The following is a 262,174-nucleotide window of genomic DNA, read 5'->3' as shown; positions in this document are numbered from 1 at the left end:
AAAATAGGCACATAGACCCAAGTGTTTGTGTTGAGACCCTCAGTGCCACCTGTCAGCAGCAGAGCTCTTGCTACAAGAGGCAGACTGCTCTTCAATAAGGAGGAAAAAGGAAATGAAAGGATATAATAGAACCTAGCCCTGAGGCAAGTTCAGGCGGCTGTGAAGGATCTTTTTAAAATTTTTATAGCAAATTGGCATCTCATTGTGAATTTATGGGAAATTGATTATTTAAAAGTCAGTTGGGAAAGAAGCAGCAGGAAATGAGCCTTATTCTATGGGAACTTAATTTTAGAGAGGAGAAGAGGGTGTGTGCAGGCTAATTTACAATACTAGCCCTAAATATATCACGACGATTACTAGTAAGAATCCTAAGCAATTTCTGCCAAGGCTCAAAGAGAGAGGAAAGTAGATTTGGCTAAAAACCACAAGCACCCAAGGCCGATGAGATCCTTGAACTCATTGAAATTGGAGCAACGTACTTTTTAAGTATTTCCAAGGGCATATACCTAGTCCCTAAGTTAAATAAAATTCTGTTGCAATTAAAAGATACTTTTGAAAATTTGTATGCAGGTACTATTTAGAAATTTACTTTTATTAAGCATTTTATAACTTCCTTTTGTGAAAATTGTACAATTTCAGGCTAACAAAACTCTTTAAGAAAATAGTGACATACCGTGATAAACCTCTGAAAATCTCCCCAACTCCAAGAAAATCATGTGCTTGTGAGGGATGGCTGCCAAGGGAAAAAGAGTTAAGGGTGAGGATATCCAGCATTTTTGTGTGTCCCAGGTGCAGGCAGTGATATGGGCTGTTGTCTACAAACTTCGTGACTATGCAGGAAGGTTATATCTTTTCCATTTGGCAGATAAGGAAACTGAGGCTGAGACAAATTAAGTAACTTTCCTAAGGTTGTATTTCTAGTAAGTGGTGGATATGAACTGGAATTAGGTCTGATTCGAATCCAAAACCTACGCCATTTTTTCTAAACCAAGTGGGTAGAAACACCATCTGGCAGCTGAGTAGGCAGATGATGGCCCCTAAAGATGTCTACTTCCTAATCATCTACAGGGCAAGGGAGGCTTTGAAGGTGTGATTAAATTAAAGATATTGAGATGGAGATATTATCCTAGATGAGGAGGGTGGACCCAGTGTAATCACAAGGACCCTTACACACAAAAGAGGGGAGGCAGCAGAGTGAGAGTCAGAAGGTGTGTGGATGGAAGCTGGGGTCACAGTGATCTGACTGTTGGCAAGGGCCAAGAGCCAGAGAATACAGGCAGCCCCCAGAAGCTGCAAAAGGCAAGAAGGAAATTCTTCCCTAGAGCCTCCAGGAGTGTAACATGACCCTGCTAAACCCTTGTTTTTAGCCAAGATCCATTTTGGACTTCTACAATTGTGGTACCAAATTTAATTCTGGCATGTGTGTGAGCGTGTGTGTTTTCCACACCACTAAGTGATTCAATACCAGCTGAGTTTCTTACAACTGAACTCAATTCTGACACTGTCTACCTCGAGATAGTGACAGCTCCCACTAAGTGTTCCACAGTCCTACCGGGCCGCCCCCTCCACCTACTTCGGATGCCAACTGCAAGTCCAGGGTGTCATCTGTGCTTCTGACCTCCTGGCTACAGATCAGAGATGCCAATGATCTCCCCCCTTGGGTTCGATTACTTTGCTAGAGAGGTGCACAGAACTCAGAGAAATAGTTTCCTTACTAGATTACAGGGTTGTTATAAAAGGATATTATCTCAGATAACCCAGGAACCAGTCTGATGGAAGGTATGGGTAGAGAAATGTATGGGAAAAGAAGGAGGAGCTTCCACATGCTTTCTGGGCACACCAGTCTCCTCCATTCTCCACATAAGCACCAACCTGGCAGCCCTCTGACCCCCATCCTTGGCAGGCTTTTATGAAGCCTTCATTAGAGTGGCATGATTGATTGACTCATTGGCCATTGGTAATTGAACTCATTCTCCAACCCTTCTCCTCTCCTCAGAGGTTGGGGCAGTGGCAGGACTGAAACCTCCAACCTTCCAACCACTTGGTCGGTTCCCCCTGGCAGCCATCCCCCATGTCTAGGGGCTTTCCAAAAAGTTGCCTCATTAGCATGACAAAAGACACTTCTATTGCTCTTCTCAGGAAATTCCAAGAGCTCCTTGCCTAGAAACCCTATAAAGAACAACTCTGTGTTTTCTATTTTAAGTCCCAGTCTAACAACATCTGACGTCCAGAACTGTGAGATAAGGAAATGGAACTGTTTTGAACGACGAAGTTTGTGATCATTTGTTAGAGCTGAAGCAGGAAACTAACACAATGGCACAGAGAAGGGCTATCTGCTCTTAATTCAGAACCTGATTCAATGTCTAGAAATACATGTACTTAGCCAGTGTTCGTTGCATTGACAGGGTCCATTGTGTCATCTGGTGTGGAACCTAAAATGGGAGATGTAAAGAGATGTTAAGATATTATGGGGTGTGAGGGCCCCAGTTGTAGGGTCCTCCCAAACTGAGGATGTTGGGCATCCTTCTGCCAAAGCCCGAGTTTTCAGTGGTTGATGAGTATTTCTAATAATATCTGCTTTCTTCACAGTGGGGCGGTGAACAGACATAGACTCTGTAGAAGGAACTACAATGAGGATGTAATGTCAATCTCTGAGAACGCTGCATTAAATAGTTTTGACTGTGTACATCCTGAAAGCCTGGTCTAAGCTCTCATTCAGTGGCAGGGAGTTCACAATTCATGCCTCTGTTGCAAGCTCCCAAGGACTATCTGCTGGGAAGCTGCTAGATATCAGGGAGCAGCATGGCCACTAGCCATGGGACATCCATTCATTCAACAAATATTTATTGAATATTTACTGTGTGAGTGAACAAGGCAATGTCCCTGTCTACCCAGAGCTTGGATTCAGGTTGGGGAGCCAGCAAATAAAACATCACAGAAATCAGTAGGTCGCAAGTGGAATTGTGCAAAATGCTATGACAAAGAACAGTGGCGGACCAAGTCTAGTCTGGACACCCTGAGTGAGTCATTTAAACTTTGGTGGAAGGTTAGAACACGGTTTTGAAAACAGTTTGAAATTATCAAAAGCCAGGTAAGTTCTTATACAATGTGACTGCCAAGCAAAGGCAAAGTTCTAAAATCATAAACACATGACTGCATGAACATACAAGACTGTTACTTTAGAAGACAAGTTTTCTGAAAGGCAAACCTGAGAGAGAGCCATATTTTTGCTGAAAACCATTCAGTGGTTTCCCCTCGCCCTAGGATCACGTCCAAACTCCTTGATGTAGTCCATAAGGTCCTTCGTGATCTGCATCTGTGCCCTGCTTCCGTCTCTGGCGCACCTCTCCTGCCGCCATCATACCCTCCTGCATGCACCCTTCTCTCCGGTAGCTCCTGCTTCCTTCCTGTTGCCAGCTTAGCTGTGGCTGCCCTTGAAGTCTTCTCAGATACTGAGTCTGGGTCCAGTGCCCCTCCCTATGTGCTTGTGGTTCCTTTTATGTTCCCTCTACTAGCACTTACCGTGGGCATCAACTGCTTATTAAAATGCTTATGCAATTGTGAGGTCTTCAGAAGCGAAGTGAAGGCAGTGCTCAGGTTGTCTCAGTCACTGTGGATATAAATGCATGTGTGGCTTAGCTAAACAGAACAGTGGTGGGAAAGAGCCCAATGGGCTGAACCGGGTATTAAAGAGCAGTGAGAATCACACCCGACCTGTGCCTCCAGAGTCAAAATGCCTGGGTCTGACCTCCAGGCCCTCTCTGCCATGTGGCCGGCCCAAGGGCAGTTCTTATAATGCGTCAAAGCCACAGGGGGAGTTAAGCAAGGACTGGAGTTAAAACTCAGCCCACTGCTCACCAAATCTTCTGCCTGGCACAGGGCCGTGCCTGCTCTGAAGAGGAGGCATCGCTTTCCTGACAAAGATGAGACCTATACTCCAAAAGGCTTTGGCTGAATTTCCCTTGGGGGCTATGTGGACATAGAGGGTACCTTTTTATAATTCCTTTCCCAAGTGGAACCCCTTTCTATAATTTGTCTACCCTTACTTAGTGCCTTTTTTGGATTGGATACAAGGGCCAGGTATAGGCTAGCCTCCTAGGTGGAGATCTTGGGCAAGTGACCAATCTCTCAATAAACATTGGCTTTATTGGTGTCTATGTCTCAGGGGGTTCATCTGACACCTATGTTAGATAATCCACATGAGACACTTAAGCACAGAGAAAGTGTTTCAGAACTGGTAGCAATTTTGAGTCTTTAAAACATTCAGGATCCTCAGCCACCATTTTGTCTTAAAAAAAAAAAAAAGTCTTTGGGAACTGTACCTTTTCCCAAAAACCTTGTAGGAGATGCCAGATTTTCTGAGATTCTTCTTATTTGCCTGCTCTGCTTCCATTTCTTGTTAAATCTCTCTTTGAGCGTTATTCCCTTCTAGGCTCACTTGTAAAACTGCAGGATGCTGATTTCCTTACACATAATATAATTCTCACAATGGATATTTAAAATTTATGGCCAAATCTCCCACATGAAGGTGGTCTGGCAGCCATAATTCCTTCCTTCTGTACATAAATGACTATTAACTTGTTGGCGTTTTGCAGACAGATTTTGATGAACTATGATATTTTGCTTAAAATCATTCCAAGAATAATGTCAGACTTCATAATTGCCTTACCCATGACCACCAGCAAGCAAAATTCACCTCCACGGCACAGCTTATATTAAAAGGAATCAAACTACAACCACAGACAGAACTGTGGATTCGAGAACACAGGGCAGACCGCTCCTTTTCTCCCAGGTTTTGGGAATATACTCCAAAGAGGCAAGGCTCAGACTATAAATATCTATACATTGATTTCTACAAGCATAGAACTATGCTGTGAGAATGGTGTCTGTAGCCTCTCTCAGATGAAAAAAATGTGGCAGATGGTTTCACATGAAAACAAAGCAATAATCAAAATTCAGTCATGGTGGCAACAAAAATATTTCAGCTCATAGTTGGGTGCTCTTTAGAACAAATGTTCCCAAATACCAGACTATGTTAAAATGTTCATTTGTTCAGAGCAAGAGCAAGTGTATATATGTGACATTTATATACGTAAAAACAAATGCATATATGTAAAATGTCAGCACTACACTGGCAGTCATCTTTACTCAAGCAAAATGGTCAGTTATCTTGAGATTATGTCCTTTTAACGTCTTTGATGTTAAAGTGTTTTTCCTTTACATAATGATTTCCATAGCAAATGATAGTTGTCAATCTGTGGAAAATTTAAAAATAGGCGTTTCTAAATTTTGCTTTTTTTTTTTTGGAAATGTTCATGCTACATAAAATCCAAAAGCCTCAGAACCAAAAAGCGACTGTATTTTCTATTTTCTAGGCCACTGATTTGCTCTCAAATAGACTAAGTTGACTTATCCTCTATCAAAGAATTGCCAGGGTGGGGGTTTGCTAAAACTTTTCACAAATTCTCAGACACCAGCTCAGGGCAAACAGATTTGCATGGAGAGGCACAGCACACCACGGAGAAACCCACTGAGGAGGGTTATGATTTTCATCTTTCTTGAATGGAAAGTAAAGAGGGAAAAGAATTTTTAAAAAAGTCAAGCTCAACTATGCGATGCATAGTTCCATTAGGACCTTTACTCAAAACCTGATACCTGACATCACTTTATACCATAATAAGTAAATGAACTTTCTCACATGTGTTCAGCAGAGAACAGCTCTATGCTATGCAACCTTGGGTAAATTGCTTTTCCTAGATGGGCCTTCCTGTCCTCAACTGTAAAACGAGGTTTGGACTCAGTTGCTAAAGTACCTCCCAACACCAATATTACGCACTTACTGGCTCCTTTAGCTCTCAAATACTACTCCATTCCCCGGAATAGCTTGTGTAATGGGAAGACATGAATGGAGGCTAGTGAATAATAAGGATTGCTAACAATTGCAGAAAGTACTATATGCGCCAAATTTAAAGATCTACATTCATGTATTACTTTGCCCTTTTTCTTGTTTCTTAAAATTCTTCTGTAATCATATTGTTCTCCTACTGAGAACCCTCCATACCTTTCATTTTTAAGTCGGGGGCATGGTACACAAGTGTTTGCCAGGCCAGCAGGTGATGAAGAGGAGAGAAGGGTCTGCTGTGCCCAGGAGCAAACTGGGAAGTCTGTGCCGTGAAAAGGGGACCATAGCCACTCAGCTCCAGGACTTCAGGGCCAACCAGAAGGGCAAAAGCTGTGAAATCTTTTTTTTTTTTTTAAGATTTTTATTTATTTTAGATATAAGAGAGAGAGGAAGAGTGGGGGGGGCAGGCTAGAGGGAGAGGGACAAGCAGACTCCCCGCTGAGTGCAGAGCCTGACGTGGGGTTTGATCTCATGACCCTGAGATCATGACCTGAGCCGAAATCAAGAGTTGGACACTTAACAGACGGCACCAACCATGTGCCCCAAAAGCTGAGAAATCTTTGAGACAAGATAGAATTACGGCTTTGAGTATATAATCTTTCAAATTTTTATAGTTGGCAACATTTAAAATTTTTACAACTTGATGGCCATATAACACTTCCAACTGGCAGGTCGCTAGGCTCCTGGTTTCCAGTTCGAAATAAAGGATAAAAATCCTGATAGTCAAGATTCTGTCACGGAGCTCAGACTTATTTTAGGGTCCCACATTTTCTTTTCATCATGTTCTTGGAATCAGCAATTGAGTCCAACACTCCTGATGCATAGATGAAGGCCTAAGAAAACAGGCTTTGCAGAAAGAGACCGTGGTACAAATTCGATTCTGTCACTTGCTACCTTGAGAAAGCTACTTAACTATTTTGTCTCCATTTCCCCTAGCTTTAAAGTCACAAATTCCTAACTTCTGGGTTGTTAAATGGTTGTTCCCCCCACCTTCTCCCCAATTCCTTCCAGGTTGGGAGTATCTTCGAGCACATGTTTGTCCTCCCCCAGTGCCTTTTTTCTCCAATGGGCCACTCTCCAGGATGCTGAAGAAACTTCAGGGCTGGTCTGCCAGCCAGCTCCGGGATGCAGCCCTTCCAGACCAGCTCCGTCCGAAGGGCCTTCCCTGCCTTGGGCTCAGTAAGCATTTGTTTTTGTCACCAGGAATTTTTTTTTTTTTTTTTTTTTTTTGGTCTCTTGTTCCTTGTCTCATCCTGAATTTCAGAAAATGTATTGAAAATGATCAACTCCCGTTTTCAAATTCTAACCTCAGTTAGAAAGTGAAATTATTTGAAAAGAGAACATGCTCAGAAATTGTATAGGTTTCCATTGTTGATTAGTTTTAAGCACCGTGCCACAGATGAAGCCGTTGAGGCCCCCGGCAGGGATACAAAACTTCCACAGAGGTTAATTCCAATTTAGAAAAAAGATATATATGTTTTAAAGATTTTATTTATTTTTGAGAGAGAGAGAGAGAGAGCACAAGCAGGGGAAGCAGCAGAGGGAGAAGCAGACTCCCCGCCGAGCAGGAAGCCCAATGCGGAGCTCCATCCCAGGACCCCTGGATCATGATCTGAGCCGAAGGCAGGACGCTTAACCGTCTGAGCCACCCAGGTGCCCCGAAAAAGGGTATATTTTTAAAGGTTGCTTTTTTAATACCCACATGGAACGATTTCAGTAGCCATAAGCAGGAACCTCGTCTATCCTGGTGGTTCAATAACAACAACAGCATCAATAATAGTAACGAGAACGTAGGATCACAGCTGCTTCCTCTTGTACCCCAAAACATGGCCCTAGTTCTGAACAGCTAATAAGATCTTACTCTAATTTTGCTCTGGGCTCTGTCCAGACTTGATGGTGAAATACTGTAGATACACCAAGGTCCGTGGAAGCCCCAGGAGTGTTTCTCGTCAAAGCCTTGCTTTTGTGATAAACGTTGCTCTCTAAGGAGATAAGTAATGCCCTCCTGCGGCAATCCATTTCAATATCTGTCCAGCATTGGTTTCTCTGGAGATTTATTTGCACTAAGTTCCCATGATGTCACATGGAGGCGGTGATCTGGAAACAGTGAGAGAGAAGTGTTGGGGGGCTTATTTGGAGGAATAATCGGTCAGGGCTGGTAGGAATGGAAGACACACAGTGGTGAGCCTTCCTTGCTTGGGATAAATGATCAATTGCTCACCATTCACATGGCTTCTGAAGCCGTTAAGAACTGGCCGTGCAAACTGGCAAACGCACAAGATGCACCCTGAGTCCAGAAGGAAAAAAATGCGGTCATGAGAATAAAACATTCTTCCCTATGCTTCGAGGGAACGGTCTGTAAAAGTTTGAAATCTTTGTTATGTGGCCAGAAAGAAGTTTGAAGAACAAGGTGAATGTTGTCCTGCTGGACAGTAACTTAAGAAGACCAGCAAAGGGCAGGAGGGAGGAGAGCAGCATTTCATTTACGCTACTAGACAAGGTCTGGGGGGGCAGCCACACCATCGCTTCATACCCCGCCCCTACCAGCGAAGAAGCCTCCAACACCAAGACCAAGCCTCTGAGGCCTCCCACTCTCAGCACACACACGTTCACGTGAGGCCCCGCTCCCGTAGTTATGTTCCTGGACAAAGATGTTTGGGGTAGGGGTTGCAAGGCGACTTCCCCAAAGTTGTGCAGGTCTCTATGACAGCGGACAATCAGTGGAACAGATAAAACGCCAGAGTCTCCGATTTCAAATTTCAAGTGAAATTTCACCACACCTTTCTCAGGGGGCTTGGAGGAAGGAGGCAGGGGTTATTCCCTTCACCTGTGGATACAGGTACATCTATTTAACCTGTGCCTTCAGCCACATAACATCTGGTCATCTCACCTACTTCCCACTCATTCTGGCCCTTGAGAATTCTTCCGTGGGAAGCCCCTCCCAGTGCCTAAGAGCTGATGTGAGCATGGGGTCACAAAGGGCGCATCACGTCATACGGCTGGTCCTAGGAGAAGGAGGTTCCTCTGGGCCCAGAAACCATAAGAAATAAGAAAAGGAACATTGGAGACTGCTACATTTTGTCTTACAGAAATTAGAGGGAGTCCAGACTTGTGAAATTTCAAGATGAGAACTACATAACTTCTCTTACAAGCCAAAAATAGACTGTTCAGGAAGCCCTGCCCTGTGAGCAAATCGCAGTAAAAGCAAAGGTGGTTAGAAACGCTGCAGACACACTCAGGCCTTCATTCACTCACAGGGGAACGCGGTCCACCAGTTGCCAAAGACGTGCCTCTGAAGCGGCGATTGAGAGAGACAGAGAATTACGTACAACAACCTGAAGGACTTGTTAACTATTTACCATGAAAGTGAAAGCCAAAGTCCTTAAGAAGGCCTACTAGGACCTCTGGGGCCCTTCCTATCCACTCCTTTGGCCCTCCCTAATTTCTCTCTTTCTCACTTAGTCCAGCTGCCTTGGCTCTTTGCTGTTCTTTGAACATGCCAGGCTCTTTCCTTGCCCTGGGACAGCCTTCTCCCCAGTAGCTACTTGGCCCCTTCCCTCCTACCCTTCCTGTCTGGTTTGCCCACACCTACACGCCCTTTTCTCTTTTCACCCTCTGTGAAACATTTGCCATCTGGTTCTCTGTTTAATTTCTACCTTGTGCATTGTGTCTCTCCTGACTGGAATGTAAGCTTTGGGACGGTAGAGACCTGTGCTAAATCTCCAGTGACTAAAACGGTGCATGGTAAATTCTAGGCACTCTGATGCCTATTTGTTCAATGAGTGAACATATGAAAGAGTGGATGAGGCACCAACATATGTGGGCCATATCTTTTCAAGTCCCTTGCAGAAATGTTTTCTGGGACAAGATTTAATATTTTACAAAGAACTTACATAAAACATGACTGTATACAAACGATGTTCTTTCCTACCTGTTCAGAGTTTAAAAACATGGGCCCTTTTGTTACCCAAGGTCTTTCACACAAGCATCAACACAGTAAGTTCCTTCAAGAATCCAGGGCCAGGAGGTTTTCCCACAGCGACCCTTCCCTGCAGCTTTTAAAACTTAGAATGCAGACCACGTGGTACCTTTCTCTTAGCTTCCAGGAGAACAAGTTGCTATCACGGTTGCTACTAATAGCGTGTGTGTACGTGTGCGCACATGCACAGGAGGCTGTTCTAATGAAAATTCTCTGGGCTTTTTGTGTTTTCTAATCTTCACTTGCTAGTTCTACTTTATACCGATATAAACCTGGTAACATCTGGTCATCTAAGATGTATATGTGTTTAGAATGTATATAGAAGAATGTATATGTATTTTCTAACTCCCTATTATGTTGCATGGAATTGGAAGTAATGTTATTTTACTGTTTCTTAGGAGACCTCCTGGTCTTTCAAATCGCTCCCGAGTCCTCTGAAATGGAGGGAACTCTAAAGGAGGGCCAAATATCATCGTACTAGAAAAAACTAAAAGGAGAGTCGTCTCCCAGAACATAGGGGGAGGTGAGAGGAGATAGGAAATGAAAAGAGAAGGATGACCGTGAGACGAGAAGGGGAACACTGGGCTCTCTTGCCCCCAAACGAACCTCAAGGTATCCTGGAATCTCCATTACTCTGTTGAGAGCAACATGCACGTTGGCGGCTATCCAAGCTGGTTTAGTGGGAAAAGTATTAACGCCTGCAAGGTGGTCCCACGGCAAGGTCCCTGAGGACAGAGGCTGCAGTAGAGCTGGGGAAAAGCTGAAGGAATAGGCTGATTCCAACACCAAGGTGTCTGGTAAGTGAAAAGGCACTATATCAAATAACAAACTGTAGCTGTAGAATGGCGGGCGGTAGAGGAGTGAGACCTGTACGTCCCACAGATGGACGCAAGACGAGGGAGCAGGGCCGACCTCGGAGAACATAATCTACATACCAGAACAGGCATGGGTCTGTTTAGGTCTAAGCCATGGCAACAAACTCTCGCTTTGCAGCTCTCAGGAGAGCTGGACCGAGGGGCCTTGGGCAAGGTGGGCGGTGGCGTTCCTGGACTCCCTACTCGGAGCTCTGTTGTATTAGATCTTCAAACAGCACCTAAGTGTTAAACCTTCAGTTCATTTGCACAGCACAGCTAAGAAAACAAAGCAACTCCCAGACCGCCCCCGGAGCCTGCGACAACCTCTCCTCTTCCCTGCCCCCTCCCAGACTGAAGTCGTTTTCAGTAATTTAAAGGGGGCGGGGGGAGAAAAGAAAAGAAAACCCAAAACCCCCAACTTGCTTGTTACTTTTAGGGTGGAAAGCACTGAAGAAATGAGTTATGATTAAACACAAAAACCCAAACCAAACTATTGTTTGGGAGAAGCCGAAGCCATTGCAGGGAATGTGAGTGGATGTTAATCAGTCAGCACAGACCCACAATCCCCACAGGTGGTTTCATGTCAGACTGGAAGAAATTTAGGCGGCCTTCCAGTTAAGTGATTTACAAATCTTGCCCCTGAGAACCCAAGGAATCCGGAGTTTCTTTGATGGTTTTGCAAATTAGAAGTATTTCTGCTGGAAAATTAAAGTGCCCAATGCTCACCTCTTGCCTCTTTAATGTGTGAGGTTCTGAAGATGTTTCAAAAGAGAGTTACTAAAACAAACAACGTGTACAAACCACTGATCCAGTTCATTTTTATAGAGAAGGAAGGTCTAATCAGGACTGGTGAAGTGCCATTTCCAGAGTCAGAGAAATAATTAGTGATCAGCCTGGCTAAACACCCAAATCCCTTACTCCTGACTCAGTGCACCAATTCTCCAACTTACTGCTGCTGAGCACCCCTGCCATTAGAGTTTATTTTTAAAGTTCAGGAAAATTAACACTCCTAATCTGGAATGATGGGGAAAAAAAAAACACAAACTTACCATCTGAAATTTAATTACTCTCTCACCTTGTAAGGTTGCCCATCCACTGCTGGTATTTGGGGCTCCAGTGCAGGCACCAGCCAGGTCTGTGTGGGATGCTGAATGTGCTCTGCTTTCCACGAGAGCCACAAAAATCCTGGAAAGAAAGGAGGAAAGAAAGCTGCAAAATTCCCCAAGTAGATATTATTTAATCTAAGATTTTTTTTTTATCTTTATCTCTCTTTTTTAGACTGAAACCCTAGTCTCTGATTTTAGACCCAAGAAGAAGAGAGAAGATGTTGGTTTCTACCTATAGTCTCTGAAGGCTCACCCTCCCTCCTCCAAGTGTGGTCTGTGACCCAACAGCATCAATGGCATCCACTGGAAGTTGATCAGAAAGGCATCTTTACTGGCCTCATCCCAGTCCCACCGAGTCAGAACCTCAGGATCCTGAGGTCACTTGCGTATTAAAGTGAGAAGTGATCCACAACAGGTGCTTCCCCAAAGGTGATCTCCAGGCCAGCAGGATCAGCTTCACCTGGGAACTTGGTAGAAATGCAGGTTTTTCTGCTCCGGACCAACTAAATCAGAAACTTTGGGGTGGGACTCAATAAATCTCATTGCAACAGCTCTCTAGAAGATTCTGATGCTCACTGAAGTTTGAGAACCACTGGTCTAAAACGCAAAGACAAGCACAATTCAGGACATTGACCATGAAAAAGGGAGAAAGGGTAAGCCAGTATTTCCCAGATTGTATTAGGTAGGATAAAGTCTTGATAGATTTTAAGTAAAGGGGCTCATGGCCAAATATATTTGGGAAATACATAGGGAAACAATTATTTTTATTCTTCATGGCAAGACAACTCAGCTTAAATGTGCATTGTGAATTTCTGAGATAGTCGATAACAATTCTCAAATTTATTTTGGAAGGCTTAAAATTTAAGCTATTCATTCGTTCTCATATTTCATAAAAGGTTTATTTTCTGAACCAAGGATTAACAAGTTGAATCTGTTTTTTGAGTAATATTTCTTATTATCTCTTTGAGAAAAGCCTGGATAGGTCGTATGTAGCTCTGGATGTTCACATACACAGTCTCATTTAAGCATTGTGACTACTCTCCAATACCCTGGAGAGCTATCCTCTGAGAGGGTGAAAGGACACACTAAAGAAAAACAAAACAAAAAACACAGGCTCAACCAAGTTCTGTAGCTTTTCCAAGATTAGAAGGCTCTTAAGTGAGGGAACACCAGTCAAAGAAGTTGGCCTACTGGCCCCGGGTGCCAGTCCGGGAGAAGCTCTAAAACGTCACAGGAAACATTATGAGATGGAGAAAATTGTCATTTACTAGGTCAATTCTTGAGGAAAGAACTTCATGGGAGTTGATGGGATACTTTGATAAGCACCTTAGAGTCAGGGATAGAGACTCCTAAGGGAGGTCCTGGAGCAACACCAGCTGAATCCTGGCTCAGGGCTCCTTTGCTGAGTAGGGTCGACAAGTATAAGGGAGAGCTAAGTGGGTCAGAGCATGTTAGGGGTGGATCTCTGCTTCCAGGCATTCTACACCTCCTCCTTCCCTGCCAACAAAGTGCTCAGTCTTTCCTCTGTTAAATGTCGAATAAAAATAACAAAAGATGCAACACCACTGATTTGGAGGTGACCCAAATGATTAGCCTGCCTGTATAGCCCTCTTGTAAGTTCAGGCTGGGTGTGACAGAGACTCACACTCACATAGGTCTGTCAATGCCAGTGCCCGTGTACCACCTAAGCAGTCTGCTCTCTTTAAGCACTTGACATGTATATTTACATGTAATTCCTATATTCATTATAGTCATTAATGCTCTCCTTTGACAACAGCCTAAGTTGGTCTTGAGATGTCTGAACTCACACATTTTCCGTTGGTTGCCCGTCGTAATTCATGTGAAAGTGAACTTTATTACCATCCTTCCAAGAGATTCCTAAGTGATATTTCCCCCTCTTTTTTATTTTCAGAACACTTCCTTACAACCTGGAACTCAAGCAAGCACTGTAACTAAGTCATGGTTCTCAAAGAATCTGAAAGTCAAGTCACACAGGTTTCTGACGTAGAATAAATGTAATCGTTAGAAGTCTTAAAACACACTATTTCATCAACGTTATTTTAGTTTGAACCAGTTTAAGAACCTAACCACTTAAGTCTTAAGCCATAAAAGCCCATTCACATATTTCATAATATGTCTCATTTTCGGAACAAAGGATTAACAACTTGACTGTAAGAAGCAGGTGTGAGCACTCTTGATAGGTCAAAACCTTAACACCGCTCAGACGAGTCTGTAATTTCTGGGCATGGTGCATGGCATGCGTGAATTTTGTTTCAATATGTTTTCCATAGCGATAGCTTAGAAAGCCACAGAGCCGTATCCTCTGCAGACTCCCATTCCTAGTGGCAGAAGTATTTGCTGATGATTGAAAGGTCATACAAAACAGATGTGAGGGCAGCTGGGATTTTCCAGCTATGCCTTAGTGGACTTAGCGGCGGTGCCTGCCGTTACCGAACAGCAGAGAGATTTTGTTTCAATTGAGTGGAAAAAAAAAAGAATCTTAGGCAACCTTGTCAGAATAATTGGACCTATGTGCAGTTTCTCCCTGAGGCCTCACCTTTTCCATTGTCCACTCTTCACACTCACAGCCTGGAACTAACTGCATCACACAGGGACGAACTGGGTGCCAGCCATCCTGACTTGCTTTCCAACATCTTAGAAATAGGTACTGTTCACCTGTGTGGGCACGAGTCACTGTCACCGCAGTTCCTACGGCCTTCTCATTTGTTTGGCACCACGTTTGGTGTTATCTGCACCTCAGACCGATTCTCAGTATTCCTGTGCTTCTTTGCAGTATAGCGAAAGCACAAAGATCAGCAAACGGAGAGGGCTAACCAGGGCACAAAGAGCACCTGTGAAGGGGCCACATGGTCCGCCCACAGACATCCCAGGCAACTGTGCGAATCAGACGGATACAGCTTTTTTGACGTAGTCTGTCAAAATTAAGTAATTGCTAAACCTGTCCTTTACTAACAACATATGAGAATTGTACCTTATTAATAAGAGGGACTCTGAGACAGTGTGGATGAAATAGTAAATGTTCTCTCTAATCTGGCAAAAAGTCTAAGTGTGAGCTTTGCCACTTATAACTGTATGTTTTTCGAGAATCATTTCTCGGGAGTTTTCATTTACTCATCTCTAGTATTTGGGTTAAAAATACTTGACTCTCCGTTTCTCCAGTTATTAGAAACTTACAGCGAGTTAGTGTACCCTAGCCTGACAGGTAATATACCACACGAAGTACAAAGACGGCATAAGAAATATGTTATTTAGGGGTGCTGGGGTGGCTCAGTCGTTAAGCATCTATCTTCGGCTCAGGTCATGATCCCAGGGTCCTGGGATGGAGCCCCACATCGGGCTCCCTGCTCAGAGGGAAGCCTGCTTCTCCCTCTCCCACTCCCCCTGCTTGTGTTCCCTCTCTCGCTGTGTCTCTCTCTGTCAAATAAGTAAATAAAATCTTAAGAAAAAAAATATAAAGTTTTTATTTTATACTCAGAAGTGCCTGTTAACAATGTATTGGTGTTCACTTCCAAATTCATCCTTCAGAGCCTGTCCCGTGATGGTGAACTGGACTCTTTAAGCGTTTCTCCTTTACGGTGAGCAGTGTTAAGCTTTGTCAACTGTCTCCAAGGGAGACAAAGGAACAGGGCAGAAGTCAGGAGCTCCTCTTCCTGGGTCCAGGTGCTGCATTTTGCTTTTCCTTGTTCCAGCTGCCTGGATCATCCGTGGTGCCTGTGAGGGGGAGGGCGCATCTGGTGGAGCTCTGCCCCAGCTGAGCTTCCAGAATGCACAGTCGCTCGATGACTTCATACCCCTGGCTGGGGCCAGTGGCCACCTTGCCACAGCCCTCTCTATGTGGATACTATCTATTTTAGGCCATAGCAACACTCCAACTCCCTGTGCACACCCACCCACCTAAACCTGGTGACCTAACCTGGGCTTACCTGCATTCTGGAGGGTTGTTTCTTTGTTCCTGGCAATGGGAGAACAGCTCTGGCTGGCCTCAGCAACCAGAGAACTTCTCTGTCATTCAGTGGGCTGCAACCACACTTCCTCCAACAAAGTCTGACCTCCAGCCATGTGGAAGGGTACTCATCGGAAGGTTGTTCTTCCTTGGGTCCTCTCAATCTTAGGTTAGCCTTTGAGTTCTCTTTACATTTTCATAGTTATTCTCCTACCATAGCATAATAATTCTTTAAACTTCTCTTGCTAAGTTCAGTGTGATTTTGGCCTCCCAATTGGACCCAGTCTGTTCCACCAGGCATAATCAAACACACTTTCCCCCCGAGCTCTAATCTATACGTACTCTCACCATCTATGCTATGTTGATATTGTTAAAGATCATCTATAACTTCCTGGATAGTCAGGCATAAGCAAACTCATAGATTCACATCATTGATTTATACCTTTTCTTGGAGCAGAAGTCCTGGGTTCACTTTGGGGCCTCAATTTGTTAAGTTCATTTTTATCTAAAGCGTTTATAACGGTACCAGAGAAATTATTAAGCAGTAGTGTAATAATCTCACAGAGCAGAATAAATGATAAGTTTCAGTTGATAAAGCTTGTATTACTTTAATTTATATTTCAAAGTTCATTTGCTCTCCATTTTACTCAACTGAGGAGGCTTGAGATTGTCAGGATTCTCAAACAGGAATAGAGAAAACCTCTGGGGTCAGAGGACCTCAAGATATGGTCACCTAAGTAAAGATTTCTATTTACACAAAAACTAATACTGGTATGATAAGTCACTGGAGTTCAAGTTATTTACCAAAGGAAGTTTGGCATATCAGTAATACACTAGGGGGAAAAAAATCAAAAGACAGCTCTGAAGATATTATAGTCTCCTAAAATACTTTAAACAAACAATGGTATTTTTGAGTAAGTGCTTAGAATAGCACCAGCTGTGTGTGCTTTACAAGCAAAGGAAAAAAGGGGGGACAAAGAAGAAAAAACAAACCTAAGTATATTTGAACCAGAGAGCAAATGTGACAATTAGAACATGATGAAAAACTAATTTGGAACCCAGTTATCAAACAGAAACTTTGTCCTTTGAAACACGGATGCATCAGAGACCATGTCAGTCAGTCCACGGGCCTGAAACAGAAGTCATTTTCCTTGGGAACTATATTGCCTGAAGAGAAATTGAAAAATTATACTCTCTGTGAATTATAAATTGTTTTATTTTTCTCCCTGAGGCCAGTGATCAGTGGTTTTGTGACATGGAAATGCTTTATTCTTCCACACTAAGCAATGGTTCCAAGCTTTATTGTATGTGATTACACGCCGTTACAAGCACAGGGAAAAGAATTGCCTTCTTGGCCAACTTTCATTAATAGGCCTCCCCCAGTACTCTGCCTTTAGTGCCAATCACTAAACACACCTTGTTTTTCCTCAACTCTGGGTTCAAGGTGTGGAAGCCACACCTTTCTTATTAATCACTGATGTAATCTCACCACCTACGCAGACAGCTTCTAAATCATGGAATAAAGAGTAAAAGTTCAGTAATATTACGCCAAAGACAAATGGTTTGTTCTAAACTCTCCTCATAAAATGAACAGTTGAGGGAATCAGACACTTGCCACATTAAAAATACCTCTGCATATCTCCTCAGTATAATAAATATACAGGCTACTTTTGACCTTTGGAGGGAAAGGGATTCTTTCACAAACTTTTGGGCTCAGCGCTTCCCAAGTTAAATGCTCTCATTCATAAGTACAACACAAAACTGTATCAGTCTGAGATTTCTGTTGGGTAGCCATGCGTCCTAGCCCCTTTCCTCTTTTAAATTTTAAATACTGCAAAGGAATCATTTTCCCTGTGCGGCTCCCACACTTGGGATGAAACCTTCTCTGCGGAATTTTGGCACCCTATTAATTAGTGGTTATGAGTGGGAGCTGCTCTCTCTCAGCAACTCCTATTCTGCCATCAGTCAAGTGTGATTCTGTAATAAATTCCCACGAAGCAAACTATTTCTGGTAATTCTCCCTAATTAACACCAGGCCCGCTAATAATACATCAGTACCTATGTGTTTCTGATATAACCAAGATCTTGTCTGAGAGTACTCAAAAAGGGAAACCGCCAACCTAAATTAAGCTTTTGCTGGCAAAAAGGATTTTATATGTAGTTCTGTAAGAAAACCTTTGATAATCTTATATTGGGGACATTTTGACCAGAAAACACTGAACGACAGGGAGGCTTGTTTCTGGTTTGAGCACTGAATGGGGATTTATTGTGAACACACACTGTTGAGTCTTAAGCCTATAAATCTTGCACTGGATTACTGTTTCTTAACGAAGGAATGACAGATCTCTTATTTTGTTGGTGCATTTTAATGTGCAATGACGTGATTGATAGAAACCAAACAGCAGCTATTAAAATGTCAAATGCAGTCTTGATGCCCTTATAAGTTTGGCTTCTGGAGTTTAATATACTGTGAGCAAATAGACTTGAATTTGTCTTTTATTTCCAATATACAGCCTGCAACAGAAACATTCCTCTTAACTTTATACAGTTGGAAAAAAAAATCTTACTCAAACCAATAAACAAATGAGGAATAGATGAGCCTACCTGGTTATAGGAACGTTAACTAATGAGATCGGGATGAGTTAACCATGAAGTAATGTAACCTGGTTGATTAAAGCATGAAAATGTAGATGATGACTTATGTTGTTTCAATATGATATATGATACAATACAGTGCTTGGTATGACAGATTATTTCAATAAACACTTTCAGCAATAAATATTTTCTAAAACAATGGGGCTTATTTATGTATTAATTTACAAACACGTATTGTGTACATGCTACATGCAGAGCATAAAAATGGATTAAGGTAGAACAAATGTGACAATCTTTTCAAATGTTTTGTTTCTGGGACATTTTGATAGGTGAATATCATAAAAGAGGGATTCTCCTGAGAATCGTTACTTCTTTTCCTGTCCTGTGAACACTATTTTATTCCCATGATGACTCCAATGAAAACCACTTGCCACCCAAAAAAGAAAAACCAGGAGAGCTTGTTTATATCACTGCAGCCATTTATTTATTATGTGCACATTAAGGTATAACTACACTGATTATATTTCTCACGTGGTTTTTAATTAGAAAATGTATCCAAAAGCAAAACAGTACAGATGTATACAAATGTAAAAATGTAAAGAAACAGAAAATAGAGATTAACAGATAAGGCAAATGATACTTTGAGAATCCAAACCGAATATCTTAAAACATTTGGAGGAGAAGGATGACAAACTGAAGCCGCACTAGATTTGTGTCAAATTATTCACTGTTTTCCTTTCCCTTATGTCTGAAAAGCCTCTCCTTTCAACAGAGATGATTTAAAAAGCTCCAAACCTCACAAAACTGTGAATATAACACTAGATTCATACTTGAACAAGGGAGAGGAAGGACTTTTCTATAAAAGTGGTCCTGATATACTACCCCTTGAAAATGGCACCATGGAAACATTTTTGTTCTAGATAATTTTAACCATAGGCTACCCTAATATTTTGAAGATTTAAACTCTTATTTCTGTTTGTCCTCATACTGTGACCAAATGACTAGGCTTTAGCTTTAGACTCTAAATGTAACCTGAATCAACAAGAAATATGTATGCTATGATAAGCATAAGCAGCAGGGATCCTGTCTAGGCTACCACTCTAGCGGGCAACATTCAGCCCTTGTAAGTCTAGAAAAATGTTATAAATTGGAAACTAGCACTAATACTTTGAATCAGGGAAATACAAGTAAAGGATGTTTAAGAGTTAGATACTGTAATTTTAATCTGTATTATACTAAGTACAGCATTCCAAAATATACATCAAGAAAGACTAAAAGTAAATGCTCTACAGGAAAGAGGTAATAATTAAAAAAAATGCTACTGACATAGAATATTTATAATCAGAAAAATAAATATTCAGGGAACTCACCAGAAGAATAAAGTGCTCTGCCAGTTATTAAAAGATTAACGCTGGGGTATTAAATACGGCATTCATTCTCCACTGGGAAATACAGAGATTCTTCTGGGTTATAGTCAATATTTATTTCACAGAATTAACTGTTTTAGAACAGATAGAAAGCTTTGCCACAAAGGAGAAGGACAAAGCACAAAGACAAAATGATAAATTAGGAAGCAATGTTTTCTTTTTAGGGATAAAATTTAGAAGAATGCAACATTATGCTCCATGAAATAATGTGCACAAAGAAGAGTCTAATAAAAATGATATCCTTAATGTAATATAACTTAATAAGAAATCCAGGTCAAATAAAATTCTGGAAAGGAAATACCCAAATGTCACTGACTTTTCAAATACTATCTTGGCATAGATTCTACAAAGGCAAAACTAAACAACCAAAAAAAAAAAAAAAATCATCTCTACTACATCCAAACAAAATCACCAATTTATTTTGTATCGTGTAAAGCAAGAGACTGACATGAAGCTATATGACAACCCACATGAACTCTATGGGTGGTTTCAGCAGCAATGAGAAAGAGGGCACAATTCAGTTCCAGGACTTTATTTCAAAAGTAAAACTTCCTGCCTCCCTACAGATGCAGGGTGAGGAGGTAGTTCAGGGTTGCTACTGGTGAAGCCACTTCACGTGACCCTTCTCATGCTTTGATTCCCAGTTAGTTATTATCTGCATATAATATAAATCTGCTAGACCATAAATTAACAGCTTTCAGTACAGATGCCTTGAAAAGTTCTTAGGGAGGTTAAACAAATATTAGAGCCTAAAACCTCCCTCTACAACAAACATGTGCACAATGGAAATGAAGTCGTTCATGAGTTACGGGGCAGGGAGGACTTGGGGTTCTGTCTCAACTTTGAAAGCACCTTGCCCCAGACACATTGATATTTTTAACTTAGTGGGATCATGGGCTTTCATCCATTCTGGAAACAAAGGAAAAACTATCAAATGTCATAATCTGTTTTCTCACTGGGCAAATATCATTAGGAGTCACAATTTCACAATTGTTGCTCTGTCTTCATGGGTTATCTATATAATTGTTTCCCCAAATAAAGAAAACAAATAACGAGCCAGTCTGAGTAACTGATCACGTTCCCCTCCTATACTAACAATCTCTGGGAATAAAAGCTTTCCAAACTTTGTGATCACATTTGGAAGTGGTTTATTTATCACTGAGAGAGAACTACTAAAAGAAAAAAAAAAACCCTTAGATTTTATCACATCCCCAAGCCAATCTTTTACTTTTCTAATGTAGAACTAAAGAAAAAATTATTCTGCAAAGAGAGTTCTCAAACCTTTATCAGTCAGTAGTACAAATCTGAAACTGATCTAATGGATTCACTATCTGAAAAGGGGAGAATTTTAAAAATTTTTGAATACAGTCCTCCTCTGATTTCCCATAATTCCTAACCTCACTCTTTTCTACTTACTCTCTTGACCTCAGCATGACGGAAGGGGAAAAAAATGGGAGTTTGACTAATATAGGTGATAAAACATACACAATGAATAGAAATGGCCATATTTTAATAAAAGGTAAAAATCTGAAATTTATAAGCAATGTGGTAGCTTTTGTGGGGGGTGGATGAGAGAAATATGTTAACATCTCTTATTGGCATGGCACATTCTGATGGAAAATCTTAGTCTTTCCTACTGGATTGATCAGTAAGACAAAAAAAGTACATACAGTTTTTAAAAACTGACACCTACTACTGATAAAAAATTCTGTTTAACTCGTATTTCCTCTTTTAAAGACAAGCACTATTTTTTTAAAAATACATTTTACTTATTGATAGAGTGTAAGGCAATTTTCATTGCCTTTTACAGATTTACTCAGAACTACCTAACAAGGAAAGAAAGCATAATTAATTCAGCATAGATTTTAGAGGTTTTTATTCTAAAATTTAATTCTTCACTAATTTATTCTATGATGAATTTAATAGTTAACCAGGAAATTGGTTTTTATAAAAATTATTTTATGGGCAGAAAACACAGGAAAAAAGTAATCATAAATGCCAAACTGTCTCTTTACTTTATGAAGCCAAATATTTCCTCACAGACTTGATTTTTAAAGCTGGAATTTATCCCTTCAGGGCCACTATTATTTTTCAAAATTCCCATAAATATTAAATCTAAAAATTAATTGGTAATTCCAATTCTCCTCTTTTGTCTTCGAATTTCTTCTCCTCCCCTGCCTGAACTGTTGACTTTCAAAAATTCACAGAATGAGCATGTTTCTTGCAAAGTGGCTTGTCCTTCTTGGAGAAAAAGGTCTGACCTTCCAAACTTTCACAACATACCTGAAAAAGAAGCATTATTTAAAAGAATATCATTATTTTATCAAATATGCCTAAAAGGGGAAAATGACTTTTCCACTTGGTGGATAAGACAAAGCACTTTCTCTGCTTGACTTATTTGTGGAACATAAGGAATACCACGGAGGATATTAGGAGAAGGAAGGGAAAAATGAAGAGGGGGAATCGGAGGGAGAGAGGAACCATGAGAGACTGTGGACTCTGAGAAACAAACAGGGTTTTAGAGGGGAGGGGCGTGGGGGATGGGTTAGCCTGGTGATGGGCATTGAGGGCATGTACTGCATCGAGCACTGGGTGTTATAAGCAAACAACGAATCATGGAACGCTACATCAAAAACTAATGATGTACTGTATGGTGACTAACATAATAAAATTAAAATAAATAAATAAAACTTTGAGAGAATAAAAAAAGACAAAGCACTTTTGTTGGTTGTATTAGACACTCTGACATGTAATGATTACTATGATATTTCATGTAATTTCTCAAAAGCAATTAAGAATGACTTTTTCCTCAAATGTATTCTAATTTTTTAAATCACTGATCATTACTTTTCTTTACTAGGCCCTAATAAGAAAACAAAGAGGTCACATTAAATGTGATTTCTCTTCTCAAATGCTCATCAATGCTCTAAATTTGCCTCCTGTGGTAGGGAACCAAAGCACTCAAAATGAAGACACAATACAATTGCTTTGCCCAATATTCCCAAGCTCCCAAATACATCAGCACAGAATACCTGAGGATTCTTTTTAATTCCTTTCTTTGTTCCTTATAGTAAAAACCCTGGTCAACATCTGGCTACCGGATGATTACACGGTCTACTTACTATCCGCATTTATGTCTTCTTGTCTTTCCTATTGCCTTTATGAAGTATAATAGTATAATAAAACAGTTCTACCAGAGAACAGGAGAAGGCAAATCCGCTAAAAGTTGTTGCATTTTATAGATCTCATGAAGTCTAAGAAATGGAAGAGGTAAACAAGATGAATTTAATAGTCAACCAGGTAATGTCTGGAGTAATCATTTGACTTCAATTAACATTACTTTTTTCCCTTCATACGGTGGGTATTGAAAACTATTAGATATATTAAATTTAATAAAAAAAACAAACATCTGAACAGAGTGTCTTTATTGGATATATACTTTCTAAATTTAAAAAAAGTCTTAAGGGGGCACCTGGGTGGCTCATTCAGTTAAGTGTCTGCCTTCAGCTCAGGTCATGATCTCAGAGTCTTGCAATCAAGCCCTGCATTGGGCTCCCTGCTCAGCAGGAAGTATGCTTCTCCCTCTGCCCCTCTCCTCTACTCATGCATATTCTCTCGCTCTTTCTTCCTCTCTCTCAAATAAATAAATAAAATCATTAAAAATAAAAGTCTTAGGGTAAATGTGAATCTCTACAGTTATCCTCATCATTAAAAATAAAACCAAAAATATTAAGATATCAAACAAAATAGGTAAATACATCATTACATTCTATTATAGTCTTAAAAAGAAAAAATATTCATGGATTATTGCTGAGGAAGGAAGCAAATCAACACAGAGTTTGCTTCCACTCTTAACTCAACAATAGATTTTTAGAATTGTTTGTTTCTTTTTTTATCAGAATTTTTTTTATTATGTTATGTTAATCACCATATCTTACATCATTAGTTTTTGATGTAGTGTTCCATGATTCATTGTTTGTGCATAACACCCAGTGCTCCATGCAGAATGTGCCCTCTTTAATACCCATCACCAGGCTAACCCATCCTCCCACCCCTCCCCTCTAGAACCCTCAGTTTGTTTCTCAGACTCCATAGTCTCTCATGGTTTGTCTCCTCCTCTGATTAGAATTGTTTGTTTCTATTTCAGGTACCCATGTTTCTAAAAATTACTAAAAACACCCCAATAAAACAGAATTTTTAAAAAATGTAAAGGACTTTTACTGTTTTAAGAAATATGTAGTTTCTCCTTATAAACACAAACTTATTAAAAATAAGATTTTCTCTAAAGCATCTTATTCTGTGCCAAATAATTCAAAAAATGTCAGAACTTTCAATGAACAACTTTCAAAATTAGGTGACTGCCTTCAGCTCAGGTCATGATCCTGGAGTCCCAGGATCGAGTCCCATATCAGGCTCCTTGCTCGGCAGGGAGTCTGCTTCTCCCTCTAACCCTCTTCCCTCTCGTGCTCTCTATCTCTCATTCTCTCTCTCTCAAATAAATAAAACCTTAAAAAAAAAAAAAAAGCAAAGATACAAGAACTGTTATTTCCATTTAGTGCTTAGGCTAAAAGTGGCCATACTGCGCTCCTCTAATTTGGAAATAAAGAGTTTACTTACCGAGCATACAAAGCAAGTGTCGTGCCAGGTATAGCCCAGGGCCTCCAGGAACATGTCGCCAGCTTCTATGGGAAACTCACATCCATGGCATATGGTACCAAAAAGGGCATAATAATCTGTATTGGGGCAGGGTGGGGGTGGGGAGACATAATTTAAATATGACAAAGCTTTAGAATAATAGTTCCTAGAAAGCAACAAAATTGGAATTAAATGAGAAGATGAAGATAAAGTTACTAGTAACTGAAAAATGTTCAGAAGACATGTTTGGCTTGACAATATGTAACATGTTTCAGGTTACCTTTGGGGTAAATGTTATTTACATAACTTAATGTCCTTTACTCCAGTTTTCCACATAATACTTCTCACTTATCTCCAGCTACCTAAATGTCCAAATACCTATGAAGAACAACTCTGTTCCCTGATAAGTTATCAATAGACATGACTGTTTTAACAAAAGACAAGAGAGCTTCCAAATACCAGCAACAATAAGACTAAAGAACATAAATCAAGAAGGAATATCTGATATCAGCACATTTCATAGAATATCTGACTCGGTAGGGAAGAAAAAAAGAGTCACAAGAAACTTCCATAAATAAGTGCCATGACTGAGTTTCTAGCTGGACTGTATCATTAACAGTTTTAACCACTATTCTTATGCTGCAATTTCCTTTCAATTTTATGACTTCATGCTGAAAATCCTTAGCCAGAGAACACCATTTACTTGACAGAGATTACAGTTATAAAATACTAATAGGATTTCCTTCTGAAGAAAGCAGTATTGATGAGATGTTTCTTTATTATTACTAAATTAGAACTTACTGGCAATTTTCTTTTATGCAGCTACTCTCACTACTTGTGTTTACTCCAACTTGGGCTGGAGTAGAAAGTAGACTTTCATTTCCAACTTAATTTACCTCTCTTAACAATTTTCAATATTCCATAGCACCATCTGCTCAGCACATGTTCACAGAGTCCTACTATGTGCCCGGCACTGACAGCAGGTAGAGTGGTGAAGACAGATGTGGCTGCTCTCTTCATGGTGCTTACAATCTCATTGGGAGTAGGATGTCGTCACTTATTACATTTTGAAAATAAGTGATAATAAATAATTTCAGACTGTGACAAGAACCATGAAGAAAATAGTCATGTGATACAGAATAGTTGGGGGAAGTATGTAAACTCCATTAACTAGATGGGTTAAGAAAGGCTTCTCTAAGGAGGTAATAGCTGCGCCGAGACTTGACAAAAAAAGGAAAAATCACCACAGAAAAGCTGAGGAAGAACAGATCAGTTAGAAGAAACAGCAAATACAAAAGCCCTGAGGCAGGAAGAATCTTAGCATGTTCAGGAAAGCAAAGGGGCTAGGAATGCCTAGAATTCAGGGACAGAAAGTAAGGTGGTAGAAGATAAGGTTGGCCTAATAAAGAGTATAGTGTTTACTCAAGTGGAAGCCAAGAGGTATCAAGCATAATCTAATTCACACTGAAACAAAATATTATAGCTGCTATTTGAGGGTCGGGGGGAAAGAAGCTATATCATTTCAGTTGGACACTCTAATCATTAGAGTGTCCAGGCAAAGAGAGTGAGTTGGATTTAGTTCTGACTATTGGGGTGAAGAGAAATGAATGAATTTATATACACTGGGGGTAGAACTGCTAGAATTTACTAATTAGACTGGATATGGCGAGAGCAAGGTAAAGAGGAGAATCTTAGGTTTTGGGATAGTGGAGAGTGGGGCATTTACTGGATGGGAAAGTCTGGGTAATAACAAATGTGGGAGGTTAAACAAATACAACAAAAATAGATCAAGTTGATTGGAAATGACATTTAAATAAATCTTCAACATTTTTCCCTTTCTGTAAGCAATTTTTGGGTTTTAAAAAATCTGACTTCTTAGACTACATTAAATACGATATTAAGGCTAAATAGTTTTGTATGTATTTGGCTAGATAGGGACTATCTGCCAGTTTTAAAACAAACAAGCTCTTTCTTGGAAGAATTAGGTGAAATTACAAAATGTGAAATACTCTGATTGAATCAGGGTAGGCAGCTTGTAGCCATCCTGTCCCAAAATAGACCATAGATGGGATAGTTCACTCGAATTTCCAGAGAGCTTCCTGGTGGATCATTTGGCATAGATCTAGATTGGTCCTGCCTAGGAGCTAAAAGGAATTGAGTGAGCAAAAAAGGGTCCGAGTGATGCTGACTAGCCTCAAATTAGAAGTTGACTGCTCTTTAACTTAACTAGTGTGCAGTATTCCCTTCCTCCAGCACTACACTTTGAAGAATATCAAGGTAGATCGACAATAAAACTCCACAGTGGAAATGCAGTGGTAGTGAATATAAGCATGATAAAGGGAAAATATTTTATTTTTTGAAACATGTGTGGTACTAATACCTAAGTAAGAGTAATAATAACAAATGAGTGTTATGAAAGTTCACTTACAGCCTCTGGGAAAGAAAAGAAGGGTTCAGAACTCAGGTAATAGGACAAGTGTAGTAGATTGGTCCTTAGAGCTCAGTTTATTAAAAATAATTTTACTAAGGGAACAACACAAGCCAAGATTACCCTCCCATTCAAGTAAGAGTAATAAAAGACTTCCAATTTATTGTCAAGACAGTTGCCTTAAAGAACAAATCAATATCACGTTCAAAAGTTGATCATTTCTCATGTTTAAAACCACACAAAATTCGCTGTCAGAGTATAAGAGGTGGCTTTAAGCGCCACAATTTGGTAGAATTCATAAACTATTAGGGATTCAAGTAAAATATTTTCCTACTAGGTAATGCTTATATGCTCATTTCTCTTGATGAATTTGGGACTATCTGTTTCGGCAAAGTCACATAAAAATTTTCCATAGTTTTTTGCTATATATTTAGAGTAGCTTTAAATGCCCCTAAAATAGTTAGGAAATCTACTCTGCCCAATATTTCCTTTCAACTTTATAGTAATATAAGGGTTAATGTTTTATCTTTATTCAAAACTTAAGAAACTAACAGCTTTAGGATCTTACCAGTCTCACAGTAGGGTTCACCATCCTCCAAATGAAAAACATTATTACGAATGGGTTTTCCACAGGCCACACACACAAAACAGGAAACGTGCCAAGTTTGTTTCAGAGCATTGATGACTTCCTGTTACAGAAAGGTAATTGGATGTAAAGAAAGATGAAAAATATACAAATGCTTATTTTACTAGTTGTACCAACACAGCCTTATTTAAACTGACCCAAGGTAGACACATGCTTTGTCTTTACCGTGAGCTTTTCCTCTAAGTAACATGATACTTAAAGACAGACTCACAAATTGTCTAAACTGATACACTATATAATATGTGTGTTTCCCATAAATACACATCAATAAACTTATTTAAAGAATGATTATTGTGTTTTTTAAACATTATATATGTGGTAAATAAAGTAAGCATTTCATAAGTGCTTCCTATGAAACATTCTGCTTTCTCTCAAAAGGGTGTCAGGGAACATTAACTTACAAAGGTTTCATAGTATTATCTTGAACATGTCATGGAGGGAAAAAAAAGAAAATGTCATGGAGGAAGGGCAAAACATTTGAAAATTAAAACAAACCTGTGCTTTCGTGCATTATGGAAGCAATAACATAATCAGTGTAATCCAATCAGTTTAACACATGTTTAGGATTCTGGAAATCAGCTGTGACTACACTAAGTACACACTCAAATGAGTGTCTAAAGTTTGAACCATAAAGTATGGATTCTAATCAACAATGGCTCTATGGTTAAAAATAGCAATATCAAAGACTTGGGCCAGATTTTAATTAGTAAAAGAAGTCTTGAGAAGCTGGTTTTGCAAGGAATCATTTCTTTAGATTTAGACAGATGGAGCCATTAAACATTATTTTTGAAGAACAGTTAATAAAATGGGAATTTACTCTTTCCATAACATTGATCACAAAAAAGAGGATGCTACACATAAAGTATGGTTACAATTTTGTAAATGAATTACTTATAAAGAGCAAATTGGAAGAAAATACATCCTAAGGTTAACAGGAATTATCTGGGATTGGTAAAATATATAGGTCACTTTAATTTTCTTCTTTACATTTTCTAACTGCTGTAGAATGAAATGTTTTTAATAATAAAAATTGTTAAAATAAAATAAAATGATACAGAGTAAATTATTAGCCTTAGAAAACACGACAGTTCACTACTGAAGGATACTGGGAATGGCAGTTGTTTAGATCCAAAAAGATTACTATGAACATGTACAACAAATGTACATTGAACCAAATCATTTCTCAAGGCTTTTGGCATTTACTTCCCTTTCTATCCTTAAGACAGATTACTATTGCTTCTTTAATAGGAAATCAAACAACTAAAACACAATCCATAGACTCTGTCTCTGTAGTGAAGTTCCGGCCCATCTCTAAGGCAATGAGGATATGATTTCCATTTCCTAGAACCTCATTTAGTTCTAAGACTGTTACCTGACTTTGTGTTACTAATTATTCTAGAATTTATAGAATACATTTATATACTAAAAGAGTCTTATTATTTGTCATTTTGGAAGTTACAGCCTGTATCATTCTACTCTTTTGTTCCCAACATATTGTACAAATTAATAATATAGAAATATTTCATGTGGTATAGTTATAATTTAAGTGTCCTCAAAATTTCAGAACCATTTAAAGATGTAATCTGAAATTCAAAGTACTCAATAGTTCATACTAACTTTTCTCTCAACTGATATGAATTAAAGTTTCATTATTATATTTTTATAGAGAGAATATTAGAATTCGGCAATGCTATTTCCATCTTTTGTATTAGCTATATGAGTTTCGTATGAGACCAGGCACACTGGATGCTTCTAAAATAAAATTCCAACTCCTGGTCACCCATAAGAAATGACTGACCCTTTCTTTGTAAACTGCAAACTGGATATTCCAGAGCAGGAAATTCATTCATTCATTCATCATTATTTATTATATATCTGACTCCTAAATTACTCCCTTTTTGAAAAGAAAAAAAAAGGTGCTTAGATTTTTCTATCACATGCATATGCTCATAAAATAAGTTATATTTTTAAACATTATACATGTTTAAGAAAAATATATCATTTATAAGCTTCATGTTTTATATATTTCATGAGATCTGTGCCCTGTGCTTGAACCCTGACAAATGGGGAAATGCTGCTCTTATAAAAGCTATGGAATTTAATTTAAAACAGTGAAGGTGTCAGTTCTGAGAACTCTGATGTGTGTGGTCCTGTGTGACCTCTTCATTCCTGAGCAAACAGGGTCCTGTTGAGGTAGCATACCCACAGTAAATTATTTTTTCCCCACAGTGGCTAGACTTTCACCAGACAAGCAAGCACTCAGTAAGACAAAACCAAAGACAACTTAACCCCATGAGTCCGATATACTTCTACAGAGGTCTATTTAGTTTTGCTTTACAATAATAAACAGTGATGAAAACAGAGAGGGGATCAAGCAAGAAGAAAATAAAAAGGAAAACTGATGGAAGGGTTTCATATTGTGCTTTAAAGCTCACCCAGAATAAAGAGGTTTCTGATACTTACTCCAAGGATCTTCCTTTGGCATCGCCCACATTCAGGAGCAAAGAATTTCTCATAGCACAGCTCACAGTACAGGGCTCCCTTCTCCTCTACAAATCCAATGTAGGCCATTGTATTTTTGCAGTGAGCACAGTTAAATTCTTCTGGATGCCAAGATTTCCCTAGTGCCACTAGGAATGGTCCCCTGCCAGAAGAAAAGAGATCAAGTTGGCTGGGGAATAAAAGTTTCTTAAGTTAGCTTGGACAGAACTTCTTTTATGCAACATCCAAACAATTAAATACTTGCTCAATTATCCTTCTCAAGGGCTGAAAACATGGGTGCTGTAAAATTTACATAGGAACTCTGAGCATTTATGTGATGAGAAAAAGAGGGAGGAGTAAAAAGCACTTAAGGGATTCTTTTGAGGAAGGCCATTTCCCCCACGTTTTTTCCATCTTCAAGAGATTTGGTTATGTTTTTTGAGCTGCAACAAGTGGCTCTGTGTATCATGATTATGATTGAGAATGAAGATGTTAACTCCAACAGAAAATGAAGTAACCAGGAAAAAACATATGACTTAGGCAGAGATGACAATTTGATATTTCTATAAAATAAACAAAAGAGAAATCTCAATTTGGTAATGTCAGAGTCTTAAAACTCATAGCAATTATTACCTGAGGAAACACTGCAATCCATTTCTGTTCCCCACACATTGTTTCATTACTTATTTCTCAACTTTATTAAGCATATCAAATGTTTATGATCCCTCCAAATAGACTATGGAAACTGTCAACTAGATATTAGAGACTGCTTTGAAGCTACTTAGGAAGGTTTTATTTAATTAAAACAGGACTGATTTTTAATGCACATTTGTATCAAGGTAACAAATGTTTGTAAAGAGATTTTTTTCCATTAAATACTATACAGTCATGAACTGATAAGATGGGTTTGGTTTGCTTGACAGGAATCCATTATGAAGCCTTATCTAGTCATGAAGCCTGCAGAAATGAACCATTCTAGCCTCTGCAACATACTTTTCAGTAGCTCCATCACACTAATCTCTATACACAGAGTGGCTTTACCTCCAAGGCACTTTTACACTTATCCAATTTGTCCAGGCAACATTCCTGTGAGATAGACCAGGGCAGTTATTTCAAACTCAGTTTAACCGATGGACAAGCTGAGATACAAAATGTTCAAAAGATATGACAAATATCATAAAATCACTGACTGAGTGAAGGTCAGAAGCTGAATTTCCTGATTTCTAGCACACTGGTGTGGCCAACTTATATTCTGCTTTTCATCTCATTACCGTCAATTATTATCACTGAATGACCACAGGGTAATTGTCAGTAAGCACGGATGCCTGACTTCTAGGCAGATTATTAACAGGAAAAGTCACAGTGATGAGCATCACAAAATCGGAGCACTTTTTCGCCTTTGACAATAACACAAACCTTCAGTATTCAACCTATTTCCCATTGGAAAATTCTTTGCAAATACATTGATGTTTACTCAGAACCAGCACCTAATTCTGCAAGAGTCAAAAAGTAAAAAGGCTCTTGATGAATGATAAAAATGTGTTCTGTGAGGTATAAGAGGGTATTTTCTAGCCCCATTTTTAACTTATTTTTTTTGTTTTTTATTAATAACATGATGCCAACTCTTATCAGCTAGAGCATGCAGTTCTCTTAGCATTTGAGACAAGTAGTTTATTATTATTTTTTAAGCTTTAGGGCGCCATAAGTTTTGTTATCACTAACAAGGAACGTCTTTGTTAACTAATTCCTGACAGGAAAAAAGGGCTATAGATCATTTAGTCTGTAACCAAATGTTACTTTGGGTAGGTTGTCCCTCAGTTTTTAACTGGATTATGAATAAGAGTCCTACTCAACAAGTTCCTTCCTCTCATTTTCTCAGTATGTATTTGGCAAGTAGTTTATCTTCAAAGATAAACCAAGGAGTCACAGTGCTCAAAGCTAGACAAAGTTTTATGAGTGTGCGAAGCTTTTCCACCAAGTGGGTATCTGTTATATAAGCTTGGAAAATCTGCCAGGTTAAATTTACTGTGACCACAACATAGGGATGGTAGAACTTTGCTACCATTTGTTGGGACACTAAGGCACATTCCAGAGGATTTGTTAGGCTGAATTTTTTTTTATTATTATTAGGGCACATCTTCAGCTCCTCCATAGGCTGGATGGCCCCTTGAGGCCAGTATCCTTATTTAGCTTTCCAGATTGCAAAAGTCAATCCAACCTCAAACTCCACACTCTATCAAAGTGTTGTATGGCCTTGGAGTAAAGAAAGAGCTTTACTACTGGAACATGGCTATCAGTGCCACCAAATATTTAACAAAATTCATCTGAGGAAAAAAAAAGACATTTAAGAACAACTGATTCAGGAACACATAATCCATTTTCTAGATTTAATAAAATATGTGTTGAAATCAAGTCAGACCAGCAGAGAAGGAGGTTCTGCAACTTACAGCATACTGGGCCTGAGCCACTCCACAGAATTATTCCCTTACCAACCAACTGGTGCTCAGCGTGATACCATCAGTCTGCATTGACACTTGTCATAGGACATAGATCTGTAACAGTCACCCTTGCTCTTCCTCTAAGTTACTGTTGAGAGTGTTATTTGTTAGATCACACAGGCTCATTTTCATGTGGACTCCCTGGAGAAAGTCCTTTCAGGTTTTTGTAACAAGAACAGTTTTGCTTCTTCTGAGCAATAGGTTTGTTTTTTACTCATTGTACAGTAAATTTAAAAATTAACTTTCTTTTTTTGTTGACCACTAGAAGGCTTAAAGCCGAATTTAGTCTAACCATAGGCAAGTATGTAGGTCATCATTATAGGTTTTGTCCAGTCTCAATGGCAAATTTTTGTCCGGTCTTCATTTTTAATGGTCCCACTCATGATTTTCATTCTTCTTTTGCACCCTTTTATAATTTAGGACATTTTCTTATATTTCATGTATTTCTAAAAGTGTTTTTTAAAAGGTTTCTAGAATAGTTTCTACTGCAAATAAATAAATTTAATTAAATCATCCATTAAAATAATATCTTTAAGACATTTCCTTAGTTCCTTATCAAATTTGAATTGTGAAATGTCTTAACAACAGTAAAGAAACTCCCTCTGCACCTTTAAAAACTGAACTGAAAATGACCCTTGCTCCTGCCAGATCTCCTTTCTTAAACATGCTCAGTGAAGGTATTGGCCTAGCTGGCCAGGTATTCCCCAACCAGGCTGAAAGAGCATCTTTCCCCTCATGCCCTTGAAGTCATGTATAGATTAAACACTAAAATCTCTTACATATAACGAGTATTCTCTTCTCTGTGTTAGCAGAGATTGATTTAACAAATTCATTAACACCGGATTAACACTGAAGAAGTTCTTCTTATTCTAGGCAGGACTGGGTTTCCGTTTGTGAACTCAAAGTGGAATTAAGTAGGCCTCTACCTCTTACTGTACTCTACCCCATGGACCTTCCCAAATACTCCTGGACTGACAAAGGAAGGGACGGGAAAGAGTTAAAGCCCTGACTGGCCGAGACAGAAGGGTTATCCTATCTCATGAAAACTTTTTACCCTGTTCATCTTCTGTGAGACTTATGCCAAAAGGAAAAAGAAGAAAAAAAGAAAGGAAAGGCAGGAAAAGATGTCAAAAGGAACAGAGAAAGAAAACATATAGTGAGAAGGTGAGAAGGACTGCAAATTTCAACTGGCATAATCTAACAGGGATACAGCTTCAAAATCCAATGCTTGCTTCTTTTCTCTATTATTTAAATCGAATAATAAAGCTCAGTGACAGAAATTAGCTCTACAAATAGATGAAGAAAATATCAACAGCTACCTAACATTCCCAAGATCATGTGGATGAAACTGTAAAGCTGGAATTCTCCAAGGCCCAGCTACTACATATTAAAAATTGTATTTGACCAAAAGTTACTGTGTCAATAGAAGTTAAAAACAAAAAAAACTAAGAAATCAAAAGTTAATGAACAAAAGTTAAAAACAAGGCCACACAAAAAACTCACTCATGCTCAAAAATGAAAATGGAATCTGATACTCCACTTAATTAGATATAATAATAAAAATGTATAAACCAGTTTTATTTATGGTCAAATTTTGGGAGGGCCTGGCATGAGCAAAGAATCCAAGAACAACAGAACCAAAGGAAGAGTTTTCTGAAACAGAAAAGCTTACTGGAAGAAACTGTGCACACGCAATCAAAAATACAAAGATACACGCAAGAAGAGAGAGTAAGAGAGAATGAAACACACTTGAACATAATAGTAAAACACACTAGCAAGACTTATAATACTCAAAATTAGCAATATTAATAATCCTTCCTAAAATTTAGAAGGGCTGCATTTTTGATACCCTTAATTCTTCGTTTCCAGTAAATTACGTCCAAACTTTCCAATTTGGAGCATTAAATAATATAGTTCCACCTTCATTGAGTATCATCTTTACTTATTGTAAGCCCTTTAAAATACTGCATTTAAAATGTTGTGAGGTCAACTATAGCTTTCTATTTTAAAGTCACAAATGACTCACTGTTCAAGAATAAATGCATGAGTAAATGAGCCTGACCATGACAGTGAATAAAAAAGACAAGTTCTAAAAAAAAAGTAATATTAATCGATAATTCTTTAAGTCTATTGGAGATAATTATACTCAATTATTTATATTGGTTATTACAAAATCCACAAAACAGGAAAATGTGTTTCTATATATTAAGATGAATGAGAGATAATTTCAACTTGGAGAAACATACATTCCTCCAAATATTTTTAAAAAGTTCATTCATCAACTGAACAAGTATTTACTAAATACAACGATATATGCCAGACACTGCTCTAGGAGTAGAAAATATGGCAGGAAATAAAGCCAGGAAAGGCCCTGCTCACACAGAACTGCCATTCTAGCATGAGGGAGAAACAACAAGCAACAATTAAAAAAAAGGGGGAGGTATGTTAGATTTTAAGTGCTGAGGAGGAAAAATGAAGCAGGGAGGGAAGATAGGGAGACTGTGTATGGTGGTGGGGGAGTGGAATTTAAACAGGGTGGCCAGGGATACCCTGATATTTGAGTAAAGACCTGAAGGAGACGAAGGTGAGCTACACAGATATCCAGGGGAAGAGAATCCAGGCAAGGGAAACCGCAAATGCAAAGGGCCTGATAAAGGTGCCTGGGGAGTCTGAGAAACAGCAAGAAGGCCAGTATGCCTGGAGCAGAGGAAACAAGGGGGAAATTACCAGGTAATAAGGCAGAGAGATAATGAGGTGGTGGTGGGGTGAGGGTGACTGTGTAGGGCCTTTAGGCCATTGTAAGGATTCTGACTTCCACCAAAAGTGGAAGCATTATGGGGTTTCCAGCAAGAGTGACATGATCTGATTTATGTTTTATCAAGATTTACTCTAGCTACTGTGTGGAGAACAGACAGGTAAAAAGGCAAGGGCAAAAGCAAAAAGGTTAATTAGTAAACAACTTCATTATCCCAGGTAAGAAATGATAGTGGCTTGGATCAGGGTAGTAGCAGTAGTACAAACAGGAAGAAAGGTTCAAATTCTGGGTATACTTAGAAATCAGAGCCAAAAGGATGTGCTGATAGATCACATGAGGTCTGGGCAATTTAGAGAATAGAGCTACCACTAACCAAGAAGAGGGAGACTGGGGAGGAGATGGTATGTTAGGTAGATTCTAATATGGCCCTTAAGATACCTGCCTTCTGATGTACATGGCCTGTATGATCCTCTACTCTAGAGTGTGGGTGGAACCTGTGAAGACGATGGGACATCACTCCTGTAACTAGTTTACTTTAGGATTATGCAGATGTAATGTGAATTCCCCAATAAGCTGACATGGAGTTAATTAAAAGATTGTTGTTTAGAGTATATTAATTGCCACATATTTGTGAATTTCCCAAATCTTCTCTTATATATTTCTAATTTCACTCCATTCTGGTCAGAGAACATACTCTGTATGACTTCAGTCCTTTTACATGTATTGAAACTTGTTTTATGGCTTAACATGTAGTCTATCCTGGAGAATGTTCCATGTGTGCTTGAGAAGAATTTATGCCCTTCTGTTGTTAGCTGGGATATTCTACAGATGTCTGTTGAGTCTAGTACATAGTGTTGTTCAAGGCTTTTTGTTGACTTTCTGTGCAGTTGTTATATCCGTTCTTGAAACTAGGATACCAAAGTTTCCAACTATTATTGTTGAATTATTTATCATTGTTCCCTTCTATTCTGCCTGTTTTTGCTTTGTGTATTTTGGGGCTCTGTTATTAGGTGAATATATATTTATAATTGTTGTACCTTCTTAACGGATTGAACTTTTTATCATTATAAAATGTCCTCTCTTTCAACACCTTTTTTCTTAACAGCTATTTTATCTAATATTAATAGACATAGTCACTCCAGCTCTCTTTTGGTTACAATGTTTACATGGTATATTTTTCTGTATACTTTTAGTTCAATTTATTTGTGTCTTTAACCTGAAGTGTCTATCATAGGCAGCATATAGCCAGATCATGATTTTATCTACACTACAATTCTTTCAATTAGAATGTACATTTAATGTACATTTATTTACATTTAATGTAATAGCTGATAAGTTAGGAATTATGAGTGCCATTTCGTTATTTTTTTCTCTATGTCCTACATTTCTGTTGCCTTTCCTACATAAAAGAATGAAAAAAGAATCAAGGTCATCAGCTGACAGTGAAAATGGGAAATAGGTTATTAGAGGCTTAAGGAGAAAAAAGAAGATATAAAGTGGCTTCTGAGAGAGTGGAAAAGTAAACATACTAGAGAAATAAAGCAGATTTTTGTCACTATTAAGAACACACCTGAGATTAATAGTCATGAATTTAAAGTGACACTGGTTAGTATGATTGTGGGTTTCCTTCCAGTCACAACCACTTTCACGTGTGGGCACAGAGTAAACCAAGAGCAGATTTTATCTGGCCTAGTGGTTTCAGTTAAAGTGAATACGAAGAAATGAGAGATGGGCAATGGAATTGAGGAGATATAAAGGATACTGACTAATGACTATGGAATTCAGACTAGGTAAGAAGGGAAATGAGGATATGGGGACCCAAGGTACAGTAAAAAGGTATTTGGATCAATTAATTTGAGGTGTTGGGAGGCAGGGAGTGGTCAAAGGATTGCTAGAGTTGAAGTAATAGGGAAAGAATGGAGACATATAGGCAGTGGTTCTTGAAGTAGAGTGAGCTGCTTAGAAATGAGATTATGAAGGAAATGTAGTTAATGGTAAAGACGAGGTCTAGGTAAGGAATGAAAATTGGTGGCTTTAGTTAACTGGAGGGATCACTAAAGTAGAAGATGTCAGAGAACTGAGAGACCTGGATATTAGAAGGAGCATATGATGAAATCACCAACATGAATTTCCATTATTAATATTATTTTCCTGAGGCAAGATTAATTTTTCAATTTTACAACTGTGACAATTTACAACCCTATAGATACTCATGATTTTCATAAGTACCGTGATTCAGGACTCCTTACTATGGATGTAAGGGCAATACATATATCTTTCTTTTATTACTGTGAGAGTATGATGTACCTCTCACAATGCTTAACGTTATTATATTATGGTTATCTGTGCCAGGGCTTTGGCTTTTCTATCAGATGATAAAATACATGAAAACAGGAACTGTCTCTTAATTTTTATATATTATAGTACCAGTATGGCAACTTGCACAGGAGTTTTTCCTTTTTTTATATTCATTTTTAAAAATTGAGATATGACATATAACATTGTGTAAGCTTAAGATGTACAATGTGGTGGCTTGATATGTTTATATATTCTAATATAATTACCACCGTAACAGCTAACACTTTTAAGTTTTCAATGGATATTTGTCGTATAAAACTATTGAGTTTATTTTTTAAATTTTATGTTATGTTAATCACCATACATTACATCATTAGTTTTTGATGTAATGTTCCATGATTCATTGTTTGCATATAACACCCAGTGCTCCATTCAGTACGTGCCCTCTTTAATACCCATCACCAGGCTAACTCATCCCCCCACCCTCCTCCCTTCTACAACTTTCAGTTTGTTTCTCAGAGTCCATAGTCTTTCATGGTTCATTTCCCCCTTCGTTTTTCCCTTCCTGCTATCTTCTTCTTCTTTTTTTTTTAAAATATAATGTATTATTTGTTTCAGAGGTACAGGTCTGTGATTCAATAGTCTATTTTATAAGTAGACTTATAAAATAGACTTATAAGAGACTGCCCACCTCTCATTTATAAGTAGACTTTATAAGTAGACTTCAACTATTGAACCTTATTTCTTGCCATTCCTTTCAAATAAAAGTGGTTTGTTGAAGCTAGATAATCCTCACCTCTCCTCTTTGCACCAGCAGGATTCTGGATGTATCCCTATTAGACTTATTACTACATCAATATGGTTGTTGATTTGCTTGTTTGTATTTTTTACTAAAGTATAACTGTATTATTTGGCTAGGGTTGCCTTAATAAAGTACCACAAGTTGGGTGACTTAAACAATAGGAATTTATTTTTTCATAATTTAGAAGGTTAGAAATCACATGGATAATAAATGGTAGAATCTAAATTGGAGCCCAGATCTGTTCACCTAGTGTTAGACAGACAATCAAGGTATTGGCGGGGTTCCTCTTTTCTAAGGTTTTTCCCTTGGCTTATAGATGGCCATATTCTCCATGTATCTTCACATGGTCTTCCCCCATATATCTCTGTGTCCAATCTTTTCTTTAAGAATACCACCTGAGATGACTTCGATATCCGAATTTGGTGGGGACACAATCTGGTTAGTATGATTGTGGGTTTCCTTCCAGTCACAACCACTTTCACGTGTGGGCACAGAGTAAACCAAGAGCAGATTTGGTCTGTAACAGTAACTTCCTGAAGGGAAGGGAATATGTCTTTAATTTCTGTCTCACTGGTGCTTAAAGTAGGTGGTACAAAAAATACTTAATGAGTGTTTACTTACAGAATGACTACATTTCTACATTAGATGAGAAACTGGAAAAATGAACCCTGGGTCATCTATGAGTCTAAGAATGCATATATGTGGCACAAAGTCATTTTGGTGGGGAGGTAAGAATTTTTAATTCTTCAATCTATTATTTACTCTCTTCTCCCTCTTATATACTCAAACATTATGAAGAAAAGTACATTGCTGCACTCAAGTTATGGCAGGTCTGCTTAAGCTGTTTTTCTCCTTATTTAATACAGTAACATATATGACTGTATATGTATTCATAAGTTATGTATTCATATTTATTAATATGTCTTGATATACATTTTCTTTACACAAAATTAGAATCATACTTAAAATAAAAAATATATTTCTTTTTTCCTCTTAACATAATACTATAAATATTTTCCTAAGTAGTAGTTAAAACATGAATAAATTTAAAGTTAGATCTGGGCTCAAATTCAGGTTCTACCATTTATCAACTATGTGACTTTGGGCAAATACATAACTTCTCTGTGCCTCAGTTTTCTCATCTACAAAACTGAGGCAATTTCAGTAATTGTCTCACAAGCTTATAAAGAATTAAATGGGAATTCAGGTAAAACTCTTAGCACATTTGACATATGCTAAGAACACATTAAACAATTACTATTATTATCCAAAACCACGATCTTAATGGCACCATGATATTAGCTGAACATCTGTGTTCTTTCCAATTTTTCACTATAGTAAATCTGAAATATTGGTCTATATGTCTTGCTCATAAAACTTGTTCTGTGTCTTTGGTTGTTTCCTTAAATTCAGGGGCTAATGCATTACCAGAAACTTTATTTTCAAGTGAAATTTTAACCAAAAGGGAGAATAAATAAAACCTATTAGTAAAGGAATGCTGAGAGACTGAAATGCACAGTGAAACAAGCAAAAACCTCTGCTGGCCTCTCCTTGGGGTAACTGAGATGGCCCGGTCTGAGGAAAGTTTGAGAATCACTGGCAAGAAACAGACCAGTAATGTTAAAAATCTCTCTCACTGGAATAAACCATGGGTTGCCTCAACGTGATTGTTCTGGTGCTATCCTGCAGGCAGATACAGAACAACAGCACTGAGGCTATTTCTTTTAAGCATACCATAGCTAAGAAGAAATTCAAGCACTATAAATCCTGTACTTCTTTCACAAAGATGTTAAGCTAAAAGGGAATAGTTTAGTCAACTCCAGGTAACACAAGTGTTGAATCGATTTTAATGCCACTAGATATAACAGTCAAGAAATAAACTAGAGTTTTCATAAACCCATTCTATCAGGGAGACTAAAATGTGGTTTTGGCTACATTAACCTGATTTTCTGTTTCCCTTTTATACCAGCACCCAGCTGTCAATCAATTCACGAGTGTAAGAGTCAAAGAAATGGTACTTCTATCATAAATGGATTGGAAATGTTCCAGAGCAAACTTAATCAAAGCCTCAGTAGAATTTCTTATCTATCTATAAAAGGCCACTAACTAATCAAAGATGTCTATTTAGGTACAACATTCATAACTCTTTTCAAGGTTCAAATAAACCAAAAAATGTTAAGCATTATGTCCAAATAAAATGTTCCTTAAGCTAGTTATAAGAGGTAACTAGTTCAGTACTAACATTCAGTGATTAAGTTTTCTGAGGTTTTCCCAAAACAATGAATATTGCTAAAAAAAAAATTAAAATAAACTTTGCCTTAGTTTGCTTTCACTTAAAAATTTTTGAAAATGTGAGATGCTTAGAATATATATATAATAAAACAATACAAATTATAAACAAATAATATAAATTATACTGTAGAAAATAAGAAATATAAATTATAAAATGATCCTAAACTTCCCAAAGTTCACCAGGTTACAATATTCTGTATTCAAAGTATCAAGTCTGCAACTACAGCTTGTTTTTGAAACAGGTGTCCAAGTGAATGTCACCTGATCTAAACGTGTCCTTGCTTTGGTAAGCAATACTGACACTGAGGCCAAGAACAAGAATTATGCTTTGACGGGGTCTCTAAACTGACTACAGTCTATTCAAGCTACTTTAGCATTTGAGCACCAAGCAAATGTGCTATGTTAATTACTGTTATATGATCTTGACATGAACTAATCCCTGTTCCTATTAACTTCCCTAAGTAAATGAAGTTTTAATGCTTAACTGAAAACAGTGATGGGATAATCCAGAGCAATATAAAATTTAACAGATGAGGAACAGTAAGTGATGGCCATTCATCTTATCAACATAATATATATTTATTTCACATGGAATAGAGACCGTGCATGAAAATTACATCCTGGCCTAGCATTATAATTGAAGCCAAGGTAGGCAGGGAGGGGTAGGAATGTAATTCCTATTTAGATCTTTGTCTTTTCTCCATACTAAGTTTTTTACATGCGTTGGTACTGATGATTATAGGATGTCACAGAATTTGATAATCATGAATCAACAAGTGATAGGATTTGACAGTTTGTTAGCTTATCCAGTAATTGCTTACAACAGCACACAAATAGCAGTGACTCCATAAAGGGTGCTTTTATCCAGAATATAGCATCCCTAACTACCAGTCTAGGTGACCGAAGTAGCATAACTTATAGAAATAATAAGTTAGAACTTATTTTTATTTTATTAATATTAATCCTAAAAATATAACTAAATACAGTTAGTAATTAAAAACATACTTTTATTTATTGGAACAAAGCAGTACCGTTCTAGAGTCTATTAGTTTACGTATTTCTGTAAGGTAGTAACCCTACAGTCCCACTGTTAGGAAAGTGACTCTAACCAATTGATATTATGGCTTAAACAAGTGGGTATGGAGTCATGCATGACCTACCTGTTCAGGTAAAATATTCACAAATGCCTTCTGTGTACTGGTTACTGTCTAGACTTGGGAAACCTCCACTGATTTTCTCCTTTTCCCCATAATCATTATTACTACCACCACTGCTACTGGCTAATTCTTATTAAGCAGGTACTCAATATGGAAAACACACTTAAGTGAAAAATAACAGCTTACAAAATATTGTTATTATAATTCCATTTCTGTAAAATAACACCTGTCCTTACATGTGTTGTGTTTTAAAAGTGTGAACTCAAATATTCTTAGTGGTTATCTTGTAAGGTAGAATTATGTATGAATTTTTATTTTTGCTTTCTGTTTCACTATATTTTTGGAATGTTACAAATGAACGTTTAAAATAAAAAAGCTGTTTTATTTTTAATCATGTACTGTGTGCTGTGTCCTTGACACATTTATTATTTAATAGTGGTCAAGGAAAAGAGTATTTATATTTGGTTTTTAAATAAAGTATTGAGGCTTCTTGGGCTCTGTTTTAAGTATTAACTAGAAACATTATCCTAAGCAATAACTATGTAATAGAGTAGAGGAAATGCAGGTAAGTCCTAACCTTATTCAACTTTAAAGAAGCCACTGTTTCAACTATTTTAAAACAGGATAAATTAAAAAAAAGGAGAGAGCCTGAGCAGTCATTTCAACCTACCATTTGTTACTGCCAACAAGGCAACTCACAGAGGCAACAAGGTCCTGCTGGTGGAATCCCTGCAGTCAACATTCTTATCGATACCTCCTAACATTTTAAAAACCACTTATTAAGAAATACTCAGAGGTTTATTAAGTGCCAATATAGAGCACTCACTTAAGATCTCTGGGCCTTTTATCCCTCTTGGAACGTAAGAGACAATAAAACAGATTTGGATAAAAAATATTTTAAAAAAGCAGGTTACAACCTAATCTAAAATTGAAAGCATTTATGAATAGACCTGAAGGTAATTATATCTTCCAGTGCTTAGGTATTCGAAAATCCAATCTTCTTTTCTCTAGGGCTCAAAGTTCTTTATTTTATGTCACCAGTTATTTTTCATCTAAATGAAAAGTCCTCACTTTTACAATTTGTAAAAGAATGAAGTTCAGATAAATGATCTTCAGGGTCCCTTTGAGTCTTAAAATTTTATTAGTCTCTGAAAGGCCACACTAATCATTATTTTTTCTTAGTTCTGATAGAGAGAAAATTGGTATTTTTAGTTTTATTTCCACAGAGTCCAGAATTACTTTTCATTATAATAGATTCTAACAAGTATATATATTCAAATTTATCTACTTCAATAACTATTACATAGAAGTATAGCAAGAATATTTTCACTAATAAAATTTCAAATCTTTCAGAATATATATAAAAAAAAAAATCAACACCGGTACTAAGTATTTCAAGAAAATTTCAAAAACGAATAACCAACCTGATGACCTGGTTACAGTGGGCACACATTGGAGTTCTTTTCCCTGCTGGAATGTGCTCAGCTCTTTGTACTAAAGTGTCTTGGTCACCTGGCTGGGGCTGTCCCCTGGCTGAGCTGGCTGGTGCTGCCGCTCCTGACGAAGTTCCACTGTTTGAGATTCTTCCAGTGGAAAGCGCTAGGAGTTAAGACACAGAAGAATTAGCTTGAGAATAAGCCAAATATAAACTTTTTCTAATAATCAAATCATAATTACTTTTTTAAAATAATCTATTGATTCATTTATTCACTCACATTTACGGAGAGGTTATATATCAAACAGTGGACTGTGACTACAGAAATAAACAGAAAAGAAAATCAAGGATTACAGCACAGTGAAAGAGTTATGACAGATGAATGCATTCAAAGAGTTATGAATGCATAGGGTGTTGTAGGAAAAGAAGAGTCACCTCTGCTTCCAAGAGGAGATACAGTTAAGGTGAATACTGACAGCAAGGTAGTTCTAATCATCTAGACATCTCTGTTAAGCATCAATAGATTTAACTCCAAATACATCAGAGGTGTATTAAATATCTCAATGTGTTGAAGATAATAAAAATAAAAATGAACTCACTGTATTATCTCTCTTCCTCTATTCTCTAAGTAGACTGTGAAATCAGTTACCCAATCATATAAGGTAGCTACATAAGAACCATCCTAGGACCTTCCCTCCCTCATCTGTGGTTATAATGGGTCCTGCTGATTTTATATCACAAGTACTTCTTGATTTTGCCCACTCATCTCCATTCTCACAATACTGTCCTGGTTTAGGTCCTAAGTGTCTCCCACCTTGCTAGTCGCCAAAATGTCTTATCCTTCTTAAATGCATCCTCCCAACTGCCACCTAGGACTAAAATCTTACCAGATCACAGCTCTGCAGAAACCACTTCAAGGATCTCCCTCTTCTCTGACCACTGAAAGTATTCCATGCTTTTCTAAGCACTGCATCCAGGTCCCTCCAGGGCTCTCTGTCAGGCCCACAGCAGCTCTCATCACTCTCTGCCTCTGTTTTCATGCTGCAGCAATACCAAATGCCTCACATTTTCTTATGACTCTCTCTAGGCACTGGTTGTCTTTACTGTCATTTTCTCCCCTTCTATGTACTTAGTAACCACCACGTATCATTTAAGATTCAGCCCAGAAGTCAACTGCTCCAAAAATTTTCCCAGAAGTACTTCTCCCCACTGCCCATGCTCCATAATCCAGAGGGAGTGTTTCTCTCCCACGTTCCCATAATTTTCTGTGAATGACTTTACTACTGTTTCTACTTCGTATATCTGTGTCTTTTCTCCCCCAACTAAACAGTTAAGCTCCTTGAGGGCAGGAACTATGCCTTATTCTTCACCCTAGCAACTAATACAGTGTCTGGAGTGAACAAATGAATAAATTAATGAACTGGAATTAATACATGAATGAGTGAATGCAAAATCTGTGAGGGACTGAAACCAACAGGAGGCCTGCTCCTTAGCAACAGGCAACTACAATGTAGTAGAGAAAAGAAAAAGCATATGTTAAAAAGAGGTTTAAAAGGAACAACTTTTTATATAATAATAACATAAATTAACTACATGTGTGTGTATTGACAGGCTTCATATTATAGGTGTGGTTAGAATTGGAGAAGATTAATTAGGATAACTGAAAGGATAACTCTCCCTTACCAGAATAAAGCCTGTTTGCAATGATGTGCAATTACAGATCCAGGAACCCAGCATTTATTAACACTTAGCACATCTACAGTGCTTGGTCTGGCACTTGAGCTGTGAAATGGCGCTTTACAGACCAGCGAGCTTTACTATTGCCCTTGTTTCAAGTGACTCAGTGGGCTAGGAACATGTTTTCGTTCCCTTATATTCACACTTTATCTTACAGAAATGAGAGAGAAAATCACTCTATACCCTCTCTTCCTTGTCACCTCATTTACTTGCATAGCACAAGTTGCTCCTCTGTGGGTCTTCCATTTATATATCCAAACCCGATTTCCCTAAGAGCAACAGATAGGCATTTTCAATGCCAAATTCTGTTCTTGTCTTTAAATTCAAGATATGCAAAATGGATTTCATCTTTTTGTACACATTCCCAGCTCTTCCTAAGAAGTCCTTCCTGTATGTTTGAATTCTCCCACTTAACTCAGGCACAACCCTCTGTCTCCTATGTGCCTAACAAACCCCGGACCCTAACAATGTTCCACTGTAAATGTTCCCAAGGTCTGTCCCTCTTTTTAATCCAAACCCATGCGCTATCATGTGAGTCCCAGTCTTAAACCCCTCAAGCCTAGACAATCACAAGTCTCCTAACCAGTCTCTCTGCTACCAATCTCTTTTCAACCTATTCTGCTAGACTATTTTTTTTTTCAAATATACTACTTTCATCATGGTTTCTTGTTTATTCAGTCTTCAGAGTCCAGTCCCTCAAGGAGCTCACTCCAATCTTCTTTACAGCCTTGTCTTTTATGCTCGTTCACATCCCAGTCATCATCATATTCTATTATACTTATTTAATATTTAACTTGAGCCATCACTATTTGAAGGCACACTTGTCAAATCCTTATAAGAGCTCTATGATTCAGGCAAGATTAGCATCATTTTTTTTTTTTAATTCTATCTGAGGCAAAGAATGGTTAAGAAACTGGTCCAAGGCCATGAGACAAATAAAGGGCAATCCAGAATCCAGGCAGTCCGGCTCCAGAGTCCATGCTCTTAGGCACTATGCTATAGTTTACTCACTGTCCCTTGAACATGCCAGGCCAGACCTGCTTCTATGACCATCAGACAGTGAAATGTCTCCTTCTCCAGTGCTACTCATAGTTTTCTCATTCTACAAGGCTCATGCACATTCCATTTCCTGAGCTCCCCCCGACCCTGCTGCCCCATATTCCCTGACAATCCAAGCTAGAAGTGTTTTCTTCTTCCTCTTAACATGTGCAACACCCCAGCCTGTATAATTTATTTATCAGTATCTTATAACATCTTTTCCTTCCTAAGTCAATGATAAACTCTTAAACAAAGAGGAGAAACTATATAATTCTTTCTACCCACTATCAGAAAACTGCCTCACAAATAGAAGGCAAAAAATTAATATTTAATCAAGCAACTGAAAAACGGGAAGGTTCCAAATCACTTTCATTTTGCCTTTTTAGAGAACAATATTGAGATAGATATTTTTAAAATGTGGATTAGGTTCAGGATTTCAAACAGTGGGAAAGTTACCAATTGAAAAATCTGAAGGTCAGACCTCAAAGAGAGTGAAACCCTTTCATCTACCATATGCCTTTATTTTATCACATTATCTATGCATAAGCCCTAAAGTACTGAGTCACTGAGATATTTTTAGCAATAAAAGAGTGTAGTAGTTCTCCATCAAGTCATTGTAAAATGGGACATAATCCATCTGGTCCATGCTTCGAGGAGAAGGTACATGGGGAACTAACTTATTTAACATGAGAAGCCATTCTTAAACATGAAACATGTGACTGTGTCTTAAACACATATACTAAAGCTCTAAGCTCACTGCTATTCCTTGCTTGGAAAGAGAAGCCCTGCTTTCTGTTACTGCCCCATTTTAACTGCTCTGGATAAGACAGAAATTCCCAAACCTCTGTTTTGTTGCTGTGTTGCTAGTACATTGGCCCGCACACAAAGCTACACAAGCCCTATTAATTACCAAGCCCTGAACATTTCCAAGGCATAGTTATTTCCCATATGAATAAAGTGATGTTTCATTTCTTCAGATTGAATTTGTCACCACTTTAGCCTAGGAATGGGCAACTTTTGCACCATCAAGTGCGAAAGCCCTGGCCTCTGCTCACTTGGCTTAATGGGGAGAGGGAGATGTAAGAAGGTGAGGTGTTGCTACAGGGAAGGCACCACAAAATGAGCCCCGTTTCCTTAATAATTCTGTAGAGAATTGCACTACCATGCAGAGAAAAACAATCTTCGATGGGTGGTACAGAGACCGAAGTACTTCACATTTATTGAACCTGTAATAAAAACCACTTTTATGTAGAAAAAATATACATCTCTTTAGATATAGTAGTTTAAAGATGACAATCTACTTATTTGTAATAAAAACAATTATTTCTTTTAAGTTCTAATAGAGCTATTAAATAGGACCATTAAATTAGCCCCATTTCATAATCTATGAATCTAAGTCACAAAAAATGTAAGTGACTTACGCAAAATGAATAATGAATGAGTCAGTAGTGTCACAATGAGAACATTAGGAAGAAGTTAGTTCATGACTCAAGTTTTCCTTTTTAACTTAATCTTGAGCAGCTTCCATTAAATCTGGCGTCTTTTGTGGCTAATCTCTACCCCATGGGGACCATGTTGGAAAATTAATTTTTATTCTTTTGTATAAAATACAGCACCACAAAACGCATATAGAAACTCCCTAAACCAATAATGTTGGTGAGAATATCTTATTAACTTTGAAATGGTTATTTGTGAGTCATCTAAAGGTTTAGAATGACATATATTCATATCCATTTCATATTTTTGTTTTTCAGCATTATGACAGTCAAACTGAATATTACAAAGACTATTATTAAATAAACATAAATTAGTATAAAAACCTAGCAGCATATTAGAATACTTTCTCAGTATATAATATGGAAAGTTATCAAATTAATCAAGCCACGATATGCTGAGTTGCTAGTTTTTCAAATAATTGTCATAGTGATATATTGGAGAATCCTAAGAAACAATACAATTTTTAAAAAGCAAACAGATCCCTGACTTACTAAACATGAAATTTAACTTGAAAGTCATCCCTTTTGGACTACAAACTATAAATTGGAAAAAGACTTTTAAAAAGTTGAACCATATGCATTAATTTAGGTAGGACACCTACCTCCTGTTGTTAGGAAAATCTTTGTGAAATATCATTTGGAAAGATAAAGTGAAAATTCTTCACGCTAGGAAGATCTTAACTGCATTATTTCCCAAGCAGGTAATTCAGGTTTGCACTATTCAGCAAATTAGTTCACACAAGTTTTAGGCAATTTTATATATATAAATTATAATAATATATGTAATATATGTAATAGTATATATTATTATACAGTAATTATGTACTATATAATATTATAAAGTAGTATAAGGAATTCAAAATTATCTAATTATTTACTGTATGCTTCAAAAATACCTCAGCTCACTAAAGGGCACTTGTTTATATAAATAGTTTTTGGAGAGAAAACAGAGATTAAGACCAATAGAACCCCTGGTAGCACAATGTGTGAATTCTCTGAAATCAGATGTTTTCTAACTGTATTAAGAATAAAGTGGGTTATTTGATATTTTTGCTTTCTATCCCTGCTCAGAAAAGGCTGTTAACTCTAACCCAATACATTAAAAAAAAAATAGTAGTGAAGATTATAATGTATACATTGAACACCTGGCCAGACTGTACTTGAATAGGCATGAAATTCATCAGTTAATTCTTTGGGTTCAAGTCAAATTATTCAACTACCAATAAAATATTCTTATTACTGATATGTAATAGGTGAAAAAATCACTACATTAGGTCAAACCTTACTTGGAAACTTAACATACATCAATTGGGGCTGGGGGGGGGGGATGATATCCCAAAAGACAAACTAAAGTAACAATAGATGTAGTTAGCTAGTTATCTTCTAAGGTAGGGTAGGATATAGTGCTTTTGAATTGCTGAACAAATCATTCAGTAAAAGAGCAAGTTTAGTGTTAGAAGATGAACTGCTCACAACAATATGAGAAATACGTAACCTGATGATTTCTTATCACCTCCAGAGTACAACCAGCCTTGGTCCAAGCCAACATCTCTTGCTTGACTTACTGCGGTGACTGCCTAGAGATTTTGCTTCTACCCTTGCCAACAATATAGAGGCCAGAAAAACCTAAGTCAGACCTATGCTCAAAACCCACCAACAGCTCCCTTGTAACCAACGGTCCTATAGAATCTGATTCCTGCTACCTCTCTGACCTGATCTGCCACTCTCCCTTTGCCCATTATACGCAAGGCACACTAGGTTCCTTACTGCTTCTCTGAATGGCCAGTATGCTTCTGATTCAGCGCCTTTGTACTTTCTCTTCCCTCCTCCTGGTAATATTTCCCCTGTTTGCATGGCTTGCTCCCTCATTTCCTTCAGGTTCTCTGCTCAATTTAAAAATAACCAATTTTATTAATGTGTTTTTTCTCACCATCTTATATGAAATAGCAACCCCCTACCACAAACCTATACTCCTTAACTGGTTTATCTTTCTCCACAGTACTCATGCCCATCTAACAAATTTTATATTCTTTTTATTGTTTTTTTTTTTATTCTCTATCTCCCCCCACCTTGAGGCCAGGGACACTGTCTGTTTTGTTCATTGAAATATCTCCAGCACCTAGAACAGTCCCTGGCATATTGCTTAATAAATTTTTATTTAGAGAATGAATAACTCAAGTACCAAAATCAACATCCTCCCATTAAAAGGAACGAGACTCCTTAAAGAAACTGCTAATTCTAGGATTGGGACAGAAAATAAACAGGGGAAGTCTAGAATATCTTGTCATATTAGAAAAGGAAGAAAGCTATCAAAGACTACTAGAGTTGTATCAAATGGACTTCAAAGAAGCAGATGAGACTGAGCATTAATAAGGATAATAACCATGGACTAAAATACCTCAAATATGTTTAACCCCACGAGCTCACAATGATTCTGAAATTTAAAAACAAACAAAAAAACCCCACAAAAAAACATTAGCATTAATCATCTGTAAAGGATGCTAAGGAAACAATTATTTTAAAAACCAGTAAAATTTAATAAAGAAAAAGAATCAGCTTTAACAATTTATCAGTTTATAACTGATATGTTTCATTTATATGCCATTCACTCCCCTGCCATTTCTGACCTATTTTGAAGTTCAGAAGCAAATTCAAGATCTATTACTTAATCCTTAATATTTCAATATCATCTCTAAAAGAACACTTTTTACAAACCTAACCATAATTCCATTATCACAACTAAAATAAAACAAAATTTTCCTTAACATCATCAAATAACCAATTTTCAATTTTTCCTGACGAACCCCTGTATTAGTATTCTATTGTTGCTTATTGGCTTAACAATACAAGCATATTGCTTTATAGTTCTCCTACACAGATATTACTGAGCCAAAATCAAGGTGTTGGCAGGGCTGTTTCTTTCTGGAGGCTCTAGGGGAAATTCATTTCCTTGCCTTTTCCAGCTTCTAGAGGCTACCCAAATTCTGTGGTTCATGGCCCTCTTCTGCCGCCTCAAAGCCAGCAACATGCTCTCATACTGTATTACTTTATCCCCCCACCTTCTGCTTCCCTCTTCTAAATCTAAAGATCCTTGTGATTACGCTGGGCTCCCCAGGATAATGCAGGATAATATCCCCATTTTAAGGTCAGCTGATAGCATTCGTAATCCCATCTTCATCCTTAGCTCACACCTGTGACATGTAATATAACATATTCGTTGAGTTCTGGGTATAAGGCATGACCATCTTTGGTGGGTGGGCATTATTCTGCCTACTACATACATCCCAACCCAGTATTAATGAGGATTCAAATAAGGTCCACTTGTTATATTTGGTTATATGCCTCTGAAATTGCTTTAGTTTATAATCCCTTTCATCTCCCCACCCTTTTCAATATACATGTAGAAGAAACCAAGTCTCTAGTTATATATGTGTGTGTATTTGAACTTTTTTCTATAGTAAAAACTTAAAGAGATACTTTACACATACTAAACTGAATTGTTTCACCTTTATAACACTATAAGGCATTAATATTACTATTTAATAGATCAAGATTATAAAGCTCAGAAAGGATAAGTGACTTGACCAAGGACATGTAGAGCAATAAAATGAGGCAAATGTTCTTTGAACAACTATTATGTATCAAATAATTTTCTAGGTTTTACCACCCTGAAAAAAAGAGAGACGTAATTTCTGCCCTCATGAAGTTTAAAGAAAGTTACAGACCAGTAAACAGTCAATTATGTTATAGTGGGATAAGTGCCAGAATGATGGAAAGATAATGAGCGTAATTATAGATCTTCATTCAGTCAAGTATACACTGAGAGCCTAACAATGTGACAGGCACTGTCTTATGTATGGGTACACAGCAGGGGGCAAAACGTGAATAATCCTTGTCTTCATGGAGCTCATAGCTTTTTTGCCCCCTTTTTGTTTGAGTTGGAGGTGCCTGTGGTTCATCTAAGTACCAATAGTCTATTGAATATATGAACTCAGGAAAAAGATCGGAGCTAGAATTGATTCAAGAGTCATTAGCATATTGATGACATTTGAGGCTGTGGGAGTTAATGAGATTGTTCAGGGAAAGTGAGAATGAAAACAGAAGAGCTCCTAAGGGTAAGGCAAATAATGTAAATACTTTGGGAACACAGAGAGAGGTAGGAGAAAAACCAGGAGAGTGCATGATGTGAGCCAAAGGAGGAGAGTGGAGAATTTGGGATTCAAAACCATTTCTGTCTGACTCCAAAGCCTATGCCCCTATGCATTCATTCATCAAATATTTATCATTTGCCCAGGGTGTCAAACTCTGCCAATCACTGCAATGACTTGGAAAATATGAAGGCAGATCTCCTCAAATGTGGTCTAAAACCTGGAAGTTCTCATTTCGAAGGATCAGTTTAGAAGGAGACGACAGTGATAACTGAGATGATTAATTTCTGCTATTTTAATTTCCTTAATGAGCCTGCCAGGATAAATTTAGGAATAATGTATGAAAGCACTCTTTTTTATTTGCCCTGGTATGCCTAACAGCTTAGATTATCACTTTTAAGCCCTTCAGGTATTCTTTAAAAGATGAGTTTCCTATAGAGATCTAACTTTTTTTTCTAAACCTAGCTGCCCATACTTTTCAGCCATTATAATTAATGGCAGTAAAGTTCTTGAAATAAAACATATGGATAAAAGGCTAGATTCTTGATGTTTTGAGAAAGAAATATACATTTAAGAAGATGCACATAACTGCTTCAGGAAGAAAAATGAAATTATAGATCTAGTACTTTTGCTAATGACAAACAGGCTTGAGCATTTGAATGTTAAATTCATTTTTTGTTGTACAAACTCTACATCGTTGTGGAATATTTCAACTACTACATTTGAATTAAGATAAAGCAGCAGAGAAAGTTATGCCAATAAATCTAGGTATAACCATAAAATATTTTTCTAAATCCCATAGTATTTCATTCTTATTAAGTCAGAAATAAGGCTGATATCAAGAATCCTAATGCTCCCTCCCAAAAAGGAAAAAGACAAATGTTTACAGACTCAACAAGACAGCAGTCATATGTGAGGTTTTATGGTGTGAAAAACAACTGGCTCAAATGCAAGGGGTATTCCAGTTATAAACACTGAGGCTAATGTTGTACTCATATAAATAACTGGGCTACATCAAAGTGACATTCTGGCACTCCTGGGAAGATAAAGGACTATAATTCAACATCTCAGAGAATTTGTTCACAAAGGTATGGTAGAAATTTTACACATACTAAATCGGGTAGCAATGATGGCAACACACTTGCATATTATCGCATACAGCAAGTGCTTTCTTCTCTGCCCCTCCACCAACCATCTCAAACAGTTGGTGGCCAAGAGAAGCATAGAAACAGTGCATTTTGTCTGTCAAGCTCCTTATGTTGAAAGCATAAGCAACAGTCTACTCTTCATTATCCAGGCATGAAATCATACCCAGTACAAATAGGAAAGGTTTAAAGTTAAGCCAAGATCTAGGATCAGAGGAAAGCACATTCTAGAGAGGTTTGTGCAAATTTTATTAAATGGAATCAAGGATTTTTTTATTCAATGATTAAAAGCAACATTGACAGATTAAACTGTTACCAGTTCTCTAAGCAGTGGAGAATGCTGGTATGTATGCCATAAAGAATTGGAACAGGTGCGCCCAAGGCTAAGTATCAAATATTTCCGCAACTTCAGGAGGTTAGTTTCTTCCATTAGCAACCAGCCTTTCAACTCTAAGAACCCAGATTAAACTGGATCTAGAGTGTCTTAATTAAAGTGAGCATGGGGACTTGGATTAGATTCATTTCTCTTCTTTCTTAGTCTGTTGCATCACATGTCATTAAAATTTGGGATATATGCACTTGCCTTTTTCTCCCAACTAGCTGACCTTACACAGAAAACTTCCATCTGATCAGAGTTAAAAGCAAAAGAAACCCAGTGTGTACCTCGCAGATAGATATGAGATCTTAAAATATCTGGCTTTGCCATCATTCAATTAGAAATCAACACTTTATCAGTTAATATATAGAATTTTCTAAATAATCTCAATACCACTGTTATAATTTCTAATTTTACAATGGGAAGACAAATCCTGCTCTAACTGTGGGTGGTCAATGTGTTTCATGTTTAAGAAAAGGCAGGGGGAAGGGAGGGAAAGAGGAGAAGGAGTAATAAAGAAAAAGAAACAAAAAATAAAAACTCAGATAAATTATTAAAAAAAAAAATCCGAGGCAGCATTCACAGCCTCAAGAATACTAAGAAGGATCACTGGTGAACTCATACAGAATCTAAGCTAAGAATTTATTTAAAATATTAAATTTGTAAAATCTTGCTCATATTTGGATGAGAAAACTGTAAAGAACATATATTAAAATTAGTTACACTCCCAATATACCTAGAGTTTTGACATGTCTTATTTCCAAAGTAACATGAAACCCAAATGGGCTTTTACCATCTTCCCACCAATTTTCATCTATTTATATTAATGAGAAAGCAGCCTAGTCTCAGAAATAAAGGAGAAAAGATACCTCAGGTTTGAGTCGCTCATATAAATAGAATTCTTTTAATGTAGGAAAAAAAAAAAAACAAGCCCTGAAGCAGAAAGAGGAATAAAATTTAAGGAGCATTCCCCATGTCAAACAATATCAACAATGTCTCTCATGATGAATACATGTTACGGGAAAACTGAAAACTTGGGATACTCCTTACATTTCTCTTACTACTACCACTAATTCTCTAAGATAGTTCTCTCAGTTAAAACCATTAGATCTCTGAAATAAATTACACTTTATTATCATTATACAAAATTATGTTTGAATTTCACATCTTTTAAAAGCAGAGAACAACGCTCAGCTACTTTATGCCGGAGGAAGCAATACATGTAGCGTAATGATAATGTTAAGATAACACTTGGGCTCCTTGTTCTGCTAATTTCTAGCTCCACGAATGTGCACGTTTCCTCACCTGTAAAACAGCAACTACCTCAAAATGTGGGAGGCTTAAATGAGGTGGCATAAGTAAAATGTTTACATACATTTTCTTGAATGTGTAAGAAATGCTTCACAGATGTCAATTATTATTACACTCTGACATAAGATCTTATGTGGTTAAGCGGCGCCTGGGTGGCTCAGTCGTTAAGTGCCTGCCTTCGGCTCAGGTCATGATCCCAGGATCCTGGGATCTGGCCCCGCATCGGGCTCCCTGCTCAGTGGGAAGCCTGCTTCTCCCTCTCCCACTCCCCTTGCTTGTGCTCCCTCTCTAGCTGTCTCTCTCTTTGTCAAATAAATAAATAAAATCTTTAAAAAAAAAAATCTTATGTGGTTAAAAAAATAAAGTATCAACTCATTCAATAACTACTTAGAAAACACATACAAAATTTAGATCTAGGAACTCTTGGATGAAAGATACACCCAAGAATAAGATAGCTGTCCCAAAGAGTTTATCTTCTCACAGGTGATGTTCACAAACAAATAGGCAACAGAGTGCCTTCAGATTAGTGTTGTCAAGGGTGCTTGAGACACCAAGGAAAGTTTGCATTACTATACAGATTTATCAAGCATAATTTTTCTTATTCCTATGATTTAAACCTAGGTTTGGCAATTTTTTTCTGTCAATGGCCAGAGAGTAAATATTTCAGGTTTTGCGGGACATATAGTTTATGTTGCAACTACTCAACTTCGCCATTGCAGTAGGAATGGAGCCACAGACATCATGCAACAAATGTAAATAAAGGAGCATGGCAGTGCTCCAATAAAACTTTATTTACAAAAACAGGTGGTGGGCCATATGTGACCAAGGGCCACAGTGTGCCAACCCCTGGTTTAAACCATATGCATCAGTTAGTAAGAAATAATAATTCTTTATGAAAATCACATATGAATAAGTCCAGGTATCTTCCCTTAGAATAGATTTAATATTTTAATCTTAGGATGAAAGAAAAATGGGGAGAAAGAAGAGCTTTCACAACTGTGCTCTTGCATCAGCACTGGAAAGCTTCCAACACAGAAACAAATTCCAGTTTAGGGAAAAAAAAAAAAAAAGACAACTAATGGTTCTTACTTTTATTTTTTCCTGGGAATCATGATTCTAAGCCAAAATCTATTTGTTATACAGAAAGACAAAGCATATGTACATGCTTCACACCACAGTTTTGACAATGGACAGCTCCAGTCCGGCCTTTACGGCAAGTGGGCTGTTTAGTTTAATGATGTCAAAATGCAGGGGAGCAGATGGTAGTAAAACATTATTAGAAGAGATGAAACATACGCAACTGGTAGCAGTTTGCTTATTCATATAAAAATGTAAAAATGGAACCAATAAATCTATCCATCTTAGCTAAGCAAATCTAGTTATCTCGATTTATTACTGTAACGTAAAGCCTACAATGAAATTTGGGATGGTTGTAGAAACTGTAATTTCCTTTCTCACCCCTATCTTCTTTAGACTTCAAATAAAAGATAGAATTTATATCCACTTATAACTGAGATGCACATCATTCAATCTTTGATCTAATCAGATCTCATAAATACATCTGAGTCTTCCTTGGGAAAAAAAAAAAAAGAATACATCAGATCTCTCCAAAGCTCTGTCCATTATGAATAAATAAGCTTTTCTTTATGGCTAAAATGCAGCACACAGCAGAGGCAGGGTACAGTAAGGGTCATGTTAACTAGAATCTTAGTTAAATTTTAAAAACAGAGTTCAGATGCAAAGAAAATGTTACTTAAAGCAGACCTTAGTAGCTGCCAGTTACCTGGTTTATCCTCCCCATGCAAAGCAAGACTCCTTTCTTCAGGAAGGATTTAGTCCTCCTTAAATATAGTCATTGATATTATCTTGTGACACAAGAAAATGCACTATTTAGTCAAAATAATGGAATTCAACTTAGTTCTGAAGAACTTTACTTCTCTCAGGCTCTGTTGCCTCACTGGGAAAATGATGCCCATTTAAAATTTTAATGATATTGTCTTACCGTACACTGAATAAAAATATATTTAAAAATTTAAAATATTATAAAAAATAATAATTAATCAATGATACCCACAATTTTACTATTAAATAGCAAGGGTTTTTTGCTTTCTACCAGACTACCCATTATATTCCTGAGTTCTCAATGCCCAAATGGGGATGGTGAGTATTCCCCAAGACTGGATGCAACAGAAGCTAAAATTAAAACTAAATATTCATTTGGAAAAGGTTGTGACTTTTTCCCTTTTTCATTTGACCAAAAGAAATTTACTGTGTCCCTAAAAGACTTCCAAATGATCCTAACTTTCCTATTTACAGCTTACTTACACTGTGTTCTTCAAAACATAATCCATATTTTTAAGAAGAATCAGCAATTTTTATAAATCTCATTGTAAATTAAGAGCCCTTACCTTTACTACATATATTAAAAACTGCTTCGAAAAGAAAAAAGAAATAAAAATATATGTGTGTATACACACACACACACACACACACACACAAACTGATACATTTGTTCAATAGGAGTATCAACTATTACAAACATCTAATATTAAATAAAATACTGCTAGTGTATTGAGTATGTTACCATCAATTAAATACCTTTTCTTTCATCAACAGAATGTCCGCCTCCGTGGATACATTTAACAATAAAGGTAAAAAAAGAAATCCAATAATTTTTTGCCAACATCAGGGGACATAAAAATAAACAGGGAGTTGTGTGTACATATAATAAACGACAGCACTGAGGTGACATTATTCTAACAAGCTGTAAAAGATGCTAATGAAAACGGCAAAACGAAAAATTTCAGCACACCTAGACAATACTAACTACTGTAAAAGAAAACACAACAGAGCTTTTTATTTTCAATGGATTTATGAAATAGTCACAGTTTTCTACAGAAAGCGGTGATTACAATATTAACTAATATTATATACCTAAATGATTTTCTGAGTAAGAAATTATGTTATTTATTAAATATTTAACATAATGTTAATGCAATTAAGTATCATCTCAAATGCTCTTAAAAGGTACCTATTTTGAAAATGGGGAGGAGAAAAATCCTGTAATTAATGAAAAAAAATTTTAAGCATATCTATCAACTTAAGGCTTTCTGAATTATATATATATTATATATATATGTATATTACATATACATATATATAGTATATACACATATATAGTATATATACACATATATATTATTATGTATATATACTATATATGTGTATATACTATATATATGTATATGTGTATATGTGTATATACTATATATATAATTATATAATATATATAATATATATGTATATATATACTATATATATGTATAATTATATATATATGTGTGTGTGTGTGTATACACACACACACACATATATATATACACACATACATATACAACATGAGTAATTTAATTTTTAATTTTTGACTGGTAGGGCTCTATAGAATTTTTCTTCTTTTGTCTTGTAAGAAACCCCTTTTCCACCTCATAATGTTTATTTCCATGACAGCATGTAACACAAGTCCTTCCTGCGGAGGCAAGGTATGTGATGCCAAAGCCATCAATCTCTTAATTCCAACTATAAAAAATTAGAAAATGATGATTTAGGGGAAATTAGCGTACTTGTTTATGGAGATGCTGCACAAATAGACTATAAAAGTATGTAATGTTATAAAAGTAAACTTTAACTTATTTCTCAAATATAATACAAGATGCAACCCACTTATCTATATTTTGTAACTAGATGTATTACATTAAAAAAACCTAGACAGGGCGCTTGGGTGGCACAGTTGGTTAAGCGCCTGCCTTTGGCTCAGGTCATGATGTCGAGGTCCTGGGATGCAGCCCCACGTCAGGCTCCCAGCTCACTGGGGAGCCTGTTTCTTCCTCTCCCTCTGCCTCTCCCCCTGCTTGTGCTCTCTCTCTCTCTCAAATGAATAAATAAAATCTTAAAAAAAAAAAAACCAACCTAGACATATTCAACCAATTTTCTGTTCCATAATCCGACCTACTCAAAACCAAGTATAGTTTCTCCAAGCCAAATACAATCCCTCCCAGTGTTTTAGCAGAAGATAAATAAATGCTCTCTAGGGAGTAAAGCTCCCTGGAAGAGCAATGTTAGAACCTGCCTCCCAGTCAGGTTAAAGTGTGAAGCTGCATTCTCTTGTCCTTAGAATTCTCTCCATTCCCATGGCCATTGCCCAGGGTAACATTCATTATCACCGTCACTGTCCTGGCTTTCCTCAGCCACCTCTTAATTCAGTCTCCAGTACTCCAATCTTAATCTCTACACTGAGGTCATAATTTTAAAAACATTAACACTACAATGATCTTTTAATAATCCAAACCTGATTGTCACTTTCCAGTTTACAGATTCGTTAAGGACTTCCTTTCTGTATCAGTCCACACTCTTAGTTTCAAAGTCCTCTTCTGACCAGGCCCCCATTAACCTATCCAATTTTCTCTCTGGCCACTATATAGTCCTCAACATACTGAGCAACTTGCTCCTCCTCCAAGAAGCCAAGTTCTCCGAGAGCTTTTGCATCTGTTGTTCCCTCTCCAACTTGGCCTCTTCCTAAAAATATTCACGGGGCACTGCCTACATATGATTTGACTGTAGGCATAAATATTAACACTTTATTCCTGCAATGAAGTATGACTCCACTATAAACTCTAGTATAAACAAGTATTCTATCTCAAGATTGTATCATTGGGACTTTATTGGTTTCTTTCTTTCCATTGATCCAGACCTCCCTGTCTTCTGACCTGGCCCTTGTAATCCGACTTAACTCTTTTGCACCTCTTTTTGCTGATTTCTGTTATTTACTGGTGCTTTAATTTGCATCCATGTTAATTTGTCCACATTGACAAAGTGAATGGCTCTCCCTAGTATTTCCTCTGCATTCTACTGCTTGGTTCCTTATAGGCCATATATTCCCATATTTTTTAAGAAAAATATTCCTACCACTGGCCTTCATATCTATTACTATTTTTTTTATTACTGGAAATAAATAATATGGTACTAGTCATAGTACTGCTGATGTTCACAACTTTTAAGTTTTATGGAAGTTTAATGCTTCAAGGAGAGTGGAGTCCTCTGCTCCCTAAGCGATATGTGTAGTTTTTTTTTTTTTAAGATTTTATTTATTTATTTGACAGAGAGAGACACAGCAAGAGAGGGAACACAAGCAGGGCGAGCGGGAGAGGGAGAAGCAGGCTTCCCACCAAGCAGGGAGCCAGATATGGGGCTCGATCCCAGGACCCTGGGACCATGACCTGAGCCGAAGGCAGACGCTTAATGACTGAGTCACCCAGGCACCCATAATATGTGTAGTTTTTAATGGCAGTCTTTGGCAGACAGCACGTCCACATTTGTTCAATGACTGTTGTGGGAATTTCACGTTTGGTAGGAGGAACGAACAATGTCTTATGAATTCCTCAAATCATATGAATATGTCCAAAACATAACAAACTGACCCATCCACCCACTCATTTACTCAGCCACTGTCATTGACTGAAGGCCTATAAACTGTGCCAGGTATTGTTTAGGTAGTGTAAAACAAAGATTAGTAAGACTTGGTCCCTGTCCCTAAGAGGATCTAAAAACAGTGGTAAAAGACACACATGTAAACAATTACAATGAATACAGTGAATGCTATAATAAAGCCATCATCAACATTTGTAGGAACACAGAGAAAGAATAGCCAGTAATTTAGAGGGCTCAAGAAAGGTTCACAAAGGAGATAACATCTGGTCTTGAAGAGTGAATAGAAATTTTCAGGGGTAGAAGGGTGGAAAAACATTTCAAATAAAAGCAGCAGCTTTACAAAGCAAAGAGGTGTGTGCCCAAAGAATGGTATGAACTCTTGAACTTTAGTATGATGGGACTGCAGAGAACATGAAGAACTGTATTACAAAATAGGCTTGAGAAGGAGGTTGGCACAAGGTAATAAAGGGCACATAAGCTCTGTAAAGAAGCCAAACATTTAATGTGTGGGAAGCAGAAAGCCCAAAACATTTTCAAGCAGAGAAGTCACATGAGAACAATTCTGCTGGATGTTAACAGTGTGAGCTCTTAATGCTATCACTAAAAGGAACAGAGAGGTAAAAACTTAACCTTTCTTGAGTACCATCTATATACCACACACGTCGATATATGTTACATCATTTGTGTGTATGCATACACACTCACTTATATACATACATACAAAACAACGTTATAGGGGACTTTTTTAGACCCTTATCTTAACAGATAAAAAAACTGAAGGCTCAAATGTTCCATTTAGGGAACATCTCTGGCCTTCTGAAATTCATGCTCGATAGGGCAGGCACTCCTATTCTTCAGAGCCACCACCTGTCAGCAAAGCTGGTTAGATGAACAATAGGCCTGGTCCAGCAAAGCACTAATTATATTCTAATGAATTATTCATTCTCATTTTGTATATAATTAAACTCAAGTTAGAAAACTGATGTGCTTCTAACATTTAATGGCTCTTCATGACTTTTAAGACTGGATTTGTGAAGAACATCTGACTAGATCTGGTAAGATGGAAATATTTTGTATCTGCATCAAAATATAGCAAATATTTTGTATCTGCATCAAATCTAAACTTATACAATCTGGAATCCATAACCGAAAGAGAATCTAGGGAAAACATTACACAGCAAACAGATCACCTACATAAACACAGGAACTTATTTGTAACTTATACCATAAAACATCTATCTAACTACTTATTACATACAATATTACAATTTTAAGCATTAAAAAATCTATTAGGCATACAAATATAGTCAATTAAAATAGAATTTTAAAAAGGTACAAATCCCTAATTCTTAAAACTAAGAAGAAGAATGTCACCTTTTATGTATCATTCTAGATCAAGTCAACATTTCTGAAGGGACTACTACATCTAAATTATTAGAGGCACAGGGCAAATAGAAAGTGGTATTGCTAACTTACATAAAACTCAAGCTTGAATTCTTACTTCTATTGTATCTTTTTTTTTTCTCATTAAACTTTTGTTTTAATGGGTCTCAAAATTCTGTGACAGATTTTTGGTCAATTTGTTTCCATTAAAAAGTACTGATTTTAAAAACTAATAACTTAAAATTGCCACACACACACACACACACACACACACACAAAATGGTCCACAAAACATTCTCCTTTCTTTCTGAAGGTTTTATGATGCATTATCATTAACCAATCTTTTACTACTAAACTTAAATGGCCAATTGACACAAACAGTTCTGAGACCGTTCTTCCATCACTGAGTAAGACTGGGGTGGCAGGTATTGGGGATAAATATTCATTTAGCCTTCTGAGCTTTCTTAATACTTTCATGCAGTCTATGAACTTTTCAACATCTTGCATCAGATAATAGGTCTTTGCCAGCCACTGACAAGTGTGTATATGCATGTGTGGTGGTGTATGTTAAACTCCATGCCTGTGAAAAAGATGATGATCCAATCTAAACTATAATGCTGTTAACATATACACCTAGTTCTTCTTTATCAACATCTATAGCATTACTATAGGAAAGTCTTCTGGATAACACAAGTTATATTACACCACAAATGAAATGATCTAAGATTCAAAGTCAGAACTTCAGTGGAGGTAATGAAAAACCATAACAGATTCAGAACACACAAGTAGGTCTTAAAATTTCAATCAGCCTTTTCAATGCAGTTTTTTTTGGGGGGAGCTATCATTTCAAAACCACATTAGTTATTCCAATAGACAAAAGTACGTCTAAAATACTTATTTAAACAACTTCCAAATTTTTTCTTAACTACTAAAACATAGTAAGAAACACTGTGACCCAAAATATATGTTTACCTGCTGACCCCAAATATATGTGTTTGTACTTACTTACATACATATACAAACTAAAACCACATTTTCGTAACATGATACCTATCTACTCTTACTATGTTAATACTTAATATATTAAAGTATTCTTATATCTTCCATTTTATTTCATTTTTTTTAACGAGAATACTGGGTGTGGTCCACTAAACTGATTTCAGGATCAACCAAGTGGGTTAACAGACTGCAACTTAGTAATTTTTATCTCATCCTTCTCACCCAATTTTAGGACTTATTTTAAAACGACATCACTGGTAACACCTACAGTGTTTTCACCTATATTAGAACACAGCTATTTAGTATCAAAATAAAGAAGCCTGAAGTTCTCAGCGTGAGGGAAGTCAATACTTTATCGAGTCGGCTGGGCAGCACCTGGCCTTTCTAGCTTTTGCCTCCCTTTCACTGGCATTGTAGTTTTCACAGGTGAACTGTGAAGAACCTAAGAACCCATAATGAAACAGCTATCCCCTTCTAAATCAAAAGAACCTTTTCATTTGCATTAGGAAGCTCTTAAAACTACTTATCAAAGAGTAAGAGTAGATTCTGAGATGTTTTTGTTTTGTTTTGTTTTATGGCTGGGGATTTTGTATTTATTTTACGATTTTTACAAAACAGTGTAAAATAAGTAACTTTTATATCATATAGTACACATTAAATGCCAATTTGTAGCACTGAGAGCAAAATAAACAGCAGGAGTTCTGCAAATATTTTCTAATTTGGGCTAAGCATCATGATGTAATTCAACTATGATTCATACATTTTATGATATTAATGCTTTATAATGTCATATAATGTGTAATGGTTTTATACTCTTATAGTTTTGCTCAAATTAAATTATATTTTCTGTAAAAAGTATAATCTTTTAAATTCTAACCATATGAATCATGATTATAGTTTGTTATTTGACTGCTTTGATAATTATAACAAATTACACTCAAAGAAGAGACAGGATTCTGTTGCCCTCTTGTGGTAATTTTGCTGTAGTGTCTTCTCTAGGAATTCCGCCTCAATTTTTTCTTTTCCCTTTAACAGAGTGGAATTTTGACCACAGTTTCTGAATTTCCAAAAGCAGTATATATACTCTCTGCCCTCCCCAGTGCACATACTTAATGCCCTCCCTTCAGTTTCTACATCAGTAGTCTTTCCCTCACTTTTAAGAAACATTCTCTTGTTTCCTTCCAATTACTACACCAAGGAGATTTTTCCTAAAGTTACTTTCTACAGTCTAATGCACATACAAAATAATTTCAGCAAATCTCCACCTCATTGATAAGCTTCAAGTAAATGGAAAATAACTAAAAAAGTAGGGGGCTAGGCTGTTGGCATTTTCCCCCAAGAGAATAAGTCTTGCTAAATCAGTTAACAGTCCAGAAATTTCAGAAGCTAATGATAGAAGTCTAAATATTTTAAGTCTTTGAAAGTGATGTCTTTAAAACAGTCTAGATCATATGCAAAGGATTATCTCTTGCCCCCAAAACAAAAAAATTTAGCTTTTTTGCAAAATTAGTAACACATAATGGTAATTCAAAACTATTCACTATGACACTATGAAATAATTTTAACTATAATTAGTATTTTTCTAAAGATAATTTATTAATCATAAAATTATTTAGTGTCTAATATATTTAACACTATGGAAAATGTAAAACAAAAGATGGATTCCTAAATTAACTAAAAATCCACTCTTACAACTGCAAAAATATTCTTTTTTTTTTTTTTTAAGATTTTATTTATTTGACAGAGAGAGACACAGCGAGAGAGAGAACACAAGCAGGGGGAGTGGGAGAGGGAGAAGCAGGCTTCCCGCGGAGCAGGGAGCCCGATGCGGGGCTCGATCCCAGGACCCTGGGATCATGACCTGAGCCGAAGGCAGACGCTTAACGACTGAGCCACCCAGGCGCCCCTGCAAAAATATTCTTAAATATTAATAAATGATCAATCCTTAAAGAAATTCCTAAAATATATATATATATATATATATATTTAAAAGTAGTCCCTTGTGTATTCAATCAACATTTATCCCAACACTGATGAGGAAAGGCTAGATTTCTATAGCGGTCAAGGTAAAAAAACAAAAACCAAAAACCAAAAAAACACATTCTATGAAGAAGGACCAGAACATTCTAAAGCAAGGTAACATGGCATGTCTCAGCAACTTAAGATGCTTTAGTAAGACTATGGCACAGATTATAATTTGGAAGCAGTGGGAGATGACCACTGAGAAGTTAGTGGGAGCCAGACTGAAAACGGACTTCAATGATAAGCTAAGGAATGGGGCAATACAGTAAAGCATCTGCAACAGGAGAGTGAAGTGGGCAAATCAGAGATTTAGAAAGTTACTTGCTGCAGTATGAAGGACAGATTGATGGGGGTGAGAAGGAGACAAGGAAATTACTTAGAAGTTGTTTGCAATGACAAAGGCCTGAACCAAGGCAATGGCTCTGACCACAGAGAGGAGAAAAGAAACTTGAGAAATACTCAGAAGTGAAATCATTAGGTGTTAGTTACTATGAGAACATGGGGATAGAGGTGGGAGATTCTCAAACTTACACTGGAGCTTTGGTGACTGGGTGGATGTACCATTCCCAGAGATAGGTAATAATACTTTTGGACATGCTGCATTTGAGGTACCACAAGTAGGTCAACAATTTTGAGGCTATGGAGTTCAGGACAGAGAGGACTCTAAATTATCAGTGGCTAGGTTGTAAAAGGAATCTGGATGACAGATTATTTAGAGAGCATAAAGAGTGCAAAGAGATGAAGGCTTAGGATGGGACTGGAAACCCTTAAGTATATAGTCCCATCTTCTTGTTAAGAGATGTCCTTTAGTCCTATAACCATCACCTTTATTCATGTTGGGAGAAAACAGGAGATTATTTAGTCTGTCTTTATTTTCCAAATCAGAAAATGGAGGGTCAAAGAGGTTAAGTGACTTTACTTAAAGCTATTTATCTGTGGAAGTGAATGAAAACTCAGGTTTCCAGACTGAGACCAAATTATTGCACCTTACTATTCAAATGTTCTCTTTCTATAACAAAATGAGGGATAAAAACCATAGGATCATCTCATTAGACGCAGAAAAAGCATTTGACAAAATTCAACATCTGTTCATGATAAAAACTCTCAACAAAGTACGTTTATAGGGAACATACAACATAATAAAGGCTATATATGACAAACCCACAGCTAACATCATATTCAGTGATGAAAAGCTGACAGCTTTTTCTCTAAGATCAAGAACAAGACAAGAATGTCCACTCTCATCACTTTGATTCAATATAGTACATAGTCCTAGTCACAGCAATTACACAAGAAAAAGAGATAAAAGGCATCCAAATTGGTAAGGAAGAAGTAAAACTGTCACTATTTGCAGATGACATGATAGTATATATAGAAAGCCCTAAAGACTCTACCAAAAAGCTCTTAGAACTAATAAATTTAGTTAAGTTGCAGGGTACAAAATCAATGCACAAAAATATGTTGCATTTTTGTACATTAATGAACTACCAGAAAGAGAAATAAAGAAAATAATCCCATTTATAACTGCACCAAAAATAAAAAAATACCTAGGAATAAACTTAACCAAGGAGGTGAAAGACCTGTACTCTGAAAACTTATAAAACACTAATGAAAGAAATTAAAGACAACACAAACAAATGGAAAGGCATTCCATGCTCCTGGACTGGAAGAAATAATATTGTTAAAATATCCATACTACCCAAAGCAATTAATAGATTCCATGCAATCCTTATTAAAATACCAATAGCATTTTTCACAAAACTAGAACAGACAATCCTAAAATTTGTATGGAACCACAATAGATCCTGAATAGACAAAGCAATGTTGAGAAAAAAAAATAAAGGTGGAGGTATCACAGTCCCAGATTTCAAACTATACTACAAAGCTACAGTAATCAAAACACTGTGGTACTGGCACAAACACAGAAACATAGATCAACAGAACAAGATACAGAGCCCAGAAATAAACCCATGCTTATATGGTCAATTACTCTATGACAGAGGAGGCAAGAACATTACAATAGGGGAAAAGATAGTCTCTTCAATAAACATTCCTGGGAAAACTGGACAATTAAATGCAAAAGAATGAAATGGGACCACTTTCTTATACCATACATAAAAATAAACTAAAAATGAATTAAAGGCCTAACTCTGAGACCTGAAACCATAATAAAACTCCTTAAAAAATACAGGTGGTAATTGCTTTGACATTGGCCTCAGCAACATTTTTCTAAATATGTCTTCTCAGGCAAGAGTAACAAAAGCAAAAATAAATTATTGGGACTACAGCAAAATCAAGGAAGAAAATCATTAACAAAATGAAAAGGCAACCTATTGAATGGGAGAAGATATTTGCGAATGATATATCTTATAAGGGGTTAAGGTCCAAAATATAAAGAACTTATACAAGGCAACACCAAAAAACCCCAAATAATCTGATTAAAAATGGGCAAAGGACCTGAATAAACATTTTTCCAAGGAAGACATACAGATGCCAAAAGACACATGAAAAGATGCTCAACATCACTAATCATCAGGCAAATGCAAATGAAAACCACAATTAGATATCACCTTCTACCTGTCAGAATGGCTAAAATAAAAAAGACAAGAAATAACAAGTGTTGGCAAGGATGTGGAGAAAAGGAAACTCTTGTGTACTATTTGTAGGACTAGAATTTGGTGCAACTACTGTGGAAAACAGTATGGAAATTCCTCAAAAACTTAAAAATAGAAATATCGTAGGATCCAGTAATTCCACTATTGGGTACCTACCCAAAGAAAACAGAAATATTAATTCAACAAAATATATGCAATCCCTATGTTTACTGTAGCATTATTTACAACAGCCAAGACAGGGAAGCAATCTAAGTGTCCATCAACAGATGAATGGATAGAGATGTGGTATAAATATACAATGGACTATTAGCCATAACAAAGGATGAGATCATGCCTTTGGTGACAATATGGATGGACCTAGAGGGTATTATGCTATGTAAAATAAATCAGAGAAAGACAAATACCATATGATTTCATTTATATGTGGGATCTAAAAAACAAAGCAAATAAACAAACAAATAAACAAAACAGGGTCATAAATATAGAGAACTAAGTGGTGGCTGCCAGAGGGTAAGGGGCTAGTGGGATGGGTAAAATAGGTCAAAGGGATTGAGGGGTACAAACTTCCAGTTATAAATTAAGTAATTCACAGGGATGAAAAGTACAGCATAGGGAATATATAGTCAATAATATAATAATGTTGTATGGTGACAAGTGGTAACTACATTTATTATGGTGAGCACAGCATAATGTACAAAACTGTCAAGACGCTATGCTGTAGAGCTGAAACTAATATTATATGTCAACTATACTCAAATAAAATAAAACAAAAATAAAACAACTAAAATAAAATATGTTCTCTTTCTGTTACTGAAAACTTCTTCCACCTCCGTCTCATAAATCTTCAGCAGACAAGAAGTCAAAGATTTTTTCTTCACTAACTGATAAAAACAAATGCTTCTGTTGTTGTTATTTTGTATGTATCATCAAAACTACAATGTCGGATTTTCAAGGTTAACCTCCCAATGATATAGTTATTTAATAAGATCCCAAGTTTACAATCCACACATTTCTTGAGTAATTTGGGAAACAAAGAAATTCCCAATTCTATAATTATGAATAGCAAAGGGCAATTGTATCAAACACACACAGAATGTTTATGAAATACTTCAGAGGAAAATAGCTATAGCTATTCCTTGCAGACCTTTTTAAAGCTTAGATGGTTGAGAATGGGTTTCATCAGTGAATTCTATCATACATCCTGGAAGACATTTTCATAATTATACGTAAGAAAAACATAAAGCAAGAGATTTCTTTGGCATACCTGCTTGGTTTGGCTGTGGCCAACTTGGTGACTTGACAATGTTGGTGGATCCTGGAGGCTTGAAGGCGGCAGCAGTTGTGAGACCAGTCACCCCTGGTCTGGTGGAGGCTGGGCTCTCCTGCCTCTCAGGCATGCTCCGTGCTGAAGCTACTGATGGAGCCAACTGCTGAGAAGTGTCCTGGGTGTTGCTAGAAAGAAAATAAGGGAACATTTTTGGTGAAGTGATAGCAAACTAACTTAGCAATGATCCTTTCTTTTCTCAATCTATTAAATCTCTGAGGAAAAGAAAAATACTAATTAACCAATATTTTAAAAAAGAAAAACTCGAAAACTATGACTGAGGGACTGTCTCTCTTTGAAATGAACAAACAAAAAACAAAAAAAGAAAGGAAAGGAAAGAAGATTACATTTGGTCAGTACTTTGGAAATTTCTTTAAAAGGTCTATCATGAGAAATTAGGCTACTGAAACACTGTTACAGCCACTCCTTTCGAATAATAAGCTAATTTCCTCTTCCTATTCTCTATCTCAACATTTCAGAAAAATCCATCTAGATTAAAGCAACTAATTATTAGAGAATTCCTGATAATCTCTATGATATGGCACAGATTTTTTGTCCCCTTCTTTCTCACATTCTTCTGGTATTTTATGAACTAAGTTTCCCTGACATCTTACCACTCTTTTCACTCAATACTCAGTCACTCATTCATTGAACAAATATTTAAGCACCTACTACATGCCAGACATCATGCTATGTACTGGCCACAGAATGGTAAACAAGAGACAACATCCCCAGCTTAATAGAACATCCAGTGTTCTATGTTCACAATACAGAAAAACAAGAGACAAGACTGCCATTGTCTTCACTCAACCAGAGTTACTTTACTTGCTTAACAGGAGGCCTTATCTGTGCTGGTTCCAGTTTGATTTGGAAGATCATATGGCTTTTCATTACCCTGTCTTTATTATTTATAATTATATGTTGTCATTTCAAAAAAATTAATTTTAGGTAGCTCAAGTTATAAAATATGCACTTTGGAATGATATAATACTATAGCAGTTTCTCTCAAGTTATTGTAACAATAGTAAGAAGAATACATCCTATAACTTCTGAACAGAAATCAAGATATTCCTTGCTTAAATAATTCCATGCAAGTCCTTCAATAACTGAAAACAATGGCTGGAGGAGTAGTTCAATATGGACAGACTACTAATTTAATGACCAGTAAAATAAATGTCCCTTAATTATACGGTTTAGGTTGAGATTATTTCAATGAAAAGAAATTTCAAATTCAATCATGTCCATTATACTGCCAAATTAATAAGAGTACCTAATTTCTCCAATGCTCTTGAATCTGGGATGAACACCTAACAAAGGAGGCCTAAGGGTGCCTAGTCTTAGGAAGGCCTGTTTGCAAGGTTGGCCTCTAAATGGCATTTGAGAAGTTGGCTGATAAACAGTTCCCTACAGTCATATAAAACTTCCTCTAAAAGGTAAGAGTAGCTCACTGTGCCTAAGCTATAAAAACAATGTGGTTTATGCTAAATACCTACTTTCCTTCTGTGAGACTGGACTTACAGTATGAACTAGGCACAGCGTGAGAACATAAGGAGCCCCAATAAAAACCTTAAGTACTTAGTATCTAATGAGCTTCTCTGGTAGACAACACTTTACATGTTTTATCATAACTCACTGCTGTACGGGGGCACCTGGATGTCTCAGTCGTTAAGTGCCTGCCTTCGGCTCAGGTCATGATCCCGGGGTCCTGGGATGGAGTCCCGCATCGGGATCCCTGCTCGGCGGGAAGCCTGCTTCTCCCTCTCCCACTCCCCCTGCTTGTGTTCCTGCTCTCGCTATCTCTCTCTCTCTGTGTCAAATAAATAAATAAAATCTTTAAAAAAAAACAAAAAAACTCACTGCTGTATGAATCAACATATCCTGTGTGACTTCATTGAGAAAGGACTTTTGGAAACTTGAGCCTCTTTTCTTCTGGACTTGATCCATGTACCCTTTCCCTTGTTGATTTTGCTTTGTATTCTCACACTATAATAAATCTTAGTCATGAGTACAACTGTATACTCAGTTCTATAAATCCTCTAGTGAGGGGGTGGTCCTAGGGCACCTCTGACACTAAACAGTTTTGAAAAATCATATTAGAGCTATTTTAATGTTCTTGAAATATTGTTCCTTATTATTGTTCTCTCAAATTCAAATGTAACAGAGCCATCACCTTCTTTTATCATTTCTAATCAGTTTCATGAAAAACTGAAATCCACTTGATATTAAAACATACAATATAATGAAAAATTTAAGCATTTTAATAATTTTTATAAATAAAAAGTAAAAGACTACTTATTTAATGGCAATGCTGAACACTATTATCAATAAAGATGACACAATAAAGAATATTAATGGAAATAGAGATTAAGCTTTATAGTAGAATGGTTATGAGTACCTTTTTAAAAGTTTTGTGATGAACAAATTATTTTACCTCTCTAAGTCTCATTTACCTAAACTTTAAATGGGGATAATACTTTGCTCATAAGAGTTCCATGAGGCTTAAGTAAGATAATTATGTACAAAATACTTAGCATACTCTAAGGCACAGAATATGAGCTTAAACATATGAAAAGGATAATTAATATATTCAAATGATAAAAGACTTATTTTCAATATTCTTATACATTATAAATACATGATTTTTTAAAACAATACAGAAGTACGGGTCACTTTAATTCTAAGGTTAATTTTGGGGTTCATGTGGGTTTGAAAAAAATTATAATCCATATATTCACAGTTCTGAGAAGAAAATTTATGACCAAGCAATACTAGAAGTTACAGATGAAACAAAAATATAATCTGGAAATAACAAAACCCAAATCATCATTTAATGTTTAATAACCTGAATGAGTTAAAATTTAACTCCAGGAGAGCTGCCAGACAGACTTACGTAGACCAGGATGATAGAAAATTAATGCCAAGCCTAGTGAAGTTTGGTTGAAGGAACTAGTTACATTGGCCTAGGGTATGAAAAAAACCTCAGGAGAAGCCTAAGAGCAATCCTCAAATATGTGACATGTGGATTCACTCTACATGGCTACATTCTGTTTGCCTAATGTAGTGTCAAGTCTATGGTGAGATAGATTTGGTTCAATAAAAGGAGGTACTTCCTAATGTGAAAAATTGTCCAAAGGAAGTGTTCTGTTTCCTAACAATACCTTTAGTGAGAGGCCTGTCTCCAAAGGGTATTCAAGTAGATGTTGGAGAGGCTGCAGAGCCGATTTAACCGTTAGAGGGTGGAGGGCTAAGTTATAAGTTATGCTTCAGCATGAGATTCAAAACCTTCTAAGATGTATCTACAGTCTACCTGTCCAGTCATTATCTCCTATAACTTTGTGATACAAACTATATGCTGGCCATGTCTTGTCTCTGTCCACACTCCATTTTTTTTCAGGCTCTACACAGAAGGCACCTCCCCTACTCTCCCTCTGCACACATCCAAGTACCATTGTTATAATTAACAACAGTAGTAAAAATAATATCTAGCATGCACAGTGTACCATACTAAACAATTAATATATTTAATTAATCTTCTAGAAGTAGAGACACTCCTTCCCTCAGTTCATGACACATATTAACTGCATCACGTATAGTTAACATTTCAATTTGTAATACCCAGGGTTTAAAAAAAAAAAAAATAACAGTAACTTCTTTATGTATCTTGTCTCCTGCACTACATTATAAACTGAGGCTGGGGACTTTAGTGTGACTTTGGGTAAGTTACCCGAAGTTGATAATGTTTCTTCATCTGTAAAATCAGATGAAAATACTACTTTTATCCAAGGTTATTGTTAGGATTAAATGAAACACAATGAGATAATACATGTAATACAAGTAAAGTACTTGGCTCCATGCTAAGCACAGAGGGAAGAAAAAAAAAAAATCTGTCCACAGAGCTTTGAAAGGTCCCACATTCTCCCAAACAATGCAGAGTGTCTTCTTACACTTCAATTTTTACCTACGCAAATGTGCATTTTTATTGTATCCTTTGTACATGGTCTTTATATATTCTCTCCCAAAAGGCCTAAAATGTCTAAATCTTAAACAGTACTCTTTAGATACAAAGTGTGTGCAGTAGATTATAAAGACCTTATAAAATTCTAAATTATAAACAAGAAAGTTGTTCCATTTATATTTAAATTCAGCACTGATAAGCGGAGTCCAACAGTCTCAGGAGAAACAGATCTCTATTTACTTAAAATATTTAATGTAGGAATGGAAGAATATTAGGTTTTATCGAGACAATCATATATCTAAATATATAACGCCTAGGTCTCTAGAAGAGCTAACGTCTTTTTGCCTAATTTTTAGTATTAGCTACTATTTAAAGAAAATACATAAGCAATAGGTATCATGTACTAAAGATTAAAGAATTAACAAAGTCATTGGCTATATTATTTTATATTTGGGAATAAAATGTTACAATAATCACTAAGAGCAAAAATATTTTTAGTTAATGACTAATATACTAACATAGTATGGCATGTTAACTTAAATTGGTATCTTATTTCCGAAATCATGCCTCATATATTTTTTCCAAATTTAAAATTTAAAAGGTCTCCTCAGGAAGCCCAGTGTTCCTGCTTTCCAGAATGCCAACTCGCTTACCCTGTTGGAAATCATTTCTCTTTCCCAAATACCAAAATATATTTAGTTTGTGCCTATTGCTGTTAATAAAAAGTGATAATGGCTACTAATATCTGTTCTATAAGCAGGTCCATGGATAGCATCCATCAGTTCATAACTTCATGCACACTTTTTTTTAAAACAAGAAGTTTATTTAAACACAAAATGTTTGATTTGAAAGGAAAACTCGATTCATTTCCTTCAGAGTAATTTCTCTCTACTTAAAGACAGATTGCTCTGCACGTAAGGGTTATGTACAAAAATGTTATAAAATTGTCCTTAGTTTCACAATGATAAATGAAAAGCATTAAAACTCTCCAGTCAAGCAAGGTTTGCAAGAATTTTAATGTTGCTCTTTTTTTATTAAACAGTGAGTGCAAAACAACTTCCTGGAATATAAAGATAAGAGCTGAATGAGCATGCCACTAATGGAGACAGGGTATTCTCACAAAACTGGTATTTTTCTCCACCCTATTTCCAATTTTCCCTATCCCATCTCCATTTGATATCCATCAGAACATACCACTGGCCATTCAGTTTTAAAAAAAAATGCAATAGGTATTTTTCTGGAGAGAAGACGTGAGCATTCCATTAGGTCCTCAAAGGGATTTTTTATTCCAAGTGTGGTTCAGTAACCTGTCTCTGTATAGACTTAGCCCTGACGATGAAAGATTTCTGCCGAATTAACACTCACAATTCCACAAATATAAAATAATTTCAAGTGTCTTTTTTCCTTAGAGAAAAATGTACAATGATCTCTCTCTCTCCCCCTGTTTAAATATCTCCCTTAAAAGTTACTCAGAATTATAAGTAAGTATATTGAAAACCTCCGTAACAGTGACTAGAATACAAACACATGATGAGTAGATAGCCTGTGTCATATGAGGCTTTTACTAATTATAGTCATAGTTGTACACTTTGCCGTTAATTTTATGTTCCATCAGAGATGATTTAAACAGTTATTTCATTAAGATTATACATTTCATGAACACTTGGGATATTTTTATTTCTTATATTATGCCTAATAATTTTTGGCAGAATTTTAAGTTTAGGAGAAAAATTAATTTTGTGTTTCAGAATTTCCCAGATATGGTAAAAATTAAGTTGTTTGCCCAAGTAAAACCCTCATATTTAAGAACTATATAAGACAGTAGTAGCCAATCAAAATGAATTATTTTATTCTTTTTCATTTTTTCAAAAGATATAAAGGTATGTCTTACTAAACATTTGACTATCCTAGTATAGCTACCATCCATGCAATGAAATGGTTATACTGTAATTTAAATACTCATGAAATTACTCATAATTTCATACTAAACATCAAGTGTGCTAATAAAAGATGTCACCAAGGGTTAAAAGGGGAGTTAATGACCATTTAAAATAACATGCTTGTCCATTAGCATTGCACTGAATTTATAGTTAATTTAAAACTGAACACAAACCCACTCTAGGACTTTCTCACCTGGTTTGTTAATACAGTGGTTAGGTGTCACAGAAAGCAGTATCTTTTATAGCAAACCCCCACTGTGGTATCTGCTCCACAGTACCTTATTTTCTTAACATGGATCGAGCCAGATGACTTCCTCGAGGACTGCAGGTACGAAAAAGCTAACGGCTTGGAAACAGGGCTGATGCAAAGTGCATCCAGGAGGGAGTGATATTTATCAGGGCTGGAGAGCCTGGTGAGCATTTAGAAAGAGTTTTAAGTCGAAAAATCACACAACCAACAGCAGAAAGTAGTCTTTATGGTCTATGATTTGAAACATTTCCAGAAAGAGACACAGACAACTGGGTGTTATGCACAAACAATGAATCATGGAACCCTACATCAAAAACTAATGATGTAATATATGGTGATTAACATAACAATAAAAAATTTTAAAGAAAGAAACAGAGACATTTGGAAATACACCCAGAGCAGAAAGATCAAAGAGGTGAAAAGAATGTCTGAGTGCTCTCTTATTTTACTCATTAATATAGAATTGACTAAATTTTCACCAAAACTAGTTGAGACAATCTTTTAGAAAGCACATAAAGTTTTATAAAGACTACCAGAAATTATGTAAAAACAAAATCTCATAAAAATAAAAAGTTATTTTTTGGGGGAGGAGGGGTGTAGTTAGACTTGAGATCACCCTCAAATACAATCAGTTTGTGAGTGAAAAGAATACCAATAAGAATTTAAAATTATCCATTGATAGTTGATTCTGTCCCAGATATAAAAACTAAAAATTTTAAAAACCCAAAACTCAATAAGCATACAACATGCAGTAATCCACGCAACTGAAAAGCATCATAGATAAGTGGTAATCGTGGAAACAGATGGAAGGATGATTTAAAGGAAAGCCAGTAACATACATTGTGGGATATGTCTACAATCTAGGGCCACGACACAACCAAGATCTCACAGACAGCTGTGACTGTTTCAGATGGCTGCGTTTGCTTTGAGGGGACCTGTAAGACAGAGGGAATTGCTGGAATCACACGAGACGCACCCTGTAAATGTAGCTCTGGCTGGGTTTGCAGCAAGAACAGCAGACACGGTAGCAGCCGCACTACTAAGAACTGCAGCACTGTATCTAGCAGGAGGTGAGAAGGTAGAAGAGTTTCGAAAGCCTTCCAAAGAACTTGTCACCACATTTCTTGTGGAGCTGCTTATATTGATACGTAGGGGAAGAAAAAAAAGAGGAGAGGAACAAAAAAAGAAAAGTGAGAAGAGATAGCATAATAAAGATAAGATAGTAACCATCTCATATTAATATTTAGACATTAAAAGGTATGATACAGAAGTGTTGTAAGAGTTCAGGTCATTTATTTACCGTTGCTGTGATTTTTCTCAGAAGTTAAAATTTGATATATAGTCCTCCATAAAACTGATTTCTGAGATACAAATGCTTTTGAATGTATCCTATTTAAAATTAAATCAATACATAACACACATGTGAAGACTGATTTGTCAGCATCTAAGTAGAAAATGAATCTAAATATGAAGTTTGAATTTCTGTAATCACAGAAAGGAAGGTTATGTCGATTTTTCTAAAAAGACTCCACATAAAGAGCTTTACCTTAGAGATGATATACACCCAGAGCCTGACATTTTAATGAGACTTGTGCTTTCAGGAGAAGCAGGTACAACCGACTGCCTATTCAGAAGCAGCAATACATATTAAAAGGAACAAGAAATAACTTTAAAATATTGAGAATAAACCTATTTGGGTAAGGACAGCACCTTTGTAAAATAAACAGTAGTTAAAGTGAATATGACTAAAACATCACCCGATCTGCTGATGTTCTATACTTCTATTTCCAGTTAGCTCTGTAAAGAATCAAAAATGCTGGTATGAAATTCCATTTTCAGAACACTTATGACTTAAAATAATAAATATTTTCCTTTCGTCTTTTAGAAAAGGTCAAACACCTGGACAGAAATGAACATTCCATCATTGGGACTGTAATGATTTCCAAGTTGGTTATCAACTTGAAATTGAGAAATTTTGTTATTAAGTTAAAAGAAAGTCTAAAATGTACAGCATGAAACCTATAACCTCTCCTCTCATTTATGCATGCAAGTTATTAATGAACACCCTCACCATTCTATGACCACTTTTTTCACAATTTGTGACAGTGGTCACCTCCAACACAAAGTAATTATGTGCCAAACTCAATCCAGGTTAATGAGAGCTCTGATGTCTGAAACTGTGCATTTGTGTAAGTCTTTTCTCCTTCTCAGAAGAATTTGATAATCCATTATTCATAGTTCCACTGGCTATAACTTTACAAACAATTAGAAAGCATATTAAAGAAACAGCGGCAAGCCGTTTTTAAAAATCATACAGAATTAAGTATAGTTTTTCCGCAAGCCTATAATTGAATTGAACTGTATGGCTATGTTTTAGCAACTGTTGTGAATGGCTAGAAAAGAAAGAATGGGTCTGGAAAGAGAAAAGAGAGATGCTCTCAGTGGCAAAGCAGGGTAATATGAGTGTCATGCAATGTGGAAGAAAAAGTTACCAAGTGATTCAACTCTGAATTCCTCAATTACTCTGCATCTTTCAAGCAATGGCTACTATTTGGGGGAAGTGATGGCAAATAACAACTAGAAACCTAAGTCTATAAAAAAATCAACTAAAAAGTAAATCAGCTAAATTGACTTTCTCCTGTAAAAAGAAAAGGACACTGTAATGGACTTCTTTCCTTGTACTGTATCACAAATAATAATATAAAAGGACTTAGTATCAGCAGAGACCTGCAAAATCTTATAAGTAACCTGAATACCCTTAGAATATGTGTGGGCACGTGGAACATATCACTCCGTTTTTAGAGGTGAATGCTCTAACTCAGTAAAGTAGACTTACAACAAACTTAAGAAAGTTGACTTTCCAAATCACAGTGAATAAACAGAAGGCACAGATTTCCTGACTCTGTATGAGAACTTTGAATCTGAACAAAAAGAGAGAGAGAGACACACACATACACAAATATGAAAGCGGTGTAAAGCAGTCTTCCACAGCTGAGTGCCAAAGTTTCTTATCTATATATTAATGATGTCAGTTCTGTAATCTATGATCACTTGTTCCTTTTTAGTCAGTTTTAGTATTTAATTTCACCACCAGCATTAAAATTTCGACATACCACGAGGGAAAAAAACTCTACCTAGAATACGTGGTTACTTTAGAAAGTGTGGCTACTTGGCTACCAATATGTAAAACCTGAGGAGTTGCAGGTGGGTGAGGTCCACTCTGAGGTAGGTCTTCCAGAGAACTGTCAAACCTAAGTTTTCAGAAGCAAAATAAACAAGGCAAAGGAAATATTAATGAAAAGTACAGACATTTATCATCTATACCACTTTTTAAGTGGTTCTTTTGGGAGAATACTCTAGTTTTTTGTTTGTTTGTTTTAACTTCATATCTGCAGTAAGGTTAAAATCCAAACCAACACCCTCACCACCACCAAATCTATTCCCTCCCCCAATTTTTTTTAACATGGCTACCTTCATGTGAGGGGAAAAAAGGCATATGGGAATTCTCACACAGAGTCCCAATACAAAAGACTGTGTATTTTGCATGTTTCAGGGAAGTTGGGCTCTAGGAAATTAATTCAGTTGCCTAATACCATATACCTAGTAAGAGTCAGATGGAATTTGAACCAGGTCTGTCTGTAACTATTTCCACTACATAATGCTTTCCAGCATCTTGTGGGGTAGCTGCCTGAATAATGCACTGCAAGGAAGCAACTAAAAACCTCCTTTCAAGTCAGAATGCTGTTTGTAGATCTGAAATAATATGGATGTTGTTTATCTCGATGTAAACGAAGTATTTTTTCCAGTGACACAACAAATGTTTGCATCCAGCTGTGTTGCTTTACTTTTTACTTTGTTTTTCTGATGTCTGTACCATTTTTCCTTCTGAATGCCAGAATTAAATTTTAGAACTATCATCAGGTTAAAAAAAAAAAAAAGATGAAAAATTCAGTGTGAGGTTTGAAAGAAGAAAGCACCAAGTATAATACTTTGAGAGGAAAACATAAATAGGAGAAGTACAAAATTGCCTGTTGCTTAAAAAAAAAAAAAAAAGGCCGTGGAAAAAAACAGAAAAAAATCAGTCATATTATACTGATTTTCAGAATAGAAAATGTAACACTAAGATAAAGAAATAGAAAATGAGAGATTATATTCCCATTTTTTATTTAGCACCAGTCATACCTTTACCACAGTGTTGAAAAAAAAAAAAAAGGTAGACAACTTAACAAAAATGTCATGTTAGAATTAAGATATCATTTAAGAGATAGAGTATAAAATGTTAAAAGAATAAGAACTGTAAGTCCTGTAACAGGGGTCAGCAAACCATGAGTATCAGGCCAAATGTAGCCTACCACTTGGTTTTGTATGGCTTATGAACTAGGAGTGGTTTTAAATGGTTTTTTAAAAATGAAAAGAATATTTCATGACACATGAAAATTATATGAAATTCAAATTTCAGCCACAAAGTTTTAATAAATGTTAAATAAAGTTTTATGGAACCCAGCCAGGTTTCTTCATTTACATACGTCTATGGCTATTTTCACACTACATACAGAGGTCAGTAATTGTGACAAGCCATATGGCTCACAAAACTTAACATACCTACTATCTGGATCTTTACAAAAAAAATTTGCTAACCCCTGTCTAGAGAAAAACCTCTCCACATAGCTACCAGAGTACACTTTTTTTTTTTTTAAAGATTTTATTTATTTATTTGACAGAGAGAGAGAGACAGTGAGAGCAGGAACACAAGCAGGGGGAGTGGGAGAGGGAGAAGCAGGCTTCCCGTGGAGCAAGGAGCCGGATGCGGGGCTCGACCCCAGGACCCTGGGACCATGACCCGAGCCGAAGGCAGACGCTTAACAACTGAGCCACCCAGGTGCCCCTAGAGTACACTTTTAACAATACAAGTCTGATCCTGTCTGTTGCTGAGCCTTCCAGCACTGCTTTAGAGACAACTGTGGTCCTGGGCTTCCCATTCTCTAGTTTTATCTTACAGAGCTCTTCTTTTTCTTTGCCTTGCTCCAGTCCAACTGGTTTTCCATCTCTTCCTGAAACAGGCCAAGCTTCTGCCCATCTCAAGACCTCTGCACAGTCTGCTACTTCTCACTTTTTATGCCTACCTCTCTACCGCAACTTCACTGGGCTAATTCCTAAGTGTCCTTCAGCCCTCAGTTTAAAAACGTCACCTCCTCAGGGAGGCCTCTCCAATTCCCCACATCACCTTAGGCTGCCCATGTCATATGCTTTCAAAGTACCCTGTACCTTTTCTTTACAGAACTTATTTGTTATTAATGTAATCAGACAGTTTGTGTGGTTATTTGTTTAATTCTGGACTCCCTCACCAAATTAGAAGCTCCCTGAGGTCAAGGACCATTATGTCTAATGGTACAAATGAAGTGTAACAAAGTACTTACCACAAAGTAAACAATAAATATTTGTTGAATGAATGCATGAATGAAACTTATTGTTTTCAAATACAGAAGTCACTCACAATATACATATATTTCTTAGATAATATTTGTACCTTCTAGAGACTGGAGACTGTATAGCAGTTCAGGTTAAAGAGGTACTATATTACTACCTAAGCAAGAAGGGGCACATGATCAACCTCTAAGAAATTACTAGACCTCCAAAAATACCTCTAAAAATGTCCTTTACAGCATAAAGAATTATCAATATTCTAAAAAAAGAAAATATAAAGAATTATCAATGTTTTCATACTAATATGTATCGAGGACTAATATATAAGAAAAAGGAGTAAGCTGGAGTTCAGTCTTTCAATATCTCCATGCACTAGGCTGATTGGAAAAATGAGTGTCACGTGAGAATAAAGTTCACATAACTCATGAAATTCCTTCTAAAGCCAAATTTCCAGGTTTCCAAACAAATGCACTTGGCAGGTTTCCCATGTCTTACACACACTGATTACCTATCCCTTTGCTTAGCCAACCTCTAAAAATACTAGACCTAAGAAAATCTTAAACTACCTCATTTAATAGAACAGACATCAATATCTATTCTAATTCTGTCATTCCCTAATATTTATTCCTTTTAGGATTGGAAGAAGCTCTAATTAATAGCACCTCTACAGCAGCCAAACTCTCTTTGTTACTTAAGTGAGTTTTCATTTCTTATGAAAGCGAGGTATGAAGACTTTATCCTTCCCAGATATGTCTGGAGAGTTGAGCTTGCAGCCTTCTGGCCTGCTTTTCTCAGGAAAAATGAACAAAGAGCTATTTGTGCATTATCTTTCTCGGCAATTGTGTCTTTCCATGCTTTCCAATGGAGACCCACACTAGCAATCTGTCCAGGCAAAGCCGGTGTGACATTGCTCATCTTACTAATTTACCATCCTGCAGGAACAGGGAATGGAACTCTCTTTCTATGCCCCAGCACTGACAGCTGTCAAAAAGCAAGATCCTTAGGCTGTGGACTCCATTTCCTCCCTTTTTCTCAGGGGCCTCAATTGATCTATCTCCTTTGCATTTTCTATTCTTCTTCTCCACTGCATGCTTTGAGTCCCCATTCAAAAATACTATAGTACAGCTTCTCTTAATAAAAAAAATACCACCAACAAAACTGCCTTCCCTTTCTATTTTCCTATCCACATTAACAGCCAAAGGGAGTAATAGCTTTACTCTAGAAATACTGTCTCCATTTCCTCACCTGCCTGTCACTCTTCAACCAGCTCAAGTGGGCCTCATCCTCCAGCCTTGATAAAACCATATTCGTGCCAAGGTCACTAATGATCTCTTTGTGGCTAAATTCAATCAACAAATGTGCAGTCCTCATGTTCTTTTCATTGTGGTAAAAAACACAACATAAAACTTACCATCTTAATCATTTTTAAGTGTACAGTTCAGTAGGAGTATTAAGTATATGCATTGCTGTGAAACAGACCTCCAGAACTTTTATCTTGCAAATCTTAAACTACACCCATTCAGCAACTCCTCTTTTTCCCCACCATCCACCCCCTGGTGACCACCATTCTACTTTCTGTTCCGTGAATTTTATTTCTTTAATAGCTCTACCATATAGGTGGAATCGTACAGTTTTTCTTTTTGAGTACATTCCTCATTTTACTTGGTAAAGTATAATACCCAGTCGACCACTCCTCTTCTCCTGTCTTCTGTGCCTTAAGCCTACACACTTGCCTGTTTTTAGTACTATTTTACTGGCTATTCCTGATTGCAGGATGTGAAAGTTCTCCATCAGTAATACAATTTCAAAATGCTAATCTGGCTCACCCATATTAGAATTATACGTAAACCATGTAAGAATAAATTCATCACAAAGGTTAACCTTTAAAATACATGAAAAAGAATGCAGAAACTTTCTTTTGCAGCATAAAAACTTCAAGTTTCCAACTAAAAATTTCAATTTCTCACTCTCTTTAAAAATATCACAAAATAACCAAAGTGACTTATTACATCCCCACATGGCAATTAGGGGAGAAATTCAATCCCTAAAATATGCATTTTATACCAAGTAAAGGAGGAAAATGACAACTGTCCTTTGTATTTTCACTCTTCCACAAAGCAAACATTCACACAATAATATTGGATTTCCCTTCTGGAAAATTAAATCAATTAAACTTAAGCTGGAAATTTCTGGCACTCTTAATCACAAGCCAAATTTATTAACTGATTTCAATAACCTTTGTTTTTGTAGCAGTCTAAAAACATTATTTAAGCCTGCTAATTCTACATTACAGATGGCACCTTACAGTGAACTTGAAAATCAGCAAGTAGGGGCATCCTTGCTTTTTATACATGGGGAAGCAGAAAGGACTGAATGTTAGATGTAAAAAGATTAAGAAGTAAATGATCAAACATGAAAATACCACCCAAAATGAGATTTACTTTTTGTGAGAGCAAAGATAAAGGACTGACTCAAATTATTTTTCTTGGAGGTTCCCACTTTACAGAAGAAAGGCAAAGAGGGAAAGAATAAGGGAGATCTCTGAAGCAAATGGAACTTATTATTTGTGTTGGGGGAAGAATTTGCTCTTTATCGATATATATATATATAGATAGATATATATATATATAGATATATATATATACATCTATATATATTCCATTTTATTCACACCTTTCAAATTCTGCCTTAACTCTTACATATTTCTCTACTGTTGCTTTCCCTAATGGGCTATTATTGAATAATGCCCTGTCTTAACATTATGTGAAGTCCTTAGGTTAGTTACCTCTACAGTATTCCTTGATATTTTTAGAGAATTTTTCTATTTATTTATTTATTTATTTATTTATTTGAGACTGAGAGGGAGAGCACGAGCAGGGTGGAAGGGAGAAGCAGACTTCCCACTGAGCAGGGAGTCCAACTAGGGGTTTATTCCCAGGACCTGGAGATCAGACCTGAGCCCAAGGCAGATGGGTAACAATTGAGCCACCCAGGTGTCCCTAGAGAAATTTTTCTATAGGGTCTCAAGATAAGACAGGTAAAGATTAAGCATATATTATACTATATCTCTTCTAAAAACCCAATATAAAGATTTTAAGGGGTAACACCAACTTTAAAATCACCTGGAACAATCCCCTGATAAAAGCCTATATCCCTTAGTAACTGTAAGGTACTAACCACTAACCATAGCCCCTCTCACTCTGCATCATCAATTTCTTCTTGATGGCTCCTATTATTGATTTCAATTAGCTAGAAACAGCTTCCTCTATGGGGCAGAAACCTGCCATTTTGTAGTATTTATGTAATCCTAACATTATAAAAAGAACTTATAAATTATAAAGGTATTATTTCAGATTCAGAATAAAAAGATATATTATTTACTAAGTAGCACTGCTCAATCTGTTACCTGTTTGAAAATATACATGAATCTGTCTGAATGCCTACTATGAAACAGCTACAGACCATGAGTCCTTGGAGAAGCCAGGTGTCTTGAGAATGCCACCAAAGCACCTTATGATCAAGTGAGTATCCCACTAGCATTAGAGAACAAAAGCTAGGGGTCACACACTCTCTAGCTAAATCTTCTGGATCATTTGTTCTGAGCTCTCTCATTAATCACTGCATTCACTCATTCATTCAACAATGACATTTGGATTCCACTTCATGCCAGGCATCCTCACATATTCTACTGCCCACTTTAATTTCCTGCCCTTGTGGAACTTAGATTCTCCTGCCCACTTTCCTCTAACAGACCACAAGGATAAATCCCATCATACTCTCCATCCATTTACCTGCCACAATCAGAAAGGCAAACCCCTCGGGTCATCCATCATCTCCTGGATTCTTGTTTCTTTACTGTTTTTTTATGTATCTCCCAATATGATCAATTTCCCATCCCTCTCAGCCCTCCCAAATCCTCTGTTATTCCACTGTACCTTCTATTGTTCTGTGCCTTCTGTTCAGTCCCTTCAAAAAGAGGTTCCTTCTCTCTCATACCTTGTATGTTTATAAACTTGGAGATGAAGATAATGCCTTCCTCAATATTGATTCTAACATTAGTCATCTTAGATCCTCCAAAATCCCCAGTCCCTTAAGGTTCATATCATCAGATTATATCACTCACTATCTACTCATTTTCTTGCCTCTACCTCACCCATTATTTGCTTCAGGCCCTGACTCACTCTCTTTCTCTTTACCCCATTCCAACAATCATTCTTGATGACTTCGGTGTTGTCATGTTGAATCACTGAATAACATGACTGCTATTTTCTTTGACTTCTTCACTTCAAAGATAATTCCTCCAAGGCTAGTAAGTCTCATGCCTGGAACATCTCAGCCATGCACTCCAGAATTCATAACTTTTACTTTTTCATCAGTAAGATTAACACCTCTAAAATCTGGATGTTAAGCACCTCCTTTTTTTGTAACTCACTCACTCCTCTATATTTTGATTCTATTAGCTTTTTTATTGAACTGACCTTAACCAATTTCACTGACTCTTACCAACTCAATTAATTCTTACCAAATTCACTGGTTCTTTTATTTTGTTATCCATCAACCCCTGCCCCTCCATTGTCAGCACTTCCTCTAAAATACAAACCCACCCAATTCCTTCCCTCCCCATTAGTACCTCTTTGGCCTAACTTCCTATCATCTCTTGCCTGAACTAAGGGAATACACATAACTAGTCTCCTGTGTTCATTATTTCTCCCTCACAATCAATTTTACATAGTATTCAGAGGGCTCTTTTAAAAACATACATCAGATATTATTCCCATGATTAAAATCCTGTACTGGGCTTTCCAATTAATTAGGATAAGAATCTAAATCCCGTAATACAAATTACAAGGCAAAAAATGATCTGGTTCTTGACTACTTCACTCAATCTCTTATCACTCTCTCCTTTATTTACTATGCTCCAGTCAGTGTGGACTTCTTTCAGTTCCTTAAACACACCAAGCTGAATCCTGTCTCAGGGCCTTTGCACTTGCTATTCCCTCTGCCTAGATAGCCTATGTTCTGTATATATGCATGGTTAACTCCTTTAGGTCATTCATATTTCAGCTCAAATGTCTTCTTTTTCCCTAACTAGTGTCTAATGACTTCACTCCTCCCCTCCCCTCATTATAGTCATCATATTGTCCCATATTATTTCTTTATAGAATAACATCATAACATAAAACTATATTTTATGCTTTTTTATTGCGTGTTTGCTCCACTAGACTATAAATCCATGACAGAACCTTGCCTCTGTTATAAACCAAGTATCTACAACAGTGAGTACCACATGATAAGTACTTCATAAGCACTTGCTGGATTTATTTATTAAATGTATATATAATAAACATGAGCAGGGATTACTAAAGTCTGAGACTAAGGGAGAATGTTTGGGGAAGAATATGACATAGCTGTGGATTTAGGCCAAGGAACTAGGCCCTGTTATCAGCTGAAATCAATTACTCATATAAATGCTTCTGACCCAGACAACTTAACTATCCCATGATTTTTCAGTTGATTTTCTCAGGATTACCTACATAATTGTCAGACATTAATGCCAAGGATTAATTATAATATGTCAGGTGAGATTTTACAAGTATAGAATCGAACTATTGTTGCTTGCCTTATAATTTTAAGAGTCATATGACATGACTTATATTGGGTTTACTTTTTTCTAAAATCCCTAATTTTTTATATTTATTTTTGCTAACTTCATCCACCCCTACCACCAAATATGTCCCAGAAGAGCAAAATTATTTGACCCAAACTACACATAACCATATTAAATTTTTTTTCCCTACTACATTTGGTCCATTTTCCTAGACTCCTAAAATATGTTCGAAGGATGATCTGGTTATGGAACATGTATGCCATGCCTCCCCACTTCAGGATAGCCCAAAATTTAGGAAGCAAGCTGTAGAACCCCTCATCCAAGTCACTAATTGATCCTTTAAAACAATATCCTTTGTTCAACTCCTTCAACTTATCATGAATCTAAAAATTTGATAATCATTAACCTCATTTCATTATTAAATTCAGTGGGATCTTAAGAGCCTTTCTTTGATGACTTGTTAAAATTAACATTTCCCCCAATCTACCAAAAATGTGTTAAATTGGGTGTAATTTGTTTCTTGAGAACTTAATTCTGCGTCTTGGCAGTTCTGTCCTTTTCTCAGTGCTTGCTGGCAAGGCTTTAAAAATGCCTTCTAGATTTTTTTCCAGGTGATCTCAAATTCAAACTAGTTTACAGTTTATAAGTTTTTTTCTTCTTTGAAAATCAGTACTACATCTACCTATTCCAAGTCTTCTATTTTCTTTCCCATTCTCCAGGATTTTTTTTTAAAATGCATATAGCATTACTAACCAAATCTCATCTGTAAGTTCTATAAATACTTGGGTTATAAATCATTGAGAAAAACAGACTACTGAGAGCTCATCTAGAATCCCTTTCTAATTGGAACTTTAATTCCCTCCAGAATATAAACTAACCAAAACTTTTTCAGTATTTATCTCTGGGTTTGGGTGACTTTTGTTTGCTTGTTTGTATCTTTCGACAATGAGCATTTGTTAATTTATAGTAACCCCTGACAACATCACTTTTTTTAATCTCTTGAATTAATGTTGTCTGGTCATTTTATTTTTCATATTTAAATATTTGTGTGTGTGAATGTACATTTTCTTAACATGCATGTGGTACTGTTTCAATAACCCTAAAAGATTTGCTCATTTAATAACAGATATTTGATGCCACTGCAGTAAGCAAAGGATAAATCTGAGTCCACCAAGTTTGCTTAAAACTATTCTCTTTAAAATCTTTCAGAAATTTATTCTCAATTACTTTTTTTCTTATGAGTTACTAGGATATTGGGACAAAGAACAAAGTATGTGAAAAGACAAAATAAATAATGTACCTCTAACCCAAAAGTTGCACATATTTCATACATACTCTATTCAAAGAAATAAATACAGACTCTTCAGGAATAATTAATTAGGAGTAACTGGGAGATGAACACCTCTTGCAAAGTTGGACACAGAAGAAGCATTCAACATATACTGTTAATAGTCCTAAAAATAAAAGAAAAACAAAAGGAGAGACATAGACAGTTGAACCTGCTTTTAAGATTAATTTGAAAAGAGTTCTTTAATTTGACTAAGAAATGGAAAATTGAGATGTCTAAATATCCATACCTGTCATATGTTTTATATATTATGTAATAGATCATTTCAACTTTCTTTTATAAAATCATACTATCATAATAAATACACCTTCACATAACATAAAGGTAGAAAAACTTGGTCTTCTGAAACTTTCAATGTGACTAAAATATGTAAAACTGAATAGTGACAAAGGATAGAAAATTAAGCCTTCCATCATGGATGAAGACTGCCTATTATCAATGCTCTTCATTAAGTTGTGGTATCTTTTGAAATTAAAAAGTTAATTACAGGAGGAGCCTTCAATAGTATTGACTTTTAGTCAAGAAGATAAGTTCCTTTTACCTTCTGGTTTAATTCAATCAAATAATTTCAATGTAATTTACCTCCCTAAGGGTGAAGCAGAAAGAATTTATCCAAATAGTATTGTAAGAGAAGTGTTGGTGGTCTGATAAAACTTCTAAGGAACTTAATGCATTCAATTCTCTATAGAATGTAAATAAACCAAAACTTTTTCAGTATTTATCTCTGGATTTGGATGGTTTTTGTTTGCTTGTTTCTATCTTTCAACAATGAGCATATGGACCATGAAAGTCAATTTCTGCATATTACAAATACTGATTTTTATTTTTAAAGATATTTATAAGCAGTAGTCTTCCCAGATTAATTTGGGAAAAGTAATGAACAATTTGTGTGTGAAAATACAGAGTGTATATAGGAACTGTTTCTTCAATGATTTTAAAGTACTATTCTCACAAGGAACTGAAGTGTAGTAATTACTTATGTTCAATAGATGGCGATCTTTACATTATACAGTGGTCACCAAACCAGCGTTTGCAAAGGGCAGTGTAATCCATCAGTAGAAAATGAAAAGAGATAAATTACAAATGTTCCATATTTTGCAATAGACATAAATCAGCGCTTGGTTACATACCCATTTTTTGGACCTATGGACTTTTTTCTAGGTTGACGAACATACTCTGCAGTAATGATGGTGACAGCTAAGAGATTCTATCTGGCTGTTATTATTTTTATTTTTTAAAATTAAACTCTGTTGTAGAAACCTTCGTGTTGTGTATTTTTTAGCAAATCCACTTGTTCTTACACTTCATAAAAATATGTGGGAATATGAGACTAGTGAATGATTCCTGATTTCTTTGCATGGCTATGAAGAATAGTTTTTTAGGTAATCTACTCAACTACATGTGTCTTAAAAAAGATAAACACCAGGAGTCCAGTATATTTGTGAAACAGCAATTGAAGGAAGACATGGCTCAGGTCAGCAAACTGTTTCTTCACTAAACTATTTTATGTGGGTTACGGAAACATGTGAACAAACTAAATTATTTTAAAAACCTGCTATAAAAAGAGTATGTTTGGAAATATTTGTGAAATTTCTGCTAAGTTTTCAATAAATGTACAAAGATGACAGGTTTCTAGTCAAGAAGTAACTTAAGATTTGTTTTGATAACCTTCAGCTAGAAAGCATGTGGACATTACTTAGTGCTATGGGACAGCCCATACATAGAGGATTTTTCCCCCTCTTATTGTTTTATAGCTTTGTGTAATGTAAGTGGTGACTAGAGTTTAAACTATTTTCCTACCAAAGGGAGAGGTAGTTACTCCTCCCTTGAGGAGTATTTTAAGTCTTTGAAAATTAAAAATACCTATAATACATTATTCGTAACCATAATATATGAAAAATCAGAACCTATCATTACTTGAACAAGAGAGATAAAAGACTGAAAAAAGGTTTTGATCATAATTTTATACATCTTTTTGCTAACTAAAATGCTATTTTTTTACTTATTCATATAGACCTTTGTAAGTATGAAAAATTTAAAACTGCTTATTAAATAAATATTTTACATTATAGTAGAAACTGAAAAGATGGTGAGATCAAGAAAATCACACTTTAACTTAAATTGTATGGTGCCCGACACAATGATATATTTTTAGGTATATTTTTTTTAAGTTATCTTTCAATGAAATTTCTTTTCTTAAATTTATTTGAGAGAGAGAACAAGCAGGGGGAGGGGCAGAGGGAGAAGTAGGCTCCCCGCTGAGCAGGTAGCCCAACACCCTGGGATCATGACCTGAACTGAAGGCAGACGCTTAACTGACTGAGCCACCCAGGCACCCCTCAATTAAATTTCCTATAGCCTCCCATAATTCTCTACTCTGGTAAGTCACATATAATTATTAGCTTTCCATTATTAACATGTTGTTAATAATATAGCTGTTGCTTCTTTTCAGTCAATGTTGCAGACTAGACTCTTAACTTCAAACTTCTCCATTTCCCTAGGAATGATAAAATTTTTTCTATTGGTTTTTCCAATCAGAGTACTAAGCATTTCATATACTCATTTCTAAAATTAGTCAGGTATTGTCTTATCACGGGACTCACTAAGCTATTCATGTTGAAACAGATCAAAAACACAGGAAGATGGATTAAGAAACAAATTTTTCACTTAATTTAAAAAGTGTCTTCCACAACCATTTAACAAACAGATAACACTGGGGGAAAGCATCAACACTTTTACCAAGTAGGTTGCCAAAGCACAACAATTCTCCTTTGAAGCAACTTAGGTATGGCTCCACTTTACCTACAGTACAAATATTAATGTTTTGATTTTTATAAAAACTTGACTTGTATTGAATTTATATTCAATTAAAAGTGATGTTTACCATGCTGTTAACAATTTCCCTAAAATTCAACAAATAAGAAATTGGAGGAATATACATTTACATGCAATTAGAAACCATTAGTTAGTGCTAACTAGTGCCAAATACAGTGAGGATACCAAAACTCTTGCGTCCAAAGAGCTTATACTCTAGTTAGGGATACAGGGCATGGAGACAAACACCTGTTATCCAAAATAGAAAAAGAGGTGCCACAACAGAGGTAACAACAATCCTTCTATCTGGGTCCAAGTCAGTGAGTCTACTTAAGAATAACTTTTTTTTAAAAATACTACTCTGCCAAATTAATATTAGTACAGAAAGGCCACTGGTATATATTATGGACTGAATGGTTTCCCCCAAAACTTCGTATGTTGAAGCCCTAATCCTCCAGCATGACAGTATTTTGATATAAGGCCTATCAGAAAGTAATTCAAGTTAAATGAGGTCCTAACAGTGAGGCCCTAATCTGACAAGATTGGTATTCTTATAGAAAGAGGAGATACCAGAACTCTCTCTCTTTGTGTGTCCACAGAGGAAAGGCCATGTGAGGACACATTGAGAAGGTAGTCATCTGCAAGCCAGACAGAAAAGACTTACCAGAAATCTACCCTGATAGCACCTGGGTCTTGGATTTCTAACTTCTAGAACTGTTAGAAAATAAATTTCTGTCATTTAAGTTATCTAGTCTGTGGTATCTAGGTGGCAGCCTGAGCTAATACAGTATATTTCTAATTTAAGAATTAGTTCACCAAAGATGAATCTTACAGTCCTAACACCTACTTTCAAATTATATTCGTGTTTTTTATATCTGTATACTTATGTATTTATTGTATTTATATATATATTTATATTAAATGCCCATTTATATATTGAGTGTACAGATCTTTACTTACACATTTACAGTTGTATCCAGAAAGAAATACTATGCCTGTTAGAATGCCTTTTCCTTCCAATTTATATTTTTATACTAAGACTCTTGGCTTCAAAGAGCTTATACTCGAGTTGAAGATTTATGACATATAGATAAAGATCTATAATACAAATTAGGAAAGGAGTGGTAGAAATTATATAGTATATTACTTCAGAGGTTAAGATTATTGCTACTGTGGAGGGTGGAGGTAGCACACTGTGGGTGAGTCTGTGTGATTGGAATTGTAGGAAGGAATAAGAAAATCTTGGAAGAGGGAGGATTTGTTCTCAGCCTAGTCATTCTCACTGGTACACCATGGGCATTTGGGGCAGGATCACGCTTCATTCTGTGAAATTATTCAGGGCATTACGAGACGTTTAGCATCCTTAGCCCCCCACTAGCATCCTCCTAGCCTTGTAAGATCTGTATTATCCCCCTACACATTTCCAAAGGCTACTCAGCAGCATCTCCCCAAAGAGAAAACAGAAAATAAGCTTTCATGGATGTGAAGAAAACAGATGTGTTCAAATAAAATGTATTAAGTGACTGAGTAAATGGCTAATATAGTTTATTCTAAAATTCTGCATATGGAAAATTACAATATACAAAATCATAATAATATTTTATTAAGTGCTGCTTGTCAGTTACAAGAGCTTATTACATTTACTCAAGAGTTCATCCTAATTTTCCACTGTGAAGCTTCTCATTGTTTCATTCATATAGCTTTGACTACATATGATTTCTAAATTGCTTTACCAACTCATTACTCCCAGAATGTTTCTGATGCAATCACCTAAAAAACATCCTTTACTCAAGGCAAAGAAAAGTAATGTATGCTCTTTTTCACTTCCATATACCTTGCCGGCTGCCCTAACCTGATCTTTCATTTTAATGGTTTCCCTAAATGCTGTTTGTGATCTGGGTTGGAAATTCAAGGAGAAGGGATCAGAAGTGACAAAAATGGAGAGCGTGAAGGGATGATGAAGAAATGAGAAGAACCCACACAACCGAGGTCCAAGCTGGGATCTACAAGAACTAGAATGACCCTCCCAGGTTGTCCCTACCTGGCTGAAATGGTCAGGCTTTTCACTTCAGCCCCATACCCCTCCAGTCAGCTCACTGCATGTGCACAACCCCACAAAGCTGTGGCTTTGGAGGAAGGGCATCTGCTGCTGAGGTGACATGTGAATGGGGTGACCGCTGAAGGTTATCTGACACACACACACACACACATGCACACACACACACACACACCAAGAGTGGTTATTAAGTCCTCCACTGAGGTGATATCTGGAAGTGCTTCACAGTGTCCACCACTGATTGTAACTTCCTTATTTTAAAGAAGTGGGAAACTCAGGGGCAGAAACTTTTGAGTTACAAATCTGAGTCTCAAACTCAGAATTTACATTCCTTGCTTACTATTCTGTAGTAATGATGTCTATTTTGGAAAGAAGAGCAAGGAAATATTTACTTGGTTCAAGTAATTTTCTTGAATGGGACAAACAAAAAGGGATGAGTTCAAACAATTCTTGATGATGTTTTTATAGACAGAACTGAATTGCCAAAGTCATCCCTAAATTATGAATAAGGCATTATGTCTAATTTCTACACATTGGAAGTGTTTTTGAATGTCTTTATGTGTGTTTTACAGGGCATTCTGATCCCTACAAATGCATTACCAACATATACTGTAATAATGCCTCCTTTTATTAAGTCTTCATTGGGTCTAATGGGAAAAGCAGTAAGCTGACAACTATGCCCAGAACAACACTAAGTAGATGAATGTACTTATTTAGCTTTGATAAAACTTTGGTAAACCTTTTTGGTTCTTCATTTTTAATTTTTTATTTAAAGTTAGATATAAGACAACTTCCCATTCAAAATGCTGTGGATAATATGGGGAATATAAGTTATAGGTATCAGTATTTTATTTTTATACCCTGCTTCCCATCACATATCGTATTTTGGCTACGCTGTCCTTTCTGTTCTGTGTACTTGCCACTCTCCTTTTCACCTCAGGGTTTTCACACTCGTTTCTTCTGCCTTGAACAGTGACCCAAAGTCATCACATGGCTGACTCTTTTTCCTCTCTCAGATGATGGCATTAAGGTTATCTCCGCAGAGATCCATACAACCTATGTAACCACTCCATGTCCAAGCCAAATTTCCTTTATACTAATTTATTATCTTAATAACACAATTATCTCAGATCACCTTGTTTATATATTTTCTGCTACTCATTATTTAGCCCCTAGTACCTATCTGTGCCTGGCATTTAAGTAATTATTTTGTGTGAAAGAATAATTCAGGCAATAAATGAGTATTTGTGATTTATAGGACTTTAAATACACATCAGAGATGCAAAAAATTATGACATTTTTCATCTGGGGAAATTAATTTACCCAAATTTCTGAATAAATCTGAATAAAACATGGGACAGTTTCTATCTTAATATCATAATTTTTATTAAATAAGCTCTCTACAATATTTTTATCTGAGTCTTCCTAAGGGGCATCCTAAAGGGCATAAGGATGTATAAAATGAATGTGTTTCTGTTTCCATAAATATTTTTCAAGGCATCAAAAATACTCACTTTGTGAGAGACATTCCATCTTCTAATTGGTAAAACCTTGTAAAAATGTTAAAAATTCTTAACTTTCAAATTCTACATTAAAAAACAAGGCTATAATAAAGAAAGTCTGTACAAGAGAGACAAACAAAAACAAGCTATAAATTAGGTCACTAGACTTACAATAATATTTTTGTAAGGAGCTTTTACAATATTTGGCTAGCTTTTAAGCTAGGAATATAAGATGTCCCAGAAGATTAATTGAACACAGGAATTCAACCTCTGATGGGGTCAAATGGAATGTCTTTTGTGATCCAAGCTGAACATTTATACTCATACTCAAATATACATCATTCTACTTATCTAAGTGTATGCTTTCAATGAGATATTAAATACTTTATTTTTAATCAGGGAGGTATTAAATTCTTATTTTCAACTATACTTATTTCAAGTCATAAAGTTCTAGACATGTTCACTTGTCTTATTAGAGAGAAATTCTTTTATTTACCTAAAACTCTCATTCTAATAGCTCGTTCTCTCAACTACGTAGTTACTCTAAAAATTTGGTGCTCGGTGGGAAATACCTTGTTTACTCTACCCTACCATCTATTTTCATGAGAATTTGATTCCATCTACTTTCTTTTTTTTTTTTTAATATATTTTATTTATTTATTTGACAGAGAGAGACACAGTGAGAGAGGGAACACAAGGAGGGGAGTGGGAGAGGGAGAAGCAGGCTTCCCGCCGAGCAGGGAGCCCGAAGCGGGGCTCGATCCCAGGACTTTGGGATCATGACCTGAGCCAAAGGCAGACGGCCAACGACTGAGCCACCCAGGCGCCCCCATCTACTTTCAAATATCTTCTTTTGAGATGAATGAGACCAGGAAAGCCTGGTCTAAGAAAGTATATTTTCCTATAGAGGCGAGAGACACAGTAATAATGGATTGATGTCGGGATCATAAAACCACAAGCAGTATCTAATACAGTAAAAGAAAGACACCTTACTAAATTAGGAAGTATGGTGGAAATGAGCATAGATAAATCCTAGTTTTTTAAATACATTTTGTGTGCAAAATTTTAGATAGTAATCATCATTAACTGAAATTAATGTTAGTTTCTCCAAATTGCCAGGCAGTTGTCCTAGTCTATGGTGACATCAAAGTGAAAAAAAGGTGGAAAAATAAAAATGCCTTGAATGGGAGCACCCGGCTGGCTCAGTCAGTAGAGCATGTGATGCTTGATCTCAGGGTTGTGAGTTTGAACCCCACATTGAGTGTAGAGCTCACTTATAAAAAAATAAAATTTTTTTAAATACCTTGAATGCAGGCAAAATCCCTCAGTAATCATTTTCCACAAAGACTAATGCTGTGTTGTGCCATAGCCTCACTAATCTTCTATGCTACTCACATAAGGTATTATGTTAAAATGCATGACAATGCAGAAAAAAATAAACAAAAACAAATACAGGCCTTTGTCATACTCCACACTCATTTTAGCAGTCTCGCAAAATTAAAAATGTTTTCCAAATGAATTGTCAAGAGAATTATTTATTTTATCCAAGTATAGTGTAGCAAGTCTTGGATGGCACTGTTACTAGTTTCAGGGAAACAGAAAACAATTACAAAACTAAGTTAAAGGCAACTTTATTACAGTACTTTTCCAAACTTCAAAATGCATTTATTATTGAATTTAGAACTAACATATAATACATTATATTACAAAACAGAAAGCATATCTGGTCAGATATTAGCTTGCATGTATTGCCCAAAATATAGTTTCCTAGGAACAGCAGCAACACACAATAATTTATATCACTAAGTAAAATATTTCTGATGTGACATAAAGAATCATTTATAATTTATTTTATGTTCATTTAAAAACAAAGCAAAGTTATCTTTTCTATTTCTTACTAGTTAATGCCTTGAAGTTGTTTATACCCTAAAAACATCCACCAGTTTGCAAATATTTCCTTTGGTAGAAAATAGGATTTTTGAAGCTAACCAAACTAAAAGAACACTCAATTTTCCCATTGCAAATAGGGGCAGAATTCTCTTCTTTCCTTTTTTAGGAGCCAAATCTGGGCCTCCTTCTCTTCATAGCCATCCTGAAATAGTACCTGCTTTAAAAAATATCCAAATCTATAATAAACTCTATTCTAATAAAGTCTTCTCTGTTTTATCTTGCCTCCTCAATATTTGATTATTTAGGGTAATTTACAACCACTTTGAACATTATGTAATAATGAATTTAGAAGTAATCTTGGGAAATGTAATAACATTAAGGATGTATTTTCCAAATTAGATGAGGATATTATTTGCTCATCTGCCTCTGCTTCACACAACCAACCAAATTCAACTTACAAATAGAGTTCCTTTTCCAACGTCACCACTCTAATGACAATGGAAACAGATATAAAACCACTGAAGAGATCGGAGTCCCTTAATTTGCTCTCTTGGTTTAATATTTGTGAGCTACCAACTAGCACAAAACAAGTTCCTCTTCCTCTTTTTTACAATAGCAGGAGATGGTTAGAAAAGTATAGAAAAGGTTCTATTTTTTTGTAAGGCAAATTTAATACAGATTTTCCTATGAGGTTGGAAAAAAGAAAAAGTGAATGAAAAGGTATGTGCTGGCTGCTTGGGGGGGCAAGACTCATAAATCACTGTACGTTAAGAGCACGTGCTGAAACTTCATGGTGCCAGTCACGTAATTTTGTGTATTTGGGACTAAAGACGTGAAGGGGTATCTTTTCCCTGTGGAAATAAAAAAAAAGAAAAGAAAAGAAAAGAAAAGTGATAGAAGAGTCATAAGAAAGAGAAGGAAAAAGTTTGTACGCTTAGTTCATCATGCAGAAAACATGCTTTATAAAAGCTTAATTTCACATAGCTATTTTATTTAATAGTGAAGATTTTAAGGGTAGAGCATTTTTATAAATATAGAAATTAATCTATAGAGCCCTCCTGGAAATCCATTTTTATGCCCAAAATAAAATTTCTATAAGACAACACAAATTCATTCACAGAGATCTGTAGTGTTAGCAAAGCATCCCCAAGTATACTCTTCTGCCCACTTACTTCAATATGAAAGGAAATTAACCTTACATGAAATGAAGATAATAGCTACTAATTTAAAAATCTGTTAAGTTTTTTAAGTCCCACAGTTAAGTCCCACAAAAGATACCAAAGTTAAATGCTCAGCTTCTAGTTACAAAGACAAAAAGCCATACCACTACACTTGAAAATGTGAAAAAACAAATCGAGACCATTCATAAAAGGAAAGCATTCAATTTACCAAAAAAATGGACAACTTACTTTGCCTTCTTTGTATTTTCAGTGTCCGACTCTTTCACTGAAATATAATAAGCAATATCCAATATTAGTTGACTTTTTTTTAACTTGAAAAATCACTTGAGCAATTAATTGTACCAATCAGTATCAAATGGTCAAGCTGCACAGAGCCACTGAAGAACACTCCACATCATGCTGTCACTGGCTACATAGTATGGTCAGTACTATTACTACTACCGCTCCTATTGCTCCACTTCTCAATGCAATTCTCCCGGGCTAGTTCTTATTTACATTACCCACATTATGCATGGCCTAATTTAAGAGCAAACTGCCTCAGGAAAATTACTCTTTTCCAATAATCGCCCATCTGTCTAAATGCTATTCTCTATGGCAAAGAACATTTGTATATTAGAATCCCTAGGTATTTGCTTACGATGTTCAGTCCCAGTGATCTGGGCGAGGATTCGGAAAGAACGAGACTGAGTCGTTCCAGTCCTTGGACGCCAGTCTTCGGTGTCCTCCATCAGTCTCTTCTTGCTGGCATCACTATGAGTTGGTATGTGATAAAACTCCGTATTGCGCTCCACAATGTGTTTTCTTGGTGGGCTAGGATTAAAAGGGAAGGAAAGAATTACAAATCTTTAAATCATACTAAGGATAAAATACCCTCTGCCAAATTATAATTCACACATTTAGTATCAATGTTCTTTTTTATATCTTTTGCTTTTCCAAGTGAACTCAGCCTCAATTTTCTTAAAAAGGCACCCTTCTATAATAGACTTGCTTTTTCTTAAACTAGTAAAAAAAAAAAAAGGTATTTCTATGCTAACATAAAATAATATAAATATCTATTCAAGAGAAAGTTTACCGTTTAGGTGGGGTTTTCCTTTTAATTGACAGAAGAAGGCAGCAGAAGAGAGATTCCAGCATAAAGAAAAGGAAAAGAATAAGAAAAGGAAAATAATGAGAATTGCAACATCCACAGGAGTTTAAAAAACTTTTTTGAAATTACTTGTATTGTTCTTCTACCTATCTTATGCCTAACAAAACACAGGTATGGACTATATTCACAACCACTGTTAAATATTAACATATTTCCAAAATGTATTGCCTTTCACAAAATTAAATGACCATATCTTCACTACGCCCAGGAACTAAGAATGGTTTAGTACAGTAAGTCAGTACTTCCAAACACAATTCTGAAAAGGGTCAGAACTGTTACTTTCTATGGTTTTCTCATTCATGTGTATAGATATCCCTCATCCTAAATAAAGCTGTGTGCAGGTTCAGTGTAGGGAATAAGAGCTATGGTATATGGGAAACCAGTGAAATAGTTATCAAAACACTAAGATGTAAATCTTGGCTCTATGACTTTACAGATGTGTGATTTTGGACAAGTCAACCTCACTGAGCCTGGTTTTTCATTTATAGATGAATATATCACATACGAAATGGCATTGTTCTAAGCGTTAAATGAAATAATATATGTGAAAGGGATTAGTAAATTACAGAATTCAAGAACTTTGAGTTTGCTACGAACATTCATTTTTCTATTAACAAAGCATAAACATTAAGGAATTTATAATGTATGTTAATACTTTAGCCTAAGATCTTCTGAACATAACGAATACTCCGTTCTCTCCCCCCCCCCCGCACCCCCCCCAAGACATGACAAATGCAAACTTTTGGAAGCCTTGAGTGTAATTCCAGGAGAGAAAAAGGAGCCTAAGTCTGGACTAGCAGACTACTGCCGTAAGATCTAAGCAAAGTGTTCAAAGAGTATCAGATGTGGGTGGCAACACCTCCTGGGTGTAACTCATTGCTAGAAAATCACAGGTACTATCAGAACGCCACTGGACTGTTGTCATTTTAATAGTTACACTACCAAAACTGTGTTGGTATACTAGAAGAGTTTTTGCCCAGTGAACAACATGATAGGATTAACATTAACACTGGCTTTAAAAAGACAGGCAACAGTTTCAAGCATGACATCCTTCACGTAGTGTGTGTTTTATGCAAGTCATTTAAAATCTCGATTTTACCCATCTGAGAAAAAGGGATTGCATCTACCTTAAAGAGCTGCTTTGAGGAATAAATAAGATCAATAATGTATGTAAAGTGTTTTCCAAAGTACCTAGTGCACAGTAATGATCACATAATGTGTTCTTTTATGATGCCTAAAAACATTTGAAATGCATATTTTAAGACTATGGGTCATCCGCATATGTAAGTAACAGAACAGGGGCGCTGCGGTGGCTCAGTGGCTAGGTGTCCAACTCTTGGTTTCCGCTCAGGTTCAGGTCACAATCTCATGGGTCATGAGACTGAGCATGTTGGGGCTCCGAACTCGGTGGGAATCTGCTTGAGATTCTCTCCCTTTGCCCCTGTCCCCATGTGCATGTCTGTACGCTCTTTTCCTCAAATAAATAAATCTTGAAAAATAAATAACAGAATAAATAATATTTACACACAAAATATTTATAGTTTATGGTAAAATTTTAGGATTCCAGAAGTGAAATATCTATTATTTTACTATTAATTACTTTACTAATTACTTTTACTAAAAACCTAATCCTTTTTAAAAGAGAATTTTAAAAAATTAGAACAGGTAGAGTACTTCATAAACACACTACATTTAGAAGATATAATTTCGTAAACTGACAACTCTTTATCTTATGCAATTACTCGAAAAACTTCATATTTAGCTACTAAACTTAAAGCTTAAATTTCTCTATAATTAGTGAATGTAAGTTACTCTTAAATGGTGCCAATTTCAACTATAAGATTATTTTATTTCCTACAAAAGGTTTGGTCTGTAAAAATACAGACTTGTATTAAAAGACACTGCTTGTCAAGCTAAGAATAAGTACAATAAGAATAATAAAATGACACCACTTAAGAATACGTTTTAGCCATGACATACTTGCAAAAAGCATGGTACACCTTAGACTCTCTGATATTCACCACAGCTTAAGGCCTTGTGTTAAGGGATATGAAGTTTCTAAACATTTACTTAGCTTTTCTGGCTCTGACACTCTAAGCTCTGATGACTATGATAAAAGAAGAGCGTCACCTCACTGATTTTATTTTTAAAAATATATTTAAGCTAGGGGCGCCTGGGTGGCTCAGATGGTTAAGCGTCTGCCTTCGGCTCAGGTCATGATCCCAGAGTCCTGGGATCGAGCCCCACATCGGGCTCCCTGTTTCTCGGGAGCCTGCTTCTCCCTCTGCCTCTCTCTCTCTGTCTCTCATGAATAAATAAATAAAATCTTAAAAAAAAATATATATTTAAGCTAGAACATAAATTTAACTATCAAAAGCAAATAATTTATTTCAAAATATAGATATTCACAATTAGCGACTTTATTAAAACTTTTAAAAAAATACTAAACAAGAGAGGCCCAAACTATGTCTCTAACTCCAGTATACACGGTCTACAATACTTATCTATCTCCCTGAAGGTTCAGCTTACTAATTTTTTCCACTGCCGAAGTGGAAAACACACCCACTGATTTATATGAAGTTCTTTAGTATGAAAAACATGTTTCTTAGGCTCCTTAACAAATTTGAAAATTCTTGCATGGAGAAAACACTAACAAAGTTTGCTGGTGGTATTGAAAGTAAGATGTAAAGTTAAAGAGAGACAATAATGAAAATTACAAAAGGAACCACTGATTAGGTACTTACACGGTGCCAGGGTTACTGAAGGAGGAATAATACACACAAAAAATATGTAATAGAGTAGAGAAGACATTGATGTTCCCAGGATAATGGAAAATGGACGAATATGAGGCAAAAAAAAAGGGGGGGGGAGAAAAAAGAAAGAAAAGGGAAAGGAAAAAGAAGAAAATAAAAAATGAAATAATGAAATTCAAAACAATGAATTTACATGAAGATATTACACAAAACATCATGCTTCAAAATAAACATGTAAACACAGACAAACAAAAATGAACAAATGTTAGTCAAAATTCTGCTATACTGTTAACAGAGAAAGATCCACTATTTAAAAATATCTCTAGGTTGATTTAATTCATTTTAGCATGAATCCAAATTCCTATTATGTTCCTAACAAAAGGCAGAGAATAAAATAATTACTGGATGTAATATGTAGAAACAGAACATTTTAGAATCACTTAAAATCAGAGAATGGGAGAAAGTCTTTCACTCACATAATATGTGAAGTATATATTAATAGCAAATGTAATCTTCTCACAAAAATTATCCTGAATCATTAAAATAAAAAGTTAACCCCCCCAAAAAAATCACTATATCATACACCTGAAACTGTATGTTAACTGGGACTAAGATAAAAACCTAAAAAGCCAAAAACATTATTCTGAAACAAATATTATAAAGAAATAACATGCTATTTGATTTTTCTCTTATTTTTTAAAAATGTGATTATAATGGAAAATATAGGAAACATACTGGATCATAAATAATGGGCTATCACTTAATTTTCATACTCTCCTCTGTCATTACCACTCTCATTCACAAGCAAATCTCAGTAAGTTTAGAACTGATTTGTAGGAACTCATGCTTTTGTATTATTAGTGACCTAATTATTACCCAAAATGACATGTCTGATATGATATGTAAAGGAACTACATTAATAACATCTGAAAAAGGAAAATCTCAAAACATAATTCATTCACACAGCCTATTAACTGTACAATCATTAAAAACAAATATACTGATATACCATTATGGATAGAGAAGACTGAAGTATAAACTCTACAGAGTTTGTCAACACACTATTGAATCAATCCTGAAATGAAGTTTAGTCACAGTAACTAGCAATTCATTATGAATGTAGTGACAAAAACTGCCTACCGGTTTTAATACTAAGACTGCTCAGTGTAGCTGTTTTTCCTACATATATACCAAAGTCAGTTTCATAAACTCTACAGAGGGCTGAGTTTCACCCTACGGGGGTGGGATGCAGGACTAAGTTGATCTTAATATTTACTGATATGTACTCTGCTCCAGCCACACTGCAAAGCACACTTTCCTCTGCATTGCTATTTTAAATAGCCGGGAAATAGCTTTCAAAATAACCTCCCCTGAACAGAATTCTAGATACATATTTAAACGTTTTTAAGTTTAGGAGAGAAGTTTTATATCACCGTGAAGTTGGGAGGGAAACATTCTATGGTGTAGAGAGTGGCAACAACTGGAGACTTGATTGGTTTCAACCTAAAGATGCCGATTTGTATATATCGAACAAATATCTCCAAGCATTTCAGAAAAGGCACCCAAGAGGAACGGCCCATCATACACTGCAATGGCATTTGTGCCAATGTGCCCATGAGAAGACCTGGCTTCACAACCCTGGCTGTGCTGCCCACTTGCCCTGTGCCCTGGACAAAGTGCAATCTACAGAAGCCTCTCTCGCCTGAACACTGAAATGGATTACGATTTCTTTTTTTTTTCAGACTTCTTGTAAGGGCATATGTTTAATATATTTAAAGTCACTCTGAAAACCATACAAACACAGATTTGTTGTTAGGATAGATCTCCTAACTGATATATATATAAAAGAAGTACTATCAAACCCAACTGTACTTTATGCACATTATTCATTCACACTGACTCAACCCATTTAAAAACAAATACTAGGGCTCATGGGTGGCTCAGTTGGTTAAGCGACTGCCTTCAGCTCAGGTCATGATCCTGGAGTCCCGGGATCGAGTCCCGCATCGGGCTCCCTGCTCAGCAGGGAGTCTGCTTCTCCCTCTGACCCTCTTCCCTCTTGTGCTCTCTATCTCTCATTCTCTCTCTCTCAAATAAATAAATAAAATCTTAAAAAAAACACTATTAAAAACAAATACTAGTTCAATGTAACAGAAATAAGCCAGGGTCACAGTCAGGTGATGCAGAGGAAAGCATGTTCAAACTAGCTTCAAAAAACCTAAGCTTTAGTCTTAATCACTTACAAGATGCATGACCTGTAAAATTAAGTAACCTCTCAGTGTTCAAAGTTCAAATGAGAATTGAATCACATAATGCACCCAGAAGCACCTAGCACAATGGACAGTAATACCTAATAAATGAATCTGAATCCTGAATTTAAAAATATACATATTTAACCTACATACTTATATTTTATTTTTCCAAGTCCCAATTTTTCCCCTTTACAAGTAAAATTGTTTGTTATGGAATCTAGTAACTAGTCAAATTCTTTGTGTATAAGACTTTAAGTAATAAATTAGGGCTGAGCTCTTTCACTAGTACACTGGTATGCTATATTCCTATGTGTATGGAACATGGAACTATTCAATTAGTGGGACTACAGCTACACTGGAATAAAGTTGTTCTAATAATTTGATCGTTAATTCTCTGGTATGCCTAAAATAGTTAAATATTATATATTTCCAATTCTAATCTACATTTTGATGATAAATTTCAGCATATGCTCACACTAATCATAACACAAAATTAAGTTATCTAATGTGATTTTTATCTATTTTTAAGGCTATTAAACACCAGCCAGTGTACCATCAAGACCAACAGATACAATAGTGAGGTTTTAAAGGTATTCCACAGTGATTCCCAATGTCTATGCCAACTACCTATGACATTTAATAAGTCAGTAACTATCTCTCTTAATTAATTTCAAAGGTATATATAAATTTTCTATCATCCAGTGACACACAACTGTACACGTAGAGGTCTAAAACTTCCAGCAACATTGTTGAAAAAATCAAAAATGTTCTTAAAGAGACTTTAACCTGGGAAACACTGGTTTGTGATATGAATTTGGAAAACAATTCAGTTTTATATAATATGTTTTCTGCTAGTGGTACATATGTTTATGCTTTCTCTTTTATCTTTCTCTTTGTCTTCTAATAGTCTTAACTAACACAAATTACATTCCCCCAAGCATTATGTCTTATAAACCACTACACAGCAAACCCCACATATATTTTATGGCAAAAGTTAAATACTATTATTTATTACCATAAAGCAATTCACTACAACATAGCAATGCAAACCAAACTTATTGAAAACACTAAATGTTGATTTTTAAATGACAGCTGTTTCGCAAAATCTTAATTTTGCAAAAATCAGACACATTCATGCTGTTTACTCATATATAAATCACCATATTTCCTCTCCAGTAATGTGGATACTAACTTTGTCACTTGTGTTTTCTGTAAAGAGAAAAGTATTTTAAAATATTACTATCATATCATATTTTGCATCTTCCAAGGCCAGGGTCTTCAAAATAACATATTGGAACTGTTAGAAGAAATTGCAGTCCAACAAAATTGAAATTAATAAAGGATACATGAAGGACTTACCTCTTGAAAGCAGTGGCACATTATAATGCAAGGGCATACGGAAAGGGAAAAGGTAAATTAAACTTAAACTACTTGATGCAAAATAGCTTTCCTTCCAGTTTGGAATATAAAGTCTCATTTTGTTCTAAGTAGAGTAAAGAGGGAGAGGAGTAAGGAAAATAGCAAGTCAAGACCAATAATTTGTATATGTAGAAGAAAGATTAAAAATTTCTTAAAGTGCCTTGTTCATTATTATTTATAAGAAGGAACAAGAACACTTACATAGCATTATTAAGAAATCTTCTAAAACTATCAACATAATTATAGATTTCATACTTAACGATGAATAACAATTTCTCAGTAGTAATGCATGATGAAGAAACACTTATTTGTGTCTTATGTTAATTAATCCCATATAAATCTGGGTGAGACACCTACCAGATTGGCAAAGTGGTCAGTTACTTTAAATCACTTAAAGACTAATAATCTTTCTGCTTTGAGGAAAAAGACAACTTAAGAATTTAGCTTTATACCCTTCTGAACTCTTAAATTTTTGGTTACTGGCATATATTATTTTTAAAATAAAAAGTAATCAATAAAAAGTCACAACTCTCAACTGTGAAAGAGTTCTGTTGCAGATCTTTTGTAACATTATAGAAATATGAAAAATGTACTAATCACATAATGAGTAAATAGTCTGACAATGATTTCAGAAAAAACTTTGATACCTGATGAAGGAAATGCTTTCATCAACACCACAAAACACCTATTCTTCAAAATGACAGATTACTGACTAGTAAAGAGGGTGATTTATTTTTGATTTCTCTAATCTAAATGTAGTAAGAGAAATGTCAATGGCAAATTTGTCTTAGACACCACACTTTGTTTTCAGACTAATCAAGTTTTCATTGTCCTAACATGTGGACAACATTTGAAATCAACCTATTTTTAAATATACCCACTTTGCTAATGTGAAGCAATACTTTGCTTGTTAATGATGCAAAACATGTAATAACCCCCCTTCCCCTGAATTCTTGCACACTGCTAAGCCACAGGCACATGCTCAGTAATCACAGGTCCACTGATTAAAAAGCCACCATTGAGGCCTTATTCCTACACCACTGCCTACGGTTTCAGTTTGAAAATAACAAGCTTTAAATCATTTTAAGTTTAATCATCAAAGTTGTACCTGTAAAACAAAGGTTTAAGCTTCATATTCATATTTTCATGTTTTAAATGTAGTACTTTTCCATAACCTCAACTTACTTTTACCTGTACATTAAGAGTATCTTATGAGTCAGTAGATTTTTTTTTTCCTTAAAAAAAAAAAAAGAAGACTATTTTATAAAACTTCAAGAAATGTTAGTAAGGAGAAATATTTTTGTTCAGACACTTCTTCCAGTGGATCTTTTTACACTGAAACTGGAATATAATAAACATAGTAAACTTCTGCTTTTAGTTTTCTACGGGGCCAACAATTTGACAGGCAGCATCTTCTCAGAATATCTCCTTTGATCACTCTAAATTCTATTGTCTTAAAATAGACATACAAAAAAATACAACCAAGCCCACCTCAACACTACATACTATTTCTCTTCCTCAAATAAAAGAAGAAATAGCATTCTTTGAAGGACACTAATTTTCCTCAATATATACATCAAAACTTTAAAAAGCCACCCACAACCACAAAAATGGTATGTTCTGAGCAGTAGCTGGTCTTCCAGACCTCCTGCTCTTTCTCTCAGCAGCAGCCTGGAGCCCTGCCACCTTCTTTTCAAAGCCCCACGGTTGCCATGGCAGCAGTGCTACAGAAAGCACAGCTCCTTCATTACGTGAATTAACATTCGGAAGGGATTATCTCAGAAAGGACCTATGCACGAAATTATTTTAATTACATTTTCCTGGGAACTGGCATTGGTAAAAACCATCATGCATGCAGATGATTTCCCTTTGTTTTCCTTTTAAAGTACATTTTTGCCACAATAAATCTGATCAAAATGATTTTACAAAAACGATTCTGGCTTCAAGTATAGTCACGGAATTCCAAAAAGAATAAGACGACCATCTATAAATGGAAGCTGCTGAAAAAATGTACTTCAACCAATGTTTTTAAATGCCTCAAAGGAAAAAAAAATCATAGGGAACAGATTTTCAAAAACTTCCACTGACATTATATAGTTAGTGTCCACTTCTGTAAATCCATTCATTTTAGAAAAACCTTTACAATGAAAACATTCTCTAATTTGCTTCTGATGTTTGTGAGGCATCCTCTGATGCTATTGTTCTGTCATTACTGTTTGCTTTTACAGACTAAATTCTAGCTTAAGCTTATCTGAAAAGAATGTTGCTGGCTATCTGACCTAAGCTAATGCATCTTACGAAGACATGAGTCAAAACTAAATTTGTTTTCTGTCTTTAGACTACTTCCTAGAAAAAAAGCTTCTTACAAGCTCCTCAATTCCTCTCCTTAGGGTGAGATACATAAGCTGACACAACTGTAACCACTCCGTTTAAACTTTTGGTGACTAATAAAAGGATGGAAAAAATGAGAAAGAAAGACTCAAGGTTGGCCTTGCATTGTAAGTACCAGCTGCTCCATGTTATGCCAGGACTTGAAAAGAGTTACAGAGTAGTATGTTACGTGGTTCATAACATGTCAAAATGCATTACTTGGGTTTTGATTAACCTATAATTGCCTTGCAGAAAGTGCTATATGTATATACTATAAAGCTACATGTTAATGAAGCAAATAAAACTTCATCTCCTTTCCTTCAAAGAACTGCTGATTGGGGGTGGGGGTGTAAATTGTCTCCTGGAAATTGCCTGAAAGAAGAGTTTTGATAAGAGCAGAAAGCACCCTTGGCGACCTACCCATTTTGCTGTTTAATGTCCCCCTGGGATCCTCTTCTCTGCCCCTCTGCTAGCTCCTGAGCAGTCTCGGAACACAGGCTGGTGACTGTGGGCTGCCGTGGGACATTAACTGCAGATTTACCAGCGCTCAGTGCAGACGAATGCTGGTCAGCACTAAGACTGGCATTAGCATGCGGTCCAGATGCAGCAAATGAGGGAGGAGTGACAGCGGCCACGGGTGGAGGGGAAGCATGTGATGAAGTGTTCGCATGGGCTGGGGTGAAGGCGGACGATGGTGATGGGATGGATGTGACTTTTGGTGAAGACACAGAACCAAAGGGTCGTGGTGCCTTATTGTAGGCCATGTTGGTTGTGGAAGTGACTTTGGACACAGCAGGAGATGTAATGGGCACAGGTTTAACTACTTCTTTAGGTTCTCCCTATGTAAAATAAAAAAAATACACAAAAACACACCAAATACATGCAAAATAGATTCACTAAAAAGAACACATAGCTAGTTTTCAAAAAGAGAAACACAATCCGTTAGCAGCCCAAACTTTACTTGTTTCTAGATAAAAACAATGAGCATAACATGCATGCCAACTGATCCCAACATGCATAACACAGATGCACACGATGAGTGTATTTTTTTATAAAAATTAAAGAAGTTTCAAAATATTTAGGAACTAGAGTAGGAAAACTATCAAAATGCCTAAATGCCATCATAAATGTCAACAGACACTTAATTTTCCAAAAGGAAAAAATTTTAAATCCCCACAATAAACAAAATATCGCTAACCAAAACATTTATTTTAAAATATACAGTCCTGATTATAATTTCATCTTTCAAACATGTTTAATTACTCTCCAGAGTACAGTTATTTGATTCATGCAGAAAACGCATATTTCTAAGTCTCCTATTTAAAAAAAAAATTAAACAGAAGGAAAAGATCATTTTCTCATCTAACTCAGAAATGTGCACATTCTAATGAATTATTTTGAATGAAGATATTGCTTAAAAGAAAAATCTCAACAATCCACCTGTTTCTCTCTCTGGAATGTTTTGAGATATTATTTGGAGATGGAATAAAAATTCTTTCCCTCTTCCAAAATAAATAGTTAATAGTTACATGAGGAAAAAAATGATCTTAGATGTTTCTTTATTGCCATTTATCAAAGAAAAATTAACTACTAAGAAAAATCAATTCCTCCTAAAATTAACATAGCTTGTGTTTGCAAACCCTATCCCAAAGAAAGTGTGAAGTTTAAAAACAAAACAAAACAAAAGGTCAAGCTTCTATGACATTCAAGAATAAATTCCTATTCACCCTACCATCCCAAAAGAAAACAATCAAATTCTTTTAAAAACCTACAAAGGTAGCCCTATTATGTTTAATTTTAAGAAAAAAAATAAGTAATCTAAATTAACCTTGTAGAAATAATAAAAGCTAATTGGGGGGGAGGGAAGTAACTTAATGTCTCAGCAAATCAGTATAAGTAATTCAATGGAAAGGCACAAATAAAATTAAGGAGAAAATCCCCCAAAGTATAAACCAGCTGTATTATGAAAAATGGTTTGGGACAATTTGAGGTTATATATGACAGAAAGAAGGTACTTGCCAATAACCTAATCCAGAATACTCTGAAAATGTAATTAAAAACCTATTAATGTTACTAATAAAATGTTATCAAAGACTTGTGATACTCATTTTCAGTAACCACTTATTTATTCTCCTTAAAACATGTGAATAAAGAATAGGCAAATTAAAAGTGAATGTGAATGTAAGAAATATGGAAATAAGTTAGATAATACATGGCACTAGAAATCATGTTTTAATAATATCGGTATAATTACAGATGTTAATTATGTATGTGTTGATTTCCATCCCTCACCCCCCACAATCTTTAAAGGAAAAGAACTGTAAGGAAAATCGTACTGAAACTATAAATTGTCAGTATGGCCTAAGACAAGGAATGGAAATGACAGTGATTCAGGAGGGACTATCAAGTGGTACCTAGTGATACCAGATGAGAAACACACCTTCTGCACGGGAACTGGCTCAGGCTTGGGTGTAGAAGATGCCCTGAAGGGAAAAAAAAAAAGAAAAAGGAAAAAAAAAAACACATAAATTTTTGCAAACATCTTATTAATGGAATTTTTATTAGTATACACCTTAATATATTAAATAATCAGAATTTATAGTTTCATATCAGTCTTGACTATTTGTCTCTACTAATTAATTAACTTATGTAACTCAAATGCTGCAAGTACCTATACCCTTACACACCGGGTATTCATTAGTTATCTACACACTCAAATGAGGAAAGACAAACACCAATTGTGTTTCCTAATGCACCTGTGTTTAAGCTTTCAATTAAGGTTATTCCCCACCCAAAACTGAAAAGTATAATAAACAGACCTTCTCATTCTTGAGTGGTTCCTGAAATATCTAATCTGAACCTCTATCTCTAATAAGTATCTGCCTTTTCTCCTAACATCCAGGAATACGACCACAGGATATTGGGTCTCTCTGAAGATAATGAATAAATTCTGGTTGAACTGAGTCACGAAATGAGTATTTATTTTGTATTTATATTCTTAAGTGCTTGTGCAAGGTAATATATTTGTTGTGCTAAAACTAAACTAAACTAAGTTCTTCCATTAGGCTATAATTTCAGTGAAAGAAATGACCATATCCCATTTGTGTCTCTATACAAGCACTGTGCCTGGCATGTAATAAGACATCAGTAATGAGTGTGGAAAGGAGAGAACAAGGAAAGAAGGGCAAAACTCCATGCATAGAACATATTTCCAAATTCAAATTATTTCCGATATATGCTTTTTTATTAGGTTAGCATGGACTAACAGTAACAATTTGGTTGGCATGGACTAATAGTAACAATAATTGATTTGGAGCAACTATCACATATAATCATGACAAATAACCAAAGTTGCAACTATCCTTAACCCCATTTTTCAGATGAGGTATTTCAAAGTTGAGAGTAAGTAAATTACATAGGCTACAGCTGGCTGACAGTTCTTATATATTACAATACACTAGCTGCAGTCTAGTAACTAAATGATTGGGAAAGCTAAAGGCTATTTACCCAGTATTAAGGTACATTATGTTTAGTAATGCCAGAAGCAATGTGACTCTTCTTATAATACAGCTGTAGATAAGACATCAAGTACAAAATTCAAGAAATGTAACAACAGTATGTAAATAAGTGATAACAATTTAAGCTATAAACCATGAGATTGTTTTACTTATAGAGATTAACAGATCGCCAACAGAAGAAGCTAGCATAGGATATTTGATCTCTATAAGTATAACCTAATAATGAACTCTGATCAACATTTTGCAGCAACTGAATTTTCCAGTAACTAATTTGGTTAGGGCAAGCACTGACTGAATAATTGGCTAACCTAATGAGAGGCCACAATGGATGCTAACAGTCGGTTCTACAATATAGAATTATATTCTGTGAAGTTGCATAACTTTCCATGTGTACTCTCAAATAGAAAATTTCTCTTTTAGCTTATAGGGTTATTATAATAAGCAAAGGAAACAAGTTCAAGTACAGAACAGTGGAATCTTCCTTTCATTGAAATTTCACAATGAGATGTAATCACAAAGGATCTACTTATTAAAACCACCCAAGACATTATTGGAAGTTTGCCATAACAGGATGGTTTCCTTTTTCATCTGGACACTTAAAGGTGCATGGAACTCTTCTAGCAACATAAAAACAGTCTATAAAAAAGAACTTGATGTTTGACAGTCACCAAGTTTCCAAACAGAATAAAATGCATATATCCTATGTCTATGAAAACAACCCCTTAGTTTTTCCCAGGTGTTAGTTCTTAACCAATGTTAGCAACAATAACAAGAACCTCCGAATGGTTAGTTTACTTAATTTTGTAATCCAACCTCTTAATTTTGTTAAGCACAGAATAATAATAGTTCTAAAATACTTTATGTATTGGAAGTTCAACAAGAATACTGTACTGCTTGAAATCTTGAATTCACAAAAGAACTTAAAATCTGAAACTTGAATCTATTTGCCCTGCTTACCTTCTGATAAAGTCTCACAGTGCAACTACCTGAACTAAGACAAGCAGTCAGAAAAAAAAAAAAAAAAATGGATAACACACCCCCAAAATCCCAGAATTGAGTCCATTACACATTAAAAACACAAACATCATTTTGTTGGGAAAAGACAGACTTACAATGAAATGTCAAATAAAGTAGTTGGCACTAGGTGCAATAAAAATTTGTTTCTTGGGTTTAAATATTTAAATAACCACCAAATGAATGGTTATATAGATTTAGATTTCCTTAAAGTTAACTTCGTCACATGACATGCAGGTATTCATCTGACCTCTGAATATTTATAGGAGCTCATACTTTAAGCCATATAATTTTTTTAACCCTTCTATTTAAAATGGCCCTCATTTTATTTTTTTAAATTTTTTAAAATTTAATTGACATTTCTTTTTTAAGATTTCATTTATTTGTTTATTTGACAGAGAGACAGTACAAGCAGGGGGAGTGGAAGAAGGAGAAGCAGGCTCCCCACTGAGCAAGGAGCCCTAAACAAGGCTCAAACCGAGGACCCTAGGGACCCTAGGATCATGACCCAAGCCAAAGGCAGACCTTCAACCAACTATGCCACCCATGCGCCCCTAAAATGGCCCTCATTTTAGAGTGTGGTTTTGCTTTTTGGAGTAAAGAGAGGTCAAACTGTCCACTTTAAAAATATTTGGAAAAACATTTTTAACACACAGTATATGTACCTATAACATGCATTAGTTACATTTTAAAAGATCAGTATTTAAGTGTAGTTATCTTATATGTAATGTATTTTTTACTTAAGTGTATATTTAAGTATAACTACATACTCTTATGACACTAAAATTACTGTGCTTTGAGAAATTAAAATACATGACAAATGAAATCTGCAAAATTAATGAACAGCATTAGTACCAGCTTTAAAAAAGTCAAACTTTACTAATTATTACAAAATAACAAAGATATAGACCACCTTTTGCTCTCAAGTGTGTACAGATTTTTTAAATGTTAATAATGTTTGTGAGAATACACATTGTTGGAAAAACTATACATTAATACAGCTCTCTTGAAAAATAATTTGGCATTTATTTATAAAAAGCCTTGAAGAAAGCTCGTGCCCTTTGACATAATAATCAACTTCTGGGAATCTATCATAAGGAACCCACCTGAAAAAAAAAAAAAAAGGAACCCACCTGAAATATGGAAAGGGCTTTATGTATAAAAATATTCATTCCCTACAGTGTAACTTATAATAGTGAAAAACTGGAAACAGCTTAAATACACAATAATGAGGATATGGTTAATTGCAATAAAACCACAAGATGAAACATGCGATGATTAAAACCATTCTTTGAAAGAATCCCAAATTGCATGATAACATGCTTACTTTGTGGTATTAAATGAAAAAAGGAAGATGTAAAATAGCATAACCAGTATGGTCAGTGCATGGAAAAAGCAGATGGAAACAGACTAACATTTTAGTAAAGGTTCTCTATGAATGATACTTGTTTTTTTCTCTTTTGTGTTTTCTGTTTTATGAAACATACATGTACTACTTTTTATAGCTTTCTCAAAGTATGTTTCACGGAAAGCTACTTTTCAAAACACACAAAAAAAGAGGTTCTGTTACCAAAGAGATCTGGAAAACTTAAGTTATATAAGCATGTTAGCCACAGAACTTTTCAGAGCCTTTAAATGCCTAAAGAAAAAAATACTGCAGATTGTTGTCCATACCCCTTTGAAGTATGGCATACTAATCTATTTAGAATACTTACTTATTTAGGAAACCTTTCTCAAGACTGGAGTTAGGGAAAAAACCCTCTGGGAAATGCTATTTTAAAGAAACAGTAAAGAAAGTAAATCCTTGTAAGTCTGAAATGTTTACTTAAGTCTCCTACAAGTGGCTAAAATAAAGGAAAAGAAATATTATAATCCATACAATCCTCGAAACGTTTTGCCAGACCAAATATCTTCTTTATCAAACTAGTGCTTTCTTTAACTGTGTTTAATAAGATACCCAAAGATTATGAGAATAATGTAATCAATGTTTAAGGGAGGAAAATCCCATTTCCTTCACCAAACTGAAATATGTATTTCCTATATTCCCTGAGGAGAAAATCCTAATGTATGAATAAGAAAAACTATTTCTCAAAATTAAGATTTTTCTTTCTTTAAAAAAAAATTATACTGAGTATCTGCTCCTTTAGAAATATCAGAGATTACTTAAAAGTGAATCATTTTTAAAAAGACTTTTAAATAGATAAGCAGTTTTAAAAACTGAGGTATAATTAGTAAAAATTATTCGGTTTTACAAAAGTCATTTCTGCAAAGGCTGCAAAGCAGAATATCCATGTGGTCCTGTCTAAGCTGCAAAAGAGGATGTCAGTGCTGTTTTATTTTAGCTGTCCCAACTCCGTATTTTTTTGTTGGGGACCCAGGCTCTGACTCCCTTTCAATTGTCCTACATTATTCTCTTCAAATCCTGGAAAATACGCAACAGGGTAATATATCTCCATTTCAACCACAGTGATCATCACAAGTCACTTTTGTGTAGTGTGTGTTTCAAACCAGCAGAGATCCTGGCAATGGCTTAGTGCCATGGTCTCAACAATTTGCTTATTGTTCTCTCTTCTCTTAGTGTGAAGCCACTGTACAGGAGTAAGCCATGATGGTGAGAGACTAGTGCCTTGGCCCAATACTCTCCTCAGCTCATGGAATTCAAAGAACAAAGCCATCAGTGTGGCTAGAACAATCTATTTTGAAAGTTGATTGATTTTTGTGAGAGCAGCATCCAAAATAAAAATCCCTGGTGCATTGCATCCAGTTTCAGAACTTCTGGCTACACAGTTGAAAGATTTCTATGTTATAATGGATTTTATTATAAACTAGAATTGTGATGCCCTGGTTAGAATAATGCATAAGAAAAATAATGCCATAAATAAGCAATAGTTCTATCAGGGATTAGATTCAAAGGAGTCAAACAAAACTGCATCTTATGAACACCCAATGAATGGTGTTATATTTAAGTTATATAATGAATTAATGCATTTTTCTAATACTGCTTTATAAAATAATGTGCTTTTAGTTAAAAAAAATAGCCAATGAACGTTCACACTGGTATTTAAGAATGAGGAATTAAGCAACAGAACTAAGACTGATAAAAATTATTCACATTACTCATTATGTCTTGGTGACTCCTTCAACCATATCTAATACACTTAACTCATAAACAATCATACAGAAAACAGGAGGATTTTTAAGTTCCTCTTCTGTGAGATGAGCTCTATCTAAGTTTCCCACAGCATGGCCATCTTTGGGCTCACTGACCTCAAGACCCATAAACACTAGGGTACATCATTAATCACTTTAATTGCAAAGTTGTCAATTTGCAATAACAAAGCAACTCCAGAGGGGAAAAAAGTGAGCACTCAAGTGTGCAGAGGGATGTCTCCTTAAACAATTTCCCCATATTTTATTGTACTTCCAGTCTACTCTACTGCAAACTCAAAACTTAAACATTTAAATCACTTATGGCAATGTATTCATGCTTTTTTCTACACAATTTGAGAATATATGTAAGGATTAAATTTTCTGTAAAGTACAAAAAAGTTGTATAATAACACCTTTTAGCTTATAAAAGAGTGTGCTCACCACATATACATGTACTCATACACACAGTCTCACTTTCGATTTCTCTCTCACTCTGCACCTTCTCCATCTTACCTAACGGGGACTCATAAAGTATATATTTTTTCCTTTCGAAAGGGAGAAGGAACCTAAAGCTGGACAGATTTTGAACAGTAAGAGAAAGCCAGGAAGAAGACAGAAGCAAGGGAATTGTGCCAGCCCATCTGAGACCCAAGACCCCCTCTGCTTGGGCTTGGCTTGAACCTGGGAGAGGCTCTGATAAATCCAGAACAAACAGTTGCCACTTGATAATTACTTCCATACGTAAGGATGTGGGGCTATTGTTCTAAGATCCTTCTCAGATGGTCATAGCAGTTGATGGGGTTTTGAGGAGAAACTGTCATCAACCAATTCTAAATCAAGCCAGAGAAGGACAGAGGGAGGGAGGGAGAAAAAGTGGGAGGAAAAAAGGAAAGGACTTCTACTGAGCTTGCCTGACCTTCATGCGACACTATTTGGGGGCAGAGCGGGGGTTTGGGAGGGGAGAATAGAGAAGGGAACATTAGGCAAATTTAAAATGATCAAGTATTTCCCAACATACAAATAATGACAGTATCAGCGTCAGCATTACATTACATTACCATTTACTGGGGACTTACTAGGAACTCGACACTGAATTAAAGGCCTTATACACAATACCTTGCTTAATTTCAGAAATAAAGCCCAGAAATATTAAATAATTTAGACTGCTAATGCCAAGTTTAATGCCAATGTCCACATTTTCCTCCCTCTTATATATCCATCTCACCCAGCCAACAGATTAACAAATATTTCTTCTTCTAATGGTATGTGGCTTTATATTTTATGCTGGAAGTTCACAAATTCAATGCTATTAAGATCTTCAGAAATGCAAACTGAATACTGATCAATTTGAATAGTTTTGGTGACAGTTTTATATGTTACTTGACATCTTTCACTTGAGATCACCCTTTCAATCTCTCCAGTCATCAATATTTATTGAACTGCAGGCACTGTTCCAGCTATAGGGAATATAGTAGTAAACAAGGCAAATAAAGTCCCTGCCTGGAATCTACATTCTAATGAAGGAGGCAGATAATAAGTAAATAAATAAGATAGTTTCATACAGTGTGATAAATACAAAATTTCACATTTTTCTCCTTGACTCTAGATGGAAGAAATTTTTTTACTCAACGTTTATTTCCACAAGAATATTTTTAACAGGGTAAAGTTAGGTCTGTCCATTCTGCCTCATGGCCACACTCAAAATAACCTCAGAACCACTGAAGGAAAAAAATGCATTTTTCTAACTAGTATTTATAAAAGAACTTCTATCAAAAAGAATGTTAAAGAAACTCTTATATTTTAGATATGTTCAAGTTTAAATAAAAGGAACTTCAAAGTTCAGGATAATGCATTCTTATTATCGGTAAAATTCTTTTACAATGAAAATACTATTTCAGTGTAAGTTTTAAATAAGTAATCTATTTTATATGCCCGTTGTTAAGAAATGGCAAACTTTACTGTAAAGGGCTAGACAGTCAATACTTTAGGTTTTGTGGGTCATGGGATCTCAATTTAACTACTTAGAGGCTCTGTCAGAGCAAGAAGGATGATACAAATGTAAATGAGTGAGTATGCCTGTGTTCCAATAAAACTTTATTCATATATACAGGTGGGGGACTAAATGTGGCCAACCTCTGGTTTAGATCATTTTATGGTTTTGATTATAACAAACCTTCTAGGAAATAATTCTATATGAGCATGGTTCTTTTGGACTCTAAGCCTCACAATTATTCTGCATAATAAAAAAATCCTAATTACAATTTGTTCAGACACTGACAGGTGTAAGAAATGAGAGTTTAGCTTCTTGTCATTCTTTCTGTGGTTGCTGGGTACAACCTGTCAATTCCTTCTAACCCCTCCACTTCAAAGTTTCCTATTACTTGCAATTGAATGACCCATTTAACTTCCAAATCACCCATTCAAATAAAATTCACACCACATGGCACGGATATCAAGCTTGGTGAAGAGACAGAGTTAATGTTACTGGATTAAAGATGACATTTTAAGCACTATTTTTAACTCCACTACTCAGCACCCTCAGTTCGTTTGCTAATACATGATAAAGGCTACTAAAAACCTCTCTCATCTTCTTCTACATATTGTAAATGAAACTATTAGTAATACAATTCAAAAAAAATTCTAAAAGAGCAACTAAAAAGGATGCACCATGCATTCTGTAAAAGAAGCTGAAAAGTATAATTACCTTCTTTCCCACTCTTGTCCCCAAAACTCTATACTTTATTTCACATCAGGCATGGATGGTAATACTTTCAGGATTGATATAAACAAGCAATTGATAACAGAGTTGCATTCTCTGAAAACCTACTAGGTTTCTATCTTTCTTTGGGCACAATGCTAATCACTTCTATTTAACATAGCTTATTGGGGCACCGGGGTGGCTCAGTCGGTTAAGTGTCTGTTTCCGGCTCAGGTCATGATCCCAGAGTCCTGGACCCCATCTCCATGTGGGGCTCCCTGCTCCAGCGGGGAGTCTGCTTCTCTCTCAGCCCCTCCCCCTTCTCCTGCTCTCTCTTGCACTCTCTCTCAAATAAATAAATAAATAATCATATATATATATATATATAGGTTCTCTTCCAGCTCCAATCAGGTAGAAAGAATATTTATTTTTATCAACATAGTCCTTCACTGCTAATATAAAAATAATAGGATATGCAAAGTAAATAATCTACCTGTGAAAATTCAGGAGTTCCATTTATACATCTACAAAATTTTTCTGGCTCTTTCAGTGATACAATTAAAATACCCTTAAATAACAAATGTGGTTAACATTCATATTAGGAAAGTAGGCATCAATAACAAACTATATGCATAACTAGATTTTCACAGACTTCTAGCAATGCATATAAAACTCATTGCTTCAGGAAAACCCTGATAGGCGTCAGATGCTGAACAGTAGGATAAAAGTAGTACAAAAGCAGGCACAATTCATAAACTTAATGTTTGTTTACTTATTTTTTTTCCTTTCTTTTAGGAAAAGCTTAGAGCCCTAAAAAGACAGACACAGCCTACCTTTCATATTCAGGCTTTCTCTTATCAAGATCTTCATTGACAGAGGAATTCTTTGAGAAATAGGAGAAATAGCTAAATGAAGGTTGCATGTCTAGGTTACCAAAAAATAAATTAGCTACTCTACAGTTTCTTTGTTGATACAACAAGGATGATAATCCTTCCCTTGAGGAATTGCTTTGAGGATAAAATGAGGTCACAAATGTAATACAACTTTGCAACTGACACAAAGTCAGCAGTGATAGATACTACTTTCCTACTCCTTATACAGAAGATTTGACCCTTGAGTTCTAGAAGTTATTTTGTTTCTTATTATATACTGTTATAATAAAACCGAATTATCTACCAGGATAAGTTCCAAGAGAAAACAACAACAAATTAGAAATGGATGAAAAAAGATCACTTGTTGAGTACCAACAAATGCCAATAATTTCACTTGGCCCATTATACAGATTAGCTCAACTATTCCTGAGAGATTAATATTGTTATCATTTTAAATATAGGAAACAGAAGCTCAAATGAGTTAAATAATTTGACCACAATTTGAAAAAGGCAGAACCAAGATTTGAACGCAAGTTCTCCACATGCTTTATAAGTAGCTCTAACTCTCTGCCTTCTAAGAATATTATAGAGCCTCCAATCTATTCTTCCATATTTTTCCAGAGAAGAATATTTTTCCCCATAGCAATAAGAATTCTCTAATAATTTCATTTTCCAGCAGGAGGGAGCTAGAGGCTCCTTAATGAACATCATCTATGGTGCTAAACTGAGTGTTCTACTCAAAACTGCAACCATTTTCTGAAGTTAGTGGCTGTGTAGATCCCAAGATACCGCATCACAAGATCTCCCTGTGCGTATGTCAAGAACTACATGTTTCTATCTCCTCTTCTTCACAATCTTGAGAAAATAAAGTAACAGGCATCATAGTCTCCCCATTACAACTATCAATGGTGATATGCTACCAATAATCCAGTATGAATCAGACTACAGGTCTGACGTATGCCCTGTGATACAGTGGTGTATGCTGAGCATGTAAGATTACGGAAATGACCATGACAGTTCCTTCTGAATTAGGTTTTGGCTACATATTCATATATACCAGGTCACTGAATATATACCTACATACATAAATACACCCACATACATACCGAGTCACTGAATAATACATTTTTGATAGTGTTTGATTTTTTTAATCAGCCCTTATTTTTTTAATAAACAAGCACACACACACACACACACACACACACACACACACACACACACACACCCCTTTATGTTATGGTCAGAATCTAGTTCCTGTTAACTACCAGCTTTGTTATTAGTATGGGCTTCTATATTACTGTAAGTTATTTTAACCAAGCACCTTCTCATTCCTGACCAATATGTCCTATACCCAATGTCACTTCAAGGGCAATACCTATGTTACAATTTCCTTAATTTATTTCATTAATTTATTAATTAATTCCAGAAATATTCATTGGAGCCCCTTGTTGTAGGAGCCCCTACAACAACACACCAAGTTGTTGTAGGAAGTGGGCCAATGAAACACACTATCTACTTTGAGGGAGCTTACATTCTATTTGGGAGAGGCAGACTAAAAACAAACAAGTATATCACATGGTAATGAGTGAAATAGAGTCTAGTAAAGCAAAACAGGGACAGGGATATGTTATTCTATATAAAGGAGTCAGAGAAGTCCTCTCTACTAAGATGAAATCTGAGCAGAGACCTGAAGTAGAGAACTCCAGGCCAACCAAATAGCAAGGTAAAGGAAGACTCTAAGGCAGGAATGTGCCAGTGAGGCTAGACTAGTGCTAGGGCAGTGAGAGGCACAGCCAGAGAGAGAAAAAGGAGCCAGAGCACAAAAACTACTTTATGCCAATATAAGGACCTGGTCTTCTACTCCTGTAAGTGAGAGGGACAAATATTCTTAAACACAGCACTTCATTTTGTAAGAAAGTTAAATCCACATCTGAAGTTAAAGAAGATTAAATCTAAATACAGTGTTGAGCAATAAACTAGCTATTAGCATATATATTAATAAATTTGTATATATGTTTGAACAGTATAAGCCTACTTACTAACCATAAAAGAAGGGGAAGAAAGAGGAACTAAAACTTACCCAAAATCTTAAATTTACTGAGACAAACAAAATACAAATGGAAGATAGCAAAATACCTAATTTGTTCTTCATACATCCAAAGTGTAAGGTAATGCTCTTTGAAGTTCACATTTATATGCTCTCTGTCCTATACTGATATAGGAGGCAGAATTTTGCCACTTTTTCCAGATACATCTCTTTTTCTATTTTTGTCTAGGTTAAACACATTAAATTGCAAACTTTTCTTGTAAAGTGGGTATTTTTAGGTATTTCAATAAAATTCAAGAGGACAAGCATTCCAGTATTTAGCACAGCCTTATTAGGAAAACAAAGTCAGTCTGCTGTCTTGTGGAGAGGACAGGAATGAAAACTTTTCATTCTTTACAGTCTCAACTTAGGTTTTTCCATTTATTTAACCCTCAAAAAATAATCTGGGGTATGTTTAGGTCTTTTAAAAATCTGGAGATAGTTACTCAGAGTCCAGGAACTTGAAAATTAATGATCAAATGTGGTTATTTTAGTCATAGATACATCAGGTCTACCCTTGTTTAATTACTTTAAGATGAGACCCTAATTTCACATTTATCAGTTCACTGTAGAATCTTGTCCAATATCCTCATCACTGAATCTCATTAAATTAGTTCAAAGTATTTAATATGATAATAATAAATAAACCTAAAAAGGGAAAATTTAAAGCCAGCAAACATTAAAATATTCATTCATTTTGGGGCGTCTGGGTGGCTCAGTCGGTTAAACATCCGACTCTTGATCTCAGCTCAGGTCTCGATCTCAGAGTCATGAGTTCAAGCCCCACACTGAGCTCCGCACTAGGCGTGGAGCCTATTTTAAAATTAAATTAAATTAATAAATAAATTTGTTTATTTTTTTAAGTTATTTTATTATTTGTAATTAGCACATAATTATCACAATATACCATCACACAGAAAGGACTGAAATGCATTCAATTTTTCCTTTATTAAGAAACTTTGTTTTATAGACACTGAATTTTGTTTGTAAAGTAAAACAGTATTGCTTATATTTCTGACTAATAATTTAATGGATTTTGTGAAATTTAGGCTACATTAGAATTCCAAAGCTTCCCAATGTTAACAAAGTCATGACCTGAGCCGAAGGCAGTTGCCCAACCAACTGAGCCACCCAGGCGCCCCAACAAAGTATTAACTTTTTAAACAAAGGGATGATATAAAACCTTATAAATTATATTCTCTACCCTAAGATCTCTTTTATGAAAGGAAGAAAATCTCAAACTGTAGCAAATTAGCAACACATTCTAGCTATTTTACCAAAAGGTAAGCTTACTGTCCTGAGAGAATTAATTCCTTCCACCACTGTTTGAATCTAATACATTAGAACATGACCCTTGAATACTGCTTCATAATAGCACACAACTCACAACATACGTTGACTCATCATGTAAGTTCAGTAACACCCAAACTGGTCTACACCCTTCCATGGGACAAATCCACTGATCAAATGTCAAACTGCTTCGAAAATGTCTAAATGCTTATTCTCAATTTCAGCACTTATCTCTTTGGAGACCAGGAACAAACAGTTAAAACTGGCACCAGTGTCCAGGGACTGCCAAGTGAGTAGAAGTGGTGTAGACCATCAGTGTAAAACGTTTTATCACAATACAGAGTCAGAAATATATTTTATATCATGACCTACCTAGAACAAATATGAACCAATAAAATACATATTTTCATGTGCAGTTCATTAAAATATATTCTGTTCTAGTCCATTTCATTTACAAAACAAAGAAGGGAGGGAAAGGAGATGCTGGTCCTCACTCAAAAAACTAAATGCATAATAAGCCTCAGTTTGAGAAATACTAATCTTACTCAAAGACAGAGAACACAGAAAGTTCTGGAAGCTTGACAGGTCATATAATAAACACAATGGCTAGCTAACAGTGGTCACACAAATAGTGGCTCACTGAATTGAAACAGCTCATTCATAAAACAATATTAAACTAGTTTTAACTTCTGAAAAACAATACATTCAGTAATATCCTCAAAGGAATAAAATAAACAAACCCCCTAATAATAATAATTAAGATGGGGCTTTGGCCAGGGCATGTCTGTAAAGTTCAATCTCATTAAATTTGCTTTTGACAGAATTATAATCACTGAGAAGACCAGAAATGCTGACCATAGGTTACTGTATGTATTGTTCCAATAATGACATCCTCTAGCAAGTACTTATTATAAATTGAACTAGATGGTGGAGATTTTCCCTACTTGATAATGTGCGAAAATTTAGAGAAGCCGAACACTAGTACCTAACTCTTAAGACAAATAATCTGAACTGTATTAGGCTCTTTAATGAAAGAAATACACATCCTCTAATCTGATATCTCCCTTACGTTGGTGCTAAGCACCCCCTAAGAGATCTCTTAGTGATTCCTATCATATTTACTTCTTTTTATTAGATTCACAGAAGGACCTGAGACCTCACAAAGGATCAGAAATAGTCCACTTTAAAAATACACAACGTGCTCTATACTGTGATCTTAAAAAAAATACAAAACAAAACGAAACTATTTACAATAAATATAAAAGTACTTAAGAAGCTTTGTCATCAAAGTTCCTGATTCCTTTTAAGATAACAATGATTCTTTTCTTCCATAACTATTCTGATATTTAACTCTTTTGGCTGCTTTTCTAAAATGCTCTTGCAGAATACCAACAGTGAGATTTTAATTAAAAGGACTTTCACTTAATTAGAGTTGTCTAACTGGAATGGGCTGTCTGGTGGTGATGTTCACACAGGAACTGTAACATTGTTTCAGGATTCTTTCCTAGGAGAAGGCTAGACTAACTGACACACAAGGTCCCTTCAAACTCAGGGGAACATGAATACCTCTCTAACACAGTCTGTATAATACAGTGACCTTTTTCATTCTGAGTATCTATATTAGGTAATTCTTTTATCCCTCCTAGGAATGTATTATTACCTATGACAAGGTGGAAGAGACTAAAAACAGACTAAATCCAATACTAACCTTGACCTCAAACACAAGCAAACCATTGGTAAATCTTTAAAATTCAACTAAGTTAGCCAAGTCACTTTGATAAGTACTGTAGCCCCTAGAATGTCCAGTACGTCACAGAGTTAAGAGGAGATTGCCCAGATTCTAATCCTAGCTCCTAATTTACTAGCTGTTTAAGTGTAAGCTCTACATTTCCTCATTTGTAAGATTAAGAATAGTAACAATATTTATCCATCTTATAGAGGGTTATTGTGAAAAATAAATGAAAAAAAGTGTCTGTAAGGTGCCTCAGAATAGTAGTTGCCAAATAAATAGACACTATTATAGTGTCAGCTATATTTATTACCCTCCCCCCATGACATGAAAACTGAACATAAATTACAACTATAATCTTCTTCCAGGCTCCAGGCTTTTATGAGAGAGAATCTAACATTAAACACAGTATAGTTTTGTGAAAGCCAACTCACCAGTCTAATTTCAGAAAATGTCAGTTCTTGGCTACCATAAGAATCAGGGAGTACTGGGGATAATGGGAAATGGGGAAAATAACCCCATTCCAAATCATTCACAATATACAGAATCATCCCTAAATCTCCAGAGTGAGACTAAAGTCTACTTGTCTTCTAAACAGTTCTTTCAACTAGCAACAATCCCAGGCAAGATGATGGCTACATTTGTTTCTAAAAAGCTAGATGAAGGAGAAAGTATTGAATTACTAAGGTAAAGTCAATGACTCTTTTCTAAATTCCCCTCTGGGACTTAACTGAATCCAAGGTACAAGGACAACACCTAGGCTCACCACAGCATGCAATTATGTGTACTTGCCCTCAGAGGTAACGTTTGGGGGATAGTGTGGGCCTTGGATGCCTCTAAAAACCATCACAGTCACTGGCAAGGGAGTCTATACAGATAAGGAACTATCACCGACTGTCCAGAGAACAAGCTTTGTTCCCAATCCGCAAGAAAAAAATCCAGCATATTAAAACTTTACCCAAAAGTGTTGCCAAGTTCTGTAAACAAACAAACAAAAAGTTATGACAGAAATAGTCAAAGCCAAAAACATGTTAAGTTATGGTATAGCCAAAGTGTTTCCTTCTCTCTCATTTGCATCGGTGGTTACAATCCAAAAACCCAGTCATACAGGGCAATAAAATATAAAAATTATAGATCAGAGTTAGCAGCTATGTTCATGGGCCACACCCAAGGCTGTGGGTGAGCTGCATACCTCAATTAATGTTGAGATCCACATTTAAGGAAATTAAACCTGCATTATAATTTTTGTTCCCGTTTTGACATGCACAACATCTAAGAGTTTGGCTGCTTTCACACATGGCCTTGTTTTCAGCCATCTGTCACATAAAACTGCAATTTAGCATCTCACTGATCTCCTGTTTTCTAGGGAAACCTACCCCAAAGCAAACACTGACATATGCTTATGCTTTGGTGTTCCTATGAAAACAAGATGTGGCATGACTCACTGCTCTTCTTGTTGAATTATGTGCCTTCTGAAGAGACCAGCAGTTAAATGTGCTGGAATACTGACGAGTATGGCTATAATAAACCAGTTATTTAGAAGGAACATTTGTAGAGGTAGAGCAGCCTTGTAAAAATAGCACTAGATAGAAGGTCCAGTTCAGATAATTACAATTTTCCATTCCAGAGTCACCAAAAATGTTTGCTACAACCTAAATATCTGCTATAGTCTATGTTTGATAAAACTGGGTACTAAGAAAACTAGGCCAGTGTCAGAAATTTGACAAAATCCTTAGTAAAGTCTTGAGAAATCAAAGAATTCCATAGATATTAATAGGTCATCTAAACTGACTTTATGTAATATCAACATTAAAATCATTAATAAAATCTTTTATTTTTCAGGTTTCCTGATAGACAAATAATAACTTGGTCTATGTCAAATTATCACAATTTCCTACTAGTCTAATCAAAATCCTTCGTTGTATAATATAAATTTATTTTCCTTAGTTTACCAAAACTACTGAGCATGAATATCTACACAAAGACTCAAATACTGCTACAGCTGAAATGCTTTAGACAAAAAAATTTCATCATAACCACATGCACAAACCGAACACATGGTTTTATTAAAAACACTCTTCAAGATCAATAGTCACTTACATAACTTAATTCTCATTACATTATTATTACCAGAAAAATGGGACCCTGACACTTCATTTTACAGAAAAATATAATAAAGCAGTGATTTTTTATCTCACCTAGAATAAAAGTAAAGCAACGAATCCAGCCTGAAAGCCCAAATTCTTATTCCCAAAGTAGGTCAGTATTATAACCCTTGGTTATACCTGAGTATATTTCAAGGCCCAATATGTAAAGCAAATGAAAGCACAGCTTCTCCAGTTGAAGTACAAGTATTGGCAGAAAACTCTGAATGCACTCCACTGGCCATGTTATACCACCACCAGAGGACACTTCAGGGTAGAATCTGATACAGATGAATGTTCTTTATATACAGACAGGAAAAATGAAGTTCAGAAAGAAAAGATTAACTACTACTTCAGAGTCCAGAGTGCTAACCATTACACCATGGAACCGCCACTAACTACTACTTCAGTATCCTTTCTACTATACTTGAAATCTTAGCCTTTTCTATGCCTCCGTTTTCTCATTTGAGAAATGAGTATATTTTCCACTCAGACCTCCTGTACAAAGAGAGAGCATAATATCAAGAAAATTAAAAGCATGATTTTTTGGAACCAAGCCTTACATCTCAATACTATCTTCACAAAAGTAACTCAGTACGAGTTAATTAACGTCTCTGAATTAATTTCTTCATCTGTAAAAGAGGTTACCACCTCTCACTGGGTTATTCTGAGGATTAAATGATGTAACATATGTAAATTATCCAGGTAGGTAAATTATACCTACGACTTATGTTGATAAATAAAACAGCCTAGACTTTGTACAGCATTTCCATGTATTTATAAAATGAATCTACTTAACACTGTTATTATATGGTACTGTCATAAGCAAGTTCATTATAAGCAGTTTATGTCACTAATTTGGCACTTTAGTAGTAGCTGAAGTAAAAGATTCAAATGAAAAAGTTGACATACTAAAGTTAAAAGCAGAAGGATTCTTCACATTAGTAGTCAATTCTGCTAGGCCACAATTCTGTATCATTTAGGAGAAATAACATTTGACAAACTTACAAACATTGGAGACTAGGCTTTCATACATACGTAGCATATTACAGAGGCATTTTATTATACATTATATCAATGTTTTTTGTTTTGTTTTGTTTTTTAAAGATTTTATTTATTTGACAGAGAGAGACACAGCGAGAGAGGGAACACAAGCAGGGGGAGTGGGAGAAGGAGAAGCAGGCTTCCCACGGAGCAGGGAGCCCAAAGTGGGACTCCATCCCAGGACCCTGGGACCATGACCTGAGCCGAAGGCAGACACTTAATGACTGAGCCACCCAGGCGCCTCATCAATGTTTTTTTTTACACTGATGAAACTTGCTCACAAATTTGATAATGCTACTCCCTTCCTTAAAGCTGTTTGTGCTCTTATGCCATATGCACTTGTCAAAATTATAATTAAATAATTATGTTATTATGTTGACTATCTCCTTGATTAGCTAGTGTAGCAGTTTCATGACGGCAGGTACCATGTCCACCTAGTTCAACTCTGTATTCCTGAAGTATATGTTGGAAGAATGCATAAACTGTGTGTATATATACAGTCAGACCAGAAGAACATACATAAGAATGTTTGTTTTCCCTAGATGGCATGAGTTTATTTTCTATATCTTCCAAATGGTCTTCATTATATGTGTAATTGTTTTACAAACGGACAGTAGCCACTAAATACTTTCTTACGGAGAAAAGTGCTTGAAATAAAAGGTAATAGATAAAAAGGAAAACAAAAGCATTAATTTGAAAGCCACTTAAATTCAACGAGTTTGCAATCTCTTGATGGAAGCTGGCTTCTAAAAGGGTTTACAGCATGTACTCAGGAAAAGGGACACAAAGAAAAACAACTGGTTTTAAATAATAAAGTGATGAAAATTGTATAAAGATGATAGATAATAAGGCAAATAACAAAGGGAAGATGAGTGTCTCATTCCTAGCAAAGACTTTTATGGCAAAGTGATTACAAAGACATTATCTGTGCAGATTCTCTGTACTATGGCACAATATAAATAAATATCTGAAGAATGTAAAAGAAGAGTTTTTTTTTTTTTACAAAATGTATTTTCAGAAAACATTTTCACATTTACCACAAGCTTACTTAGGCCATTCATTGTCCAATGGTATAATCTATATATACTCCGAAATGCTAAATTTCTTTCTATATAAAAGAAGTGGATTTCAAACATGTGGATAAAAACTCAACACATCGAGAGCTATGTGATGTGGTGAGGAGAGAAGCGCTCCAGGGTCCCTGACCTCAGTCTGCTAAGTGAATCCATGCACAGAGGGGGTTAGTGGCTCGAGAGAGGGTTAGTGAGGAGTAGGAGAAGGAGAAGCAGGCTTCACACACTTCTTCAGGGCCCACTTTACCAGAAAGTGCTCTCTATGTAACACTCTCTTACTGAATCCCAATACACACAATTCTCCCAAACTTTGGCTCAGCACAGAATATTTACATTGCTATAAGAATGAAAAGACTGAAAATGGATTTTAAAAATGTATTGTTAAATAATCTTTCCCAAATGATGATACTGACAAGCTGGCAAGAGCAGTAGAGCTATAAAGTAAAATTCTCACCTACCATAATAGGAAGTCAGTAAATAAACTAAGACTGAAGATTCAGGAGTCAGCAGATAAGATTATTATTTAGAAATATAAAGATAAATACCATTAGAAATAATCTTTGCCTCTGATGAAAGACACCAGGTAAGGGGAGGGGCAAAAAAGGAACTGCTCAGTTTTCTGTATATAAGCCTTTAATTTCCTTTACTATTTGCATAAAATATTTTGATAAAAATAAAGTGAACAAAATAAGTACATAAGAGGTACATCTGATGATTCAAAATAAGGTAGTAATATTAGTGATACATACATATTAAAAGAATGCATGGCTAATAATTTCAAATATCACGTAAGAAAATGATTTACTGAAAAATGAAACAAGGGTGCCTGGCTGGCTCAGTGCCCATGCTCCACATGCAACTCTTGATCTCGGGGTTGTGAGTTCCAGCCCCACACGTTGGGTGTAGTGATTACTTAAAAAATAAAGTCTTCACAAAAAAACAAAAAAAAAGGTAGCCCACAAAAGTGTACATACCTACCAACATACATATACTCACTACATTTCTAGCCCCTCTCTACCTACTTTAAGTATACTAATCAAAGTAGGTGACCTAAAGTCACCCAATCTTGCCCTGCCCTTCCCAAGCTCTAAGACCACATCATAGATGTGGCCGGATATTCCCCTGAAGTGCCTTTTTCCCCATTTCCATGGTATGATACCAGATCAATCTTTTTTCAGCCAATATCAAGTATCACTATTTTATGAAGCAAAATTTAAGGGAAAAAGATCTTTTCTTTCTCTATGATTCTAGTCTTTCTTTTGTTTTTCCTTATGGAAAATTTCATATTCTGACTTATATTTATATAATATTATACATTAAAATGAGATTTTACCTAGAGTGAACTTTGCTATATGTAAGAGACTTTTAGATATGTTTTCATTCAGTCTACAAATGAGGTCACAGGATGCATACTCATAAGTTAATTTTAATACTGTCTCTTTAAGTGACTCCTACTTAGGCAATATTTACAGTTAGAATTTAGTCCGTTCTTATTTTGATTTTAAAAACAGACTCTAAATCTCAGATATAATCCATTTCATAATACAAGCTTTTAAAACATCTTTCACACAATATTTTCATTTTCTCCCTTTTTTGTCCAACCACAAGAATGTTGCCCACATTTCTTTAAGTAAATCTCTCAGTCACTCAACCTGACAACTTGTGGATGTTTTAAAATGATACTAGAGTTTATATGACACTGTCAAGAAACAGTTGTCACTAAATGACATATATGACTTATAAAGGAGATTGGGCTCCTCAGATTCTGAAAATAGTTAACTGTGATGATATATAAAAAGTAATCATCAAAGTGTCTGTTTTATAATTGCAATAAAACACATGTTCATATCCACAGGTCATCTCAGCTAGAGAAGCACACTCTAATTGGGCACTAGGTAGCTCCTTAGAACAGTGATTAGACTGGCTTTCAATCATTAGGCAGAGTCAAAATCTCATTCCAATTAAGCAAATTTTATTATGCAACATCTTTGCCTATTTAACATGTAAGAAATAATTAGTTCATATTATAGAAAAAAGTCAACCTGTCCTTTTATAGAGAACGAATGACATATTTCCTAAAGCAAAAAGAAAGGAAACTTCTTCTACTCCTCTAATTTCCGTGAAGAGAACAATTTCTACTAAGCAACACAGGAACTTTTCTTTCCATGCTGACATCCGTTGTTATCACTTGCTCCTTTATGGGCTGTATACTGGACATAGTGGCCAGTTCGGTAACCGCTAATGTTGCCTGGATTTAACTCCTCATGTTTGTGTGTATCTTAGCATCTCTTGTGTGGTAAGACTCTGCTCTGAGTATCGTAGGGATACCGCATAGCTGAAAAAGATTTCTTAACATTTATCTGGGGTGATGAAATAAACATGCACAAAGGGCCAGTGGTTAAACACACGGGCTGTAGAGAAAGACTGGACTCTAAAGTCAAAATCTCTGGGGATGGAACCCTGTAATCGGCTTCAAGCTTCTTAAATTCAGTAGTTTCAGGCCCTTGATTTTGGAGAATCTAAGGGATGTCGCCCTTTGAGTGGCTATACACTCATAAATTCATTAGGATCCACCTTTAGAACAAGTCATTTACGAGGCTCCTTGCAAACAGTAAATTCAGCAGTCTTCATTCAGATTACTAATTTTTCGATCCCTAGCATCTGGCAGAATAGTTAGTAAAAAACAGGTACACAGTAAGTTTACTAAAATAAATGTGAATAAATAGCTTCACTGAAAAACAAAAATATACTAGATTAAACTGAGCTGGAGACAGATGAGCTAGAAGACTCTGAGATGAGAATGATCTTTTCTAGGAGAAACACTAAAATGATTTTGCAGTCTCAAACCATCCATTCCACACTGCCCTTAGCTTTACATTGTGATACATGATAGGGTGATCCACTTGCTTTATTTTTCAAAATTTTCTAAACTCTTCTGGAGTGTTCACTCTTTCATTTGAATTTTTAAATTGGCACATTAAGTTCAAGCTTTTATTATTTTTTTTTTTATTTTTGGCATTTCTCAGTCTCTTAGTTCTTTATATATCTATTTAATTTTATTCCAATAAGGATCTCAACGTCATAGCTTGGGTAGAGTGTATTTCCAAGAAAGGTTGGACACTATTTTCATAGATTTCTTTCTAACAATGTCTGTGTAAATAAGCCAAAATATTATGATGAATAATCTTTAATAAAAGAAATAAACATCATTAAATTACAAATATCAGAACTATTCTCATTTACCCCTCAAGAATAGAGAACTGCTATTGGATACTGGTAGAATTTAAAATTAGAGTTTTTAGAAATCCAAACTTTTAGAGTTCCAAAATTAGACAATTATGGAACTGCAAGTCATCAAAGTTTAAGTCAATCTGTCATATCTCTGTGATGGATATTTTGAAGTGGGCCAACTAGCCAAAAATGCCACTAAAGATAATACACCGAAGTTATTCTGAGAAGTGATAAGCTCTAGCCAAAGCCACATTGTTTCCTTGCATCTTTCAGTGTGTGACAGCAGACAGAGCTTAAAATAATTTTGCAAGGACAATAACACATGTTAAAGACTTGTTAACAAGTCTTTTAAATTTCTCATCTTCTGTGATTCAGAGTTTTCACATATTAGAAAATAATTGAAATGTTTCTACTAAATAAATAATGCATACGTCTTTCTGAAATGTCTTAACTTTGAATCCAAAAAATGAAAATATAATGTATCTTATATAGAAAAATAATTCATATGCAATCATAGCTTAGGATAAGAATGATATTTAAGATGACAAAGATGTCTTAAATCAAACCTTCTGAAATAAACTAAGAAACTGTATTCAGGTAACAATTCTATTGAATTTTTATACAATTAGGTAATATTACATTGTATAATTTTCATATAATTTGTATGTGCGTACTGTGTGAATGGTGGATATTTTACCACTGACTTCAGCAAGGAAGCATATGAATAGGAGCTTTATATTCTGCAAGCCCTTATACAAATATGAGGTGTTTGTATCATTATCATTTCACTGAAGATGTATGTTTCTGCAGATTTACTGAAGAGTTCTATAATCATAATATGTATAAGACCTCCGTAGACTCCAAGCCTTCTGATCATGCTACAATTTACCTATCTCAGTTTTCCTAGGAGTTGTATAGAACTTGGCCCAGGGATGCTTAATAAATGTTTAAGAATGCATGAGTAAAAGGAGCTGGCAAAAACCTCTTCAATAATAAAGAAGCCACCTCTGAAACCAGAGCAAATAACATAGTTGAGAAAAGTGACTCTCAATTCACTGTGCCAAAAGAGAAGGGTGCTCTAATAGCTTTACAGCCCCTATGCAATGCTGATAAGTAACAGATGACAAGGAGGAAAAAGATTCCAAAATGAAGTAGAACAATACTAGAGGATAATAAGCTCTGTTGGCTTATTGACCAGAGAGACAGGGCAAGGTGGCAAAAAACAGGCATCAACTTCAGAGAAAAGAACCAGAAAATAGAAAAGTGAGTCAAGTACAATCTAAATTTAGTACTACAACAGCAATGTGGCCATAGGGCATTTATGCAGGGTGTGTGTAGATGTTTGTATAGTGTGAAGGAAGGGGCAGGCAGAATAGGCAATAGAAGAGAACTAAGCTGACAGTCATTTAGATTTCAGTAGTCCCTAGGAGCATCAAAATATCACACTAAAGACGCATGTGTCAGACTAAAGGTATTGTACCATAGAGAGTATGGACTCTAGAGCCAGGCCAGGTTCAAAGCACAGAGATGCAGTTTACTAAAGGAGTGACCTCAGGCATTATCTTTCTGTGTTTTACTCTGCTGTATAAATGGTGAATAACATTACCATTTACTTCACGGGGAAGACGCTATGAGTATTATATGAGTTGATACATATAAATCAGAACAATGATTTAGCTATTTTTTTAAAGATTTATTTATTTATTTGAGAGACAGAGCAAGCAGGGGAGGGGCAGAGGGAAAGAATCTCAAGCAGATGCCCCACTAAGCACAGAGCCCAACGTGGGGCTCAAACTTAGGACCCTGAGATCATGACCTGAGATGAAATCAGGAGTTGCATGCTTAACCGACTGAACCACCCAGGAGCCCCGATTTAGCTATTATTAATTATGTGACAGCTGTTCTAGTACATGGCTCTTGTCCTCATATTCACCATCTTCCCATGCACCCAGTGGCAAGGTTTACCTCTGATGATGAATGTTACTAGAAAAGTTTATGCAAGAACTAATCTACCATACAGGTAAAAACTCTCAAGACTGTTATGAATGTCAGTGTGCCTGAATGCTCAAAATTCAGTTCAAACTAAAAAATATTTTTAAAATAAAAACTCTCACGATTTTTCTGACATGGTCATATGTCAAAGACATAAGAAGATGAGTCTTCTGAAGCCCAAGGAAAACTTGCAAACACTGGAATAAATAATGGTCAACTTAAATTCTTAGGCTCAAGGACTATCTCTCACAGTCCATGAAAACTCACACTGTTAAGTGAGACAGAAGAGTGACAAGAAAGTGCCCGCTTCCCACTGTGCTAGTGATTAAAAAATAATAATAATAAAAGATAGTGTTTTCAATCTTGGCATAACATGATGACATGTCAAAGACAAAGTAATTGTGAAGAACTAGACTTTTTTTTTTAATATTTTATCTATTTATTTGTCAGACAGAGAAAGAGAGAGCACAAGCAGGGGGGAGCAGCAGGCAGAGAGAGAAGCAGACTTTCTGCTGAGCAGGGAGCCCGACGCGGAACTCAATCCCAGGACTCTGGGATCATGACCTGAGCTGAAGGCAGACGCTTAACCAACTGAGCCACCTAGGCGTCCCGAGAATTAGACTTTTTGAAGAAAAGAAAAGGTATTTTGGAAATGTTTGCTTCTGTTTCTAAAATACAAACTACCTCTGGAGAAGGGTAGACACGTAACAATGTCCAAAGGGCTCTTTCTATCTTTATGGGTACAGGCAAATTGAAAGCAACAACAATGTTGACATTTATGATATCTCAAAAGTTGGACTCAAGTTGCATTCCACTGACCCATGCCCTCCAGTATCCATATGTGCTACTGAAGGAACAAAAGAGAAGCAACGTTAATTGAGTACATACAACACTTTCTCCAAACAGCCCTCTGACATCTTTAAGGTCGCCTCCCTTCTAAAGATGAAGAATGGATAGATCTTCTGACCTATCAATTCCATTTCTAGATATTTATCCCACAGACCTACTCACACATGTATAAAATGAAGTAGATTTAGAGTAAACCATTACAGCATTGTTAAGAGTACACTAAATGACCATCCATAGGAAATGGGTTCAATATATTTTGATACAGTCATATAATGGAACATTATGTACTTATTTTTAAAATGAGCAAGTTTTTATTACTGATATAGAAAGATCCCCAAGATAAGCTGAAGTTTAAAATGTTACGTTTAAAAAGAAAGACATAAGACAGTATGCATAGTATCTACCATGTGTAGGAAAAAGAGATGAAAATGTACATATATCTTGCTCTTACATGCATAAAATACCTCTATAAAAATACAGCTGCATAATGTTTCAGTATATAGAAGAGAATTAGGTGACTGAGAGACAGGAGGGAGTAGAAAGAATTCTCACTGCAAAAGCTTTAGATTTCAAACAATATGAATATACGACTCATTCAAAAAAGATAATTAACAAAATTTTATTTTTAAAAAAAGAAAAAAATTTTTCCTAACGTCCTCCCCATGGCTAGTAAGTAGAACAGAGACCTAAATCTTAGACTAACACCCAAATCAAAAATTTTTTCACTATACCATGCTGCCACTTACAACTGCATCTTTGATATTTTATAATAAATGTTACCCCCAAAAAAAGAGAGATTCTGAATTCTCAGAAATATTAAATCATGCACATTCTAATACAGAAATAAAGTAAATGTTACCAGGATAGAATGTCAGTTCTGTATGACACTGAAGCTAAAGAGAAGAATTCATCTATCCAGGAGATTCAGATACTAATCATTTGCTATGGCCAAGAATTTTCTCAGGTTTTAACTGCAGTTCCCAGCTCCAAATTATAGTATGTACATTTTCAAAACCCTTTTCCTTCATTTAAATATTTTAGACTATTTAGATATGATAAATCTCTTTAAGTAACTCCAATCATCCTTATGGTTTAATCAATGAGGCATAAAAGATTTCTAGATCATTATGAAAACGATGACAAGAGAGGAGAAGAGTGTGAATCCCTGTTTCTAGAACAGTCTCCAATTATGAATCCTGATTTCTAGAGAATATTTTTTATGCATTCTTCTCCACAAAAAGAAAAATTCAAAACTAAAGAAATATAAATACATTAAAATGTAAGTTTCTATTGTCAGAGCTCATGTCCATCCATGGCCTTTTCTGGAAATGCTTACAAACAGGCATTCTAACTGGAAAATGAGAATGCATATAATAAAATAGAGATAAAAGAATACAGAAATCATTTAGTAACTAATCATATACTCTATAAAATCTCCTCACGAACAGAAGAATATAAAGCTTACAAGCATTATACTGTCCCAAAGTACCACCATGCAAATGAAGGTCAATTATAAACTGCATTCAATGTCCTAAACTTTAGGTCAGAGAGCAAATATGCATAAAATGGGTCTTTTCTACAAATAATCATTTGTGGAAACCAAGAATGTAGGAAACTAAGAAGAATAGAGAATTAAAGCAAAACATGAACTAAAAAATAAAGTGACCATCATTATGTACTTAATGCCTTAGATGTCTTTTTCAAGTCATGAAATATTATCAAGGAAAGGAAAAGTTTAGGATTAGGTAAAATATTTGTTAGTCAGGTACTCATTTATATAAGGAAGAAAGTGAGACAGAATAAGAAGACTCTAGGCAGCCACAGAACATCAAATCACCCCTGGCAAGGTGATTGCATAGCAAAAGTGGTGAGCTGAGAAAGACCAATTTATCTGTGAACTATACTAGGCTTAGAGGGAAATGGGTGTGCCCTGAGGAAGATTAGATGAATTCCTAACATGTTTTTAAAGCAGAATAATGTGAGTGACTCACAGAGAGTAAACAGGCACTTTATATCTGATGTCTTTCGGTTCACCCCTTTCTTTCCTCTCTTATCTTCCCTTAAAAGAATGTCATAAAAACAGCCCTAAATCGAAAACTGGGTGTATAGGAATCCTTCCTACTGAATCTACTAAAACATAGGCATTATCCCTCAGGTTCCCTGTTTTTGCCTTCCAAGGGGTAAGGCAGAGTGAAAGTATCATTCCATCTTACTCCTATCTTCCCAGTAGTAAATAAATTTATGTTCAATGTAAGGTTCTCCCTTGTAGTTGCAAAGACCTCTTTATTAAAATTTCGTGACAGAGGCGCCTGGGTAGCTCAGTCGGTTGGGCATCTGCCTTCGGCTAGGGTTGTGGTCCTGGGGTCCTGGGACTGAGCCCCGAGTAGGGCTCCCAGCTCAGCGGGGAGCCTGCTTCTCCCTCTCCATCTGCCTCTCCCCACTGGCTTGTGCTCTCTCTCTCGCTCACTCTCTCTCTCAAATAAATAGAAATCTTAAAAAAAAAAAATATATATATATATATATATATATATATATATATATATATAAAATTTCGTGACAAATGGATTTTGAAAGAAAAAGTTCAGGGTTTGGGATGAATGTTGGATAGCAATTCAGGCAAATGGTAAATACGGCTCTCCTGAAATATATAACCTGGGTTCAAACAGTGAATCAGCCATTGATGTTCAGGCTTCAAGTTACTCAACTTCGGAAGGAAGGAACGAAGGGAGGGAGAGTGGGAGGGAGGGAGGGAGGGAGGAAGGAAGGAATGAAGGGAAGGAAGGAAAGAAGGAAGGAGGGAGGAAGGGAAGAAGGGAGGGAAGGAGGGGGGAGGGAGGGGAGGCAGGCAGATAGAAAGAAAGAAGGAGAAAGAGGAAGGAAAAAGGAAAGGAAAGGAAAGGAAAGGAAAGGAAAAAGGAAAGGAAAGGAAAGGAAAGGAAAGGAAAGGAAAGGAAAGGAAAGGAAAGGAAAGGAAAGGAAAGGGAAAGGGAAAGGAAAGGAAAGGAAAGGAAAGGAAGAAAGAAAGAAAAAAGAAAGAAAGAAAGAAGAAGAAAGAAAAGAAAAGAAAAGAAAAGAAACACACACACAATGCAAAGGAATAAATGGTATAGCAGATAGCAAAAAGACCAGGGTACAACTAGAATCTGACAAAAATCAGACATCTCAAAAAAATGGCACTCTAAGTGGCCAGAAGTTAGACATATCATGTGTGGTAATGGTGAGAAACAGAATGATAAGGATGAGAACAGACCTTTTTTTTGGTAATAAAGAGAGTGAACTAAAAGATTATTAAATAGCACTGTACTTCTCAGGAGTCAGAAGGGGTGTCAAACACAGATTTATATCCTCCCAACAGTGGTCCTCAATGACTCTGGTACAGAAATTTTTTATGTCTGTAGAAGCGTAGTCACCTAGAGAAAGTACTAGTGAGCCGCAAAGAGGACCCACCAACCAAGCTGAAGTAAAGCCTGAAAGAGACTCTAAAGTCATTCCTGGGCAACAGATGATGATAAAATAAATCCTTCAGGCTTCCTAGCTCATGCAATCTTCACAGTTATAGTCAATTCGGTACACATAATTCAACACTTTAAGAAGGCAAAATGGTAGGCAGAATAATGGCCTCCCAAAAATGTCCCTGTCCTAATCTCGAGAACCTGTAAATAATGTTAAATAACATGGCAGTGGAGAATTAAAGTTCCCTTAACATGGAATTAAAACTGCTTATCAGATGACTTTAAAATAGGAAGACTATCCTAGATTATCAAGTAGGCCCAATGCAACAACAAGGGTCCTTAAATGTGGAAGAGGGAGGCCAAAGAGTCACTGTCAAAATGATGTGATGTGAGAGACTCCATAGCCTTTGCCGCCTTTGAAGATGGAAAGAATGGGAGCCAAAGAAAGCACGTAGCCTCTAGAAGCTGGAAAAGGCAAAAGAACAGATTCTCTCCTAGAGCTTCCAGAAAGTAAACACAGCCTGCCAACACCTTAATTTTAGCTCAGTGAGACCCATTTTGGACTTCTGACATCGAAAATTTAAGATAATAAATTTGTGGGGTTTTTTTCTGGCACTAAGTTTGTGGTAATTTGTTACATAACGATGGGAAACTAACACACAAAGAAATGTTTTGTAAGACTTTTATGAAAATGTTATGGTATTTATTTTAAAGAATTGAAGTATTAATGTCAATTTACCTAGAAAATCCAGTAATTCAGAATTAGCCATGCCCAGAGGTTTTGGGGATAACTGAAGTTTTACCACTAACTTCAGATAAATGCTTTTTTCCTCCTTAAGTCTAAAATCACTAACAGTTAACTGTAAACCTAGACATTATGATGCTAATTGAGATATGATCACAACATAAACCAGATGCAATTTCTAATACCTTAAATTCATTAAATATTTAGATTTGAAAAAGGAATGGCCAGTTGCCAAAAGGAATGCTAGCACTGAATATATTAAGTAAAAGCTGTTAAGCATAATATATACTAAAACATTAAAGTTTAAATTTTTGACATCCCTGTTTTCAATGCCTCTTAAAGATTAAATGTAGCTTTATATTTTAAAAGCTACTTCAAAGTTTAGATGGGATGTTATAAAAATCAACAACACCTACATGTTTCAAAACATCTTGATAACAGAAAATTTTATTTATAATTAATATCAGATTTATAATTAAATATCTTAATGTAGTTCCCTAAAAAGTAAGAGCATCAGCAAACTGAACATGTCTGGAACCTCCTCAGAGTAAATTCCAAAGATTTCCAAATGCTTTTGTATAGTATGAATTAAAAAAGTAAATGCAAGGAGGAAAAATACTACTTACATATATTTCTCCCAGTGAAGTGTATCTTCTTTTTTTTTTTAAGATTTTATTTTATTTATTTGACAGAGAGAGACACAGCGAGAGAGGGAACACAAGCAGGGGCAGAGGGAGAAGCAGGCTTCCCGCTGAGCAGGGAGCCTGATGTGGGGCTCGATCCCAGGACTCTGAGATCATGACCTGAGCTGAAGGCAGATGCTCAACAACTGAGCCACCCAGGCACCCCATGTATCTTCTTTTTCTATATGGTCACTTTCAATTTGAAATGATTCTGCTTTGAATAGAAATGTGGGTGTGTGCACATGAATGTGTATGAGGGTGGGTGTTTAGATGGGTATAGTAGGAACAAACCATTTTCTACTTCAGGAGAAATTAATAGGAGGAGCAGTTTTAGTAATACAGTATCATTTGGGTCAATGTATTTTTAAAAATCCATCACTAGATTCAGTTCTAAAACACTACATTTCTCCTGAAGCAAGCATAATAAATGCTAATGGTCAAAACAAATTTTGCATCCATCATCCGTATTATCTACACAGAAATGGAAAACAAATATTTACAACTCAGTTGGGCTCACAACTTCCCAGGCTTTGGCATTACATAATCAACAGTTCCATTTAAGAGATTACATTAAGACTACCGTCTAACAGTTTTTATAAAATTCCAAGAAATAAGACGTATTTCAAAAAATAGTTTTCTAAAACACACATTTATGAAAATTTTTCACTTGTCAATAATTTAAGAGGATAAGACAATATTGAAAACAAAATCAGTCCTTTCATCAGAAAATAAGTGAAAAATACATCTATCTGACCACCATGACCTTATCAAATAGGCTTACGCAACTGTGGAAAAATAAATAATAAGTAAGAACGACTCGGGCAATTTGTCTTATCCAGCATCCAGTATTCTCAACAAACATCTACTAAAAAGGACAATGAAATGAAAGATGGTCATGTTTCCTGTCTAGAAAATATTATTCATAACTGGAACACAGTGCTCTTAAAAAGAAACAATGACCTCCAACCTTAACAAGAATGTCCCCTTAGGAAGGAGCCATCACTCACAAAATTCTGAAAGTGCAATAATCGGATGATGTGATCTGAGCAGCATTCTTTCTTAAAATTTTTCCCTTTTTGGTATGTGCGTCAGGCACTGGGTAAGAAGAATGGTCCTTTAAAGAAAATACACAAACAACAAAACCAAACTGTGCTGAGAAAGATACCACAAACAGGCAAAGCAAATATTATTTGAGTTTTTAAAAAGATACCATATATGTACTTGGATAATAAAAGATATTGATGTATTAATTTTTTTTTTAATTTAAAGGAGCAAGCCCCATCATTTGTGATATAAGCAACTCTTTAAGAAATGTAACTTTTATTACTAAAGAGGCCTAAATAAGCCTGAAGAAGTTCATAGACATTGGAATTATATTTTCTAAAATATTTACATGCTTAATTTGGGCAAACTATTTATTGCTCAGGTTTAACTTTTTCAACTAAGCCAACTACTCTACAAAACAGGGATTCCTAATTTAAGGATAAATAAACTGAAATTCTAAAAACTAAAGTAACTTGCTCATAGCCCTAGAGCTAGTAAATGATGAAGTCAGGATTAGAACTCTGATGTTTCTGATTGGTCTCACTAAACCAGACAAACAAGTCTATGCTACTGTCAAAGTAGTGAGCTGCCTTTTCTCCTGCGGGAGTTAACCACAGCAAGGTAACTCCAGTTTTTGCATCAAGAAAATTCTTAAGTGAGTCTTATGCATACACTTCCAAAACCAGACACTAAGCAACAAGTAGAACTTACCAGGTGTGAATTCATTACTAATTAAATAAAGAACTAGATATCATATAGGCAATGCTTCAGAACAGATCATCTACAAATAGAGCAGAATAGAGCAGCATGGCGTCACAGTGTAATGGTGGAGAGGACAGCTCATAGTCAAAACACATTGACTACTCACTCCATATCTTCCTGAGAAATGGTGATACTAAAAGTATGTATTTGCAGTTGGTTGAATGGTAGTCCCCCCAAAAATATGTCCATGTCCTAATACCCAGACCCTGTGAATGTTACCTATTTGGAAAAGGGGTCTCGCAGATATAATTAAGTTAAAGATCTTCAGAGGAGATCATCTTAGATTACCTGAACAGACCCTAAATCCAGTGACAAATCTCCTTATAAGAGACAAAAGGGGAAAAGACACAGATACACAAAGGAGGAGGTAAAGTGATCATGAAGGCAGAGACTGGAGTGAGGCAGCCATCAGGAATGCCAACAGCCACTTGAAGATGAAAGAGGCAAGAAAGAATTTTCCCCCAGAACTTCCGAAGAGAGTATAGCCCTTCCACCACCTTGATTTCAGACTTCTAGCCTCCAGAATTGGGAGAGAATAAATATCTATTGTTTTAAGCCACCCAGTTTGTGCTAATTTTTCACATTAACCACAGGAAACTAATACAGTACCAAAAAAGAGTGCTGAAAAGATTTGATGAGATAGTGTATTCAAAGCACCCCTGATCTCTAAGTATAAACATTAACAATTACTATTAATGAATTAATATATATGAGGGGCAGCCATTCTATATGCAAACATCCACTTCTGCATTTTTCCAGGGTAGAAACTTGCCTCACTGTGAAATGAATTACTAAAATATATTTGGTACCCTACTAAATACTAAATATATTTTAAAAATTAGCAACTGTAACCATTAAGCTTTGTATCTAGGAAAGACAAATGATTTTCTCTTTAATGATTTTCTCACTGCACTATTTTAGGCTAAAGCTAAATTTACTAGTAGCCTTGGGAAAAGTATCATTCACTCCTAACCTATTAAATAGGTTAAATAAAAGGTACCTAGGATCATTGGAAACAGTCAGAATTATAAAAATAGGGCGAATGGTTTAACAAAAAAAAAAAAAAGGAAAAAGATTCATTAACCAAATACTGCTTCAGTCAGGGTGTAGCTACGAAGCACAGTGAATTCTTCTAACCCAAAGAATTAGGGACTTAAGCAGTCCATGAAGTATACTGCCCACGCAGGCCCCCAGACCTTCTCTTACCCAGAAGGTTAGATGTATCTCCAAAACCTACTTCCTCCTCGGCAGGACTACTGCCTATCAAATACCGATAGGCAAAGGAGAAGTAAATGTAAACCCTTTCTAAATACAAGCCCCCTTGAAGGCCCAAAATGCAAGGCTTCTGATTTGTGTTCAAGCAAAGAGAAGACTCTCATTTAAATTCCGTCTCACTCATTTCTGCACTATTGTTTGCTCTCATTTCCTAATTCTTAATAAAAATATTTTTAGGAAATCTTCACCCTCAGATGCAGTAATCAATTCAACAAATGTTTTAGCACAAACCATGAGCAAGTCTATGGGAAATATCAGAACATACTACTGTAAACAAGACAGGCATGGCCTTTGCCCTTGGAATTTACAGTCCGGTAGCGGATGTGAATGAGGTTTTACATTCACTAATGAGATTTTTTTTTCCTCTTAAAACCAAAATGTTGGAAAATCTGGGACGGGTACATGTGTGTATGTGTTAGGGGACACTAAGTTTTCTATACCCCTAATATAGAATATGCATTGGCTCTATGAGGGGCCCAGTTCTGATATTTAAGAAAACCAGGGAGCTGTAGACCTCACCAGCTCAGATAAATGTATCGCAAATGACTTTAGAACTACAAATGGAAGATGAATTATACAGTCAAATGAACATAGCTCTCCCAAAAGTCTTTATCATTCTGCTCACACTGACTTGAATTACAGGTTCTATACCTGTATTTTACCTGTCACACCACATCAAACACCATTTTACAGCAGGGACTATTTTTTTTCTGTAACTGTACAGGAATTATTGAAGACTCACCCCAACTAAAAACCTAACAAATAGTCATTAAAAGAATGAATAAATCATTCTTACTGATTGAAGAGAAGAGAGTAAAACTAAGCAAAAGGAGCAAAGTTTAAAATGGGAGATAAACAAAGAAAGGAGGCAGTGAGACATGGATCAGGACAGCTGATCCTCAGAAAGTCCCTCATCCAGTCTGGAACTTCCAGCCCTCACCATCAGGGTTCTCACTCCGCCCGCCCCCCCCAACTCTCTCCTCACCCCAGCCTCCATTCATTCCCACCACTTGTGAAATCATCTCCCCCTGGTCTTCCTTCCCCACCCTACACATTTACACACAGCCAGAATATTTGGGTTTATAATCCTGGCAGGTGACCCTAGGCATTTTTTCCCTCCATTTCCTTATTTGTAATAGGAGAATAATAATAGCATCCATACCTCACAAAGTTCTCCAAAGGATTAAGTGAGTTCTATGTGAAGCATTTAAAAGATTGCCTAACATAGAGTACCTGCTCAATAAATACTATTACTATTATTAAATCTCTTACTATTGTATTTCAAAACAGTTCTTCAATAGTTTCCCATTAACTAAGAACCAAAATTCAAAATTTTACATACGGCAGCTGGGATCTCTTACAATAATCTGAACCCTTTAACCTTCTAAAACTCTCTTACTCTTCCTATTCTCTCAAAAATGACATTTCAGCCATAGTGAACTACTGACATGTTCTCAGAAAAGAGCATGGCTTTCCTCAAGCTGTCCTCTCTGCCTTGAATGCCTTCTTTCCTCCTACTATTGACTACCACTGGCAAGTTCCTATTCTATACTCAAGCTTCAGCTCATGCATTATCTGGTAGGACATCTTCTTTGCCTCCTTCAGACTCTTCCTCTGTGCTCCAGATGCTACTTGTATATATCCACATTCTGACAATCATCAACCTGTGTATAAAAATGTCTGTTTCATCCCATTAGGGGTTTCTTGAGCTGAGATACATTAACTTCTCTACCTATTCCCTGATTCTAGCATTGTCACTGGCATACCATGCTTGCAGAAGAGAGGGAGGAGAAGAGGGTGTTTTCTCTTTCGTATACTGGCCCCAGTGACCCCACTCTTCCCTACATTTCCCCTTTGTTCATATAAGTCCTCTTAAGCCAACAATTTCAGTCAGCAGCCTAAAGCACATACACAGTTTTCTACACTTTGAAGGAAGTAGGGGGTATGAATTATATATTGTATATGGACACATGGGCATAAGTTTAAATCACAGAAATCTCAGTTCATCTTACCACTCATTCACATATTGCTACGGTTTTTATAATCCTTTCAAGCTTCTTAATACGTGCTTGATCCCAACCTCCACCACAGCTCAACTCACCCGATTCCTGGGAAAACAGAGTACTTTTGGCACTAACCTATAACTCGTTCTGTATGTTAATCATGGAATTACTCTCAACTAAGATCTCTCTTCTCTAGGATCCCAGCAAACTTACCCTTAGTCTAAAAAGTTCTTCCTTTTCAGAACTTCAAACTTAGGTGACTGAACAATGCTACTCTGTTCCTTCCTGCCATCATCATTCATGTATTTGTGTGTGTGTGTTGGGGATGAAGGGGACTGGACCTCAATATTTTTAAGGTCTCTATGTCCACTGAAACTAACAAAGTTTTTTCCTATTTCTGTAATTCAATTACATATGGTTCATTCATCCTCCAGACACATAATTAGCGAAGGACATTTTGACACCTTAGAGACAAGTGGAGGAATTTTAAGGCTTTGAAGAAAGAAAGAAATGCAGGAAAATGAACAACTTAAAGAAAGTAGGAGAAAAGGTTAGAGAAAACAGGAAACATGTTGGCTACTATAACAGTGATGGTGTTTGGGAAAACCAATTTACTACTAAATCCAGCATATTGCCCATACTCAGCATAAGATACTGATAAGACACCTAAAAGAACACTGTAAACAAAGCACCAAATATACGAAGAACAGAGTAGAACGAACAGGCACATGAGCTGATCAAGCTGAGCTCATGGGCTAATACCTATCTGTCCCTCTGTTTTTCCTTTGCTACACAACTCCAATCCCAGTGTCCCCACTGTCACAGAGTTGTCACTGCAGGCATTTTTAAAAACAGATCAAAAAGAAACTCTGAAGCATTAATAGAGACAAATGGTGAAGGTGGACTAAGAGTTCACTCAGGTGGTCGACGACTTGAACTGAGTCACTCTAAAACGCTACAAATCTAGGAAGTCTGTTCTCTATACTTGAACATAGCCATGCATTTTAATTCAACTGAAAAACTATTTCACAGATGAAGATATTATTAAAGTTGCTTTAATAAATCCAGAGAATGCATATATGTTGGAGCTGCTAAAGGAATGAATGAGGTAATATTACTGCCAGAATATTTTGTGAGCTTCTAAAAATGCAAATTTTTCAAAGAGCACTGACTTCTTGCTAATATTTTCCATGGAATTTAAAATTACTGGAATATCAAACAAAAGTCTCCATAAATGCCTCTTTCTCTGTCTCCTACGGAACAAATTTAATGGCAAAAATTCTTATTGGGTGTATTTGGAAGAGTAAAATGCACATTTAGGCAGTAGGTGTTATGATGACTATACAATAAGAATATTTTCTTAATTCCTTTTTTTAAAGGGACTGTGTGATGTTGTAGAACAATCATTATATTAGGAGGGAAACAGACCTGAGCTTGAATTCTGGCTTATTTACATACAAGTTGTGTGAATTTGAAGTATGGTACTTACCCTCTATGTAAGGTGGGGTTATAATATCTGTCACAATAATTGCTATGAAGATTAAATGACTAAAGTATATTAAGTTCCTAGCTCAGTAACTTGTTAAAAGTAAGAATTTAAAATGCTAGCTTCTTTAGGGGCGCCAGGGTGGCTCAGTCGGTTAAGCATCTGCCTTTGGCTCAGGTCATGATCTCAGGGTCCTAGGATCGAGCCCCACATCGGGCTCCTTGCTCAGCAGGGCATCTGCTTTTCCCTCTTCCTCTGCCCCTTCTCCTCCTCCTCCCCCTGCTCCTGCTCTCCCTCTCACAAATAAATAAAAATCTTTAAAAATAAATAAATAAAACAAAATACTAGCTTCTTTTTCTTTAATATGCTTTACTTACCAAATCCCTCCTGTGTGCTAAGAAACAAGACCGAAGCTACTTCCCTAGCGACCTTAACACTTTTTATATCAGATATCTCAGAACGAAAACTATTATCTAAAGTTCTTGGAAACATGAATATTGTTATAACCTATCAAGCTTCTTTAAAGGACTAGATAAAAAAGAAACTTTTTTTTGCATAATACTAAAATAATTTCAACTGTAAATATATAGCAATAAAAATTACATGCAAACAAATGAAAAACAGCACAACCAAGTTTCAATAAAGGAGCAATTTGCTTTGATCCCTTGGAGATAATTCTTTGACTCACTAAGAGCAAACAGGCTCCTCCTAAGAAAATGAAATCTACATGAATCTACATGAATATTATAGAATCTATGAAATCTGGGGAAGAGATATTGTATATTTCAGTGTGTCAAAGAGATTAAAATTCTACTTTGAAATAGGCAGTTAACCAGCTTATCTTTCAAATACAAAAATACTTTTCTTAGTTTTAAGAATAATTTGGTAACCAGACAATCTTAGGATAACAAAAACATTCTAGAATAATAAATAATCCACTATTTCAAAGCAGAGTCTATATAACATAATTCCAGTAAAACAAAAGAGTCTGGAAAGTCCCTCATATTCATTGTAACAGGATGAATTACACAGGAAAACAGTGCTATTAAACTTCAGCCAAAACAGTCAAATAAAGGCAGACTCAATTGTAAGAGAGGTCACTGAATTCAGGATTATCATCTATGGATTTTTACTACAATACAGAAATAAACTCTTGCTGTATTACTAGAGAAATTAAAATTCATACACACACAAAAATGGATGAATGAAGGACTATTCTTCTTATGCAGAGAAAGACTGTTAATAAGGGATCATGGCTGGTTAAAAAAAATTACTAGGACTAGTAACATTTAGAAACCTGTGAGTAGGGGTACCTGGGTGGCTCAGTCGGTTAAGTGTCCAACTTTTTTTTTTTTTTTAAGATTTTATTTATCTATTTGACAAAGAGAGAGAGAGTTAACAAGAGCAGGAACACAAGCGGGGGAGTGGGAGAGAGAGAAGCAGGTTTCCTGCTGAGCAGGGAGCCCAATGCGGGCTCCATGTGGGGGCTCCATGCAGGGCTCCATCCCAGGAGCCTGGGATCATGACCCGGGCCGAAGGCAGACGCTTAAGGACTGAGCCACCCAGGCGCCCCCAAGTGTTCAACTCTTGATTTCAGCTCAGGACAAGATCTCAGGGTTGTGTGATGGAGCCCTGTGGCGGGCTCTGCTCTGGGCATGGAGCCTGCTTAAGATTCTCCTACTCTCTCTCAAAAAAAAAAAGAACCTGTGTATAAATCTAGTTTACTGTGAAAATGCAGGCTTTAAAATACATTAAAGAAAAAGTAAGCTGCGAAGTTTGACAGTGTAAATAATCGGCCACATCTGTGTTTTGCACAGCCAATCACTCCAGTTTACTTTTCAACTCATATACAGCCTAAGCTATTTCAATCTTTGAGACCTTAATAGCAACAACAGCCACTGGAAACAGTTGGGAATGACCTGAATTTCAATCCTTTCAAAAGATCTATGGACAAAAATGTTTATTTGGAACCCCAAGGAGACTGCTGCCATTAAATACACAAGAATGACCAGGTTGTCACTCTATCTCACTAATAACTTAAGAATTATTTCTAAATTTATCAGGCAAAAGTAGCAAAAATTACTATAACTTTAAAGGCAGCATTCTCTACAATGAAAGGCAATAAATATTTTTTGAGAATTTTCTAAATCTAAGCCACAGTAGTAGGCACTGGAGTATGTAATAAACAGAATATTATTTCTTGGGGCGTCTGGGTGACTCAGTCGTTAAGCGTCTGCCTTCGGCTCAGGTCATGATCCCAGGGTCCCGGAATCGAGTCCCTGCATCAGGCTCCCTGCTCGGCGGGAAGCCTGCTTCTCCCTCTCCCACTCCCCCTGCTTTTGTTCCCTCTCTCACTGTCTCTCTCTCTCAAATAAATAAAATCTTCAAAAAAAAATTATTTCTGTCCTTCAAGAGTTTGGTCTTCTTGCCACTTAATCAGTGTGCACATTATATCTTACTCAGCTATTGCTTTTCATACAAAGTGTTTCTCATTTTAAAACTCTGAAATTAAGCTTCTTTCTTTCTTAAAATGATAACGAAGCTTAATTTGGTAGAATCCAATGTGGTAGAATCATCATCCTTCTTATCTGGTAATACAGCCGATGTGACCAGGAGAATCTTCTCGGGTTACTGTGCTCCATCAACTGTCCTACTGTGTATGTCTTTCTGTCTCTGTTTCCCTCTCCATCCTCATGCTGTCTCCTCAGACTCACCTTCCCCGGATGTCTCTGCTTAGGACTCTCTATCTCCTTTCAGATAACTTAAAATTTTTTTTGGCCAGTGGGGGTAACTGGCACACAGATTTAAGTTCTCATAGGTGAGCCATGAATTCATCTGTGTACTAAGCACTAAAAGCTTAAAGCCTGCTTAAATCGTGCATGTATTTTGATTTTTAAATAAACGTAGATTCTCGTACATAAATGTAAAAAATCTTCCTCTTCATTTAAAACTGCAATACAATATAAAATCTGCGGGTGCCTGGGTGGCTCAGTTGTTAAGCGTCTGCCTTCGGCTCGGGTCATGGTCCCAGGGTCCTGGGATCGAGCCCCGCATCGGGCTCCCTGCTCTGCAGGAAGCCTGCTTCTCCCTCTCCCACTCCCCCTGCTTGTGTTCCTGCTCTTGCTATGTCTCTCTCTGTCAAATAAATAAATAAAATCTTAAAAAAAAAAAATCTGCAATTACTAAAAATACAATTATCTGAATACAAAATTTGTGAAATCTGCAATTATTAAAAATACAATTATCATCTTAATGTAACAGGGGAAAGGCTGCCCATAAAATATTTGACATTAAAAATAAAAAAAAGGTCCTTATTTAAGGTTAGAAACGAGATCCCCGCACAGTGAGCTCCTTGAGGGCAGGTATGAGGACTTCTTTCTTATCCTCAGTGATCAGCATAGCAAGTGTTCCATTAGTACATGCTAAACAAATGGAACTTAAACATTTCCTTTTAAGATCTAGGCCTTATGACTAGGTGCTCTGCCACCACCACACCCTGGGGCCATGCCAATTTATTCTACTCTCTTCGCAGCCTGTCTGGGGATATACACAAATGTGACTCAACAGGTGGTTAGAGAAGAATGTGGGAGGTTCAGACAAGGAATGAGTCTTTCTGATCTGGGTAATAGGGTGGATGGTGGGCCATTCACCAAGATCAGTGCAGCAAGCAATGCAAATGGGTGAGAGAAGGTGTAAGCTCAGTTCTGACTGTGTTAAAAAGATGGAAGAGTCTGTGAGACACCCAAGTGTGCAGCACTTTCAGTGAGTGACATGACAAGAGCAGAAGCTAGGCTCCAGTAAGTACACTAGCAGGGGGAAGGAAAAGAGAACAAAGCATGGGTCCAGAAGGCTAACAATCTGGACCATGGGTCGCTCTTCCCTCTTTCCTCATATTACCCCACTACTGTGACTTTTAGAATTACTCTTCAAGTTCTAATTTCTCTCATTTAACCTGTTTTACATTTCAAGCCCTCATGTAGCCAAGTTACTGCAATACTTGCCTAACCAGTCTCCCTGCCTCTGTGTGTCTCTCCACCTTCTTCCAAGCAGTCTCACTAAATATTATTCTGAAAATGTCACTTTTCGGGTCAAAACTTTTAATAATACCTCAGTGTCTAGGCCCTGCAAAGCACTATTCTCATCCACCTTTCCTTTTATTCTTATCTCTATTTGCAACTGGTCAACATGCTCACCTAAAAGCCTAGCCCAAGTTTCAGCTTTCAATGGGATCCCTGTAGCCCTGTGGCACTTCCTGTCTCTTCTTAGCCCAACGAATAGATACAAATTCCTTAACAGTAGAAATCATAAATCACTCTCTTTATTATCTGTCTACCCCTTATGGCTGCTAGTCATAATGCAAACCTGAGGAAAAGTCCAATTTTTAAAAATGTGGAACACTGATTTTTCAACTGAACTTGAGTAACGTTCTAAAAGGTTATAAAAAATGATTTCTGAAAGTATCATAAAAACACAGCCCAAAAGTTAGTAATTTAACTTGATTTTAATATGTTACTCAGGAAATTACAGGCAGTACATATGAATTTGGCTGCACGAGATTTAAAAAAGTCATTTTTTTTGTTTGTCTTTCTGACTTAAGCCACAGTGAAAAAGAATTGTATCTACACTGTTCCTCTAAGGAGAACAAGAGACATTAGCAGAATAAACAAGGCTAGGTGTGTACTGGTTTCTCTTCACTGCCGTAAATTACTGGTTAAGGCAATAATTTTGAACCAAAGCAGTCGTCAGCTGGCGGTAAGCATGTTTGTATCTACTCCACTGTTTTCAAAAGCTTTAATTACAACTGTATAATCAAAAATCACTCACTTGACTAAAAAATGCTTTCTTCTAACTTTTAAGATGATCTTTCTGACTTTCTCACATACCTACCTACCAGACTGCCCTCTCATTCTCTCGCTGTTTCCTTCCAGTCACACCCATTTGGTTGCTAAGAAACAAAATAAATATGATCTCCAAGAAGTATCTGTAAAACAGATACTATATTAATACTTACCATGAGGAAAGAAGGAAGAAGAGAGAAACTTACCTCTACTGTGCCCTTGGCTCTTTACATATGCTAATTTGCTTAACCTTTATAAGAGTCCTAGACAGCAGTTATTACTATGCCCAATAACAAATGGCTGACTGAAATTCAGTCACATAACTTGCCTAAGGTTACACACCCAGAAAGTGGTAGAACCAAGGTTTGCCCCAAGTTTGCCTAATGTCAAAGCCAGTGTTATTACCATTCCCCTATCTGTTTCATGGCGTTTAAAAAAAAAATTCTGCACCTACAAACAATTCTACATATTAAAATTTTTCAATAAAGCTTTATAATTAAACAGGTCTTTAAATGTATTATTTCCTAGGATTGGTTTCCCAAAGGATTACAGATTAAAATAATTTTTCCTTCACAGGAATAAAAAACACTTTTATTGTTAAGAAATAACCACAACTTTCAAGATACAAAGTTCAAAGGGAAGAATTTCAAAATGCAAAATACACTCTGATTAACTTATATTTACCAAATCTGTTGTCAAATTGCTATAGACTGTCAAAAAAAAAGAACTAACTTAAGCCTTCAAGTTCAGTTTCAACAATCTTTACCCCTACTGAACTGAAGAAAAAGGGATGTAAGATAAATACTTCCCTTCTATGCCTGCTGACTGATTTGCTGACTGACAGTTATGGTTTCTTTTCCAATGGGTATCATAAAGAGCCCTAAAAATTCCTAAAAATATATTTTTTTAATTGCTGAATCTTTAGTTACTCATGGAGTACACAGGTAGAAGCCTGCTCAAGAACTAAGTCTTCAAACTTTAATACAGAAATAAATTAGCAAATACAGTCAACAGGGTTACAAATTTAGAAGGGAAAACTGAAATATCACATTCTCATTTAGGACCCACAACCATAGACACAAGCCAGTATTCAAATAAATGCTCTCATCCAGAGGTCCACCAATCTATTTAGCCTTCTTTTTTTTTCTTCCTTTTCATTCTAATATATAGAGTCTATGAAACACATAGAAAATAATTTAGGTATAATATTACTTACAGAATACTGACAGGTGAGAGTGCAAATGAAAGGGACATTTTGGACAGAGAGATGAGATTGCTTACAAGCAAAAGAGTCAAAAAGTTACCCCTCCTGTGTTACCATCCTGTCTCACCAAAAATTTTTATTAGGATACTAGAGTCATTAAGTCCACTGCTACAACAAAGAATGTGGGAGGGCACAGGCTTTGAACTGACCTGGATTTGTTAGGCAAATCACATAAACTCTTGAAGCCATACTGTACTCATCTGAAAAATGGACGTAGTAGTGATGATCTGTGGAGGATGATTTGAGTCCAAATTATATTTGTGAAAAGGATTGCAAAAAAGAGATGTCCATGCATGCTTGTCTTCCCCTTTCCTAAGCAGCACTGCTAATTTTAATGGTGTGGACAGGGATGATGTGATCAGACTCAGTCCTTCTGAAAAAGAGTCATCCTCGCACTTAAGAATTAAAAAACAAAACTAAAACCAACATAAACAAGCAAACAAAAAACAGTAAAAGCTAAATTGCAGAACAGAAATTAGAAAAGCATATGAATAGCAATGTGCAACTCCAATTAAAAGATAATCCAACTAAATGTCTTCTAACTCACAAAAATTCAAATATCCCAGAGAACAGAAAATTTTGATTAAAAAAAAAAATACTTTCTAAAATCCTGCCTCTATGCTCTTAGTGAAAGAGCAGAGTGGAATCCATAAAGCTAACAGTAATAAAATGTTAAGCAATCTGTTAAAATGAAACAAAAGATGGCTAATAGCTTTGGTCTGGTAAAACAGCTACTTTTTTCTTGTAATTCAATGAACCTATTAAATTATTCCAATCTGTCATTCATTAGTATTAGTTACTGGACATCTGACAATTTCTCTGTTGTTGTTGTTTGAAGGATGAGGAAGAAGGGGGAGGTAGAAAGAGAGTACATCAATATTTTTCAAAACTCAATCCTTCTAGATCTTTCACTTCCAATCATAATACGTTATATACTAAATGAAGCCTAAGGAACAAAAAAACAAATCACAGACCTGTCACTACCAGTAATGTAAAAAAACAAAGAAGATTAGAAAAGCTATACGTATATAATTTTTTTCTGTGATTCTGAGAGGATTAATTTAAAAATATAAAATAAGGAAAATGTATAAAATATTTTTTATGATTAAATGCCATTTGAATATCCATCTGACCTACCTTTCACCTTAAAGTCAGCAGAATAGTACAAGTCACTTTGCTAACCTGGCACAGTTTAAGATAATTCCAATGAAGAAAGTCCAATTTCCTGATTCTCTCAGCCAAAATAAGCAAACCTAAGTTTGATCTAATAGCAAGCTCTAGGGAACTTATCCATTTACAGCTGAAAAATCAGAACAAGAACCAGAATTTAAGGGAACTTAGAAATCACCCATGACCTCATTTTATAGTCAAGAAAATTAACTACCAGAAGTTTAGTGACTTGCCTCAATTCATACAGTAAGTTAGTAGCAAGTTTATCTGTGTTATGCAGAATACTACTGAAATAAAATGAAAGTTAAAAATCTTATTCATAGAATCCAATTCTAATGTAGTTAGTTAATAGTTACTCAACATCAAAGCTTTAGAAAGTAATTTTCTTCTTTTGTTAACTGAAATATAACTTTAAAAATGATCCACTTTGACTTGGATAAAAGTATAGGCAAAATGCAATTGATATTTAAAAATAAGGATACTGCTATTTGCCTAATTTCACCAAGAGGAAAAATAATTTCAGATAGAATTTTTCATTGTCCAGTTGTACTCAGAATCAGTTGCAGTTGCAGGAGGAAAAAAGAAAGAAAGAAATTTCCAATCCTACTCCAAGGATAAAAGACAGATTAAAATAAAATTTTCCACACCTCCATATTCATTAGATACCCAGAACACAGTGAATCAAGTCTTACCTTTTTAGGATATCACAGAGAGATAATATGTTTGCTTTATTAAATACCCCCGAATTAGACTAGATAGAAAAAAAGTTACAAAACAACCTTAATCATAAGCAAGCATCTTTATCTTACTTTTTCTTATCTAAATCCTGTTCTCAGATATTGAGGTTAGGCCTAAAGAAATCAATTAAGTGTATATACTATATATTTATTTAATGAGTTGATATATCTCAATAATACTTAGTGCAAAAAAAATTCACAAAACAGAATTGCTGGTAACTTTCATTTCAAAAACAAAAATGGCTTTTCTCTTATCTTCTCCCCCTCGGCATTCTTGGGTAGAGGTGAGCAGAACTCGGCAAAAGTGGCAACCACCCAGTGTTTCTGACAGTGTTAGAAGGAAAAGGCAGTGCCACCACGACCAAGACGTGGGAAGTTTGGTCTGCTCCTCCTTCCAGCCCCTCCTTCCAATAATGAAGTCATTTCTCTCCCAGACCTTGCTGTAGATCTGGCCGGGCAGCTACAACTCTTCAAGGCTATCTCACAGTTTTTTTAGGTCCAGGAAAACTTAAATTTGATTACAAACATTACAGTGACCCACAAGGCTCTATAAGTTCTGTCCCATCTCAAGCCACTTCCTGCTACCCCCTGACCTCATCTCTTACCTTCACTCACCCACCTTCTCTCACTCTGCTCCAGGCCTACTGGACTCTCTATCAGGTCACTAAGCCACCTCTTCCCTCTGCCTAGGACACACATGACCCACATATCCAATAACCTTCTCACTGAAGCTTTTCTGACCACTCTATTTTAACTTGCAATTCCCTACCCCTGCACTCCTTATCTCCCTTAGGTGCTCTATTCTTCCCCATACCACTTATCACCATGGGATGTAATACATGCTTTTACTACTTGTTTATTGTCTATCTCTACTCAATAAAAGGCAAGCACTGTGAAGCAGAGATTTTTGTCTGTTTTGCTCACTGCATGTCCCCAGTATCTATAACAGTGCTTGGCACATACTAAAAGCTCAAAAACTACTTGTGAAATAAATAAGTGATTCCAAGTTTGGGAATTAATGCTGGTACCCATCAAATATTAATTAGACATTAAGAACATAAAACTATACAAGATGTTGTTAAACACAGATCATGCAAAAAACATGATCTAAGCAAGCATCTGCTTGCTCAGATGCTCAAGGAGTCTAGCTGGAGAAGCAGAACTAATATACATGGAGTGATTATTATACTATACTATACATGGACAGTATTAGGTATGACTATTACTACTAGGTTTATTTGCATGACTCATGGAATTTGCCTTGTTATTCCTGGTTATACCTAGCACATAATTAAATTCTGAATCAAATGGTATAAACTTGTCATAGGAGTTCAGAGGGGGAGAAAATGAATGAGTTGCAAAAGTAAGAAAAGACAACAGGTAGACAATGAGGTTCAACATAGGCTTTGTGGATGTAGAGGCTTGTGTTGGCAGTGAAGAGGTGAGTAGGCATCTCAGATGAAGTGAATTTCATGAGAGGACAGACAGGCAGGTGAGGAACAGTAGGAAACTTATCTTAAATAAAATGATAGTACTCACTGATGAGTAGTGATGATCTGGGGAGGACAATTTGAGTCTAAATCACAGGGAACCTAATCCTCTGATTAAGCGGACTCAAGTCTGGATGGAATCTCAGCACATGCTGGGTACCCAGCCTGGGTCCCCTGGAACCCTTCTACCAGGTTGCTACAGCCACTCATGAAATGCTAAAGGTTCACACCAGCAACTTTCTGTGTAAGCAACGGAAGCTACCTCCTTCCCTCCACCCTGCATGTACATGCACACACATCCACACACATCCATTTCCAGGAAAACTGGTGGCCATTGACTAACAAATGCAAGAGAGGGGGGACAAAAACCCTGTTCCCTTGCCTCAAGGCAAGACAGCCTCTGTGGTACAATTTTGTACCAAAGTTACCTCCTGGATCAAGCTGAGGCTAGATACCCCTGAAACCACATCCTCTCAGTTTCTTCTTCTTCCCAATCCTGCTTCGCTCACTTCGTTGTACCATTTCAAGGACCTCTCTTAATATATTACTTGTACATGAATTCTATCTCAGGTTCCTGTTCCAGGGAAACTGAACTATGACAAGTCTGTAAAGGGAAATACTACATGTTCACGAAGAAAAGTACATGTTTAAGAAGAAAAGAGTGACATGGCACAAGTACTATTGTGGGTCATTCAGTTTGGAAGGAGACTACAAAACAGTCTGGTTGGTTAATAGATGGAATAAAAAGGGTAAGGTAACAGGAGGCCAATTAAGGATGCTGTTGTCAAATTCAGAAATAAGTGGAAGAAAAAATATTTGCTTCCATATGAGAGAGAACTTAGGAAAAGAAACAACTTAGTTTAGGGAAAGATTGAAACTAACTCTTCAAAGTTTCATTTTTTTCCTTGAAAGGCAAAAAGTATTTCTTCAGTAGTATTGTTATTAGGGCTTGTTTTTTTGTTTTTTTGAGGTTTTTTTGAGAGAGAGAGAGCACTCACATGCGAGAGAGTAGGGTGGGGGGTAGAGGGAGTGGAAAGGAGAGAATCTTAGGCAGGCTCCACACACAGCGCAGAGCACTATGCAAGGCTTGATCTCATGACCCTGAGATCATGACCTGAGCTGACCTGAGCTGAAATCAAGAGTCAGACGCTTAACCGACTAAGCCACCCAGGTGCCCCAGTAGTATTGTCAGTGTTATACCATAAATTCTTTTAAATGCAAATCTCTTTTCCGGTTGACATTACTTAACACAAGTGTTCAAAAACTTGAGAATTACAATGAATAACAACGGGACTCTAAAATTCTCTCTCCTGTTTTGGGCCCTGATTATCTATATTCAGAAATATGAAGACAAGATCAAGCAGTATCTCCAAATGTTTAGAATGACTTGGTTTGTTAAATTTCATATTTAAGTAGCGTAAAAGAATCTTTATTAAGGGTCATTAACAGATTACTTAAATTGGAAATGTATACAAACAAGGTAACATCTGATTTTCATCTATTCTTATGGGACTCAGAAGTATTTTCAAAAGAAAATAAGATACATCTAAGCTTCTAATCTAATATCTAAGCTTCTTGATTTCATGGTACCCTTTCAAAATTCATACTTAGTAAAAATGACTATAAATAAAAATGACTACTTATCATTTAATTAGTAACAATAATTTTGTGTTATAGATCACAGTACACAGAATAGAAAGGACACTACAAAAATAGAACTTTTTAGCAAGGTTATTTTTTTCTCTTTGACTCCTTTATATGCATTAAAACATATACCTAACAGCTATCAAAATTTAAACACAAATAACCATTGACTGAACAGTCCACTGACAGGAATTTCTCCCTCCCACACACAAAAAAAGGTTGTGGGGAGGGACCGGTTACATCAAAGTAAATCTGTAAGTCTAAGTTCATAAAAATTTCTCCTATTCAGTTTTAAGACCAAACTGATACACTTCCAGAGAAGTACATAACTTACCCTGTATATATCCTTTAAATAGTCTCAGGAGAGGCTCCGAGAAAAAAAGGTTCCATAGCCAAATATATTTGGTACCATATATGTTATTCCCCTCTTAAAAATTAACAATATACACAATAATTTACAGAAGCCTCTGAAATGTTTTGGGGGGGAAAAACGATGTTTTCCAAATTTTATAGAACTAGAGAACACTTTTGTAATCATCAAAAACAAGACTTATTTAAAATCTTCCATATCCAGCTGGTAAGTGATAGCTACGTTCCCTATAAACCTTAAAGGTTGAAAGCTATCATTCAGTCACTCTCTCCTCATTCCCTCTCATCTGCCTTCCCCTGGGCCCAAGATACTGCAGTAGTTACAACTTTAGAATTCATAATAATCATAGGGAACTTACTAAAATATATTTCTTGGCCCTTTCAGATATTCTGATTCCTATCAGTATTTTTAACAAGCAATCCACATGATTTCAAGGCAGGTCAAATGTTGAAATGCTCAAAATGCCTGATATATTATAATTAATGAGATGATTAGCTATGCTATAACTGAGGCCAGAGTAACTTTAAAAAACAAAAACAGTAAGTTCAGAAAATCTGCATTTCAAATGTAAAAATATTTTTTCTACCCAGGGATAAAAGGGCAAAAGACATACTAAGAATAGCCAAACCATATCTTAAAAGAATACCTTCTAATATACTGCTCAGAATATTAAAACCAAAAGTTTTACCCTATAAATAAGAATTTTTAGCCTGTACTCTATTGAGAAATTTCAGGAATTCTTAGATTTTTCTAAAACTGTACACACAATTTTTATCAGTACATGAATGACATGCCTCTTTATGGGGAAATAATCCAAAGCCTTCACCAATTTTTCATACTGTTTGATTACTCAATTTAAAAGCCATTATATTTATTAATTTATCTACCTGAAACAATGGTAGTAGAAACTTCCTAGTTACCACCACAAATCAGATACACAAAAACACACTCCTCAGTATTGTTTTCTCTCTCAGAGGCAAATAAAGTGCAAATTACCTTTGCAGAGTCATATTCAAAGAGCCTGTACAGCCCTTAATTTTGTTCTGGGCTTCAAGATGAGTCATTCCATGTGCACTTATTCCGTCAATGCTGAGAACCACATCACCTATTCTTACATTTGCCTGGGATGCTTTGCCACCATCTTTGAGCTGTAATAAATATATTTCATTAGGAATGTCACTCTTTAAAAAACAGAATAATAAACACACATGAAAATTATACTTTTGTTTGTATTAAAAGTATATTAATATACTTTTAGAAAAAGTAATAAAAAGTTATCTTGATTAACAGGTAAAGTTAAAATTCAAATGACTTTCATGTTTACTTTCTTAAATTCCTATTTGCTCTCTAAAAAACTGAAAGAATTTTTTGAAAAAGGTTCCCTGATAATTTCTCCATTTCTTTATTGTGTAACAGCAGCGTATGACTGTTATGAATGAGGAAGAGAAGCAGCCAAGGAAACTACATTTTAACATCTGTCATGTGAATAGGGTATTTAAACTCTTCTCGAAATAATGCTTAAAACTCTTTAAAGGGTTGTATTTTTGTTTGAGCACAAAGAGCAACACAGGCAGAGGATCTCCTGAACAATCTTTCCTGTAGGGTCCAATTCCTACCCAGTGTTTGGGGCACTGAATTCTTTTAGATCACAGACCCAAGGATCTTTTACACTAGATGTGCTTCCTGCTCCAGGCATTTAGTAGGAGGGGAAGGAAACCAGTTGTGTCTGAGACTGTCAGACGGTTTTGTGTACCACAGTCTTTAATCCTTAATCTTTCTTCCCTTCTCTAAACAATTTCCTATGTGTTCACATAACTTAGTTTGATATCCTTCAAAGTTCATATGTATCTATTTCACTGCTCCAAAAGAAGCAAACAAATAAAAAATTACAGTAAAATGAAACATGATGCAATTTTAATACATACCTAGAAACATGGAACAAGTACAAATCAAAAGAAACCATTCTAATTCAATGACAAGCTCAGAATTCAGTAACTGTAAGTAGATCACACTGAATATTGAGTTGTTGGAAGACAAGTGAGACTTCACCCAAAAAAGAAAATAACCAATATTCCTCAAATACTTAAAAGTAAAGGATTTTACACAGTTTCTCTTTGGAATGATGAAAAAATTCTGAAAATGGATAGCAGTGATGGTTGTACAACACTGTAACTGTACTTAATGCAACTGAATTGTACACTTAAAAATAGTTAAAATGGTTAACTTTTATGATTACCACAATTTTTTAAAAATAAAAAAACTAAATATTTTGGAGAACATTTTACTAAAATTACTTCTTTTTTTAAAGATTTTGTTTATTTGACAGAGAGAGACACAGCGAGAGAGGGAACACAAGCAGGGGGAGTGGGAGAGGGAGAAGCAGGCTTTCCTTCCCGCGGAGCAGGGAGCCCGATGCGAGGCTCGATCCCAGGACCCTGGGATCATGACCTGAGCTGAAGGCAGACGCTTAATGACTGAGCCACCCACGCGCCCCTAAAATTACTTCTTGATTAAAAAATATATCCCAGGGTGCCTGGGTGGCTCAGTCAGGCTAAGCATCTGCCTTTAGCTCAGGTCATGATAATCCTGGAGTCCTAGGATTGAGCCCCTTGTCAGGCTCCCTGCTCAGCAGGGAGTCTGCTTCTCCCTCTCCCTCTGCTCTTCCCCCCACTCATGCTTGTTGTCTCTCTCTCAAATAAATAAAATCTTTAAAAAATAAAAATAAATAAATAAATAAAATAAAAAATATATCCCTCCACAAACTAAACAAGAACTGAGTACTGGAATTCACAATTTGAAAGCAAAGCAATAAATAAAATAGATATCGAATGTTCAGTCAGGTTAGGTTTTGATTACCATCAGCTATCAAACTCTTTCCTTAAAAATAATGATCAAGGCAGACCAATCTTAGTACATAAGAATAAGTATCTGTATCTAAAATCAAGAAAATAGTGGTGAAGATTAGATCCACTGAGACAGGCTCATGTCTGCGTTCCTCTCCACTCTCTCCTAATGGCAGAAGTGTGCCTGGCACACTACAGATCTTCACTAAATATATATTGAATAAATGGATACCACAGATTTATTATTTAACACTGGCATTTGTTTTAAATTGTGAAATGCGCCTAGCTGGCTCAGTCGGTGGAACATGGGACTCTTGATCTCAGGGTTGTGAGTTTGAGCCCCACGATGTGTATGGAGCCTACTTAATTAAAAAAATAAAACAAAATAAACTGTGAAATTAGGAAAAACTAAAATTTTACATAATTAGAAATTCATTTTAAAATACATCAAGCGACTAAAAAAATTCTTGAAATTAGTAAGAAAAAATACCTATTTGATCAAAGCTATACAAAATCTCACAGACACAAAGTGTAAAAAAAGATTTCAAAACTTTCGAATGAAATATTTCCTATCACATACATAGTATATCACATACATAGTATATCAGGATTTTATTTTCATCTTTACACTAACAGAAACAATCCTCTTAGCTGCCAAGATATTTAAGGGCAAGAAAAATTAGTAGTATGTTGATACTAAAGAAATAAAATTTCCAGAGTAACAAAGCAGATCAAAATATAACTCACAGCACACTTATCAACATAGCTATATTATATATATGTACACATATTCACTATTTATTATATATTATATGATTGACAAAGTAGTTCCAAAATTCAAAAAAATTAAATGGACTAGTTTTCACAATCAAGGGATCAAGAAAAAAACAAGACAGAACTTTATTAAGTATATTTTAAAATACTATAAAGGCAGGTATATTTATTAAAATATGAAAGCTGTGTAGGGTAGGAAAAAAGTCTAAAAACAGCAGTAACTATATTAAAAGATACAGTTTTACAACATTAACAGGTGTAGCTGTCTTTTAATGACCACTATTTCTTTTTATGAATTTAAATATAAAGAAACCACTTAATTTAATAACAGAAATATGAACTGTTCTTCTCAAATGCAGAGAACCAAAGAAAACTGTTCCTAAAAGCCAGCAATGCCACTGCTTTCTATGGGATTTATTTATAGGGTTGTTATAATGATTAGGTGAGACAAGAGCTCAATAGATGTTAGCTATTATTATTATTTCCTTGACTTCAGATAACTAACCTGAGAAATATAGGGGCTGTATTAAATGATCTCAAAGGTCCCTTCCAGTTTTTTTTTTTTTAAGATTTTTTTTAATTCATTCGAGACACAGAGATACAGAGAGAGAGAGAGCATGAGCAGGGGGAGAAGCAGAGGGAGGGGGAGAAGCAGGCTCCCCGCTGAGCAGGGAGCCCGATATGGGGCTCGATCCCAGGACCCTGGGATCATGACCTGAGCTGAAGACGGATGCTTAACCATCTGAGCCACCCAGGCGCCCCTAAAAGTTTATCTATCTGGGGCACCTGGGTGGCTCAGTCTGTTGAGCGTCTGACTCTTGGTTCTGGCTCAGGTCATGATCTCAGGGTCCTGAGATCAAGCCCTGCATCATGCTCCATGCTCAGCAGGGAGTCTGCTTTAGATTCTCCTTCTCCCTCTGTCCCTCCCCCGGCTCTCTCTCTCTCAAATAAATAAATCTCTAAAAAAAAATAAGGGATGCCTGGGTGGCTCAGTCAGTTAAGCGGCTGCCTTCGGCTCAGGTCATGATCCCAGGGTCCTGGGATCAAGCCCCATATCAGGCTCCCTGCTCAGCGGGGAGCCTTCTTCTCCCTCTGCCTGCTCTGCCAGTTGTTCCCCCTGCTTGTATTCTCTCTGACAAATAAACAAAATCTTTAAAAAAAATAAAAATAAAAAAATAAAAAATAAATAAAAGTTTATCTGTGAGCTGTCTGCACAAAGGTATAGATCTAATCCTAAAAAAAAGAGTTAAATCTGAAAGACTTCATTGACAGAGCAAAGGAAAATCTATTCCCTTCCAAACTGAGCAAATGAATTGAAATTTGAATCCTGATGAGAGAAAGTATCAAATAATTTATCCCAGATTTTATTTTAGCCAATGCTTGACCTTTATTTTAGGTAAAGCATTAAAATAGATAGGTAATGGGTGGGTAGGTAAATAGATAGATAGGCAGACAGACAGGCAGGCAAACAGACAGGCAGGCAGGCAGATAGACAGATAATCAGAAATAGAACACAGCTAAATTACCTCATCATTTCTCACATTAAGGTAGCCTTAAAATAGAAATTGAAACCTATGGACATTTCCCCTAAATGTACCCAATAAAAGCAATTTAAATACGCTCATCCAGTAGTAACATAAAGGTAATGAACAATGTAGAAAGAAAATAATCTAATCAAATCCAATGTCATAACTAGGTAAAACTTTTCTTACTCCTTTGTTCTAGATGCCTGCTAGATTCTAAGAGCCCATGGTCTCAAGATGTCCAAATCCAACTTCTCAGAACTATCTATCCTTTTAGGATTGCTTTTACTCTAACTGCCACCCTTATTTTTAGATGGTGGAGCACAGAAATCCTATAGCCCCTGTGAATTCCGCCTCTTCCATAGGTACCAACATCTAGGGAAATTACTAAATTGAATCTATCCTTTCATTCCTCTCCCATGCTAATCCATACTCAATATGTCACCCTGACCTTGCCTACTAAGTACCACAAGAGTTTTCTAAAGACCTCCTGCCACCAAACTCTCCATATTCCTCCCTCTTTCCTCCATCTTCACATTTCCATAATGGTGGCCCTATTACCACTTCATACTAGAGAGTTCCAATCATGTCAACTATTTATAAAAAGAGGGTGAAAAAACTTCAAATACCTTCTTGCTTCCTACAATCTAGAATAAAGCTAAAGCCTGAATTGCGAGCTATCTGTAATTTGTCACCAACCTGTTTCCAACTTTAAAACAAGCTCTATAAAGTCAGAGATCATGTTTTAGAATTTGCTCCTCTCTAAGAACTTTGAATATTGTAGATATTAGAAAAATATCTAATTAACCCATCATAAATAAGAAATCGATAAAGTGGCACATCAGTTTAATATGCTAAATTCTAGAGAAATATACTTAATTCATCAAAGAGAGAAAAATCGATCTAATCTGAAAATGAGAATCTTTGATTAATCATTAGGCTGAACTGGTCTAAGTAAGGTCAAAACTCAAACCACGTTTCTAATAGAACAAAGTAAATCCATTTTGGATAGTTAGTGGTATATTTTTCCTAGGACCTTCAAAGAGATGTCACAACTCCTCTCGATATCTTTATCTAACAAGCATTAGGAAGCGCTTAATTGTGGGGCACCTGGGTGGCTTAGTTGGTTAAGCATCCCACTCTTGATTTCAGCTCAGGTCATGATCTCAGGGTCGTGAGATCAAGCCCCACGTCAGGCTCTGCGCTGAGCATGGAGCCTGTTTAAGATTCTCTCTCTCCCCTTCTCCCTCTGCCCCTCTCTGCCCCCAGCTCGTCATGCTCTGTCTCTCTCTCTCATAGACAGATAGAGCGAGATTAATTGTATTTAATCACAACCTTTTCTCAATCAATGATCAGAAATGGAAACAAATGCCCATCTAATCTTTCATACTATTTAAACTGTCAAACAAATTCCTTTTTGTCTATAGTTTTTTGAGGCCAGTAATATTAATTATCTTGGGTTTTGATAATAACATCTTTTCTAAATCTCCAACCATCTTAGTATTCAATACACGGGTTTTCTATTCACACAATTTAAACTAAAGAACATGAAGAGCCTGAACTAATGCTATTATGTGTAAGTGGGAAAGGCCCAATGCATAGAAACAAATTTAAGATTTATTAAAGACGGTATCTCACTATCTACTCCTATGAGCTTCATTTATCCCCACTTCCTCAAGCCATCCAGTCATTAGAAAGATAAATGTTTTTTTCCCCCCTTAAATTGGGTAGGATGTAGCACTATTATGAATTGTTAGCAGCTAAGGAAAAACTACAAGGTCACTCATTATTTTCATAGTTCATTTTTTCTTTGTTTTTGCCAATCTAAATAGCTTGCATTCATTTGAAACAGTAAAAACTTTCTGTCATCAGTAAATCTTGTACATATTATATGACAGCCTTAAGTGTAGGTGTATTTCATAAATGCACAATGTGTAGGAAGGAAGCAGTAGTTGGAGGCTCCTGGGTCAAGCTCAGCATAAATCAAACTAATCACAAGCAAATGCTTCTCCTTTGATCTTGAGATGCATTTTTATTACTGTTGTCCAATTTTCCATAAACTTAATTGTAGCTGTATGTTTCTTTAAAAACACTGCTTTGTGGTCTCAAGTTGCAAGCACACATGGCTACACATGTTGGGACTACATCTGAGCTTCTGTTTACTGATGCAGAAATGAAGGTAAACCAGGACAACTATATGCTCTTCAAGGGAATGATATCTCTACTGAGCCTCCCCATTAGCCTCGATGAGAAAGGCTCTAATATCAATCACCTATACTTGGACTAAAACCTCTAGGGATTCATTGTAACCCTTTTATACTACAGTTATGGATGACAAGAAGTTTTCTCTTAAAAAGCAAGTCCAGTCTTCAGTAAGCAGATGGGTAGATTGTGTGTGTGTGTGTGTGTGCATGTGTGTGTGTGTGTTATGGGAAAGGATGAAAGGCACCAAGACTTGGGCTTCCCCCATCTGACTTTGACCAGGAAATACCCAAAGGCAAATGTTCTTCAGTCATTTTAGAGGAGTAGCTCTTCTCACGTAACATTTTTCTTTTCTTGTTTTTTTTTAAAGATTTTATTTATTCATTTGAAACACAGATACATATATATATATATATATATATATAGAGAGAGAGAGAGAGAGAGAGAGAGAAAGAGAAAGCATAAGCAGGGCGAGAGGCAGAGGGAGAGGGAGAAGCAGGCTCCTCGCTGAGGCAGGAGCCCGATGCGGGGCTCGATCCCAGGACCCTGGGATCATGACCTGAGCCAAAGGCAGACGCTTAACCATCTGAGCCACCCAGGCACCCCTCACGTAACATTTTTCTATCCTGAGAAAGAAATGGCCCAGAAAAGTAATTCAGACTATTTACTGAGCAACAACAGTAAATAAGCAACTTTCAGAAACATTTTATCTTTCTTTGCCATTATCAGATAGTTACAGATGGGAAAAGAGAGCTTCAAAGGGACTGCCTATGTCCATTCAGCAAATAAGAACATAGTACAGAGCATAGGCTTTGAAATCAGGCAAACATGAGTTCATATTCATGCTCTGCCATTTCTTGATTGTGTGACATTAATTTACTAGACCTCTCTAAGCTTCATCTACCTCTCCTTAAAATGAGGACTACAATTCCACCAGTCTCACAGACTGCTTGAGCAGATAAATAAAACACCAGCATAGCATATACCACACAATGCAAAATAAATGTTCACTATTATTATTATTATGCCATGCTACCAATTCACATAGGCTGGATGCCTGTTTCAAGGACTGACAGGGCAGAGAAGACAGCTTTTCAAACTGACCAGTCAGACCTTCTGACTGCCCCTTCCCTCTATAAATAAAGACAAAATATCCCTTCTTCATTCACTTTATTCCTTCGGCTTCTCTAAGCCTTAAGTTTTCCTTTATTCAGCAACAGAGCTCGATATGCTACAGGATCAGAACCAGCTTTCCATGTCCTCTTTCTCTGCTTACCACTATCCAATTCTGAATTTTCCAAACTCCATTCTCATAGGACAGTGACCTCATATCACCCCTTCCCAGGTCAGTTAGGTGTTGCCACTGTACCAAAAGGCCAAAGATTAAGAATCAATAAGATAATATTGGTGAAGAAGCTTTGAAATGGGACAGGAAGTTAAAAAAAAAAAAAAAAAAACAACCAAGAAAGCACAGAGGCTAAAAATAGGGAACCAGGACTACGAGAGAAGAAAGGGTCATGAGGTATTCTAGGTTTGGTAAACTAGATCCAGGCCTTGTCTCTGGGTCTGTTGTACCTCCATGTGCACATGCATAAAATAATATTTAAATTGAACTGAACATCAAAATAATAAGAGAAGATTTTATACTTAGATTTGAATAACTAAAATAACCTAAATGACTCTTATTAATAACTATGATTTAGAGCCAATTAACTCACAGTAATACCAATATGTGTCACTAAACTTGTCATTAACTTTTTTGTACTCAAATAAAATTTGTAACTAAACTTCCCCCAAATGCTTAGCCTCCATGCAAATGTGTGGCTCCAGCAGCATTTCTTCTTAAAACTTTTTAAAAATATATACATATATATATTTTAAGATTTTATTTGCGAGAGAAAGAGAGAGGGGACAGAGAGCATGTGCGTGCACACAAGCAGGGGGAGGGGCAGAGGGACAAGCAGATTCCCCACTGAGCAGGGAGCCTGATGCAGGGTTCCATCCCAGGACCCTGAGATCATGACCTGAGTTGAAGTCAGACACTTAATCAACTGAGCCACCCATGAGCCTTTCTTCTTAAAACTTTTCAACAAGAGGGGCACCTGGGTGGCTCAGTCGTTAAGCATCTGCCTTTGGCTCAGGTCATGATCCCAGGGTCCTGGGATCGAGTCCCACATTGGGATCCCTGCTTGGTGGGAGGCCTGCTTCTCCCTCTACCACTCCCCCTGCTTGTGTTCCCTCTCTCGCTGTCTCTCTCTCTGTCAAATAAATAAATAAAATCTTAACAAAAACAAGGGGCGCCTGGGTGGCTCAGTCGTTGGGCGTCTGCCTTCGGCTCAGGTCATGGTCCCAGAGTCCTGGGATCGGGTCCCGCATCGGGCTCCCCGCTCCGTGGGAAGCCTGCTTCTCCCTCTCCCACTCCCCCTGCTTGTGTTCCCTCTCTCACTGTGTCTCTCTCTGTCAAATAAATAAATAAAATCTTTAAAAAAATAAACAAAAACAAAAAACAACACAACTTTTCAACAAGAGAGAAAAGTAGCACTATATCTCAAGAGAGCATGCCACTTAAACAAAAATCTCAAAAATGCACTAAATAGAACATTTATCTTATCCACAAGAAGTATGTTATTTGGGATTCACAAGGAATTAGAGATATACCTGTTAGACTAACCCTTCCAGGTAGCTATTACCTCTTGAAAGCAAGTACATCACAGAAACAAAACAATCACAGAACTTGTAGCAAAAAATAAAATCAATGAAAGCATTATAGAGCTCTCACTTTTAAAAGTTAGAACCCAATATGGCAGATACCATTTAAGTAAATTTAACTGCGTAAGATTTCTCTTTAAAATGATCATTTTAGGGGCACCTGGGTGGCTCAGTCATTAAGTGTCTGCCATCAGCTCAGGTCATGATCCCAGGGTCCTGGGATTGAGCCCTGCATCAGGCTCCCTGCTCAGTGGGAGGCCTGCTTCTCCCTCTCCCACTCCCCCTGCTTGTGTTCCCTCTCTCGCTGTGTCTCTCTCTGTCAAATAAATAAAATCTTCAAAAAAAATAAATAAAATGCGCATTTTAGGGGCTCCTGGGTGGCTCAGTCAGTTAAGCATCTACCTTCAGCTCAGGTCATGTTCCCAGAGTCCTGGGATAAAGCCCCAGATCAGGCTCTCTGCTCAGCGGGGAGCAGGCTTCTCCCTCTGCCTGTCACTTCCCCTGCTTGTGCTCTCTCAGTTAAATAAATAAAATCTAAAATAAAATAAGCATTTAAGAATGTGTGGGTGGCTTAGTCAGTTAAGCATCCAACTCTTGATTTGAGTCAGGTCATGATCTCAAGGTTGTGAGACTGAGCCCCACTTTGGGCTCTGCGCTGGGCATGGAGCCTGCTTGGGATTCCCTCGCTCCCTCTTCCTCTGCCCCGCGCCACCCTCTCTCTCCATCTCTTTAAAAAAAAAAAAAAAATGAGCATTTAATATAGCTGCGACATTGCCCTAAGGTTTTTCAAAAAGAGGCAAAATGTTTAGCCACAACAGTGACTGCAATACTTAGAATTCTCTAATGAAATGTACCCTTCCAAATCATAGGGAATCTCAATATGCATACAAAAACCTCCATATGCCTTCCCTTGGAAATAAGCCAGCAATCACAAACCTCAGAAAATAGATGTTAGCAATAGAAATGATTTACTAAAGATATATATACCCAAGTATATTACAGAGACCATCTTATAATATAGATAACACCGTTTTAATAGTCAGATGTTTACTAAGAACAATTTATGCAAAATTAAAATTACTTTGGTAATTATCCTATTATATTCTGTGGGTAACAAGCAGGAGACAGGTACCTATATAATGAGCCAAACCAACATGCAAGTTTTCAACCTCTGCATACTTTCAACAAATATGGAATGCTTACAAATGTATGACCCTAACACCATGGGTATGACAAGAATGCCCTCAGACTTAATACATGTAAAAAAGGAATATATAAATATGACAGCTATAGAAAGAAACACTACCAGAAATTTCCCATGTCCAAAAACCATGGGAACTAAACCATGGGAAAATAAAGATGCTATTTTTCTAACACTGCTGTTACCAAAATTTGGATAAATATACCAATAAAATTACATCAATCTAACCAACAGAATTTTCTTGAGGCAGAGAAAAGCACTGAGGAAAGTCTTATTTTGAAAAACTCTTAAGTAACAGGCAATCTTTAATTTTGCTTTAAAATGTACTTTCTAGTACCTACTATAGGAGAAAACACTTGAATCCAGACTTAAGAGCCTCTGGTTAAAAGTCTCTAGGTGTTTATCTCCCACATACTTCCCAGAACACCAAGGATTTGACTTTTGCACTGCTACCCTTCAAAAAACACATAAGAATGTATGAGCATTACCCCAACATAGAGAACTCACAGAACTTGTTTTCTTGATGAAAGATGAGTGTTACTCAATCGTCGACCGAATATCACAAATAAACAAAAGTGGTGTTTTTAACCACTAAAATGAGCAGAAGTAAAGAACATTTGAGAAGTACTGATTTTTTTCAAACGTATCCCTTAAGCTTTTTTCAAATCCCAATGCATTTACTATCACTCCAGTACTTATTAACCTGCCTTACAATATTACATTCAACACTTAAAGTTGTTCTGTCGTACATTGTTTATTGTTATATAGTGTTGGCACCTCCACCAGCCTGTAAATGCTTACTCAACTACACATAAAAAGCTAATCTCTACTTTGGATGTCTGTGAACATGCCCCTTTAAAATTTGAGGCTACTTTGGATTCATTTTAATACTCTTTTCTGTGAAATAAAATCATTTGGCTTTTTGTATGTTAGAATGGTGAGATAAAACAATCACTGATGTCTCTCTGTGAGTAAATTTGTAAACTCCTTACCCATGTGAGCAGTGGTTACTTTAACTATGGGCCTTCTTTTTTGGCTTATGAGTCAAACTGTAATCAGTTTTACCCAAAAGTCTGAGAATACACCTTATATGGTAGCAATGAAGAGAATACCTCAAAGTACGTGTCATTATGCCTCACAAAACCAAAGGGAAATAAGAGGGTGATTATGCCTTCTCTTTCCTTATGTAGCCACTGAGCTCCCTAGTTCAAACACAGGGCTGCTCTTAACACTGTTTGTTCAAGTACTCTAAATCTCTTTTCCATGATGAGTCCTTCTTTATTGAAGTAACATCTTTATTCTTCTCTACCAGCATCCTAATAAAATAGAAACGTGCCTTCTTAAACTGTAATTCACTATTAAGACACCACATAACACTTTCATTCTATAGCTAATCCATATGTGTTTAAGCCCAGAGATTTAATGTGCTTTGTAGTTAATGTGTGAATATAATTCTACCAGAAATGTGAAAAGTATGGTGGTTTATTAAAAAAAAAAAACACATATACAAACATCTTTAAATCAAACAAATCTGTTAATTACAGAGAAATTTGTGTTTCTATGTAGTCCACTTTATAATAAGGAAAATGGTAACAAATGTCATTTGTTAAAGGTTAAAAATGAATTGATCAACTCTAGTTTACCTGAGAACAGATTAACACTGAAATTCATACATTTGAACCCTCCCTCCTCACTAGGTTCTGTTTGAGGATGAGACGAATCCCCTAAAATTGTATGCAAATTGTGCGCAACTTCGCATGTATTTTCATTGAGTCAGTCCATAGTTTTCCCCAAATTCTCAAAGGCATCTATGACCAAAAAAAATGTTAAGAACGAATGATTTAATGAAACCTTAAAACAGTGTTTCTCAAAGCGTGGTTCCTAAACTACCAGTAGCAGCATACTTTCATGACAGAAGAAAAAAATTCACAAGCCCTTCAAAACCCACAGCTAAAGATGTTTCAAAACCAAAAAAAAAAAAAAAAAAAAAAATCCATTGACATCAAGAAAATTTAAGAACTCAAAGCAGAGTTACTATTTAATGTGGTACAAAATCATGACTTCACATGCTAATGGCAGGTTAAGTATTTAAAAAAACAACAACAAAAACCAGGGACTTACTTTTACAAAATTCCTAAAATCTTCATAGTGTAAATCACTAATATTTAATAAGGGCCTATTCCATTTGATACTGAATTCAGAGAAAGGGTATAAAGAACTGGCATAGCCCTCTCTCTCATCTACTATTTAACTTTCCACGTGTGTATGTAACTTTCCATACCAGCATTCCAGCAATGCTCCTCAAACTATCTGTGGTGAACACTATCTGTGGGGAAAACTTTTTCCCCAATCTGCCTTACACCAATTCTTCTGTAATCTATAATAAAGACAAATTACTGGAAAATAAAATTTAAAGAAACCATATAAAATATAAGACCAAATTTCTTATCATCAGATCCAACAGACATAAAATTACTCTATCAAACCACAAAAGTTTCTAGATACCGACTCTTCATTTCTGTCCTTATTTCATCTCAAACTATAACCAGCAGTTTGCTGGTCTGCAGACCAGAAGGATTTTCCTCTAGGCAATGACTATATCTTTTTTGTCTCTTTAGGTCTATTATACACAGACTTAAAAATAACACACAATAAACATTTAATGAATTACCATACTAGAAATCAATGATATTTAGTCAACAGGCTATTGTTTAGTAATTTATTTCCAATTTTCTTTGCTCTTATGTTAAACATAAAGTGATGAATAATATTATCCATTTATTTTAGCATAGTGATCTGACTTTCTCTTTTGCTCCTAAAAAGGTCTGCACGTTTAAATTTTTGATCCATGACACTAGACTGCCAGCAAGAATATTTGCAATCATTTGTAATTCTGCAAACTGTACACAAAAGTGTCTGTTATTCACACTCTTACAACTCTTAGTATTATGAAAGAGACCTGAGGGTAATTTTAACTCAACCACTAACAAATCCTGTGACCTTGGGCAAATCATTCACATCTCCTACCTAATTCTGCTCAGCTGTACGAGACAGCTAGTCCAGATGTTCTAGCGTCTCTTTCAACTCTAAACCATAATAAATATTTACAGACTACCACCTCTCATTAGTCTAAACAGTCATTACAGTTAGCAGCCATTACTCATTTTGGCATTAAAATAACTTTTGTATTATTCTCTAATTACCTTATATATATATTATTCTTATTTCTCTATTATAATACATTAAAGTGGCAAATATGACTACTTTTCAAAAACCTAAAACTGTATCAACATTAGAAACCCAAAAGGCTATAGGTTTCAGAGCTAACTAGAAGAGAATCTAGCTTATCTTCATTTTCAGATCCCAAATGATTTTTTCTTTTAGAATGAATATTAATTCTATTATATATTTAATTCTAGGATATTTTATTCTAAAGGACAAGAATCTTTTTTCCTACTGGTAGTAGCTAAGCCCTCTCGCATTTAATGTTGAAATTATGCATTCATTTGTTCATCATACATTTATTGAGTAATTACATATGAACTAGATGCTAATGACTATAAGAATGAATTATAAGGCAAATGGGGAAAGCAAATATTCATTTATTCCGTCACTTAACAAATAGCTGTCAAGTATTTAATTTGTGCCAGGTTGTTCTAGGCATGGTGATACAACAATCAGAGCTGCTATTCAGTCAGGGGGAAAGAGACAATCAAGAAATAAACATGCAGGTAAATAAAATGTCAAAAATAAGTATTACATTAGATAAATAAAACAGAGAAAGGGGACAGAAAGTAGAGATGCTCTTTTATGCTAAAGTAGCCAGAGGAGACTTCCTGGGGTAGTGACATCTGAACAGAAACCAGAATGAATTAAGAGAAAGAGCCATGTAGATATCTAGAGGGAATGCATTCTAGGCAGAGGGACAATCAAAAGTAAAGGATAAGATGAACCATGAGAGACGATGGACTCTGAAAAACAAACTGAGGGTTCTAGAGGGGAGGAGGGTAGGGGGATGGGTTAGCCTGGTGATGGGTATTAAAGAGGGCACATTCTGCATGGAGCACTGGGTGTTATGCACAATGAATCATGGAACACTACATCAAAAACTAATGATGTAATATATGGTGATTAACATAACAATAAAAAATTAAAAAAAAATAAACTTAACATGCAACTACAAAAAAAAAAAAAGTAAAGGATACTCTGGGCCACTACAGACTAATAAAGAAATGTATAAAAGTTATCAACATAGGGGCACCTGTGTGGCTCAGTTGGTTAAACTCTGACTCTTGATTTCAGCTCAGGTCATGATCTTGGGGTTGTGAGATCAAGCCCTGTGTTGGGCTCTGTGCTGGCATGGAGCCTGATTAAGATTCTCTCTCTCCCCCTCTGCCCCCACCCCTTTCTCTCTCCCTTTCTTAAAAAAAAAAAAAAAAGTTATCAACATAAATACCAGAATGACTAATATATGTAGATGACATGAAGGTTTCTCAGAAATAATCACAATTGTCCTGAATTGTCCTAATTCACAGTTGAAATAGCGAAACAAAATGGGAGAGATGTACATGCTTTAGGCAAAAACAAAAAGCACGTGAAAGACTTGATGATATGAAAGTACGGCCATTTCCAGGGAATGATAAGTAGTTAAGGGTGTCTACATACTAGAGGGAAAGTGACAGGAAAACTAAGAGCCCAAGCTGGCTAGGTTGCCAAAAGCCATACAATAATGGGCACAGTGTGTGACAATAAATAACTTGTAAAGAATCTAATTTACAAGTTGCTTCCACATCAACTAGTGTGGTCTCCTTAAAAATGTCATTGCTCAGAACAGATTGCTCACATATGCAACTGTCACTCCTGGGTGCCATACTGTTTCCAGGAAATCCAGGCCTGTCAACTCCTGGTTCCTCTCAGTGCTTCTCTACTGTGCACTTTCTCAAATCCTGTAAAGAAGCTGGGAAAGTCTTCCATTCCTGTGTCAGGAAGTGTGGCCTCAGCTTCCTTTGTACTCTGCAGCCTTCCAGAACCAAGACCCATCAACACTTAGACCAAAGGAGTTAATGTTTCCATATATGGGATTATTTTATTCATTCTGTTTGGAATTTGTTGAGAAAAAAAAAAAATCCTAAGGATCCTTTTCCTTCCAGCTCTCTTTGTTTAGGTCAGAACTACCACCAGTACCCCAAATAGGTCTCCTGTGCCTTCCTCAGTCCCAAGTTTATTTTTCTAGCCCAATAAGCTGGCCTGCACAGGTGGCTTTTATCAAGATAGCACCAAATGTTGGTAGATCATGTCTAGCACTCTGGTCTCTAGTCACAAAACATTGATTTACTCTAGATGTTTCACCTCCTCCACAGAAAGCAAACACACAATCACAAAGAGCAGCTAGAAATGGAAAGGAAATGTCCTTACGTCAATGCCACTATTTTTTTCCTTTTTTAAACTAAGACTAAAACAGACTGGAGCAACACTGAATGATTATTGTTCCGGTACAGTTGGTACACCATATGTTTCTGAGCTTTGGGTAACACTGGATTTGGCAGGGGACAGGCTGCTGACAGCAGTCAGGGAACGTTTATTAAGCAATGTCACTGCTCCCAGTTGTGTAAAGTCTGCAGAGATGGGAGTGAGGGAATGGAGGGGGCTAAGATTTTGGTTTGCCTGGTAGCATATGCCTGAAGCATATTTGTCTGTTGTTTCATCTTCACCTTGTTTCCCCTCTGATAAATCAAACCACCTCTTGCCTTCAGAGTAAGGGCCCAGAGTCACTCAAATACAGGGATAAGGCTAAAGCCATTATTGTTAGAGAAAACACGAATTTCTTAGCAGAAGTTACAGGTAAATCTAGGATCTAAAGAGAGCTTTTCTTGCATACATCAAATATTATTACTACCAAATGGTGGTCATTATTGAATGGGAGACCAATGTACTTAAACATCTTTTGAGTTATGTTAGTGTAGTTGACATGGGTTCAATTCTTTCAGCAAACAGTTAATGAGTACATAAGGTATTGTGTGTATGTAAGGTATTGTGTGTGCATGTGTGTGTGAGAGTGTGTGTGAGTGTGTGTGAGTGTGTGTGTGTGTGTGTGTGTGTGTGTGGTGGGGCAGGAAGGGTGAGGTAACACAGAGTTCGATTTCTTAATTGTTGAAAGTATATGTAATTAGCAGATAACATTTATAACACTACTGTCTTTGTACAAAACCTTCCATTTCTACATGTAAAATAACAAAGGTTAACATTTTGCCTTAACATTACTTCAAAATATGCAAAGGTCTATTCAAAAAGTTAAACATTAAGAATACATTTCCAAGAAAATCTATCTGGCAACCACCTGGTTAGCTTAGTTATTATTACTATTATTAACTATGTTAGCTTAGTTATTCTCTGCTGGCAATTAGTATAAGCCATTTCCTCAACTTCCAAGGAATATTGGAACATTATTTCAGTTAGAAAACTGTTATTCCAGGAACAAAAGCCTCTAACTAGTCCATGAGTTCTCCAGCTGTTCGACACAAACATAAACTAGACACCAGTATGCTCACATGTAATATCTAATAGGTCAGAAACACTGAGGTAAGAAACATTCCTTGCAACAGATTCTTTAATCACAGGCACACTCCATGGACTAAAAATTGTTCTGGCACAAAACTAATGGAATAGAAACATAATTTTTTACTGAGAATTCTCTGAAGAGTTATAGCAAGCTTCAGGAGTAAAGTTTTTTTCACAGGCGCCTGGGTGGCTCAGTCGGTTAATCGTCTGACTTTTGGTTTCAGCTCAGGTCACGATCTTGTGGTGGTGGGATCGAGCCCCATGTCCAGCTCGGCACCCAGCGCAGAGTCGGCTTCAGTTTCTTCCTCCCTCTCCCTCTGCCCTTCCCTGTTCACCCTCTCTCTCTCTCTCTCAAATAAATAAATAAAATCTTGAAAAAAAAGAAACAAGAAACGAAAGAAGGACGCTAGGCATATTGCTCTACCAAACTGATTTGCAAACCAAAAACTTTTCTCCTGGAAGCAATGTAAAAGACACACACACAAAAAAAAAAACCCAACACACACACACACACACACACACACACACACACACACACACACAAAACTAGCAGACATTACCCAGTCCTAATTAAAAATGGATTTTTCAGTATATGTATTTTCTTCACTCCCAAATCTAAAACTATATTTAGGCATTTCATGAGATGTATGAAATCTCTTTTCTTAATTTTCACATGATAATTACTCCACAATCACAAAAAATTCATTAACACAAGCTCCATTTCTTGAAGCTGATTCATTATTTGTTTCCAGCAACTTTTTACAGACCTAGGAGTTATGTATATCAAAAAACAGGGTATAAAAGAGAGTACTATGTTGGGCTGTGGGAAAAGGATTTAAAAGCTCTTGATTGACTTGAAGATACACAATATATACAAGGATAAATCTACAACCAAGTATTTAGATTCAAAAGCAACAAATTCAAAGAGAAATTCAAATTCAATAGAATTTAGAAGGCTTGACAAGGGAGTCCACAAAAATAAAATCAGGGTAGGGCACCTGGCTGGCTTAGTCAAAGGAGCATGCAACTCTTGATCTCAGGGTTATGAGTTCCAGCCCCATAATGGGTATAGTAATTACTAAATAAAGAAAACTTAAAAATTTTTTTAATTAAATTAAATTTAAAAAATAAAATGAGGGAGATTTTAGAAGGCTATGTCAACCCTATAAGTCAATAGTGTGACAGTGTGTTGGGTTTTTAAATTATTTTTAAGTAGTAATATAATCTTAGGCTTCATAAAAAAAAAAAAAAGAGAGCGAGCACTATCCACATTAGGGAAAGTGTTAGTTCCACTGTATTCTATATGTTTACACCATATCAGGAATACTATGTATAATTGAGTACCAGAAAAACAACCACAGTTAGTACAGTAAAAAACCTAGAAGTTGTATCATAGAAGGAATTACTAATTAAAAATGGATGTTGAAAAGATTAGTAATGGGCTAGAATTACTGTGTTTTACTAGCACTGATTCCCACACTTGGCTGATCAAAATCTCTCAGGGCACTTTTTGTAAGTACAGACTATGGACACTCATTATTACAAGAGATTCTGATTTAGAAAGTCTTAGTGAGGACCCAGGAATCTAGTAATCCTCTAGGCAAAAATTAGGGTCCATGGGTACAAGTTCCAGAAAGACAGACTTCTTTTCTCAGCACAGTTAAGGGCTTGAAAACATTCAGAACATTCCAGAAACAAAATGGTTTCCTTGCAAAGTAATGAGATTCCTATTTCTGGATACATGTCTAAGCAGAAAGCAGACAGCCACATGCCGTGGACACTATACAGAATATATGAATGTGAAAATGAAAAAGAGTATTTAATGAATTACTGGTGAGTAAACAACCAGACACAAGAACACCATTATGCAATTTTAACTACCTAAAATAAATGTTCTTTCTCCATGAGAATAATATAACCATGAAGTTCTGATTCTCATTACATATCATAATCATTTCAATCAGACTGCAAACATTTTTGCTTTACTGAGACAAATGCCATAAAATGAAATATAAAGTTTCAATCTAGCCAGAGTTCAGAGAACCTAGATTTTTACTGTTAAATAAACAACAAACATAGCTTTAAAAGACAGCACTAAACTTTCTGTTAAACTGTGATGATACTGGTATATGGAAGAAAGAAGACAGAAAGAGGACTCTCAGGCCAGACAGAATTCTGATCATTCATGGTACTGTAAATCACCTCTACATAAGATATTTAAATTGTCCCATAAAGCTGTAAGAATAATCACTCCAAACAGGAATAACAAGATACTGTGTGAACTAAATAAACACAGTCAATTTCCCTATCATTCTGCATTTATTATATAAAACTTTCATGTTAAGTAACAATGTTATAACAAGTTATCACAACCAGCTATTTAAGAGTAACAGAAACAAGAAAAACAGAGTGAGAATATAAATGGTGTAGAGCTCCATTTGGTTTAGAGTTAGGTGCTCAAATGACTTTTCTTATGTGTTTGATAGATAAAAAGCTAGTCTCACGTATCCAAGTTGGTACAGGTAATCAGGTGTTTGGGCCACCTAAAACAGGACTATCATCAAAGATTGGGTGGTTTAATTGGTAACAAAAGAGTTCCTTCTGGTGGCCAAATGACAGATACAAACACCTACGAGGAAACACCTGGCAGATCTCTAAAATATATTCACATATGACCTGAACAACGCTACTGTTATTCTTGTACCAATGTAAAGGTACACAATCAAAAACATCTTCCTCCTACATAATGAAAGACTATTCTAAAACTATTATTTTGGGAGAGGTCAGTGAAAAATAGCCATATTACCCAATTTAAACTTCTATTGCCCTAAGAGAGGCTAAGGACTCCAGTTAAGGAATTTTCATACTAATAATTTAAGTACCGAATTAACATTAAAGAAAGTTATTTGCAAAACTAAGTACACCCATCACTGAACTCATCTGTTCTGAGCTCCTACAAGCTGTTTAAGAAAAAAAGTGGTGGGGGCCGGAAGTAGTTTGGACTATATAATCTAAAATGTCTTGCCACTCTATCTTTTCATGCCTGTTCGTGACTACCGGTTCCATGGAGATATGAGAAATCATTTAAGAAACACACAACATCTACTATTTCCAATCTTGAAAACAAAAAGACAATCGATGCTATAAACTTCTGTTCGCTGATTTAAAAAAACAAACAAACAAAACTTTCAGAACAGCAAGTTAGAAAGGAAGAAACCTCACCGTGTGCCTATCCTGTAAAATATCTGGTTAGTACCTACACCAGTGGCAACATCGACAGATTTCAACCTGCTACCAGTACAGGCTTGATGCTATTAATAGAGGAGGAAGAAGCAAAAAACAACATTAGAATTAGATGTTTTACCCATTAACTCATTTAACCTCACAGAAACGCGGCAGTTAAGTACTAGCATTCACAATTTATCAGTGAGAAAACTAAGGCATAGACAGCTTCAGTTACTAGTCTAAGGTCAGAGCTAGGAGGTCACCGCACTGAGACAAGAACATAGGTAGTGTGATTCCAAAGTCCATCTTATGACCACAAGCTGGGCTGCCCTCCCACCAGCATATCATCTGCCACTCTCCCTCTTGAGATAACACACCCGCACTCTCCAGCCAAATGCACATGTTTTATTCTTGAACAGTTTATTCCCTAAATCCCATCTATCTGTTCCTCCTACTTAGATAAACAAGACTGGATAAAGCAGGAGGGAAATCGCTCTCTAAATTGCTACCCTAATTAACTCTCTCTAAGCCTCATCCACCTTCCAGGAGAAACACAGATATCCAAGTATCACATTAATTAAAAAAAGTTCCTCAAACTTTCTAACCATCCAGACCAAAAAGAAAGAGACAGAAGAAACAGAAAGAGAAGATGGAGGAGGGAGGAGAAAAAGGGAAAAGGAAGTGAAGGAAGAGAGGCAAAGGGGCAGAGAAGGACAGAACCCCCAAATCTCCCTTCATCATTTTAAAATCCCTGCACTTCTATGAAGTAGTCTTTTTGTTGTTGTCGTCGTTACAAATTTTATTTATTTGACAGAGAGAGCACAAGCAGGGGGAGCAGCAGGCCAAGCAGGGAGCCCCATGCGGGGCTCAATCCCAGGACCCTGGGATCATGACCTGAGCCTAAGGCAGATGCTTAACCAACGGAGCCACTCAGGCGCCCCTATTACTGAATTAGTCTTATTCCAAAATCCAACTCCGAGGCTCATCTGGGGAGGAAAGAGGGTCACCCTCCCCAGTTTCTACTTTCCAAGATGGGGTATTACCCTCTTTCCTCCCAACATTTTTACTTTGGTGGGAGAATCTTCCCTGGTATGAATGAGGATGGAAGTCCCTCTCTGGGGAGACTGGTGAGGGAAGAATAAGACCAGCTCAAATAGGACTGATCAATGAAATAACAAGGAGCACAGCCCCTCAAAGGATCTGTGAAGAACTAGTCTTTTTAAATCTCCAATCTGTTTCAGACTAATGCTTTTAACAAAAATATTATCAGAGAGATTAATTTTAAAACTATATAAAATACAAGCCCCCAATTATCAACAGGCTTGAAATTATGGGGTCAAACCTATAAAAGAATTTCTAAAAACTTACTCTCAATTTCTAACTTATGCTATCACAAACTCACAACTCCATGGACAACACTTTGAATAAGACTGTATTAGAACATCAAAAACCACTTTCTGTATCCTAAATATCGTATTGAAAGAGCTAAAAAACTTAGGAATTTAGAAAAATCAGTATGCCTGGGTAGCTCAGTCAGTTAAGCCTCTGACCCATGATTTTGGCTCAGGTCATGATCTCATGGGTTCTGGGATTGAGGGCCACATTTGCTTCCCCCCTCCCCCCAGCAAGGGAGTCAGCTTAGGATTCTCCCTCTCCTTCTGCCCCTCCCCCCGCCATGTGTGTGGAGGGATGTGGGGGGGGTGTGCACACGTGCACGCATGCTCTATCACGCACTCTCTAAAATAAATACATATTTTTTTTAAATTTAGAAAACTATTTTTTTTCTAAGTGTCAACAGGAATTATCAGAAGGGACAAGACAATGTGATTATGGACAACTTCTAAAATTTTCTTCCTCACACTCCATATTTAAAAATTTGAAGTAAATAAAATTTTAAAAAACAAATATTGTGGCTCCTGGGTGGCTCAGTCTGTTAAGTGGCTGCCTTCGGCTCAGGTCATGACCTCAGGGTCCCGGGATCTAGCCCAGTGTGGAATTCCCTGCTCAGCGGGGAGTCTGCTTCTCCTTCTCCCTCTACCCACCCTCCTTGTGCTCTTTCTCTGTCTCAAATCAATAAAAAAAAAAAAAAAATTAAATTAAAAAATTAAAAAACAAATATCATTTCAATTGCTATAGTTTATCTTTTGGCATATAAAAATGCCTGAATACGCAAAACATCTTTTCTGCCTTTTAATCTCTTTATACTTTCTTAAATTCTCCTTCCTTTCTTTTACACAACCTTCAATTTCCCAGTATAAAAAAAAAATGCAGATGGGTATTGATCCCCTAGTTTGGAAGATCTATTAAAATGTTTACTGTGTTTACACATGTTCCTTTGGCTAAAAATTAATAAAAGAATTCACAGATGTCAATAAAATTCACAACTTTTCAAATATTCTTAAAAGGCTTTAGATGCTCTGAAAGAAGCTGCTTTTGCTATGAGGCACAGTGACTTATTCAGAAAAAAAATTATACTTTGAGTTATTTAGGTATGAATAGTCACCACTACCAAAGTAATATCATTTTTAGATTCTCTACTATGGACAAAGTTTTTATATTAAAAGAGTTTGCCCCACAAAAGCAAATACATACAGTTCTGAAAAGTATGTAGTCATTAACAAAATGAAAAGTAAAAATCATTATGATCATCACAATAGATGCAGAAAAGGCATTTGACAAAACTGAATATTCATTTATGATAACTCTCAAAAAAGTGAGTATACAGAGAACGTACTTCAACATAACAAAAGCCATCTATGACAAGCCTATAGCTAACATTACACTCAATGGTAAATAACTGAAAACCTTTCCTCTAAAATCAGGAACAATACAAAGATGCCCATTCTCACCACTTTTATTCAATATAGTACTGGAAGTCCTAGCCAGAGCAATTATGCAAGAAAAATGAATGAATGAATGAATGAATGAATGGCATTTAAATTGGAAAGAAAGCAATAAAACTGTCACTATTTGCAGATGACATATTATATATAGAAAACTAAAGATACCATCAAAAAAGTCTTAGAATACAAGAATTCTGTAAAGTTGCAGGATACAATATCAATGCATAAACATCTGATGCACTTCTATACACAAATAATGAACCAGGAAGAGATATAAAGAAAACAATCCCACTTACAATTATATGAAAAGGAAAATACACCCAAGAATAAATTAACCAATATTGGTGAAAGACCTATATATTGAAAACTACAAGACACTGATGAAAGAAATTGAAAAAGACAAATAAAAGGAAAGATATTCTGATATCTACAGGTATCAATTCAATGCAATCTCTACCAAAATTCTAATGACATTTCTCAAAGAAATAATCCTAAAAAATGAATCCTAAAATTTGTATAGAACCACCAAAAACAAAACAAAACAAAACAAAACAAAATCTTGAGGAAGAAGAATAAAGCTGGAGGCATCACACTTCCTGATTTCAAACAATATTACAACGCTACAGTAATTAAAACAATGTGGTTACTGGCATTAAAACAGACATACAAATCAATAGAACAGAGAGCCCAGAAATAAACCCACACATACATGGTCAATTAATTTATGATAAAGGAACCAAGAATATACAATGGGGAGGATAGTCTCTTCAATAAACGGTATTGAGAAAACTGGACAGCCACATACAAAAGAATAAAACCTATAGCACACACCAAAATTAACTCAAAATGGATTAAGGACTTGAATATAAGACTAACACCATAAAATCCTAGAGGAAAACATAGGCAATAAGCTCCTTGACATAGGCCTTGGTGATAATTTTCTTTAAAACCTAACACCAAAAGCAAAAGCAACAGAAACAAAGATACACAGGACTGTATCACACCATAGAGCTTCTGCACAGGAAAGGAAACCATCAACAAAATGGAAAGGTAACCTACTGAATGGGAGAAAATATTTGCAAATCATATATCTGATAAGGTGCTAACATATAAAGAATTCCCACAACTGAATAGCAAAAAAACAATCCAATTAAAATCATGACAGATGATCTGAATAGACATTTTTCCAAAGAATACATACAGATGGCCAGAGGTACATGAAAAGATGTTCAACATCATTAATCATAGGGAAATACAAATCAAAACAACAATGAGCTATCACCTCACACCTGTTAGAATGGCTATTATCAAAAAGACAAGAAGTATTAAGAAGGATGTGGAGAAAAAGGAACCCTCATGCACTATTAGTGGGATTGTAAACTGGTGAAGTCACTATGGAAAACAGTTATGGAGGTTCTTCAAAAAGTTAAAAATAAAACTACCATATGATCCAGCAATTCTACTTCTGAGTATTTATCTGAAAAAAACAAAAACACTAACTCGAAAAGATGTATGCACCCCCGTGTTCACTGCATTATTTACAATGGCCAAGACATAGAAATAACCTAAGCACTGATCAATGAGTAAATGAACAAGAAATTGTATATATACATGTATACAAATATATATACAGTTGACCCTTGGACAATACTGGGGAGGGGGTGCTGACCCCCTGGCACAGTTGAAAATCTACATCTAACTTTTGACTCCCCAAAACCTAACTATTAATAAGCCTACTACTGATCAAAAGCCTTACTGATAATATTACTACGTCGATTGACATATATTTTGTATGCTATATGTGTTACATACTGTATTCTTAAATTAAGCTAGAGAAAATAAAATATTAAGAAAATCATAAGAGAAAATACATTTACAATACTATACTGTAAAAACTCCACATATAAATGCACCCGTGCACTTCAAACCTTCCTTGTTCAAGGGTCAGTTGTATAATGTAATATTATCCAGCCATAATAAAGAATGAAATCTTGCCATTTGCAAGAGCAAGATGGACCTCAAGGGCATTGTTAAGTGAAACAAAAGTCAGACAGAGAAAAATAAATACCATATGAAAGCTCTCTTATATGTGGAATCTAAAAAACAAAAACAAACAAAAAACAAACAAGCTCATATATAGAGAGGATAGTTTGGTGGCTGCCCGAGGGGGAGTGGTTTAAGTTTCAATAAACTCCTAAAAAAAACTATGGGGAAAGTTTCTTCTCCCCATATTTATAGGATTAATGGCTTACACCTATCATTTGAGCTATCTGCTAAATGAGAATAAAATATCACACAATTATAATTATGAAGTCACATAATGAAGTAAAAACAGCTTTAATCAAAAAGATAATTACTTTGTGAAGAGCCACACATTACGGATTGAAAAATCTATTTCTAAACATAGCTGAAAGAGGAGAAAAAAACTCAAAATGTTACATATTACTCAGATATCCTCCCTCCTACTTCAGTTTCCCCTTCCTCTCTTGAAGGATGCATGCATATACTCATTCATTCTGTACCTATCTATTAAATGCCAAGAAGGCAATGAGAAATTGGCAATAAACAGTGAAGAAGAAAAATGCAGGCTCTGCTTCTGTTAAGTTAGTATAGAAAGCCAACAGACTAAATAATTAGCAAAATTACAGTACTTAAGTACAATTCCCATAAATAATACCTTTTTTTAATTCCAGGTATAAGGTGTAAAAAAAAAAAAAAAATGGGTATCTCACCCAGTCTAGGAGTCAAGCAGGTGACTCAGAAAGTCCAAGTGTTAGCCTAGCAGAAAGAATTTCAAAAAGAATGTGTGAAGTTCCTGAGCTGGAAATACAAAGTTACAATAGCAATATATACATATAAAAGTCAAGGAAATATATGAAAACACAAAAGCACCTCTGTTACATGTATTTAATTTTCATTTTTAGCCATGAGCAAAAGACTCCTGGGGGGTGCCCAAATTTTAAATTTAGCCACTGAATTTGAGTAAGAAATAAATGTAACACTAATATTTTTATGCAGGTACAATCCAATGAGCCTGCTTTTAAAGCACACTCATTTGGTTTCTCAATGCTTAGCCCTGACCTCAAAGCCCAGGTCACTCCTCATTTGGATTACTGGCTGAACATCCAGGTTTAGCTAAGCAGTAGCAAAATAACTCTTAGTTCTCCAAGGATTCTCTAATAACAGATATAACCATGTAATTTTTCCTCTCAGGCTAACGAACCAAGTTCTATCTCCCTCACAGCATGAAGCTAAACTTCAGTCAGTCTGGCAATCTCAAAGTGAAAAGTGCTGGTGGCTAACAGTGGTCCAAAACCTTCTTATTTGAAACTGGAGAATGGCACACTAGATATACATTCTTCTAATGTTGCAACAGTTAACACAAAACAGATTCCCATTTTATTAAATTAAGCTCTTTCGTGATCTCTTCATAAATTTTTGTGATAATATATAGACAAGCCACACTACAAATAAGCTTTAAGCCTGAACTCCAGAATAATTCATTAAGATATTTCCTAAGGGGAACATTAAGCACAGTCAATTTACCTTTCCAAAATGAATTGTGCTTCATACAACTGATAACCATATTTCTATCATGATCATATCATGTTGTATACAGCTCACTGGGTATAAGTTCTTCCTCTACTTTCTTTTTTTACCTCTATTAAAACACTGATATTAAGTGTCTGAATTATTATTTTCACGTCTTTAAATAAAAGGCAGTCATTACTACTAGTAGGATAAAAAAATCAATTATCTTCTCAATTTTAAAGTACTAAGCAGAAAGATTTTACTGACAGTAAATAAATTGTTAATACATGCCCTCATAATCCCCAGCAATATCACTAGAAACACAAAAACATCACAAGAAAATGTTAATTCATTTAAATCATTGACAATGCCTTCCTTTGAGAGAAATAATACATATGATAAAGAATCATACATAAAACAGTCTTTAAAAAAAAAAGAAACCTAAACCAGAGTATAGTCTTAAGCAAATCTTAAATCACAATTCATTCATTTGGTGTGACCTTGATGCTGGACATAAATCTTCTGAAATCAGAAACTCAAACTTAATGCCTTTTTATTTACAATCATCAATGAAAATTTACTGAGGAACTACACCACAATGAGACCTAATTTTAGATAAATTTGACTTTTCTGGAATTGGATTTGTAGGCTGATATCTACTTTTGCTCTAGTTTTAGGACTAAATGAAATGGAACCTGAAATTGGCCATGAGTGGCCAGTTGGTTTCTCCTTCATTAGGTCAAGTGTGTATCTGGCAAGCTATCAGTCCAAACATGTTCTTGTTATCAGTGTGCTAGCCAAAGCAGCCCCTAAATAATTCAACTTGCTGCATTAGCGCTGTTCAAGTTGCAAAAATAAAACATTTCCCCAGACTGTACTTGGAAAACAGCTTGTAGTGATCTTCATAAAAATGTCCTCTTACATATTCATCAATTCAATAACACTTCCATAAGAATTCAATTACTGGCAATAGAATAGTCATTCCCATTTTTACCTACAAAGCACATAATACATTTACTTAATAATTTCAATTTAACATTCAAAAGATTCTAAGGTTTTTAAACTTCCTAGACAGTTAGTTACATGGAAATTATGTTTTCACTGCTTGATGGACAAATCTGTAAAATTAGAAAAAAATGGACAAATAAGTACAATACTAAACCTTTTCTTAAATAACTAAGCTCCATTTTAATTTTTGCCATGCTACCTAACAGAAGATGTTGTTGAGGTCCATTTATAACACAACCTTACTTAAATCATATTTACAGGTTACTAAACTTAATGGAAAATCTTAAGAAAAATCTTCAGCTGATGTTCAACCAAATATTTTACCCTGTAATCCTATACAGTAAAACAAGACCATGTTTATACAGTTATGCCATCTGAGATAACAAAATTCTGAACCAAACAAAAAATTATTTTAATATATATGTGTTATTTCAAACACTAATAGGATCTTTAGCGCAATGCTAGTAATTAGGGATATATCATATCAATAAGCTTTTCTAGTTGAATATAGCATTAACATTAAAGATATACAATAGAATATAATAGACAAGAAACCTGATTTGATCCAAGCATAATTCAGTTAGTCAATATTGATGAAAACCACTTAAATATGCCAGGCACAGTGGTAGGTTTTGGAATTCAAAGACAAATATATAAAATGTAGTATATACTTAGAATAAACTTATACTCCAGGGTTGAAATTGAGAAAGATTTCACTGAAGAGGGCCACTGGTTTCAGCCTTAGAAGATATATGGGAATTTCCAGGTATACAGAACAGAAAAACACAAGGAAATGTAGCTATAAAAGCCTTAACAATATATAAGAAACATGTATCCGAGGGAGAAAAAAGCTTACAAAGACCTGGAGACATGAAAGTTAGTCAAGAAATAATGTGACCTAATCAAGATCCTCTGTAGAATGAGAAGGCAGATTACAATATTCTTTGGAAAATGTGTACTTTTTTTTTTTTAAAGATTTTATTTATTTATTTATTTGAGAGAGAAAGAGAGAGAGAGCATGAGAGGGGAGACGGTCAGAAGGAGAAGCAGGCTCCCCACTGAGCAGGGAGCCCGTTGTGGGGCTGGATCCTGAGATTCCAGGATCATGACCTGAGCTGAAGGCAGTTGCTTAACCAACTGAGCCACCCAGCCATGCCCGGAAAATGCATACTTCTAGAGGTTTTTCTGACCCTCTCAAATGGTCCCAGTGTTGGACTATAACCTTTCTTGAGGGCAATTTGGCTATAATTATCAAAAACCTTAAAAATATAAACTCTTGGCACTAGTAATTGGACCTCTACATATTCACTCTTGACAAGTAAGAGTACAGGATGTTTAGAACAACAGTTGTGTAATAGTAAATGATGATGGTATGGAGTTTAAAAAAATTTAATGCATTCATGGAATTAAATGCTATTCAGTGATCATGAAATTAGATCTCTTTCCACATCAATAAATATATGATCTATCTGCTCGAATTTGAGTCCATGGAATATTAAGTGAAAAAGTAGGAGAAGACACATCACTAAAGAAAATACACAGCAAAATGGCAAGTGAAAGACGCTCAATCCAATTATAAGATGAATAGGTTCTAGAGATCTAAATATACCATAATGACTACAGTATGATATCTTTGAAATCTGCTAAGAAAGTAGATCTCAAATGTTTTCACCACACACACACAAAAAAAAACTGTTATGTGGCGTGATGTTAACTAACTTTATTGTGATGACCCTTTCACAATACATATATGGATACTTAGTATATGTTGCACACCTTATACTTATGCAATATTATGTCAATTATTTCTCAGTAAAGCTGGAAAAAATTATAACTAAAAAAGAAAAAGAGAAAGATGTTCAACATCATTAGGAATTAGGGAAATTAAAAGCAAAAGGGGGTTTTCTACAACTGAATAGCCACATGAAAAAGAATAAAATTGGACCTCTTCCCCACACCATGCACAAAAATTAACTGAAATGAATCAATCTAATGTATTAGCTACAACTAGAAAGCTCTCACAAGAAAATGTAGGAGTAAATCTTCAAGACTTTGAGTGGGCAAAACCTTTTTAGATGACACCTAAAGCACAAGCAACAAAGGAAAAAAACAGATAAACTGAACTTCATCAAAATTAAAAACTTTTATGTTTCAAAGCATAAGTGAAAAGACAACCCACGGAATGGGAAAAAATATTTGCAAATCATATATGTGATAAGAGACCTGTCTCCAGAATGAATGATTTTTAAAAAATCTTACTACTCAATAATAAAAAGATAAATATCCCACTTTTTTGAAATGAATAAAGGATCTGAGTTAGACATTTCTCCAAAGAAGATATACAAATAGCCAATAAGCACATAAAATTATGCTCAACAGGAGTAGCCATCAGGAAAATGCAACAATGATACCACTTCATATTCACTAAGATGACTACAGACAACAAGAAGTGTTGACAAGAATGTGGACAAAGCAGAACCCTCCTAATACTGGTGATGGGAATTAAAATGGTACAGCCACTTTGGAAAACAGTCTCACAAGTTCCTCAAATGTTTAACATAAAATTACCATATGACCCAGTAATTCTACTCACAGATATTTACCCAAAGCAATAAAAACATATTTACATGCAAAAACTTGTACATGAATGCTTGCAGCATTGGTTTAACTGGCATTTGCATTTGCACTTCAGACAAGAAACTTTACCCTCTTCCAAGCTCTTGAGTTATTCAGATATTTGATTAAATAATTTTCCTTGCAGAACTTCAGAACTCTGACATTATTTTAATAAATCATAAATAAATCATATTTTCAAGCTAGAAAATACATATAGAAGATTCTGCTTCATAAATTTAATTTGGCTCTATTATCTCTTAGCCACTGTAAAATGGGAAAAAAAGCAATGCTTAAAACTAAGTAGCTCTTCTGGAATCAGTTCACGATCTTAGCTAAAAAAAAGTGTATTGGTAATGACAATTATGTAATTATTTTAAAAGGACCATTTTTAAAAGTAGGTTAAAGATCTCTATCTTATTACAAAAATGATATTCCTTCCTCTATCTGATTCTGGCACAAGAAACCTCTAACTTAAATGAGATGGAGAAGATGAAATGGACATTCATCTTACTGATGCTATGAAAAAATAAGGCACAGTTTACACGTCTCAGTTGTAAAGGTTATGAACCTTAGTTGTCACTGAAAACTTCCGAAAACATAAAGAAAAAGCAATGTAATATGCAAGTGATATGTTCAGCAAGTCAGCCAGACACCAAAGATACATTCCAAAGAGATCATTCAATATTGATTTGTTCTCAGTCCAAAAAGAAAAGGAAATTATTCCAAAATTTAAATATGAACTAGCAATAGTAAAAGATTCCATAATATGATAATATTAACTCTAAAATACCAGATAAAAATAATCAATGTCAGAGTTCAGAAGTTATGCAAGGAAAATTATTTAATCAAATACCCGAATAGGTCAAGAGTCTGGAAGAGGGTAAAGTTTCTTGCCTTAAGTGCAAATGCTAGATGCCAGTCAAATCAATCCTGTCAGCAGCCAGAATCAATTTCTGGCTTTTGTTCTGAAATAGGGGATGATCACTGCATTTTTTTCCACAACAAAAAAGTGGCCACACCCTTAAACCAATATATGAAGGATCTCTTTAGTGAACACGGTTCACACTAGCATGTAAAAATTCCCACTGGAAACAGATAAATGGTATTTTATAACAGAAATGGAGAATAAAAAACTTCTGATAAAGTTCTATAAAAAGCAATGGCACACAGTCATTTAATATTACAGTAAAAAATTCATATTCACATACAGTACAAAAAGAATCAGTCATAGAACTGAAAGGTATATTAAGAACCCACTCCGACCTTCTTCTGGGTAGAACCCAAATTACTTTACTGAATTACTTAACACTGCAACATTGCTATTTATTAAAAAGTAGTCTACAAGACAGGTAGTCTAAAGAATCATTTACCTTCTTGAATCATGATTAACTGACTAGCCACATTTTTTTAATCCTAAATTAGTTTCTCCTGCCATTTGCACAACTATTAGAAACACTGACTTATTTTAATATCAGCCTACATAAAATTATAAATATCAAACTAAAGAGAAATTTTAGAAAGATAATACATGCAATATCCAAAGTAAATTAATTTTGGCCATCTACTCATTTGAGTTATCTCATAAATTCTTCATCTACTGTTGTATGGTAGGATGTAATCAAGAATTTTAAGGGGGCAACTGGGTGGCTCAGTGGGTTAATCATCTGACTCTTGATTTCAGCTCAGGTCATGATCTCAGGGTGGTGAGACGGAGCCTCGTGTTGGCTCTGTGCTGGGCATCAAGCTGGCCTAAGATTCTCTTTCCCTCTGTCCCCACCCCCTCTAAAAAAAAAAGCTAAGTACCATGAATAAATAAATACAGCCTATGTGGTTATAATTGTAGCTATTTTACTTATAAATATTTAAATAAACATTTTTTTGTTGAGGTTAAATTTTGAGAAAAACTGAATTTAAAGCATATTTGCAAATGTCAAGTTTTCAAAGATTTAAAATATAATCTAAAATCATTTGAATATTATTTTACACAGAATCAAGTATATAGAAAAATATTCATAAGGAGTATTTATAGTATTTTAGTCACTGTTAACAGATGTTAGGTAATTTTCAAATTGTTTATTAATTTTAGTTAATTAAAATTTGCATATAACTCATCATAACACTCATTAGTAAGATTACCCACACTTTGTATTTGATATTTTTATTATTAACAGCCACATAAAGATTATGTACTGGTCAAAAAAATAAATAAGCAGACATTCATTTTTTAAAAACCCTCTAGATAAAAAGAGTAATTACAAAGTCAATAATATAAATTATGTACATTGATGATAAATGCCTATATATACTGACCTGGAAAGATAACCATGACATGTGTATAAAGAAAGAAAAGAAAGTTCAGAACAACATGTGTTTGTGAGGGACAGTGGTATATATCATAGCATAGAAATGATAAGTAAAAAGCTGGAAAGATTATATCTGACAAGAAGGGAGGCTGGAAGAGGCTGAGGAAATTTTACTTTAAATTTTGTATACTATTATATTATTTGAATATTTTACAAGCATTGAACTTTAATTTTTAGATAAAAATATATATTTGTTTTAAAAGATGTTACCAGATACGAGTCAATATTCTTGACATTCTACATCTAATTCATAAGGATTATATTACAACCAAAACCACAAAGGCAACAAATTTTAACTACCTGACAGTCAAACTCTAGAATGACTTCCTCATTTATACGACATTTTTCACCCATATACAAGTATCTGAAGTATGTATAATATACATATGTATGCATTCATAGGAACTGCATGTAGTGTAACTTAAGATGATCAAATATTCCCAGACTGTGAAGTTCTAGAACCAGGGACAGAGTGTCCCAGATTGATGTATGCCTGTGGTTCACAGCTGCTAGGATAACTTGTCTCAGTCATCTATTCTATGCCCTCCTGACTAAAAAGAGCCCACATACTGAGCCTGAAGGACTGCCAAATCTTCTAGAGCTACTTGTATTTCATCAACAGAAGAAAACACACCTTTATGACCATTCCAAAAGGGACATCTGAAATGCCTCTCAGTGGGTGGTGTACAAAATAATCCTTCCTGAAAAATTACTTTCCCATAAAAGGAGATGAACTGTACTCACTGTTTACTTCACTTCCTTAGTACTCTTATTCCACCTTAACTCACAGAGAAATAATGCCCTTAAGGCAAAAGCTTTATGGCATCTGCTTTAATAAAGGGCAAGGCATTTTATGATGACTAAAACAGCCCAATAAAGGAAGTGTGAGGTGAAAGCAAAACACATGCTCAACTAGGAGACCTCAAAAACAAGTACTAACTAAATTGACATTGGCATTGCTGAAAAACTGACTCAAGAAGTAAGAATACTTTAAAATGTGTGTGTTCTATTTCAAAGATGTATAGATTAGGGTCATAAAAAGGTTTGTTTGCCTGTGTATTTCACTTTGGAAGTGGAATTTTTGTACCAAAAAAATAATGAAATATTTAAGACTGCCGATAGCGTGCATTTAATGGCAAAGATGATTTAGAAGCGACACCACATTTTTCAAAACTATTTAAAGGTAAAAGCAAGCTATTTCAAGGATAGCACTGTTTTTTTCTATCTTAAAAATTATATTTCCAGTGCTTAAAGGGCAGAATAAACATCTCTTCCTCTAAGGCAGGGAGAGAAATTATATTTCCATTTCTAAAGGACTTTGGGAAAGGATGACTAAAAAATCAACATCTATGGAAGGAAAGAAAAAAGTTTTCCCCAATAAAATGAAGGAAATAGGAATTTCTGAAAAACCTGAATGAATATATATCTTGCAAGTCAGATGAGCACCATTAATGGGAAAAACAGCTCCCTGACTCTTTGAAGGTAAAAAAATGTTCCAAGAATAACATCAATTACTCCAAGACAAAGTACTTTTATCAAACATCAAACAACCTAGAAGTTGATTTCACACACAGGACCATCATTCAGCAAGCTAAAAATGTACCAGTATCAACAACGGATGCCTGTACTGAAGGAGGCACTCAACAGAAGAAACAGGTTAATTCAGCATCTTAATACAAACACCCAACTTGAGGGACTTGGGTAGAAGGGTGGAGGAATCCAGGAAGGCTGAAAAGTTTTATTTCTCAAGTATTTGTGTCCTTGAATCACTTGCATCACTTGTTAAAAACACAGACTCCCACTTTCTACTGTAGAGATTCTAATTCAGTAAGTCTTGAGTGAGGCACAGGAATGTGTATTTTTATTAAGAGCACCAGATAATTCTGATACAGGTAGGCCAAGAAACACCATTCCAGAGACTCCCCTACACCACATGAAGTTTCTTAGGGAAGCACACACAGCTCATTTGCAAAGCAACCAAAGGAAAGCCTAATACTCCCACCCCACCGTAGCAATGACCCTCGCATTATGCACAGTCAATATAGCAATTCCTGAACATTTGCAGCATGGGACCAGTAAACACAATGGAGTCTCCATTCGTAATGAATTTTTTTAAGGGAGCACAGGCAGGCTAAAATCAGCAAGGAGAAACAGCGACTTTTTGGATATGTGCCATGTGCCATATGTTTTAGCGACTATATATATATATATATATATATATATACACACACACACACACACACACACACATATATATAAGAAAGCTGCAAACAGCACACAGAAAACAAACTGCAGGAATTTATCTGGATCCAAAGTTTTCTTCAACTTACTGTTCAGGAAGGGAACCACATGATTCTTGATGATATATCTATCATATTCAAATTACACTGAAATTATGCTGTTTTCTGATAACCTCTCCATCCCAGCTGGTCAAGTTCTACAAGGCTGAAGTTCATCGCCAAAATGTGAATCTGGGAGGTACTACAGCTTTTAGTAACAAAGACACTGGTATGAGATACGATGTTTCTTATGTAGTGAAGTTAGGATTATAATCAGCTGCACATACCAGAAAATCCTTCTACATTGGTTTTATTTTATTTTTTTAAAGATTTTATTTATTTGAGAGAGAGAGAGCGTGCATGCATGAAAGAGCACACGAGGGGTGGGCAAGGAGAAGGAGGCTGCCTGCTGGGCAGGGAGCCTAAAGCGGGGCTCGATCCCAGGGTCCTGGGACCATGACCTGAGCCAAAAGCAGACACTTAACTGACTCAGCTACCCAGGTGCCCCTCTACAGTGGTTTTAATAAAAAAGAAATTATTTTCTTCATGCAAAGGTGGACAGTCCAAGGCAGCTCTGCAATGACATCACTGACCCAGGTTCTTTCATTCTTTCTCCTCAGCTACCCGCATACATAGATTTCATCTACTTTTTAATTGTCACAAATGGGAGAAAGTTCAAGCACTAGGTTCAGTTCCCTGACAAAGAGGAGGAGGACCCAACTCAGGGAAACAGAAATATAACCTAGCAGACATCCTCTTAGACTGCACTGCATGAGTCTACAAAGGCAAATCTCTTGGCTGGGCACACTGCCACCCTAAAGAAAACTGGGCACGTGTAGTAAGGAAAGAGAGGATGAAAAGTACTGGAGAGGCAAACTGCAGTGTATGTTACACAAAAATTTCTTGTAAAAAAGCATCACAGCATTTTAGTCTATAGTGAAATTTTGGTCTAGACAGCTTACCATGAGGTCTAACATATCAACATATCCTACTCATCAAAGAGCTTTCTCTTAGCTCCTAGAGCCTTAACAATATATGTTAAGTATACCATTTTTATCTAGAGGCCACATACGAAACGTTACCTAATTTATCAAAAGCTAACTGATTCTTATCTAATAGTATCCTTTATTACTTGGTTATATTTCCAAATTAAAAAAAAACATAAAGACTACTGTAAGAAAAGAAATGCTAGTACTAAGCTAGGTATTTACAGATAGTAACCCACAGTTCTGTACTAAGTGGTTGGAATATAAGAAATTTAACTAATACCATGGTGGCAGAACTTAGATGTATAGGATTTATCTGAGAGGTGAATCTAAGAGATCTCAAAGAAGCACTGATCCCCAGTTCTGCCTTCCTGAGCTTGAGGAGGCCTATGATACCTCCTATTGATCCTTAGTCCAGATTCATAATCTGCTGGCCTTTCACCACACAGATATGACATAATTTACGTTTTTTAAGAGACAGAAAAGCCATTAGAGGTGATACTATTCCTTAAACGTAAGGTGTTTACACTAGTTCACTCACTTCAACCATTTAATTTCCCAACTATATATATATATATATCTATACAGGCTCTGGGGATACTATATATATTACATTAGCCATGCAGTGTGTGAAACAAATGTTTTTATTTATTGAATACTCTATCACATCACTTGATGACATCGCTCTAGCACAATAATAACACATAACCAAAGAGAAAGATACTGTACTCAGAATCCTAGAATGTTAACATAACTAAACAGGTAAGCCTAAGAGAAATAAACCTGGAGACTAGCAACGATAGATGAACAGGACAGGAATACAATTTGGCTACTGTCAAACAGACAAGAATAGAAACTTGTACTTTCTTCTGGTTCTTCTATCAAGTAACTGAGGCCCATTAGAGATACTCACCTTGTGACTCTGTTCTTAAAACATTAGCTTCTTTTCACTTCCACTCCTTTCCTTCATGACTCTTCCCTCCTCTTAATAGTAGAGATACACCGGGCAGGGGAATGTCTCCTTGCCCTCAGTTAAACTACTTTTATCTAGTCATCTGACAAATCACATGAGTCTTCAACAAAGCCACTCATGACAACTTACTGTCCAACAGCCTCATATGGGCATAACCTCCCCATGCCCAGACAAAAATTAGGAATGTGAGTCTTCTCTGATACATAACATCGTACAATTATAACTGATCTCTCCCCAAAACTTTCACTCTTCCATCCTCTAATAAAACATCTCCATGTTCTGCTGACATTCACTTGTTTTTTAAAAGTCTATTTCCCTCACATGACTGTGATCTCTTCAAAGAAATGAAATATATCTTATTCAATATTTTTATATCCTCAGAGCCTATGAAAATCACCAAATGTGTGAAATGCACATTCCCAATTACAGAAAAAGGAACTCTACATAAACCAAACTGTGTTAGAAAACACACAGGAATGACCTCCACTTAATGTTTTATTACTTAGACTTCTACAAAAACTTTTTTTAAGGAAATGAATACTTATTTCTAAGTATTTATTAAATATTCTATTACCAAGGTGGAGAAAACAATATGAACTTGCAAAAAAACTTACTTTGTATTTTTTTTCAAATTTTATATTGCTTTCACTTACACATTATCTACTCTCATTCTCAAGAAAGTTCTGTAGCAGCTTATCCCAATTTATGATGAGGATGATTGTCACTTAGTGACTTGAAATAAATTATCTAAATGTATACAACCTAGCTAATAAATAGCACTAGATCCAGAACATCAGATTTCAAATACAGTGCCTTTTCACTGTGCTATAAGACACATCTTTACATGGTTCTCAGTATTTCTTCTGACTAGCTATATGTCTCTGGGCAAGTCACATGATTTCTCTGGCTTCCCTCAGCTTCCTACTTTGTAAAATGAGGACAGTAACTCCTTGTAGAATAGCATGAGATACAATGAAAAATGTATGAGAACGAGCTTTGTAAGTTATTCACAGCATATTTATTCTGATATATAAACAAGGATAATCCTTATATTTAAAATCTAGTTAAATATATTGATCCACACAAAGTAAATTAATAACTTCTATTTTCCCCAAAGTTCACATATTTAAATTATTTTGTTGAAATGCCTTCTCCACATATTTTTAGAAACTAAAAAAATTATCACTGTGTTTTCTTAATTTATAATCTTCAAATTAAACTTTCCCTAAAGTTAAATCCTATTCAACAAAAAGAAAAATGTTTTCAGCCATCACTTAACTCCATACATCAACAAGAAACTGAAGATTTTAGTACAATCCAGAAGCAGTTTTTCCCTTCCTCTGTAAAATTACATGTCACACATAATGGAATTTGAACCTGAAAGATAGAAATGCTGAGCTGGCTAGACCATAATCTCAGATTGGTAACACACCTCACTAGCAGTGTGCTAGTATTCGCACAGAACATACCTTGTTTTGGGAGACATGCAGGAAATTATGTAAGGTTTCAAGTTGGTCCCTCTTGGGGTCACTAATTAGATTTCAACACAGGAGGTGAGTAGAGGGAATAAGGTGCAGAGGCATTAATATTAAAGCATTGTTTCCTAATGTGTGGGGTTCAAGATGATTTAGATGGTACATGGATGAAGTGTTTTATCTTAATAGTTATATTCATCTTAACAGGTATTTTAAAATATAATGAAAAATATAAAAAATTTATATTTTATAAAAAATTATAAAATATAAATTAAAACCATGATTCCATAAATGTGAATAACTAGAATGAGAATAAAGCATGAATTCTGGTTTTAAAACAGGGCAAGAGTCATGAAAACAGTAAGCAAATAAATTAAGAATATGACAAAAATCATGAACATAGTAAACAACAGATGAATCTGAAAAGCACTTATGTTGACCCAGCACTATTTTTCTATAATAAATTTATCCCTCAAAAAAATGTTTATATGACACAAATGGACCACTTCAACAAAAAATTGTAAGAAAAAATAATCATAGAAATTATATTAAAATGGATTTAAGAAATTTCTAAACCAATCCTAAACCTAAAAAATGGACCTCACCTGGATCCTGATTCAAACAGATTGTTAAAAATAATTATTCTTATAATATAAATACATACTTATGGATGACAATCAGGAAAATGAGAATATTGAAGAGCTGATATTGGGAAATTGTCATCAGCTTTTCAGGGGTGATAAAAGCACTATAATGTTTTTATTTTTTTAAGGTTTTATTTATTTGACAGAGAGAGATAGTGAGAGAGAGAGAGCACAAGCACGGGGAGGGGCAGGCAGTGGGAGAGGGAGAAGCAGGTTCCCTGCTGAGCAGGGAGCCCAACACAGAGCTCAATCCCGGGACCCTGGGATCATGACCTGAGCTGAAGGCAGATGCTTAATTGACTGAGCCACCCAGGTGCCCCTGTATTTAAGTTTTTAAAAAGAATTCTTGGGCGCCTGGGTGGCTCAGTCGATTAAGCAACTGCCTTTGGCTCAGGTCATGATCCTGGAGTCCCGGGATTGAGTCTCGCATCAGGCTCCCTGCTCAGCGGGGAGTCTGCTTCTCCCTCTGACCCTCCCCCTCTCATGTACTCTCCCTCTCTCTCATTCTCTCTCTTTCAAGTAAATAAATAAATAAATCTTTAAAAAAAAAAAGAATTCTTAGTGGGGTACCTTGTTCGGTGGAGCATGTGACTCTTGATCTCGGGGTTGTAAGTTTGAGCCCCATGTTGGATGCAGAATTACTTTAAAAAAACTTTTTTAGTTCTTTAAAAAAAAAATTCTCACTTTTTGAAATACATTCTACAATATTTGGATGAAATAATACGATAGCTCGAATTTGCTTCACAAGAATCCAGAAGTGAAGGGAAGAAGTCAATTAAAGTATAGATAAAATGAAAATGACTACATGGTTGAACCTCAGCGATTGACACATTGGGCTCATTATATTATTCTACTTCTATAATGCTGTAAACGTCCACATTAGAAAGTTTAAATTTTATTAATGTTTTAAATTATTACCAGCTACACCAAAATTTAAAATTGTGACGAGAAAAGAACTGAAAACAAGTCTCTACTCCAAAACTAAAAATGAGGGGCTGGTTTTTCAGAATCTTTTCTGATAAATAATGCATTTTAAATACATCTTTCCTCAACCACCCTCCCTTACAACCCAGTTTTTTAAAAAATGCTAAGTTACCATTCTGTTACTACACAAACATGTCATAATAACAAACACTTCATAAGCAAATAAAATAAAAAGTGATGCCTTCTCTACTTATTTTCAGAGTTCCAACATCTTCATCATAAGTCGATAAACTCAAGAAAAAAGGTAAGGAGTTAATAATTAAGTAATCAACCTTTCCTTTCTTTTGATACTCTTTTACTTCCCTACTAAACTTAGACAATGTTCCACACCACAGTTAGCAGATTAATATAATTACAGCAACTGATTTTAAAAAGGCCAAGTTCAAAACACATTAGACACTCATTACTCAACACATTCTACTCCCCCACAATTAAACTAAAAAATAAAAATCATGACAGTCATTAGTGGACCTGCACATAAAAAAGCAATTAATAGAGGCACATGTATCAATATTAAACTTCCAGCTATCTGGAAGTTAAGTTAATATCAGATGGTCTTAAAATTAACCTAAATCACAACATGTCATCCAAGACTTTTTAAGTTAAAAAAAAAAAGGTGTGGTGCACCTGGCTGGCTCAGTCCATAGAGCATGTGATACTTGATCTGGAGGGCTGAAAGTTCAAGACCCACATTCAATGTAGAGATTACTTAAAAATAGAATCTTAAATAAATAAAAGGAGGTGAAATGTCTTTGGATAGTCACTTCAAACATGTTTAAAAATAGAAGTACATTTTAGTCAATAAATTAAGGAATTAGCAAGGACAATAATTCAAATAAAATTTGGAATATTACTATAGGTCAATACACACCAAATTTCCCCCCCTTTTTTTAAGATTTTATTTATTTGACAGAGAGAGAGAGACAGCAAGAGAGGGAACACAAGCAGGGGGAATGGGAGAGGGAGAAGCAGGCTTCCTGCCAAGCAGGGAACCTGATGCCGGGCTCCATCCCAGAACCCTGGGATCAGGACCTGAACCAAAGGCAGAAGCTAATGACTGAGGCACCCAGGCGACCCAATATCCACCAAATTTAAAGAAATCCAGCATAGACAAGGCAATTAAAAGAGAAAAGATCAAGATTCTCAAAGCATAGATAATCTTTAAAAAGGAATAAACTACCAGGGCACCTGGGTAGCTCAGTGGGTTAAGCATCCAATTCTTGGTTTTGGCTCAGGTCAAGATCTCAGGGTCGTGAAATTGAGCCCCGCATCTGGCTCTGCACTCAGCGGGCCGTTTGCTTGGGATTCTCTCCCTCTCTGTCAGCTCCTCTCCCTGTCCCCCCCACCTCGCTCACTCACACTCTCTCTCTCATAAATAAATTTTTTTTAAAAAAAGGAATAAACTACCTTAATTGGCATTAAAATAATACATCACTCCATACCAAAAATAATTCCAGATGGATTACAGAGTTTAAAAATGTTGAAAACCTAGAAAAAGCAAATGACAGGACAGAATAGTTATTAAGTATCTTAAGGGAACTGACTTTCTAGTCTTTGAAGACACACACAAAAAATGAAAAAGAACAAAAAAAAATGAAAAAGAACAAATGAAAATGATAAACTTCTGTGTATCAAAAATATATAAACAAAAATGAAGAGAAACTGGCAGAAATATATTCAGCAAATGTAGTTACAGTTTAATGCCACTAAACATAAAGGGTTCCTGAAAACTAAAACCATAAACACTATAATTATTTCCATCTTATATAAGGATCCTGAGCCATGGGAGAAGGCGTGTCTTAGATTATGAAAGCACTAATATTAGCAGTTTTCAAGGGAAAAAAAAATCAGTATTTTTGTATTGTCTATGCTGGTCATTTGTCTATTTGCTCTCAGAACAATCCCCTGCCCTTCTTTGCCCCTCTCTCTATGGCAAGGAACTACATTCCCCAGGCTCCCTTGCTCTGGCTTCTGGATAGGTCCCACCAATAAGAGAGGCAGTGTTAGAGGCCTGGGGGTTAGGAGAGAAGCCTTGATATTTCTCCTCTTTCTACATCTTTTCTGCAGTTCTACCTCTGGTTAGTGAGCCCATGCCTTCATGGTCCCAGCTCTGGATCACGTCCTCTCTGTGTCTTTAGCTCCTGCCACACAACCCCCATACCCCAGCCCTGGTAACACCACATCTTTGCATTGTTTCTCTTGGTCCTAAAGATGGCAATCTCCTGCTGTTGCTCATTTCTTAAACTACCCTCCCATACCCTGCTGGGCTTCTCTTCTCAACTAAAACCTGTTTACAAATTCCTTGTATTAAAATTTGCTATTTAAAACACTCTAGGTGTTTTCCTTACTAGGCCCTGATTCATGTAGTCCCTCAAATCAAGGAGTTAATGGGAGATTTCAGTAGGAGAGGCTGGTAATTCAAAGCAATGTTTATTGAACCTTATGTTTGGCGGGGGGAGGGTCAGACATCAAAACACAGAAAATTTGGTATATGAATTACCCATGATCCAGATTCACTTAACACTAATATATGTGTTCTATGGCCCACATTTATTTAAAAAGTCATCATTGTAATAAATAAAAATAGTGTTTTAAAAAGTTTTAAAGACAAATAAAAAAGTTTTTAAAGAAATCAATAAAAACATGGCTGCTAACTCAGTAACCTACTATTAAACGAGCTTTAGCTTTAGCCTCCTCCCAAACTTAACTTTTTCCCTTCTTCCCCCTCCTCCTAGTGGCATTTTCTCCAGAAACAAGAAAGATTCAAAAGTTGGTGAAAGGCAGTGGAAAGTTTTATTCAGAAGCTTAAAAATTAGCTTCTTACAAGAACTTCTGCCAGAATATTTCTGCCAAGATTAAAAAATCAGAATCAAAGGACAAATACCATAAAATGATGACAATATGAGTGAGAATAGATAAAAAGGTTGTATGTGAAAAACATCACAGATATGACAGAATGTTTTATTTATATGTTATCCATACCTTAATATAAGATGGAATAAGAATGGTTTAGCTTCTCATCATGGTTTATCTTGAAAACAATCCAATATACAAAGATTGCCCCCCATCAAACTCCCTTAAAGGACCATTCTGACCAGCCAATAATGGGAAAGAAATTGAGTAAGAAAAATGTAAACAAAAAAAAAAAAAAAAAGAAGAAGAAGAAGAAAGCAAAGAAAAGTGTACTGAAATAGCAGTTTGGGTGTGTTTTACAAAATGAAAGACTACCACTGTCTCTAGAAATCACTGATACTATAAATTTCAACCACTGGCCTAATGTTCCTGCTCATAGCCTAATACTTCCAGCCAGACTGAGTTCACTATTCCCTGGTATGGCTGTAATACTACACTAAACCATATTCTACTGGGCATAGTAATCTTTAACTTTTTATTTGCTGACTTGCTATCAGAAGTTAAATAATGTATACTTACCACAAAAATCAAGCCATGACAAGATAGATTCATTTGATTAATAACGTTCCATTGATTTTAAGGAGGTTCACAGACAGCTATACTAAAGTAAAATTTTACAAATATATATGTAACCACAAGTCAAATTTTCTTAAATTTTTTGTTCACCATATTTCATCTAGTCCAGGACACTTTTTTTTAAAGATTTTTTTAATTTATTTATTCATGAGAGACAGAGAGAGAGAGAGAGGGGCAGAGGGAGAAGCAGGCTTCCCGCTGAGCAGGGAGCCCGATGCGGGACTCGATCCCAGGACCCCAGGATCACGACCTGAGCCGAAGGCAGACGCTCAACCATCTGAGCCACCCAGGCGCCCTAGTCCAGGACACTTTTAAAAACCATTTTAAAATGAAAAACTAAAAGTCACAGTTTTACTCTCTTCCCTCGAATTTCAATTTAAAAAAATCCCTATAAACATGAAAACATCAAAAAGGCCAATTACAAAAAGGAAGTGTCTCTCAAATAACACAAGCCACTTTTAATGCTTTAAGAATGTTTAAACACATAAATCAAGAAAATGTTCAGGGGGGGTAGGGGGTTGGGGTAACTGGGTGATGGACACTGAGAAGGGTATGTGTTGTAATGAGCACTGGGTATTATCTAAGGCTGATGAATCACAGACCTGTACGCCTGAAACAAATAATATATTATATGTTAATTAATTGAATTTAAAAAAAATAATAAGAAAAATAATAAGAAAAAGAAAAAAAGAAAATGTTCAGTAAGGTTACAGAGTGCATCTCCAGGCTAGACTGCATGCCAAAATTCACTTACTTGTATTAAAAAGAAGTGGGAAGAGAGAACTGGGTTACCTGAAAAACAGTGACACTCTTACCCACCCAAGGTAAAACGTTCAAAATATTGGAATTATAAATACCATCCAGTTAGAAATAATGTGTTACAAGACTATAAAGGAAACAAGGAAGCTGATTCCAGATGGCCAGAAGTAAAACATAACACTGGCTTCCTCATACATGTGTATGCTATGTATGCATGTTGACCATCAAATGTGAAGAACCAGGCTTGAGTTAACCAGTTAATACTACTATATTGACAAGTACATCCATACTTCATACCAAGAAATATGTAGGCATATTTATGACATTTTGCTTTTAGTTTAGATATATGTATAACTTTAAGAGTTACCTGTTAAGTGTAAAAGAGCTAGGAGCAATATATATCAAGTTTTTGCGGGATGTATGTGTGTTTAAAGAGAAGGCACATTTATAATGCATCAGAATTACTGAACTAGGATATAGTTTGCCAATTCTGACAAACATTCCATTGTCTTTAAATATAGAGGCTATTTCCTGGTAAATCTTTCAGTTTAGTTAGGAAATCATGTTACCATAACTACACCAATCCCTGAAGTTAAAGTTAGTTTCCACAATTTCAAGGAAAAGTCTATAATAATCTGCTGTCTACTCATTCCTGTCTAAATGCTATTAAAATTTCTCTGGCAACTTCAAGGGGAAAAAGTCTTTTTTAAAAATGTGTATTTGTAATACCTATAAAGAAATAACAAGGGTTTATAAACAAATCATTTTCTGTTGATCAAACAAAAGTCACATCAATTTCTTTAGTCCTGTATATGCTATTTATGTAATGAATTAAAAAAAATCCAACAGTTCAATATACTGCTATTTCCCCCCCCTTTTTTTAAATCGTCTCATTTTTAAGTGACAGGTTCAGTAGTGGTAGATACATTCACAATGTTATGCAACAGAGTTCCAGAATTTTCTCAAACTGGAAAACTGAAACTTTATACCCATTAAACAACTCCCCATTTCCCTCTCCCCCCAACCATGGTTACCACCATTCTACTTTCTCCTAATGGTTTTTATTTTTTATTTTCCTTTTTAAAAGACTATCACTTTGTAAGAGTAAAAAAAATTAAAACCCGGGGCGCCTGGGTGGCTCAGTCGTTAAGCGTCTGCCTTCGGCTCAGGTCATGATCCCAGGGCCCTGGGATTGAGCCCCACATCGGGCTCCCTGCTCAGTGGGGAGCCTGCTTCTCCCTCTCCCACTCCCCTGCTTGTGTTCCCTCTCTCGCTGTCTCTCCCTGTAAAATAAATAAATAAAATCTTTAAAAAAAAAATTAAAACCCAATGCAAATAATCATCATCATTTCTGGTGGAAACCAAATTTGACCATGAAACTCAAGTATACTGCATTTACAAAAACCTACATCATCAAAAATGAAACAAGCACAAGACCTTATTTAAACAGCCTGATAAATCAACTTCCAAATTTTATTGAAGAAAATACTTGCTTCAAAAAATCATTGAAAAATAAGTTTTAAATTGTTACCAACTGTAGAGAAGTAAATCATCTATTATACTCAGAGCTTTACCATTAGATTGAATTTATAAAGTAGTTCTCCATTAGAATTTGTCCTTTACATAACAGCCTCCTTTGATGAGAAAATTTTTGTTCCTAATGTTTCTTGCCCCTCCCTCAGACAAATAAAAAGGGTGGGGTTTCACTGATGCAAAAGATCATACAGTTGATTACAAAATTTTTTATTATGAAACTTAATTGGGATAACTTAGATAACTGTCTAGCAATAATAAAACTTAAATCTTAAAAAGAATGAAGGTTTAATGATGATAAAAAAATGAAAAAAACTCTTTGGGAAAACTGTCCCCCCACCCGAAAATATTTAACTACTTTCATTTAAAATTACAATCTAGTGACTAGAACAAAAGCCAAGACAATTGGACTATGGTTACCAGTTCACCTGATAAGTTAGCAGACTTTAAAAAAAGGTCCTTCCTGCCAGGTATAAATGAAACATTTCCATGATTATCCACTATTTTGGGTTTTTGTTGTTTGTTTGTTTTAAAGATTTTATTTATTTATTTGACAGAGAGAGAGACATAGCAAGAGAGGGAACACAAGCAGGGGGAGTGGGAGAGGGAGAAGCAGGCTTCCCGCCGAGCAGGGAACCTGATGTGGGGCTCGATCCCAGGACCCTGGGATCATGACCTGAGCCGAAGGCAGATGCTTAACGACTGAGCCACCCAGGAGCCCCTATCGACTATTTTGTTTGTTTGTTTTTAAGTAGGCTCCCCACCCAACATGGGGCTTGAACTCATGACCCTGAGATCAAGAGTTGCATACTCTACAAATTGAGCCAGCCAGGTGCCCCTCATGATCGTCCACTGTAATAAGACCAAAACTTGCCAGGAAGGGTTTCTGAAAGTAAAACTTAAAAGGCAACTTCAAATATTTTTTTAAATTCCCGAAACAGACTGAATCATTTTCCATATTAATATGCCTTTAATAATCTTCATGTTACTTTACTGATTACCCAAAAGATACTAAAATTTCTCAATTTCCTTATGAAATTGAAAAATACAGGTAAAGACAAAATCTTGGAGTAAAGACAAAAATAATTTTTTGTTTCACCTTACCTTTCAAAGTGAATATTATTGTGGAAGGGTGATGGCAATTAGTCACCACTCCATAAAAGTTATTATCACTGAACTATATATATGTAATCTGACCCCACTTCTCATTTATAATCAGTTACTCTTGCTACAAATACTAAACAACAATACTAAGAATACAAATACCAATATCTACAACTTTTTTAAACCTCAAATATTATTAAAACTTAACATTAAGCCTAAATAAAATATATTGCAATCAGCAGACTTTTCAGATCAAAAAAAATATTTACTGTGTACCATAGTACTATGTACTGTGTTCCAAAAACAAACAAAAAACAAGTTCTTATTTAATCTAAAGGCAACGTGCTTCTGTCCTATCAATTAAACTGCTACAGATTTTAATACAATTAAAATTAATAATAAAAATTAATCTTGGGAAACAACTACCCTCAATCCTCTAAAATCATCATCTACCACTCTCCCTGCTTAAGTCTATTCCAGCCACTCAAGTCTTGCTGTTCCTCAAACATGCCAAGCAAACACTCATCTCAGGGTCTTTACTCTTTGCCCAAAATGCTCTTTCCCAAGAGCACTTCACCCAAGCCTCCATTCAAATGTCATCTTATCTGTGAGGCCTTACTTGTTCACCTTCTATAAATTAGTGACCCCCATTCAACAACCACTCCCTTCCCTACACTCCTTTGTTTTGCCCCAAACTATTTATCACCAACTATTTTTATTTGTTTATTGTCTCTTCTTCTCTCCCCTAAAATACAGGTCTGAGAGAGCACAGACTTTTTTTCACACTGCTGTATTCTCAGTGCCTAGAACAGTGCCTAGAACATTTATTGAACAGAGATGTTCAATAAATATTTATGGAATAAGTAATAAACCAATGAATGAGCAGCAATGATCTACATTCAGTTGTACAGCTAAAGTTCAGACGGTTAGATCGTATATTTCATACAATGCATAGAGCTTGTAAATAGTATAATCACATACAGATCTTCTAACTTTGTCTATAGACGGCTACATTTGGGTGAGGCACCCATCCCAGGTCCAGGTGGCTATGGCCAGAAAAGTAAGATGGCAAGGTAAGCAGCACAGAGCCCTACACAGAAAGGCTGCTGAATTGCAAAAACTCCAGGAAAGAGATAGTACAAATGGCAGACACCTTTCTTGTGTCTTGAGTAGTCTACATTTCACCTGTATATTCTCTAATAGTCAAATTTATCCCTCACTGGAGAAAAAAACTGTCCCCAGTAGCAACTGCCTCTCACCAGAAATATAGCTTATCATGTCACTTTATAAGAATTTTTTAAAAGGGGGGCACCTGGGTGGCTCAGTCAGTTAAGTATCTGCCTTCGGCTTGGGTCATGATCCAGGGTCCTGGGATGGAGCTGCACATCAAGCTCCCTGCTCCTGCTCGGCGGGTGGGCGGGGAATCTGCTTCTCCCTCTCCCTCTAGTCATGCGCACACCTCTCTCTAATAAATAAAATCTTTTTTAAAAAATTAATTCATTTAACTAAATACATTTTTAAAAATCAAAAGAATTTAAAAAAAGAAAAAGTCATAGTGAATGGTAATCACAGTAGAAAGAATGTCTAATTGGAGGTATGACTAGTACCCACCCTCCTTTTAGATCTGAGAGTTTATGCAAGATCTGACAGATGGAAAGGAAATGGCCCATTCATTCAAGAAATATTTATTATGCACCTTTTATAAGATACTTCAAGAAATAATTCAAACCACGGGTGTGTGTGTGTGTGTACCCGTGTGTGAAGGCAGCTTCTAAAAATTTCAATATAAAAACCTTAAAAATATAAAACTTCTTCAAAAAAGAAAAGCAAAATTGAATTTTGAAGATGACATTATCAAAGAAGTGATGGATCTAGAAATATTATTTCAAAAATGGTGTCAAAACTGCTTCAATGAGATATTATTGGTATTACTACAAAGTAACTATTTAAAAATTTTATTTTTTTATTTTTTCATTTATTTTTTATTCTTCCAGGTCTTATTTAAATTCTAGTTAGTTAACATCTAGCATAATATTGGTTTCAGGTGTAGAATTTAGTGATTCACCACTTACATATAACCCCCCAGTGCTCATCACCACAAGTGCCTTCCTTAATACCCATCACCCATTTAGCCCATCCCCCTGCCCACCTCCCCTTAGTTTGTTCTCTATAGTTAATAGTCTTTTTCTGGTTTGCCTCCCTCTCTTTAAAGACTTTATTATTTTTAAGTAATCTCTACACCCAACATGGGGCTCAAACTTATAACCCCAAGATCAAGAGTCGCATGCTCCATCAATTAAGCCAACCAGGCACCCCATTGTAAGAGAACTTTTATTATTATTAGGTAACTTTCACTAAGTACTTACTATGTGCCAGGCACATAACATGTATTAATTTATTCAACTTGACAATGCTATGATGTAAATATTTTACCCCCATTTGGCAGATGAAGAACCTGGGGTACAGTTAAGTAAACTGTCCAAATATATACATATATTTGTATATATTTGTATATATATATACCATATATATATATATATATATATGGTAAATTTAAGAGCCAGGACTCATATGCAGGCATTGTGCTTCAGAAACTGTACTTACTGTAACTACAATAAACAGCATGTAGAATATTGTCCATCAAAAATATAATCTTAAACTGGTATGTTGGGAGAAAATATAAACCCTAAAAAAATCACTGTAAAAAAGGTCAATAAAAACACAATACTAGTATATTAGCTTTGGTAATAAAATATTCACAAATGTTTGACCATTCATTATTATATCGTAATTGCCTAAAGTGTTTTCTTAAGGCTAGAAATTAATTACTATTAGGTTACTTTAAATGTTAAGTTAAAATCAAGAAAACTGCATCTAAAATTTGTTTTAGGGGTGCCTGGGTGGCTCAGTTGGTTAAGCATCCTACTCTTGGTTTCGGCTCAAGTCAGGATCAGGGTCATGGGATCGAGCCCCATGTTGGGCTCACACTCAGCGTGGAGTCCGCTTGGGATTATCATTCCCTTTCCCTCCGCCCCTCCACCCCCCATGTATGCACTCTCTCTACATATAAAATAAATAAATCTTTAAAAATATATATAAATAAGTTTTTATACTAGTGTATTAATTTATCATATTAATGTACTATAGGTAATTCATAAGTTGGTTGTAAAGCATTATTTTGCAAATATAACCCAAAACTCACAGGAAAACTCATTCTTGCTCTGAATTTATAAAAAGCTGACCTAAATATGAAGTTTGAAGTTGTGTCATTTACCAAGGCATTATGATTTATTACTGCAGACTTAAACCTATATGATAGTGATGACACTTTTATCCATTACCAATGTGTTTAAGGCATGAAAATCTGAGTGTACTAAAGTATCAATGGGCAGCTTCTCCTATTAGATGTTAACCCTATCCAAGGGACCTCTCTGAAAGATTCAGAAATGAAAACATTAAATCTTATAAACTCCCTGCAGTTAAGATAATAAAAAAGTCACAACATAACCTTTGGCATTGGGTGCACTAACCAACCAACAGGTTAAAGCATTCTTTTTAAAAATAGACACATTTTAAAACCTTTTCCAGTTCAACATAACAGACCTAGAATAAACATCCTAACACTCACTTTATCTCTGAGGCATACTCTAACAAAAGTGTTACCAACATAATTTGTAAACAACTCCTTAGTGTGTATGCAACATTTCTGTATTAAAGTAGAAGAGGTCATAACATCACAAGGAAATGAAAACAGAAGCCATCTGGGCAACAAGCTGCTTCTTAGAGTTATAAGGAAAATTTAAAAGAATACAAAACAGAACAAAAATATAATCAGCATGCAAATAACAATGGAAAAAATAATGTATATGTTGTAACTGTTAAGTAACTTTTCAAAACAAACATATTAAAATGAGTATTTTACTTCCAAATAGTCACTTTAGAAGGCTATATAGTCATTCCTTTGCTCAAAATTGTTTTGAATTCTCTCCCAGAAACTTTTACCAAAACCAACTTACAAAACACACCAGTTTGTAGATATGGTAAAATCACAATAATAACCCACACTCTCTAGCTCATCTCTAATCCAAAGGAATCAGAATCCCTCTTAAATCCCCAGGAGTTATCCCATGATTATTCCCAGGGTTATTCTCCTCAGTACCTTGACCCTTGTCTCTCATTCGGACACTAGACTTCCCTCATCCCACTCTGCTCTCCTCCTTGCTCACAGCATTGTTGCCACACTGGCACCCTTTCTATTTCTTGACCACACCAAGTTCTTTCCTGTTTCAAGGCCTTTGCACTTGCCGTTCTCTGTGCCAGCTATGCTCTTCTCCTGGCTCTTCCCATCACTGGCTCCTTACTCTTAAATCAACGTTGCCTCCTCAATCAAAAGGGCCTCTCTTGACCACCCAATTTAAAGGTAAAGACCTTACCTCCAGACACTTATCCTCCTCCCCCAATTATTCCCTAGCATATCACCTTGTTAAATTACACTGCTTATTTATGTATATACTTTGAACTATCAGTCCCATTTACTAGACTCTAAGGTCTAGTCTAGATTTGTTAGTCTAGATAGTCTGCTTATCTATTTTCAATACCTATGTCAATAGTGAGCACACAGTAGGTGCTCAATAATGATAATGAACAAATGACTCCATGCCCAGATGTAGGTATAGCAAATTGTTTCTGCCACTGCCACTTCTGTGTCTCCATGGATTCTACAAATCTTAGTCTAGAAGTTCCCTGCTATGCTGACACAGGCTACACGCTCAATGCACCTTACTGTGCTCTCTTCCCAGATCTGATTACATAAATGTCCTCTCTTACTTCTAAGCTCCTTCAGATATTTCATATCATGTTCCATGTGCCTTTATGTCAGAAAATAGAGAACCACCCTCTATACCCAAGGGCCAGTACACAGTAAGAGATCAATAAATATGTGCTGACTCACACCTTGTCATATCAGGGCTCTGGCACAAGTCATTCAGGAGAAGGGCAGTGCCAGAAGATGATACCAAGAGGACATACATACCCTGCTCTACCAAGAATTTACCCATGTCTCATATAACATAATTGTTATCAAAAGATAACAATTAAAAATAATAATAAAATCTCCAGGGACTATGCTTGAATACACTCAATTATCTGTTTCCTGAATTCCTTCCCATGAGGTTTCTTGATCTTTCAAGCAAACAGCACACACCCATACACAAACACTTGCCCCTCTCAGACTCTCCTAACTTCCATATATGTCCAGACAGGCCTGAATTCACATATGTACAAAGCATAGGCCAGTTTCAGTTTTCTTTCTCTTTTTAAACAAAAGATATACATATTGTAAAAATTTCAAACCATACTAAAGTGTACAGAGAAAACAGTGACATTTCCATCAAGCCCACTGCCCAGTGCAGCGTCTAAATCCTACACTATCCAGTCAAACAAAAATCAGTTTCCTGACTTAATAACTATATTTTTGCATTGGTCTTAATATATCTGAGGCGTTAGGTTCAGGTCTGAGTCACACATAAAGAGACATTTAAAACTTTTAAAAGCATATACCCAAGGGTGTGAAGAGAGGCAAACTATCATGAGAGAAACATTTGAAGAAATGGCTTCCTACAGAATATCCACAAGACTCAAAGGGAAATACAACTCAATCACTTATCTGAAAGGCTGTTAAGTGAGAAAGGGTTATCCTTTGTTGTACATGACGCTAAAAGACAGAAGCAGAACCGTTGGGTCAAACTTACAGAAAAATTCTGACTGACACAAAGAAAGATTGTATCTTGGGAGGCAGGGGGTTATTGTATGATGTAACCTCTGGGACATTTCCTAGAAACTTAAACCCTGACTAGAATTAAAAACAAAGAAAACCAAAATGTTTCACCCGTTAATTCTATCAATTATGTATATTAACAAAACAAATCTAAGGAAATTTGATTGCGATTGCAACCCAGCTTCCCATTTGTCCTCTATTATCATTATGATCATCAGTCAATAGCTACTGAACACAAACTGGGAATTCTAGCATGATCTTGACCCATGCTGTAGAGTCCCCCCACCCCCACCCCCATGAGAGAATTTAACAAAGTATATAACGTATTTAAATGTACTTTTACTCACTTAAATATACTGCTGTGAAACCTAGTATGAAGACCAAAAATGTGTACTGTTCTCTGGTTCATGGGATTAAAAAAACAGTAACTAGTTCTTTTTAACATATCATTTGGTTTAGCAATGAGGTGTAAAGTAAAACCAAGTATAGTCAAAGATTCATAAAGAGGTCTTTGATAAATTCAACATTATTAAATCTTATAGTGTTAAAATATTTTATGTAGTATGCCAACTTCAGCCCTCTAAATCTTTGTCACAAAGATACTTACAACATTGTAAAGAGAACTAAACCCTGATTGTCATTTATTTACAAAAAGGATTTGACCTATGGTGACTGAACTCTGAAAAAAGGGAAAAGACTGGTGGTTGGGGAAAATTAGATCGGTCACATTATTTAGTCAATGACAGTTCCCATGTAACTTAGCCTTAGTCTTTTTGCTGAAATGATCTAAGTAACAGAAGATCCAGAATAAAAATGTTTTTTAAAAAAGCAAAGCCATATATGGTTCCCAAATATTTGTGTACAAAATGGAACACCAATGGTAGGTGAGAAACATCCAGTCAGCATGTGAGAATCCCTAAACATCCTGAATTCAATGTCTAGGGCCTGGAGTCTACATTTTTAAAATCTCTTAGGTGATTTCGATAATTGCTTTGGAAACCAGTCATATTTTTTCTTAATAATCTCAGTTATTCCCATCTATACAAGTCTTTTATTCTATAGCATTTATTCTCACTTTAAGAAATACACACACACAAGGGCAGCTGGCTGGCTCACTCAGTGGAGCATCCAACTCTTGATCTTGGGCTTGTGACTGCAAGCCCCAGGTTGGGTACAGAGATTACTTAAAATCTTAAAAAAAAAAAAAAATAAATACACACACAAACTTGACTGTCAGTAGTGAAAATTGTCATCTATTCCCAGAAAATAGAGTATACTGGTTAAAAGCATTATGACTACTCAATTTGACTGGTTTGATCAATTACTGGCTGTGTAACTCTGGACATGTAATTTAACTTCTCTCTTCCTTTTAAAAATCATACTTTCTCAGAGGACTGTTAATGAAAATTAAATAATGGAACATGTGCAAAACATTTGGAGCAGGGTCTAGACAATAACAAGGGCTCAATAAATGTTAGGGTATTTATGTTACTATTATTATTATTATTTAATATAGGAAAGAAAGGAGACCCAAGCAAGTTGGTGTAGTCAAAAATTTGAAAGAACACTTGGGATATGAATGTGCCTTGAAGGATGGGTACAGGATTAAAGGTAAGAAGAAACTAAGGTAGTAAGCCCGAAAACTTAGGAAACCAAGGACTTTACCGTTCAAAATGGGCACTTTGTAACATAAACTCAATTGTATTAAGTGGGTCCATTTATATGCAGCCTGAATGCCAGGCACAGGAGTCAAGCAATAATTCAAGAGATAACAGGAAGCCCTTAACAGTTCTTAAATAGGGCAGTAATATGTTAAATGCAGGATTTTAGAATTCCTGCCTGGGCAAACCGCCAGCCTGAATAGAAAGAACCAAACTACAAGAGGATGAAGCCATTGGGGCACCTGGGTGGCTCAGTCTGCCAGCATTTGCCTTCTGCTCAGATCATGATCCCAGGGTCCTGGGATCGAGCCCCACATCAGGGTCCCTGCTAGGCCAGGAGTCTGCCTGTCCCTCTCCTTCTGCCTGCCGACCCCCTTGCTTGTGCTCTCCCTGTCAAACAAGTAAACAAAATCTTAAAAAAAAGTGGTGGGGGGGAATAGGCCATTGACAAAGTTCGGAAACACCTGTGTCTACTAAAATATCAAAGTATCACTCTGAGAATTGGATACCAATAACTAGAATCTTCCAGAATAGAGGTACATATAAACAAAAATGCCTACTATAAAAAGATGAGAACTATTTGTAGAATATTTAGAAGTTAGTAGCATAGAGATACTCCAAGAGAATGTCCAAAATCATGAAAACTACATGTGTAATAATACTTGTATCTATATGTATAAACTTCTTCCTCCAGAACATCTTTAAAGGTTCCTAGTTAAGGGACAAAGCATTTGTTTTCTATAGGATATTTGTCCTCCACTACCTTTTCTCAAGAAGAAAAATACTTTCAGAACATATCCACAACCTCCTCTGGCTAGCATTATACAACCCTACTAAATTTTTTAATTTTACCATCTATAAAAGTTAAAATCTCAGAAATCATTTGTGAAATACTAGGATAATTATTGGATCCTCAACAGAACCAAATCATAACACTTAAATCCTTGATAGAATGAATAGTAAATGGCATCCAATTGTTAATGTCATTAAAATAAAATTTTAGTAAATCAAAATTTACGCAAGACAACTATGAAGAACAACAGCCATTGTTAAATCAATTTTTGGATCCTGAAAAAAAAAAGTTTAACAAATCATAGAATTCAAATAACAAATGGTGTAAATTCTTAGCGAGTTCCAAACTCTTCTCATCATATATTTTTTTAAGATTTTATTTTTAAGTGGGGCACCTGGGTGGCTCAGTCAGTTACTTGTCTGCCTTCAGCTCACATCATGATCCCAGGGTCCTGAGATTGAGCCCCACATCTGGTTCCCTGCTTAGCAAGGAGTCTGCTTCTCCCTCTGCCCTCCCCCATGCTCATGCTCACTCTCTCTCTCTGACAAATAAATAAAATCTTTAAAAAAAAAAAAGGCATCGCTAAATAAATAAAATCTTTAAAAAAAAGATTTTATTTTTATGTAATCTCTATACTCAACATGGGGCTCAAACCCACAACCCTCAGATCAAGAGTCGCATGCTCCACCAACTGCACCAGCTAGGCGCCCCTCTTCTCATCATATTTAAAAATTTGAGGGGCGCCTGTGTGGCTCAGTCTGTTGGGTGCCTGCCTCCGGCTCAGATCATGATTCCAGGGTCCTGGGATTGAGCCCCGCATCAGGCTCCCTGCTCGCGGGGAGCCTGCTTCACCCTCTACTCCCCACTATGCTCTCTCTTGCTCTCTAATAAATAAATAAAATCTTTTAAAAAAAATTTTTACAGCAACACACTAAAGGGAAATTCCACATTTCCCCTTTAACCACATAAAACACAAACATCCCTGGCATCCTTACTCTTTTTGTCACCAAGGTTACCACCACACACACTCTGCTGCTCAAACCTGGGTAAAATGAAGAAATACATTATGTCACGTGTTAGTATGCCTTCATGATGCCTGATTCACTATGTTATGGAACACCAAACACTTCAGTTAAGCTCCACTGGTTAATAAAGGTTGATAATGAAAACACAATGAGTTTCCTAGGGGTGAATTTTACTATGTCCCAGGGCCATACTGAACAGTTCATAATGGTCAGTCTCCCTGTCACATCATTTAAAGTGAGTTAGAGAGGATGTGAAATCCCACAATATATCAGGCTCCAGGAGAAACTCTGAAAGTTACAACCTTGATTCTATTAAATGTGATTTGCTTAAATTTTTCAGAAAGTCTATGACAGGGCAATATGCCAAAAACCGTTCAACAAAAGACAAACAAAATCTTTCACATGTAATTGGAAGTAATATGTTAACATTGAGAGGAAATCGGCTTAAAAATAGGAAATAAACTTTAAAAAAAAAGAATCAGGAAATAAATTACAGAAGTAACTATTAATCAAAACTCTGAATGAAAAAATTCAAAGAACATCATCCCTAGAAATTAATGGTATCATTTATAGAAGAGCAGGACATTTTTATTTCATATGTTCCTATGCAAAATGGGAAACAATGAACCACTTAAAAACAGAAAATCCTCAGTGGACTACTTGTGATTAAGTCCTATAAAAAGGAGAAAAGTGGGGGTGTCTGGGTGGCTCAGTCGTTAAGCATCTGCCTTTGACTCAGGTCATGATTCAGGGATCAAGCCCCACATCGGGCTCCCTGGTCCGCGGGAGGCCTGCTTCTCCCTCTCCCGTTCCCCCTGCTTGTGTCCCCTCTCTTGCTGTGTCTCTCTCTGTCAAATAAATAAATAAAAATTTTTAAAAAAAAGGAGAAAAGTGCAAAAGTGGAAATAGGCCCAACTGATTAGAAAAGACCAAAGTCTGTTGAAATGTGTGCTAGCGCCGGTATGAGGAAACCAGCATTCTTATACTGTGGGTAGGAGTGTCGCAATAGAGATAGCTGGCAATATCAATCAAAATTATAAATGTATATAACCCTTTGACTCGGCAATTCCATTTCTAGGAATTTATCTGACAGATATGTTCATATGTATGCCATATACATAAATCCAAAAATTACACTGCAGTGTCAGTAAAACCAGTTGAATAAATTATGATAAATCCAAACAATGCACCTATACAAAAAGAATGGAGATGTATTTACTGATTTGGGGTTAAGTGAAGAAAACAAAATGCCAAAAAAAAGTATAGTTTTTAAGGATGCTGTTTGTGTTGAAAAGGGGATTGATAAGAATATATACGTATATGCATATATCCGTATAGATTATCTCTGAAACTATACACAAGAAACTGCTAACTGGTTGCTTCCAGGAAGAAGAAATGAATGGCAGGACAACAGGAGACTCTCCTTTATATGCTATTATACCTTTGGAATTTCAAACCATATGAATGTATTACCTAAAAAGCAGCATAAATTAACCAAACTTTAAAAGCAGGTAAGGTGAAAGGTTAAAAAGACTGAGTACCAAATGTGACCCAGTATGTAAGTGCTCTCACTGAGGCCTTTTTAAAATTGCCTCTTTTCTCCTTCCATCTAATGTGCTCTTTTCCATTCCCTCCTGTTAACTTTCCCAGTCCATTTTACACTCCCCCTATGTAGGCCTATCAGGGTCATGTGTTATAACTACCTAGTCCTGCTAGGAGTACTAAATGCCAAAGAGGTTGATGGACTTTGTTCCAGTAATCATTACACAAAATCGGCAACAACATGAGTTGTAAAAGAAATTAGTTATTTACAGAAGGGTAGATAACTCCACTCATGTAAAACAAAAGAAAGAAGGTGGGGAAAGATAGGGAAGTGAACATGATTTCACAGTGTTATAAAAAATTCTTCCAAACCTAACTTTACTCATTCAATTCTGTCTGCTGTTTTTTCATAAATATTTTAGTACAAAAAACAAAAACAAAAAAACCTTAATAAAAACAGAGTATCTATGCTAGAAAAGTGATTTTCCCACTTCGCAATTTAAACACCAAAGCTGCATTCCCAACAGATCTATAGAGTGGCTCTGCCCCTGGAATAGCTAAGGTAATGGTCACCATGGTCACTACTCCTTAATTGCTTAAACTAATTTTTTTCTCTTTTCATTCCCTTATGTCATTTATTTGCAAATGCATACATATATCAGTATTGCATATGCTAGGGTCTTATTCTGTCACATTTCATATTATATAGTCAATATTTCTGTATTTCAAAATTTAAATAAAGGTCTACTACTACCTACTAAAACTGAAACATAATTATCCCTTATAAGACACCAAAGAAACAACACCTTTTTTGTCCAGAGCAATGTTTGCTTCTAGAATAACTAACTCCTATCAGATTCTTTCCCCCATGCAGTCGTAACTGGGTGAAAAGGCCATGACTGATCTCATGGTATATGGGAATCTGGATAAGAACTGCTGCCAAGAGGATATTTTGGACAAAGACAACTGGTTAACTGTATATTCACATTGCAACCTAACAACTATCATAAATAAAAGTTCTTTGTCTTGAAAGTTCTCAAAAATAACTGAAGTCCACAGTCTTCAATATTCTCAGTTTAAGTAGATTTTATCCCTAATTTGTGAGTAGGTGAACAAGTTATGTAAAAATCTCCTTTACTTAGGTTTAAAGTGTTATTCTGGGAGCACCTGGGTGGCTCAGTCGGTTAAGTGTCCAACCCTTGATTTTGGCTCAGGTCATGATCTCAGGGTTGTGAGATCAAGCCTAGCATCTGGCTCCATAGTGGGCTGGGCATGAAGCCTGCCTAAGATTCTCTCTCTCCCCCTGCCCTTTCCACATCCCACCCCCAACACATGCACACTCTTTATCTCTCTCTAAAAAAATAAAATAGTTATTTTTACTTCACCCAATCTTTCAAAAATGCCCAACATTCATTAAAATCTGAAAAATCAAGCCCCCCTTTTCTAAAACTACTAATTTACAACAAAACACACTGATAAGATTTTTCATTTCTTTACCAATAACAATCCAGAAAAGCATCTTCAGAATTATCTTGAGATTCTTTATCCTTGTGACCACAATGATAGAAAATCACCACTTAGGAAAAAACAGGTCTCTGTGCCCCACAAAAAAAGATAATTAATATTTTAAAAGCAGAAGATGAACATACATGTGAAATATACATTATGTAGTTATACAAACTATATCATTAACTTTCCAACTTGGCATAATGACAGAGTAGTTGGAAGGGAATGTAAAAGAAAACACTCAACAGCTTAAAATTAACAATGGGCCCATTTATTCAAGGTAGGATGGTTCTCCCATTTCAGCTTGAGAGGACTGAAAGTCTTTCTATCCTCCTCTAGGAGGGAAACTCTGCAGCTGGCCTGACTGGAGAATCACTCAACTATATTCACAGCTTTGCTCAGAGTCAAGCAATGGCAAGCAAAGTCTCCATCTTCACTTTGCACTGAAAACCAACACAGAGAAATGTTGATTTTGAGGTGTTCAAATTTCATCCTTCCAGCATCATTTCAATTAATTTCTCCTGCAGGAAGCCAACCCCACGAATACAAAAGCCCACTGAAACTGAGAAACACTTATCTGTATCTTTGTAATTTCATCAAATGTCTTGTGTGATAGGTCTTATGACGATGTCTAGTACTATACTTATTTCTTTTCTCCCCAACCTCTGTACCCCCCAATACTTTGTATCTTCTTAAATGGTTTCTAGGAAGTATTCCTATAATTGTTGAATAAATGAATTCTTGGCAAAATGTTTCACAGCTGTCTTCTCTCTGTTCTGTCTTACACTCCCAAGCCAAGCTCCATACTCCAGAAAATAGTAAATTTCCTTTGCTTTTCAAATCCAACTAAAATCTTGTCCTAGTTGGTAACAACTAATCCTCTCCTAACTCTTGAGAATCAAAATCATTATCTGTACTAATATTAATTTAATTTGTATTAAAATATCTGGCCTCATTCTTATCTGCTAAAGAAACAATGTAGATGTTTTATGGAGAACTGGGAGCTCATCTTCAAGAAATTCAAATACTAACATTTTAAGGAAAAAACTCTAACATCATAAATCAGAAAACAACACACAACAGAGACTTCAACTTTAGGATGCCATACTTAAAAGATATTATTCACAAATATATCATCCTTCCTGTAATTCCATCATGAGGAACATCAACTTACCAAAATATGGCCTTGAATTGTGCAAAAAGTCTATTTCTTCTTATAAAATATACTGGCAAAGACCAATAACCCACACTGCTACAATGAAACCCATCCCCACATTCCATGGCTTCAAGGCAATTCCATAAATACAGGGTCATAAAAAGGCAGCCTACAAACTCTGTTAGCCAGTATTCCATTTTAAGAATAGGAAACTGAAGACAATGACATGTGATTATATAGTCACAGTAATCTAAGGATCTTTTTAAAAGTTTGCAGGAATTACCAATTTTGTCTTAGAAACCCACCTATTAAAAAAGAATGTAAAATTTGTACACTATAGATAATGGGTAAATCTGTGTGAAATGTTAAATACTGTACAGTTTGCAAAAAAAAAATTATACAGTTTGCATGCTTTAATACACAAAGTCATATCCAGCATATTCACATGCTAGTAACAACAAAATCTCAGGAAAACAGAATGTTCAAGTCCCAGCCAATAGCCTACTTATCACAAATACATTTGCTGTCACAGAGTTCCAATGTTAGAAGGGAACGTAAATAGCCCTATGGAGTTCGACACAGCGATACCTGACCAGAGGAAAAACTGGATGCTTTTGAACTCTAAACATAAACATGCAGCTTCCCAGCTAAGCACAAACTTGTGATTTTTTTTTTCTTTTTCAATTCCAGTAGACTCTTAAGTAAAAAAATATAACTCCTACATTACCCACAATTATGGGGTATTTGATATTTCAAGTCTCAAAATATTTTTTCTTTTTAATATAATATTGTTGTAAAAAAAATAAGAGCTAAGAGAATACAATGTGCCAGACCCTGCTAAGAATTTCATACATAACATTAATATAAAAGAATTACTAAATTATATGTTTTAAGGCATGCTGTCAAGTTTTAATTACTCCTTGACACTATTAAACAATTAATGACCACAAAAATATATCCCGATAATTTTACATAATTAAGGCAAAATAAATATAACTAGAGAAATAAGTAAGATGAGGCATGACATTACTACTCTTACTACAACAATATGAATTAGTTATTAGGCACACATCTTTATTAGGCAATGTTACTAGGCATGTCTGAACTGAAACACACAAGGGGTTAAAAGTAACTTACAATGAAAGCCACCAGCCTAGCAGCACAGTTGAGCCAACATTCCCTTCTCTCCTCCCCTCCCCTCCCCATCCTCTCCAGTCCAGAATGAATTGCATGCCCCACTGCACAAGGCCCAAAAAGGTCACAGGAGATGGCAGAGACTTTTGTAAGAGAACAGAAATAACTCAGCAGCTTTGTTACCGTAGTCTCTTTTAATCAGTATGTTCAAAATCCTTTAATTAGCACTCTGTCTACACAAGGAAAGCATTTCTTCTGTGCCAGGGGAGGGCACATATGTATGTACACAGTGTTCTGTTGTATCAGCATCACAACATGGAGCTAGGCCTCAAACTGTCTGCCAGGGAACTAAGGCACAGAAAACTCTTTTAAAGGCATGATACCACAAAATTTACACATTACATTTGCATTTTTATTACCAAACAACAAAGTGATGTTTTAGTTTGTTTCATTAAGTGTCAATTTGTTTCTGGACTTTTTTCCCAGCAAAAATGGATGCATTTTAAACTAAACAATAACTTCTGTAATCCATTTATAAAGTAAGATATTCAAACTTAATAAAAATAATGTTAAAAGAACATAAAAACAAGACAATACTAAAATATCATTCCTTTCTTCATAAAAGATCTTCAGTAAGAGAAAAATATTGCCTTGTTCAAACAGGAATAAATCACAAGACACATTTTCACATGGATGCTTTCCATTTTAAATTTCACCCAACCATGAAGTCTTAAAACTTAGAGGCTGGATTATATCTATGAATTTCCTTATAAAATCTGATTAACTGGAATCAAGACAGAAATTGGTGGTAAATTAAAGCTAACTGTTTAAAAATAAAATAAAATAGGGGTGCCTGGGTGGCTCAGTCATTAAATGTCTGCCTTCGGCTCAGGTCATGATCCCAGGGTCCTGGGATCAAGCCCCGCATGGGGCTCCCTGCTCAGCAGGAAGCCTGCTTCTCCCTCTCCCACCCCCCTGTTTAACTGTTTAAAAAATCCACAGCCAAGAAACAAGGAAAACTCCATTAGTAAACAGGGATTAGCTGTATTTCAGCAGAGATTTTCATGTGTTACAAACTTAATCTTTCAAAATCAAGTTGTGTGTATATATAGTAAGAAGCAGTGTGTGTATATATGTGTATAATTAAAACAGCCTCCGAAATACCTGATTAGAGAAAAAAACCTAATTAAAGAAACAATCTATAGATAAAATTTATCATTAGGGAAGTAGCATAACATAAATGCTTGAAAGCCAGTTCTTCCACACCAGCCATTTGAGCTCATAGCACAGTTTTGTACAATGGGCACAGTACCACTGTTTCACAGGTTGACATGAGAATTAAATGAGATGATGCACCCAAAGCAACTGGCAAAAATCCAAAAGTCTGCTGGCAAGGCTGTTGGGGGGGTGGGAACGGGAGGTGCATTGTGAATTTTTGTGCATTGCGCAGAAGTGTAAATTGGTACAATCTATCGAAACTGTATATGTGTGTGTCCATATACACATGTATATAGACACACACATATACAGTTGACTCTTGAACAGCATGAGGGTTGGGGCACTGACTTCCCCATACAGTCAAAAATCCATGTATTTCTTTTGACTGCCCCAAAATTTAACTATACTAATAGCCTACTGTTCACTGAAAACCTTACCGATAACATAAACAGTCTATTAACACGTATTTTGTATGTTATATATACCGTATTTTATCATACAGTAAACTAGAAAAAAGAAAATGTTAAGTAAATCAACCTGACTTTGGCTCAGGTCATGATGTCAGGGTCTTGAGATCAAACCCTGCATCAGGCTCCACATGCAGAGGGGATTCCGCCTGAGATTCTCTCCTTTCCCTCTGCCCCTCCCCACGCCTGCCTGTGTTCTCTCTCACACGCTCTTTAAAATAAATAAATAAATCTAAAAAAAAAGAAAAAAGAAAATCATAAGGAAGAGAAAATACATTTACAGAATTGTATATATATTTATTGAAAAAAAATCCCTGTGTAAGTGGACCTGCACAGTTCAAATCTGTATCGTTCGAGTCAACTGTACGTGTTTATACATATACATAAAAAATTATGTATATATGGTATCCACTACAGCACTGTTTGTAGTAGCAATACTGGAAATGATATAAATGCCTTTCCATAGGAGACTGGCTAAATAAATGTTACTTCCCTACAAGAGAATTCTACATAGTTGTTAAAAACAAAAACAAAAAACCTCGAGGGAAAGTTTTCCATGATAAATTATTGAGAAAAAAGGACACAGAGCAACATATATAACATGCTATCATATAAGTAAAAGGGGAGTGGATATTCATATTTATTTGACCATGAAAAAAAAAGCCCTCTGGAACATTATACAAGCAATTAATAGCAAGAAGAAAGTGAAATGGTGCTTGACACATGGTCAAGCCTCAAAAAACATAATCATCATCATGAAAATATATCCTCAAACTGTATACACAGAATACATTCAAACTAAATCCATAATGAGGTAAACAACCAAATCTCAATTATTTATAAACTATCTAGGAGATCCAAGCCCTCAATCCCTCTTCAAAGATAAGTAGCCTTTGGCAATTTTACTGTTGACTATCACCTTCACCAGAAAGTGAGCTGAGGAAATAACACCAAAAACAGTGATTTTATTTGATATTGATCAACAGTTTTTAATTAACAGCTTCTGGAGCTGAAAGGAACAATGAAAATCCCATTATGCAGCTTTCTAATATTACATATGAAGAAACTAAGGTCCAGATTCCCCAAATGAGTGACAGTTCAAAGATTTGAAGTCTGCCCCTTAGTTAAATGCTTTCCATTTCTTTATTAATAAGATGGGGGAAACTGAAAATAAGCTTAATTGAAATTGATTATCCTTGTTAAATTCCCTCCCCTCCACATCCTTTATTATACATAACTAAGTTTGCTGAGATTAAATCCCATAAGCAACTGTAATAAGTACAGGTTATCCAGAGAATTCAACAACTCAGCCCTGAGGTTTCCAAGACTAAGCATTGAATGAACATCTGTAATAAAATCTGTGAAGTTTGCTTACACTAGAGATTGTCAGAGGCATGTTGAAATCCTTGCCACCTTGCAGCCGGAAACCCCAAGGAGCTGGGCCAACCAAGGATACACTGTAGTTGCTCATGGCTCTAATAGCTCAAAGTCCAATCCCAGAAAATGAAAGAAACTGTGAAAGAAAATTAGATGGTTAACAAAATGTTTATTTGAAGCCTTATCACATATTCAAAAGTATTTAATATAAACTCAACTAAATTATGTTCAATATTTTGTTCGGGGGGATGAAGATACAGAGGATAAGTCTACATTAAGTTCTGACTGCAGTCTTTTCAGGAAAAGGAATCTATGAGCTAATATACAATTTCTAAACTGATGCCAATTTCCATAATCTAAAAATTCCATATCAGCATCTATTTCTAGACACTTGATCAGTTTTATAACTTGCTACAGTACAATTTGTGGCTTCTTGCATACAAACTTTAACTCAAAGTACTTTACAACACTTCACTATACAGAGAAGAAAGAACAAGATTTCATTTCAGGTTTAATTCAAAATGATTTTCCCCTTCCCTCTACCTCATGCATTCTTTAGCCTGCAGTTGGTAAGAGTCCTTAAATTCTAAGCTACTCTCCAATATGGAAGGACTGCATATCTGTAGACTCTCATTCCACATACATAATTTTTTTAAAGTAAGTTGTTTTTTAATACACAAAACTATTCTCTCCAATCATCAACTACAACTTGTATTTCCTCTCATAGGGACATGGTATTTTCGACACAGAGCAATATTTACTTTTCCTTTAGACAGGCAATGATAGGCACTAGTCTAGCACAGTGATATTTCAGTAAGAACCTGCTTCTTGTTTTATACACACACCACATCAGGCAAAGTAAAGAATGAGCATTAACCACACAGTGAGTGAGATGACCAAATGGGTTAGGAATATAAGGTGAATCTTAATGCATGAAAGGGAACGGGAGCCTTAGAAAAGCAGCAGCACTTCAGTGTTGTCTTTTTTGTTTTGCTGTAAGTGCACTCATAATGACTCTCATGGTTTTACTTTGAGTTTTGTATTGGTCGGTATGATTGATTATGTGTAGTGGGAGAAATTGGGAGAAATGGATATTTTCTAAAATGTAATGTTAAAGAAACATATTATTTCCCCCCTTTAAAAATATTAAAAATATAGTGGATGTATAATTTAATAATTTTAAAACCACATTTTAAAAGAAAACTGTTGAAGACACACTTCCTTGGAAAATCTATGCTGTTGGACTAAATCACCACCTTATATTATTACCTGTCTTAAAATATTTTTCCATTTTTTTAACCCATTCAAAACTTTGATCCCATTACACCAAATTAATATTGACACATGTAGGTATGTGAATCATTGGGCACATTAAAAACAAACAGAAGATGTAACTTCTTATAAGGGGAAAATGAGGCAAAACTTTCAAGTCTGGTCCTTAAAGAAAAATTAAACCGGTGAAAATCTGTACTGCACCAAAAATGAGATGAGCTTTTCCCACTGGCATGGTAATACATATTCAGTACTGATGTAATACACATAGGGCACTAAAAAGACCTACTGGCCATGCCAGAAGTCAAACTGTTAGGTACACATGAACAACAAATAACAGAAAGATAATTAAGAACCACACATAATTTAATTGCTTTCCCACTGTAATAAAAGATTTTCATAGAACTACTAAAGAAAGATTGTTCTGACGTCGGTATTATATGATATAAATCAGAAGCGTGTAAAGCCAACAGATATTTCCGAGGCAGTCTGCCCCCTCCTTTTTTAATCTTTAACCTGTATCAAGAGAACAATGTGAGAGTTAGGCTCAACTTACTCTGGACCCACTGTTCCCTACAAGAAAATGTATGTAATTTATATATCAAGCCATGTACATACAACTTCCCTTTACTTGGGAGTTTCCTTCCCGATTTATCTTATTAAAATTTCTAGCACTGGCAAGGTCACAGCCACACTACAGAACCAGTGTCATTTCATTTCTAGTATTCTCCCTCTGCTAGCTTCGTTTGCCTTAAAACATTCTGATCCCTAAGTAATGGCAGCATTATTATTGGCTTTTTCCAGGTCTCCCCCATCTGGTTCTTAGTGCCCAAACTCCTCCTAAGGAAGCAGGAAATAGTGAGCAGCCTATTCTGCTTTCAAACACGAAGAAAATGTTGGACCTTCCGTACGGTTTGGGATTTTCTTTTAGGGAAAGTCTAAAAACAATGTCTTCGCTTTAATATTTGGGAAGGAAGCTTGGTATTTCCCACACTTCTATCCCGGCTTCTTCGGTGAGTGGGAAGAGGGAAAGGAGAACTCAGTGGCAAGAAGGGTCTGAAATTAATGAGCAGTATCTTGAGATTCTCTCTTTCCCCAAATTGGGAGATAATGGAGTAGAGCTGAAGAACTAAAGCCACAGGCACATGATGAAAGCAGTCGACAAGACATTTTTCCAGCAGAGGTTCACGCCTAGCCCTGTTTGCCAAATAAGGCTCCGGAGCGGGCTATTTCCGTGGCTGGCAGGTCCGACGTCCCCACGGTCGGGAAGGCGGACTTGGGATAGGATCTGGCGATCACAGCCGAGACCTGCCCTGCCCGACGCAGCCACGAATTTTCTTTCCTAGCTCTGCCCTGTCCAGACGCCCTTCCTTTTTCCACTTATTGTCAAATGCACTGAAGGGAGTCTTACAAAAGTCCCAACAAGTACTCAAGTATTAATAAATCTGTAGATTATGACAGATTTTTTTAAACAAGCTTTATTTCTGGTCGCACGGCTGTTTCCCCAAACAGGTACACAATTTTAAATAGCTGGGGGGAAATAAACACTTCTCAGTAGGGCGAAAGCCAACAAAAAAATAACACGCCTTTCCCGTTTAGTCCCGCTCCCTACACCCCAAAGAGGTTCCTGCAGGACGTGGGTGTACCCAGATGGCAAAGTAGGTGCCCGGCGACGCCCGGCGACTCCCGGCAGCTGGCTGGCCGGCGGGTCGCTGCGAGGGTGCCCGGGAGCGCCACGTCCCGGCCGACCCGAGCTCCGGGAACTTCCAGTGCTCGTCCTCTGGCCTTGCGCCCACTCCCGCGCCGCCCTTTCCCGGGAGCTCCTCTTCCCACGCGGCTCTCTCACCTCCACCGCTCCAGAAAGCACCTGAGGAGCCGTCCCCGCGCGAAGCGCGCCCCCTCCTGCTCCCCAGCCGGGCTTCCCTCCGCGCCCTGGGCGCAGGGAGACTGCTTTTCCCCCTCCTCCCTTCGGGCTGTAGGAGCCGCGCATCTCTGCCCGGCGGTCACTCACCTCGAGTCCGGCGAGGCGCTGCCTCTGCCTCAGACGAGCGCTGACAAGTGATTCCGAGTGCGTGCGCCGTCCCCACAGCCCGGGGAACTTCCGCCTGCTTGCACTCCCCGACCCCGCCCCCAGGCGGAGACACGCCCCCCTCCGCTCCCGGCCACGCCCCCGGCCAGGCAGGGCCGCCCCAGGCGGGCGGAGTAGGGTACGCAAGAGTCAGGCGCGCGGGCTTGCTGAGGCGAGCTGAAGCCAGCGCAGGAAAAACAATTGAGCTACCGAGTTTCGGTGGCAGTAGTCAGGGGATTTTTGAGCAGTACCTGGCGAAGGTATGCTCCTCGTGTCTGTTTTGTAATGGATGCATTTCTCTCCCCAGAAACTTTGAATTGGCAAGCAGTTGTTCTGGCTAAAAATAGAAGAGGGCTTTGGATAAATCCCTAGTTATGCAAGTCCAGCGACTACTGCCTGGTTTTTGGAGAGAGCTTTTCGTGCCCTGAGAAGGGCAGACCCTGAAGTTTGCTTGTCAGGAAGGTGAAAATCGGTAACCCGAATATCTAGAAGTCAAATTCTGTGGTCATACCAGAAGACAGTGATAGAGAGCAAGGGCCAAAAGCCGTTCAACCAGTATATCCTCATTACTAAGTCCAACAAATCAGTAGCCCACTCTTCAGTTTCTGTAAAGTTGCTGGATTTATCCCAGGGAATTTATTCATAAACAAACTTAAATAATGTGCAGTGAATATATGGAAAGTAACTTGTTGACTTTTTAAAACTGTGAATTGGGTTATAAAAAGTGAAAAGGACAATTTTTAACCAAGGAGCGTGTAAAGCAAGGATGAACTTCATGGGGTCCATGAATCCCCTTGATGTATAGAACAGCCTTCTAGAGGACAAAGTCCAATACTGCTCCGACCAAAACGGTAGCCACTAGCCATGTGTGGCTCTTGAACGTTTGAAATATGGCTACTTGACTAAGGCACTGAATTTTTTGTTTTATATACTTTTAATTGACATTTAAAAACTGAAGCAGGGTAGCATTTGTGTCAAACACAACTTTACTGTTTGGGTAGGACTACATTTCACTTCACCATTGAAAACTTAGTACCTAAACTGAGGTGTGATAGAAGTTCAAAAAAGCACTCTGAATTTCAAAGTCTTAGGATGAAAATTTTGATGTAAAATACCTCATTAATAATTTTATATCAATTGCATGTTGGAATAAGATTTTTATATTTGAATAAAATATATAAAATTAATTTCATCCATTTTCTTTTTTATGTGCATACTAAGATATTTAAAATTACCTATGTAACTAGCACTATATTTTCAATGGATGGCGCTGCTCCGTAGCATTCATCACATTCTCCAAAAGATTATGTTGGAAGGAAAAGTTTCCTATTGTGAAAGCTGGTTTTGGAGTACTTTATTTCTTTGTAAGATTTTATTTTTTTAAGTAATCTCTACACCCCACATGGGGCAGGAACCCACAACCTCGAGATTAAGAGTCCTGCACTCCACCAACAGAGCCAGCCAGGTGCCCTTGGAGCACTTTAATATATGTTTATATATTATTAACATATTATTTATATTAATATTAATATGTGCTATCATGTTTGACACCTCACCTCAAAATTAAATAAATAATAACAGTGACATTTACAAATACCTACCAAGTGCCAGTGTGGCAATCCTTACAATAACTTTATAAGACAAAGGTCATCCCCATTCATAGCTAAGAAAATTGAGGTTGCAAGAAATTACAGTTTGTGACAGTTCCACAGGGCAATGGCCTGTAAAGGTCCCATCTCTGCTCCTCTTTATGTTTATTGTTGAGACAGTTAAAATGAACCTAGACCAACAAGGTTGATGAAGACATCAAGAATTGCAGGTGGTAGAAGGAGATTTCACCAGAGGGTAAGCACCTTGAAGAGCTGAGAGTAAGAGGAGTGTTGTTTCCTTAGCAAATTCATATTTTAGCATATAGGTGCTAGCCGGCCTCTAAATGGTCCTCCTCCTCTCGTGGTTTAAAGGAGGGTAAGAATGAGAAAACGAAATTAAGGTATGATGCAGATACATTTATCCAAGTGTCCTCCAAAAAAACAGCTGCATCAAAATAACATACGCAGCTTGTTCAAATTGTGTTTTCCTGGACCCTACCCAGACCCAGGATCCTTGCAGGTGGGCCCTAGGAATCTGGCTTTTTAAAAAACACTCCCTCCCCAACTCCAGGTAATTATTAAACTACAATGCTTAAAAACCTCTTCCCTAGAAATATCCCTCTGTCCCCAATTTACTGTATAATGTACTTAGGTGAGAACCATGCATCCCAGACAGCAACAACTAATCTCAGTTCCCTCATCCTTAAGAAATAATTATAAATAGCTTTTTGAGGTTATTGTGAGGAGTAGAGATAATATATATAAAGCACCTGGCAGCATGCTTGACACCAAGTAGATGTTGAATAAATGGTAGCCATACGAACTTGCCAAACCAATTGATTACATTTATTTACATATCACAAAGAAAAGTAGAGAACTTGAGCATTCAATGTGGACTAAGTTCTTCGTGACTTACGGACATTATCTTTTTAAATTCTTACCACCATATAAAGTAGGTATGTTTTCAGAAGAAACAGAAATGTGGAGATGAAGAAACTTAACCAAGAGCACACAACTAATGAGTGACAGAAGTAGATCACAAGATCTGACTCCAAAAACCGTGTCCTTTTCATCTCAACACACTTCTTCTGGTAAATTCAATAAGCCACCCAGTTTAAAGACCAGAGAAAGGAGATGGAAAACTATAGCAGCTAACACTGTTGGGAGCCAGAGAGATGCAATCTGCAACAAACTATGGAAATTAAATACTTGTATATTATTATGAGTATGTATATCACTTGTATATGAAACAGGACAAAATTACTAAACCATTTCTGGTAGAGGATGTGCCTTAACTTGTTTCAGAATGAATTGCTCCCAAGACATTCTGAATCCCCTTCTCTGTCTTATTCATCACTAACATTTATGAAATGGTTGGCCATGATTTGAAGGACAGTCTGTGACTACAGACTAAGCAGGATGATAACTGATTCATCAGGAAATCAGACCAGTGTCCTTAGCCTTGTTAACTCTACATGCTAAGCAAAGGAACTCACCACAAAAGAAACTATATTTAAAGTTTCACTTTATCATAACCAGTGCACAAGAGAAAAAAAAGTAGATCAAAAGATTAATTTAGAAGGAAGAGTTTTTAAGAATATTCCATCTAAACCCAGTATTTATCCAAGTGAATACATGTTTGCTCTAACATTTTATTATCCTCTTGCGGTACTTCAAAAATAACAAACTTTTAATTACAAGATGGCATGGCTGTGACAAGTTCTTACGGTTGCACCGAATAAACTGTAAAGTGCCAGTCTTTAAAAAGTTCCTACATTACTCTAAGTTACTTTTTTAAGTCCTAATCCTGAAAGGCAAACAAACCACTCAGAGGTATGAATATTTAATGTTTAAAATCCAGAATGGGCGGGGCGCCTGGGTGACTCAGTTGGTAAAGCACTGGACTCTTGATTTCAGTTTAGGTCATGATCTCAGGCTCGTGAGATCGAGCCTTGCGTTAGGCTTTGCACTGGGGCTGGAGCCTGCTTAAGATTCTCTCTCTCTCTCCCTTGCTCTCTGCCCCTCCCCCCCAAAAATAAAAATAAAATAAAATCCAGAATGGAGAGGATGCTGGAAAGAGGGGCAAGCACTAAAGAAGCAGAGAGAGAGAGAGAGTAGAAAGAAATAAATGGATGGGAAACGCTCTGGGAGCAGATCCATGATGCCTATGCAATTGAGTAAATAAATAGGGTATCGAGGAAGAAGTTAAAAAGTTTAAACTTTTTAAAACTGCTTCAAGATTTCAAGTCTGGTTTTGGGGAGTGGTATTAATAACTAATATTGAAGAGAGAGGAGACATTTTTGAAGGGACAATGCATTTCCCTGGCAGTTTCTAGTAAGAAAAAAAAAAGCCAATTTATGAATAAAAAGGGTGGATTGTAAGGGCACTGAAAAAAGTACCAGAGAGCTCCAAGTTTCAGATTTCAGAAGGGAAGGAATATTCCTCATGATAAGATCAAGGTTTAGGGGCCCCTGGGTGGCTCGGTCTTTAAGGGTCCTGGGATCAAGCCCTGCATCAGGCTCCCTACTCAGAGGGGAGCCTGCTTCTCCCTCTCCCACTCCCCCTGCTTGTGTTCCCTCTCTCGCTGTGTCTCTCTCTGTCAAATAAATAAATAAAATCTTAGAAAAAAAAAGATCAAGGTTTAGCCAGTCTGATGGTTTACTCAAAGTCATTTCTTTGAGGCATCTGGTTGGTGATAGAAAGGATAGAGAATATGTGATTTTGGAGAGGAGATAGAAACAGAACATAATCGAAAAAGCTTGGTATACAAAGAAAAATGTTATTTGAAGAAAATCAAGAAAATGAGAAATAGGCCTGGGGCACAACTTCCCAATTAGTTGGTTATGCCGAGAAATTAATCTTCTCAGTCTGGGAGGTAGTGCAGGCTGGGAAGAAGGCTTATCCATTTTCCTCCATTCCTAAGTTTGGCTTGATGTAAAAAGAGTTGAGAAGCAAGAAACTAAGAAAAGACAAATGAAAAAAACCTGCCATCTTTCAATCAGGATGATCAGGATGACTTATACATTTGATCTAAATGAACTTAGGAAACTGTAAAGAGAGAAGATCTAGATGTATGCTGTGAGAGCTCATTAGAAAGATCTGCCCACACCTCTGTTCAGTGTTCCTTTATTAAAACATTTTCAAGGGTGGCTGGGTGATAGACATTGGGGAGGGTATGTGCTATGGTGAGCGCCGTGAATTGTGGAAGACTGTTGAATCACAGATCTGTACCTCTGAAACAAATAATGCAATATATGTTAAGAAAAAAAAAAGAAGAAGATAGCAGGAGGGGAAGAATGAAAGGGGGGAATTGGAGGGGGAGATGAACCATGAGAGATGATGGACTCTGAAAAACAAACAGGGTTCTAGAGGGGTGGCGGGTGGGGGGATGGGTTAGCCTGGTGATGGGTATTAAAGAGGGCACATTCTGCATGGAGCACTGGGTGTTATGCACAAACAATGAATCATGGAACACTACATCAAAAACTAATGATGTAATGTATGGTGATTAACATAACAATAAATAAATTTAAAGAAAAAAAACATTTTCAATATTGGTCACTTTGCTATCCACCTGATACTAATAGGTTATTGTACGTCAATTATACACCTCCAAGGGTACCATCTGTTTCCTTTTCAAAACCCTGACTGATACATTATTGGTGATTCTTTTTATCATCAATACTGTCACATAAATCATTAGAATGTTATGCACACTTATTTACTGAGCATCTATCATGCCCTAAACTCTGTTGACATGTAATTTTAAAAGTAAAGTCACTTTTTGTGAAAATATTATGACTTTTGCTTTTGTGATTTTTTTTAAATTGATGACTTTTTAGTCATTTTAGGATTTTTAGAAGCATTTCCTTTAGATTACAGTGTGGTATGACCCACCATGACTTAAAATCTGGAAATAAGTTCTTTCTTTCCTCATTGTCAACTTTTAACCAATTTTTAAAAGAGCTAGCAAAGGTGATTATTCTGAATCACAAACAAAATACATCTTAAAACTAGACCTAGTCTATGCATATAGGGTAAACAACCAGAGTTATCTTTGGGAGGTAGGATTGGGAAACTTAATTTTTTACTTTATAATTTTCTGTATTTCAAATTGTAGAGAATATTTATTACAACTATAACGAGAATAAAACAACACAGACTTGTTTCTAAAAACCACATTAATCGGGGCACCTGGGTGGCTCAGTCATTAAGCATCTGCCTTCAGCTCAGGTCATGATCCCGGGGTCCTGCGATCGAGCCCCGCATCAGGCTCCCTGCTCTGCAGGAAGCCTGCTTCTCCCTCTCCCTCTGCCCCTGCTTGTGTTCCCTCTCTCGCTGTTTTCCTCTCTCTGTCAAATAAATAAATAAAATCTTTTTAAAAAACCCACACACATTAATTGATTAACTTCAAGATAATACAAATTTTATATTATATATTAATAATATAAATTTTTAATAGCCCAAGATTAATTTTAAATTGTTTTTTAAATATCAATTTCTTTAATTTATGGTTTTGTCCCAAACTACTGATGTAATCTCTTCTGATCCTTTAGGTAGTCTTTCACATTGTCTGGGTTTAGAATTTCTCAAGCTTTTCCTTGTATCTCTCCAGCAATGGTGGAGCTATGAAGACATAATTATTAACAAGCCTAGTGTACAAATAAGGGCATTTAAACAAGTGGTATTTTGGATTGGAAAGATCCTTGGGGAAATCTAATCTTAACATGCTTTATTTACAGTAAAATCTCTCCACCCAAAAGACAGTACCTCCACTAAGTGTTTTTAAAATCCGTTTACACACTCTGGGAAAAGCAATGAAACTAATATTTTCATTGGAAGGTATCCACATGTGTAGTCACAGTGGAATGCAGTAAAGTATGCCATTCCTAGCCAAAATGTAAAGGGATGTAATACAAAGAATGATGAATCAACTCATCAAAAATCTAATTAAAGCATAGAATTGTTTTAGGATAAGGAATAATATGAAGGAATGACTATGGATCAATAACATATACAAAAACTTAACTGAATTCTACTAATAATATCCAATTTACACATCATATCAAATTCTGCCAACCTGTATAATATGCAGAGACCTATTGATATTAAATTTCAGAATAAAGTTATTCTGGGAAATTCCTCAAAGCCACTTTCTGCCAGTTGCATAGAGGTTAACTGATGAAGAAAGTAAGATAGACCTTTTTTTTTTTAAATCTGTGAGATATGAACCTGGAATCTTTCAATATTTTCATAATCTGATTATTTTACATGACAAAATATTTTTAATATTTTAATACTTTAGCCAAAAGTTTGATGTCTGCTTCTTCTCAGAATTTAAAAGCTTTAACAAAGTAACTTCAGTATGCTATGTATAAATAACAAATCCACCCATTTCCACTTAAATATTATTATTTAGGACACTAAAACTTACATTTAAAAATTCATGGAAAAAGTGTAGTTATAAATATTATTGATTGTTGCCTCTGGATGGTGAAACTTGGTATAATTTTGTTATGCTTCTATTTGCTTTTTGTACTTCCCAAACTTTCTATGAAAACATTTTACTTTTTTTTTAAAAAGAGAGAGAATGAGAGCCAGAGAGCACAAGAGGGAAGAGCGTCAGAGGGAGAAGCAGACTCCCTGCTGAGCAGGGAGCCCGATGTGGGACTCGATCCCGGGACTCCCGGATCATGACCTGAGCCGAAGGCAGTTGCTTAACCAACTGAGCCACCGAGGTGCCCGAAAACATTTTACTTTTATAATGAAGTGAAAATCAGGAGTAGCATTTTTAGCACGTGCTAACACACATAACACTGTTATACACACATATATTGTTATGGAAATTCGCATATTCACATAAATATCTTTGGAACAAATTGAAATTTTGAATAATAGCCATTACTAGCTAGATATTCTTCTGAATTCTTTGTACGTATTGATTTACGTATAAAGCAACTGTAGGAGATAGGTACTATTATTTTCAGACAAGGAAATGAAAGAACAGAGTTAATCTTACTTACATTTGTACAGCTGACTAATACAGGCAGAACCAGGCTTTGAACCCTAACAATTTGACTATAGAGTACATGTACATAACTGAAATGTGGCTGCTTTTACAGAGTGTATTATGGAAGTTTATAACTCTGAAATTTTCTTTTCATGCAAGTCGGATTCAGCCCAATGTGGTTCTCATTCAAGATGTAAACTTCCTTGACTATTTCTATGTTTTTGCATAACTGACAAGGAATATTAGGGAAGTGACAATAAAGTAAAAAGATTGATCATAATAAAGGTAATTTCAGGATTAAGAGATAAATCTCTAAACCTGATAGTAAAGAATACTTTCTTCAAATGTTTTAAGCTGAAACCATTATTTCTATTAAGTTTCATAGCCGTCCCTACAGAATGAGACCTCTTGATAATAGTAACTTATTTTTTAGTATGTGAAAAAATCCAGTTATAATCTCCACAGAATATTTGGTTTTCTCTATGAATTTCTTCTAGAAAGGAAAATTTGAGAACATATATATATAGTTGTTCCATCAATACAAAGTCAAACATCCAAATTAAATCTGAAAAATACAGTAGTCAAATTTGTCCTAGATTTTATTTTATTTTTTAATTTAACCCAGCTACCTGATATAGATACACCTTAATCAAACGTAATAGTGTGGTCTTAATCAAAGCAGTATTAAACATTAAAAGACAATTTTGATAAATTTTTAAACAAACACATTCAACATAACAGTTAAACTAATGTAACAAAAAGCACTGTGATAAAATGGGCAAAACAAATACCACATTGAAGTAAATGAGACACATTTCCTAAATTAACATCAACTGAACATTTTGTTAAATGTAATTTATTAGGCCAATAAGTCTTTCTATGTAGGATTTAATCCTTAGGAGAAAAAAGATGAAAACATTTCTTGTTTTCTTTGTATCTATCTGGTCAGATTCCTTGACAAAATTCTTATAGACTTTTTTTATATTTAATAGTATTTTATATTGTTTATATTATATTATTTATTAAATTTATAATACTTTAAATTTTATATTATTAAATATATACTTATGTTTATATAACAGTTAAATCAACGTGTTGTCATTTCAGAACCTAGTCTCTGTAACACTAAAGTATTTCTGACCCAAAAACAGAGCATATAAAAATTTTGACCAAGAGATCCTATCATATACAAGGGGACAGAGGCCTTGGGGTACAAAGAGAACTTTCAGTAGGTTTTTTATCAAGAGGGCAGAAATACCCCTATGAAAATCAAAATCTTATCTATTTCACAGATATTTCAACATGATCAGCAGGGACAAACAAGTATCATCCCCTCCTAGAAAAGAAATGAGTTGGTTCTTACAACTTGAGCCAAAGTATCAACCGTCACACATAGATCCAAATATAGTGCCTCCTGGCAAAGAAACAGCCCACAGCAAGCGGCAGAGCTGGCGGACACCTGATAGCATTGCCTGAGTAACTTGAGCTAAAGTTTTGCTTGTTGTGGAGACAAATAACACTGAAAATCCAGGCAGAGAACAAATCACATTACCTCAATTTTAGAACGTTCTTTGAAGATGGTTTTGAAATCTCCTGATATTTTTTAATTTTTTGCTGTACTTTTTATTAAGAAATTTCAAACGTACACTTTTTTAAAGACTTTATTTATTTATCTGAGAGAGAGAGAGAGAGAGCAAAAGGGGGGGAGGGGCAGAGGGAGAAGCAGGCTCCCCACTGAGCAGGGAGCCCAATGTGGGGCTCAGTCCTAGGACCCTGGGATCCTGACCTGAGCCAAAGGCAGATGTTTAACTGACTGAGCCACCGAGGTGCCCCAAACATACTTTTTATTACAGAAAGAATATTATAATGAACTCCCAATGTATCCATTATCAAGCCTCAATAATTATCAGCATTAATATATAAACTTAACGTTTTATACATAGCTTTAAACAAAGATAAATTTTATACATGACAAGAGTTCACAAACTGTTATTCAGTTTAAATGAAGGATGTGGTTTTTAGTTCAGTCATGTTGCACTTAAAGAGTTGGTTAGAAAGAGAACACTAGGCAGGTTTTTTTCAGATTGAAACTCTCAGAGCAAATTATTCTTTATGAAGTCTCTATCAATTAAAACCAAGCATATTCAGAAATTCATTTTTATTGGTACAACTGCAGAATAGGCAGACTCTCAGGGACTCATTCATGCTAAAAATAAAGCTCACTAGAAGTTGATGAGAAACCCAGAAGTTTATTGTAAATTTAAAAAAGGATACTTGTGAAGCAATCTGGAATACTCAGATCATTTTACTTCCAGGGAAGTCCAGGTGAAAAATAAAATTTAGGTAAGAAGTTTGCTTATCTGGAGTAGAATCAGAGTAAAAAGAGGTGGAAGAAGTTAAGGAGAACCTCATTCAGTTGGGATAACCAGATAATCATTAGGTGATCACTTCAGTAGGTGACGTAGGATGCTCATAACATACTGTTCTCAGGCCACAGTTGGAGAGCACTAACAAGAGCTTAGTTTCAAACTCTTCCTTGTTAAAGCTCCTGATTTCCTTTTTTTTTCCAATCATTAAAACACTCCACCATGAAGATATCTAATTTCTAATATTGGAGTTTACCTTCATAAGTAGCTTTTAAATTAATGTCTTCCTTTTTGAGGGAAACTCCCAGGCCCCTGGCTGATGTTTAGGAAGAAATCTACTTGGAAACCACGGACTCCTGGGTATGCTCTCTACCATCCCTCAGGTCATTTAGATTGGAATACTGACAAAACACAAAATATAATTTTTGGTCCTATTTTTGCAGATTTCAGGGAAAGGACTCTTGGGGTTTTTTTTCTGGGATTGCCAAAAGAAAGACTGGCCTACTAACCAAATTCTATGGGATGCCTTCCTAAAGAATCAAAGTTCTTGCTTAGATTTCCCACTTGAACACCAGAAAAGAAATTTTTTTCATCTTTTTCCAAGCTTGTTGATTCTATTGTTTATAAAATCAACAAAATAGATTTGTTTCTCTTTTGTGCATGCCCATGCTACCAATTTATTGCTATATTCTCTTTTCTTTATCAAAGAATTGAGAAGTGAAAAAATTTCAGGAGTTCTCAGATTATATGATTAGAACTTCTGTTTCATTAGCTCTCTCACATATGAGGTAACAAAAGAATAGTAAGAAGCGTTCGGCAACAGGGACAGGTTTCATGACTTCATTTGTTCTGAGTGACTTCATTTCTAACTCGGGCAAATCCATAATAATTTGACTTGCTCAACCAGCCTGCTAATTATATGAATTCTTAAAAATCAATTCCAACCAAAAAAATAAAATCGGAGAGCATTTCAGTGTACCCTCATGAATTGCCAACACATTATGATTCTGGCATTTGCGAAGAGCAGTTTCCTTCTCTGTCGCTGTGTTGCAAGATGGTTGGCTAGTAGACCATGTGGTGACAAATTAGTGGGGATGCTGAGGAATTTCCTTGCTGTAGCATTTAGGTATCAGAAACATCTCAGAAATAATGATGTTTAGGCGCATGGGTGACTCAGTTGGTTAAGCGTCTGCCTTCAGCTCAGATCATGATCCCAGGGTCCTGGCATCGAGTTCCGAGTTGGGCTCCCTGCTCAGCAGAGAGTCTGCTTCTCCCCGTGCCCCCACACCCCACTCATGTTCTCTCTTGTGCTCACTCTCTCTCTCAAATAAATAAAAATATTTTTGAAATAATGATGTTTGGTTATCTTCTATACAAATATAAGATAATGTTGGGCATAAATAATTTCCCTGAAAACAATTCACTTTTTAGTTTTCAAGTTAAAAAATTCCCTAGTTAGGGAAGATCTTCTGCGTGTAGATGGTGTCGGTCGGAGCGTGAGTTGCTGCACGAGGGTATTGAAGACAATGGCCAAGAACAAACTAAGAGGGCAGAAGTCCAGGAATGTATTTCATATAGCCAGCCAAAAAAACTTTAAGTCTAAAAACAAAGTAAAACCAGTTACCACTAATCTTAAGAAGATAAACATTGTGAATGATGAAAAAGTTAACAGAGTGAATAAAGCTTTTGTAGATATACAAAAGGAACTTGCCCGTTTCTCAAAAGGCCTTTCCCTTGAACCTTTGCAGAAACAGCTGATTCCTCAGCAGTGTCATGAAAACGAACCAGTTAATGTTGATGAAGCGACAAGATTAATGGCTCAGTTGTAATACACTGGAGTTACAGCAGATACCCCAAAAAGACCAATAAATTGTTTTATACAGTTGTATTTTTAAAAATCTTGTTAATGTACAGGCATTGGCACATTTTTAAAACAAACTACATAAACAGATCTTTCCTATAATCTAGGAAAGTGGAATGTCAGAAGTCAACAAAATGTGATAAACTTAAAGTGCTAAAACGGAAGGCACTTCACAAAATGTGTTCACTGAAACAGTTAATATATCCTACTTTACATCCTTCAAAAAAAAAAAATTCCCTAGTTAGTTACACAAAATCTAAGGCAATCTTCTATTTTTTTCCTCAGATTTATTTGCCTGTGTTTATTTTTTTATTTATATATTTACAACTGTTATGGATTGACAAGTAATTTCTTAGAAGAGCCCACCTGCAAAATGACAATAAGATCATCTGACGATATCAGAGCATGACATTTTTAGCTCAGTGGCATACACACAGAGCGTACATACAATGCTTTCTATTCTTCTCATTTTTTCCCTTAAAAACTTGTAAATTCCACCATGTGAGTGGTAGGATATTACTTTATTGCAAATGGAAATCTTGCAGATAGGATTGGGTGACATGAACGGTGACCTTTGGATGATATTTGTTGACTGGCTTTGTGGCTTTGGCTTTGTACTATGTAGTCATAACAACTGATTATAATTTTTAAGGCTTTTATTAAAAGACATTTTTAAAAAATATTTCATTTTTAAGTAATCTTTACAGCCAATGTGGGGCCTGAACTTACAAACCTGAGACCAGGAGTCTCATGCTCCACCAACTGAGCCAGCCAGACGCCCCTTACAATACATTTTTGCTTCAGTTATTAAGGGTCTTAATTAATGATTGTGTCCTTGTGGGGTGAAGCAATAGAGAGGGGAAAATGAAAGGATCAGGGAAAAAGAGTGGCAGGGAAAACAAATGAAAGGAGACAAGGAAGCCAAAAAAGAAAGGAGAATGGGTTGGGAGAAGGCAGAAAGTCCCTTAGGAAGAAAAGCAAGAAGGAAAAACTCTGAGCAAATAAGAACAGTCTGCTTGATTCTCACAGTAGTGTCATTATTTCCAGTAACAGGACCCCAAGCACCACCCAGAAGATAAAAGACTCACATAAGTGAGGTGATAAATATTCAATTCCCATACTGTCCTCTTCACTCTCAAGTTAACTTTTGCTCCTCTCAGTTTTTGTTCCATGACTGTTACCAAAAGCTGCTGATCTTTTCTTTTCTCTTTCTCCCCTTTCAGTCTTATTTTTTAAAGATTTGATTTATTTATTTGACAGAGAGAGACACAGCTTGAGAGGGAACACAAGCAGGGGGAGTGGGAGAGGGAGAAGCAGGCTTCCCGCCGAGCAGGGAGCCCCATCCGAGGCTCCATCCCAGGACCCTGGGATCACGACCTGAGCCAAAGGCAGACACTTAACAACTGAGCCACCCAGGCGCCCCTCTCCTTTCAGTCTTAAGGTCTGGACATTTACTGTCATAAATCCAGAACAGAGGAGCAAACAGATGTTTGGATGAAAGAAGAAAAGTTTCAGGAATCCTCTGACCCCAATCCATACCATCAGGCCATGACCTGAGCTAACAGAGCTCCTCAGCTAAGCTTCTGCAATGCAGGGCTTTTGTAAGCAATACTCCTCTTTACAGAAGAGGGAGCGGTAGCTTGAAGGCCTTGCCTATGGCTCCCCAGTGAGTGAGTAACAGTCAGAAATAGAACTCAGACCTCCTGACCTCAGATTCAATGTTCTTTCCACTTAACGATGCCTAAAAATACAAACAAATAAAAAACTCCCCAAAGCAAATAAAACCTTATCCACTTCTGTTTACCTCATGCCTCAGAAGCCTGGAGTTTAGCAAGACCAATTTTGTAATTCTAGCTTTTTATACATACAACACCTGAATTTGTAAGAGATGGATCCCTTTAAGGGTATTTTGTTAAATAACATTTTCTTAATTTTCATATTGAGACAAATAACCTAGTAATAACCCTATAATAATAGCTTCAAACTATAAGGACCTTTAGAAATGTTCTTCTATTATTTTAAAGTAAAAACGTCTTTGGCTGAAATGAGATCTTTTTTGTGGTTTTATTTATACCTTTGAATTACTTTACTATGTTCTATCAACACCACCTCTACCAATTTGTCTTGTTGACTCTAGATCTCACTTAAATGTCATTTCCCTGGGGCAGCCTTCTCTGACTGTTCAAATTAAATTATCCACCCACCCACCCCCACCACCCTGGATTTAGACTTTTATAGCACTGGCACTTTTCCTTCATAGCTCTTGTTATGATAGTAATTATAGAGCATTTGAGTAATTATTGTTTAATGTCATTGTTGCCTTCTAGACCATAAGCACCAGGAGGGCAGAATTTGTTTATCTTATTCACGAATATATCCCCAGCACTTACCACAGTGATTGGCATATAGTAAGGGTTCATTAAATTATTTAATAAGTGAGTGGATGTGTTTCTTAGTGTAACCACATATGTGTTTGCATATCTGGCTTAAGGGGATCTTTTATTACCACAGCCTGCTATAAGATCTATGGCTTTTATATCTGCCATCCCTTTTTGTTTCTGGAATCTGTTTTAAGGCATTTAAGAAGAATAACAAATAATAATGGCCCTCTTTATTGTGTGTCTACTGTGTGCAATGTACTAGGTTAGGTGTTTTAGATGCATATTCTCAAAACAACCCTATGAGGTAGCTACAGTTTTTAATCACACAGATGAGGACACTGGAGTTTAGAAAGTTTAGAAAGGGTATCTGCCACATAGTAAGTGCTCAATAAATATGTATGGATTTAACTTAAAAATCTCTATGTTGAATCATGATTTAAAGTGATGAATTTTTTTTCAAAGCTCAATGGTGATTGGTTTATAAAATTAATATATAGTACAATTACATTTACTCACATAGAGGAAGAAGTCATTTTCATATTTGCCCATATGTCCTTTAATAAACAGCAAAAAAATAAAATCATGGATCAACTAACCTAAACTTTCCTTTTTCCTTGGGACCGATTCCTGATTCCTTCTTTTGAGGCCTACCCTAGAATTTCAAGTGTCCTGACTACTTGATCTCTATAAACTGTGAGATGAGAAGAACAATAGAACCTTGTTGAAAGAGAGATAATATGCCAAATGGTGGAAAATAGCTATTTATTTGGCCAAATTTGAGGGGTTTTTAGTAGGGAATTATTTCCTTTCTTCAAAATAACATTGCCAAGAATCTTTTCATTGTAATTCTACCACTCCACTACTCACAGAATAATTTTTCTTTTTATTTCCTTCAAAAGTTACAGTTTTTTTTTTAAATAGGTTCCACACCCAACATGAGGCTCAAACTCATAACCCTAAAATCAAGAGTCACATGCTCTACCAACTGAACCAGCCAGGCATTCCACAAACAAGTTCTTAAGAAAAGCTATACATGTGGTAACAGAGATTCTCAAGGATAAAAGCTTTTCTCTATGTTCTGTTTATTTCATGGCTCTTTCTAGCAACTACGAGACAATATGATATAGAATTCAAACTTGAATGCAAGCATCATTTTGGAATTAGAGAGCATGGCATATAAGACGAAGGAAAATGGGACTTATGGTGTGCCTATCATGTGCCCAACTCAGGGGGAAGCCCCTAGTTTTCTTATACAGTTTCATCAAGATCCCAGAACATGTTCCAGTTTAAAGAACAGTCTGCGTAGGCCAATACCATGAGAAAGATAAGTTGGAGAAGACATCTGAGCTGACCTCCCACCAAATGAGAGGAATGAATAAGTAGAAGAGAATCTAGCTTTAGTAAGACCTAATATAACATGAATTTTTATGTGAATCAATTGACAATTCCACAAATATAATAACTGTATCCAGAAAATAGTCCTTTTAAAAAACTAACTTTTAAGTTTATGCTGAGTAATCCCCACAGATTCTCCACTGCATCAGACTTGCTTCCCACCAGTACCATCACCATTGCTACTTTAGACAGATTTCATTACATTGTCAACATAAGACAAAAGTTTACAACCTAGTTTTTAGTAAGTCCATTCTTCCTGGCCTAGTCCCTTCATATCCAAGCCTGTCAAAATATTATATATCGTATCAATATCTAATTACTAGATTAAATTACTAGCATATTTGAGATTTATATTGTTTTCCTTAAAGTAAGGACCACTTGAGTGTGTGAAACCTGCAAGCAACATCTAGTGGAGACATCTTTTCATTAATGCAGGTTTGAAGATATTTTGGACTAAAGTCTTAAATTTACTTTAAAAGTATCTATATTTGGGGGTGACTGGGTGGCTCAGTCGGTTAAGCATCCGACTCTTGATTTTGGCTCAGGTCATGATCTCAGGGTCATGATCTCAGGGTTGTGAGATAGAGCCCTGTGTCTGGCTCTGCACTGGGCATGGAGCCTGCCTGGGATTCTCTCTCTCTCTCTGCTTCCTGCCACCACCCCCACCCCCACATCATCTAATTTCACTAGCAACCATGAACAGAGTAAAACATTTCCCTTAACTGACTGTTTTACTTGATGACTAGTATCATCTTGCCAAGTGAATGACAGGACCAGAGTAATGGATTAAGCTGTTACATATCCTGGGAAAGGGGGAGGGATACCTTGGGAGTGCTTTTGAATTTCGTTATCTCATTTGTTTAAATTGGGGAATGTAAAAAATGATTAAAGTTTTCCTTTCTTAGTTCTATCGTGTATTCTTGTTGATATAAATAGATGAAACTATTACCAATGCTGTCCAAAGTTTAGAAAGCTCATCATCTACATCATGAAGGCAAACAAACTCTCGAAACACAGTTCCACCCTGCAATCTTAAAAAGGCCTTTGAAGATGTCCATAGCTTTGGCTGTGTTCCAGAACCAGCTGGATCAGAGTGATGCAGCTTAATATAAAACAGTGAAACCCTGGAGAGTTGTGAAAGCCAGTGTAGCGTCTGGAGCAAATGAATGTGTGATTGACACTGATGGACCTAACCTTCCACAGCGAGATATATGTCAAGATTTCCTGAGAAATGAGATTGTATATTTAAAAATAATAGAATAAATAGTCTCTGAAATACACAAACATCAACACTATTTTCTTTATTTTTTTTCTTTATCTACTTTGAGGCAAAGATTCTAACACATAATTAATCACCCAATCTAGTGTATTATGTTATTAATAACATATTAAAAACCAGTACTGGACTTAGTTCACTTATTTTTGGTTAGCTCTGCCCAAGTCTCAAAGAGAAAAATAATAGATATCTCCAATTGATCTGTGCTTGGTAATCACAGTAGTGAGAACAGTTCGATGAAGTAGAAAGCTCTTCATTAAACTATCTAAATAGCTAGATAGGCTGAAGTTTCATTCATTCAAAAAATACTTAGTGCTTATTCTATAATAGGTACTCTTCTAGGGATGTAAGTATTATAATTAATGAACTAAGTCTATGCCCTCATGGAGTAAACACTTGTGTGTCTGATAGACAATAAAATAGGTATATACATTATTTTCAAGTGGTGGTAAATGCTAGAAAGACCAAGAAGTAGGATAAGGGGATTAATGTTTTCATGGGATGGGGTGATATTGTAGAGCAAGGACTTTTTGAGGAGGTGACATTTAAACAGATTGCTGAGTGATAGAGTGAGCCACACAAAGTTCTGAGGAAAAACATTTCAGATAGAATAAAAAGCAAAAACCAACCAAACACAAAAGATCTTCAGAAAGAAATGCATTGAATCTATTTTCAGAACAGCAAGGAGGAAAACTAGAGGGAGAGAAGGCCAAGATGAGATCAGAGAAGTAGCCAAAGGCCAAACATCAGGTTTGTAGGCCTGAAAAAGTCTGGATTTCAGTCCGGTGTCCAGAAAGTCACTGGATGGTTTTTAGCAGGGGTAGGACATAATTCCATGGACACAGACTTTAAAAAGGTAGAAGTGGAATCAGGGAAACTAGTTAGGAGAGAAATGGGGCCTTCACTCTAGATGTGGTAGTAGTAGATGTGATAAGTTATGGAACATTCCAAATATTTTGGGAGTGAGTCTGAAGATATTTGTTGATGGCTTTGGAGTATAGTTTTGCAAAAAAGGAATCAAGAATGATCCTAACATTTTGCCTTGTGCCTATACATGAATGGTATGCCTCTAACTGAGATAATGGAGAGTGGTCAAGGCAAATGGGAAAGCAAAGTTTTTAGAGAAAAAAAAATCAGTGATGCTAGATGATATAAATATGTATGAGAATTAGAAATAAATCTCGGGAAACCTGGGTGGCTCAGTTGGTTGAGTGTCTAATTCTTCATTTCGGCTCAGGTCATGATCTCAAGGTAGTGGGATCGAGCCGCCATATTGGGCTCAGTGCTCTGCTTGTCCTCTCCCTCCCTTTGCTTGCATGTGAGCTCTCTCTCTCTCATAAATAGATAAAATCTTAAAAAAAAAGAAAGAAATCTCAAAATCTTAGGTGCTAGAGCATAAACTCACATTTATACAAAAATCAAGACACTTTACCATGAATTATGTTTCTAGAGGACAATAGGCATGGGCAATGGGAAAAGATGTTTTCAATTTTCTTTTTTATACATTTCTGCGCTTCCTCAAATTTTCTTATAAATCTCACTCATATATTACTTTTATTTTTTTAATTTAAATATACCAATAATACACTAATAAAAACCAAGCAGTTAAATGAGAGATTATATAGTAAGCAGATAGAAAGGAAAATCAACTGCATTTACCTGCTTAGAGAGGTTTTGTAACTATCCAGCTTCTACACCCATTAATGAACCTTAGAAGTGGACAGGTGCATCTTCAGCTCCCTCTTCTAACTTTACATTTGGCATTAACACCAACTTGTTCCTTGGTTTAAAGTTTGCTTTCTTTCCCTAGCTATGCCCTATGCTGCTCCACATGTAGTATGATATGCTCTGCCTCAGGCTCTAAAAGGGTTTATACACATCTATCTCAAAAGCATTTGTCATCTGTTCTAATCCAGTGACTGCTTAAGACCCAAACCAGTTGGCCTCAATGAGCTAAACGAGGCCTGTTTGTTTGCTCTTTGGAGCTAGGTAGCAAACACAAGGGTATTCCAACTTGCCATTATTACGTGATGCCTTCACCATGAAATCAGTAAACTGGCTGTCACAAAGTCACTTTTTCTGTTTAGATAAGAGAGTAGCCAAAACTCTCAGGGACATTTTAATAGACACCTATAGAGAGGGGATTAGGGCCTCTATTAATACGCTCAGTCCCAGGATTCCTGCAACATGGGTTATTCTACCGATCTTCTCCCCTCACATTCTCCCAATGAGTTATCCTTCTCCCCACACTGGGTCTTATTTCAAGGGTATTCACTAGTGGGGCACCTGGGTGGCTGAGTCGGTTAAGCGTTTGCCTTTGGCTCAGGTCACGATCCCAGGGTCCTGGGATCGAGTCCCGCATCGGGATCCCTGCCCAATGGGGAATCTGCTTCTCACTCTCCCTCTGCCCCTCCCCCCCACTCATGCTCTCTCTAACTCTCTCTCAAATAAATAAATAAAATTCTAAAGAAAAAAGGGTATCCACTAGCTCACTTCTAATGTCAACTTGCTGTTTTTAAAGATATGATTGTCAAGTTATTAATTCATTTTAATGTCAACTTTATTGAGGGACAATTTTAAATGTATAATTCAGTGTATACAGTTTTGTAACCATACACACAATCAAGGTATAGAACAATTCCCTCACTCCCCAAAAGTTCCTTTATTACCTCTTTGTAGTCAATCCTCTTCGTGCCCCTGTAGCTTCTGACAACCACTGATCTACTTCCTGTTGCTGCTGTTTTGCTTTTTCTAGAACCTCATATAAATGGAATCATGTGGTATGTAGTTTTTTTGTGGATGGTTTCTTCCCCTTAGCATAATAATGAAATTCATTCATGTCTTTGCATGTATAAGTAGGTTGTTCCTTATTGCTGTATTTTATCGTATGGATTTACTGTATTTTATTCATCCATTCACAAGGTGATGAATATTTGAGTTGCTTATAACTTATATAAACTTACAAAAAATTTGCAAACTTGCTTACCAGTTTTTGTGTGGACATAACATTTTATCTCATTTGAGTCAATATCAAGTAGGATTGCTAAGTTGGGTTTAAATCTACCATCTTACTATGTGTAGTATGTATTTATTTCACCTTTATTTTTAATTTTTTTTAAAGATTTTATTTATTTATTTGACAGAGAGAGAGAGAGAGAGCACAAGCAGGGGAAGTGGCAGGCAGAGGGAGAGGGAGAAGCAGGCTCCCCGCTGAACAGGGAGCCCGACATGGGGCTCTCGATCCCAGAACCCTTGGGATCACGACTGGAGTGGAAGGCAGTCATTTAACCAACTGAGCCACCCAGGTGCCCCTCACCTTCATTTTTTAAAAAGATTTATTTTTTATTTGAGAGAGAGAGAGAAAGATCATGCATAGGGGGAAGGGTAGAGGAAGAAAAATCCTCAAGCGGACTCCCTGCTGAGCACAGAGCCCCATGTGGGTTGGATCCCAGGACCCTGAGATCATGACCTGAGCTGAAATCAAGAGTCAGACAATTACTGACTGAGCCCCACCGAGACGCCCTGATTTCACCTTCATTTTTGAGAGGTTGGCAGGTTAGTTTCTGTTATTTTTAAGTTGCTGTTCCGGCTCCCTCTCAAACCTAAAAACAAAAATTAAAGGCTGTGAAAGAGGAAAGCATTAATAAGAATAAGTAGAGAAAAGAGAATTAAAGATAATGCTGGCTTAACTGCACGAGTGGCCAGTAGTTTTTCTTTATCACTACCAGATTGCTGCTCATCTTTCTGTGGTGCTCAAGTCCAGAACAACAAGCCATAGCACCAAACTACTCTTCTTTTTTTTTTTTCAGATCACATCCCTAGACCATCTCTTGGTCTGCCTTGGAGTTCTGTGTGTAACAGTGTGACTGAATGTTTGCTGGTGGAAAATGAGCAGTGGAGATGTATGGCACTCCTAGGCCTGGACCCTGCAAACCTCCAGATCACAACCCACTGTGATTTCCCATCATTGGGGAGCCCTGACAAGTCACATACTGAAAATGGCAAAGCCATGAAAAGGAAGGAACTGAATTATCACTTACAGGAAATGTTACAGGAAAGCTCTCTGTTTATCAGGAATCCCTGTTTTGACTTCTTGTGAGCAAGAAAATAAAAGCAAAAATTATTACGTTAAAGGCACTAACTTGGGGGCATTTGGCTGGTGTTTCCTTAATACATTGTCCTTCCCTCCTCCCTTGTTCTTTTCCAGCCATTCACTAACAAATGAGATAGATTTCAAACCACACAAAAGTTTGTGTTCTTTCTGCTATTTGTGTGTCTTTTTAAGACTGATGTTCACAACAGTTAGTGTGTGAAGGCTGTGCAGGGTAAAATTTGCAGACATGGGCCTGGAAGCCAAGCCCACCTTGGCTTGAGTCCCTGATCAACCACTTACTAACTATGCGACCAAGTTATCGTTTCCTCATCTGTACAATTGGAGTATTAACTCTTCCCTTAGAGATTTTTATAAAGCTTACATAAGATACTATATACAGAATGCTTTGCTCAGTGCCTGACACAGTAAGAATGAAGAATAGCAAATACTATTATTCCATCTCTTATACACTGTTGGTATAATCTACTTAATAGTTTAAGAAGTTTGCTGGTATAACTCAGATGTGCCATCACTGAAGAGTAATCGTAGTTTAAAATTGCTTATTAATCCTTTCTTCCTGAAGATCTACCAGAATATTTTCTACACAGGTTATAACAGGGTTACTTTTAGATGTAATCAATAATAAAGAAATAAAATTCTCCTGTCCATAAAAATGCCTACGTATCAACAGTTTTGAAATAAAGAGGAAAGTTCAGATATGTTCATCATCCTGTGTTTTACAGTCTGACTTGTGGTTCAATGCAAAGGATTATTTAGGCCCCAAAGGCCCACCTAATCTTGTCAGAAAGGAGATAACCAGAGTGAGGAAGTATTTTCTGTGCCTTCACCTTTAAATTATAACACTACTAATGGAAGTATTTTCTGTGCCTTCACCTTTAAATTATAACACTACTAATGGCTCTTATCTTACAAATTTTCTGCCAAAGTGCCAAGTTCTTAAGATTAAAGTCCTGGGGAATGTTTGAAAACTAGATTATAGTTAAACTCTATTTCCCCCAACTATCTCTCCAGTTGAGCTCCACATATCTCTGATTCTGGGCCTCTTTTCCTATATTAGAAAAACAAAAACAACAACAACAACTTTTTAAATAATCAAGTATATTGTCCGTTCGTATTCCTCACACAGTAAAATGCTAGTTTCATTTTCAATACTGGGTCCACTCCTCTGTGACTTGAGGAGGCATACAATTCTAAGGTGATGGACTAGGGTAATTATTGAGATTGCTCTTATTTATACTGAATATCACCCAAAGCAACTTAGAAGAAAAATTATAGCTGTATCCTGAGCACAGTCGTACATGCACAGAGGTGTTTTAAAATGTTTCTATAAGGGCGCATGGGTGGCTCAGTTGGTTAAATGTCTGCCTTCGGCTCAGGTCATGATCTCCAGGTTCTGGGATCGAGCCCCTCATGAGGCTCCCTGCTCAGCAGACAGTACGCTTCTCTCTCTCTCTCCCTCTGCCCCTCCTCCCTGCTCGTTCTCTCTCTCCCTAATAAATAAATAAATAAATAAAATCTTTAAAAAAAATAAATAAAATGTTGCTATAAAGCTAGGGGTGCCTGGGTGGCTCAGTCGGTTAAGCATCTGCCTTCAGCTCAGGTCACGATCCCAGGGTCCTGGGATCAAGTCCCACATCAGGCTCTTTGCTCAGTGTGGAATCTGCTTCTCCCTCTGCCCCTTCCCCTGCTCATGCTCTCCCTCCCTCCCTCCCTCTCTCTCTCTCTCTGACAGATAAATAAATAAAATCTAAAAAAAAAAAAATCACAAAAATTTACAACTGAAAGAACATTAGAACACAATGAAGATGGTATCCTCAATACTGATCAGTAATTTCTTATAATTCACATATGGAAAGACTGAAATACTATAGTAAATCAACCAGTAACAATAGAAAATTATATAATTTTGATTCCTTTGTAGTACACAATAATTAGCAAGGCTAAATAAGGGTCTAATCTAATTTATGTAGCTATCCCTCCCTCCAAATAAGTGGGGAATCATTCAGATAACTCATCAGTTAAACGGGAAACATTTTAATTTTAATAATTACATTTTTAAAAACTAGATCTCATCTATATTCAACTATCAGTTAATCAGTTATATATGTTTATAATTTTATAAGGTAGTTCGGAGAGGTGAGTGTAAGATTTAAAAAGTCATAAATCCAGGGTGGTCCAACCAACTGTTCAGAATGTTGCTGTTTAGTATAGAAACAGGATTTTTTTTCTATCTACCTTTTCAGACATTAAGATGATTAAAACAATTCTACTGACTGACTCTAGGATTAACATCCACTTTATACTGTCAAGCAATCCCTTTGCTTTGATCTCCTTCTGTTATGAGGAAAGGTTTCAAAATCTAAGAAGACAAGGCTTTACTTTGATTTAATTCAAGAAACACAAAGATGAGAGTAATCAGAGCTAATGAGGCTTCTGGTTTATAAATATTATTGTATTAGAGAAATAAAAACTTTAGAAAACCATAAGCAATTTATATTCCTGGGGAGTTCTATTTTAATTTTTTGATTGGGATTTTTCGAGTCTTCATGTTCCAAATAGCAATTTTTAAGAGACCATAAAATAAAGGAAATAACTGATCTTTTATCTAATTTAATTTTAGTATGCTAACCATGAAAAAAACAAGTTTCATGTCAAAACATGCTTATCAATTGGAGGAGCCTATTATCTTGCAATAACTGTTTAAGGAACTAAGTCACAGTTGTTGAAACTGGAGATGCCATTTCAATGTGAGATTATATATTTGATCGATTATCTGCATGAATGCGCATCTCCCAAGTATAAGATTTCTAATTTGAAAAATAAGCTACCAAAGCTCATGTGGTAACCAAACCTACAAATAAAACCTACAAAGTATGTGGGAGTAGTTGAGACTTGCTTATGAAGGAAAAACAGTGCAGTATTTCCATTTGAGACTGAGAGCAAAGTCAAGGTACAGGTAAATAGATTGAATATTTTGGAGAAAGAACACAGTGAGTGAAAAAATAACTTTTACTCTGAACATGGACTACAATAAATTGACAACTAAAAAACCCTAAATTATTTCACATTTTACTAGACTTAAGTTGCAACAGATAAGTACTAAAATTGGGTGTCTAGAGTGTTTATTATATGACTAAATTGAAATATGAATATGTGTTTCTGAGCATCTAGGTATTTGTTATCACTTGAAAATTAAAGTTCAAAGTTACTATTCATGTGAACATTTAAGACTTTTCATCTCAAGCGCTAAGTTACAACACAAAATAATGTGAATAATGTCTTTACATGTTAAAGGAATAATAATGAAAACAGTTTCCTCATTTTCCTCATGAGAAAATCCAAAGATCGCAAAAAATAACCTCAATTCCCAATGGAAGCATATAGATGAAGTACTGTATTAGTCAAGATTCTCCAGAGAAACAGAACCAATAGGAGGTGTGTGTGTGTGTGTGTGTGTGTGTGTGGGTGTGGGTGTGTGTAGTGTGTATGTGAATGTATATGTGTCCCTATATATTCATAAGAGTAAGACACACACACACACGCATATATATATGAACTTATTATAAGGAATTGGCTCACATTATTATGGAGACATAAGTCCCAAGATCTGTAGGGTGAGTTGCTAAGCTAGGGACTCAGAAGAGCAAATGGTGTGGTTCCTGCCTGGAGGCTGGTTAGGTGGGAGACCAGAAAGAGCTGATGTCCTAGTCAGGCAGGAGGAATTTTCTTACTGGGTGAGGGTCAGCTTTTTTGTTCTATTCAGGTCTTCAAATGATGAGATGAAGCCCATCCACATTAGTGAGGATAATCTGCTTTATTCTGTCTGTTTAAATGTTAACCTTATCCAAAAATATCCTCACAGAAATACCTAGAGTAATGTTTGAGCAAATATCTGGGCAGCCCTTGGCCCATCAAGCTGACATATAAAATTAACCATCACAAGTATGATGATGGGAGTTGTTGGTTATACTTTCTCCATTCAAATGTCCTCCACATTGAAATGGTAGCAGAGTGGGGAAGTCATGACATGGGTTAAGTGTCAAAATACCTGTATTAGAATCCTGTCTCCATAACTTATTCCCTGGGTGACTTTATTTTTTTTTTAAAGATTTTATTTATTTATTTGACAGAGAGAAACACACAGAGAGAGGGAACACAAGCAGGGGGAATAGGAGAGGGAGAGGCAGGCTTCCCGCAGAGCAGGGAGCCCGATGCGGGGCTCGATCCCAGGACTCTGGGATCATGACCTGAGCCGAAGGCAGGCACCCAACAGACTGAGCCACCCAGGCGCGTGCCGCCCCACCCGCCACCGGATGACTTTAGACAAGTGATAACTATGTGCTTCTGATTCTTGATTAGTAAGTACATTAGGGATAATAACAGTCCCTGTTTCACACCGCTATTATTGTTGTGAAGCGTAAATGAGATATTCCATGTAAAGCACCTAGAGGAAAAACTGGCACATAGTAGGAATCCCCCAACAATGCACTATATTACACAAAATTCATTGAAATGAAATTCTTTTGAAAAAATCATTTCTTTATGTATTTTCCTTTCTTTTACACCTGATTTTTTTCAGTTTCATATATAAGCCCATAATTTTTCACTTGCTCCAAGTTTTTCCTCCTAAGTGTCCAGTAGCACATATAATAAAACTCTTCTAAAACACATTGACATATTCGTAACACAAACATCTTTTATGTTTACTGTGATCAGGAAACATCGAGTGGTTATTTGCCAACAACAGACTACAGAGAAAAGTAAGAAGAGTAAGACATGTTCCTTTTTCTCAAAAAATCTGTAGTCCAACTGAGGACATAATATATAAGACTTGAAAAAATTAGGGAAGAATTCAAGACATTATCAAAGTACAATGAGGACAAGAATTCCCACTGTGCTCTAGGGGAACAAGGATTCCCATCCTTCTCCCTCCCCTCCATCTAAGAAGAGATACAGATTTGCCAAAGTGGACTGTGGGTTTTGTCAGGAGGATGGGTAAAGCAAATAGAAAGCTTTAAAAAAAACACACACACACAAAAAAACCCAGTCAACTTGGTGGATCAACATAACGAAGAGGAGGGAAAGGGAGAAAGATAGGAGGTGGGGGAAACAAAATTCTTGGATTTGAGGGTCCAGGATGAGTGAGTGGTGATGAAACAAGGGTCTAGAGGAGCTACAAAGTGGAGAGTATCAACATGGGTAGGCTGGTCGTGTTCTCTTCCACAACATCCCATCCTTCCCTGTACTATGGTTTGACTTTCGCTTTATCCTACTCTTTGATTTTGCTGCAGCCTGAGCTCAGATTTTGATGCCATGCTCTACTTGTGTTTGTCGCCTCCTTTTTTGGAGTGGACTCATGACTGGACTCCCTCCTGGCTCAGCTCTATCACTGATCTGTGTTATTGAGTGAATCGTCTCGACCCCAGGAATGTTCTTTCTGCTATGGTTGAGTGCCCAAACCTCACCTTACAACCCTGCCCCCAGGTGCGTTGGGTGTTAGAGAATAAGAACAAAGGTGGGTTGATGTTAATTACTAAATAAGATTGTACTATAATGATACCTTACATTTATTGTTAACTGTGGCTCCAGTTATAATTGGTTTATATATATATATATATATATATATATTACTGTAAAACAAATAGCACTTAGGATGATTAAAGGGGAGAGAAGCCAAGAAAACAAACGATCATAATAGTCAAGTGGTAAATTACAAAGGCTTGTAAAAGGAACTGCTCTGAATGGAAATTGGTGTACGTCAAGGAGATGCCTGGAAAGAGAACCGGCAAGCTCTGGTAACCACAATGGGAAGGGTGGCAAATGTAACTGGGGGCAGTCAACAGTCACTTTGCGGTTTTATAATGGCTACTGGCAGGACACTGACAGACCTGTCAAATGTGATGGCAGGAGTGGAAGAATTGGTAAGGACCAAAACTGATATAACAAAGTTTGTGCCCGCCATGGGCAGCTTGATGCAATGATGGCCATATCTTGCGGAACTGGGGTGGTTGTAGATAGAAAACCAGACAGGATTTGTTTGACTATCTTTCTAAGTGTTTGCTGAAACCAGAGGGTGAGAATCGCTGCCTCAGTGGAGGGAAAATGAAAAAAATTCAATTGCATCATTGCCATGCCTCTAAAGAGACTTCAAACAATTCTTAATTTATGAAGAGCTGCATGAAGACTCTTTCAAAAAGACACGATGGTTTAATTCCCACAATGGGAAGAAAGGAAAATAAACTCTGCATTGACTTTTTGCAGGTATTGTCACTTAAAGATGTTTCTGGACATCTTAGTCAAGCGCAGTTTGTTGACATAAGGGAAATGGCCACAAATCATCACCTACTGTCTTATTTTTTATTCGGATTTCAGAAATAAACTCTTGCTGATGCCTAGTAACGTCTCTTCAAAGTTCAATATTCAAGGGGAGGAGCAATTTCACAAAATAAGGAAAATCAAAGGTTCTGCCAAATCAGGACCAGACTTTCTGAAATGCTGAGACTGATTCAGTGCATTAGCGACTGAATAACCTACATGCAAAATGAGGTAAGTCCCTGAGAGTGTCCATCTTGCTTGCGTTCAGGCTCCAGTGCTCCCTGACATTGGCACTTCCGTGCAGGAGAGTCGGTTGCTGGGTTTAGCCTCGAGTTCTTTCTCTTCATGAACTATGCAATACATAAAGGGATACCGATTTTAAAAGATTTTCAAAGTGGCATTTATGACATGTCCCTGTGTGCTAGGCTTTCTGCTGGGTACATTTGCTCAGGGGTAAGGTTTTTAAAATACCATTCTTTTACAGTGTAAACAGGAAAGATTTGGAGTGGGTGGATTAGTCAGAGGATGGAACAGGGGCAAGCGTTTGGGGATGGAGACTTATTATGGAAGTATGAAGTGAGAGAAATGACATATCTTGGCTCAGTTCCCAGCATTGTTTGCTGGAAACATTTTGCGTGTGAAACAAGCAGCATTCACACCCGACAATACCATTTTTCTAATCAGCCAGTAGAGCATTTCAGTTTATATGTGACAGTGTTTGGGAAATTAAAATTCCAAAAAGCTTTATTAGCCCTTGGTATACTTGCCAACGGCAAATATAAAGAACCTAAGCCACACCGAAGAACCTCACTATTCTCCCTCTTGTCATCTGTATAAAATGAATACACTTTGCCAAAAGCAAACCAGTAACTTTTCCTTACTTGTTGTGAAGACTAATACAGCTCACTCTTAATTATCAAATGTGTTCCAAAATAATTGGCAGTGAGGCGTGAAATAATAATCTTCTTCAACTGAGTAGTTGTTGGTTGAGCAGTGTTTTCAAATCCTAAGGCGATTTTTCCATGTCCCTGAACCTCAATCTTGTTAAGTTAGGCAAAAAAAAAAAAAAAAAGGTGGGGGGAAATAAATTAAATCCAGCTGTGATCATTCTACATACCTCTACGTACCCTAGAGATGTTTATGAGGCTCAGAGATTTCGAGGAACATGTTATTAAGAGTCACTGCAAACTCTTCCTTGTTTACATTGAAATTCCCAGTAAGAATTTGAAACTGCAATAGCCGTGAGGAAAACAGGAAAAGGAGCCTTTTGTGACCCTTAACCTCTTTTGTAGCTTTCAGTGGCAGAGTTATCAGAAGAAATGACATGGGTCATTTATTGGAAGAATTTTGAGAGGGGTGATTTTACGTTAAAATGCAGTGTAGTCTTTAAAATTGCTAGCTAAGATGACCTCTGTTGTAGTAACGGGTGAAGAACTGTGAGCACGGATGCATGAAGGCAATTGGAATGTGAGAGAGAGATGGCACGTTGCATAGATGACACATTCTTTAGGGAGGACAAGAATGTAGACATTAAGACATGGGCGAATATTGTCTGTGTCTAAGGAAAATACAGTGAGGTAGCTTCCCAAACTCAAAAACACCAGAGAGATGATTCCAGCTGAGACCTGGTCCTGCTTCTGAACTGTGGTCCTGTTCCTCGCTTCCTTCTCGAATGAGGCAGAAATGAAGGGCTAAAATGATTCTCCTTAAATTCATCAGGGGAAGAAGCTGAGACACATCAGACTCTGATGAAGAAGCTTTTCAATTTAAAATTTATAACAAGTTAAGTTACTGCCCAATGAATTGTTTTTTTCCCAGACATAAATATTTATCTTTTTTAATAAGTTAGAAGTCACCATGAATCCGATGGTCATTCTGAAATGTCAACTGAAGGCTTAGTTTCTTTTTAGCTCTTTCTCAAACTAATGGGGGGAAGGTGATCAGAGAGAGATTGAAGAGCCTCCTCCTCACGACAATGGTGGGAATTTTATCAGGAAGAGGTGTCATGGCCAAGTACCATATTCCTTACATAGACTTGAGTAGAGTAGAGCACTCTTCAGAGATCTGTGCTTGGTGAGATTGTGCCAGCTCAGCACTGGCTGTTCTCAAGGGAAAAAATTGTGAAACTTCACAAACCTGAGTTCGGATTAGAGAACCTAGCTGCCAAGTCATAGTTCATGGTTGAGTGCCGACAGTTGGCACTCAAGAAAGCCTATATCAGAATGCAAAACATCTTATTGATGTGGATTGCCGGTGTCAGAAAGGTGAAGGGCTCCCTCCCAACCCACCAAATTCCATTTAAATATTTTTTCCTTAAAAAGAAATTGACTGGCAGTGAAAATTTGAAATGCAGAAGGGAAAGTTTCCAGAATAAGGTTAAAAAAAACCCACACTTTGGAACAGAAAAGAAACAAACATTTAGATCAATGATGAATAAAAATAAAATTGGGGATGAAGAAAATCATAGGTTATGAAAATGGTGGAAGAAACAATGGAAAATGTAGAAAAATACACAATGAAACAGACAAATCTACAAACAAATATTGCGAGAATTCAATTTCTTCCTATTTTTGTCTTTTATGTGTTAACTAAATTTGAAATATTTCTAATGATGGTCAATTTAATATTTTTACTGGCAACTTACGTTTTTGGCCAAACTTCCTAGAGCTATTTACGGACATTTTTTCCTTGCCTGCCTATAAAAACACATCATTGGAGTATTTTTAACAGCGAAGTCTGTAAGAGACAGTCTACTTTCTTAACCTGTCAGATACTCGTAGCCGCTTCTAAGCAGCCTCATTTGTAAGGCCTTGCTCGTGGTTTTTCTTCCCCCAGTTGGCATCATTTTATTTAAAAAAAAAAATGTAGTAGTGTAATCATTAAGGATATACCACCTATGGCTAAAACTTCACTTTACATAATTTCATGCCACTGCAAGCATTTTGGTTACTTCCAGAAATAATTTTTAGATCTAAGTGATTCTGAAGGAGGATCTGCTTTCCTTTGGTACAAACTAAAGCTGCTGCTATGTTTTGTTTTGTTTTTTTCCTCTCTTCAAGCTTCAGCACAGTTTATAAGTAACAGCAAAAAAAGAAATATAACCTTTACTTTTTTATAAGATAAACTATGAGGGAGGAGTGTTTTTTGTGAGGTTATAGAATATCATCCTCTACTTCCAAATAGGAATACACTCATTACATAGATCAGAGATGGTAAGTTTTCTTGCATGGGCTGGCCAGTTCTCATTGATCAATTCTTAGTGGCTGCTGGAGAATCATACAGAGAAAGGTTTGGAGTTCATTTCAGGTGTAGCAAGAAAGAGTGTTGTGATTTTGAAAGCTTCAAGAATTTTTTTCCAAAATCTTAATGAATTTAGAGGAGTTAAGGTTATATTTGGCAAGAAGAAATGTTCTGGTCAGTAAACGGCACAGAGATGCAGAACTCCACTGGACAGTATTCTTTTAGAAAAATAAACTTGTTTTCTTTTTTTAAAATTAAAGGTCTCTAAGACGTTTGGAAGAGCTGTTATGTTAGTCACTCATTCACTCATAGCTTGGTAGTAATTAGTTAAGTAATCTAACTCCCAGGTAGGATCAACTGAACTGTGGGAACTTGATTATGGAAGAAGAGAAGGAGTGGTAATTTGTGGGCAGGAGACACTAGCAGGCTTCCTAAAACGTAAAATTCTTTTGAAAAATTTTGGCGCTCTAGGTTGCCAATGTCTTATCTCGGTCACTGATGAAAATATCAAACAGGACTGGGCTTTGGTTTGACACCTGCTAAACATTATTTATGTCTTAGGCCTGACATCAAACCAGTTGTAACCATTCTATTTTTAAGTTTCCTGAGCACCCTTCTGAGTTTCCAGCATAAACTGTAGTAATGCTCTCGGCACTTAGCTGATAGATTTGCCTGAAAATATAGTTCTTTGAATTAGCAGAGGACTCTTCTTTCAATGACACTATGTACTTTCCCTTATAGTTCTGGGATGGTGGAATTATAAGAGACAAAGATTGGGAAGACCTTTATTTTAGCTCTAGGTGACCCTGTAATTTTGTACAGATTGCTTAATCTCTTTGGACCTCAGAAAATGAAGGTTAGCCCAGATTAGTGTTTCTTAACCTGTGAGCCTCAAATTCCAGAGCATCCTCCCCTACTGCTGAGGTCCCACAAAAGCATATGCAACTCCGAACTGTGTGACTGAGTACTACCAAGACATGTGAAAGATTGTGGAGTTACGTTCCAAAGAGGAGTTTTGAAAAGGGCAAGAATCACTGGTATAAGTTATGGACAAGCCTTCCATCTCTCTCTGTTAGCTCTTGACTCACAGACCCCTCTTCTACATTTGACAAGAGTAAGAATATTTGACAAGAGTAAGAATAATCACTTCTACTCTACAGTAAAATAACTTTGAGGTATAGAAAAGTATAATTGATTAATTTCTTCCATGCCATATGATGGCTTTTGAGTAAGTTTGTTTTCTTCAGTTTAGTATTGTATATGATCTTTATTATATTTGGTATCTCTCCAAATAATAATGAAACAAGATAGATATATACCTGTGTATTTGATTCAGTTAAAAGGTTGCACTTCAGTTGATACATTCTAATGAGAAGCAGGAGTGGAGTATAAGATACTTTCATAAGAGATGAACTTTGACTTTCCCCTGACATGAGTGGTGGAGTTTCACTGTCAGCTAACATGATCTCTGGAATCTTGGCTTTCTGTAGAGCTACATGATGCCAGATACTCTTTTAATCATGCCAGGAAATATTTTATCTATGATGTCAAAACTCTCAGGACATTTGTGCTAAGAATGCACGTTACGTACTCAGTAGGACACCGAAGAATGTTGCTCAGGTCATACGGACAAACTGTATTTGGAACTGATGTCTTTGAGAAATCAAACTTCCACTGACATTCTACAAACTTTAACCTTGGTAAATCTTCATGGGAAGAACATGTGTAGGGAGCTACACGCACACTTATGTCAGATACGTTAATTGATGAGTGCCAGGCATTTCTTCATGTATGCAGAAAGATACATATTTTTCATTTCTAAGAGTTGGTGAGGTTTTTAAAAAATAAAAATCTAACCAGAAAAATATGATGTTTCCTAAAACTGGAAGTTTGGTGAGATAATCCATAAATTCAATGATTCCCTTCTTTCAGACCCCAGACCTTATGCTATAGGTAAGGGGTAGACTATGGGTTTACTTCAAGGGAGTCATTAACTTGTGTAGTCAAAGAGCCTAAACTGTTGGCTGACTAAATAATATATTTTGCATATCTGTACTAGTATTTTTAAAATGTATGTTGTTGTGGCTGATGCAAAATTAATTCATTAAAATGTGTTACTGATAGTATCTTTAATGTGAGATACATACGGTTAATATGCTGATCTTAAGAGTTCAGGAATGATCCCATAGGATTCTGTGAAATTTTTTTTGAGTCCTCACTTTGAAAAGATTGGGAACCAGTGTCTTAATGGATTTCAGGTAGAGTGACAGGCTGGTAGAGGACTATTTTTGGCAAATGGACTTTCTTATTGCAGCTGCCTATGTACTGGGATAAAGGGCAAGTGTGAGAAGAAGTGGTTTTAACCAGCATTCCACGGGTCACAGACTACATTTTACCTGTAAGAATTGTGCTTGGTGTGAGAAGTGATTTCTCTCCCAAATCCAAGGTATCGCCTTATCTCTGAGTTATTGGACCAAAAAACAAACACAAAACCCCAATAAAAACAACCGATTCTAAATGTTTTATTCCATATCACACTCTCAGGTGTTGTATCTCTAAACTACTGGTATTTTGGAGTTAATGAAACTACATAATGGGTATTTGTTGTGAAAGGAAGAAAATTATGAAGTGTTAGCCGGAGGAAATACTAAACAGCTATAGGTACAGGAAGTTAGCCTTTGGCGAAGCTTTAGTGATGGCAAGTTTGGGGGCTACCGCCCTCTGGTGGTGCCCTCTCTCTTACACCTCAAGTGCCTCAGACATTTTCTGGGGAAGTTTCCTCTTATTAATATTCAGAGCACCATTAAAAAAAAAGTTTTTATCTATTGCCAATGTCATCTTCATCCCCAAAGCTTTCATCTCCCTTTTTGAAAGACACACACTTATATATACTTGTATATGTTAGTAGGTTTTATTTGTTGCTGTCATAGGTTTTTACATTTAGCAAGAAAATATTTGTGAAGTATCTACTATGAATCCACCTATATGCAACTATATTCACAAAAGAAGTACAAAATTGTTCTTACCACTGAAGACACTTTCAATGTAGGTGAGTATAGGCACAAACATAAAATTTATGGTAGCAATGTTTTATTTGCTAGAAAAACAATCCTATGATCTTACATGCTTGATTTACTTGTCATTAAGACGAGGCAATTTGCAGTGTTCAGCTAATTTTTTAAGAAGATCATAATTCTTCTAGTGTTCAGCTAATTTTTTAAAGAAGAAAATCACAATGCTAGAAGAATTGCAATGTTAAAAAAAATTGGCATAGGTATGTGGGACTGCTTGGTGGAGAGAGGAGAGGGAGGAGTATGCCCTTGTCTTAGCGGGGTCCCTTATTTACAACTATTCTTAACCTGTTGCATTTACCTGTTGCCTAGCTTATAAGAAGAAGAAAAGCTGATAAGCCATCACTGATTATTTTAATTCCTTTTCCAGGTAATTAAAAAGACATTACAGGACTAATCATTATTATAATACCATGTTTAGTTATGAGCACGTTGTCTTGTACAGGAGTATCCAGAAAAGATTTGGCTTCCCAGTGGATTTATACCTCATGACTTCAGATTCCTTGGTCTCTAGAGATAGAGTCGTATGTCAAAAACGGGAATAGAGGTTTTAGAATTATTTCTAAAACCATGTTCAGTAAATTCTTATCATGCAAGTAAAATAATAAAGTTTGTACTAAGCCCTGCATTTAATTGTGGCCCCACACACTGCAGGACTATGTACTGGAAGTCAGATAATCCTGAAAAAGTCACTGTTACATATTTTAAAATATCCCCAAAGATTTAACAAAGTTGGTCCTTGTCTAGAATGATTCTATTTAAATGTTAATAGGTAGAAATATTTTATTTTGAATGCTCTTGTGTAATATTGCTAAGGAATTTAGTATATTTTATAGGATAAATATGAACTGATCATGTGACATAAGAAAAAATAGCTAATGTAGACAATGACTGCATTGATATCAGTATGATATTCAGATTAATACTGTACTCTGTCAGGCACATGTGAGATACTCTGCTCTATTCTGGCATCAGAGTTTAATGATATCAACAAATCACAGAGTAGTCAGAATAATGTTGGAAGGGATTTGGAGAACAGCTAAACAAACTGGGCAATTGCTGATATTTTAGCTCTTTTCAAATATATGGACGACCATATTGTAAAAAAGATGTTGGAAGAGGAAACATATTAAGTCTGGGTCTATAGTTTTAAAATTCCACTGTTTACTATATAAAATATGCCTCAGACTTGTACCTTTCTTCTATTTAATATGTCTCCTAGGTTTGTCACAATTGCTCTATTCTCAATGTCAGTGTTTTAATTTTGATTATTATAATAAATGTGTACCTGACTTTTACTGCTTACCCCTGATGTCATTCATCTTAATGCTGTTACTAGATGATTCTTTTAAAAATATTGTTGATGTCATGGAGCTACATCAATTCTAAACTATGGCTGACCTTTAAATGCCTCCATTCATAATTTAATCTTGTTTTCTACTCTTCCTAATGGGCCATCTACTCAGCTGAAGTTTGTTTCTTCATTATCCCACACACATGTCAGGTTCTTTGTCAGTTTATGCTTTTTTATCCCTAAGTTATATCCATCATTTACCCATTCTCAATCCTCTGTCCCTAAATTTGTCCCTACACATCCACGTCCTATCTATTCTTTGAGAGTCATTATGTGCCATTCTTTCCATCAGGCTCTTCTTAAACTATTACAGCCAAAATTTGGGACATAATTCCTATAGCATATTTTGACTAACCTTCACTATTTGTTTTTTTATAAGGTACAGTTATAAAATGATACTTATTCCACGATATTGCTCATCAATGTCATTCTAGTCACATTTTATATTGTTGAGGTAGACTGTTGCAGTGATGACCCTCACTTATTCATGTTTTCTTGTATCTGTGCCTTTGGGCAGACTCTCCTATAATGACTCTGGACATCGTCACTTGACATAATTTGGCCTAAGAGATAATAAGCAAATACAATGCAAAAAGAAACTTGAAAAATGTTGCCCACTGGGGCTTGCCTTCTCTTGCTACTTCTGGGAACCCTGAGACCACCCATGCAAAAGAGCTTAGGTTATCCTGATGGAGTTATGTGGCCCAGCCATCCCTATTTCCTAATTCAGGGTCAGTACCGACCAACAGCCAGTGTCAACTGCCAACATATGAGTGTAGCTCACCCAGAACCACTAGCCCCAGCCAACCCAAACAACATATTGCAACTGCAAGACTGAGCCCAGGCAAGACTGACATTGCCAGCTGACATTACTGACTCACAGAATAGCTAGCTAAAAAAAAAAAATCATTGTTGCCTTAAGTCACTATATTTCAGAATGGCTTGTTTTGCAGCAATAGCTAACAGATAAAACAGCTACTTATTAGCCAGTTGTTACTTAGATATTAGATCTGCCCCAGCATCTGTACTGTGAGTTACTTGAGAGCAAGAACCATGAAATCTTTTCTAAAATCTTCAGGATTTTAAATAGTGTTAGATACATAATTGACATTGCATAGACAATTTGATTAAAAATTTCCACTAATAATTTTAATACTGTTTTGTTGGTACCACAAGGACGAGATATTGATCTTTAGACACAATGACATCACCTGTATCTTCTGATTTTAGGTAGGATAAAGTTTTTTCCTTTAAACATAGAATTCGTGATATGTGTAATACTGGATTGGACCTTAATTTTTTAAAAAAAATGCTAGAAAGGATGAAACTGAGACAATTGGCAATATCTGAATGTGAACTATATACTAGGTAACATTTTTTTAAATTTTTTATTGTTCTGTTAATCACCATACATTACATCATTAGTTTTTGATGTAGTGTTCCATGATTCATTGTTTGTGCATAACACCCAGTGCTCCATGCAGAATGTGCCCTCTTTAATACCCATCACCAGGCTAACCCATCCCCCCACCCCCTCCCCTCTAGAACCCTCAGTTTGCTTTTCAGAGTCCATCATCTCTCATGGTTCATCTCCCCCTCTGACTTACTCCCCTTCATTCTTCCCCTCCTGCTGTCTTTTTTTTTTCTTAACATACATTGCATTATTTGTTTCAGAAGTACAGATCTGTGATTCAACAGTCTTGCACAATTCACAGCGCTCACCATAGCACATACCCTACCCAATGTCTATCACCCAGCCACCCCATCCCTCCCACCCCCCACCACTCCAGCAACCCTCAGTTTGTTTCCTGAGACTAAGAATTCCTCATATCAGTGAGGTCATATGATACATGTCTTTCTCTGATTGACTTATTTCACGCAGCATAACACCCTCCAGTTCCATCCACGTCGCTGCAAATAGCAAGATCTCATTCCTTTTGATGGCTGCATAATATTCCATTGTGTATATATACCACTTCTTCTTTATCCATTCATCTGTTGATGGACATCTGGGCTCGTTCCACAGTTTGGCTATTGTGGACATTGCTGCTATAAACATTGGGGTGTGCGTACCTCTTCAGATCCCTACATTTGTATCTTTGTGGTAAATACCCAGTAGAGCAATTGCTGGATCGTAGGGTAGCTGTAATTTCAACTGTTTGAGGAACCTCCATACTGTTTTCCAGAGTGGTTGCACCAGCTTGCATTCCCACCAACAGTGTAGGAGGGTACCCCTTTCTCCGCAGCCCCGCCAACATCTGTCCTTTCCTGACTTGTTAATTTTAGCCATTCTGACTGGTGTGAGGTGGTATCTCATTGAGGTTTTCATTTGGATTTCCCTGATGCCAAGCGATGTTGAGCACTTTTTCATGTGTCTCTTGGCCATTTGGATGTCTTCTTTGGAAAAATGTCTGTTCATGTCTTCTGCCCATTTCTTGATTGGATTCTTTGCTCTTTGGGTGTTGAGTTTGATAAGTTCTTTATAGATTTTGGATACTAGCCCTTTATCTGATATGTCATTTGCAAGTATTTTCTCCCATTCTGTCGGTTGTCTCTTGGTTTTGTGGACTGTTTCTTTTGCTGTGCAAAAGCTTTTTATCTTGATGAAATCCCGATAGTTCATTTTTGCCCTTGCTTCCCTTGCCTTTGGCAATGTTTCTAGGAAGAAGTTGCTGCGGCTGAGGTCAAAG

The 262,174-nt window shown here is 36.2% G+C and overlaps 2 protein-coding genes across 16 annotated transcripts; one reads left to right on the top strand and one right to left on the bottom strand.

The window, feature by feature from the left end:
* Positions 1-18,858: 18,858 nt before the first annotated feature.
* On the bottom strand, positions 18,859-224,566 carry PDLIM5 (PDZ and LIM domain 5). Of its 15 annotated transcripts, none has more exons than XM_027597517.2 (18): positions 224,455-224,566; positions 221,170-221,307; positions 156,891-157,042; positions 108,682-108,724; positions 106,662-107,080; positions 100,192-100,206; positions 97,373-97,390; positions 96,938-97,110; positions 96,529-96,565; positions 77,612-77,728; positions 75,454-75,609; positions 74,506-74,637; positions 68,273-68,460; positions 43,244-43,418; positions 30,000-30,180; positions 27,459-27,579; positions 24,445-24,560; positions 18,859-22,110 (listed from the first exon to the last, which is right to left on the bottom strand). In XM_027597517.2, exons 2-18 carry the CDS (start codon positions 221,263-221,265, stop codon positions 22,021-22,023), a joined length of 2,229 nt encoding a protein of 742 aa, XP_027453318.2. In that variant the 5' UTR covers positions 221,266-221,307; positions 224,455-224,566; the 3' UTR covers positions 18,859-22,020. The 15 variants fall into 15 exon arrangements, with proteins under 15 accessions (XP_027453318.2, XP_027453324.1, XP_027453327.1 ...); XM_027597523.2 differs by having other exon boundaries at positions 106,662-106,753; XM_027597526.2 differs by lacking the exon at positions 106,662-107,080 and adding an exon at positions 103,645-103,661.
* Positions 224,567-235,943: 11,377 nt separating this feature from the next.
* LOC113925721 (ribosomal biogenesis factor-like) lies at positions 235,944-236,306 on the top strand. Its single transcript, XM_027600312.1, has one exon. It carries the CDS (start codon positions 236,004-236,006, stop codon positions 236,304-236,306), a length of 303 nt encoding a protein of 100 aa, XP_027456113.1. The 5' UTR covers positions 235,944-236,003.
* The last annotated feature ends 25,868 nt before the right edge of the window (positions 236,307-262,174 follow it).

Source organism: Zalophus californianus, chromosome 2 (genome assembly GCF_009762305.2).
Source record: "Zalophus californianus isolate mZalCal1 chromosome 2, mZalCal1.pri.v2, whole genome shotgun sequence".
In the NCBI taxonomy this organism is placed as follows: Eukaryota; Metazoa; Chordata; class Mammalia; order Carnivora; family Otariidae; genus Zalophus; species Zalophus californianus.
This window is presented reverse-complemented; position numbering and strand designations above follow the sequence as displayed.

Excerpts from the sequence above, each read along its gene's own strand:
- LOC113925721 (XM_027600312.1), top strand. The coding sequence starts at position 236,004 with ATGGCCAAGAACAAACTAAGAGGGCAGAAGTCCAGGAATGTATTTCAT.
- PDLIM5 (XM_027597517.2), bottom strand. The coding sequence starts at position 221,265 with ATGAGCAACTACAGTGTATCCTTGGTTGGCCCAGCTCCTTGGGGTTTC. Across the intron at positions 75,610-77,611 it reads AAAGTAACCACGTATTCTAG|CTCCACAAGAAATGTGGTGA; the intron begins GTAGAGTTTTTT and ends CAATATAAGCAG. Across the intron at positions 22,111-24,444 it reads ACACTTGCTTTGTATGCTCG|GTATGTTGTGAAAGTTTGGA; the intron begins GTAAGTAAACTC and ends CTTCTTTTTCAG.